At 43.6% G+C, this 213,701-nt stretch overlaps 1 protein-coding gene across 3 annotated transcripts; it reads left to right on the top strand.

The window, feature by feature from the left end:
• Window positions 1-89,626: 89,626 nt before the first annotated feature.
• On the top strand, window positions 89,627-199,726 carry TRIM2 (tripartite motif containing 2). Of its 3 annotated transcripts, none has more exons than XM_040331938.1 (12): window positions 89,627-89,758; window positions 156,226-156,404; window positions 160,230-160,467; window positions 163,683-163,834; window positions 165,529-165,709; window positions 165,945-166,668; window positions 170,542-170,645; window positions 176,277-176,444; window positions 180,565-180,733; window positions 184,183-184,253; window positions 192,250-192,390; window positions 197,537-199,726. In XM_040331938.1, exons 2-12 carry the CDS (start codon window positions 156,271-156,273, stop codon window positions 197,687-197,689), a joined length of 2,235 nt encoding a protein of 744 aa, XP_040187872.1. In that variant the 5' UTR covers window positions 89,627-89,758; window positions 156,226-156,270; the 3' UTR covers window positions 197,690-199,726. The 3 variants fall into 3 exon arrangements, with proteins under 3 accessions (XP_040187872.1, XP_040187881.1, XP_040187864.1); XM_040331947.1 differs by lacking the exon at window positions 89,627-89,758 and adding an exon at window positions 104,926-105,214; XM_040331930.1 differs by lacking the exon at window positions 89,627-89,758 and adding an exon at window positions 129,515-129,961.
• Window positions 199,727-213,701: the final 13,975 nt, after the last annotated feature.

A 213,701-nucleotide genomic window follows, 5' to 3' on the forward strand; every position in this document is an offset into this window, starting at 1 on the left:
AAACCCACAACAGTAAAATCAGTCTGTCTCTCTCTCTCTCTCTCTCTCTCTCTCTCTCTCTCTCTCTCTCTCTCTCTCTCTCTCTCGCTCTCTCGCTCTCTCTCTCTCTCTCTCTCTCTCTCTCCTCTGGCCAACTTGGTTATTTTATGTAATTAGTGAATGGCAAAGTGTCCAGTTGTTGTATTGTGGTGAGCAAGATTAATGTCTTCATGACATTTGGCATAGTTTTTATTCTACATGTATTTTATTTAACCGTTTGTGTGCTTCTGTATGTACTTGAGGTTGTTTATTATTGAGTCAATCACAAAGCTAAGTGTACTAAGTAGGATCATGGTAGGTGTTGGCAGTATGGTCAACTGCACCTAATCTATGTAAGTAACATCCTCCAGGTACCCAGATTTTTTACCTTTAGCAGTTTTATTTTTTTATTTTGACAAAAGCTCTTTGATGGAATTTTTGAGTCAGAATGGAAAATTTAGCTTAGATTAGAAGCAAAACAATACTGTAACAAAGTACCCAGTAATAGATAATAATAGGCCAAAAACAGCCAAAAGAACTATGATCAAAGTGACAGCTTTTTGTGGCTAAAAAATATTTCTTAAAGCGTTACTAAACCCACAACAGTAAAATCAGTCTGTATATGCTGTAAAACATGCTTGTCATGCTCAATGTGGAACCGAAGGGGTTTAATCTTCTGCATTGTGTAAATAGGCTGTTTGATCCTGTATGCACAGATCCTCCTCTTCTTACATTGTCTCCAAAACATGTGCGGATAAGACAGAGTTAGTAGAGTCAGGCTGCAAATGCTCAGTTTGGTGTGTATTGCTAGAGTTTTTTTTTTCTTTGGAGAGTGCATGTGATCAGCACAGGGCCAATCAGAACTGTCCAGACAAAGGGTCAGTGGTCATGCATCCTGATAGGACAGCCTGTATGAAAACTCCTCTTACAAGCTTTGACCAAGCACTGATAGAAGTCACAAGACTGCTATATAAAGCTGATGAGAAGTTTTTTTAGCAGTTTATATTTACTAAAATAATTGCATTTCCATGATCTGTGTATTGTGAGAGACCCCTATATCTTGTCTCCCAGAGTACACAGAACATGGAAATGCAGGGTCCTGGGTTTAGTAACACTTTAATTCAACTGCTTGCAGCAATCAGGAAGAGCCTTAAAGCGGAGTTCCACCCAAAAGTGGAACTTCCGCTTAATCCACTCCTCGCCCCCTTACATGCCACATTTGGCATGTAATTTTCTTGGGGGGGAGGGGAGTGCGGGCTTCAGGAGGAGTGGGACTTCCTGTCCCACTTCCTCCTTCTGCCCATGTACCACTAAGGTGATACCTCATAACGCCTTTTAGCGGCCCCTCCCTGTAGGCGATCACCTGGGACATGTGGTGACAGGTCCCAGTAGATCGCCTGTCCAATCAGGGAGCGCTGCGCCGTTCGTGCATGCGCAGTGAGTGCCCGGCCGTGAAGCCAAAAGCTGTCACGGCCGGGTGCCCACAGTTGCATTGGAGGCGCCGGCGGTGAAGGGGGGGACCGGAACGAAGCTCCCAGCGGCACGTCGCTGGACCGTGGAACAGGTAAGTGTATGTTTATTAAAAGCCAGCAGCTATACTTTTTGTAGCTGCTGACTTTTAATAAACATAAAAAAAAGGCTGGAACTCCCCTTTAAGCTGGCCATACACCAGTGAAATTTCCAACCTTCTAAAAATCCTGAAAAATTGTTTATCAGAGGATTTGATCATGCCATTACTTAGTTAACTAAAGCCTTTAAAATGTCAATCAAGCTTGCAACCTGTATGGTATCCCTGACAAATTAAAATGTATGTAAACCCTCACTTTGTAAAACAACCCATTCGGTTGAAAATAGAAAAGAAAGGCAAAACGTTTGAATATACAGTACATATAAAATAAAAACTACAAATACCCTTTTTCCACTTTTTTATTTAAGTGATCACATAATCTCTGTTCTCAGCTACATAAGGAACTCAGAGAGCTAGAGGAGGAGAAATAGAAGTTCACTGATGTTCCCAGTGAATGGCTGTGGGGGGCTGTCAGATCAAGCCTGATCATTGAAAGAAAGCAGGATGAGTTCTCAGCACAACCAAAACACTGACCACACTGTGCTCTTATGCCTTGTGTGGTCAGTGTGGCAGGCGCAACACTATAAAGTGCCTCATGCGCTGTGGCATTAGAAGAATTGTGATATCTCTGACTTTTCAGTCCAACAAGACTGTCTATTACTCTGAAATTCCTCTACTGAGTCATTCAACATAAAATGGTGGATATATTTCTTCTTCAGTATTTATACTCTCTCTCTCTCTGTAAGTTATCAAAGCATTCTCGGATTTCTCTGAAAGGTATAACTGTGGTTTGCAACTTGGTTTGCAGGGTTGCTTTAGTTTGGTTAGCTTGTTAAAGTGGATGGATGGATGTGACTTTGTTCGGTGGAACTACATACAGTTAGGGCGGTTAGATGACTTTGATTGGTGGAACTACAAGTTAACACACAACTAGATCAGTATTCAGTTCTGATCACACTATGTACAATAAGAACATATATATATATAACTTGTGTAACATACCTATTTAGGCCCTTGCTTCCATAAAACTGAACTTTGTATGTCTGCTCTGCTCTCTGTCTTCATGTGGAATGAATTTGCAGCACATGTACAGTATTAGGAACCTCCCAGACAGAATGGATGCAAAAGTGGCTGTGATAGGTCAAGACTCTGCTCAATGTGAGATTAGCTGTGATTGGCCAAGGCTACGGATGAGTCACAAAAGCTTAATTCTATGCTTTCTGGTATGAAATCTACTGTGTAATTTGAGCTTACCTTCACTGTCATATAAATAAATGACTCTTAAAAGCATATTTTTTCTTTTGCTTCTGTGAACACAACATACAACTGTTATGACATTCAAGCATAAAATCACAGTGAATAACTTTGCTTTTGTCTCTCACATATAAACATGTGCACTACATTTAGGTTATTAGCAGGTTTAGCTGTATATACATGTAGGTTATATTAGCTGCCTAGGACAGGTTCTAGCTGGCCAGCTACAGTCAGTGAGCGGTTTTCCTCTCTCCCTGGGGCTAAGCAACCAGACCGATTAACCAAGGCTGCTTTCCCTAGTGCCTTACCTGGTGCTAGCTGTACCTTCATTAACAGCCAGCCGTACCACCGGAACTTATACTCCGTCCCTAATTTGCCATCCGGCTATCCCAGCATACCTAGTCTCTCCTAGACTGCAATAGTGATACATATTCCCCCTCGTTCACTGCAGGGGGTTCGTTTCTGAACCGTTGCCTAGGCCATGGACCTAATTTGATATTCCTCCTGAAGAAGCGGTCCTTCCGCGAAACAGGTTGAGGTTTTTGACCTTCCTCCACTACAACAGACATTTGACGGGACTCCGTCATTAACAACTATTGTTCTGAATGTGGGGTTTGGCTCAAATGATTTTAGTTTTGTATAGTTTTATGTATAATAAACAATTTTATATAATTTCTGTGTTTTGTTATCAGTACCTTGAAAGTCCAATCAACATGTTTCCTCTAGGTGACCATTCATGGGTATAGGCAGTACTAGCAGCTGAAACCCTATGCTAACCTAGTCCAATTTTCCACAATCTTTGATGGATGATGGTACTAGTTTATTTTATTACTAATTAGACCTAACTGAGGCTATACTCACGTTTTGATATTGTGGGGTCAGTTGTTGATAGGAAAGCAGTGGAGCTAGCAGGAACACCAGGGAGTTGAAATACAAAGAGAACAGAATACTTTTTCATACAAGTACATGGTACAGCAGGGACATAGCAGGAATTTAAAATGTTGGGTTTACATATTCTTTAAAAACGGTTTCTTGTGTGCCTAGAAAATGTGCATTACAATAAGTATGATTTTTCCCAAACCAAAAAATCTCCTCCATTCAATTTTTTTTTAGCATTCTACTCCATTGAATTTTCACATTTTCTCACCACCAACAATTAGAAGATCGAGCAAATGTTCTGAAAATGAAAAATGTAAAACAAAATTCTACTGATATATGGCCATCTTCAGAGTTTCAGGACTTGTATTATAAGGTCTTCAGCTAGCAATAAAGAGCTGCAGTATAATTTCTGCCATATTTGTACTTCTTTACCCACAAAATTGTTTACAAGGAGCACAAATGATCTTCCCTGGCCAGCACCAGACTCCCGACTGCTTAAATCACCTTGTTGGTGGTAATCTGGATTCTCTAAAAGCACATCTGGTGCCTTCCTAAAGTTTAGTTGCATTGAATAAAAAATAAAATCTCAGATAAAAGGTAAATTGAACTAAATAGCATTTCAAGTTCATTTGACTTGTTACCTGTTTTTTTTTTTTATGTGAAGAAGGCATTTAGACTGACAGAAAAATCAACTAAATGCTGAATTTAACTTATTTCGTAGCTGTACCTACTGTTGTGTCAGAATCAGAATGGATCCCTGTTATGGAGTTTGAATATTTTCTCTGTATGCTCAAATCTAATTGTAGGTCAGCACAGCAGATGGTAACAGAACATTGGGATGTATCATATTTTATTATTTAACATTGAAGCATGACTAAAAATTTTTTTTAGCATTTGCATAGTAAAAATAAGTTAGCACTAATGATGTGTGCCCTGTCCCTGGCTGCAGCATTATTTGTTACATATTTTCTTTTTCTCAGGCAGCAGAGCTAAGACTTGTAGTTCTGGCTGCAGTACACTGATCACTGTGGGTTACCAGCGTAGGGTGCCCACGTGTCCCGCATTGCCCGGAACTGTCCCGCAATTCACATGTCTGTCCCGGGTCCTGGGCACCATCATTTTGAGGACCCCCTACCAACTAATAACTACAGTTCTGGAACTGGTTGCTAGGACCAGCACTGCCTGGCATCTTACAACCAGTGACAATTTACTCTCAGACAGTGAGGCCGGGAGCAAGGCCTGCGCCTAGTGCAGCACTGCTGTCCCCACCCACCTCGGCACCTCCTCCAGCAGCAAGCAGCAGGGACTTGTGTGATCTTCACTCTCCAGATAGTGACGCCACTGCTTTTCTTCTACGCATGTGGCTCATACAGAGGGAGTAACAGCAGCACTGCATCTGGTGGCACATCAACCCCAAGACTACACCCCCCCATCACCTTATTTTGGGGAAGGTGAGAGAGGAGGTGTGTCCCTGAATGGCAGTTTGGAAATGTGGTCACCCTATTTGCTGGGCACCTCCTCCATTCATAAAAAGCTTTGCATTCTTTTCAGTAAATGCAAGGTGCACTGTGATTGGAGGAGATGGGGGTGAACATCACTGTCTCCTCTTCTCCAAACACAGAACACCTTGCTTTGATTGAAAACAATGCAAGGCTTTTTATTGATAAAAGAATTTCTACTGTGATCAGTGTACTACAGCCAGAACTACAACGTCTCACCACTGGACATTCGACACATAAATGTGTTATATGTGACAAACCCTGGAGCAGCCAGGATCAGGACATACATCATTACAGCTAACCTATTTTTACTGGGTAACTGCGTTATTTATATTGTGCAAACATCATTTTTGGCCATGCTTCAGCTTTAAGTCTTCTTCTGAAGAAGTTGGCATTGCCATCTGTTGGCATCCATAAAGTTATAATTAATTAATGCATCATCACGGCCTATTTATATTATAGGAAGGTAAATAGCAGTTCCAGATTTTTGGAATGTTTAAAGCTTGTTTTTCTGTTAAAGGGAAAGTACAATGTCATTTGAGTAAGCACTTGTTTTCAGTTATTTTTTAAGTGTTTAAATAAAAATTGTTTCTTTTACCACATTTTCTCCCATATATTTCATATTGTATTAATTGTAGATCAGTAAATAGATGAAGGGAAGATTGACCACTACATTTATTCGCCAAACTGCTTAAAGCTAAACATGGAGAATCAGGCAAAATCTATCCTTGCAGTGGAGCCCCCCCCCCCCCTACACTGCAATGGTTAAATGCTCAATTAGTCTAAGGATGCAAGAATAAGGGGCAATACCTACCTCATCCCTGAGTCCAGCAGGCTTCCTCAATCCATGCTACCATTCCAGTGATGTCTCCTCCACAAGGCACAAATGCTCGCCTCCTCTTTGATGGGCCTTGGTGTCACCACATACAATGAAGGGCTATTAACCCTGCATTGTATGTGATGACCACCCATAGGCAGAATTGGCTCCTGCTGCTGTCAACCCAAAGTCAGCTAGCCAATTATGAGAGAGAGGAGCAGGGCCGGATCGTGGCTCCATGTCTAAATGGACACAGGGAGCTGTGACTCAGCTCTGGTGCCCCCCATAGGAAGCTGCTTGCTGTGAGGGCACTCTACAGGTGGAAAAGGCCAGGAGCATAGAAGAGGGACCCGAGAAGAGGAGGATCTGGGCTGCTTTGTGCAAAACCACTGCGCAGAGCACATAAGTATAGCATGCCTCTTCAGGGAAGCCTATCACGTCTCCAACTAATCTTTTACCACTTCCATCAGCTCCCCACAGTTACAACCTTTTGTACCACCTGCCCCATACCCTATTAGATTGTAAGCTCTACTGAGCAGGACCCTCTTAATCCTCTTGTATTTTATTGTATTGTAACTGTATTGTCTCCCTTTAATATTGTAAAGCGCGGCGTAAACTGTTGGCACTATATAAATCCTATATAATAATAATGTTTATTTTTTTAATAGAAAAAAAATCACAAGATTTACAATCACTTAAGGCCTGGCTAGTAGGACTCGGGACTTGACACTTTGAGCCCTGGGCTAAGTAATATCCCTGCACCTCAAAATGAGCATTAAACCCTGAAATATATCAGTCACACGTGGAGTGCATGGTTTAGAGTGGGTCAGCCTTGTGAGAAGAACCAGTAATGCATGACTATTGTGTAACACTAAAAAGCAGGAAGAAAAGCCTGCATATGTAATAAGCAAATATGGCTGCCTCCATGTATATAAACATAAGCTATACGACGATGACGTGCGCGACGCTGGAAGGTAACTACTTCCACGCATGCGTCGAATCATTACGACGCATGCGAGGGATGGGAGCGGACGGATTGATCCGGTGAGTCTGTACAGACGACCAGATCAATCCGCTGGACACGATTCAAGCGGATAGATTTCTTAGCATGCTAAGAAATTTATATCCGCTTGAAATCGATCGGCTGGAATTTATCCGCTAGGCCGTACAGACGACCGGATTTGTCCGCTGGAACTGATCCGCGGATCAATCCCAGCGGATAGATCCAGTCGTCTGTACGAGGCCTTAAGCATAGATATCTATTAGATCCGACAGGTGTAAGTCTCTTATGCCGTCGGATCGTAACTGCATATTTACGCTGGCCGCTAGGGGCGTGTACGCTGATTTACGCCAAGAATATGTAAATCAGCTAGATACGCAAATTCACGAACTTACGCCCGACCAACGCAGTACAGTTACGCCGTTTACGTTAGGCTTTTCCCGGCATATAGTTACCCCTGCTATATGGTGGCGTAAGTTAAGTATGGCCGTCGTTCCCACGTCGAAATTTAAAAAAAGTTACGTCGTTTGCGTAAGTCGTCCGTGAATGGAGCTGGACGTCATTTACGTTCACGTCGAAACCAATGACGTTCTTGCGGCGTACTTTGGAGCAATGCACACTGGGAAATTCCACGGACGGCGCATGCGCCGTTTGGGAAAAACGTCAATCACGTTGGGTCAAGCCTGTTTTACATAACACACGCCCACCTCTTCACAATTTGAATTAGGCGGGCTTACGCCGGCCTATTTATGCTACGCCGGCACTTGCCTGTAAAAGTTGCGGAGGTGGAACGTAAATAGGATACGTTACTCATCACTCAGTCTTATCAAATAAGTCTGATAGAATTTAACTTTGATTGAAGTTAAATTTGAATTAACTATGGATGTCTGGATGCATTTGTTTCTAAAACATAATGAATGGAAACATGAATAACAAAACCATAAATGTAAAATTGCTGGCACGTAATGGACCCACAATGGTTCAATATATTCTAGAAGTATACATGCAAAGTTGCCAAATGCTATTACAACACAAAAAATACCTAAGTGACTGCAGGTTTTTCAGATGTTGATAAGATATAAAGTACTTATTGCCTTATTTAAAACCATCTCTCAGATCTGTTACATTTTACGGCCCATTTTGTCCATCTCTGGTCTAATACCACACATAGAAGTGCTGCATATCAGAGCAAGCCACATGGAATTACCCCTCATTCGGAGCTGTGTGCTGTTGCTAATCGCATTCTTTGATGAAGCGGCTTTCTGTAGCCTGCAGCTGGGAAGCTTTGATAGATACCCATCATTATTATTTTCCCTGATGTCATTACTAGCTGGCAGGAGGTGGTGAAGCACATTGCTGCACATCACATAATATGTGTAGAGCCTTGAAGCAGAGCAGAGGTCACAGATAACAGAAGCAGTGGATGCAGGAAGGATGCATGGTACAGCATAGAGAAAGTGAGCAGGACGCACACACACTGCAGTCTTCCATTCATCGCCAAACAGCAACGACCAAATCAAAATCACCTCTTGTCTCAGCAGCAGCCACTGGACCCTAATCCCTCCCAAATGTAAGTAAATCTTTGATCACAGGATGCTGCACACAGCACAGATCCATCCATTAGTGAAGAAAGAAGACTTACATCTTTACATTTGCATGCTGAATAATGAATGTGCAACACAGAACTGCTGTAAACTCTCTCCTTTGTTGACTAATCACATAGCAAAAAAAACATAATTGATGTGTTTTATGCTAGGGAAGTGATGTCAAAATTGTAACCTATTTCATTGCAATTTTTTACACTAATTTCCCAAGTCTTGCTTGCAAGGTGAATTCACCCAACAGCATGACCTTGCTCCATTGTCAGACTTATCTACCAAAGGGCAGTTGTCTCCAAGCTGCAAATCTCACCAAAGCAATATGATATCTGAACATTCACCAACACATTGCCATGTTGTTGACACTGAGCACAATGTTCCCTCTAACTTAGCCATTGGGTATTAGCAGTGCACACCTGGTCACTCTTAGGTTCCCCTTTTTTGGCAGAAAGAACCACAATAGACACTCATTTCCAGAGATTTTCCAACACATTGGAAACCCTATGTAAAATAAACAGCTTCCACGGTGCATTGTTTCCTGCAGTCTAGACATGAATTCTTGTCTCGTAGGTATTAACAAAGTTTACATGGGATGTATTATGTTTGCTATATGTTTACGTTGTTTAGGCTGTAGATGGTATATTTACAAATATGTACAAATATGTACATAGGTTAAGTATTTCAGTGCAAATCTCATTTATAACAACATAAGTTTTCTTAAAGCGGGAGTTCACCCGAAAAAACATTTTTAACCTTTGATGCTCATTTTGTCTAGGGGAATCGGCTATTTTTTTTTAAATCAAAGCCGTACTTACCGTTTTAGAGAGCGATCTTCTCCGCCGCTTCCGGGTATGGTCTTCGGGACTGGGCGTTCCTATTTGATTGACAGGCTTCCGACAGGCTTCTGACGGCCGCATACATCGCGTCACGAGTAGCCGAAAGAAGCCAAATGTTGGTGCGGCTCTATACGGCGCCTGCGCGCCGACGTTGGCTACTTTCGGAAAATCGTGACGTGATAGATGTGACCGTCGGAAGCCTGTCAGAAGCCTGTCAATCAAATAGGAACGCCCAGTCCCGCAGCCCATACCCGGAAGCGGAGGAGAAGATCGCTCTCTAAAACGGTAAGTACTGCTTCGATTTTAAAAAAACTACCCGATTCCCCTTGACAAAATGAGCCTCAATCTAAGGTTAAAAATTTACTTTTCGGGTGAACCTCCACTTTAAAGTGGATGTAAACCCCAAAACATTTTTTTTTTATGTCACAATGTAGAGTATAAGATTTCCTATCATCTGTGCCCAGTCTTGCCACACAGAGTTAATCCAGCTCTGAGCAATCCTCTTTTATTGTTCAGTGAAAATTAACAGACTTCCAGATAAAACCCTGTCTAAATAAAAAGTCCATTCCTCTCTCCTTGCTTTGAGTGACAGGTTATTTACATATCTAGCTTGGACATGTTTATCTTATGTTATGTTTATCATAATATGAGGTGATTCACAGTTCATTGTATATTACCAGGATGTGTTATGTGGGGGAGGGGTGTATTTCTCACTTTTTATACTGTGGATCACCTCATATTATGATAAACATAACATAACATATGATAAACATATCCAAGCTAGATATGTAAATAACCTGTCACTCAAAGAAAGGAGAGAGGAATGGACTTTTTATTTAGACAGGGTTTTATCTGGAAGTCTGCTAATTTTCACTGAACAATAAAAGAGGATTGCTCAGAGCTGGATTAACTCTGTGTGGCAAGACTGGGCACAGATGATAAGAAAATCTTATACTCTACATTGTGACAAAAAAACAAATTGGGGGTTTACATCCACTTTAAATGTAGCTAGTTTCCGTTAGATGATAGCATAACAGGAAGATACAGCAAGCTACCCCTTACTACTTGAGTTACGGTATATCTTCTGGTTTCCGTGTGGACTTCTAAAATCACCTACAGACAGTGAAAAGAACAGTTTGGGTAATTCCAGCTAAATGCTAGATTTATTTTGGGTTTCTAGACCGATTTCAGATGTCATCTTCTGCCAGCAAAAAATAACACATTGGTTGATTTCCAGATAAACCGATAATTATTTTGAGTCTCTAGACTGATGTCAGATGTCATCTACTTTCGGCAAAAAAGACACATTTGTCAATTTATAGTTCAGGGCTTGATTTAATTTTGGACAGGTTCTAGATGTCATCTGCTGCCAATGAAAAGAACACACTGGTCGATTTCCAGTTAGGTACTTAAATTTAGTGATTTTGATCTCAATCTCCGAAATACAGAAATCATCCTGCAAGCAGGACGATGATTAGACCAATGCCACTGGTTTTCATAGTCCGACTATGCTTATTTGTGATTATTTATTATACCGTATATACATTGTAAAGCGCTGCGCAAACTGGCGCTTCATCAATCCTGTATAATATTATTAATAATTCAAAGACATTTGGATTTATTTCCTTTAGTTTGCTTTACACAGGCTGAGTGAGCATGCATTATCCACCCACTAGGAGGTGTGGGAATGCTACATATGTCAAATGTATTTCAGTAAACCAGATAGCGTGTCTTTTCCACATGGTCATATGACATTATCAGAAGAAGCGTTCTCTTTGAAAGATATCCCTTCTACAACTTTTCCAGAGACAATTTTAAATTCTTCACTTTCTGTGCAACAAACTGTCACAAGGACTAAGCCCAGGTTCACACTGATCCCACATGAAAGTCACGCAACTTCCATTTCCGACTTTGCCCTGCAACTTCAGTCCAACTTTTGCCTTGACTTTTTAACCTTTTACACTCGGCATTGAAGTTGGTCAAAAGTAGTACAGGAACCTTTTCTAACATTGGAACGACTTGTGTCAAGTCAGTTGAGACGGCTCATAGGGAAACTTGAATTTGACGTGTCATGCGACGTGTGCTCTCTCAAGTCCGATCCCATGATGCACCGTGTGAACAGGACCTAATAGTGGGAGTAGAATAGAGACATGGACATTGGACAACAATAAAAACTTCACATGGGTCCCAAACCTACTTTTCTACATCCAAATCTACCAAGCAAGTTACATAGTTACATAGTTACATAGTTAGTCAGGTTGAAAAAAGACACACGTCCATCCAGTTCAACCACAAAAAATAAACAAACAAAATAAAAAACACAGTACAATCCCACACACCCAACTCCATACCCACAGTTGATCCAGAGGAAGGCAAAAAACCCCAGCAGAGCATGATCCAATTTGCTACAGCAGGGGAAAAAATTCCTTCCTGATCTCCCGAGAGGCAATCGGATTTAACCTGGATCAACTTTACCTACAAAACTTAGTACTCAGTTATTTTATGTACATTTAGGAAAGTATCCAGGCCTTTCTTAAAGCAATCTACTGAGCTGGCCAGAACCACCTCTGGAGGGAGTCTGTTCCACATTTTCACAGCTCTTACTGTGAAAAAACCTTTCCGTATTTGGAGGTGAAATCTCTTTTCCTTTAGACGTAAAGTTTTGTCTGGAGCTCTATTTTAACCTATCAGTCACATGTATCGTATATTGTGAAATAGAGTAATCTACACCTGCTTGTGTTGGGTGTTAGTTTGTATTATTATTAGTAATCGCTTACATATTACAGTATCTTTCTGTTGGTGATTAGGGCTTATCCCTTTTCTTTGTCTTCTAATGTATAGCACTATAGTTGCACCCTCAGTAGCTTCCACCCTAAGTAATTGTAAATAGTTGTACAATACATTTAGGAGCTGCTGGCTGTTTACTATAGACAGCCTCGATGTCAAACAAGAATAAAAATGTAATAATAAATGAAATCTGTAAGATAAATGTAATAAGAACAAACTTTATTTTATTAAAAAGCCTGAAAGAAAACAGATGCAGCCACCACATGCAAGGACTGGTAAGCTGCAATAGATTAGATTTTTGTTTTAGGGTTTAGATACAATTTTCTAGATTTTTGAAGCTGCCATGCTTTTTCTTATACTGTGAGGTGCTTGTACAACTTCAATGCATTAGCATATTGAACATTGTTTATTTCTGTTATTCTTCTTCTAGATCAGGGGTGTCAAAATCAATTTCATTGTGGGCCGAATCAGCATTATGATTGTCCTCAAAAGGGCCGGTTGTATCTGTAAGATTAGATGTCCAGCGCATCGCCTCCCCTTACATTAGATGTCAAGAGCCACACCACCAGAGGATTTTCAGTGGGAAAGGTTTCCAAGTCTGATCTTGCCCCTAGGTATTCCCACACCATGTAAAACAGACGCTGGCGATGGTTGCTGGAACCGGTCATACCTTGGGGCTGCGGACTAAAAAATTGTCTGAACGCATCGGTCAGACGGCCACCTTCTCCACCGCTCCTTCTGTGACTGACCGAAGCCTCAGCAACACGTTGTCCACCTCCATGCTGACACAATCCTCCTCCCCTCATCCTCGTCCTCTTCCTGTGTGATAGGCGGGCAAGCAGGAACACTGTCTGGATAAAGGGGGGCTTGAGAGGTAAGGAAGTCCTCCTCTTCCTCCCTCTGTTATGTCTTAAGGGCCCTGTCCATTATTCCATGCAGCGTGTGGTCCAACAGGTGAATAAGAGGGATAGTCTCACTGACGCATGCACTGTCACTGCTCACTATCCTTGTGGCCTCCTCAAATGGTGACAGGACAGTGCATGCATCCCTGATCATGGCCCACTGGCGTGGGGAAAAAAAACAAGCTCCTCTAAACCTGTCCTGCTGCCATATTGGCACAGATACTCATTGATGGCCCTCTGTTGCATGTGCAGCTGCTGTAGCATGGCCAACATAGAGTTCCACCTGGTGGGCATGTCACAGATTAGGCGGTACTTGGGCAGGTTGCAATCCTTTTGGAGGTCTGCCAGCCGAGCACTGGCATTATATGACCGTCGGAAATGCACACAGACTTTCCTGGCCTGCTTCAGGACATCCTGTAAGCCCGGGTACCTGCCCAAGAACCGCTGCACCACCAAGTTAAGGACATGAGCAAAACAGGGCACATGGGTCAGTTGTCCCTGTTGCAGGGAGGAGAGGAGGTTGGTGCCATTGTTGCAAATCACCATTCCTGGCTTAAGCTGGCATGGCGTCAACCACCTCTGAGCCTGCCCCTGCAGAGCTGGCAGAACCTCTGGCCCAGTGTGGCTCCTGTCCCCCAAACACACCAGCTCAAGCACCGCATGGCATCTCTTCGCCTGCGTACCTGCGTAGCCCCTTGAACGCCTACAGAGCACCGCTGGTTCCGAGGACACATCGGCACAGGAAGAGGCCACAGAGGAAGAAGAGGAGGGGGTGGAGGAGAGAGATGTGTCACAACCAGTAGTAGCATTTTGGAGGCTTGGTGGCGGAACAACCTTCAACACTACTGTACCATGTCCTGCGTCCTTCCCAGCTGCCAGCAGAGTCACCCAATGTGTCGTGAAAGATAGGTAACATCCCTGTCCATGCCTGCTGGACCATGAGTCAGCGGTAATATGCACCTTACCACTGACCGCCCTGTCCAGCGAGGCATGGACATTGCCTTCCACATGCCAGTAGAGAGCCGGAATCGCCTTCCGTGAGAAAAAGTGGCGTTTGGGAACTTGCCACTGAGGTACCGCACATTCCACAAACTCACAGAAGGGGGCAGAATCTACCAACTGAAAAGGCAGCAGTTGAAGTGCTAGCAATTTAGCTAAGCTAGCATTCAACCGCTGGGCATGTGGATGGCTGGGAGAGAACTTCTTTCAGCGCTGCAGCAGCTGGGGCAGGGAAATTTGCCTGATACAATCTGCCATCAATGTACCGATAGTAGATTGCCCGCAAGTACTTGGCTGTGACACACCTAATTCTACACCTTCAGTCCTATCAGTGCAGGCTTCAGAGAGGACTGAGGGTATAGTGGGGTTGGAGATCCCAGCTGATGAGGAGCAAGGGGAGGTCCGCTTTGTTCTTTGGTGTGGGTCTTTGAGGTACGCTTGCCAACGAACTGCATGGCAGGTCGACATATGTCTGGTCAAGCATGTGGTGCCCAAGCGGGTGATGTTTTGGCCACGCGAGATACGCTTGAGACATATGTTGCAAATAGCAGCAGTGCGATCTGATGCACTCGTCTGAAAAAAGGCCCACACCAAAGAACTTTTGGAATAACGCTGAGAGACAGCAGCACCCTGCACATGCGTAGCTTGGCATTGTGATGCAGTCGGTGTGCTGCCCTTAAGCTGGCCCCTGGAGGGCATCCTGCCTCGTTGGAGATGTGCCTGTGCCTCCTCCTCCTCCTCTCTCCTATCAGGCACCCACATAGAGTCAGTGACCTCATTATCCCCTCCCTCCCTCATCAGTGTAGAAAACCTGGCAGTATGCTGCAGCTGGGGGAACATGCCTGCCAGATTGCTGTCCTTCTTGGGCACCCCCTCCCTCTGGGCTCACGTTACTGCCTTCCTCTACCTGTGTACCATCATCGGAGCCTTCAAAATGCTGCACATCCTCATGCAGCATGTACCCAAAACTTTGGTCAAACAGTTCAGGGGACTCCTCAGGAGGACATGGTGGGGCTAGGGAAGGAGTGACTGATGCCATTGAGCAGAGGGAAGAGGCCGCCTTGGCAGCTGCTTTGCCAGACAAAGTAGCCTGAGCCTGGGTGAGAGAGGATGAGGAGGATGAGGACGGCTTGGTCATCCACTCTACCAAGTCTTCGGCATGTTGCGGCTCAACACGGCCAGCTGCCGAAAAAAAGGACGAGCGTGTCCTACGGCCACGTGCTGATGAGGATGCACCGTGTCCACGACCAGCACTGTTGCCTCTAGACGCAGAGCCTGCTTGCCCTCTTTTATCGGCTCGTGACTCTCTGCCTCTCCTTGTTGTCCTTCCAGACATACTAATGGCCTGCAGAGGACACAGACAGTACACCACGTGAAAGTACTTGCAGTAATATACCCTGCCTGTGGTATTAATATGAGCAGATCCCTGCTTCTAGGAGTAAATATCAGAAACACCAGCTTTACGTTAGGTGCACAATGTGCAGAGGACACAGGCAGTACACACCACGTAGCTTTAGGTGCACACTGCAGAGGACACAGGCAGTACACACCACGTAGCTTTAGGTGCACACTGCAGAGGACACAGGCAGTACACACCACATAGCTTTAGGTGCACACTGCAGAGGACACAGGCAGTACACACCACGTAGCTTTAGGTGCACACTGCAGAGGACACAGGCAGTACACACACCACGTAGCTTTAGGTGCACACTGCAGAGGACACAGGCAGTACACACCACGTAGCTTTAGGTGCACACTGCAGAGGACACAGGCAGTACACACCACGTAGCTTTAGGTGCACACTGCACAGGACACAGGCAGTACACACCACGTAGCTTTAGGTGCACACTGCACTGGACACAGGCAGTACACACCACATAGCTTTAGGTGCACACTGCAGAGGACACAGGCAGTACACACCACGTAGCTTTAGGTGCACACTGCAGAGGACACAGGGCAGTACACACACCACGTAGCTTTAGGTGTACACTGCAGAGGACATAGGCAGTACACACCACGTAGCTTCAGGTGCACACTGCAGAGGACACAAGCAGTACACACCATGTAGCTTTAGGTGCACACTGCACAGGACACACTCTGTGTACAGAACACCTCCAGGTAGCCATATTGCATTGCATTTTCAGAAAATGACAGAGCTGCAGATTGAAAAGGAAAGGTAACTTTGAATAACATTCAATAACATGACTTGTATCGCAATTGTACACGCTATAATTTTTTCCTTTATTTGCTACCCCCTCCAAAAGTGGAGTTACACTTAAAATATAAGTTAAAAGGAATATGATTAGAGAAATAATTATACACGATTTTGTGACTGTGCTCCCATAAAATATTGCCATTCGGTGAATACCAGTGGGCTCAGTCACCTACTGGCTAGTTATACTTCTCTAGGGCTCCGTTTATGCAATCTCTGCATCTGAGTATAGTGAACCCTCTCACCTGCCCTGTCCATTACGAAGAGCCTTCTCTGTCACTGCTGTATTATAAACAATGGAAATTCTTGGCTTCTCCAGTAAATTTCTAAATTGTTTAAGAAGGAAATATGGGAACTCCGGTAGGGAGAACCAGTGAAATATGTTTAGCATTAGTTAAAACTGAATGATCTGCTTTGGGTTTAATCACCTTTATGTCTTTTGAATTCTAAATGAGGAAATTCTTTTTTCATACCTGTGAAATTAAATATAGCCTTTGAAGCTGTCAAGGTTGTGATAGCACAGAGGATTATAATCAATCAAGAATTGCAATAAAATACCATAGCATCTTGACAGTCAAGTCAAACAAACAAATCAATAAAAAATACTTACAGCTCCGCACATTGCAAGCTTTGTGGTTTGCCTTTGGTACAAATATATTTATCTACACTCTCTAAAAAGATATTTGCATCCTTAGAAGTTATATCCTAACAATACCTTGAAGGACCACCATCATATTTGTTTTCCACATAACTATATGTGGCAGGTACTATTGAGTAAATTATATATATTTCCAACATTTACATGCAAACTATGCTGCAAGTGTCAGACTTGGACAAGTGGTAACACTGCTAGGGGTAGTTATAAACCCCTTAGGTAACAGTTTTATACTTGGTTCCAATCTCTCTCATTATCAATTTTGATAGATAGTTTGGCCAACATGTAAATGTAAAGGAAAAATGGAAGTTAACCACTTCAGCCCCGGAGGATTTGGCTGCCCAATGATCGGGCCATTTTTTGCGATTCGGCACTGCGTCGCTTTAACTGACAATTGCGCAGTTGTGTGACGTGACTTCCAAACAAAATTGACGTCCTTTTTTTTACCACAAATAGAGCTTTCTTTTGACAGTATTTGATCACCTCTGCGGTTTTTATTTTTTGTGCTATAAACAAAAAAGGAGTGAAAATTTGGAAAAAATTGTTTTTACTTTTTGCTATAATAAATATACCCAAACAAGATATAAAAAAACGATTTCTTTCTCAGTTTAGGCCGATATGTATTCTTCTACATAAAAAAATCGCAATACGCGTATATTGATTGGTTTGCGGAAAAGTTATAGGGCCAGATTCACATACATTTGCGGCCGTGTAACGTAACCCGTTTACGTTACACCGCCGCAAGTTTCCAGTTTTAGTGCCCGATCCACAAAGCACTTACCTGGAAACTTGCGGTGGTGTATCGTAAATATGTCCGGCGCAAGGCGGGCCAATTCAAATGAGCTTGTGCCATTTAAATTAGGCGTGCTCCCGCGCCGGACCTACTGCGCATGCTCCGCTTCGCAATTCCCGTCGTGCTTTGCGCGCAGTGACGTCATTTTTTCGAACGGCGACGCGCGTATCGTAATTCCGTATTCCCGGACGGCTTACGCAAACAACGTTCATTTTTAAATTTCGACGCGGGAACGACGGCCATACTTTATACAGCAATACAATTGCTGTGTAAAGTTAAGGCACCAAAAACGACGACTAACTTTGCGACGGGAAACTAGACTAGCGGCGACGTAGCGAACGCGAAAATTTGTCGTGGATCGCCGTAACTCCTAATTTGCATACCCGACGCTGGTTTATGACGCAAACTCCCCCCAGCGGCGGCCGCGGTACTGCATCCTAAGATCCGACAGTGTAAAACAATTACGCCTGTCGGATCTTAGGGATATCTATGCGTAACTGATTCTATGAATCAGTCGCATAGATAGAAACAGAGATACGACGGCGTATCAGGAGATACGCCGTCGTATCTCTTTTGTGAATCTGGCCCATAGTGTCTACAAAATAGGGAATAGTTTTATGGCATTTTTATTAATAATATTTGTAGCACTACCCCCGGAGGAGCTGCTGGTTGTTTTGGGTGGCACATTTACCTCGTGGCTCTTCCGAATTCCTAGGGGGTGAATGGTGCATATAGCAATAGTAAAAGAATGTCTGCAACAGGTGTCTTTTCTGTGCTCTTTATTACCCAGCTGGGTAAAAACAATGAACCGGTGATGAAAGGGATAGAGTTTGCAAGAAGAAGGAGAACAGCAGATTCAGGCGTAGTATTTGGAACAGTCCTGCTCCCATATGTAACACTTTCCACACCACTCCTGCCTGAGTGGGTTTAGCGTACCCGGACAGACCTCTCTCACTGACCTGGCAGCCGGAGTAACACTCAAACCGTTGTAGGATAAAGTCTCTGCCACAGACCCTCCTTAAAGTGGTTGTATAGGTTTTTTTTATTACTATTACCTACAGGTAAGCCTGTAATAAGGCTTACCTGTAGGTAAAAAAAATATCTCCTAAACCTTTACGGTTTAGGATATATTCCCCTCGCAACTAGCCGCTGAATGCAGCGGCTCATGCGCACAGGGGATGTTCGGCTTAAGGCCTATACAACCGCTTTAAATGAACACCTCTGCCACAGGCCCTCTCTGATTGTGGTTACGGAGGCAATCCTCCTTAGGTGAATTACGCCTGGATTTCCTTCTTAATGTTGCCCAGGTACCGACTGACAGGTGATCAATCCTTCAGTGTCCGGCTACCTTGATCCCCGGTGGTTTGTCGAAATCCTTTTGGTTCGCCAGCCTCTCATTGGCGCTCCTCAAACGGACTCCCCACCGAACAGCTATCCCGCTTGGGATCCTCAAAAGTGGAAACCCAGTCGATCACTGGGTCCCTGTCGCTGCTCAAATGTTCTGGACCAACATGGTCCCAGAACCAGGAACACCGCGTGGCACGCACGCCCCGGCCAGGTACACCATAACGCCGGGGCACCATGATGTGGTCACCCTAAAGGTGGGTGCCACACTGGACAAAGAAGACCCAGAACCAATGGCGTCTGCCCCATAAATACCCTCCCCCAGCATGCACAGCGAGGCTATACCCTCCTGATTGGCTGCTGGGGAAGAGCATCCAAACCTTGACTCCACTGCTGCCATCTACCGCACTGGGGTGGGAAGAACACCCCAGCACAACAGAATGAGCCCACAGCACAGCCAAGCTGAGACAAAGACCCTGTTTTGAACATAACAATTTGGATCAGAGTTTAACTACACTCTGATCTACCTCTAAATGTAAATAGCACCGGTACTTCAAAGTAACCAGGCGCTACATATCTTTTTTATTAGAAATGGCGGCGATCTTCGATTTTTATCGTGACTGCGACATGATGGCGGACACATCGCACACTTTTGACGCTACTTTGGGACCATTGTCATTTATACAGCGATCAGTGCTATAAAAATGCACTGATTACTGTGTAAATGACACTGGCAGGGAAGGGGTTAACCACTAGGGGGCGAGGAAGCAGTAGATCAGTGTCCTGTCACACGGCAGAACAGGGAAATGCCTTGTTTACACAGGCATCCCCCTGTTCTGCAGCTCCGTGACACAATCGCGGGACACCAGCCGACATCGCGGTCACAGAGCTCGTGAGGTGCTTGACACACAGGAGCCATTCTGCCAATGTATATCTACTGGCGGTGGTCAGCAAGTGGTTAAAGCGGAACTACACTGCATCTAAGCACTGCAAACCAAAATCACTATTGAATTTATTTTTTATATTCAAAGCAAACTCATCCATCCATCCATGTCTCCATGCTTTATTTAGCTGAGAAATCACTTTGAAAACACCCCCTAGAATTTCTGGCCATGTCCATCTTGGGTAAGGGCAGATGATCAAATGATTCGTGTAGCATTTACTTCCTGGAATCCATCTGCCTTTAGCTCAGGCCTGCATGCAGGAGGGCGTGCTTAGCTGAGAAAACATCTCCTCCGCTCCTTAAAGTGTAGGTAAATCCTCCTATCGTTATCAGCCAAGGAAGCTGCCATCTATGCCTCTGTTTAATCTACAACTGCCATGATACTGCACATGTGATCAGTTAAGACACCTGCCATTGGATGGTTTGACAGTTTTGTTGAGAGCACAACCAATGGGAGAGATACTTTTCTAGCACGGAAATGAAACTGGTAAATGGATGGGTTTACCTCCGCTTTAAGACTACTGGGATGTATGACATAATTTGCTTAGGCCTGAAACCAGGAAATAACTGAATACATTTATAAAAATAGTTTAAAAAAGGAAATATGATATACTTTCCTATCTATTTACTAAGGCTAGCAGCATAAGGATTAAAACTAGTTAATGCTGATTGAGAGAGTGAAGTTCCACTTTAAAAGGATCTTGAAAAAAGAAACAACACAGTTGAGTATTATCCGTATTCAACGGTGTTATAAGTGTGCTAATACAGCTCCAGGCAACTTCAGAAAAAAAAGTCAGCAGCTACAAATACTGTAGTTGCTAATTTTTTATATTACGGCGCTTACCTATCCAGGAATCCAGCGGGGTTCTCACCCGAGCCGATTTTTTAATTGGCTATCAGGTGCTGCCACTGCTATTTTGACTAAGGATAACTGGCAGTGAAGCCTTGCGGTTTCAAAGTCGGTTTCCTACTGTGCATGCACGAAGCACGCTCAGCTTTGTGAATCGGCTGGCTGCGTGGGGGGCAAACTTCCGGCTCAGTTTGAGGCAAAGAACTGAGCCGGAAGTGGGAGCGGGTACCTGTCAAAACAAGGTTCCTGCTCCCCCCCCCCCAAAAGGTGCCAAATGTTGCAGCAGAGGGGGGGGAGGAGACAGACAAGCGGAGCTTCCCCTTTTGGGTGTAGCTCTGCTTTAAGCACAAACATATATACAACTACAATATTTGTAATCAGAGAGGTCCATATAAATGCAACACTGGGTAACAACATGCATTACAACGGAACTGCTGAGGCTATCCAAGATTCATTACAAACCAGCTAGTCATAAAATGAATTACATGTACTTTATTTGACTTGTATATCATTTTCTTGTTATCACCTCCAGATTGAACAAGGCTTTTAACTGCCAGTAGATTGGACTACCTCTTCTGTGCATTGCAACATCTCCATTCTATAGTACAACAGCGCGTGGTGTTCAGTGTTTCCAGGTAGTGGTGGTGGCATATCAAAGGTGCAGATAATCTCAACAAACCCCAAGGTAGGTTTTGCATGGGCTGATTTTTGCTACAGATGAGTCTATCTCAGCCTCTCAGGCATTGTTAGTGGGCCTCCTAGAGGTTAGGAAATGGGTACATACTAGGAAGCAAAGTGTATGCCTGGCATATATGGAACACCACCTGGTACTTCTGTATGAGAGTGTGATGGTGTCCCAAGTATGTCACCGGAATGTTTGTTAAAAGACATCTTTTATTAGAACAGATTTTTTTCTGTTATTTTCTTCAGCCCCTTTCCTATTATTGTATAAGGTAAAGAAGCTAAAAATGAACCTGCACTTTTGCCATACATGTAAAAAAAACAGGTTCACTTTAATTCTGGCCTCCAGCAAAACTCCTACTTACCTCCCTATCATTGTTGCTCTGTTTACCAATGGGAGCAATGAGAAATAGACCAGGGTAAGTTGTGTCTTGGTAATTACACAATGACCCCAATCATTAGGCACCAGAGATGTCATCAAGACATCACTTTAATTCTGGCCTCTAGCAAAACTCCTACTTACCTCACTCTCACTCCATTGTTGCTCTGTCCACCTGTAGTAAGGTGTCACTTTGTAATGTGGCCAATAGACTACAGTTTGTGAGTGAGAAGGAACTCAGCTCCCCCCGGTGTTCAATTGTTATACTGCTGCAACTTGTTCGGTTCAGGTTATATCAGAACAATGCATTGTGGACCTTGAAGTACAGGGAGATAAAGACTCCATTGCCTTGGGTGTTTAATAGACTACAATGCCCACAGTGCTACTGTGCTACCAGAGTGCATTGCATCACGCACAGTCTGCTGGGAGGAGCTACTTAAAGGAAAGGAAGGGAAGGCTTGGATCCGGCCTCTTGGGACGGCATCTCCAAGCAAGCAGGAAGCCTGTGTTTAGGCCTGCTGTGAGGGCGCTTGGGCCTAAGAAGCCTGGGCCTACAGTCGCCAGAGCGGATCGCCTATCCTGAGGGGGATCCTTGACGCAGTGTTTGGCCTACACTCCACAGCAACCAGAGTCGCTTATCCACCGCCTCTTTGTGACGGCAGCGTGGAGGACCAGAGACTGCCAGTGGTGGAGAGGCCGAGTACCGGGACACTACAGATGGAGCATACCGGAGAGGCGAGGCCTCATTTGGTCAGCGGGCACCTTCCCAAAGATATAATAACTGTATCGCAGGAAGGTGGATTTGATAGACTCACTATTATTGTTTGGAGGTCAACAGGCCACGTGCAGGGATACATTGCATCTGGCAGTGACTGTGCATTGAAAGAATTGGAAGAAGAATTTACTCTTAATGTTTGCTTCTTCTTTTTCTTCATACCTATTGGATTACAAATTGTTAATGTGTACCAACTAAAGCTAGCGAAGACTTCAGTTAACCGGAAGGAACGATTACAGGATTCATTCTGACTAACTGAGCGAACATAGTAGGACACGTGTCTGAGAGTTGCCCGCTAGGGGGAGCCAAAGAATATATAGACTCATTTACATAGTATAATTATTCTATACTCATTTGTACAGTATTGTTGTTCTTGAGAGCTGGGTGAGGCTTAGTGGAGAGGTACTCCAGTGCTGGTAATACTTCATTGGGGAGATCCCTCCACCGCGTTCTTACACAGGTCTGACTTTGGTTTATATTGGTTAAACTTGTTCTTTAATCTTTTACCATTGACCCTTGCAGGGCCCTGTAAGGGGTCAACTGCCGTTTGTTTAACTCTGTTTTATTCTTCATCTACCAAGTAAACACTTCTTGGTTAAACTGCATTTTGTGTGGAGCCTTATCTATTACCATTTGGACAGGTGGTTAGTACAAGGTAATAACATTTAACTGTATCTTTATTACGGTATGATATCATTGTGGTTCCCAACTCCCAGTGGGTTCCACAATCGCTGTGTTGTCCAGTTGTGCCAAGGGAGGGTTAGAGCCAAACATCTGGGGTTGATAGGCAGAGAGTAGACCCCAAATCTAAACCAGCAGCTCCTATGGGGGTAATGCTACATACCAATGGGAGCAATGAGAAATAGACCAGGGTAAGTTGTGTCTTGGTAATTACTCAATGACCCGATCATTAGGCTCAGAGATGTCATCAAGACATTAGGCACCAGAGGTGTCATCAAGAGGAGAGTGCATTATATGTCCCATCTCTCCCCAAACTCCCTCATACCAAGTAGTATCAGTGATGGGAAGGTGAGTATAATGCCGTGTACACATGATCGGAATTTTTGATGGAAAAAGTCAGACGGACTTTTTCCATAGGAAATTCCGACCGTGTGTAGCCCCATCAGCAAAATTCCATCGGAAATTCCGATAAATTCCATCAGAGTTTAAATATAGAACATTTTCTATTTTACTCCGATGGAATTCGTCGGAATTCTGATGGCCAGGCAAAAGCCTAATCGTGTGTACGCGGCATAACTTTCTGCAGGCGTTGGCATTAAAGTGATCTTGTTTTGTCCTGCATGGGCAAGGAACAGATTCACTTGAATGGTGGATTAAAGGATATTAATAACCCTAAATTGAGGTTGAGAGAAAAAACTGTATTACATATAACACAGGTGTAAAACCTTTTCGGGGGGATTAAAAACTATAAAATAGATTTAGATAGGTTTGTGGGTATATAATTGGGTATATGGGATTGTACGATATTTTTTTTTTTATGGTTAAACTAGATAGACTTGTGTCTTTTTTTCAACCTGACTAACTATGTAAGGTCACTGCAGAAAACATAACAATAAGGCTAGGTATACTAAAGCTGGTCATATACTCATAGATTTATTTTATTCAGACTGCGGGTGCTGAAACAGCATGGATGGACAATTCTCCCGCTGTGGCTATTGTATTCTAACAGCCAGCATCTCCTGCTGTCAGAATACCCAAACAGTGCCTGCATCTGATTGTATACAGGCGCTGTTTGACTGGCAATTTTCCTTCCAGCTCCTTCGATATCGAAGGATGTCAGGCAGATTAGTGCTGACAGAGACAATCACCGATGGGATTTTGTCAAGTTCATTAAGAACCAGCTGAAATGTGATAAGAACATGGCCAGCTTTAGCTAAATTTCAGCTTGCTCAAGGGAAGGTTAGAAAATAGAAGGTAAAAAAAAATACCTGATTGCTACAGGCAACACGGATGGTTTCTTTCCTTTGGTCTAAACCCTGAAAAGCCGAACTGCTGGATCTTATCTAGTTTGGCTGTGGATGACAAGCTTTTTGTTATAAGCAGGCTAATCCTTCAGGTTTTCTTATAATACTTAGGATCTTTCGAAATGGAAAGAGTGAACATATGGATGCTTGTGATGTATCCCCTGAAGCTGTTTGGGCGGCTGTCTGCCTGTACTCCAATGCCGACATCACCAGAGACTTGGGATAAGGAATACGCTTCAAGAAGCACGGAATAAGATGTTAGGGGAGAGAATGAGCTTCTTGCTTAAAATAGGTCATGGCGACTAAACAAATGCTATTGTTCCAATTCTAAAATATGCTAATAACCATCCTACTAATATATGACTTGATGTAATGGCTAGACCATAATTATGGATGATTTTTAAAACAGATTTAAATCATGAACAATAAGAATAAGTATAATTTATCATATATTATAACAGCAAAATAAATAACTTATATGAAAAGGATATACACTTGTTAGTATAAAAGGATGCATTTACTATCTTCAAATGTGTCCCCTGACCATCCACCTACAAATTGACATGGTGGCCATTTCGCTGATATACAGCGCTTGGACAAAATATAATATTTTTATTTTTCCATCGGGAGGGTTGTAGCTGATATGTGAAATAGTGTTAAGAGATCAGTTAACAACTTGAGTCATGCACTGATTCTTCCTGGGCAGATATCATCTTCATTAACTTGTGCCATTTGCAGTTGTTGGTGATCTTTCCCGGCATTCCCTGTGTCTGCCCACCTGTTCCCAAATGATTTTATTATAGGGGCCAGTTCACTCCACATGCAGTCCTAAGCGCTTTTTTTCTGCATCAAAAATGCATTGATAATAGGTTATATGGTTTTCAATGGCATAGTTCACATGTAGTGAAGTTCCAGTGTGAGTGTAGCCAGTTCCAGTGTGTTCCAGTAAAAAGTAGAACATGCTGCATTTTTTCTGCACTGGACTTTACTGGTACGTGGTAAAATTCATCAAATATTCACCTAAATGCACCAAAAATGTACTGGAACACACATGTCCATTATTATGGTTAAAAGAAAGGAGGCGGGGGGCGTGACCTGGAGCGGCATAAAATAGGACGCTAGGAAGCAGAGCTCCGCCGGACGAAAGCTCGTTGTATGTATTTTTTTATTTTGTTCAATAAAAGCATTTGTTTGAAAAAAAAAAAAAAGAAGGCGGAAAATGCACTGGGCTGCATCAAAAATGCACCAAATACGCACTGCAATGCATCAAAAACACATCAAAATTGCGCGTGCAGAAAAGCATCTGTTACGCATGCGGACTGCATTTCTATGGTGTGAACTGGCCCAGACAAAACCCCTATAAAATGCAGAGCTGAGTGGGAATGTCCATTTTGTACTGGTGCTGGTCTGTTCTGTGTCACGAAGAGTGGTAAAGCACATTGGAATACAGTTTTCTGCCAATTACCCATTCCTAAAATGAAGGTCAGTAATCCATCTCACTCGTAATGCTAGGGATACACAAAGAAGCAAGATTATATATATTGTAGCACTACCCCAGGAGGAGCTGCTGGTTTGTTTTGGGTGGCACATTCACCTCGTGGCTCGCCGAATTCCTAGGGGTGAATGGTGCATATAGCAGAAGTAAAGGAATGTCTGCAACTGGACCTTCGCTCACTATCCTGCTCCTCCAACTACACTCCTAGACCACATTAAGGTAACTTAAAGCTGTGGTTCACCCTCAATAACAACATTCTAGCATTAAATTAAGCATAGTAGCGCGAGCTACAGTATGCCTTTATTTATTTTTTTTGCCCCGTACTCACTGTTTAATCCTATAGTGAAGATTCAGACTCCCCGCAGGGAATGGGCGTTCCTATCCAGAGGGAAGATGATTGACGGCCGGCTATGGCACGTCACGCTCCCCGAAGATAGCCGGAGTAGGTCTCGGCTCTATACAGCGCCTGCGCACAGACTATGCGCAGGCGCCGTGAAGAGCCAAGTCCTATTTCGGCTATTTCCGGAGAAGCGTGACGCGCCAGAGCCGGCCGTCAATCATCTTCCCTCTGGATAGGAACGCCCATTCCCCGCGGGGAGTCTGAATCTTCACTATAGGATTAAACAGTGAGTACGGGGCAAAATAAATAAATAAAGGCATACTGTAGCTCGTGCTACTATGCTTAATTTAATGCTAGAAAAAAAAAAAATTATAGGGTGAACCCCCTCTTTAATATGCCGATCCCAACAACAAATCAGCGGCTCCTGCGGGGGTAGCGCTACACGTATATAAAATTCACTATTTATCTTTCAAAAAGTGTTTCCCAGTGCTTTCATCCAATTCCTAAATTGCTGCATTTGTACAGTTTAAAAGCCAATATAAAGGAAAAGTAGTGGTAAAAAAAAAAGCCCTTATGGATTTAATTAACCTTTTTTTTGGTTAATTCTCCTTTAAGCGGGTGTGGTAAGGGGGCGTGTCCTATGCCTACATATGCTTGTAAGTAGGTGTCCCTCATCCCCATCTCAAAATGTTGGGAGGTATGCGGACCCGCTAATTGGCTCCCGCGGTGTCCAATCACAGCAGAGTGGGTCGTGTGCCCCAGACACCAAGGCAGAAACAACGTACAGCCGCCCTAGCGCAGTATATTTGTGGTTGAGCAGTCCAGAAGCAGTTAACCCATAGCTTCCAACTGTGCCTGATTTCGAGGGACTGTCCCTGATTTGGAGCAAAGTCCCTCTATCTCTCATTCCTCCTCATTTGGCCCTCATTTTGGTCTGATCTATATAGATGTATATAAAATGCACTTTTTATCTATCAATAAGTGTTTTCCAGTGCTAAACCTTTAACCTGATTTCTAAATTGCTGCATTTGTAAATTCCAGAAGCCAATATAAAGGAATAGTAGTGGTAAAACACTTGTGGGTTTAACGTTGTCTTAACCTCTTTAACCTAATCTTGTTTTTTTTTTTTTTGTACAATTCTCCTATACCTGCATATTTTTGATGATAGGTGTCCCTCATTCCAATCTCAAAAAGTTGGGAGGTATGTGACAGGAAGACTCAATGAGCTACCACAGCACTCAACAGTGCCGACAGCCGCAAAAGATGTTGGGACTTGTAGTTCATGCATTCACAGAACACTGAATGAACGACACGGTAGAGCATGACTGCGCTGTTTTGAAAAAGTGACAGCTGGTACTGGGAACTTCTCCCCATACTGCTGTCAAGTGGGAGAGAGGGCAGCGGGGGAGCATATTACATGTTCACCCCTAAAAACCGGGTGGAACATGTAACATGTTCCCAAAGGGGAACTTATCCTTTAGCCCCCCGGTCAGGTATGACATGCAATTTACAAATCGTACCTGAAGCAGCATCTAATGTGTTTCTATGTCAGTGTCTTAATACAGTGCCTTGAAAAAGTATTCATACCCCTTGAAAGTTTTCACATTTTGTCATGTTACAACCAAAAACATAAATGTATTTTATTGGGATATTATGTGATAGACCAACACAAAGTAGCACATAATTGTGAAGCAGAAGAAAAATTATAAATGGTTTCATTTTTTTTTACAGATAAATATGCGAAAATTGTGGCATGCATTTGTTTTGTTTTTTTATTTAAATACTTTTTCTATTATTTCTCAAGTAGCAAATAAAGGAAATACACCATCGTGAAACATTATATGATGTCTTACTATACAGGAAACAATTGTTGCTTTACCATCCCCCTCCCTCCCACTTGAGGGTGAACCTCCAACCCAGTCTCAAATCTTTTGTAGACTCTAGCAGGTTTTCTTCTAAGATTGTCCTGTATTTGGCTCCATCTTCCCATCAACTCTGACCAGCTTCCCTGTCCCTGCTGAAGAAAAGCATCCCACAACATGATGCTGCCACCACCATGTTTCAAGGTGGGGATGGTGTGTTTTGCGGGTGATGTGCAGTGTTAGTTTTCTGCCACACATAGCGCTTTGCATTCTCCGCATGGCTTCTTGCAAACTGAAAACAGGACTTCTTATGGCTTTCTTTCAACAATGGCTTTCTTCTTGCCACACTTCCATAAAGGCCAGATTTGTGGAGTACACGACTAATAGTTGTCCTGTCAACAGATTCTCCCACCTGAGCTGTGGATCTCTGCAGCTCCTCCAGAGTTACCATGGGCCTCTTGGCTGCTTCTCTGATTAATGCTCTCCTTGCCCGGCCTGTCAGTTTAGGTGGACTAGACGGCTATGCCTTGGTAGGTGTGAAGTTGTGCCATACTCTTCCCATTTTCAGATGATGGATTGAACAGTGCCCTGTGAGATGTTCAAAGCTTGGGATATTTTTTTTTATAACCTAACCCTGCTTTAAAATTCTCCACAACTTTATCACTGCCTGTCTGGAGTATTCATTTGCCTTCATGATGTTGTTTGTTCACTAAGGTTCTCTAACAAACCTCTGAGGGCTTCACAAAACAGCTGTATTTTTGCTGAGATTAAATTACACACAGTTGGACTCTATTTACTAATTAGGTGACTTCTGAAGGCAATTGGTTCCACTGGATTTTAGTTGGAAGTATCAGAGTAAAGGAGGCTGAATAAAAATGCACGCCACACTTTTCAGATATTTATTTGTAAAAAAAATTGAAAACCATTTAGCATTTTTCTTCCACTTCACAATTATGTGCCACTTTGTGTTGGTTTATCACATAAAATACATTTACGTTTTTGTTTGTAACATGACAAAATTTGTAAAATTTCAAGGGGTATGAATACTTTTCCAAGGCACTGTAGGTACGATTTCAAGTAGTGTGATTTGAGAAGTATTTAATGTATTACTTTCAGGACTTCAGCACGATTTCACTGCTATAGTGGCGTCGCTATGGCGGTGGGGGTACGGCCCTCATCTGGGTGACACCTGCAGAGGGGTGACACCATTCCGAGGGTGGTGGAGCTGCAGAGGGTCCTGGGTCCTGGGGGCATGGCTCTTTTCAACCGGAACATGCCGGCGCTGCGCTAGCCCTCAGTGAGACTGCTCAGTCTGATGGAAGGGGGTGGTTTGTCCTGAGGATTGGTCCGCACTTATGGGGGGTTTGTTCTAAGGGGGGTCTGTGCTGATGGAGGGGTTTTTTTTTTCCTGAGATGGTCTGTACTGATGGAGGGGGGTGATTTGTAATGAGGGGGGTCTGTACTGATGGAGCAGGGGGGTGGTTTGTCCTGAGGGGGTCTGTACTGATGGAGGGGGGTGGTGTGTCCGGAGGGGGATCTGTACCGATGAAAGGGGGGTGGTTTGTCCTGAGGGGGGACTGCACTGATGGAGGAGGTGGTTTGTCTTGAGGTAGAGTCTGTACTGATGGAGGGAGATGGTTAGTCCTGAGGGGGGTCTGTACTGATGTAGGGGAGTGGTTTGTCCTGAGGGGGGTCTGTACTGATAAGGGAGGTGGTTTGTCTTCAGGGGGGTCTATACTGATGGGGTGGTGGTTTGTCCTGAGGGGGGTCTGTACTGATGGAGGGGGTGGTTTGTCCTAAGGAGGCCTCTGTACTGATAGAGGGGTGTGGTTTTTCCTGAGGGGCATCTGTACTGATGGAGGGGGTGGTTTGTCCTGAGGGGGTCTGTACTAATGGGGGTGGTGGTTTGCCTGAAGGGGGTGGTTTGTTCTGAGGTGGGGTCTGTACTGATGGAGGGGAGTGTTTTTTCCTGAGGAGGGATCTGTACTGATGGAGGGGGTGGTTTGTCCTGAGGTGGGGTCTGTACTGATGGAGGGAGGTGGTTTGTTCTGAGGTGGGGTCTGTACTGATGGAGGGGAGTGGTTTGTCCTGAGGAGGGATCTGTACTGATGGAGGGGGGTGGTTTGTCCTGAGGTGGGGTCTGTACTGACGGAGGGGGGTGATCTGTGCTAAGGGGGTCTTTACTGATGGAGGGGGTTGGTTTGTACTAAGGGGGGGTCTGTACTGATGGATGGGGAGGTCTGTACTGAGGAAGGGGGGTCTATACTGATGGAGGTAGGGTCTATACTGATGGAGGGGGGTCTATACTGATGGAGGGCGGTCTATACTTAGTGGAGGGGGATCTGTACTGAGGGAGGACTATAATTGGTGGAGGGGGGGTCAGTACTGATGGAAGGGGGTCTATACTTAATGGAGGGGGGTCTGTACTTAAGGAGGGGAGTCTGTACTGAGGGGCAACTATAGTTGGTTGAGGGGGGATGACAATATGTTTTACCACACTGGTTGAGACCAACCCTAGTGATGTCACTAGCTATAGACTATAATGTAAATTGTGTTGCAAATCCTACCTGTGTCCAAATCAACACTACTTTATAGTAAGGCCCCTTTCACACTACCACTACTTCAAAGTCCCGCAATTTTTGCCATGATTTTAAGGACTGCCTGTTTAACTCACATCAAAGACGGACTAAAGTAGTGCAGGGACTACTTTGAAGTCCTACTAATATGAATGGTTGTCATTGGAAATCATGGGGAACAACTTGTCATGCGACTTTGCAGTCCCAAGTCGCAGGACAAGTCGTACAAGTGTGAAAGTGGCCTTAAAGAAGTTAAATAATAATCCTTTGCTAGTTAAACTTGTGTGCATAACATCACTGTTCCTCCCTGTTACATAGACAGCCACTCTCACTGAAGTAGCACTGAAGTAGTATCAAATCGTTACAAATCTCATAGAAGTAGTGCTGAAGTAGCGGTTGAAGTCGGGCTTTAAATCGTGTGACCACAGGCTTAAAGCCGTTCCTCAGCCAGGTTTCAAAAAATTAAACATCAGCAGCTACAAATACTGTAGCTGCTGACTTATTAAAAGAACGCATACCTGTCCAGGGATCCATCGCCGCCCAGTTCTTCACCAGTCCCTGGCACCGACATGTTTGGTGTGCAAAGCCAGCTGTGACTCCTTGCGGGGGGTTGAGAGTTCATATAGCAGAATTTCCCCTTTTGGGTGAAGTTACGCTTTAACTAACAAAAAAACAAATCACATATTCATGTCTAGGAAAAATGCCATGGGTAGAGAGGGGAGTGCATGCCTCCCAACAGGGTTGCCAACTTTCAGTAAATTTATGAACAGTTTGTAAAATCCATACTTTTTGCATCTGTCCTTGAATTTCCATTACAGCAGTGGTGGCTTGTGCTCAAAACTTTTGGGGGGGCGAAAAAAAACTGAAAAAAAACCCATCAATTGCCGCCACTGTGCCCATCAAACACCATCAGTTTGCCCCCTCAAATGCAGCCAGTTTCCCCCCCAAATACAGCCAGTTTCCCCCCCACCCGGCACTGACCTTTTTAGGGTCAGCGCCGTCCTCTGCGTCCTTGATGTCTTCTCCCGTCCTCTATGTCATCTCTGCTATGATTGGACGCCTGATAGGCGTCCAATCACAGCACCTGTCGCTTTATCCAATCAGGTGACGGGAAACCAGAACCGGTCCACCTGATTGGCTGAGAGGCGGGTCAGTGTTAGGGAAGTGATTCCATAACACAGCATTGTTTAAACAGGGAACGCACAGCCGTGCACCCTCTGTTTAACCATTTGAAAGCCGATTAGAGCCCAGAGGCTCTAATCAGGAAGCCTAATAGAGCCTCTCGCTCTAATCAGGCACTTCAAAAACACACCCACAGCTGTAATTCAGATGGCCGGCGCTCAACAGAGGGCCAGGCACCTGAATAGTGGGTGGTAGCGACGACAATAGATATATTCATGCAATGCATGAATATATCTATTGTTAAGTGACGGGTGCAGGAGAGAGGGGGCGGCGCTCCTGTGCCCACTATGGACGCACTGCCACTGCATTACGGACATGCATGCTGCATGTCCATAACTGACATTCATGGACAGATGCAACAATTATGGATTTTACAAACTGTAAATTTACTGAAAGTTGACTCCCAACATTTTGAGATGGGAATGAGGGTCACCTACTAGAAAATGTATGTAGGCATAGGATACACCCCCGGCCCATACCCCTTTTCTACCACTACTATTCCTTTATATTGGCTTTTAAATGTACAAATGCAGCAATTTAGAAATTGTATGAAAGGTTTAGCACCGGGAAACACTTTTTGAATGAAAAAATTGAATTTCATATACAACTATATAGATCAGCCCAAAACGAGGGACAAATGAGGAGGAAAGAGGGACTAAGCCCAGGTTCACACTGGGCTGCGGGAGTGAAGCCGTGCGGGTTCAGCTGAACTCGCACAATTTCACTCCCGCTGGCAGTAGGGTTGCCAACTCATCCCTTTAAAACAGAACACATATTAATTACACAGGTTCTGTGGCTGATTAAGGAGGTAATTAAACTCACTTGGTGCCTTATTTGCATTAAATTAGCCTCAGAACCTGTGTAATTCATATGTGTTCTGTTTTAAAGGGATGAGTTGGCAACCCTAGCTGGCAGTCCCGATTTCGGCCGTGATTTCAGAGACATCTGTGCAGGTTTCTGCACAGATGTCAATGTAAATCGCGGCCCGAAATCGCAAAAAGTAGTACAGGAACTACTTTTTGAAATCGGTGCAGCGCCACACATGCGGCATCGCGCCGATTAGGACGGTGCCATTGCCGACAATTGCCGGCAAATGCTGCCGATTTGAGATGTGATTTGACATCTCAAATCGCATCTCAAATCGTACCAGTGTGAACCAGGCCAGAGGGACATTGGTCCAAATCAGGGACAGTTGGGAGCTATGGGAGGGGTAACAATAGCTCCCCTTCTGTTCTGGTGATACGGTTTTGCCAGAGAGGAAGTGAGGGAAAATCTGCAACAGGGAAACAGGCGACAATAAAAAGCTGCCACACCTGCCTTTAATTAATTAATTGCTGCTTATGTCCAGAATGGGAGGTTTGTTCAATCAGAGTTTGGAATCCTACTATACAGAGGGGCCTTGATGAGGCAAGGTGATGTGCAAGTATATGAAACTAACACATCTGTTTTTAATACGTAGAGTTTAAGGCGTGTTGGATTTCTTTAATTTGGAATTATATGGTGCCACCTTTAGTTATGCCCCCTTCTCTACTAATTGTGAGTGACAGTCTGGGGCAGGATAAAATGTTAGCCTCCGCTGACTAAAAATGTATTGCTTCTTCTGCCTGTGCTGCTGTAAGAGCGTTCCTCTCACTTTCTGTCTGGAGAAATTGTTGTCACTAAAACGAGAAGTAAGCTGAAATCTTCTTAACAGAGCCCCGAGTAGCAGTAAAAATTTAACAGGGTTTTATATCTTTCCTATCTCTATCCAAAACTAAAGAAACCTGCCTGGTTAAGCTTTAGGGCCCATTTACACAGTTGTTTTTAATGCAGGTTATCCAACACATTAAAATGCATGTGTCATGGCTCTGCATGTCTAATGGAGCCAGTTCACACATCCCCGGGGCGGATGCCGAGCAGCTTGCACAGGAGTCCTGTGCATCTTTGGCTCAGTTTCAGGGCTGAATTCAGGCAAAAATCGAGCCCTGAAACAGGGAACACACTGGACCCCTGCTGTGAGCCACGGAGGTGTGAACCCAGCCTTAAAGCGGGGGTTCACCCGCACATGACACTTTTTACCCTTAGCTTCATGCTCGTTTTGTCTAGGGGAATCGGCTAGTTGTTTTAAAATATGAGCTGTACTTACCGTTTACGAGATGCATCTTCTCCGCCGCTTCTGGGTATGGGCTGCGGGACTGGGCGTTCCTATTTTGATTGACAGTCTTCCGAGATGCTTCCGACGGTCGCATCCATCGCGTCACGATTTTCCGAAAGAAGCCGAACATCGGTGCGCAGGCGCAGTATAGAGCCGCACCGACGTTCGGCTTCTTTCGGCTACTAGTGACGCGATGGATGCGACCGTCGGAAGCCTCTCGGAAGACTGTCAATCAAGAAGGAACGCCCGCTCCCGAAGACCCATACCCGGAAGCGACGGAGAAGATGCATCTCGAAAACGGTAAGTACAGCTCATATTTTAAAACAACTAGCCGATTCCCCTAGACCAGTGGTTCTCAACCTGGGGGTCGGGACCCCCTCGGGGGTCGAATGACGATTTGCCAGGGGTCACCAAATCCTGGGCTGTTCCTGAACCTCGCACCACTCTCCCAGCCCTTTTGCAGCCACCCATTCAGTTCACGGCATGGCTGGGGGGCAGAGAATAGAGGTCAGCTGACTGGTGAGGAATGTGAAGTGGGAGGGGCTGGTGGAGACCCTATCTCCTGATTTTGGCATAGGTGTCACTGCTGCGATACACTACAAAGTTGGAGACACAGTGAGTAACACTACCTGTGATTATAGTTGCCATTAAAAGTCCCCACTACAGTTCTCGGATCAGCAGATGACCTTGATCAAGAGCACCTAAGTTGGCTGATCAGAACTCTCCTCCAGCATTGCCACTCATTCCAACTCCCCGCCAGCTCTGCCACTGATCCCACCCCCCGCCAGCTCTGCCACTCATCCCATTCCCCCCACCACCCCACCAAGGAGTACGAGAAGGAATAAAAATAGAGAATACATGGAAGGTAGAGGAAAAGAGGGGGGGGGGGGACAAAGAAAAAGGGAGAGAAAGAATAACAGAAAGAACAAGAAACACGGCTAGAGAGAGGGATGGAGGTAAAAAAACAGGAAATTACGATAGAGAGAAATAATAGGCAAAGAAAGGAGAATAATGGGCCAAATTCTCAAAAATCGTGCTTAACTTAACTTTAGGGAGTTAAGTTACACTGCCGCAATTTTCCGAAATTAAGTACCGATTCTCAAAGCACTTACCCGGAAAATTGCGGCAGCGCAACTTAACTCCGTCCGTGGCAAGACGTTCCTAGTTTAAATGGGCGATTCCCATTTAAATTAGGCGCGCTCCCGTGCCGGACGTACTGCGCATGCGTGTGACGTAATTTTTCCCGACGGGCAGCGCGCGAACGTAATTTACGCCAGGCTTTGTGGATCGCGACGGGACAATAAAGTTGCGTCGAAAAAAAAAAAAAATACGCGCCGGGAAAAAAAATTCAAATTTAAAAAAAAATCGCGGCGATCGAAAAAAAAGTCTGATTTTACATGGTGTACTAAATTTACACATTGTAAAACCAGACCTAGTTTTGCGCAAGCAAATCGTAACTTACGCAGAAACCACAATGCTTAAAAGCTTTGTGGATCTGCTTAAGTCCTCATTTGCATACGCAAAGCGGCATTTCAATGAGAAATGCCCCCAGCGGCGGATGCGGTACTGCATCCTAAGATCTGACAGTGTGAGGCCCCGTACACATGGCCGAGGAACTCGACGTGCCAAACACGTCGAGTTCCTCGGTGAGTTCAGGGATGAAGCCGCCGAGGAGCTCGGCGGGCCGCCTTCTCCCATAGAACAACGAGAAAATAGAGAACATGTTCTCTATTTTCTCGACGAGTTCCTCGGCGGCTCCATCGGGCCAAAAGTGTACAGACGACAGAGTTTCTCGGCAGAATCCGGCTCTGACCGAGTTTCTCGGTGAATTCTGCCGAGAAACTCTGTCGTGTGTACGAGGCCTAAGTGTCTTACAGATGTCAGATCTTCTGCCTAACTTTGGAAAAATCCTTTTGAGGATCGTTTCCAAAGTTAGGCACAGGGATACGCAGGCTGAACAGCAGTTCCGCCTGCGTATCTCCTTTGAAGATTTGGCCCAAAGAGTGGTACATCCTAAAATGTACCATAAGGGTTTTTTATACTGTATGAGTGGAAGGGACTCTGGGAGCGCTAAATGTCCATGGGTTAAAGGTGCTGACAACCCACGTTACAAAAAAAAATTCTGTTAGGGGTCCCCACAACTTGGGAAACGCTACCAAGGGGTCACGGTATTGGAAAGGTTGAGAACCACTGCCCTAGACAAAGCGAGCATGAAGCTAAGGGGATTGTTTGAAAAAACTGTTTTATGGGTGAACTCCCGCTTTAAGCACATTGGGAGGCCTATAGAATGCAAAAGCCGCACATAAAATGCATTTTAAATAAGTGGTGACATGTATTTACAAGTCTTGATTAACCACTTCCAGACCACCCAAATACTGCGAAAGGGCGGCCCGGCTGCGTGAAATGACGTACCAGTACATCGATTCGTGCATTAAATACTGTGGGCGTGCTTGGGTCCCGCAGACTCAATGTCCACCGGCAAAACCCACGATCACTCCACAGAGGCAGAACAGGGGTCTGCCTATGTAAACAAGGCGGATCCCTGTTCTGACAGGGGGCAACAGAGATCAGCTGTTCCAAGTAATCAGGAACAGCGATCTGTGTTGTCCCAGCAAGCCCATCCCCCACACAGTTAGAATACACCCAGGAAACACAGTTAACCCTTTGATCGCCCCAAGTGTTAACCCCTTCCCTGGCAGTGTCATTTATACATTGAGCAGTGCATTTTTTTTTTTTTTTTGTTCAGCACTGATCACTGTATTGGTGTCAGTGGTCTCCAAAAAGTGCTACTTAGGGTCATATTTGTTCACCTCAATGTCACTATTACCAGTAAAAAAGTCCTTAAATCTATCCCCTATTTTGTAGACGCTATAACTTTTGCGCAAACTCATCACTATACTATAAAAATATGTAGAAGAATACATATTGGCCTAAACTGATGAATACATTTGTTTTTTTTGTTTTTTTATTTTGGGATATGTATTATAGCAAAAAAGTAAAAACTTTATTTTTATTTTAAAATTATTGTTTATTTTTGTTTATAGCGCAAAAAATTGAAACCGCCAAAAGAAAGCTCTATTTGTGTGGAAAAAAAAAAGACAATAATTTTGTTTGGTTACAACGTCGCACGACGTGCAATTGTCAGTTAAAGCAATGCAATATCCCCAAAAGAAAGCTCTATTTGTGGGGAAAAAAAAGACAATCATTTTGTTTGGTTACAACGTCACACGACATGCAATTGTCAGTTAAAGCAACGCAGTGCCATATCGCAAAAAAATGGCCTGGTCATTAAGGGGGTAAATCCTTCCAGGGCTGAAGTGGTTAATGGCTGTTACTACTCTCTACCCTAAATTCCTAATTTAGAAACACATTGAAAAGTCAAAACGCACAAGTCATTGTCCGAAGGAACAAATGACAACGCACATGCCTAAGGCCGCGTACACACGGTCGAACATGTCCGCTAAAAACTGGTCCCCGGACCAGTTTCCACGGACATGTACGGCCTAGCGGACAGGTTTCCAGCGGACAAAAGTTTCTTAGCAAGCTAAGAAACTTGTCCGCTGGAAACATGTCCGTCGGACATGTCCGATGGTTAGTACACCTAATCGGACATGTCCGCTGGTTATGACGTGTAACCAGCGTCCCGAAATCCCGCGCATGCGTCGAATTGATTCGACGCATGCGTGGAAGCATTGCACTTCCGTGTTTGAGAACGTCCGCGGGGATTTTGGTCTGATGGTGTGTACACACATCAGACCAAAAGCTCCCAGGAGACATGTCCGATGAAAACGGTCCGCGGACCGTTTTCATCGGACATGTCTCCTCGTGTGTACGGGGCCTTAGTGCCAGTTCACATTACAGCGAACATTTTTTTACAGCGAACAAAGCAAACAGTAAAAGTTAAATATTTTTTTAAATCGTCCGCCTTTTTTGTTCATAGCACAAAAAAATAAAACTGCAGAGTTGATCAAATACCACCGCCGTACAACCGCGCAATTGTCAGTTAAAGAGACGCAGTGCCGTATTGCAAAAAATTGCCTGGTCATTGAGGGGTTAAATCCTTCCGGGGCTGAAGTGGTTACGTGTACATTGAAGCAGCTGGTATCCTTAAAAAAATACAAATATATCTACTCCAGTAATGATATCTGTTACCAGCAGACTAACACAGAGATCACAGGTTTATTTTAGAAAGCCATGGCGTTATTCTGGAATAAATAAATCCTCAATGTAAGTAGGTTAGACGCATAGATGGAATAGACAAATGACATGGATAATATGAGAAATAGGATGATTAATCCCTGTCAGAACCAATGTCTTATAATCAATTACAACCTGCTTGTATTACAACCCAGATTATTATCCGTAGTTGAAGTAGCATATTCTGCTGAATATTATACGAAACATGTAAATAACTTCTTCCGTTGCATAGTCTTGGCTCTTAACAAGTAATTCTGTCCATAAAGCTGGCCACAGATTGGTAGAATTTCCAACGAAAATTCTCATTACATCTGTGGGCCAAATCGATGTTTGTTTTCGACCACAGCAACGAAAAAATTCGAAGCAGCAGGATGGAAAATGTGTATGTGGTTTTCATTTGGTAAAGTCTATTCGTTCCAAAATTAAATGTTAAAAGCAAATAAAATCTTTAGAACAATTGAATGTTCTGAGAAGTTTCGTATGAATTTTCCTACATTATACAATTGTCTTGTACAGATTTACCAAAACAATATAATAGGAGGTCAAACCTAAACACTTTTAATTTGTATGCAATCAGGCAGCTCCTTGCACTACGTAGTTACAGGTAAATCTAAAGGAAATTGAGTAAGAAAATTGTATAGTGTATGACCAGCCAACTTTTTCTAGGAAGTTTTTGTTTGATATTCTATTCATCTATGGCTAGCTTAACTTCTTGTCGTTATACGGTGGCAGGTCGGCTCTCCTGCACAAATCCCCATAGCCGTACGGCGGCTTGCGCAGGCGCGATAGCGAGTGGACGCGTGCTCCCGGACGCTGCATGCTGCGGAAGCAAGCCCGCGGGTCGGGCGGACTCTATGTCAGCCGGCGACCTGCGATTGCCTATTACAGAGGCAGAACGCCTTTGTAAACAAGGCGATTCCACGTTCTGACAGGTGACATGACAGGGATCTACTGTTCAGTGATCTCTGTCATGTTCCAGTAAGCCCATTCCCCCTACAGTTAGAACACACATAGGGAACACATGTAACCCCTTGATCGCCCCCTAGTGTTAACACCTTCCCTGCCAGTGACATTTACAGGCATACCCCGCTTTAAGGAAACTCACTTTACATACACTCGCGAGTAAGGACATACTTGTGAGTGTATGTAAAGGGCCTCACAAGTACTGTACAGACATTTTGCAGTCACAGTAGAAGGAGCTGAAGCTCAGAGCATAGCCTGCCCTGTTCCAGTATGCCCCTGACACCCCCACTATAGCCCCTGAGACCTTAACTACAGCCCCCTGATCCCCCACTACACCCTAGAAGTGAAAAAGGGTATTGTTTCACTTTAAGTACATTTTCGTTTTACATATATGCTCTGGTCCCTTTGTGTACCTAAAAGTGGGGCATGCCTGTACACTGTAATCAGTGGCTGTTTATAGCACTTATAGCTGTATAAATGTAAATTGGTCCCAAAAAAGTGTCAAGTGTCCGATCTGTCCGCAGCAATGTCACAGTCTCGCTTTTTTTTTGGGTATAGCATTGCACGACCGCACAATTGCCAGTTAAAGCAACGGCAGTGCCATATCACTTGAAGTGGTTTAGCAATACAAGTTCTTCAGTCCTGCAATGCAGACTTACAGTAAGGCATCATTTTTTTTTGTTTTTGTTTATGTAGCGATCACCCCTGAAGGAGCCGCTGATAATAGATGGGATGGCAGATTTACCTCATGGCTCTCTCCAAACGTCTAGGGATGAATGATCCATACAGCAGCAGTACAGGAATGTCCACGAATAAATGTCTTTTTATGTGCTCTTTATTACCCAGCCGGGTAAAAACAGTAAACGGGTGATGGAAGGGATAGAGGTGAGAAGGAGAACAGCAGATTCAGGCATAGTATCTGAAACAATCCTGTTCCCATGCGTAACACTCTTACACCACTCCTGCCTGAGTGGGCTTAGCGTGCCCGGATAGGCCTCTCTGACCCAGCAGCCGGAACACCGCTCAAATCTCTTTAGAAGAAAGTCTCTGCCACAGATCCTTTTTGAATGAATGTCAGAGAGAATCCTCTGCCAAAGGCCCTCTTGAATGAAGATACCGAGTTAACCCTCCTAGGTAAAGTTACGCCTGGATCCTCTTAACGTCGCCACAGGTACCGACTGAAAGAGGAATCGATCCTTCAGTGTCCAGTCACCTCGTTCCCCGGTGGTTCGTCAGAATCCTATTGGACCGCCAGCCTCTCATTGGCGCTCCTCAGATGGACTCCCCACCGAACAGCTAAACTTGCTTGGGATCTTCAAAAGTGGGAACCTAGTCGACTACTGAGTTCCCTTCCTGCTTGAATGCTCCGGACCAACTTAGGCTCAAAACCAGGAACACTGCATAGCACGCACACTCCGGCCAGGTAGGCCATAACGCTGAGCGCCGTGATGTGGCCACCCTGAAGGTGGGTGCCACACCAGAAGAAGACCCCCTAAAATGGCGTCTGTTCCATAAGTACCCCCTCCCAGCATGCCCAGCGAGGCCCAAAAACCTCCTGATTGGCCGCTGGGAGAGAACACCCAAGCCCTGACTCCACTGGTGCCACCTGTCGCCCCGGGGTGGGATAACAGAATGAGCCCACAGTACAGCCAAGCTGAAACAGAGACCACTTTCTAGAATTGAAATTGGAATCAGAGTCACTTACACTCTGATTGTCCCTTAAATTTTGTCAGCACCGGTACTTAGAAGTAACCCAGCGCTACATTTATTATTCAACCAGCTGGCTGAATGAAAAAAAAAATTATCCTATTCCCCCATCCACACACTCAAAGTGGATGGAGAAATCCTTCCCACTGTGGTTTTGTACTCTGACACTGGGAAGCCTTCCCCGCCACCAGAATACAATGATCATTGTTGCTAGCCATAGCAGGTGGCACTGATCATTCGGTAAAAACCCAACAAGCTGGTTGTACAAAAGTCAATCGGGTCCCAACCATAATAATGGGAGCCGTACAGAGGACGGGTCCCAACCATAATAATGGGAGCCGTACCGAGGACTGGAGCTGAACGGGGAGAGCCGCATGTAAACACGGCTTCCCCGTTCTTCACTGTGGCGGCTGCATCGAACGTGTCATCCCTTTTATAGGGAGACACAATCGATGACATCACTCCTACAGCCACACCCCCCTACAGTTGTAAACACACACTAGATGAAACATAACTCCTTCAGCGCCCCCTGTGGTTAACTCCCAAACTGCAACTGTCATTTCCACAATAAACAATGCATTTTAAATGCATTTTTTGCTTTGAAAATGACAATGGTCCCAAAAATGTGTCAAAATTGTCCGAAGTGTCCATCATAATGTCGCAGCCACGAAAAAAATCGCTAATCGCCGCCATTAGTAGTAAAAAAAAATCATAAAAACGAAATAAAACTATCCCCTATTTTGCAAACGCTATAAATTTAGCGCAAACCAACCGATAAACGCTTATTGCGATATTTTTTTTTTACCAAAAATATGTAGAAGAATACGTATCGGCTTAAACTGAGGGAAAAAAATTTTTATATATGTTTTTGGTGGATATTTATTACAGCAAAAAGTAAAAAATATTGCATTTTTTTCAAAATTGTCGCTCTATTTTTGTTTATAGCGCAAAAAATTAAAACCGCAGAGGTGATCAAATACCACCAAAAGAAAGCTCTATTTGTGGGGAAAAAAGGACGCAATTTTGTTAGGAAGCCACGTCGCACGACCGCGCAATTGTCAGTTAAAGCGACGCAGTGCCGAATCGCAAAAAGGGGCAAGGTCCTTTAGCTGCATTTTGGTCCGGGTCTTAAGTGGTTAAAGAGGGAATCACGTGTGAAAAATGACAAGCAAAACATGGCTCCTACAAATTTGATACCAGAACCCCAGCCGAACATGCAGCCTGGCAGGCCAGGAAAGGAAAGGGGGGGTGAGAGTGCACCCCCTCCACTCCTGAGCCATACCAGGCCACGTGCCCTCGACATGGGGAGTGGACCTTGCAAGGGGGAACCCCCTCCCCCTGACAAGGCACCTCTTTATGTCGAGGTCATGTGGCCTGGTATGAGCACATGCTCACCCCCCCTCTCCCCCTTTCCTGGCCTGTCAGGATGTGTGCTTAGGAGGGGGTCTGGATTTTGGGTGGCCATGTTTTGTTTTGTTTTCCATGGGGTTCCGCAATTAATTGTGATCGGCAATTTTTTAATTTTTTTTAAAGATATGCTATGTGAATGGGAACAAGTAAAAAATTTAAAGTAGGTGTAAAAAATGTGGCTGAAAAATTGAAAATACCTTTTATTTTTTTTAACAGAAACGTTTTTATTAATGCAAAAAGAAAGGGAAAAAAGCAACAAGGAAATACCTTTTAGGTGATCTCAATAGATGAAGCGTTGATGCAGAGATCTGTCTTGGTACAGTCGAACCTGGTCCCAGGGAGGGCTGATTACCATTACCTCAAGATGGCAGATACCAAAAGGTCATGGATGTTTCTTCGAGCCGCACCTGGTGTCTGGGAGGGCTGATGGGAAGATCCTCTGTTTACTGAAGTGGCAGCTGCCACTGGTGTGGGGACCTGTGTCGGTAGAGCTGTACTGGGTTCTCGGGAGGGCTGAGGGGGAAGACCATCTGTTTACTGGATAGGCAGGCGTCACCAGTGTGGGGACCTGTCTTGATACAGAGGTACCAGGTTCCTGGGAGGGCTGATGGAAAGACTCTTTGGTTGCTGGAGTGGCAGCCGCCACCAGTGTAGGAACCTGTATTGGTACAGCCGTACCTGGTCCCTGTGAGGGTTTCTTAGACTTTTATTGAGTCTTCTTCTAGGAATAGCCAATTGTCTTGTTTGTCCAACTATATTGATAGTTGGTTATTCAGAAGCTGCTTATGAGAGTCTTTCAAGAGATTGATGACGTAGTGGATTCTGGTCATGATGGCTTGACTTGAAGATCCTCTTCCTCCATATTCACTAGTAAATCATCCTCAAATCCCTCCTCCTCATCACCTAGTTTAAATTTTTTTCCAACATTTTGGCCATCTTCAATCCCAAGAACTCCTAGATGTCTATCCGTTGCTGGGTTCACCTTCTATACATTCTGGGGAAACATTTTCTTCCTCAAACATTCCACACAGTCACTTCATTCCACTGCTAATATATACTCGGCATTGACCTTGTATAACGCTTTTCTTTCCGAGAACTCCAAGTATTGGAGATGACGTTGGCCGGGAATCAAACCTGGATCAACTGCTTGAAAGGCCATTATGCTCACCACTGCACCACCAACGCAAGGTAGCATGTCTTTGTAGTGTGGGAGGAAACCGGAGTACCCAGAGGAAACCCACGCAAGCACATGGAGAACATACAGATAGTGTCCTGGTCAGGATTTGAACCAAGGACCCCAGTGCTTCAAGGCTAACCCCTAAGCCTTTGTGCTGCCCATATGAGGCCTCTGTTCTCTAAGGCCCGCCCCACTGAGCGGAGTACATCAGTTATGTCCACTCAAAACTCCTCCAGAAGAAATCCAAACCTAACCTAAACTACAATCTATATATAAAACACTCCAAAACACACCCAAAGAATAACACATCATATACAAACTTATTCTAATCTACAATATATAACACTCCTATAATAAAACACGCCTTAAAAACACACGTCAAAAACATACTGGCCTCCAACCTCCCCCTCATAGCCGGGCCAACACACACCTTAAAAACATACCGGCCTCCAACCTCCCCTCATAGCCAGTCCAACACGCACCTCAAAAACATACCAGCCTCCAACCTACCCTCATAGCTGATCCAACGCACGCCTCCAAAAACATACCGGCCTCCAACCTCCCCTTATGCCGCATACACACGATCATTTTCTGTTTGTAAAAAACAACGTTTTTAAGGGTCTAGAAAAAACAACTTTTTTCAACCCGATCATTAAAACGGCCTTGCCTACACACGATCGTGAAAAAAAAATGCTCTAGCAAAGCGCGTGACGTACAACACGTACGACGGCACTATAAAGGGGAAGTTCCATTCGGATGACGCCACCCTTTGGGCTGCTTTTAGCTGATTTTGTGTTAGTAAAAGACGATTCACACTTTTCTGTCTGTTACAGCGTGATGAATGTGCTTACTCCATTATGAACGGTAGAGCGATTCCGTCTCATAACTTGCTTCTGAGCATGCGCGGATTTTTCACGTCATTAAAGCCCACACACGACCATTTTTTACAACCCGAAAAATGACAACGTTAAAGCCGTTTGGCCGTTTTTCAGAACCCGAAAAATGCTCTGAAACCCACACACAACCGTTTTTAATGACATTAAAAAACTTAATTTTTTACAACCCGTAAAATGATCGTGTGTACGCGGCATTATTGCCGGTCCGACACACACCTCAAAAGCCTACCGGCCTCCAAACTTAACAGACCTAATGAATTACTTGATGTCGATCGACCATACATCGATCAAACATAATCACCTGCAAAAAAGTGCCTGAGATGTTCGTGGTAAATAGCCTGCTAGGCCTGGGAGGGAACCAAACCCAATCCTCATATCCAAGAGTTGCCAAGAGTGTAAATGTAGGCATAAGCTTTAAGGTTAATCAAAAATATTACATTTCTAAAGGGAACAGTAGAACAACGGGGAGGGGGAGTATGGAAACGGGAGGAAAAGGGGAGGGGAGGTTGGGGGTAAGGAAGAGGTGTGGGGGTTCCCCCCCAACACTCATCCCCCTAACCCTCATCCCCCTTCTTCCTCCAACCTTCCTTTCACCCTCCCTTTTTCTCCCTCTGTCCCCCTTTCATACTCCCCCTTGTTCTACCTTTCCCTTTAGAAAGTGATATTTTTGATTAACCTTAGAGGTTAATGTCTACATTTACACTCTTGGCAACTTTTGGATATGAGGCAGCTTTTGGAGGACTTGGTTCGGTTCCCCCCAGGCCTAGCAGGCTGTTTACCACCAACATCTTAGCCACTTTTTTACAGGTGATTACGTTTGGGTGGTGTATTGTCTAACCTTAAAGCTTCTGCAGAAAGCTAAATAGAGGGCTGATAGGAAGACCCTCCAGTTGCTGGGACCTGTGTTGGTACAGCCGTACCTGGTCCCTTGGCGGGTTCCTCAGACTTTCCACTGAGTCTTGTAACACTCTATCCCATGGGTCTTCAAACTACGGCCCTCCAGTTGTTCAGGAACAACAATTCCCATCATGCCTAGTCCTGTCTGTGAATGTCAGTGTCTTACAATGCCTCATGGGATGTGTAGTTCTACAACAGCTGGAGGGCTGTAGTTTGAGGATTCCTGCTCTATCCCCACACACAAAACTTGAACTATGCTGAAAAGACAATGTGGCACCCTTGTTGATGAAAATATCTGGTGGTATTGCTCTTTTGAAGACAGGTGCTGATGAGAATCTTTCAAGAGATTGTTGACGTAGTGGACTCCGGTTTTAAATATGTATTTATTACAATTCTTTTTTTTGTTTTTATCAGCCCTGTTGGGGGGTCTTTGGTGAGATTTTGGGGGTCTTCAGTTATGAATGGACAGTCAGTGATCACTGACTGTTCATTCGGAAAAGGGCTCCTTCCTCCGCTCTCCACCCTGACAGGTTGGGGACAGAGGGTGGAGGAGCACAGAGGGGAACGGTACACAGAGGGGAGCGGGGGACAGGAGTGGTACACAGAGGGGAGCTGAAGATGGCGCGGGACCGGAGCTGAACATGGTGGGGGACACAAGCAGTACATGGAGGGGGACCGGAGCTGAGCACGGCAGGGTACAGGAGCAGAGCACGGAGGAGGACCGAAGAAGTACATGGGGGGACAGGAGTGGAGCATGGAGGGGGACCAGAGCAGTACATGGGGGACAGGATCGTTACAGGGCAGAGAATAGGAGTGGAGCACGGGGGACAGGAGCGTTACACAGCGGGGAACAGGAGCGGTACACGGCGGGGGATCGGAGCACCACTGACAAAATATCACAAAGTATCGTATTAGGCATCGGAGCTTTTGCCCGAGTACAAGTACTTGGGCAAATGCTCTGTATCGGCACCGATACTAGTATCAGTATCGGGACAACCCTAAACTTAACCCTTCGCTACCCAGGACAATTTTGACATTTCTCATACACTTGTTAAAATTAACATGTTTTTTAGCTTGAAAAATGGCTTATAATAGCCAAACATGATATATTTTCTGAAAGCAGCAACCCTGGATAATTAAATGGTGGTTGTTGCCATATTTTATGTCACACGATATTCACGCAGCTGTTTATTTAATGCAAATTTTCAGGGAAAGCACAGACACACCATTACCACTCATTTATAATAGAGTACTATGAGGGAGCAGTTTTTGATGGGGGGGAAATTTGATGGTGGCAATATGATGGTGCAGTTTTAATGAGGCAAATTTGATTGGCACAATAGGATGGTGGTAGTATGATGGGGGCAGTTTTGCTGGGGCAATTTTGATGGGGGCAATTTTGGTGGCGGCAATTTTGATGGTGGCAGTATGATTGGGCAGTTTTGATGGGGGCAATATGATAGGGGCAGCTTCTGGAAAAGGTAATTACTTTTTTAACAATGCTAATTGTAAATGATATCCCGCTTTCTGTGCAGATGAGATATATATATATATATATATATAAAACAAGATATGTCATTTACAATTGGCATCTTTTAAAAACAAATTACCGTTTGCAGAAGCTTTTTGTATTTCTAGATTTATAATCTTTGTAAATGTAAATAAACTTCCTAGTTCCTGGAGGGGGAGGAGAGGCTTCCATAGCTAAGGGGTGGAAACTTCCTCTGACACTGCTGTTTCTATGGAAACCCGACCTACAACCTATTGCACCGCTCGTGCTGCTCTGAGCATGTGTGAGATCTGGAGGTGCATGCTGAGTAACCAGTCTGCATGGAATACAGGAAGAGATACAGTCTGGCTTCTGATGCCCACAAATGAGATGGCCGCGGCCTGCTGGGACTTACAAAAGTAAAGAATCAATGGTGCAAAAAATACAAAACGGACCTTAGTTTACAGCATACCTTTACTAGAATACATTAAAGGGTTTGTAAAGGATTTTTTTTTTTTATATTAATAGTTTCCTTTACCTTAATGCAGTGCTGTTTTCATGTCGTCATTGTTCGTTTTTGCTCCCAAGTTGCTGTAATTCTTCTCTGATCTCCACACTTCCTGGTTGTCTGTTTCCTGATAACCACAGTACTGGGAGCTTTCTCTCTGTGGTCACTAATCAAGGAGGTGTGATTACTGTGTGTCTAAAACCCCACAGCACCAATCAGTTTCGTTTTCCAAACCATCACTGCCCTGTATTGGCTCTGTGGCTCTGTACAGCAGAGAAGCAGGAAACATGCAAAAATGAAACTAGAAACTACAGGTACATTATATGATTGAATTTTATCTATTTTTTATCGTTTTTAAAAGGAATCCGTTAACTATTATGTCTCTATACCCTGTAAACAGTCATTTCAGCAAAAAAAAATGTTTTTATTTACAACTCCTTTAAGCATGAGGATTAAAGGGATATTTTTATCTAAAAAGTAAAATTTCGGCTGGTGTTTTGCCGATGAAGGTTTCTTTGGCGGAAAATGAACCCCCCTGTACTGCACAGGCCCCCATAGACCTCTATGGAGGATTCTCAGTGTATGAACTACAAGTCCCAGCAGACCTCTATGGAGGTCTCTCTGTATGACCTACATACCCCAGCATGTCCCCATAGACCTCTATGGAGGATTCTGTGTATGAACTATTAGTCCCAGCATGTTCCCATAGACTAAGGTGACCAGATTTTTTAAATTAAATCCGGGGACATTTTTTTTTTTTTACTAGTAATGGTGGCAATCGACGACTCTCTGCCCGTCGCCACCGCCACCCACCTCACAGCCTGTCAAGTCTTGCTCTCCGGGCCCCGGCTACTACTGGGTGGGGAGCGGAAGAAGAACAATCTGCCAGGGAAGGCCAGGAGATAGGCAGGTGGCTGGCTGGGACAGAAGAACATGCGAAAGGAGCTGAATGGGCATGCACTCAAAACTGAAGAAATATTCCCTCCGCTCCGACAAGCAAATTATCATCAGAAAGTGGCAAAGATATTGGGGAAAAAAATACACCCCTAAGCTAGTAGAAGGGGGGGGGGGGGTGTAATTTTAGATTTTTTTTTATTCTGCACTGACTGTCTTTGAAATTGCCCCAGCGCCTGTTCAAATCCAATCCAGGGACAAAACCGGGGACAGACTTGGTCCGGGGACAGTGTCCTCAATCTGGGGATGGCTTGTCACCCTACCATAGACCTCCTATGGAGCATTCTTTGTGTATGAACTACAGCATGTCCCAATAGACCTCTATGGAGGGTTCTCTGTGTATGAACTACAAGTCCCAGCATGCCCCAACAGACCTCTATGTAGGATTCCCAGTGTATGAACTACAAGTCCCAGCATGCCCCCATAGACCTCTATGGAGGATTCCCAGTGTATGAACTACAATTCTCAGCATGTCCCCATAGACCTCTATGGAGAATTCTCTCTGTATGAACTACAAGTGCCAGCATGTCCTCATAGACCTCTATGGAGTAGTTCATACACAGAGAATCCTTCATAGAGGTTTATGGGGACCTGCTGGGACTTGTAGTTCATACAGAGAGAATCCAAGTCCCATCCCATGTCCCCATAGACCTCTTTATTTATGGATAAAATGTGAGAAATAATATACATATCATACAATCATTTCATAAACACGCACCACATACACTGCATATATCATTTGAGGAAAATATGCTTATAAAAGAGTTTACCTTTTGCAAATAAAAATAAATGTCCCCGGATTTCATTTTAAAAATCTGGTCACCTTGGTATAGGACGGAGCTCTTTGCAGTACTGCTGGCTTCAGTTTTCTCTGGCAGACTTCCTATCAGTACTGCAAAGACTCAGTTATCACAACAGATAACTTTTGAGATTTGAATTTTGCATGAACGTTCTTTAGGGACATGGACATTTTTAGGGAAATCTTTGCTTTTCTCTCTAGAAGACACAAAGAAAAGTGGGAATCGCTGTACACTGTCACGCTAAAGAATGCAGCTAAACTAAAAGGAAAGAAATGATTATTGTTTTGGGTAACATTTTACTAACAAGGCCTGCTTGGCAGGAATCAAGAACATGAGGTGCCTAAGCAATGCCCAGACTCATCCACACACAGATGTCATAAAATTCCAAGAATGCCAGAGCTTTGTAATGTACAAGGGATGGCCAGCTCCGAGGACAATGGAAGGACTTTGTTGTGTAGACCAGTGGTTCTCAACCTGGGGGTCGAATGATGATCTGCCAGGGGTCACCAAATCCTGGCCTGTTTCTAAAGCCCACACCGCTCTCCCAGCCTTTTCTCAGCTGCCCAGCAGCCCAGATGCCCCTCACGGCATGGCTGGGGGGCAGAGACTAGAAGTCAGCTGACTGGTGAGGAAAGTGAAGTGGGAGGGGCTGAAGGAGACCCTATCTCCTGATTTCAGCATAGGTGTCACTGCTGAGAGACACCACTGTAGTACAGGTTCCATGCTACGAAAATAATTTTACTGTTAGGGGTCCCCACAATTTGTGAAATGTTATCAAGGGGTCACGACACTAGAAAGGTTGAGAATCACTGGTGTAGATGGAAGGGACAGTGCAGCATCAATGGGTTTATTACGATTAATAAGCCAAATGCAAACTTGCAGAAATATAAAATAAAAGAGCTTATCTGCAGTCACATTGGATGGAAGCCATCCACCAGAAGAGCTGCTTGTGACAGCAAACAGCGTGTTGTCAGTGAGGCCCCGTACACACGACAGAGAAACTCGACGTGCTTGGCACGTCGAGTTCCTCGTCTCGTTTTGGGATGAAGCCGCCGAAGAGCTCGGCGGGCCGCCTTCTCCTATAGAACAACGCGGCCAACGAGAAAATAGAGAACATGTTCTCTATTTTCTCGTCGAGCTCCTCGGCGGCTCCATCGAGCCAAAACTGTACAGACGACAGAGATTCTCGGCAGAATCCGGGTTTTGACCGAGTTTCTCGGCGAATTCTGCCGAGAATCTCTGTCGTGTGTACGAGGCCTGAGGAAACCAAGTCCAATGTTCCAGGAGGGGAGGAGAGCCACTGTGGGACACAAGGCAGGATGTGAGTTCCGAAACGCATCACCATAGCAACCAGCCCGCCCCAGGTGTGACATCTCATCCTGCCTTGTGTCCCACAGTGGCTCTCCTCCCCTCCTGGAACATTGGACTTCATTTTCTCACTGACAACATGCTGTTTGCTGTCACAAGCAGCTGCTCTGGTGGATGGCTTCCATCCAATGATTTTATATTTCTGTGAGTTTGCATTTGACGTATTAATTGTAATAAACCCATTGATGCTGCACTTTGCATGGCGCCCCCTTGTGTTCCTTTTTATGTAATTTCAGAGATTTGTTCCTGTCTCAGGTGGCGCTGCCTACTTGAAGCCGGAGTTCCGGCCACAATTTCACTTTTTAAATATAAATACCCCTGTAATACACAAGCTTAATGTATTCTAGTAAAGTTAGTCTGTAAACTAAGGTCCGTTTTGTTAGGTTGTTACAGCATTTAGACACTTTATAAAATAGAAATTGACTGGGGCCATCTTAAGTGTGTGCATCATGAAGCCAGACTGTATGACTTCCTGGATTTCAGCCTTGCAAATCTCGCACATGCTCAGTGCTGCACAAGCAGTGTCAGATCAGGTTTCAGCACCTGTGCTGTCCAAGTCACATGATTTTTTGAGACTGGGGACAGACTCCTGGAAAGTTACACCCACTACATTCCCAGGAGTCTTTGCGGTGTAGGTTAGGAAGCATTAAGCACCTAGGTGCAGGAAGTGGGAAGATTAACTATTCTGCCTAGCAACAACACTTTGAAGGCATCTAAAAAATAAAAAAAAATTCGTAAAGGACTAATGACATTTTTTTAAAACTACTGATGTAATGTTATATTTATGGGTGGAACTCCACTTTAAGTACAACACCCTTCCTATGGGATTTTTATGAACTTTTATGAACATTGTATGAACTACCTATGCTACACAAACATATCTTTACATTTATCTAGGCGGGTAGAGGCCAACTCATGTGGATGGTGCATTCGTATATGTTTGCACCATAATTTCAATTGTTGACTGTGTAGACAGGGCTGCAAGAAGGAAAACTTTAGGTTAAATCTTCCAAAAGTATAACTAGTGAAATGCATAAACCAATGAGATGTGCTGGTTATAATATATGTCAGTCCTCTTCTGCCAATGGGATATACTTTCTTGATTTTGGTATGCTGCTCTGTTTCATGAATAATAGAAGTGAAGAAACAAACAAAAAAAAATAAGGACAGTAGGTGATTCACAGTTTTACAGTTTCCACGCAGATATCTCTTCTGGTGACAACTGTGTAAGAGTTTATTATAATTTTGTATAGATGTTCACTTCCTGTTGCGCCCCCAGGAATGGAAATGAAGGGAAATCTCCCAAAAAGCAAAAATAAAATAAAAACTTGCTGGGGTTTTAATGTGGATATGTATGCAAAACACTGTATATGACAGCTGAACTCCACTTTACTCTGATTTCACTGCACACGGTATGCATTAGAAGCTGTAGCATGTCAGTGCCAGCCTCATTTCCTGGCTGGAAGACTTCCAGCATCATCTAGTCTTTTCCTCCTCAGTTTTACTGGACTGCCCCTTTTATTCATCGGATTTAAAGTGATTGATTGTAAAGTTTAATTAAAAGAATAACAAACATGTCATACTCCTCTGTGTAGTTGGTTTTGCACAGAGCAGCCTAGATCCTTCTTTTCTTGGGTCCCTCTTTGCTGCTCCTGGCCCCACCTTCCTATCGAGTGCCCCCACAGCCAGCAGCTTGCTATGGGGGCACGCATGCCGAGGAAACCACTTTGTGTCCATTCAGACACTGAGCCCCAACCTGGCCCCACCCCCCTCTCTCCCTTGATTGGCTGGCTGACTGACTTTGACAGCCGTGGAAGCCAATGTCCCCACTGCTGTGTCTCAGCCAATCAGGAGGAGTGTCCTGGATGGCTTAGACATTTGTGGACATAGCTGGAGAGAGATGGGGCTCAGGTAAGTAATTAGGGGTGCTGGTCAGGCTGCTACACTAATGCATAGAATGCTTTAAGATAAAAAACCTTCTTTCTTTACAACTCCTTTTAAAGCGGAGTCCCACCCATTTAAAAGTCAGCAGCTACGAAAAGTGTAGCGGTTGACTTTTAATAATTGGACACTCACCTGTCCCATGGTCCAGTGATGCGGGCGAACGAAGCCCCGCTCCTCTCCCCCTTCTCTCTGCGGTGCCAGCATCACTACTGTGGGCGCCCAGCTGTGCCTTCCAAGCCGGGCACGCACTGCGCATGCACGAGCCGCACTGCCCGCTGTGATTGGCCGGGCAATCTTCTGGGACCTGTGACTTGTCCCAGAAGATTGCAGGGAGGGAGGGGGAGAGGTGAACTTCCTTCCGGCACTGCGGACCCTCGGGAGGAAGTGTCATGTTACATGATATTGTTTTATTATAATGTACTGTCTCTTTAATGTTCATCTTAAGTTTGTCTCTTGTGCCACTCAGTAGTTTGCATGCTGCTGAGTTTTCTCCTCCCCCCTCTTCTCTGTATCAGCCATTTTATGCTGTACATTCAATGTGACCTGTTGCATCTTCTATACCTGCATGGAAGAATCGTTCTTTTACCTGTTGTAACTGCACATTCTACGGATCATACGACGAATAAACCTCGCCAGATATTCTTTCATGTGAGTTGTGACTGAGTAAGCTATCTGGAAAGGTGATTTGGTATGGATAATCTCTTCAGGGCAATGAGCGCCATGTGCTACTGAAAACCACATTCATAGCCTTTGCAGCCGATCCAGAATAGTAAAAGAATCTATCCAGCAGCCTGCACAGAGATAACTGCGTCACAGGACAGATCATAGTGAAGTGTAACTGTGTGTATTGCATGAGAGTTCTGCATACAACCCCAGCACAGCTTGTTACAGCTCCTCACAGTATACAGACACTCTTCACTGCTACAGCCAAGCCTGTGTGCTGCAGGCCATCATGAGTGGAAAGTAGGGTTGCCAACTCATCCCTTTAAAACAGAACACATATTAATTACACAGGTTCTGTGGCTGATTAAGGAGGTAATTAAACTCACTTGGTGCCTTATTTGCATTCAATTAGCCTCAGAACCTGTATAATTAATATGTGTTCTGTTTTAAAGGGATGAGTTGGCAACCCTAGTGGAAAGGGCTCAGGCCCTGTACACACGATCAGTCCGGACTGATGGTCTGATGTGCGTACACACCATCAGTTCAAAAACCGATCGAGTCCAACGCGGTGACGTAAAGCACAACAACGTGCTGAAAAAAACGAAGTTCAATGCTTCCAAGCATGCGTCGACTTGATTCTGAGCATGCACGGGTTTTGAACCGATGCTTTTGCCTACTAACCATCGGTTTTGACCGATCGGTCATCAGTCCATCAGTCCGATTTTAAAGCGAGTTTTAAAACTTTGGTCTGAAGGACAAAAGTCTGATGGGCCATACACACGGTAAGTTTGGACTGATGAAACTGAACCTCAGTCCGTTTTCATCGGTTTGGACTGATCGTGTTTACAGGGCCTCAGTGTGTGATGAAACACCACAGCATGCACCACACAGAGAAAGCCAGGATGAGGACCCAGAGTCCACTGCATTGATCAAAAGCTCTGTGAAACCCACTTGGAAGGTTAAAGAGAACTATGAATCTATGAGAACTGAACTAGCAACCAGTTTGAAGCAGATTTGGGATAAAATCCTCACCCACATTGATGTGATTTCATGTCCCAGCCATAAGGTACTGAAACTAGAGGGTGCCATAAAGCATCTCTCTGCTTCATAAGAACTGTACCAGACTACAAGCAATAAATATAAAACTATTCTGCAAAGCATTAAAGGGGTTTTCCACCCATTTTTTAAGTTTATTAAAAGTCAGCAGCTACAAAAAGTGTAGCTGCTGGCTTTTAATAAACTGACACTTACCTGCTCCAGCGTTCCAGTGACGCGCCGGCCGGGGGTCCGCTCCTTTCCCCCCCTCCCCGGCCGGCGTCTTCATTGTCACTGTGGGCACCCGGCCGTGACAGCTTTCGGCTGTCACGGCCGGGCACCCACTGCGCATGCGCGAGCGGCATTGCGCATGCGCGCGCGGCTCGGTGCTTTTTGATTGGACAGGCGATCGCCTGGGACCTATCACGTGTCCCAGGCGATCGCCTACAGGGAGGGGCTGCCAAAAGGCGATATGACGTATCGCCTTAGCAGCCCCTCGGCGGAAGGAGGAAGTGGGACAGGAAGTCCCCTTCTCCTGAAGCCCCCACTCCCCCCCAAAAAAATGTCATGCCAAATGTGGCATGTAAGGGGGAGAGGAGTGGGTTAAGAGGAAGTTCCATTTTTGGGTGGAACTCCTCTTTAACACTGAGGAGTCCTTAGAGCAACTTAACAATGTCCAGCTTCTTAATGAGGAAAGAGAAAGCTTTATCCAGCGAACTAAAGCAAAGGCAGAGGCAAAATTAATGCTGCCACAGAACACTGTATCTCACAGATCTGTATCCACCAGACGTTCTAAAATTTCCTCTAGATCCCGAAGTTCAAGACACTCAACGCTTAGTGAACAGCTTGTAAATGCACGTGCCGAAGCAGAGGCTATCAAAGTACAGGCCGCATATGCAAAAAATAGAGCAGAAATGGAAGCCGAGGCAGCGCGTCAAAGGGCAGCAATTGAAGCTTTAAAGGAACAGAGCAACTACGAGGCAGCTGCAGAAAAACTAAGGATTTTGGAACAAGCTATCGGTGCAGATGAAAACGCTAGCGAAAGGGTCAGCGTCAAGGCAGATGTGGAAGATCCTTTTGAACGCACTAAGAACTATGTTCTAAACCACGGCAGTGAACACTCAATTACCTCCACGTTTCACTGCAACGCAAGGACTTCACCACACCACTAGGTAAAAGCTGTTCCAGCCACTTCCTACATGCAAAACCACCCCAGTGCATCTCCCGACTGTCATGCTGATCCTGCATATGTCACAGAACGGCACACTAATCTGCAAGCAAGTCACCAAACTCCTGCTAACAGTACCGTTCCAGACCTTAACTCAACAATTCAGCTGAATGCCCTTGCTGCACCATATCTTCCCACGTCTTTTTACAACAATATCATAAACAACGCAATCCACAATATTCAACCAGCAACCTCCTATGTAAAGTCTGAGGCAACCGATACAGCAGAGTTCGTAAAGTACATACTTCAACGTGAGCTCACCAAGTCAGGCCTAGTAAGCTTCGACGACCATCCTGAAAACTACAGAAGCTGGAAAGCCACTTTCAAAACTACAATAGGCGGTCTTGGTATTACCGCCGCTGAGGTGGCTTGCCCACAATCTACATGTAGCGCCCCCTTTACTTTCAGTAAGGGCACTACGCTAAAGTTAGTGGGAGAATGAGAGAGGTAATTCGCTCTCATTCTTAATTATGTTAAATTTGGCTGTAGCCAAATCTGGATTGTTCTGTGGGTCAGTCTGCGTTCCAGGGTGACAGTTACATCTCTGGGCGGCAGGTGGCGCCAGAGAGGTCCAGGCGGAGCCGTTTTTTCTCAGCAGCCAATTAGAGGAGTTTTCCCTCGCGGGGCATGCTGGGGAGGAGTATTTCTGTGGCGGAGGCCGTTGTTCTGGGTTCTTCGCGGGTTCCTGGTTCCAGGTGCGGCACCCACCTTTAGGGTGTGCGCACATCGCAGGCCCCACCACTATGGCCTACCTGGCCTGGGGTCGCGCGCCACACGGAGTTCCAGACTCTGGGCCCTCCTGGCCAGGAGCAGCTGATGCCACCAAGGGGCCCCAGTGACTTACTGGGTCCCTACTTCTACTGAGGAGATCCCAGGCTGTATGCCGTTCGGTGGGGGATCGGCTTGAGGAGAACCCGGGGGCTTGAACGAACCATCGGGGATCTGGTGACCGGAACATTGACAGGTACACTCGCACTGTCAACTGGTGACCCTAATGCTAATTACTGGGAGGATTTGCTCAACCATTTAGCTCATCCAAGTACTAGGCCTGTGGCAGAGGTTTTACTAGAGCCAGGTCTGTGGCAGAGGCCTGCTCCTCCCAGAAACCTTAAAGTGGCGGTCGTGTTGGGCCAATAAATAAAGCATTCAGAAAACCTTATCTACGAATTGGACATTCGCTTATTGCTCTACTCACTACCTTCACCCCTGGACAACACATAGAGGAAACTCAATACGCTGATCCCAAAGCAATCAGAGAGAGAGAGAGAAAGAGACTTGTAAAGCGCAACACATGCGAACTGAATCGCCTCTGGGCGCTGTATCCATTTCATGGGTAAGGAACCCCTTGACCTCAGAAGAGATGGGTTTTAATCTTTCTCCTGAAGGCCAAGTGGTCCGACTCCAGTCGGATGGTGGTTGGTAGTGCATTCCACAGGCGAGGTCCCTGGACTGCAAATCTTCCATCTCCTTTGGACTTGTATCTGGCCTTGGGTATCTGGAGGAGGTTTTGATTGGTGGATCGCAGAATGCGATTGGGGTTATGGGCTTTTATTTTTCGCATAGATATTGGGGGGCGTTGCCTTGAATACACTTATGTATTAGGCAGAGTGCCTTGAAAGTGATTCTGTCTTTTACTGGCAACCAATGAAGGGATCTCAGTGAAGGTAAGATTGATTCCCATGGTTTTTTCCCAGTCACTAGTCGAGCGGCCGTATTTTGAACGACTTGAAGATGAGTGATTTGGTATTTGGGGAGTCCTAGATAGAGGGCATTTGCGTAGTCGAGTCTGGAATTGATGATTGTTCCCACCACGACTGCAATGTCCTCTTTCGGGATAAAGGGGGTGAGTCTGCATAGTAGGTGCAGCAGATGGTGGGATCCGCTGACTACAGACCCTATTTGTGCATCCATTGTCATGTAGGTATCGAAAATTACTCCGAGACTTTTGACTTTGGTGCTAGGGGTGATAGTTTTACCCAGAATGGGTGGGGGAGTCCATGTTGACGCGGGCTGATTTTTCCGGTTAGCGTGAAACAGGAGAAGTTCTGTTTTCGAACCATTGAGTTTAAGATAACTGTTTGTCATCCAGTTATCTATTAGAGTGAGGCATTTCTCTAGTCCAAGAGAATGATCCTTTTTGTTGCAGATGCGGAAATACAGTTGTGTGTCGTCTGCATAGGAGTGGTAAAGTAACTTCTGGTTACTGATGATTTCAAAGAGAGGGTGAAGATAGATATTAAACAATACGGGCGATAAGGGAGATCCCTGAGGGACTCCGCATGACACCGTACGTTTTTCAGAAGTGAAAGACCCCAGTTTCACTATTTGTGATCGGTTTTCCAAGAAGGAGGAGAACCAGGGTAAAACACCTTCAGCGACTCCGGCTACTTCAGCTAGCCTAGCCAGTAGTAGTCCGTGGTCTACAGTGTCAAAAGCCGCGCTTAGGTCCAGCAGTATCAGGAGACAAGATTCTCCTTCGTCTGCGGCCTCTAGAGCGTCATCCCATATTTTGAGCAGCGCCGTTTCTGTTCCGTGACCCGGACGGAAGCCTGATTGAAACGGATCGAGTAATTTATGGGTGTCTAAATGCAGTTGCAGCTGTTGTACAACTACTTACTCCATTACCTTGGAAAAGACATTTAGAGCTGTTATGGGCCTCCGGTTGTTTGGGTCTTTGGGGTCGAGGGTAGTTTTTTTTAGAATTGGTTTTATTGTACCTTGTTTTAGCAAGGTGGGCACCATGCCTTGAATGATTGGTTAATGAGCTGCGTGATAGCTGGTGCCAGTATATCGGCACTTTCTTTCAGCAGTTTAGTGGGGATGATATCATTGGGTGCTGTGCTATTACGCAGAGTCCCGATGATGTTTTTAATGGCATTGATGGAAATGGGTTTTAGAGTGAATTTTGGTGATTGCGGCGGATTTGTGTGGGTATTAGGTTTGTGATTTGGGGGGGGAGTTGGTGACGGTTCCATTTTGCTGAATACTTTCACGGATTTTTTCAATTTTATTAATGAAATAATCTGATAATTCGTTGCAAAATTCTTGTGAATCAGAATTGGGGGCCTCTAAACAAGCTGGATTTATGGTCTGAGTGACCAGCTTGAAGATGATGTTGGAGAAATTATTTTTTTTGGCCGTGAAGATTTTTTTGTGATATTTCTTTGTTATTATCTTGTAAATGGTGTGGTTTTTATCTGAAGAGCACCTTTTCCACGCAGCTTCTGCTCTTCTACGCTCTTGCTTTAGCAACGTCAGCTGGTCATTAAACCAGCTGGAGTTGTTTTTCCGGATGCAAGTTTTGCGTTTTGGTGCTACTAAGTCAGCGGCTCCTGAGGGGGTAGCGCTACATACAAAACGTGTCAAGAGGCTCAGGTCAGTCTACATCTACAATCCAACTGCAGGTCTCACCACAGCATGGGAGTGTCTAGAACAGAGTTACGGCAGTCCTGAAGCCATAGAGAATACATTGCTCAAACGATTGGAAAATTTCCCAACGATATCCGGTAAGGACAATAAAGAGTTCCAGAGACTCAGTGACCTTCTTCTCGAAGTCCAGCTTGCCAAAACCGACCTTAAACTATCTGGCCTCAGTTACCTGGACACTGCTCCAGGAGTTAACCCTATCATTCACAAGCTTCCGCATGGCCTACGAGAAAAGTGGATCCAGATTGGGTCATCCTACAAACGGGAAAACAAGGTTTCCTTTCCCCCCTTCTACTTCTGCGATTTGGTCAGGAACATTTGCTGACACCAAGAACGATCCTAGTTTTGCATTCAGTGAGTTCAATACTCACCTAAAGGTGACAACCTGCATACTAGCTACAGGAACCGCAGAGGTCCCGTGTCTGTTAAGAAGACAGACATTATTCCCACTCCCACTTTAGCTCCTGCCTCAAACAAGAGCGGCAAGATCGAAAACCCAAACCGATTATGTCCCATCCACAAGAAGCCTCATTCCCTCAAAAAATGTATCGGTTTCAGGAAGAAGCCCCTACAAGAATGAAAGGAACTCCTAAAGTCTTTTGGGGTATGTAATAGATGCTGTGCATCCACCGATCACTTTGCCAAGGAATGTAAAATCCCTATCAAGTGCATAGAGTGCAGTTCCGAGGACCATGTGCAAGCACTCCATCACCTTGAGTCCAATCCTTCACAACCTGCAAACCTTTCTCCTGGGCAGAATCACAGCGGGAAGAGTACAGATCAGGTACCTAATTCCACCATGGTATTTTCCTTGTGCACTGAAGTCTGTGGGGAAGGCCACTGTGACAAGTCTTGCGCTAAAATACGCCTAGTGAATATTCATCACAAGGATCAGCCAGGAAAGACTTTAAGGGTGTATGCCATCCTAGATGATCAAAGCAATCGATCACTTGCCCGATCCGAACTGTTCGATCTATTTTGCATAAAAGGAGCGGTTCACCCTTACACCTTAGGCACTTGTAGTGGCACTACAGAGGTCTTTGGAAGAAGGGCCCATGGATTTATTGTGTCCTCTCCAGAAGATAACCTACAATTACCCTTACCTACACTTGTAGAGTGCAACCAGATACCAGCCAACAAAGAAGAAATACCTACACCAGAAGTTGACTTCTACCACCCTCACCTAAAGTCACTAGCAAGTAAAATCCCACCACTTAATAAAGATGCTAAAATCCTTCTTCTGCTGGGAAGAGATATTCTAAGGGTCCACAAGGTGCACAGGCAGGTCAGCGGACCTCCAGAGGCTCCATTTGCCCAGTACCTGGACTTAGGCTGGGTCATCATAGGCAATGTCTGTATAGGCAAGATGAAAAGGCCTACTAACATTTCTTCATTCAAGACAAATGTATTGCCAAATGGTCATAATACTCACTTTGAGCCATGCCCACATCACTACTGGGTAAAGGAGAAGGTAACTAGCTGCAAGTTGCAACATTGCAACACAATCCTTTCCCGCACCTACGATGACAGCTTTGGTTCTACAGTTTTCAATGTAAGCAGTGAAGACGACATGTTGGCTCCTTCAGCAGAAGACAAAGAATTCCTTAAAGTAATGGACAATGAGTTCTTTCAGGAAGATTCCAATAGCTGGGTAGCACCCCTACCCTTTCGCCTCCCGAGAGAGAAGCTACCGAACAATCTACATCAAGCAGTTAAAAGATTCTCCTCCTTAAAGCAGGAAGCCAGAGATGGAAAGACATTTTGTGGACTTTATACAGAATATCTTTGATAAGGGTCATGCCGAACCCCCAATGAAAGAAGGAGAAGAATGCTGGTACCTCCCTTCCTTCGGTGTGTATCACCCACGAAAGCCAGACCAAATTTAGAGTTGTCTTTGACTCCAGTGCCCAACATGAAGGCTTCTTACTTAACAACATGCTCCTCACAGGGCCCAACTTGAACAACAGCCTCATTGGAGTCCTAATTCGCTTTCGACAAGAACCTGTAGCAGTGATGGCTGACATTCAACAAATGTTCCACTGCTTCATCGTCAAGGAAGATAAAAGCGACTACCTCAGGTTTCTATGGCACAAGGACAACGACTTCAACAAAGAGGTAATTGATTACCGAATGAGGGTGCATGTCTTTGGGAACAGCCCTTCCCCAGCTGTAGCAATCTATGGACTAAAAGACAGCTCAGCTTGGAGAAGCCGAGTATGGATCCGACGCTCGTCAATTTGTTGACATGAACTTTTACGTAGACGACGGGCTCAAATCCTTTCCTACTGCTAAAGAAGCAATTGATCTTCTTACCAGAACAAAGGAGATGCTAACTGTAGCAAACTTGAGACTTCACAAAATTATATCTAACAGCCAAGAGCTAATGAATGCCTTTCACCCTGAGGACTATGTTGGCAGTGTGAAAGACCTTGACCTTGGGTCAGACACGTCCCCTATGCAGAGAAGTCTAGGTCTGCTGTGGAACATCACAGAAGACACATTCACCTTTCAAGTGTCAACCTGTGACAAACCTTTTACCAAGAAAGGAGTCTTGTCCATAGTGAACAGCATCTACGACCCACTGGGATTTATAGCCCCAGTCACCACCCAAGGTAAGATGCTTTTAAGACAGCTTACCACTGATAACATAGATTGGGACACTCCGTTACCTATTGAGAAACACCAAAGATGGGAGAAATGGAGAGGTTCTCTGAAGACACTAGAACAGCTCCAAATTCCACGTTGCTATGCCCCAGTCTCCATCTCAGCCGCTGTCCAGAGGGAAATCCATATTTTCTCAGATGCATCAGTTAAAGCTATAGCTGCAGTGGCCTATTTGAAGACTTCAGGGGTTAACGGAGACAAACACTGCAACTTTGTTCTAGGCAAGACAAAGCTAACACCAAAACCTGCACATACCATACCCAGACTTGAACTTTGTGCAGCTGTGCTAGCAGTGGAAATAGCTGAAGTCATAAAGAGTGAAATGGACATTAAAATTGATTCTTCACATATGGGAGGATCCTGGGAGCGAATGATTGGAATCGCTCGAAGAATTCTCGATTCCATGTTACAGGACCACAAGTCTTCACTATTGACTCATGAGACTTTGAATACCTTTCTCTCGGAAGTATCCGCCATCATTAATGCAAGGCCTCTAGTACCAGTATCTTCTGATCCTGATGCTCCAGTGATTCTTACCCCAGCCATACTCCTTACTCAGAAGGTTGGAATTACCTTGATATCTTCTGCTGAGATTGACCCGAAGGATATCTATAGGCGTCAATGGAAACGGGTGCAACACCTAGCCAACGTGTTTTGGCACCGCTGGAGAAAGGAGTACCTGCATATCCTTCAAAGCCATTTTAAATGGCAAACACCCAAGCCTAACCTCAAAGTAGGCAACCTTGTTCTTCTGAAAGATAGAGAAGTCTGTCGCAATGAGTGGCCTATGGGTCTTGTAACAAGCGTAATGCCCAGCGATGACCGAAAGGTTGAGATTAAGATAACCAAAGGAGGTTCTGCTCGGACTTTCTCATGACCAATCACGGAATTGGTACTTCTCCTCCCAAGTGAGTGACTTATGCAGGAGTATCGGCTGTACGTGCTATGGCGGGGAGAATACCACTATAACTATTAACTGTGCTACTCTTGAAGTTCTACGACTATAAACTGTAGACTACAGGACTCAAAACATCTGTTTTTTGGACTTCATGTTTGGCTGTTCATTTACTGCATACCTTCTTGTTTTTGCGGGTATCTCGTATCTATGGTTTACACACCAGTTTTACTTTCAATGTTTCTTCCCCTACAGCAGGAATAAGCAATTAGCGGACCTCCAGATGTTGCCAAACTACAAGTCCCATGAGGCATAGCGAGACTCTGACAGCATCAAGCATGACACCCAGAGGCAGAGGCATGATGGGACTTGTAGTTTGGCAACAGCTGGAGGTCCGTTAATTGCTTATCCCCGCCCTACAGGTTCAAGTTGGACTTCTTGACATTGGGACTTATCTTTATATATGTAATAGACTTTGAAATCAAAAGATTTCAGACGGGGAGTGTCATGTTACATGATATTGTTTTATTATAATGTACTGTCTCTTTAAAGTTCATCTTAAGTTTGTCTCTTGTGCCACTCCGTAGTTTGCATGCTGCTGAGTTTTCTCCTCCCCCTTTTCTCTGTATCAGACATTTTATGCTGTACATTCAATGTGACCTGTTGTATCTTCTATACCTGCATGGAAGAATCGTTCTTTTTACCTGTTGTAACTGCACATTCTACGGATCATACGAAGAATAAATATTGCCAGATCTTCTTTCATGAGAGTTGTGACTGAGTAAGCTATCTGGAAAGGTGATTTTGTATGGATAATCTCTTCAGGGCAATGAGCGCCATGTGCCTCTAAAAATAGGGTATCCCCCCCCCCCCCCCAAAAAAAATGACATGCCAAATGTGGCACGCCAGGGGGGTCACCGTCACTTATAGCGGAAGTTCCATATTTTTTTTTTTCTGGTGGAACTCGACTTTAAGTTATTTCAATCATGGAGGGTCAGCATTACATGAGGCATTACCTAGGGTGGTCTGCATGCAAATTAAGTCTTTCTAGGAACACCCACCCATCAAGTAATTTTATGTTTGTATAACGCCTCCTTGGCGCAAACCACTGCTTGTATCAGGGCTGAGGGCTAATGAGAAGAGTACTGAGGCAGGGTGCTGTGATGTTTTCTGAGACTTTGTATAACACTCTGTTGGCCCCTCCCACCAACCAAGTCCCATGATGCCTCTGCCTTTGGGAGCCATGTTTGTAACTGTCAGCATTGCAATGCCTCATGGGACTTGTAGTTTCAACAGCTGGAGGGCTACAGGCTGATCACCCTTGGCACAGAGAAATGTAGAGACTCAGTGATGATGTAATTGTAGCGGTACCCCATAGGAGTTGCTGGATATTGTGGTCCACCTGTCACCCTGCCCAGCCCGACATTCACTTTCCATCCACCTTCGAGACAATGAACAGTCCATATATTTGTTTGTTTTTTAGCCATTTTGAACTTGGATAGGGTAAGGGAAATTATGGGATGCCCATAATCAATAATGGAATCAATAAGATGATCAGTTGGAACCTCTATTTACACTTCAAGAGCTCCAGTCTCCTCCAGCACAATGCTTGTTTGTAGACTGATTCCCTCTCTCTCCTGTACAATACTTGGTTCCAGGCACAGCTAGCACATGGTAGGCTCAACTGTGACTCTGTCAGGCCTTAGCAATTGCCATTTGCAGGCAGTGACAAGACTCCTTAGCAAGAAATAGTGAAAGAAAAATTATTTTAATGCTAGCTATCCTTTGGACTACTGCTCCTAGTCAGTCCTCTTCAGGCCCTGCCCTTCTGGCTGCAGCTGCCCAACTCCACTGCCCATGACACCACAGTCTCCCCTGCTGGCTCTGCATCCATCTCAGACTGCACACTCCTAGTCCGCTCTGGCATGTGTCCCCAGCATTCCCAACTGTGCCTGTCACTCACCAGCTCTCCTGGCTGCACTCCGGTGGATCCCTCCTGGAGACTTGCCCGGCAACACTAGCTTCCGTTGTCTTTCTCAGTTCCTCTCTGTGCCTCCTGTCCAAATCCTTCTTTGTTTCAGCAAGGCTCTGACTTGCATCCGAACCCCTCAGGCACAAGGTCACCCCCCCAGACTGGGGAGTGCTTCAAAGGCCCCGACAACCTAGTGATCCAGCTTCTTCCACCTGACAACTGCTCCCTAGCTGGGCTGCCCCTGGGTATATCAAGGTGATCTGCCCCCTGCCAATCCTAGTTGTTGATTGGTCAGGGCTGAGCCACCCCAGACAGCTCCACCTCCCTTCTTTTCTTCCCTTTCTTCCTTTTAGAATGCCCTAGAAGCAAAATGGAGGTAAGCAAAATATGCTATCTGTGAGGCACTAGCCTACTCTAAGCCACTCCCAGCCCACAGAGATCAAAACAGGCCTAGCTGTGAGCTAGGCCTGATCCAATTTTACCTGCACTTACAAAAATCAGACTTCTAGCACCTAGCTAAAGTAGACGGTGCTACATAATGAAAACAAAGATTTTAGTTAAAACTTTTTAACATTTTGAGGAGGAAAGGAGGAATTGGAGGCACAATGTAAGAGATTAAACTGTGGCCTTAAAACTTTGAAATAAAGACTTTTTGCATAGCTCCCAACTGTCCCTGATTTCAAAGGACTGTCCCTGATTTCGAGCAATGTCCCTCTTTCCAACTCTCTTTTGTTCCTCATTTTGGTCTGATCATATAGTTGTATATAAAATGCACTTTTTACCTTTCAAAACTTTTTTCCCAGTGCTAAACATTTTTTGGGGTACTTCTTGTTTTAAGAGAGTGTGACCTATGCCTACATATGTTTTGTTAGTAGGTGTCCCTCATTCCCATCTGAAAATGTTGGGAGGTATGTTTGTGTTATGTGTTTATCAAACTGTAAGTTCTTCATGCTTCTCCTTGCTGTCACTGCCAATGCCTTGATCATTCTTCAGCTCCACATATGTCATTTTAGGAAGCAGGAAACAGACATTTGAAGGTTTTGATGTTGCTTTTCCTCTTTCTGTGACAATGACATTTAGAACTACTAAGTGGATTTCTTTCATGTCCCTGTAAATCTTCCTGAATTCCTGGAGAGACAGACTTATTAGTCAAAATAACAGTACTCTACAGATGTTTGGTTGATATCATGCTTGTAAACATTAAAATATAATGGTTTCAGATGGAGGAGCTGGCCCAGGCAATGCTATGGATTGTACATAGGTTGTTGTCATAGCTGTCATACCTGAGGGCTAACAAGACACAACTGAGTCCGATTTTCTTTACTGAAGATATGTGTGTACATGGGGGGGCCTAGTGAAACTAAACTGGACTTTTTTATATCTTGCTATGGGCAGCCATTTTTGTAGTTCAGGAGTTAAGATAAAGAAAAAACTGCGCTAAATCAGAAAAAAGGTGCCAAGCTGCTACATACAAACAAACAAATCCAGCAAAATAGTAAACAGAAAATGTAGCGCTAACAAACTCAAAAATATATGGTACCAAGTGAGGTAACAACCTTCATAATTTAAGTGCATATATATAAACTACTGACATGAAAAAAAGTAGCTCAAACGGTGCTCAATATAAAAGGAAAAAAAGTCTATATCTTGAAGTTAAATAAACATCAATTGAGTGATTGGTGCAAAGAAACAGGTGAGCTGCTATCCAATGATTGAGATGCAACAGGTATACAAGTTGTCTGTAGAACTCTATGAAGATCACAATCACATCAAGGTATGGAGTGGATATAAACATGCTTACCAGATGAGTTGGACTCTAATACTGTACAGCAAAGAGTCAGCCAGGCGTTGTGGTCTTTGGAAACCAGGACCACTGAAACCGGAATAGGACCATAAGCGGGACTGGAACTCCAATGGAATGGACAACAGGAACCAGCTGTGCTTGAATGATGTGTTGCGTCAATACCACAAACTCTGAATACGATCCTTGGACCATCAGTCAGGAGGTGCAGGCTTTGTTTTTCACTTAATTAGTTGGGCTCCAGTAGCAATTTAGTATCCTTGGTTATTTCCTTTTTGTGTGACCCTACCTCCAAAGAGTCTTTGTGAATGCAAAGCTCCCTTGCAATCTTCTGTTCCTATTAAGCTCACTTGATTTCAGCTGCAAGGCAAAGCTCTGTCAATATTGATGCACTTTAACCTAATTTTATATTAACACCTAAAACTGAACTCTGGAATAAGCAAATATCATCTTAAAGTGAATGTAAACCCTCACATATACCCTGTGAAGTGAACAGCCTCAGACGATACACAGAGGTGAAACCAATGGCGCCACACGAACACACTTTAACAGGCACTTGGATAGTCTTGGCCGGCTTTGGACCTGAACTGCGCATACATCTATTCTGAGCCGAGCGTCACAGCCATATTTTTTTCCTGGCAATCATTTCCTGTCACTGCCAGGAGAAAAGTGCCCATATTTTACTGGCTGCCAGTAAAAATACTGAGGGTTGTCAACACTGCACTTGATGCTATCCTTCCACCCTAGAGCTTTTTTTCTGCTTGAACATGGCGGAACTCAGTTCTGCAAATTCCGGCACAGGCCATGTGCTCACCAGTAGTCACTGTTACTTGTAAAGACAGAAGCCTAAGTTCTGACTTCACAAGTGACAGCGCAGAGCGCATCTCTCCCGCCAGCTTCCACTGAAACACTTGGAGCCAAAACAAGGGAGAGACAGTTGGAGGGGTATTAAATGCTGAGTTGCCAGTATCCTGATGGTGACCCCCACGCCTGATGATCCCACAATTTCAGCTGGCAAGTGGGAAGAAGTCCAGCCACAAGTGACGGCACACGTGTGGGTAAAGCGAGCTATATTTTTTGTAAAGAGGTAAGCAAGGCAGTGGAGGGGGACTGGGAGTGGGGGGGTTGTTGGGGCTTATGTAGCGGGGGTGCACAGATGAGTTGCGGACAGTGGTGCAAAAGTGAGTTGTGAATGGGGATGCAGAGGTGAGTTTTGAATGGGGTGCAGAAGTGAGCTACAAACCGTTTTGGACGGGGGTGCCAAAGCAAGTTGGGGGTGCAGCAGTGAGTTGTGGATGGTGGGCGCAGAGATGAGTTGTAGTCGGGAGGTATTGAAGTTATCTGAGAAATAAGCCCCCTAAGCTGGCTATACACGATTGTTTAAAAAATTGTTTGGCTAGCACAAATTTTGATTAAAAGCCGTTCTAATTCAATTTTTCAGATGGTCGAAAACAAACAACGATTTGACCCTCACCATTAAAAAATGAAAATAATGTCCCAAAAAGTATTTTTCATACTAAATTCTACTGTATTCTGTATGATCAGCTTTAAATCTATCCCTCTAACTTCTCACCGTGATAATACTGATAGAAAAAAAAAAAAACAGACACTCCAGAAAATGTAAAAACCAGTGATGCCCTTCCTCAAAGTTCAACCATCCAGTAATAAGTCGTAGAGGAATATTTTATTAACTCGGAGGTCACTGGATAGCAGGCAGCAAAGTTCCTGAAAGTGCTTGAATGATGTGTTGCGTCAATACCACAAACTCTGAATACGATCCTTGGACCATCAGTCAGGAGGTGCAGGCTTTGTTTTTCACTTAATTAGTTGGGCTCCAGTAGCAATTTAGTATCCTTGGTTATTTCCTTTTTGTGTGACCCTACCTCCAAAGAGTCTTTGTGAATGCAAAGCTCCCTTGCAATCTTCTGTTCCTATTAAGCTCACTTGATTTCAGCTGCAAGGCAAAGCTCTGTCAATATTGATGCACTTTAACCTAATTTTATATTAACACCTAAAACTGAACTCTGGAATAAGCAAATATCATCTTAAAGTGAATGTAAACCCTCACATATACCCTGTGAAGTGAACAGCCTCAGACGATACACAGAGGTGAAACCAATGGCGCCACACGAACACACTTTAACAGGCACTTGGATAGTCTTGGCCGGCTTTGGACCTGAACTGCGCATACATCTATTCTGAGCCGAGCGTCACAGCCATATTTTTTTCCTGGCAATCATTTCCTGTCACTGCCAGGAGAAAAGTGCCCATATTTTACTGGCTGCCAGTAAAAATACTGAGGGTTGTCAACACTGCACTTGATGCTATCCTTCCACCCTAGAGCTTTTTTTCTGCTTGAACATGGCGGAACTCAGTTCTGCAAATTCCGGCACAGGCCATGTGCTCACCAGTAGTCACTGTTACTTGTAAAGACAGAAGCCTAAGTTCTGACTTCACAAGTGACAGCGCAGAGCGCATCTCTCCCGCCAGCTTCCACTGAAACACTTGGAGCCAAAACAAGGGAGAGACAGTTGGAGGGGTATTAAATGCTGAGTTGCCAGTATCCTGATGGTGACCCCCACGCCTGATGATCCCACAATTTCAGCTGGCAAGTGGGAAGAAGTCCAGCCACAAGTGACGGCACACGTGTGGGTAAAGCGAGCTATATTTTTTGTAAAGAGGTAAGCAAGGCAGTGGAGGGGGACTGGGAGTGGGGGGGTTGTTGGGGCTTATGTAGCGGGGGTGCACAGATGAGTTGCGGACAGTGGTGCAAAAGTGAGTTGTGAATGGGGATGCAGAGGTGAGTTTTGAATGGGGTGCAGAAGTGAGCTACAAACCGTTTTGGACGGGGGTGCCAAAGCAAGTTGGGGGTGCAGCAGTGAGTTGTGGATGGTGGGCGCAGAGATGAGTTGTAGTCGGGAGGTATTGAAGTTATCTGAGAAATAAGCCCCCTAAGCTGGCTATACACGATTGTTTAAAAAATTGTTTGGCTAGCACAAATTTTGATTAAAAGCCGTTCTAATTCAATTTTTCAGATGGTCGAAAACAAACAACGATTTGACCCTCACCATTAAAAAATGAAAATAATGTCCCAAAAAGTATTTTTCATACTAAATTCTACTGTATTCTGTATGATCAGCTTTAAATCTATCCCTCTAACTTCTCACCGTGATAATACTGATAGAAAAAAAAAAAACAGACACTCCAGAAAATGTAAAAACCAGTGATGCCCTTCCTCAAAGTTCAACCATCCAGTAATAAGTCGTAGAGGAATATTTTATTAACTCGGAGGTCACTGGATAGCAGGCAGCAAAGTTCCTGAAAGATCTGTGTGTTTTCCTGGATTCAATGACCATTGTAGTATTGTGGTGTTATCTCCTCTCCCCTGAATGAAGCAGTTAGTTTGTGTAAAGCCTACAGCCACATGTGCGTGCTGATATGGCTGGAAGACCTGACTGTGCACAACTGATAAATACAGCTCTGCTACTTGAAAGAGAAATGACAGATTGCACAAACACTTTATTGTAGTGTCTGCACATTTTCCTGGAATGCTAACAACCTCTAGTCTGTTTCCGCTGTCCATTGCATCTTTTTGGGGGAATTTAAGAGACAAATACATAAGCTACCATTGCTGACCGCCTTATAAAATGCTAATTGTCTGACTATCATACAATGTTTTGGGGGCTTTAAAGCGTAATACCGGGACTGTAAAAAAAAAATGACCCTTGCAGTGCGGTGCCGTCTTTATGCTTGTTGTGTCGGGGGTACAGGAATAGGCAATATTACTGGAGCTGTGCTCTGCATGCAACTGTGGCCACGAGCATCTTAAAGCGGGGGTTCACCCTTAGAGGGCACTTTTTCCCCTTAGATTCCTGCTCGTTTTCTCTAGGGGAATCGGCTATTTGTTTTAAAATATGTGCAGTACTTACCCGTTTACGAGATGCATCCTCTCCGTCGCTTCCGGGTATGGGCTGCGGGAATGGGCGTTCCTTCTTGATTGACAGGCTTCCGAGAGGCTTCCGACGGTCGCATCCATCGCGTCACGATTTTCCGAAAGAAGCCGAACGTCGGTGCGCAGGCGCAGTATAGAGCCGCACCGACGTTCGGCTTCTTTCGGCTACGAGTGACGCGATGGATGCGACCGTCGGAAGCCTCTCGGAAGACTGTCAATCAAGAAGGAACGCCCGCTCCCGAAGACCCATACCCGGAAGCGACGGAAGAAGATGCAGCTCGAAAACGGGTAAGTACTGCTCATATTTTAATACAAATAGCCGATTCCCCTAGACCGAACGAGCAGGAATCTAAGGGGAGAAAATTTGTTTTTTTTTAACAAATGGGTGAACTCCCGCTTTAAAGAGGAGGCTGCAGGTACCTGGTCGCACAGATAGAGGGAGTCTGCAGGAGACAGGCATTAGGTGTGTATTATGCTCCATTCACACCTATGGAGTTGCAACAGTGCTCCTGTGTTTTTTGTGCTTTTAGGTGCGTCACACAATTAGGACAGCCCATTCATTTTGAGTGCAGCTTTTCTTTCAAATCATATTACACTACAACACATAACAATAAGTTACCATGTGTTGTGGTGTGATTAAATGCTGGTACTTGCACTGCTTGCATTTAATAAAATATATTTAATGACATATTATTGATTACAGAGTTACAATAATGTGTGTCTTTAAAATCTGCCTAGAGTTCATAGAAACATGAAAAAATATTTAATTGGGAGTGAGTGAGAGTAAACTCATGGGAGGTTTTCCGAGTTGGAATTCAGCTTCAGTTATTTATTAATGAATACAGAACTGCGTTAATTTTTGTCTTTTATAACAGCACAGGTGCTCATTTCTAGTTTTCTGCTGAAATGTTCTAAAGCCCATGGGACTTTTCTAAAGTGTATTTAACCACTTCATTACCGCACTATAGCCAAAAGAGGGCTACAGTGTGGCTCTCTCGTTCTGGGAGGGCATCCATGGATGTCTTCCAAGAATCGCACCCCCCGCGTGCTCCCTAGAGGCGCGTTCTGTGATTGCTGTTTCCTTTGGACACAGCTGATTGCAGATTGTGGTAAAGGGCCAATCACAGCGGCCCTTTACCATGTAATCAGCTGTGTCTTATCATTATGCTCATTACTAGCTCCTCTCTAAATGCACCTCGCGTTTTTTTGCTTTGTTTTTTTGTATGTCTTCAAATGCTGCTCTTAAAATACCAATCTAAGTGCCTGATGTGCAGAGTCACATAGTCTAAGGCATGAAAGCAACTGAAAAGCGCCTCAGTGTGAAAGTGAAACATAGAACGGTGTTGAGAGGCATAAGAAAAAGCCATATATAAAAATTAAACCACAATAGTGGTTTATAAGCAAAATGGTGAAAGTCCACAATGTAAATGGAAATAGAAAAAGATTGTGCCAAAAAATAGAGTCCATATATAAGATGAATCCTCAAAATCATACATAGAAAATCTTCCACCTTCACCAAGATTAAAGAAAGACCACCAAAAAGTGCTCATGGATGGCACCTTACCGCAGATAATGGACCACTTTAATTAAAAAGAGGTCAATCAAGCAGATATAGATAGTATTCCAGACCCAGATCTCTCAGTATCAGCTGTCTTGATAGAGTATTACTCCACGCCACATGCGATATTTAAAGTAAGAGAGAAAAAAACGCCATAGAATAATATTGTTTTTTATTTTTAAAAACAGAAAAAGAAAACGCCAAATGGCCTCTTACTTGATGGGGTGCCCAGCCCCGGCACTGAGGTTAAAAGCGTGGATGTCTATGGGAGAATGGATGGAGTCCCGTGGCCGGTATGAAAACCATGCAGAACCGCACTCGCGTTGTTGGCGTGCGTTCCACCCTCAGGGATGGGAGAGCCAGCGGGACCAGGAAGTGGGAGGGTCGAGCGTGACCTGTAAGCCTCGACGTACGTTTCGTGATGATGTCACGTCGTCAGGAAGCATACAGCGTCACGCTCTGGGTCTGTTTTAAAGGCCCATCAATCAAAAAGTGGGAGGGAATCAGAGGGCGGTAACACTCAGTCCCGGATCAAGCAACTGGACATAGTACAAATAAATATGTCTAGGCCAGCAAGATTAACAGACATTAAAATAAACAATATTAACAATGTTGGCAATATTAATAATAATAGTTACAATACGGGATAGCCTAAGGACATTAACTAAGAAAACCCCAAGAATGCAAATGAAGCATATAGAATGGTAAACAGTTTTGTCTCATAAGCAATAGGCATATCACACATGTAAACCCATGGCAAATATAGAAAAAATTATATTGCCATTCTAATCCAAAAAGGTCTAATATTAAAATGATAAATGAACAATGTAATAAAATAATCTAAAAACATTTAAAATGTTAAATATTCAAATACATTTAGATATTGTCCCTGGTCAAAGGGTATATCTGGATCCATAAAAAAACTTATAATAAATAAAAATCTATTTTAGTTTTCTGGTTATATTATGCATTAAGGATCCTAGTTGTCGATGGATATTAATTGTATAATTAGAAAAAATTTATTCATTAGTTAAAAAACAATTGAGGTCCAACTCTATATTTAAACCCAAAGGGCGCATAGTGCGCAATCGGTGCAACCACTGGGTCTCATTTTGGGAGACTTTCTTGGTCATATCTGTACCCCGCCAATGACCAGATATCCTATCAATACCATAAAAAATCATTTTGCTTGGGTCCCTATTATGGCACTCATCGAAGTGCCGAGAGACACTGTGATTAGGATACCCTTTAAGAATATTGGCCACATGTTCATTTATGCGTACTTTGAGTTCCCTTGTGGTGCGACCCACATATTGCATTTTACAAGGGCACTCCAGGACGTATGTAACATACCTGGAGTGACATGTAATTAGTGGCTCTATGGTAAATTCTTTATTAGTTACATTTGATTTAAAAGTGATTCTCTTTTTCCCTTGTCTATTGGTGGTTTTGCATGACCTGCAGCGGGTGCAATAGTGGAACCCTGAACCATCCAAAAATGTCATCGGTCTTTCTGGAGGATCTGGTACGTTTGCTGCTATTTTATTCCGTAACCCTGGTGCCCTCCTATAGATAAAGGAAGGTCTGGGCGGTAAAATTTTGGCCAAATCTCCATCTTTTAATAGAATCGGCCAAAATTTCTTAAATATTTTCTCTACACTCCTATATTGTTGGTGAAAACCTGAGAGGAAGGCCACTTCATTATGTCGTAACAATTTCTCTCTAGGTGCCAACAAAGATTCCCTATTCATATCAAGCACTTCTTTCTTAATATTGGATAAAGCAGATGGTGAGTAGCCCTTTTCCACGAATCTATCCGTCAACAGATCTGATTGGTCATTGAAATCCGCAATTTGATCGCAATTTCTCCGAAGACGCATAAATTGCCCCTTCGGTATAGCCCCCAACCACTTAGGGTGATGACAACTATTTAAAGGGACAAACCCGTTCCGATCCGTAGACTTGAAAAAGGTCTTCGTGGTCAATTTATCACCATTTTTTGTTATAGTTAGGTCCAAATAATTTATAAAGGTCTGACTACACTCTGCGGTGAATCTAAGGCCATAGCCGTTTATATTCATTTTTTCCAAAAAGTTGTCAAGAGTAAGTTTGGACCCTTCCCATACAATTACAATGTCGTCTATGTATCTTCTATAGAGTACCATAGATTGGTCATTGTATCTAAAAATGGTTTCTTCTTCCCATTTATTGAGAACCAAATTGGCTACACTGGGGGCATAACGAGCCCCCATAGCCACCCCTTTAGTTTGCTTGTAGTAGCTGCCTAGTGCCCAAAAATAATTATTCCCCATGGCCTGACGTAACCCTTCCATCAGAAAGTGGATTTGGGCTAGGGGCAATGTAGATTTATCTGTTAAGGCCTCTGTGACTGCCAAAATGCCGTCACTCTGTCTGATGTTGGTATATAACGACTCGTCGTCGATGGTGGCAAGCCATGTTTCCTCTGAAACTTTAATGGGGGATAAAAGTAGTAAAAGCTCCCTGCTATCTTTCAGATAGGATCTACCCTGAATCACCAATGGCTGCAGGAATAGATCTAAATATTCCCCAACACGTGAATAGAGGGAGCCAATCCCACTAATAATGGGTCGACCCGGGGGATTGGTCCTACTTTTATGAATTTTTGGCAGGATATACAATACTGGGGTGATTGGTGCTTTGGGAATAAGATAAAGGGCCTCTTTATCGGACAAAATAGAACGTGTGGTACCATCATTCACCCAAACGGACAATTCTGCTTTAAGTTTGGCAAGCGGGTCACCAGGTAAAAGGTGATAAGTGTCAGTATCACTAAGCAATCGCTGGATCTCACCATAATATTGCTCCCTAGTGAGAACGACCACTCCTCCACCTTTGTGCGCTGGGCGGACCACTATGTTTTTATTAGACTCCAATGATTTGATGCCTTCCTTAATCAAACCATTGTTGTTTTTTTGGCCTTTAACTTCCAATTTATATAGTTCGTCTTGTACCATATTTTTAAAAACCTCTACATGGTGGTGGGTGCCCTTCTTAGGGTTAAAAGTAGAGTTATTTTTTAAATGAGTGTGCTGATAATCATCAGTGGATATTTGGGGTGTAGAGATGGTTTGTTGGGAAAAATATTTTTTGATGTTGAGTTTCCTTACGTACTTCTCAACATCAATGAATAAATCAAACTTATTAATGTTTTTTACAGGTGCAAACTTCATGCCTTTGGATAAGACGGTAAGTTCTGCTTTGGAGAAAGTGGTTCCTGCCAAGTTGAAAATACCATCGGTTAATGATCCCGTGGTCTTTTTCTTCCCGGCTCCCCCCCTTCTACCTCTTTTCCTAATTTTTCTGTAGGGGGTTGGGTGGTGGGAGGGATCTTGTATGGCTCTTTCCATCCCCTCCATTCCCCCCCCGGTGGTTGGTTATACTGATATTGGTTGGGTCTACCTCTAAAATTACCCCGAAACTGGCCCCTCGGAGGTCTAGGGCCGTATTGTGGGGGACCATGGTTGTAAGGTTGATAATTAAAATCCATGGGTCTGTTGTCCAGTGGGGCAAACCTATTATATGTTGGAACTGGATATGAACCCCCGTAGTAATCATTAGGTGGTGGGTAATAACCCTCATGGGGGGGCGGTGGGCCTCTCCCCACCTGCTGTTGTGACCCTCTAGTTTGAGAAGGAGTTTTGATCTTTTTTGGAGTTTGGGTTTTTTGTTTAACTTTGGTTAGAGCTTGATTAACCACTTTAGGTACTTCCCCATCTTTCTCGTCCATAGATATATTTGATACGCCTGGGTCAATTTGAAGTTGCCACTTATAGACTTTTGAGTCTTCGTAGTCCTTAATGTCCCGTTGGTACTTTTTAAGTTTCTTCTGTTTAATATCACTATCATATTTGGATAAGTAAGACTGTAATTTCTGTGCCTTCTCCAAATATTCTTTAGTTTCCATATGAGGACCCATTTGTTCCTTAAGGCCTGCTATATTAGCCTCAACTTTAAGATTTTTGGCTTTCCGCCTCCGAGTAAGAGACCATTTGGCGTTTTCTTTTTCTGTTTTTAAAAATAAAAAACAATATTATTCTATGGCGTTTTTTTCTCTCTTACTTTAAATATCGCATGTGGCGTGGAGTAATACTCTATCAAGACAGCTGATACTGAGAGATCTGGGTCTGGAATACTATCTATATCTGCTTGATTGACCTCTTTTTAATTAAAGTGGTCCATTATCTGCGGTAAGGTGCCATCCATGAGCACTTTTTGGTGGTCTTTCTTTAATCTTGGTGAAGGTGGAAGATTTTCTATGTATGATTTTGAGGATTCATCTTATATATGGACTCTATTTTTTGGCACAATCTTTTTCTATTTCCATTTACATTGTGGACTTTCACCATTTTGCTTATAAACCACTATTGTGGTTTAATTTTTATATATGGTCACTATTTATTCACTTGATATTGTTATATTCACTCATTTATATATTGATGCATACAATTTTTTTATTATTTATTTAGTGTATACATATTATCAGCTAGCGCCTCTAAATCTTCACCGTTCACAAAATTACATCTATGTAATTTCACAGAGAGCAGCTCGGCTATTTATTTATATATTGTTTGATTTATTAATATTGATTTCATTTACACATTGGCGCGAGACCTCATTCCCATATCACAGCTATCAGCATAGTTCTCTCTACGCAGCCATGGATGTCTTCAACTTTATGCATAGTCGACAGACTAATATTGAAGACATTTTCCAACAATTACCTAGTCCCAATCTTGATATAGAGAGAGGGTTTCAACAACTCCAAAATAATATGGAAAAACAGATCCGTTTATTGTGGGATATTGCCTCTTTTGAAATTTATATTTCAAAGAACCTTACACCCAGGAGGTTGAGATGGGATGTACATCCTAATGATGGTATTGAAGATATGACTCTATTGGATGAGTGGTTCGAAAAAAAAATTTAATGCTTGCGAACAGAAACTTTTACAACTCATGATTCGGAGGCGGAAAGCCAAAAATCTTAAAGTTGAGGCTAATATAGCAGGCCTTAAGGAACAAATGGGTCCTCATATGGAAACTAAAGAATATTTGGAGAAGGCACAGAAATTACAGTCTTACTTATCCAAATATGATAGTGATATTAAACAGAAGAAACTTAAAAAGTACCAACGGGACATTAAGGACTACGAAGACTCAAAAGTCTATAAGTGGCAACTTCAAATTGACCCAGGCGTATCAAATATATCTATGGACGAGAAAGATGGGGAAGTACCTAAAGTGGTTAATCAAGCTCTAACCAAAGTTAAACAAAAAACCCAAACTCCAAAAAAGATCAAAACTCCTTCTCAAACTAGAGGGTCACAACAGCAGGTGGGGAGAGGCCCACCGCCCCCCCATGAGGGTTATTACCCACCACCTAATGATTACTACGGGGGTTCATATCCAGTTCCAACATATAATAGGTTTGCCCCACTGGACAACAGACCCATGGATTTTAATTATCAACCTTACAACCATGGTCCCCCCACAATACGGCCCTAGACCTCCGAGGGGCCAGTTTCGGGGTAATTTTAGAGGTAGACCCAACCAATATCAGTATAACCAACCACCGGGGGGGGAATGGAGGGGATGGAAAGAGCCATACAAGATCCCTCCCACCACCCAACCCCCTACAGAAAAATCAGGAAAAGAGGTAGAAGGGGGGGAGCCGGGAAGAAAAAGACCACGGGATCATTAACCGATGGTATTTTCAACTTGGCAGGAACCACTTTCTCCAAAGCAGAACTTACCATCTTATCCAAAGGCATGAAGTTTGCACCTGTAAAAAACATTAATAAGTTTGATTTATTCATTGATGTTGAGAAGTACGTAAGGAAACTCAACATCAAAAAATATTTTTCCCAACAAACCATCTCTACACCCCAAATATCCACTGATGATTATCAGCACACTCATTTAAAAAATAACTCTACTTTTAACCCTAAGAAGGGCACCCACCACCATGTAGAGGTTTTTAAAAATATGGTACAAGACGAACTATATAAATTGGAAGTTAAAGGCCAAAAAAACAACAATGGTTTGATTAAGGAAGGCATCAAATCATTGGAGTCTAATAAAAACATAGTGGTCCGCCCAGCGGACAAAGGTGGAGGAGTGGTCGTTCTCACTAGGGAGCAATATTATGGTGAGATCCAGCGATTGCTTAGTGATACTGACACTTATCACCTTTTACCTGGTGACCCGCTTGCCAAACTTAAAGCAGAATTGTCCGTTTGGGTGAATGATGGTACCACACGTTCTATTTTGTCCGATAAAGAGGCCCTTTATCTTATTCCCAAAGCACCAATCACCCCAGTATTGTATATCCTGCCAAAAATTCATAAAAGTAGGACCAATCCCCCGGGTCGACCCATTATTAGTGGGATTGGCTCCCTCTATTCACGTGTTGGGGAATATTTAGATCTATTCCTGCAGCCATTGGTGATTCAGGGTAGATCCTATCTGAAAGATAGCAGGGAGCTTTTACTACTTTTATCCCCCATTAAAGTTTCAGAGGAAACATGGCTTGCCACCATCGACGTCGAGTCGTTATATACCAACATCAGACAGAGTGACGGCATTTTGGCAGTCACAGAGGCCTTAACAGATAAATCTACATTGCCCCTAGCCCAAATCCACTTTCTGATGGAAGGGTTACGTCAGGCCATGGGGAATAATTATTTTTGGGCACTAGGCAGCTACTACAAGCAAACTAAAGGGGTGGCTATGGGGGCTCGTTATGCCCCCAGTGTAGCCAATTTGGTTCTCAATAAATGGGAAGAAGAAACCATTTTTAGATACAATGACCAATCTATGGTACTCTATAGAAGATACATAGACGACATTGTAATTGTATGGGAAGGGTCCAAACTTACTCTTGACAACTTTTTGGAAAAAATGAATATAAACGGCTATGGCCTTAGATTCACCGCAGAGTGTAGTCAGACCTTTATAAATTATTTGGACCTAACTATAACAAAAAATGGTGATAAATTGACCACGAAGACCTTTTTCAAGTCTACGGATCGGAACGGGTTTGTCCCTTTAAATAGTTGTCATCACCCTAAGTGGTTGGGGGCTATACCGAAGGGGCAATTTATGCGTCTTCGGAGAAATTGCGATCAAATTGCGGATTTCAATGACCAATCAGATCTGTTGACGGATAGATTCGTGGAAAAGGGCTACTCACCATCTGCTTTATCCAATATTAAGAAAGAAGTGCTTGATATGAATAGGGAATCTTTGTTGGCACCTAGAGAGAAATTGTTACGACATAATGAAGTGGCCTTCCTCTCAGGTTTTCACCAACAATATAGGAGTGTAGAGAAAATATTTAAGAAATTTTGGCCGATTCTATTAAAAGATGGAGATTTGGCCAAAATTTTACCGCCCAGACCTTCCTTTATCTATAGGAGGGCACCAGGGTTACGGAATAAAATAGCAGCAAACGTACCAGATCCTCCAGAAAGACCGATGACATTTTTGGATGGTTCAGGGTTCCACTATTGCACCCGCTGCAGGTCATGCAAAACCACCAATAGACAAGGGAAAAAGAGAATCACTTTTAAATCAAATGTAACTAATAAAGAATTTACCATAGAGCCACTAATTACATGTCACTCCAGGTATGTTACATACGTCCTGGAGTGCCCTTGTAAAATGCAATATGTGGGTCGCACCACAAGGGAACTCAAAGTACGCATAAATGAACATGTGGCCAATATTCTTAAAGGGTATCCTAATCACAGTGTCTCTCGGCACTTCGATGAGTGCCATAATAGGGACCCAAGCAAAATGATTTTTTATGGTATTGATAGGATATCTGGTCATTGGCGGGGTACAGATATGACCAAGAAAGTCTCCCAAAATGAGACCCAGTGGTTGCACCGATTGCGCACTATGCGCCCTTTGGGTTTAAATATAGAGTTGGACCTCAATTGTTTTTTAACTAATGAATAAATTTTTTCTAATTATACAATTAATATCCATCGACAACTATGATCCTTAATGCATAATATAACCAGAAAACTAAAATAGATTTTTATTTATTATAAGTTTTTTTATGGATCCAGATATACCCTTTGACCAGGGACAATATCTAAATGTATTTGAATATTTAACATTTTAAATGTTTTTAGATTATTTTATTACATTGTTCATTTATCATTTTAATATTAGACCTTTTTGGATTAGAATGGCAATATCATTTTTTCTATATTTGCCATGGGTTTACATGTGTGATATGCCTATTGCTTATGAGACAAAACTGTTTACCATTCTATATGCTTCATTTGCATTCTTGGGGTTTTCTTAGTTAATGTCCTTAGGCTATCCCGTATTGTAACTATTATTATTAATATTGCCAACATTGTTAATATTGTTTATTTTAATGTCTGTTAATCTTGCTGGCCTAGACATATTTATTTGTACTATGTCCAGTTGCTTGATCCGGGACTGAGTGTTACCGCCCTCTGATTCCCTCCCACTTTTTGATTGATGGGCCTTTAAAACAGACCCAGAGCGTGACGCTGTATGCTTCCTGACGACGTGACATCATCACGAAACGTACGTCGAGGCTTACAGGTCACGCTCGACCCTCCCACTTCCTGGTCCCGCTGGCTCTCCCATCCCTGAGGGTGGAACGCACGCCAACAACGCGAGTGCGGTTCTGCATGGTTTTCATACCGGCCACGGGACTCCATCCATTCTCCCATAGACATCCACGCTTTTAACCTCAGTGCCGGGGCTGGGCACCCCATCAAGTAAGAGGCCATTTGGCGTTTTCTTTTTCTGTTTTTAAAAATAAAAAACAATATTATTCTATGGCGTTTTTTTCTCTCTTACTTTAAATATCGCATGTGGCGTGGAGTAATACTCTATCAAGACAGCTGATACTGAGAGATCTGGGTCTGGAATACTATCTATATCTGCTTGATTGACCTCTTTTTAATTAAAGTGGTCCATTATCTGCGGTAAGGTGCCATCCATGAGCACTTTTTGGTGGTCTTTCTTTAATCTTGGTGAAGGTGGAAGATTTTCTATGTATGATTTTGAGGATTCATCTTATATATGGACTCTATTTTTTGGCACAATCTTTTTCTATTTCCATTTACATTGTGGACTTTCACCATTTTGCTTATAAACCACTATTGTGGTTTAATTTTTATATATGGTCACTATTTATTCACTTGATATTGTTATATTCACTCATTTATATATTGATGCATACAATTTTTTTATTATTTATTTAGTGTATACATATTATCAGCTAGCGCCTCTAAATCTTCACTTTACCGTTCACAAAATTACATCTATGTAATTTCACAGAGAGCAGCTCGGCTATTTATTTATATATTGTTTGATTTATTAATATTGATTTCATTTACACATTGGCGCGAGACCTCATTCCCATAAGAAAAAGCCAGATGCCTCTAACAGTGGCATTTTTTTTTATGCCACTGTTTTTATCACACATCCCAGAAGGCTACAGACTGTGTAAAGGAAGGTTGTGTTCTGATGACACATCTCATTGACCCGCAGAGATCCTGAGAGACCCGTAGCTAATGCATTTCACTTAATCAGAGAGATGACACAATCATAGAGATGATTTCTATAATTTAGACCAGATGGGTGAAATTCATTAACATGGGCGAGTCTCTCAAACAGGGACTTGAATGTGCACTGTTCAATAACATTTTGAAATATTGAAGAGGAATCTCTTCCTTTCCTGCCCCAACACCTTCCGGGGCTAAAAAGCCTTTCTCCTCTCTATCTGTCTTGTCATTGACCTGCCTTTTAAATCTATTTGTCAGGCATGTGTGCCTACATCATATTGAAACCATGCTAATTACATCTCCACATTTTACTGATGAGATGTGTAACTTCTGTAATAGATTAATTAATTTCCTGACACAATTTCTCAGGGTGAAACCCATCCTACCGTTTGTCCAAATTAAAAAAGTGAGAGCATGCAAACCAGAGAGAGATTTCACATCCTCACCTTTCAGCTTTCAACCAGCAAGATAAAGCTATGGCCCACACAGCTTCCTTTTATTAAAAGCATAGAATCACAAATATATGCATTTGATTGGTTCACATCATACATCCCAGCCCCCTTACCCACCCCCCCTGTGTGGCTTGTCCTTGGCATGAAGCCCTCATTGGTCAGTTCATATAGGGATGGTTTCCTCTCACAAGTCTATTCCTGGGAAGGCTGCACCCACATCCAGTGTAAAAAAGTTCATTCAGCTCCTTTCCAAGAGGTCCGAGTGAGAAGGAGGGGGAGGGGGAGGCTTTCCTGTTGCAATTGAGGAATTTAGAAGGGAGGAGTGGTTGAACACATTTGTAACATGAGGGGGAAAAAGGAGGATGACAGCATCTGCTCTTGATAAAAATTCATAACTTTAAAACAATATCTGATATAAAATCCTCAAGGAAAATAAGCAGTATTGATCATTCCCATACATACATATGCATAATGCGTATAAAAACAAATAAACAGTATAAGGAATATAGAAAGAGAAACATTTCAGTGATTCTAATAATAAAAAGAATTAGCCTAATTTGAAAATAGGGATTTTAGAATCATCCACCACACTTCCTTGATGAGCATAAGCATGGGCGGTACTGCATGGAGAAACAGTCCTTCCAGGAACGCCCGTTCTTCATCACTCATAGCCATATTCTAGAAGCTCATAGGCCCTGTCCTTAACTGACGTGCAAGGACAGTTCACACAGTTTTAGCGTGTAGGCTTATGTCTGTTTGGGCAGTGTGGACAGTGTCTTGCATTTTTACAATGCAAGGTTTACCTTCTTTCTTTTTACTTTATTGAAGTGATATCTCTATGGCATGCAGCAGAACTTTTAAGGTCTGTACCAGACCACAACCACTCCTTAGACCTCTGCCCCTTTTGAGAATCGAGATCTTATAAAGATGCAACTCCCGTGCCCCGCTTACTATCTATTTTCTACAGGATCCTCATTGCACCGCAAGAATGATAAAGGGAGCACATTCTTTGGGCCCACTCTCTTGGTGGCCACCCAGCCCTGTTGTGTTTTACTCGTTTAAGGTAATATTTGGTGAAAGGGTTTGGGGCACTGTCCCTTTAAAGGTAATTTGGAAGGGAATCGGAATGGTCGAATGGGAACTGCTGGAAGGTTCTGAAGTTCCTTTGGACTTTATAAGAGGGCTGCAGAAGTTTGTACTTCCTCTGTGGTGTCCAGGAATATGGAAAGAAAAGCTCCCTCTTTCCCCGTTGTGAGCATTTTGTGTGGTTGGGTCACCCCGAAATCTGGGGGGAATGTTTTCTTGGTATATTATAAAGTTTAAGCTGTTCGAGTTCTAATAGCTGAGCTTACTTGATGTTTTATTTTATGCAAGTATTGAGTAATATATTTTGGTTATGAAAATTGTAAACCAATAAAGTGCTGCGGCCATTTTTTTGCCAAAATCCTAGGTTTCGTGTGTATTTTTATATGGTTGTATCTGGGGAATATGATGATGGGCGGGTGTGGCCTGCAGTAACAGGACTTATTCCTTCTTTTTGTGCAAACATGTGAATCTGAATTTCTCATCTCTGTTAATTCACAAATAACTTACAAATAACTATAAGAGCTATCACATTAGCGCACAGGTTCTCAAGGAACAAGGTTACAAATAATTGGTATGCTGGTACGGTACCCAACCATTCTTTACAGGATCTACCCACAGGTCCCTGGTTCTGCTGGAGATGTCAGAGCCAAGAATGCTACTTCATGTTTTCTGGAATAGTTTCACATGTTAATGCAGCCCGCACATGCATCCCCACCCTATGGAGACAGATAGTACCTCTTCTATACACATGTGGTTTGCCAAAAAAACGATGGCAGATCTGACAGCCTCTCTCCATAATCAGGAAGAACAGAACCACAACTTCATCTGCTCTTCTAATTGCACCACTGTAATGCCCACCTCCAACTGTAAGTCCCCTTTCACACTTATACGACTTGTCTCACGATTTTGGATTGCAAAATCGTATGACAAGTCATTCTCCATTATTTTCAATGACTACCATTCATACTGGGACGACTTTAAGTTGTGCCTACTTCAGAGTAGTCCTTGCACTACTTTGGTCCGATTTTGATGCCACTTACACAGGCATTCATTGAAATCGTGGCCACGAATCGCGGTAAAATCGTGTGACTTTGAAGTCGTACAAGTGTGAAAGGGGGCTAAGGCTGCGTAGCAATGACTACCCTTTCTACTCACTTTAATAATTGGAGATTTTACTCTGGGGCAACGTACTGCTGCGGGCCCTCCAGCGGTCTGGGTTTGGCAGCGCCTCTGCTGCTCCCCTTCTTCCCCCTCTCTTGTTTATAGGTTGCTCACCTCTCACCCATTTAGTGCCTTCAGCCTCCTCATTGATTTCTACCCCCTGTTGTCCCTCCCCTTCTTACCACCCTTACCACCCTTATTTCTAATGCCGTGTACACCCGATCATTTTTCGACATGTAAAAATCTACGTTTTTAAAAAATTTCATTTAAAATGATTTTTCGGGTTCTGAAAAATTAAAAAAAAAAATTCGAACATGCTGCATTTTTTAACAACATTTTAAACAATGTCGTTTTTCAGGTTGTAAAAAATGATTGTGTGTGGGCTAAAACGTCGTTAAAAACCCATGCATGCTCAGAAGCAAGTTATGAGATGGGAGCGCTCGTTTTGGTAAAACTACCGTTCGTAATGGAGTAAGCACATTCATCACGCTGTAACAGACAGAAAAGCGTGAATCGTCTTTTACTAACACAGACTCAGCTAAAGGGTGACGTTATCTGAATGGAACTTCCCCTTTATAGTGCCGTCGTACATCAACGCGCTTTGCTAGAGCATTTTTTTTTAAACGATCGTGTGTGGGCAACGTCGTTTTAATGATGAAGTTGGAAAAAAGTTGTTTTTTTCTACATGCTGAAAAACATCGTTTTTTACATGCCGAAAAATGATCGTGTGTACGCGGCATCAGTGCCTGGTTTGCACTTGCATCTCGGGAGCAGGTAAAAACAGGCGGTTTAATTGCCCTGTTAACACCCCTCTCCTAATCTAACGAAGTGGCAGATAGGGTTGAACACATACCGTGGCAAAAATTCTACCCCCTCTTGAGTTTATTGGGCAGTACCACCAGGGCTCAAGTCCTGCGGGAACGCGGGGGAACGGCGTCCCTGCACCTTTTTCACAGCAGGAACGCAGTTCCCTTTGCAGGACTAGAGCAGCCAAGAGCAGCCAAGCCGCCCGAGCCAATCCTTTACTAAGCGGTGATGCCCAGCTCGAGTCACTATCAGGGGCAGGCGAACCCTAGTAATCCTTTATGTTACTGGCCGCTTCCTGTATATGGATTCATCGGGTAGTGTGCGGGTATTCCGTCACTTTCTCGATGCCGCAATGTCTCCTGGGAGCTTTTGTCATTGTTCCCAGGAGACATTGCGGAGGTCTGCCGCGAGTTGTCGCGGGATTTAGAAAGAACTTTAAGTTCTGCAGACCTCCGCAATGTCTCCTGGGAACAATGACAAAAGCTCCCAGGAGACATTGCGGCATTGAGGAAGTGACGGAATACCCGCACACTACCCCGATGAATCCATATACAGGAAGCGGCCAGTAACATAAAGGATTACTAAGGTACAGTGGATCGGAAAAAAAACAATGCGGTTTAGTAATTATGCATATGAGCGTATCATTTTTTTTTTGGTGGGGGAGTGGGTCTTGGGTGGGAGTTCCCACACTTTTTTCCCCAGGACTTGACCCCTGAGTACCACTTCCAAACATGAGTCATTCAAGAAAATAAGCTGTGTCAAAAGTGCCCTGCAACCAAGTGCAAGGCATGCGATTGCAGCACAGTGGTGTAGGTTTTACAGGGTTAAAACAGATAGCGAGGAGGTGACATACTACCTCCCAGTAGCCTGTTAGATGACCTCTGAAAAGTGATCAACTACAGATCACTTTTCAGTGGGCAATGCAAGTGTAAACAAACCCTAAAGCCTACAGTTTGCGGTTGCATGAAAAAAAAACTTGCAGCCCTAGTCGGGAGCCGCTGTACTTAGCATGCTAAGTTAGTCCAGCAATTCCCCCGCCCGCTATCAGCTGTTGTGTTCTGCTATTGGCTGAGGGTGCTGATCGGGAGTCGGTTGGCTGTTGGTTTTCCAGCATGCGCATCCGAAAGAAGCCAGGCGAACGGCTGGCTTCTGTCAGACAAACCGACATACACACGGGCAGAATGTCGGCCACTATTTTTTTGAACTGGCCATTGTCTCCGGACATTCTGCCCGTGTGTATGGGGCTTTACTGTCTGGCTCTTTTTCTCTTCCCTTAAACAGTCCTCTGTGTTAACGCAATGTGAACTGTGAATGGGCCCCAGGGGCTAATGTTGGAAGTAGGTTAAAGTGACTATTTAGGAATGGTGATACTACCTAAGGGGCTATGTGTGTGTTTTGGCAGTTTAAAACAGCAGGCAATACAAGATCTGTCAAGAAGCCCGCAATCCACTAATTATTGTAGTTCTTACCTTTGCATAGATTTGGGCGTTTTTTTTATATGAATGTTTTTACATGTGCTTTAAGCACATACAATGTATAAAGACTGAAGAAGGATCCAAAGTTATCCCAGAGGTTAAATTGAATTAATATAAATAAATAAATCAAAGCAGTATTAAACCAAAAAACTAAAATTTAAGATTAAACATTAGTTTTCTCGACCCCCCCCCCCCCCTTCATCTTCACCCGGTGATCCAGCCAGTAAGTCTGTTTTATTTTTCAAGTTTTTTTAACAGACCAAGCTGACCAGCAGTTTGAAGTGGCAGTTAGAGGGTTGAATCAAATCATTTAAAGTGGGTCAAAGCCCAGGTTCACACTGAGCTGCGGGAATGAAGCGGTGCAAATTCAGCTGAACTCGCACGATTTCACTCCTGCATGTCAGTCCCGATTTCGGCGGCGATTTCACAGACATCTGTGAGGGTTTCTGCACAGATATCAATGGAAATCGCACCCAGAATTGCAAAAAGTAGTACAGAATTTACTTTTTAAAATTGTGCGGCTCCGCAAATGCAGCATCACACCGATTAGGACAGTGCCATTGCCTGCATTAAGGGCCCTTTCACACAGAAAGACTGATCAGGTCCACCTGTCAGTTTTTCAGGTGGACCCAGACTATCAATTGCCTTTTATGAAGTAGCAGATGTAAACAGACATTTGTCCGTTTTACACCCGCCAACATCCGATCTGCTAAAAACAGACAGATGGGGGATCTGTTCAGTCTCTTTCACATTAGCGGACTCGGCCAGTGGAGCAGGTGAATGACAGGTCCGTGTCTGCTCCGCTTATGCAGAGCAGAAATTGACAAAGCCTGTTTTCCTCTATTGAAGGTCGGAAGTAAACAGACCGCCTGTCCATGTCCATCTGACTCATTTGATCCTCCAGACAGATAGGGAACGGATCCCCAATCCACATGTTTTCAGCAGATAGGTTTGGATGTGGGGTGTAAATGGACACATGCTGGTTCTACCGCTCCGTAGAAGGCAATGGATGGTCTGATTGGGTCTACCTGAAAGACTGGCAGGCAGACTCGATTTGATCCACCCGTGAAAAAGGGCCCTTCTCCATCCGTCTGGCAGATGACAGTTGGATGCAAACAGACAGGCGGTCCATTTACATCTGAACGCCCATAGAGGAATGTCATCCGCCTGCTCTGCTGGGTCAGCACAGAGAGATCCCCCGCTGAGCAGGCAGATCTGCTGGCGGAGTCTCACCAGTGTGAGAGAGCCCTAGGTTAAAAAAAAAACAAAAAAAACTTTCGGAATCTCCCTGGGCACCACGGCCACCCTACATAGGCTCTTTATTAAGACCAACGCCGCCAACATCATCCCCTCCATGCTCGCCTATCTGAGCTGCTACCTGCTGCAAGGACTGGCTCCAGGAAAGTGCTCAGGGAGCCCAGACAGTAGGGTGACCACATTTCCAAACTACCATTCAGAGACACCCCCCTTCCCAAAATCAGCTTGTGCTGTAACGAATCACAGCACAGTGATTGCACACAAGAGGCGGGATTTATGATTTCTCCAATCACAAGCAGGGGTCGGGGACTGTGCTCCTTCAGGCATTCCCGCCCAGGACAAGTACTGTCAGTGAGTAAAGCGGTGATGTGGCAGCCTTTTTTTGGGGGGGCATTAGTTTGGCTTGGGGGTGGCTGTGTCAGTTTCATTTTGGGACACTGTATTGTCCTGAAATTAAGGTGCCCGGGACAGACCTGCAAAATGCAGGACTGTCCCGGGCAATCCGGGACACGTGGTCACCCTACAACACAGCTGTATGGAGGCCGAGACCCAGACCAGCCACACCAGTGTCAAGAAAAGGGGCCCATCACCCCTATAGGGCCAATGTCTGGGGGGATTGACTACAGTCCGCTTTTATTGTACTGCAGGTCTTCCATGGTGTTAAGGGACAGTCCCAGGGTTCATGTCCCTGAATGCTGGCTCTTATCTGTATCCTAAAACTCCTTCATCTGATCGCCTATGGACTTTGTAAATGTTATATATGGGGTGTATGGACTACAGCCTGGGATTCTAATTTATGGTGCACATGTTGGGTTTTATTGTACTAGAGGTCTTCCAGAATTCTTGTCCCTAAATAGGTCATATCATCTATATCAGGGGTGCCCAACCAGTGGCCCGGGGGCCATTTGTGGCCCGCGGAGCCCTCTGATGTGGCCCGCAACTTCCTGCTCTGGGATGGAATAGAATACTGTTATTAAAGGTCAGTTTATTACTAAAATCACAATGTATATATGGGCATATCTGTTCTGCAGTGGTTACTGGGCTACTTTCAAACTGATCCGCAGGTGCAGAGCAGTTTTCCTGCAGGTTCCTGCACCGAGTCATAGACTTCTGTTATTACCTGCGGGTTTGGTGTGCTTTCAAAAAGTGCACCACACCTGCAGGATATAATAGAAGTCTATTGCAAAGTGCAGGAAAGCCAAGGGTACACTGCGTTGCACCCGCGGTGCGAGTAAACCACAGCACATCAGTGTGAAAGGGGGGTCCGACCAATTGGACCCTCCATTCACCTCTAAGTAGTGGCAGACATAAACCCACTTGTGTCCTACCTCCAATCCGATCCGCTAAAAAAAATGTATAGCAGAGCAGACACGGACATGCCATCCACCCGCTCCGCTCATTGTGGCCCACGACCGGTTACCAAGTCACTTAAGTGGCCTTCGCTCTTCAAAAGGTTGGGCACCCCTGATCTATATTCTAAAAGCCCTTTCTTATGATAACCTACGGACAATGTATGTTTCATATATGGACTACAGTCTGGGATTCTAATTTATGGTGCACTTTGGATTGTTTGCCACGCCCCACAAAAAAAGGACATATTTTAGGACTATCACATTTAATGATGGGGTGAAGTTTCTCTTTAAATTAACCATTAAAGGTTATCAATTCAACTCCAAACGTTGTGCATTAATCAATGACTTAAAAGTACAGTATTCTACTACAGCTCAAACCCTGATATCACACTGATTGGCTTTGCTGTGTACACTGCACACACACACACACACACACACGTTGCACATCAGTGCTGTTGTGACTTTCTAAGAATGATGGTGATCAGGATGACAGCGTGCATGGAGTGCAGTGAGCGATGATTGGCTGACACGCCCCTCCTCGCAGCCCCTCCCTCTCTGGCTGCATTGACAAGCTGTTTGTGTTTGTGCTGAGAGCAGATCTCACTCTGCTGCTGGAGCTGGATTAGGACATTGGGCTGATCTTCCCAGGCACACTACTCTGGGCCCTGGAAATGTACAGGATAGGATGAAGCTATGGAGTACCAGTGAGTAACTTTCATAGCTGCCCATCTATTGTTGTGCTGCATTCTGATCTGGCTTTCCATTCCTGGATGTCCAATGAACAGCTGCTACAGAATGGTGCACTATGTATACTAGTCCTCATTCATTTCACTGCAGGCTCTGCTCATGTGAGCTCATCAATATCATTGGCAGCTGTCAATAGTGACGTCACGTGCTTGTGTCATACTATGCTCTTGTGGTCTGATGCTGCATCTTATTTTTGCAGTTTTTTAGTAATCTGATAGAAAAATGAATGATGTGTGTTATTTCATGTCCTGCAGAGGAGATGGGTGGGAGACTTCCTGAAGAGGGACTACTGAAAGGTTTCAGGCAACTAATGCAGGATCTGGAACAGCTGTACCTGGCAACCAATCCACTTCTAGCTTTCATTTTTTAAAGCTTCAATGAACAAGCTAATCAAAGGTGATTGGTTACTAAGCACAGCTGCTCCAGGGTACTGTCTGCGGCAGTTTTAGTAAATTTCCCCTGCAGTATTCTATTCCAGAGTACGCACTACAAAATGACCTAATTACTAATCGGTATATGTGCAAGGGATTACACTAACACAGCCATCTCACATAGCTAACATAGCCAATGCTACTGTGTCCATTGATGTGATTTTATTATTGACTTGATATTTCATTTTTGTATGAATGTTACACTGTGTCCAATTAGTGTATACTGGGGATGAATGTTACACTGTGCCCAATCTGGGTGCACTGGGGATTATGTTAAACTGTGCCCAACTGGGGTGCACTGGGGATGAACGTTGCACTGTGCCCAATCGGGGTGCACTAGGGGGTGAACGTTGCACTGTTCCCAAACGGGGTGCACTGGGGGTGAACGTTGCACTGTTCCCAATCGGGGTGCACTGGGGGTGAACGTTGCACTGTTCCCAATCGGAGTGCACTGGGGGTGAACGTAGCACTGTTCCCAATCGGGGTGCACTGGGGGTGAACGTAGCACTGTTCCCAATCGGGGTGCACTGGGGGTGAACGTAGCACTGTTCCCAATCGGAGTGCACTGGGGGTGAACGTAGCACTGTTCCCAATCGGGGTGCACTGGGGGTGAACGTAGCACTGTTCCCAATCGGGGTGCACTGGAGGTGAACGTAGCACTGTTCCCAATCGGGGTGCACTGGGGGTGAACGTAGCACTGTTCCCAATCGGGGTGCACTGGGGGTGAACGTAGCACTGTTCCCAATCGGGGTGCACTGGGGGTGAACGTAGCACTGTTCCCAATCGGGGTGCACTGGGGGTGAACGTAGCACTGTGCCCAATCGGGGTGCACTAGGGGGTGAACGTAGCACTGTGCCCAATCGCGGTGCACTGGGGGTGAACGTAGCACTGTTCCCAATCGGGGTGCACTGGGGGTGAACGTTGCACTGTTCCCAATCGGGGTGCACTGGGGGTGAACGTTGCACTGTTCCCAATCGCGGTGCACTGGGGGTGAACGTTGCACTGTTCCCAATCGGGGTGCACTGGGGGGTGAACGTTGCACTGTTCCCAATCGCGGTTCACTGGGGGGTGAACGTTGCACTGTTCCCAATCGCGGTGCACTGGGGGGTGAACGTTGCACTGTTCCCAATCGCGGTGCACTGGGGGGTGAACGTTGCACTGTTCCCAATCGGGGTGCACTGGGGGGTGAACGTTGCACTGTTCCCAATCGGGGTGCACTGGGGGGTGAACGTTGCACTGTTCCCAATCGGGGTGCACTGGGGGGTGAACGTTGCACTGTTCCCAATCGGGGTGCACTGGGGGGTGAACGTTGCACTGTTCCCAATCGGGGTGCACTGGGGGGTGAACGTTGCACTGTTCCCAATCGGGGTGCACTGGGGGGTGAACGTTGCACTGTTCCCAATCGGGGTGCACTGGGGGGTGAACGTTGCACTGTTCCCAATCGCGGTGCACTGGGGGGTGAACGTTGCACTGTTCCCAATCGCGGTGCACTGGGGGGTGAACGTTGCACTGTTCCCAATCGGGGTGCACTGGGGGGTGAACGTTGCACTGTTCCCAATCGGGGTGCACTGGGGGGTGAACGTTGCACTGTTCCCAATCGGGGTGCACTGGGGGGTGAACGTTGCACTGTTCCCAATCGGGGTGCACTGGGGGGTGAACGTTGCACTGTTCCCAATCGGGGTGCACTGGGGGTGAACGTTGCACTGTGCCCAATCGGGGTGCACTGGGGGTGAACGTTGCACTGTGCCCAATCGGGGTGCACTGGGTGGGCACAGTGTAACGTTCACCATCGGGCTGCACTGGGAATAAATGGCGCTGTTCAGGCTATTGGCAACATTCATTCTCGCTCTCTCGCTCTCGCTCTGTGGTCTGTTCTCTCTAAGGGCATGGGATCCCATCTTGGAAGCATTGCTTGCTTTCTCTTTAATGATTTGCTTGTTACATAAATGTCAGCAGTTATTTTCCCTGAGACGGCTTAATTCAAAGGTCATCTGTTAATTATCCCCTTCCCCATCCTTCTATCCTTTATCTGGGAAATACACATCATTCTGGAAGGAGTCCCAGATAGAATTATTTCCTCATTGCCTAGTGAAAATGATGCTACGATTTTATAATCTGCAAACTGAGGGTCTGGAAGAGCTTGATCTGTTCTCATGTGGAATATTTGCATAATAAAAAGGAAAGGAAGTGCCATAACTTGTCAAACATACTAATTCAGTGAGGCCATTGGGGGTCAGGATGTGCTGGAAAAATATTTCTTAAGGACCAGGTAATTTTTGCGATACAGCACTGTGTCGCTTTAACTGACTGACTATTGCACGGTTGTGCAACGCTGTACCCAAACAAAATGTATGTCCTTTCTTTTCCCACCAATAGAGCTTTCTTTTGGTGGTATTTCATCACCCCTGCAGTTTTAATTTTTTACGCTATAAACGAAACAACAACAAAAAAACAACAATTTAGAAAAAAAAAAATATATATATATTTTTTTTTTTACTTTTTGCTATAGTATCGAAAAAAAATAATGTAAAATAACAAATTTCTTCATCAGTTTAGGCTCATATGTATTCTACTACATATTTTTGGTAAAATAAATCGCAATAAGCGTATATTGATTGCTTTGTGCAAAAGTTATCTAGATCCCCATTCTAGTTCCCTGTGAAACGATCGCGGGTGACCGACGGACAGCGTGGCCGCCGGCCATACGCATCGGCTCTGGCGTCATGTGCCTCCAATAGCTCATTGGCCTACGTACAATGATGGCAGTTCGTGCAGACGTGCCAACCTACTGCAGTACAACTGCGGCGGCTGGCAAGTAGTTAAACGTGTATATGTGACATATGTTAAAGGGAATGCATCAAAATATGTGTGTGAGAGAGTGAAGTTATTCACTGGCTTAGCGTTATGTTCATCTTCATCACTTCAAGCTGGCCCAACTGAACCATTTACTTCATTAACGGATGTACCCGCTGAGAGTGCTGTATAAAGTTTACGTAGCATCGGCTACATACAATATACGGAGAAGTGTTCTGGCATTGGTACAGGGACTTTTTGCCCTGTTTTTAGAACAAAATTGGGTTGGGCTGAGCAGGCATTCACAGGAAGCTTTGTATTTCATGAGCGAATGCAAGCCTTTCTCTGATTTGTTGAGCTGGAGATTGTAACATCACCTGCCCTCCTCTCTCTTAAACTCTGCCAATCAGGAAACCTTCATTGATTCATAAAATACAAAGCTTCCTGTGAATGGGTAAGCCAGAGTTGATTTTGTTCCAGGAATGGGACAAGAAGTCACTGTCTGACTGCCGGAACACAGCACTGTATGTGCTATGTAACTGACGCTACACACAGTTTATGCAATGCTCACTGTGGGTACATTTTTTAGTAAAGGAAATAGTCGCAGTAAACCTGAGGGTCTGTTTTAAAGCCTAATGGAACCCTCTATATTTGTTACTGTAATGCAGTCAGGCTGCATATATAATATGTCAGCAGGTAGCAGCACATTGAAGACTGCTGTTCTCCCATACTATGCACCCCCTGGGTCTCCAGAGGTCCAGCATGTTCTCCTGCACACTACTTCATTCAACGGCACTGCTCACGTGGCTTGATTTGAGTAGTGTGCATGTAAGGGGGCAGGCGGGTGACACCTCCATGTTTCCCTCCTCCTTGGGCCCCAAGTGTGGGTCACATAGGAGGCCTAACCCAGGGTGGGTTCTTTTGGGCTCTGCTAGGTACCTTGAACAGGGTTACTGCCTTACACATGAGGTACATTTACTTGAGCAGATGACTGAACTCTAGTTAACTCATGTTAATGTACACCACTATGGTCACTGCAATTTGAAGGAACACCCTGAACCAATGCTCTCTCTACCTGTCCATCGTATCTCCACTTCCTCACTCCCAGTAACAGAATAGAGCCCTGCTGTGTGCCTAGTGTGGGCTCCATGCGCGCACTCGCTTAACTCTTCCATAACTGAGCACAGGTAGGACCGCTGTGGTGCTGAACGGCTCCCGTTGTGGCTCCTGCTCACGGAGAGAGTGCCGACAACAACTCTTCCTGCAAGAGGCTATCCCACCTGCCACATGTGTACACTTATGACCGGCTGCTTGTGAAACCTTCATTACCCTTGGTAACCGTTTGCTGTACCGCATTAACTTTTGTACTGTGGTGTGCATACCCCAATGTGTTTACCTGACTCGAGCTGTAGACTATATGTTCTGGTTACATGCATTACACCCCAAGGGCCCCATGCCACTAGAGGGCCCCATCAGGGTTGCCAGCCTCAGAAAAACTGGGGACAGTATGTAAAAATCCATTTTTTTTTTTTTTTTTTTACATCTGTCCCTTTTGGTCTAAAAATCCCAAGATTATAGCTGCCCCGCCTCTCCAGTACCTTCTCAGTGTGTGTGTGTGTGTGTGTGTGTGTGTGTGTATATACTGTGTGGCCCCATAATCTATTGCCTGGGGGGCCCCATAATCTCCTATTGCCCGAGGGCCCCATGAGTTGTCAGTCCGCCCATGTGTGTGTATATATTATCTAAAAATTTCCCATTTATTACTGGTAATGCAACCTGCCTGTATTGACAGCGGCTCTTTACCACGTGATCACGCCGTCCAATGACTGGGGTGTTTTCTTTCCAAAATGGGGTCACTTTGTGGGTGTTTCCATTGTCCTGGCCTTTTTTTTTTTTTTTTTTTTTTTTATGTTTATTAAAAGTCAGCAGCTACAAAAAGTGTAGCTGCTGGCTTTTAATAAACATACACTTGCCTGTTCCACGGTCCAGCGACGTGCCGCCGGGAGCTTCATTCCGGTCCCCCCCTTCACTGTAGGCACCCGGCTGTGACAGCTTTTGGCTTCACGGCTGGGCACTCACTGCGCATGCACGAACGGCGCAGCACTCCCTGAGTGGACAGGCGATCGCCTGTCACGTGTCCCAAGTGATCGCCTACAGGGAGGGGCCGCTAAAAGGCGATCTGATGTATTGCCTTAGTGGTCCCTGGGCGGAAGGAGGAAGTGGAACAGGAAGTCCCACTCCTCCTGAATTCCCCACTCCCCCCCCCCCCCCCAAGAAAATTGCATGCCAAATGTGGCATGTAAGGGCTCTTTCACACGTCCGTTCCGTTCGTCCGTTTTTTGGACGTCCGTTAACGGACCGCAATGCTTCCCTATGGGCTAGCGTCCGTTAGCGGATGAGCATCCGCTAACGTCCGTTAGCATCCGTCTGCGTTCAGTTCCGTTTTTTTGGACGGAAGAAAACCCTATTTTTCTTCCGTCTAAAAAACGGAACGGACGAAAAACGGATGATCCGTTTATCATCCGTTCCGCTAACATCCGTTTTTCTATGTAAAAAGCCCCCCCCAAAAAAAAAAAAAAAACGGATGGAAAAACTGACGCAAAACTGACGAAAAACTGATGGAAAAACGGATCAACTGATGAAAAAAAAACTGATCTGAAAAACTGAACGGACGTGTGAAAGAGCCCTAAGGGGGCGAGGAGTGGATTAAGCGGAAGTCCACTTTTGGGTGGAACTCCGCTTTAACAAGCAGTAAATATTATTACTAAATAAAGCCCTCACTGACCTTTTTGTAGTTACAACCACTGTGAAGCAATTGAATAGAAGTAGTAAAGTGGTCTATGTGGGGGTCAGGGTCACACAGAATCACGTGACAATAGAAAACACATTGTTTTAATGGTGCCTATTTTGCACAATGCAAGTCAGCATAGCGCAATTTTGAAAAAGGTTCTTGTGCAAGTTTGGTCCCATAAAATCAAGCCCCACTACTGTCGGCCTATAAAGTTCTTTGAGGCTGGGTGATGCACCGAGTGGTACTTATGTTGAGGACAGTGTGCACCCAAAAATAAATGCCTGGATCAGCAAAACACAAATAAGTGTAGGCAGGACCACTTGCCCTGCATCAGGGGGATCTTTCCTCATGTACATCAATGCCCAGGCCGGGCAGGGACTACGGGCATGTGAGAATAAAATATTAGGAAAGTTCTCTGACTTAGAGTTTAGCCATGCCACTGTGTGCAGTAATAAAAGTATAGCGTTCCTCTGAAAAATGCTGTTACTTCTCACTACACACCTTGCGTAATGTATGATGCAATTCGTAAGGACACTGCTGAGCCTGTGCCCTCTCCACCAGTACAGCGTGAGCGTACCTCTGTTATCTCACTCCCAGTAACAGAATGGGGTCCTGCCGTGCATTTAGCGTGTACCTCATCGCGTACCTGTTAAATCCTTTCTTCCCATACCATGTGGCCAGGCTATAGGTTTCTGTAACGTGGGTTCAGTTTTGGCTGCTTTGGGAAACCTACCGCTGGAGAGGGAGCCAAATCACTTCCTCAGTACTGGGGGACCTGTCGTCTACCCCTGGTACCACCCTGGCTGTAAAGTACCTTGCACTAGTTGGTTACCCATAGCAACTGCATTACTCCTTATCTTGCTGAGTAGACCTTTTTGTAATGGCTTTGCGTCATGTTTTTTTTGTCTTCCTCTGGATCAACTGTGGGTGTGGAGTTGGGTATATGGGGTTGTATGTTATTATTATTTATTTATTTATTTATTTTTTATGGTTGAACTGGATGGACTTTTTTCAACCTGACTAACTATGTAACTATACCCCACATGTGCTTTACTGACTTTAGTTTTTTCATACGCCAGGAACCATCATGCACCCTTTTAAATGACTTCAGACCAGACTCAGAACAGTTGATGCAACTTTTACACAAAATATTTTCATGATACAGTTCAACATGAACATTAGCAATAGAACTTCCCTAACTATTTCTATTAGGCTGCCCAGGCATACCTACACAAGGCAGTTCACGCTTGGTGAATCCTTGGACTCCTAATGCCTACCGATGGACTGCAAGACGCAGCAGTCCTCCTCTCGTCTCTGCAGCGATCAGAGTGGGACTCTGGGAACCCGGCCTTCCCCCTTTTTTATAATGCAGGGCAGATAGCCCGGGCCCAAAAAAGCCTGGGAATAGAGGACATAACATTAACCCCTTCCCTAGCCTGGGTCAGCCACTGTCTAATCAATAAACCATAGGCAACCTGCTACAGGTGTATACATTGTATTATCTGTAGCTTTATGTCTGCCTTGAGACCTGTAGTTTACCATTCATAGCCACTGAAAGGCTACATAATGCACAAGTCCTCTATATATGCTTGTGTGAAAATGTAAAACATGGCATGCCTTTATTTCAAGAGCTTGCATATATTACTCTGTGTGAACTTTTGATACCCTTGTGCTCACTGGAGGATACAATGAGAAATCGGCCCCCGTACCATTCTTTTCACGCACAAAGACCCAGGTTACTAATCCATGCACTTCCATTCAGATGGAAGAAGTTCAGCATCACTCCAGGGAATTTCTCATGAGTAGCTCAATTCATCTGACTGGGCAGTCTATTTGGAGCTATTAGCTGAAAAAGTCAATGAGTCCACAGTGATGTTTCAACCTCCTCTTTCTTATTTACAATATGAATATGTTGTGTGAAACCCAGTAAAGGTTCAGCTGTTGGTCAGTTTGAACTCTGAACTGGAAAACTGTAAGCCCTATGAGGGTGTTTGTACAGTGGAACTTTGGTTTAAGAGTTACTTGGTTTGAGAGCGTTTTGATATTTTTTTTTTTTTTTATTCTGACTCGGTTTGCAAGTGTTGACTCGCAAGACGCGCAGAATTCTAGGCCTGCAGTACCTCATTTGGCCTGAGGTACGGGGGCACAGGAGCCGAACATTGGCCTGCAGTACCCGTTTTGAGGCTCTCTGGTGGCCCCCCACCTCTGGCCGCATTCGGTATTGCATCCCATTGAAGTCAATGCGGAACAAATTATTTTTGTTTCCATTGACTTTAATGGGAAAACTTGCTTTGATATGCGAGTACTTTGGATTACGAGCATATTCCTGGGACGGATTATGCTCGTAATCCGAGGTTCAACTGTATATTGTATTTCTGAAGTTTGTTACACTACAGTATACCATCAATTAGCAGTGTATGTGAACACAAAAAACTATTGTAGGAAGAATTATGTCCAGTGTACTGGGTTGATGGCCCCTAAACCAAAGCTGGGTTAGATGGTCTCACCACAGCATGGTTTTTACCTTCCGCATAGTGACTTTCTGATTACTTGTTAGAATTGGTAACAGTACAATATAAATTATAAAGGTAAAAGAGAGCAACATAAAACTTTGCAATATTTAGCACTGCTTTTGATAAAGTAATGCATCAGTATCTGGTTCAATGGATGTAGTAGCAATTCTCAAGGTGCTCCTAAGATATTTTGGTTCTATTGTTGCCCATGCTTCATCCTTGAAAATGGTTGCTTGCAAATATAGGTGCTGCTGAAAATTGATGACATGAATAAGGTGTGATTGTGACGAGTGGGATATTTTTCTTTGGGAAGATAAAACTTATAACAATCCAGAAAGGGACACTGTCAAATATTTCTGCATGCGTTCGCTAAGTTTAAATGCATTTTTCCAACAAAAAATCTGTGTTTTTTTTTTTTACTAGGTTTACATTTTTTTTTGGGGGGGGGGGGGGCCGAATTTACAGTTGTTTTGGGCTGCATGTGGAAGCAGGCTGGACACACCTGGGTTAGACAATGTTTAAATTTTTTTTTACTACTGTCTGTGTCCCCACGACTCACCCCTGTTTTATATTTTGTAACCATTTTCATTGAGGGAAAAAAATGAGAAACTACAGGCCATAGATGATGTACTTTGAATAAATGATTTGATTCCCACATCCACACACACTGTGCTGATTGGGGAATCCCTCCCTCCCTCAAAACTATTGTATTTTGACAGCAGGGAGAGTTCCCCACCATCAGAATAAAAGGTTTGGTGTTGCCGGCTATAGCTGGCGGCACTTATCAAGCAAAAAAACTAACAGGTTGCTTGTACAGAAATCCACTGGATGATCGACTTGTGTACAACCAGCCTACCCATAGATGGTTTGAAATTCATTGGCCGGATTTCATTTCATCTATGGTAATTACCAGGGGTCAAGTCCTGGGGGAGAAAGTGTGGGAACTCCCACCCAAGATCCACTCCCCCACCAAAAAAATTATAAAAAATTATACCCTCATATGCATAATTACTAAAACGCATGTTTTTTTTTTTTTTTTTAAAGCAAGTTCTTTCTAAATCCCCTGATAATTCGCGGCAAATCTCCACAAAGTCTCCCAGGAGACATTGAGGAAGTTACGGAATACCCGCACACTACCCGATGAATTCATATACAAGAAGCGGCCAGTAACAAAGGATTACTAAGGTTCGCCTGCCCCTGACAGTGACTCGAGCTGGGCATCGCCGCTTAGTGAAGGATTGGCTCAGCTGCTCTAGTCCTGCAAAGGGAACTGCGTTCCTGCTGTGAAAAAAGTGCAGGAACTCCGTTCCCGCAGGACTTGAGCCCTGGTAATTACCCTCACTTCGGGGATATTTTTTCTAACTTTCTATTGTGTGTCTGAAACAGGAAATTAAGGGAAATTTCACCAATGGTACACAGACGGGAAAAAATAACTTGATCTATTTTTGAACTACTGTATTCAAAAGTATACAAAAAACATTTTTTGTTTTACATTCTGTGAAAGGCAGGACCATCTCGCTTAGATGTGCCACTAATCGGGTGTGTTGCTAAACCTTTTAAGGCACTCCAGGGCCACCAGCATTCAGAAATGCTGGTCACCTTTCTCCAAGCAATAAATCATGACTTCAGAGGATGTGAGAACTGTGTTTTAAGCATTGAAAATCTGTTTAGCGTCTCAGAAATCCTTGTGACAGTTGCCAAAGGCAAGCATCTCAGACTGGTGCTATCCCAGAGCCTCTTGGTAGGTGCTCGGCAGGGGACTCTTGGGGCAAGCAACCCTTTCGGACAGCACTCAGGAATAAGTATAGAGGGCTTCCATTTTCCAGGTTTCATTTAATACATGCTTGCATGCAGGAATGTGAACATTACATTTTATAGGTAGGAAATTAATTGCTAGGGGAAACATTTACATTTTTTTTATTTACTTGTCATATATCAGAGTCAAAGAGAAACCGGAAAAATGGAGATCATTTGCTGTGGACTGACGCCAGACTTTCCTGGCAGCTTAGTAATTTTCCTATGATATGCGGTTGCATTGGAAGTAATCAAAAATGAGCCGTATGGTTGGAAAAAGCTGTGTAGTGTATGAGCGCATTTGTGTTTGGTGAAATACTGTATTGCCTTTCATTTAATTCACACTAATCATTTGGATACAAGTCCGCTTTACATAATCACATTGAGTTAAAAAAAAAAGCTGTTCTTCTCCTGCCTAGGCAGGTGAGATCATATGACCTCTGACTACCAATCGGTGCTGCAGAGAGAGTCTATTGTTTTCAATCAGCAGTAAGACCTCTTTCACATAGTCAGCCAAGGGATGGTGAAAACAGGTGGTTGAGCTGTGGTTTTACCACCCTCCAACTGCCTGCCTAAAAGCTACAATACAGCTGGAAGAAGGTGTACACAACCGGCTGCAGCAATTTTAATGCTGCATACCAAGTTGGCAGCCTGTGAAACTCACCCATTTTAATAGGACTGTATCACGGTTGCGCCATGTTGGTTCCATTCCATGTGCATTTTGAAATCTGACAGCATTTTCTTGGCCATCTTCAGAAAGGAGACCCACCGTGGATTGCTCCTCAGAAGCTGTCCATGTGTGAACCTAGCCTTATGCCACGTACACACGATCGGAATTTTCGATGGAAAAATGTCTGATCGTGTGTGGGCCCCATCTGACTTTTTTTCCATTGGTGTTTAGAAATAGAACATGTTTTTTATTTTTTTTCCGATCGGAGGGGGAAAAAAAACACTAAGAATTTTCATTCGTCTGTGTGCAACTACGACAGAGAAAAAAAACCACGCATGCTCAGAATCAAGTCAACGCATGCTCGGAAGCATTGAACTTTATTTTTCTCGGCTCGTCTTAGTGTTTTATGTCACAGCGTTTTGGACGGTCGGAATTTAGTCTGACAGTGTGTAAGACTGATGGAAGTCAGCTTCATCGGAATTCCGACAGAAAATTACATTGGATTTTATTTCATCGGAAATTCCGATCGTGTGTACGCGGCATTAGAGATGAGATTGTGTCTAAGAGTATAATGGCCCTCTGATGTTTTAATGTCCGTTTTTGGTTTATAAGTTCAAGAATTACTGTACTTTCAGTCTTTGTAGGCTTGTAATTCCAGTGGTTTGGATTCTAATAGATGTGGAAAGAAACAGTGAAAAATGAACTGTTACATCCATTATTGTGAATGTGACACATCAGTAGCTAGCATTGCTATGGCATACTTTACCCTAGAGATGCTGATCTCCCAATGTAACAATAACAAGGATTTATGTACCTCTCAGTCAAATACATTCTTCTAAATAGGAGTTACATTGGCATGTTTGTTAGTGTATTATATACATACATCTTTTTATATATATACAGCAGTAAGCATGCCACTCATGATTCATGTTTCATTGATAAATATATATGCTGATTTTGCAGTTTTGTTTTCATAGCAATCTACGTTACATACCTGATACAAAAGCATGCTGCAGAACTTGTTTAAAGTCCCAGGAAACTACTTTGGAATGTGTTCTTATATAGAACCTGTTAGCAATGTCAGAAAACAAGCTTGATTCGGAGTAAATGTACTGAAAGCTGCTTTCCTGAATTACGTGTCCTTCAGCCTTGTCATGTACAGGGACGGGGGCTCCACCATTTCTTGGCGCATGATGCCTGTTGATTAGAAAAAAACCTGTAACAAGAGGCTGCATATCTGTCCAAAAGTGGTGTGGGATGTCTGCTGGATCATCCTGCATTGGGTTTAATAAAACATAGTGTTGCCAGTCGGCTGAGTTCACAGTTGAAATGCCAAGGTGGGTACAATCCAATCTTCTCTTTAAAATGTGTAATTCTGTTCAGTCAGTATCCAGACGGTACAGCCAGGTCCCCAACCTTACCGTTCATTGCAGTTCAGATGTCAAGGACCACCTTAGGGCCCTTTCACATGGGGCGGATCAGTAATGATCCACCTCCGCGTGTCCGTAAAGCTCAGCGGGGATCTTCCGTAAAATCCCCACTGAGCCGTCGGCTGACAGGGCGGTCCCCGCACACTGTGCAGGGACCGCCCTGTCTTTCCGCGTCATCCGCTGACACCCGCAATCTCATAGGGACCAATGTATGTCCTGTTTTCATCCGCAACGGATGGATGAAAATGCGGACATACGGTCCACGCATGTGAAAGGGGCCTTAGCCTGTGACTGGAGTGAGGTAAGTGGACCTTCACTCCTAAATGAGACTGATCCTTCCAATAACCGGCTTGTGTTTACGTCTTGATCAGCTTTGATTGGACACAACTGATCATGTGGTAAAGGACTGCTGTGATCGGTTCTTTACCCCAATCTGTGATCAGCTGTGTCTTAAGGGATTATCAGTGTCCTGATTATCAGTGCAGTCCCAACAGCGCTGCCAATCATGCCTCCTAATTGGTGTCGCCTATCATAGCCACCCATCAGTGTGTCCTCATCAGCGCACATCGGTGAAGGATTCCCATCCTTCTCTTTTTTTTTTTTTTTTTTGTGGGCAAAAAAAAAAATGTGGTGATTAAATGCCACCAAAAGAAAGCTCTATTTATGTGTAAAAAAAAAACGAAAAATGTCATGGGTAGAGTGTAGCATGACCGCGCAATTGTCATTCAAAGTGTGACAGAACTGAAAGCTGAAAATTGGCCTGGGCAGGAAACCACCTATGCCATTCATAAACTCTCGATTTTCTTCCTAGAATCTTCAGCATAAGCCTGTTGTAACAGAGCTGAAATTTTACTCACTTTTGCCAATTTTCACGCAAAATTTTATATTGATTCACTGCTCCAGATTCCTGTCGCTCCTTTTCCATCAACAGTGCAACGCACACGTTTTATTTCTTCTACTACTCTGTAACGAGTCAACGGGTCTGTGACCCAGGCTAGTGCAAGTTAGAACATGTCAGAACACGCTCATATGCAAATGAATGTGTTACTCGCCACTCTAGTGCTGAATTGCGGGCCTTACGGGAAAGAAATTGTTATACCTCGCTTGTCATGGGGGGGGGGGGGGGGGGGGGTGCCTGCAACAAACCAGACAAGGCAGCTGTGCCCCTGATGTCAGAGGGGAAGATGGCACTGTGGGACCCGTGCTATGGCACCTAAACAATGGACGGCAGCTTGGAGGCCATTATACTGGATTACTCTATATGACAGACTACATGTTGCATCAGGTGATTGGCAAACTTTTTATTCCTTGTATGGAATGACATTTGGTGGGCATAAAAATTAAAGTACCCATGTAACACCTGGTTACCCCTTCCTCCTTGCTTTTCAGTTTTACACCTCTTGGTTGGTACTGTAGTCCACTCCTCCCACGGGCCAGCGATAGTTCACTTACACCAATCCTCATTAACCGCTTGCCGACTGCCTCATGCACATTTACGTTGGCAGAATGGCATGGGCAGGCAAAGCAACGTATTTTTGATACTACCCTTTGTTCCACTTGACCCTCCCTTCTAGATTGTAAGCTCTAACGTGCAGGGCCCTCTGATTCCTCCTGTATTGTATTGTAATTGTACTGTTTTCCCCGATGTTGTAAAGCGCTGCGCAAACTGTTGGCGCTATATAAATCCTGTATAATAATAATATACGTTGCTTTGAACCTGACACCTAGCGGGCGTGTGTGCCCGCTGTGGTCTCCGTGACCGGGACCCGTGGTCTCAATGTCCGCTGGTGTCACAGAATGGGTGGATGCCTTTGTAAACAAGGCATCTCCCTATTCTGCCTAGTGACACAACACTGATTGTCTGCTCCCTCTCATCGGGAGCAGCGATCAGTGACGTGTCACAGTAAACAACGCCCCCACACAGTTAGAATCACTCCCTAGGACACACTTAACCCCTTCCCCGTCTCCTACTGGTTAACCCCTTCCCTGCCAGTCACATTTATATAGTTATGCAGTGCGTTTTTTTTTTAGCACTGATCTCTGTATATATGTGGTCCCAAAATGGCATTAAAAGTGTCCAATGTGTCCGCCATAATGTCGCAGTCACGATAACGATCACAGATCGCCGCCATAACTAGTAAAAAAATATATATAACAATGGTATAAAACTACTCCTTATTTTGTAAACGCTATAACTTTTGCGCAAACCAATATACGCTTTATTATTATTATTATTATTATTATTATTATTATTATTATTATTATTATTATTATTATTTTTTATTTTTTTTTGTGGCTGGTTACAAAAAGTGACAAGCAAAAACGCGTTTCGGCAACAGCCTTAGTCGTAGCATGTTGAATATAAAAATGGCAATACGTTTATACTTTTATAAGCCCCGCCCCAAAATCAATATGCATGGTAAATTGAAGCAATTAACTTGTTTCTACTACAAAGCCTTGTATGAGTAGTAGCACAGGACTTTGTATTAAATTAGTTTTGTACCTTTTTTAAATCCTAATTCCCCAGGCTAACAATTAGGTTACACACACATTCTCTAGTCCTTGGTAAGACTTGCTCTCACACGAGTTGACATCTATACCTCCTGCACAGCGCTGTCACACATGTTTTTAGTTTAACCATTCCATTGCACCAGAAATGAAAGAATGAGATGCATTACACGAGACAACATATGACTTCATACTGCACGAACAAGCCAAGAAAAGCACGTCCCTTCAGCTTTCTGTTTGCCTCTCCGTTTTTAACTAATTCTGCTTCGGTTTCCCAGAGAAAATCTGGGAGGGAAAGTGTCGTCTATTTTTAATAATGTGAGTGGTATGTATTAGCTCAGCCTCCCGTGTCACTGGAGTGTGCTGGGTCACCGATGACAAATCTGGACAGGGATAAACAGGACGAGCCCCGGTGTATGTACACACATGTAAACAAGAGCCTGTCAGGGGACAGCCGCAGACACCCCATTGCTGTGCTCCGTGGTAAGGAACGCTTTTTGTTTCAGGGTTATGAAATCATGACTTGTGGGCGGACAGTGAGCATTCATGGCATATTTTAGGTGGTACACCCAGGCATGAATGTTTGTTTACAATATTCAGAGACAAGTTTCAGCACATGGTATAGCTATGTATGTTTTTGTTGTGCCTTGTAGTATTGTACTCATAATGATCTATATGGGGTGGTAAAGCAGCTTTGCGTTCGAAGCTGAGATCAAAGCATATTAATGTTTCCTTAGGCAGCTGTGGGGGACGGCAGGACATTCAGCTGAAGTAAGGATATGACGGACATGGAAATCGGGATCAGGAAGTGAAAGGAGCACTGTACTGCTGGACTTTTTAAAGGGTTAGTTCATTATTTAATTTTTTTTCAGGAAAAGGTGAACTAACCCATACACCCTCACCATCTTCCCCCCTGGATCCCGCTGTACTTGCCCCCATGGGTGATGAGCTCTCAGTACTATTGTAATGGTCCAGGGGTTTGAAATCCCTGCTCTTCTCCCTCCAGTGCTTCCAGGATGGATTAGAGTGATGCTCTGTGACCAATCGGAATTGTACTGATCTGTCCCACAAGCGCTGCAGATTGGAGGAGATATTTGAAATCCCTGGACCGCTGCAAGGGTACTGACATTACTCATGGACGTAAGTACAAAGGGGTGGGGAGGGTGTGTGTCTGTGTATATGTAGCGCCTATGTACTTTATAGTACTGGTGCTAGTTAAATTTAAGGGTAGATCAGAGTGACTCTGATCCAAAATTGTTGTTAAATAAGGTTTCTGTCTCAGCTCGGCTGTGCTGTGGGCCCATTCTGTTGTACTGGGGTGTTCTTCCAGCCCCAGTGCTGCAGGTGGCAGCAGTGTAGTCAAGGTTTGGGTGCTGTTTCCCAGCAGCCAATCAGGAGGGTTTGTCCTCGCTGTGCATGCTAGGCAGGGGTATTTATGAGGCAGACGCCATTGGTTCTGGGTCTTTCTTCGTCCAGTGTGGCACCCACCTTTAGGGTGGCGACACCACGGCGCCCCGGCGTTATGGCCTACCTGGCCGGGTCGTGCGTGCCACGCGGTTTTCCTGGTTCCGGAGCCATGCTGGCCCGGAGCATCTGAACAGAGACGGGGACCCAGTGAGTGACTGGGTTCCCACCTTCGAAGATCTCAAGCTGTACTGCTGTTCGGTGGGGAGTCAGTCTGAGGAGCGCCATTGAGAGGCTGGCGGTCCAAGAGGGCCTGGACAAACCACTGGTGATCGAGGTAACCGGACACTGAGGGATTGATCACCTGTCAGTCGGTACCTGGTCGACAAGTTGAAGACGATCCAGATGTAACTCATCCAAGGAGGGATATCTCCAAAAATTCAATCCAGAAGGGGGCTTGTGGCAGAGACTACCTTTCTGAGGCTCACCAAGGAGGGTCTGTGGCAGAGACTTTATCCTGAAATCGTCCGAGCGATACTCCGGCTGCCAGGTCAGTCAGAGAGGCCTGTCAGGGTACGCTAACCCCACTCCGGCGGGAGTGGCGCAGAGAAGTGTTATGTTTGGGGACAGGACTGTTTCCTTATCATAAAGCCTGAATCTACAGTTCTCTCTCTTCTTCAACTTTACTTTCCTCACCACAAGTTGTTTTTACCTGGCTGGGTAATAAAGAGCACAGCAAAGAGAACCTGTTGTGGACATTCCTTTACTTCCACTATATGCAATACGCGGAACTAAATCGGTTGATTTAGCCATTTCCCAAAACCGTTACATTAAACGCATACTAACTTTTAGGCTTCGTATAGGTTTGGTTAGGGCTCAGCCAAGCATTTTTGACACCCCGCCACCACTTTAAAGCGGAGGCCCACCCTAAAAAAATAAATAAAAAAATTACATAAAAGGTTCCTAAAAATTTGAACATTTTATACTTGCCAGAAATGACGGTTGCAAGGCAGATTGTCCTAATCTGCCAGTTCCTATTTCGCAGTGGTCTTGATTCTTCTCCTCCTCGCGTTGTCTTCTGAGGGATCGGGCTCACTGTCTTCTGGGACCTGTGTGTCTCCCAGAAGACAGACAGCCATTCACAAAGTGCCGTGCGACAGGAAACGGGCAGTGAAGCCGCAAGGTTCCACTGCCTGTTTCCCTTAGTACGAATGGCAGCTCCAGCACATGATCCGATGGATGGATTGGCCTCGGGGGCCAACATCGCGGGCACCCTGGATAGGTAAGTGTGCTTATTAACCACTTAAGGACCGGACCAATATGCTGCTAAATGACCCAAGGGGTTTTTACAATTTGGCACTGCGTCGCTTTAACAGACAATTGCGCGATGTGGCTCCCAAACAAAATTGGCGTCCTTTTTTTCCCACAAATAGAGCTTTCTTTTCGTGGTATTTTATCACCTCTGCGGTTTTTATTTTTTGCGCTATAAACAAAAATAGAGCGACAATTTTGAAAAAAATGCAATATTTTTTACTTTTTGCTATAATAAATATCCCCCAAAAATATATAAAAAAACATTTATTTTCCTCAGTTTAGGCCGATACGTGTTCTTCTTCTACATATTTTTGGTAAAAAAAAATCGCAATAAGTGTTTATCAGTTGGTTTGCGCCAAATTTATAGCGTTTACAAAATGGGGGATAGTTTTATTGCATTTTTATAATTTTTTTTTTTTTTTACTACTTATGGCGGCGATCAGGGATTTTTTTTTTTTTTCGTGACTGCGACATTATGGCGGACACTTCGGACAATTTTGACACATTTTTGGGACCATTGTCATTTTCACAGCAAAAAATGCATTTAAATTGCATTGTTTATTGTGAAAATGACAGTTGCAGTTTGGGAGTTAACCACAGGGGGCGCTGAAGGAGTTTTGTTTCACCTAGTGTGTGTTTACAACTGTAGGGGGGTGTGGCTGTAGGTGTGACATCATCGATCGTGTCTCCCTATAAAAGGGATCACACGATCGATGCAGCCGCCACAGTGAAGAACGGGGAAGCCGTGTTTACACATGGCTCTCCCGGTTCTTCAGCTCCGGGGACTGATCGTCTCACTCCAGCGGCGATCGGGTCCGCGGGACCCGCGGTCCCGGAGCTTCGGACCGGGTTGCGGGAGCGCGCCCGCGACCCATGGCTGGGTACTAGTACAGGACGTACATGTGCCCAGCCGTGCCATTCTGCCGACGTATATGTGCAGGAGGCGGTCCTTAAGTGGTTAAAAGTCAGCAGCTACAGTGTTTGTAGCTGCTGACTTAAAAAAAAAAAAAATAATACATTTCAGCTGGAACACCGCTTTAAAGTGGTTGTGAAGCTTTAGAAGTTTTTTTTTTTTTTTTTCACCTTTTTTTTAATGCATACTAGAATTAAGATAAAAACATTTTAAGGTGCACGTGTCCCCTCCCCCCTCATACTTTCTCAAACCCGATCAGGTGAGGTGCATGAGAGAAACGGTTTTCTCAGCTTTCAATGGAGCCGGTTCACACATGTCTTGGGCAGCCATAGTTCATTTTTGAAAAGGATCCTGTGTAATTTTTGGGTCCGGTTTAGATTCAAATTCAGGTAAAAATTTGCACCTGAACAGGTGAAAAAAAAACGCTCCAGACTGCAAACGGCAGCCGGACATGTGTGAACCTAGGCTAAAGTCGGGAAACACGATACGAATATCGGATGGGAAAAATTCATACGACGAGTTGTCTGCCGATTTTTTTCGGGTTTCGTTGTTAGGGTGCTTTTGACAGCCGATTTCACTTTTTCGTCAAACAAAAGCTGGATGCGCAGGCTATAAATGTTTTGTTGGATGTGAACTCAATGTCTGATTTTCATAAGAGCAAGACTACGCATGCTCAGAAACAAAAGAATACATACAAAACTTTTCAACAAATTTCTTCACTTCTGACGTTTGTATTCTGTCGTAATGAAAATGTTCGTATTATTATTATTATTATTAACATCTTCACTTTCGACATGAGACTAGCATGCCGTTAACCGACGAAGCTGACTGATGGTCAATCGCGCCTACACACCATCGGTTAAAAAAATGATCGTGTCAGAACGCGGTGACGTAAAACACAACGACGTGCTGAAAAAAAACAAAGTTCAATGCTTCCAAGCATGCGTCGAGTTGATTCTGAGCATGCATGGATTTTTAACCGATGGTTGTGCCTACTAACGATCGGTTTTGACCTATCGGTTAAATTTAAAGCAAGTTGGCTTTTTTTCAACCGATGGTTAAATAACCTATGGGGCCCACACACGATCGGTTTTGACCGATGAAAACGGTCCATCAGACTGTTGTCCTCTGGTTAACCTATCTTGTGTACGAGGCCTAAGTGTGTGTACGAGGCTTTAGTGTTTAAGGAGGGTGAGGGAAACAAAAAGTAGTAAAACATTTTTTACCTTAATGCAGGAAATGCTATAAGGTAAACATTTTAAAGTGATTGTAAAGTCTCGTTTGTTTTTCACCAAAAAATAAATTGTTCTACATACCTGTAGATTTTCCTCTTCTCTGGTCCCTCTTCGGCTTTCCTGGCCCCTCCCTCCTGCTGAGTGCCCCCACAGTAAGCAGCTTGCTATGGGGGCACCTAACCCGAGTCGCAGCAGAGCTGCAGCCCGGCCCACCCCCTTTCTTTCCTCATTGGCTGGCTGGCTGGCTGGCTGACTGACTTTTGACAGCAGCAGGAGCAAATGGCGTTGCGCTGCTGTTTGGCCAATGAGGGGAGTCCCGGGCAGCCGAGACACTCCTGCAACATTGCTGAATCTAGAGGGACTTCAGGTAAGTGTTACGGGGGCTACTGCACGCACAAGGCAATCTTGATGCATAGAATGCATTAAGATAAAAAAAATACCTTCTGCATTTACAACGCCTTTAACTTAAGTACCACTTTAAACCTGCTAAACGCAAGTCAATGTTTGGTCCATTCCTGCTAAAGCGTTCTGTGGGTGGCCCTGTCCTCACCACGTGGCTCAACAAACGGTTATCAAGAGTTGGATGTAAAGTTCTTGGCTGAACAACACCTGCCTCCAATCAGATGCAGGCAATGTGCGGGTATTGTGAGAATACAATAGCTGGCACTGCAGGTTCATTCATTCATTTATTCATTCACTCACAATTTTTACTGACTAATTGAAAGAAATCTTGTATTTCCGGCTTTATATGTCTGTGAAGATTCTCATTTATGCCGATCATGACTTAGTAGTTGGTCATTTTCAAGTGAAACAGAATAAGTAGAGTTGAAAAAGTCTAATTTCCACTAGCCAGGCCAGCTTTAGCTCCGATTCAAACCTGAACATTTTGTGTCCATTTACTCAACCGTTAAATAGCACAGCGTTCACATGCTTGTTCTGCACGCATCTGTATACAACACCATACAAATGAATGTGGCCTTTCAGTACTGAGATACTTCATGACTTCCTGCTTTTTCTGGCACAGACCAAATGAAACAGCGGGGACCGCATAGAAACACAAAATTGATCCTTTCCTATTAAAGGTGGTTTGGAGTTGGACTTTAAAGTAAATCTTTTCAATATTGTTGGCTTTACTTTGAGGATATTAATTGCCTATTATTCTAGCTTAAGTACTTTTCTACCTCATGCATGCGGATGTTTGGAGGCTTTAAAATATGCCTAGTGTAAAATCCTGGTGTTTTTTTTTCATGTCCAGAGAGGTACAGGCAGCCATACTCAGGGAAATTCTGCACTCAGAAGAATGTAATACACAAATGCCCGTGTTTATGCCGATGCTCATTTGAGTACTGCCACATAGTCATTCACTATGGTTGGCTGTATGTGCTTCCTTATGCTCCAAAGGTGCCGAAAAACAGTGTGATTTTACACTAGGTATATTTAAAGTCTCTGACCAGGAGCAAGTATGCAGATCAGGAAGGTCCATATTTGACCCTTCTGTGTCGGTGACTGAGGGCCTGTGAGAAAACGTGTCCCCAGTAGAGCGACTTTCCACAATGTCTGTCTTCAACAGGAGCGAGGGAAAATTATCCCCCATGGAGAAACTTGCTGCAATAAAAATATCATAGACCTCTATGCCTCTAACCCCCTTAATACAAATGTAGCACTACCCCCGGAGGAGCTGCTGGATTGTTTTGGGTGGCATGTTACCTCTATCTCCTCGCCATCTAGGGTATCAGATGAGAGTTGAGAAAAAGTTCAATGTCCACACTTTAGACTTCTTTTTCTTTGATTTATTTGCTGAACTTGGTAAAAAAAAAAAAATAAGTAGTTGAAGAGGTGGAAGGGTAACAGGTTCAGGTGCACAACTTCTGTCCGGAAACACTCCTGCTTCCAGCAACACAGCTTTTGTCGCCACTCTAGCCAGAGTGGGTATTGCGCACCCGGATAGGCCTCTCTCACTAGCCTAGCAGCCGAGATGGCGCACGGAAATTGGTAAAGTGTCTGCCACAGACCTTCCCACAGATGGAGGTATGTTCGGTCCAAAATCCTCTCAACACAGGATTAAGCACCCGGATCTCTCCCGATTACCTTCTTAGAAACTTGGAACTCACAGGCGAACATCATTCAGCCTTTCAGTAATGGTGCATCCTTCGATGAAGTTCAAGGCCTCTCCTGAGATACCAGCCTCATGCTCGGTGCTCTCCAAGATAGGTTCTTCATCGAGTGGCTTCCTCCCTCAGGAGGGACAGCACAGGACCACGCTGCAAACGTAGACCCAGTCTTACTACCGGGCCTACTTAGTAGATCAAAACCCCGGACCAACGTGGTCCAGGAACACTTGAACACGCACCCCCGGGCAGGAGGACCACTCACGGGGGTGGTGGGACGACAGACTCGGGATCGACGACCCCGGTCCAATGGCGTCTGTCCCTTAAGTACTACTCCCCAGCATGCACAGCAGGACGATCAACTCCCACTGATTGCCTGCTGAAGGGGAACACCCAAAGCACCTTGACCTGACTGCTGCCACTCTTGGCCCGGGGTGGTAACGGCACCCCAGACAACAATTGTGGTCACTCACAGTACAGCCATGGCTGGAACAGAGGCCCAAATTTAGAAAAATCATATGGTCTGAGTCGACTAACTCTCAGACTACCCTCTAAATTTAAAGCAGCGCTGGCTTAAAAGTAACAGGCCACTACACAAATAAACCTAGATAATGTTTTGGCTGGATATGGGCTTAAGGCCCGGTTCACACTGCTACGACACGGGATCCGACTTGAGACACCAAGTTGGATGACTTGACAAATTCAATGTTTTCCTATGAGGCCCGTCTTAACTGACACTACACAAGTCGCTCCTACTTTGGTCCGACTTGGGTTCGATTTCAGACCTTGTACAGGCTTTTAAATGGCTTCTCAGTCAGGAGAAAGTCTTTGCTGTCGCAGCAGTGTCAACCAAGCCTTAACCTGTTGACACTGGCAGTATGCATGTATGTGGCAGCATATGGTGGGCTTTAATAGTGCCTTGCTGCCTCATGTATGTTTATAGCCGACACTGCTGTGTGTGTGTTTTTTTTTTTTTTTTTTTTTTTTTTTTTTAGTGGGAGCGTGCTCACTCTGTACCCTCAGCACTGTGACTGAGCTGTCACCCAATCCTGATCATGTGATCTTCCACCTACCCACCATAAAGAACCCCTTAAAGGCCGGCAGGAGCCAGTGGTAAAGGATAAATCACATTTTTATTTTGGGACCACAGTAATGTCATTCCATTATTCTACAAGACACGCCAGTCCTTTCCGTAAACTGAAAACTCTGTATTCGAGAATTCAGCTTCATCTGACAATGAGCCAAAAACTTCTAGTTTTGGTTATTTATAATATATCAGGGCATGTCCTTGATGAATATTTCAAACGCTCACTCTGAACCCTTGTAAAATGCCTTTATTTGACTAAATGAAACCTGTTTATGGAGTTATTCAAATATCTAAACACTTGTTCAGTAGAACATCGACATAATGACACTGACGTGAGAATGCAATTAACCTCTGTCACAAACCATCATGTAAATGGCTACAATGTGCATTTGCTTGTCACTTTTATTAGCAATTAGTTTATTGTGCTAGCCGCACATTGCCATTTGCTTCATTTGAGCTTTTAGTCAGTACAGGACAAATGTATTAGTAATTTACCTTTTCCCTAGTATTAAATCGCATGCTGTTACTGTGCTGTACTGCATTACATGGTGATTCTCGTTGTGATTCGGCATAACCGTACACTGATGTGTCAGATATGAACAGTTCTCATTTTCATCCTTTTTCTCCTGGCAGATACATCGGTGGTTGTTGTCTTCATTGAAAGCAAACCTGTACGGTAATAAGCTCGCTTTACAGTAAACACTACAGACAGACTGTACTCCATGCTTCACTGACACCATAGCACTCAAAAATCCCTGTTTAAGTTTTTGATTTTGAAAGTTCTGTGCGACTTTGAGAACGCCTTTGATCTGACTTTATACTCTCTCGCACTAAGTCGCATCAAAGTAGTGCAGGCACCTTTTTCAAAGTCGCTCCAACTTAAAACGGTAATAAAGTCGTCTTTTTCACTTTTACCTACAGGGAAGCCTATAATAAGGCTTACCTGTAAGTAAAAAGAATATCTCCTAAACCTGTATGGTTAAGGAGATATTCCCGTTGCATGCAGCCGCTGACTTCAGAGGTGCATGCGATCTGATTGCCCGGCTGAATGATTGCCGGGAAGAAGTCTCCCGTGCGCATTCGCGGGATTGATGACATTGCGGCTCCGGCTACTCGCAGCACCGCGATACCCGGAAGACACGCTGAGGGAAAATGGTGGCTCCCGCAGCGTGGACCGAGATCACCTGCCGAAGCCTCGTTCTAAGGCAGTGGTTCTCAACCTGGGGTCGGGACCCCCTTGGGGGTCAAATGACTATTTGCTAGGGGTCACCGAACCCCCAGCTGTTCCTGAAGCCCGCACCGCTCAGCAGGCCTTATCGTGGCCACCCAGCGGCGCTGTTCCTGGAGCTCACTGCCGCCCAGTCAGCCTCTTTGCAGTTGCGGTCAGGCATGGCTGGGGGACAGAGACTAGAGGTCAGCTGACACTGGTGAGGAATCTGAAGTGGGAGGGGCTGAAGGAGACCATATCTCCTGATTTCAGCATAGGTGTCACTGCTGCGAGACGCCACAAAGTCAGCGACACAGTGAACACTACCTATGATTAGAGTTGTCATTAAAAGTTCCTACTACAGTTCTCTGATCAGCAGATGACCTTGATCAAGAGCACCTAAGTTGGCTGCAAACTAGCTCACTATGCCTTTTGCCTTGCAGTTTTACAGATTAAAAAATAAATCTGCGGGTTTACAATTGCTTTAAGATGCACTTATCTGAACGGGTGCCATTGAAAAATTGTCATGCTACTTTGTCTCCAAAGTCGCTTGGCAAGTCGCACAATTGTTGATGGAGCCTAAAAACTAGAAGCTGGTTGGTAACTATGCACAGCTGCACCAGATTCTGTGTGTGCAAGTTTTAGACCTCTTTCACACTGGGCCGGCTTTGGCGGTAAAGCGCCGCTATTTTTAGCGGCGCTTTACCACCAATTTCGGGGTGCTATTCAGCCGCTAGCGGGGGGGGTTCCCCCCCGCTAGCGGCCAAGAAAGGGTTAAAAACCACTGCAAAGTGCATATGCAGAGGTGCATTGCCGGCGGTATAGCCGCGGTGTCCCATTGATTTCAATGGGCAGGAGCTGTGGAGGAGCGTTATACACATCGCTCCTTCACTGCCCCAAAGGACTTTCTTTACCGCCCTGCTAGTGCACCGCTCCAGTGTGAAAGCCCTCAGGGCTTTCACTCTGGAGACACAGCAACGGCTGTTTAGGGTCGGTTTGCAGGCGCTATTTTTAGCGCCTGCAAAATGAACCAGTGTAAAAGGGGTCTTAGTAAATCTCCCCCAGAGTGTTGTATAATAATGAAGACTTTAGCTAGGGTTTTCTCTGTCTTAGAGACTCCTTTGACAGGAGAGCTAAGTATTCACTTGCAGGTATAATGGCTACTGTACAGGTATAGCTTTTATGGGCCATTTTTAGTTTTGAGACAGGGACACTTTGAGCATGAGTATAAACTCTCTACAGGCTTTAATGAAGATTGTGGGATGTAAGAATGGGTGGTTTTGCAGCAGGAGGCTGTGTGGGCACCAAGAAGGCAGCACAACTGGGATATCGCCATTTGTCCCTTATCTGAATAAAACATTTTTTTTGGGGGGAGGAGGCTGGAAAGATAACAAAATAAGCATAAATGCACTGAAAGTATAGATTTACTCCATCCATGGTGTACAGTATGAATGGATGAATCCCCTTTGTTGGCTATTGTATAATACACTCACTGGCCACTTTATTAGGTACTGGACTGGACCCCCTTTTGCATTCAGAACTGCTTTAATTCTTCGTGGCATAGATTCATCAAGGCGTTGGAAAGATTCCTCAGTGATTTTGGTCCATGTTGGCATGAAAGCATCACACAGTTGCTGCAGATTTGTCGGCTGCACATCCAGCATGCGAATCTCACATCCCACCACATCCCAAAGGTGATCTATTGGATTGAAATCTGGTGACTGTGGAGGCCATTGGAGTACAGTGAACTCATTGTCATGTTCAAGAAACCAGTTTGAGATGATTTGGGCTTTGTGACATGGTGCATTATCCTGCTGGAAGTAGCCATCAGAAGATAGGTACACTGTAGTCCTGAAGGGATTGACATGGTCAGCAGCAATACTCAGGTAGGCTGTGGCATTCAAATGATGTTCAATTGGTACGAAGGGGCCCAAAGTGTGCCAAGAAAATATCCCCCACCCATTACATCACCACCACCACCAGCCTGAACCGTTGATGCAAGGCAGGATGGATCCATGCTTTCATGTTTATGCCAAATTCTGACCCTACCATCTAAATGTTGCAGCTGAAATTGAGAACCAGACCAAATAAAGTTTTTTTCAATCTTCTATTGTCCAATTTTGGTGAGCCTGTGCGATTTGTAGCCTCAGTTTTCTGTTCTTCGCTGACAGGAGTGGCACCGATTGTGGTCTTCTGCTGCTGCTGCTATAGCCCATCTGCTTCAGGGTTCAATGTGTTGTGCGTTCAGAGATACTATTCTGAAAACCTTGGTTGTAACGATTGGGTATTTGAGTTACTGTTGCCTTTCTGTCATCTCAAACCAGTCTGCCCATTCTCCTCTGACATCAACAAGCCACATAACTGACACTCACTGGATATTTTCTCTTATTTGGACCATTCTCTGTATGCCTTCGAGATGGTGGTGCATGAAAATCCTAGTACATCAGCATTTTTTTTCTAAATACTCAGACTGGCACCAACAACCATGCCACGTTCAAAGTCACTTAAATTCCCTTTCGTCCCCATTCTAATGCTCGGTTTGAACTTCAGGAAGCAGTCGTCACCATGCCTAAATGCAATGAGTTGCTGCCATGTGATTGGCTGATTTAGCAATTTGTGTTACCAAGTAATTGAACAGGTGTACATTTTTAAAAGTGGCCAGTGAGTGTAACTGACTGGATTTGGCTTACAAATTTCCACTCCGCTCCTTTGATTTCTCAATTGAAAGCTGTCAAGTGGTAGGAGAGTTGGAGGACCACCCATGAGGCAGACTTTAGCTGGTTCATCAGGAACCAGACTACATTTTCTTTCAGCATATGGTTGGCTTAAGAGAAATGGTTTGAGTTATTTGCTACCAATATGTTTTGGGTTCAGAAAATCTAAGTAAAATGGTAATGTATAGCTCATCTCAGTTAGGCTTTGACCAGTGATAATGGGCAACTGTTACATTCTATAATATTCAGGTACAACTTTTAATGCAGCTTGTGAGGGTTAACATTGAAGTCTATGGCCCGCAAGTTGCTTGAAAGTTGGTCCAAAGTAGTGTATGAACTACTTTGAAATTGCAGCTTTATGTCGCACATATATAAATGGTTATCATTGGAAACAATATGGAGAATGACTTTTCATGCAACTTTGATGTCCAAAGTTGCATGACAAGTCGCACAAGTGTGAATGAAGCCTAACTGACAAAAGCTTCAGATAAGAAACTTTGCAATAGAGTTAGAAAAAAATATTTTGCTTGAGAAAATTGCATACAGTGAATTGTGATGCCAAACCTACTGAAAAATTGTGTGTTTTTTATACTTGAAACTGGGTGATCAGGTAAGTTATCGGGAGTTGGCCTTGAATTCTACTTTATAAACTTCCAGCTAGATTCTTCTTGGCAAGTTATGATTTGCTTAACATGTGAAAGAATTATTAATATTTTATATGTATAGATGTTGTTATATAGTTCCGTAATTTTTGTGTTTTCAAAGCAAAAACATTTAAAATTGCTATGGGCTATTTTACTGTAATTGCAATAAATAATTTAGCATTTGCTGAGCGTGACTTTTAGATATTTCTTCAAGGCTTGGAATCTTTCCTGGATGTTCAGTTTTTGTTGGCTGTAATTAAAATGTAGATGTGACCCATTTAAAATGAGAGCTTTTTACATTTCTAAGTTCATTTAGTTTCAGTAGATCTCAGCAATGTTCCACATTTACTGATTTTTCAAAAAAATGCGCCTAGTAAGCACTCTTATGAGGGGAATAAAAATGCAGGGAGATTCCAAAAAAAGTAAAATCTTATTATTAATTTTTTTTGTAGAGATTCTATAGTTATCTGTATATAACCGATTGCCGACTGCCTCACGCACTTATACGTCGGCAGAATGGCATGGGCAGGCAAAGCAATGTGTGTGTGTGTGTGTATATATACGTTGCTTTGAATCTGCTTTCTAAAGGGCGCAGGCCCGCGGCGGTCTCCGTGACCGTGCCTGCGGGACCCGCAGACTTGATGTTCGCCAGTATCCCACGATCGGGTCATGGAATGGCAGAACGGGGGGATGCCTTTTGTAAACAAGCATTTCCCTGTTCTGCCTAGTGACAGGACACTGATCGTCTACTCCCTCTCATCAGCGCAGTCATCAGTGCCATGTCACAGTAAGGCCCGCCCCCACACAGTTAGAATCACTCCCTAGGACAAACTTAACCCCTTCCCCGTGCCCTACTGGTTAACCCCTTCACTGCCAGTGTCATTTACACAGTAATCGGTGCATTTTTATAGCACTGATCACTGTATAAATAACAATGGTCCCAAAACGGTGTCAAAAGTGTCTGCTGCGTCCATCATAATTTTGCAGTCATGATAAAAATCACAGATCACCGCCATAACTAGTAAAAAAAATAATAATAAAAATGCCATAAAACTACCCCCTATTTTGTAGATGCTATAACTTTTGCGCAAACCAATAAATATACACTTTATTGAGTGTTGTTTACATATTTTTGGTAAAAAAAAAAAAAAAAGACGAATACGTATCAGCCTAAACTGAGGAAAACTTTTATTTTTATATATATATATATATATATATATATATATATATATATATATATATATATATATATATATATATATATATATATATATATATATATATATATATATATATATATATATATATATATATATATATATATATATATATATATATATATATACACTTTTTGGGGATATTTATTATAGCAAAAAGTAAAAAATATTGCTTTTTTTTGTTTTTTTTCCTTCAAAATTGTTCTCTATTTTTGTTTATAGAGCAAAAAATAAAAACCGCAGAGGTAATCAAAAACCACCAAAAGAAAGCTCTTTTTGGTGGGGGGGGTTGGGGGGAGAACATCAATTTTGTTCGGGAGCCACGTCGCACGACCGAGCAATTGTCGGTTAAATCAGCGCAGTGCCGAATCACAAAAAGTGGAGCGGTCATTTTGGCAGCCAAATCCTCCGGGGCTGAAGTGGTTAAAATCTATTGCATGCATATACACACAAACAAAGTAATAAAAAGTTGAAAAGCTAAGGAGTAGACACGGGCTATGGAATGGGAGGGGGAGTCCCAAAGGTGAAGACTTGTCATTAAACTATTTGATACAGATTTAGAAAGCTGGGGTCTACATTCAGTCTTTTAATGTATGCAGAATTATCATTTGTACTTAAAGTTTTTCCTGGGTATTTTTAAAATGCCTTTTTCAGAATGAAACATTTGTGTGTCTTAATTTTTTTTCTGTTCTTTTACTTGTTCCATAGAATGAAGTACTCCTTCACATTACAATAGCTGCAGCTGTATGACCCTGTAATATTGTTGGCTCCTTTTTTATCTGTGTGAGATTTTAATGGGTTAATGCGGGTACACAGTTTGCAGTGCTTGTTTTATAAGGCTCGGTTTCCACTAGTGCGACTTGTCATGCGACTTGGGACTGCAAAGTTGCATGACAAGTCGAACCCCATGATTTCCAATGAGTACCGTTCATATCTGTGCGACTTCAAAGTTGTCCCTGCACTACTTTGATCCGACTTTGATGTGACTTGACGTCCATAGACCAAAGTCGCTGCAAAATCGCGCAACTTTCAGGTCGTAATAGTGGAAACCTAGGCTTAAAAGGTTTTATTCCCTTGATTGTATCCCGGTAGTCAGAATGAAGAGTACATCCATCGATATTTGTTGCTAGCAGCCAAGCACACCAATATTTTATTAATAATAAAATAAGCTTTGCCGATTGGAGAACCCTATATCCAACTCTTTACTGTTGTGTCCGACCTATGCAGTAGAACCGCTGCTTTTCTACTCAGGCTTTGGCTGCTTTAGAAAAAAAGAGAAACGCAAGACATTACACACCTTTCTTGGTTTGATGCACATGAAATGTAGTTAGCTGGTTTAAACGGAATATTGAGACCCCTTTCACATTGAGGCAGTTTTCATGTGTGTTGGCGCTATAAATAGTGCCTGAAAACTGCCTCCCCATTCATTTGCATGAGTGCTTTCACACTCGGGTTGTGCGCTTGCGGGACGTTAGAAAAAGTCATGCAAGCAGAATTTTTGGGGCGGGTTTGAAATTGAAATTAATGGGCAGTGCTTCCAAAGCGACTAGAAAGCGCTACAAAACTGGTGTTTTTTGGATTGTTTTGGGAGATTTTTTTTTTAGTTGCGTTGCCTTAAAAAAAAAAAAAAAAAAAAACACCCCACTAGCGCCCAAAAAGCACAGCAAAAACATCAGGCACTTTAGCGCTGTTTTAGCGACTCTTCAGTGTGAAAGGGGGTCTGAGTTGTGCAATTCAACAAGAGTTGTGTTCAACCTGGTTTTGAATAAGGGTCCGTTTTTACTTTTTGGCGTGTTCGTTTTAGGTTCCTTGTGCTTTATGTACCTTTTTACATGTGTTTAGCCTGATCACTATTGAACTCCTATATTATGTATGTTTTTTCATAAAAGTGCATCAAGCAGGATTTTTTTTTTTTTAAATCTGGGCAGTCTGCCAAATTTGTAACAACATGAAACATTGTAACCAACTTCCTTCTTGGATCAAACTTCTGTGTGTAAATGCAGGAAGTTTAACCACTTAAAGTCCAAATCTTTTTCTGACACTTGTTTCTTAAGTTAAAATCAATATTTTTTGCTAGAAAATTACTTGGAACCCCCAAACATTATATATATATTTTGGCAGAGACCCTTGGGAATACAATGGCAATTGCTGCAATATTTTATGTCACACTGTATTTGCCCAGCGGTCTTTTAAATGCAATTTTTGGGGGAAAAAATACACCATCTTCTAAGCAAAAAAAGTGTGATTCACATTTTAGCCAGAATTGTGCAGCTCTAGGCCCCCCCCCCCCCAAATACGTACCAGACCCTTATCCGAGCATGCAAACTGGCAGGCTAGGAAAGGGGGGGGGCGGCGAGCAAGCGTCCCCTCCTGAACCATACAATGTCGGGTGACGCCACCACCCCTTGTGACCTCATTATCTGGGGCATGCTGGGTCGATAACGTCACAAGGTGGTGGGGCCATACAGTGATGTTGCGTGGTGGCATCGTCCCTTAGCTCCGCCGCCTCCTGCTGCTAAATAAACTATCAACAGCGGAAGAATTCATGCTTCTCTTTTTATTTAAAAAAAAAAAAAAAAAACTCTTTTTTGGGTGAATGATGAGTAGGGGAACAATGTACCCCATATTCATTCGCATGAGGAGAGGTGGGATCTAGGGGGCCCTCCTGTTAAAGGGGGCATCCAGATTCTGATAGGTCACCGCCCTGGGTTATGGGGAAGAGGCCCTTCTCATCAACATGGGACAAGGTGCTTTGGGCCCCCCTGCCCAAAAGCACCCTTCCCATGTTGAGGGCATGTGGCCTGGTATGGTTTGGGAGGGGGTGCGCGCACCCTCTTCTCCATCCTTTCCTACATGCTCGGATAGGGGTCTGGTACATATTTTAGGGCGGGGGGGCCACACCATTTTTACCAAATTTTTGAGGTGGGGGTTCCCATTAAAATCTATATCAGAACCAAAATGCCTGGTATGGATTTGGGGGAGGGGAACACCCACACTGGTGTGTGTTTGTTTGTGTGTGTGTTTTTTTTGTTTGTTTTTCTTTTACAGTTTCTTTTTACACACAGCTGTTGGCGGGAAACCCCGCTGACAGCTGATGACTCCTCCATCCATTGTTAAGGATGCTGTGGCCAGCTTGCTGACCCACTCCTTTAAAGTAGTTGTAAACCCTTACAATCCACTTTTTACTACAGGTAAGCCTATAATAAAGCTTACCTGTAGCTACCCCCTAAACCTGCATGGTTTAGGAGATCTCCCCTGTATTGGCATGTGCCAACGTCATCGGCACATGCGCACTGAAGCAAAGGCTCGTTCATGCTGTTGCTTCAGCTGATGTGCCGTTACAGGCAGCTCCCACGCGCATGTGCGGGAGTGACGTCATCATGGCTCCGGTCAATCACAGTGCTAGAGCCCGCTATACCCGTAAATACCTCCAGGAGCAATGTCGCTAGACTAGTGTACGTGGACCGCTGCGGGGGCTTCGATCTAAGATGAGTATTTAATAATGAGCTAGTATGCTATGCCTTTTTGTCTTGCAGGGTTTTTTTTTTTTTCGTGCAGTGGGTTTACAACCACTTTAACAATCAGCTATTTACTGGTTGTTAAGGATGCTGATGGCCTCCGCTTGGGGGGGGGGACACGCTGCCCAAAATGGCAACTGTATAACGCCCAGTGTGCATGAGACCTTAAAGCAGGGGTTCACCCTATAAAAAAAAAAAAAAAAAAAATTTCTTCTAGCATAAAATTCGGCATAGTAGCGCGAGCTACAGTATGCCTGTCTTAATTTTTTTATCCCCGTACTCGCTGTGTAATCGTACATAGACGATTCCGACTGCCCACAGGGAATGGGCGTTCCAATCCAGACGGAAGGTGATTGCCGGCTCTGGCACGCTTCTCCGGAAATAGCCGAAATAGGCTTGGCTCTTCACGGCACCTGCGCAGGCGCCGTGAAGAGCCGAGACCTACTCCGGCTGTCTTCGGGGAGCGTGACGTGCCAGAGCCGGCCATCAATCACCCTCCCTCTTGCTAGGAACGCCCATTCCCCGCGGCAGACGGAATCGTCTATGTACGATTACACTGTGAGTACGGGGATAAAAAAATTAAGACAGGCATACTGTAGCTCGCGCTACTATGCCGAATTTTATGCTGAAATGTTGTTCTGCAGGGTGAACCACCGCTTTAAGACCCTTTTCACACTAAAGGTGCTTTTTAGGCAGTTTAGCGCTAAAAATGGCACCTCCCAAGCCTCCCCAGTGTGAAAGCCAGAGTGCTTTCACACTGGGGCGGTGCGCTTGCAGGACTGGAAGAAAAGTCCTACAAGCAGCATCTTTGGGCGATTTGGGAGCGGTGTATACAAGGAAAATCGCTGTTCTGTCAGAGGAGAAAACTGCGATTTTTTGGGGTTATTTATGAAAGGCAAATCCACGTTGCACTACAAGTGCAAAGTGCACTTGGAAGTGCGGTCGCTGTAAATCTGAGGGGTAGATCTGAAATGAGGGGAAGCTCTTCTGATTTTGTCATCCAATCATGTGCAAGCTAAAATGCTGGATGTACAGTGACTGCACGTCCAAGTGCACTTTCAGTGCGATTTCAAGTGCACTTTGCACTTGTAGTGCAAAGCTGATTTGCCTTTCGTAAATAACCCCCTTTGTGTTTCTGCTAAGCAGGAACACGAATCTGTCTTCCCACAGTCAAAGCACCTCACCCACAGTTGGCAAGCACTCCCAAGGAACACGTTTAACCCTGATTGCACCTGATGTTAACCCCTTCCCTGCTAGTGTTGGTACAGTGACAGTGCATTTATTTTATTTTTTTTGCACTGATCACTGTATTGAAGTCTCTGGTCCCGCAAAAATGTCACTCAGTGTCAGATTTGTCTGCCGCAAAAAAATCCCAAAATATATACCATGGTTTGTAGACGCTGTAATGTTTGCACAAACCAATCAATATACGCTTATTGGGATTTGTTTTTTTTTCACCAAAAACCTAGCAAAATACATATTGGCTTAAATTGATGAAGAAATTCGATTTTTTTTTTTTTTTTTTTTTTTTTATTGGATATGTTTTATAGCAGAAAGTAAAAAAAATATATATATTACCATTACATTTTAAATATAAATTCCCCTTGTTTTGACCTTCTGTCCTATGATTTGCTTGTCCCATAACATTTCCTTTCTCTCATACTTGTTATGTTAGCCGTGACAGTTGGTGTCTGACATTGAAGGACAATCTACCATTGTGCTCTCCAGCATTAGGACCAATATTCTGTTATGTGAAAGCAAGATATAAATAACACTTCTGTTTTATACTAAGACCCCAAACCCACATATAAAGGTGAAGTAAAATAAAAGTATATGACTATATAGTTCTAATAAAAGTGAAAATAAATGATCATTCTGCCAATCTGTGTGTCTTTCTAATGTTCGTATTTGGGCACCTTAGTTGAGTATACAATAACTATTACAATTTTTTTTGTAAAAAAAAAATATAATATAAAACTATTATAAAATTACAAGTTATCCAATCTTGAATAAAATTAAAATGACATATTTAAACATATATCTTCAAATTACACTTTCCATCTATTAAAACCTTTGCCCTTGTTGTTTTAACTTTGGATAGTAAAACCTATTTTTTTTCTGCCAGTAAATACCTCATACAGCCCACTTCCTGTTTCTTGTCTGGTAAAAAGCCTAGGCTTATGACCTCCAGAGCACTCTATATGTTGGGTGTCTCATTTTATTTCATTAAAGAATTTCATCCATCAAAATGACATTTTGGTCTCCTTAAAATAACAGTCAATAAGTGGTTGGGTGATAAATTAGTAATGAGTCTATCAGTGTCAGTGTGCTTCAGATTTTACTATGTCCATATTATATGTGTATAAATGTTCCCCTGATAATAGGTTACTATGTGCTAGAAGCATTCAGTACATAATAATAAAATTAGATTTTTTTTACATTTGTGTTTTAGATTATGTGTGTTGGATAGTAATGAGGTGTCTACTCACAACAGAATCCATTTGTTAGACAGTTCTGCAATATCTGATTATGTCTAATGGAACATTATATATTGTTTTATTTAATGTGTTAATTTGTGTAAAGCCAGTGTACCCCTTAGGGTGTTACAGAGGATATGCAGTTGCATTATTTATCTGCAGACAGGGAAGTGCTGGAACACCTGAGGTCAGAAGCTCAGTGGGTAGAGAAGGAAAAGTCAATATTGGGCTTCATTCACACTTGGGATGCTTTGCATCTGCTGCAAAAATAATACCCCATGTCTCATTTGGTGGGTAGCATCGATGCCAAACATGACCCATTCATGGTTGCATGTGAAGTGGTGCCGGTTGTTTAGGATTAAAATGGGCAGTAAGGAGGCAGCATATCGCCTGTCTCACCTGTCAACTGCCCTCTGAAGCGATACATCCTGGAATTGCTTTTCAAAGAAGCAGCTAGGGCTACTGCAAATGTGAACAAGCTCTTAGGCTGCTTTCACACCTGAGCGTTTTGTCGCCTGAAGCTCGACGCTCAAATACGCTAGAGGGGAAAAATACATTATTCCCTATGGAGAGGGTTCACATCTGCACGCCAATACGCCTGACACTGAACGACTGAAGCTCAAACAAGTTTCCGGGCGGTTTGGTCGTTTTTGAGCGTTTCCATTACCCATAGAAAGTAATGGAAACGCTCGATTTAAGCGACTTGCGTGACAACGAGCGTTTGCTACAGGCGTTTCGTCGCTTTAATCAATAGAACATTTCACCCAGGCAGAAGATTAAAAAAATCTACCAACATAGCAACAATAGATGAAAAGATGATAATTTTTCCTATTGGCTAAAATAAAAAACGTCGAAGTACAAAAACGTCCGACGACGCTGTATGCAAACGCGCAAATAAGCATTAATACGCGCTACAAAACGCCGGAAAAAAACGCTGGGAAAAACGACCAAAAGACCGACGCTCAGGTGTGAATGCAGCCTCAAAGACCTTGAGTTTGCAGGCTCAACAATGATCGGTCCGACAATTCTCCTTTAACGGGTATTTTTAAGGCCTCGTTTACATGGGTGCTAAAGCTCATACACTGTCTTGGGCATTTTTTTTTTTTATGTGGCTGGAGCCACCAGGTGCTGTGTTTAGGCAGCTTATGTAAGTCTGTGGAGTCAAAGTGAACACTACCTTTCTTATTTCCATTGTGGGTGGGAGATGACAGCCTTAAACATACACTGTCTGCATTCGGGCCAACACAAATATGCAATGCTGCCAGATGAACAGTAAAACATCTTGTAATTTTGTGTGTTTGTTTTTTTGGTTTATATTTTTTTGGTGTAATCTTGCATTAAGCTTTTAGCTTTGGGTACAAATTTCCCCTTCATTTTCTGTCCTGGAGACGCCATACAGAATTGTGATTGCAGTGATTAGTGTAAACTTTATGGAGGAAGCTACTGACCAGGTCCTCATCAGAATCTCCCAGTTATAACAAGGAATATCTTTCAACTGCCAATATCTCCCAATTGGCAGTTGGGTCTGTATACAGTACACGTTGCCATTATGCTTGTACTCGGCACATATGGACTTCTACAAGTCTAAGTTGAAAACTTTAGGACCCGTTCACACTTATGCATTGCTACTAAGCGCCTGCTCTATGAATGGTGCCATTCATTGTGTGTGGCACCCTAACAAACTGTACAGTAGAGTGCAACTTCGTAGCAGTACATCACAGATTTGCTGCAAAAAATGGATTGTGTTCTTTGATCTTTCGTGGTGTGTTAGCAGGCCATAACGGATATCGATGCACAAAGTAGCACTCATTAATGCCCCTCAACACATCACTTAAATGTGAATCGGTTCTACAAGGCATTTTTACTTGTTAAAGTAGAATTCACCTTAACCCTAGCTACTCTTAAAGCTGTCTCCTCCCCGATCTTAGCACCTATGTTTACTAACCTGTGTAAGTATTTACCTATTTTCAGGTGTAGTGTACAGAAAAACATTATTTTGTATGTGCTCTTGCAGTGACCAGTGTTGATATGGTGCGGAAGAATGCAGGACACTGCATGTTGTGTGAATAAACTCTGCCAAGTCTGAATCCTAGTGTGAACCCACCTGAGCAAGCCCCTCTGGAAGTGGTCACCTTTAGTGAGTCAATCATCTATACACACCCTTTGTATACATGTGGCGGCGAATGCCCCAGCCGCAGGTGATTGGCACAGTACAGCGACAGTTTCCTGGCAGGCTTGCTCAGGTGGGCTCGAACTAGGATCTGGGCATATCCAAGCTCATCCATATTAAGGGACCCAGGTTTTTCATAATCGCCACAATGATGTGTAAATATGTTGCAGCATGCCCGCATTTTTTACATGGAAAAGTAGCAAGCACGTTATTGAAAAAAGGAATTGTATAAACAAGCCCCATTGTAAAATGAAGCAAAACCCATTGTATATTGTAATAGGTGTGACCTAGGCAGGCCATAAATGACTATTTTTCCTTTCCTTCCACCCACGGGTCGAAGGAATGAAATCGCTTGATTACTGCATCAATACATTCAGTGTTGATGGGGGAATGCCTACCGTAGCGCTATTGTGTTCTGCCGGTTTACTGCTAGTGGCTATAGCCCCCGGCAGTAATTGCAAGTCTATCCATATGTCGACTTGGGTACAATCATCCTGCCCATACATGGATCAAAATTCAGCCAGTCCCTGCTGATCCGGCTGAATTTTGATCCAGGTATGGCTGGCTTTACCCAATGCACATGACAGTTAAAAAGATCTAAAGGCCACATAAAGTGGCCTTTCCTTGCAGTAAATGGTTCTCCTATAAGAACTTTGGTCATGTATTTGTCAGGAATGGGGGAAGAGCCCAAATAAGCACTGTTTGGGGTGCAAGGTCAGTGGAGAGCCCATCTGGCCATGCAGGAACCACACCTCCTGAAGCCAGAAACCTTGAATTTTAGGGTAGGTCCAAAGGAGATGGTTGTCAACACATTGGACACAGGGGCTAAGTTTAGGTATGTATTTGGAGATAGGGTTGCCCCTTTTTCTTCAAGCCAAACCCAAACACTTTAGTGGCCTGTGACATCTTTGGGTGCCCCAAGGAAAATAGTAATGTGGTCTGCATAGCGTGCCGCAGCGAACAGTGGGTGTGGCCAAATTGCTCTTTCTGACATCATCACCCTGCCACCCAGTGATGCCGAATTTGCACAAGACAGTCGTCTGCACCTCCTGGATGGCAACAGATTTGTGTGACTATCTTGGTTACTTGAGGAGCCACTGCCCGGTTTGAGTAATGTGTCCGGGTTTCAGTCTGCCTGAAACCTAGACACATGATTCAAAACCCTGACTGTCAGGGAGAATGCTGGACAGGTGGCAACCCTATTTGGAGATGCGAATGGGGGGTCAAATGAGCTCTATGCAGGATATAAGCATGCATTTTAATGCAACGCAATGCACATGGATGCTTGTGAACCCAATGCAACTGAAAGAAGAAGAAAAAAATAAAGAATTGTTAGTAGGGTTGTCCCGATACCACTTTTTTAGGACTGAGTACAAGTACCGATACTTTTTTTCAAGTAGTCGCCGATACCGAATACCGATACTTTTTTTAAATGTGTCCCCAAATGCAGCCATGTCCCCCACATATGCAGCCATGTCCCCCCCAGCCATGTCCCTCACATATGCAGCCATGTCCCTCACATATGCAGCCATGTCCCTCACATATGCATCCATGTCCCTCTAGCCATGTCCCTCACATATGCAGCCATGTCCCTCACATATGCATCCATGTCCCTCTAGCCATGTCCCTCACATATGCAGCCATGTCCCTCTAGCCATGTCCCTCACATATGCAGCCATGTCCCGAGTCCAGCCATGTCCCGAGTCCAGCCATGTCCCCCATACCTTTGCCGCCGCCGCATGGAGAAGATCACAGCATTCATTTGAATAGCTGTGATGTTCCCGCACGGCGTTTAACCCATGCGGCGGTGCGGTGCGATGCGGCGGCTTTCGATGCGGCGGCGGCAGCGGCGGGGGGAAGTATTCTATTTAGGTATCGGGGGTATTTGCACGAGTACGAGTACTCCCGCAAATACTCGGTATCGGTCCCGATACCGATACTGGTATCGGTATCTGGACAACCCTAATTGTTAGTATTGTGATCCTTTTAGGGACCTGTTGCTTAACAGATGACATTAAAATGCATGCCAACACACCTAAAAATGCAACACTATACAGCAGAAAACGCTTGCTAAACGCACATCAACGCACATGCATTTTCAATGCATTATGGGATGTTTTTATGTGCAGTATGGTGTGAATGGACCCTAGAATGTAAATGTAATCCATAAATCTATACCATATTGATATGTAAACTGTAGCACACCTTTCACATTTGCTGTTCTAGGGCCCTGGATAGAAACGCTAACAAAAATCCGGCCTTTTAAAAGCTCAGCTGCGCTTGAGATTTATAATCTCTTAATAGTTTTGAGATTAATCCATTTTTGACAATTGCCTAATTTTGATTACATTAAAATTGACGAACTGCAAGTGGGACAGCTGTCGAGAACAGATTCATTCTCCGTGATTAAAATCTCATGTGGCGCTGGCAAGGATCTCGGGAGCAAATGACCCAGTGAAATGCACTTTTTTTTTTTTTTTTTTTTTTTCAAAATTTCTGCGATTTTACTTTTGCTTGAAATCGATCACATGTATAAAGGCTGTTTTTTTTAATTTTTTTATATTTGCATGAATTTTTAAACAACCATTTTGTATTTGACAAATGATGACTAAAAATCTGCGTCCCGGTCTCGATTTTGTGTGGTTATTGTCCCTTGACTCAGCTCGTTCTGTTAATCTTGTAATCGCTCCTGAACCCACCCACCCCCTCCTTTCCTTTTTTCACTAGCCCACTCTTCCCTTTAAACAGCTGATTGATGCTGTAAGGGTGGGAAAAACCCCAGCGAATCTCTTCCCTGCTCACTGCTGCATCCCAATCCCATAATGCATTGCATCGCTTGCTGCAGTCTTTCAGTACCATCGTACGGAGGAAAAAAAAGATACATTGAATAAAGATTGATGCTGAATTTTACCAGGGGATCTACAAAGTAATCGATGACCCAGAAGGCGTTTGCTCATCACCTAATGATGGACCATCGCTGCTTGCCTTGATTCTGCATCTTTTTCCCTTGTGTGCGACTCCTGGACCAGGGATACTGCCTTCCTCTGTGATGCATGTTCATGACAAATGGCTTTGATGCTGTGACTTATTTTCCATGCCTCTCCCTGCTCTTGTCTGGATGTAACAGGAATAGTTATGCTTTATCTACTGGGATTTCCTCTGGCTCATATCTACAATAGAATCCCTGCTTTGGCTGGTTGCTGATTTTCTCGTCGACGATGGGTACGTAATATTGTGGCGGTGACTTTGCAGTTTCATAGCACTCTGATTTCTTTTCTTTTTTTTTGTGTGTATAGGTTTGATCTGTCATTCTGGCACAGCAGCCTGTAGATGCAGGTGGTTGCATAGTCATCATAATTTATTGAATTATAATAACATAGATCATGTTTATAAATTACAACGTAATCCGATTATATTAATATAATCTATATGTTTTATTGTGTACTAAAATAATCATAAAAAACAGCCTTCCCTAGAGATTGTCGCCCCCACCCCTCCTCCCTCTTTTAATTGCCTGTCTTGAAGCTGGAAGCACAGGGGACTTTTGGAAGCCTGTGTATTCACAATAGGTTGCTGGATGAATGGCGATAACAACCCCCTGACCTTGGTAGCCTGACTCAGTAAAGTGCTTGGGTGGTAAGCAGCTGGCAAGGCAAGAATTACATGCTCTTGGCAGCTACCCTGCATTCTCCGAGATGCCAGTGGAATTTATTAGGGTTTATGCTTGCATTGCATAATGACTTTTATTTAAAATGATTGCAGAAGAAAGCAATAACTGTCCTATATACTCATGACTATGGTCCTTGGGCTTGCACATTGCGCTGCTTTTTGTAGTCAGGAAATTACATTGTTGATTAACTGGCCTACTGTATTACTGTTTTCTAGATTGGTAGTGAATGTAATGAAAAACCTGAACCATCATGTACAGCTACTGAGCAGAGGCCTGGTTTGCACATAGTCATGTTCTAGTTTGGATTGCAGGCCTATGCTGAACAATGAGATGGTGATGCTAAAACATCATCAGGATAACAAGTGTCTTCCCTCTTCTGTTCCGCCCATTCACAGTAGGCCAGAGATGCGCATTTGATGGTGAAAGACCAGGATGCTGCACAGCTAGCATACTTAATTCTACAGAACTAATTGCATTTTAGCTGTTTTTATGTAGTATTTTTTTTATTTAAATTTTTTTTAAATATAGCACACCATAAACCATGGTACTGTGTGTAGTTGTACACTGCAGTTTTAGCATTGCATAGAATGTGGACCTTTTTATGAAAAACAAAGCATTTTATTCTGAATCATTTAATGGCCGTAAATAAAAATGCTTTACATGTGTTTTAGCCACTGCCCTATTGGCATTTTACACCATCAGCAGCATCAAGTCGTTGATGCTTGTATGGTTATGATATGATGCTTGACAAATATTGGTCTCCAACGGGCCATATATTAATCCTGTGCTCCCATAGGTCATATTTATTATTCTGCCCTCTATTAGCTCTGGGCTGTATGGTTCTACACACCGCAGATACCAGGAATAAGTGCATTTTTTACATGATCATATCCCAGTGTTTTACCCTATAGATACTTACATCACAATATACAATAGCATTTAGTAAATGTTGTTGCCCCAATAATGGCCTCAGTTTCTAGAAATGCATGTCTGGGACACGTAAAAAAAAACAAAAAAAAAAAAAAACGTTGAAGCCAATCGCACATCTAGATAACACAAGAAAAGTGGCCCTGGAACCTGATTGCTAGGTTCTTCAGTTTCATTTCTATCAAAGGCCATGCGCTGATTTGCTCTGGTAATTAGAATGAATTGACTTAACCACTTACCCCCCGGACCATATTGCTGCCCAGAAACCAGAGTACTTTTTGCGATTCGGGACTGCGTCGCTTTAACAGACAATTGCGCGGTCGTGCGACGTGGCTCCCAAACAAAATTGGCGTCCTTTTTTTTCCACAAATAGAGCTTTCTTTTGGTGGTATTTGATCACCTCTGCGGTTTTTAGTTTTTGCGCTATAAACAAAAATAGAGCGCCAATTTTGAAAAAAATGAATATTTTTTACATTTTGCTATAATAAATATCCCCCAAAAATATATAAAAAAACTTTTTTTTTCCTCAGTTTAGGCCGATACGTTTTCTTCTACATATTTTTCGTAAAAAAAATCGCAATAAGCGTTTATTGATTGGTTTGCGCAAAAGTTATAGCGTTTACAAAATAGGGGTATTTTTATGTCATTTTTATTATATTTTTTTTACTAGTAATGGCGGCGATCAGCGATTTTTTTTTTTTTTTTTTCGGTATTGCGACATTATGGCGGACACTTCGGACACATTTTTGGGACCATTGGCATTTTTATAGCGATCAGTGCTATAAAAATGCATTGGATTACTATAAAAATGCCACTGGCAGTGAAGGGGTTAACACTAGGGGGCGGGGAAGGGGTTAAGTATGCCTGGGTGTGTTCTTACTGTGGGGGGGGGGGGTGGCCTCACTAGGGGAAACACTGATCCTCGGTTCATACATTGTATGAACCAAAGATCAGCATTTCCCCTGCTGACAGGACCGGGAGCTGTGTGTTTACACACACAGCTCCCGGTCCCCGCTCTGTACCGAGCGATCGCGTGTGCCCGGCGGCGATCGCACCCGCCGGGCACACGCACGGGAGTCGGGGGCGAGCGGGGGGCGCGCGCCCCCTAGTGGCGGCTGGGAGAGAGGACGTCATATTACGTGCTCTCGCCCAGCAGAGCCACCTTGTGGACGTATATCGACGGTGCGCGGTCGGCAAGTGGTTAAAGCGGATCTCCCACGCAAATACGTTTTATTTTTTTAGGGGTAGTTAAATAGTTAATTGCACTGCTTAAATAAACTCACGTATTTTGTCTCCAACGTCCGCTCCTCTGTCATTCTGCCTGCAATTTACACTTCTATTCCTTAGTTTGTGCCGTTGCCATTTTAACTGTGGGCATTGGAAGCCCATGAGCAGGCACTTCCTTGTTGCGATGAATGAATGACTTGTATAGCGCTACTCATGCGAACTAAATCGCCTCTGGGTGTTTTTTTCAGCCAGTGTATGCTTGGCTGGTACGGTCATTTTACCCCGTAGGATCGTGACACGCTTGGGACACACAGTCATACATATATATACTGGGCCAATTTGGACAAGATCCAATTTACCTACCAGCGATGATGCTGATGTCCCAGCATCCACCGCTCGATCTCACGCATGTGCACTCGCAATCAGGAGCAGCGGCGTCGGCGTCTGTGTTGGCATCATAACGGCAGGCGTCGTAATTTAAAGTTACCGCCCCGTTGTGACACAGCCTCATCTAACTATCACAGCTCTGCATTGAACACTGGGAGCTATGAGAGAAGCTCCCAGAGCTTACTGCGTGGTACAGGAAGTGACGCAATGCCCGAAGAATACCCACAGTTGTGCAGACCGGAAGGCTCCTGAATATAAAGGTACTGTACATTTATGAAAAACAAAAGCAAAAGCATCCGTTTTAAGCAGTTTTAATATCGGCAGTACATTTAAGGCAATGTTGGAATTAGGGTGGAGCTCCGCTTTAATTAAACCTTACACAGTTCAAGTCAGAAGACCATCCCAAAAATTCTCTGTGGGTTCCCAACATATTTTGTTTCACACTTCCTAAAATGTTTTAAATCTGTTCAAAGCTGACATACACAATATTTATCCTGCTGATTATCCTTGCCATTTGTTCCATTAGCCTCCGCTCTGTTCTGCTTCTTTATTAAAGCTGGATAATTGCAGTGAGAGCAGAGCTGGCTATAGATGAGGTAGGAAGTATGGAGGCTGCCATTGTTGACTTCCAGGGAATTCATATTCTCAGAAGTGATGGTGATCCATTAGCTTCAGTACTTTCTTTGTAATGGGCTTCTAAAAGCTACCGATATTCAGAGTCTGACTTCCCTAATCCAAGGGAACCAGTATTTTCCAAGAGACCTATAAAAACAGCTGTGCGTTCTCACCCCAGAGCTATCCTTTTAGAAGATTTAACCAATAGAGATAATTTGGCTGTGGGTGTACTCTGGTGGATGGAGTCACTATTCCTATCTTGTAGGGATCACAAGGGTGAGGTCTCCTGTGTATTTCCAGCTCTGCCCCCTAATTGGAAATTTTGCATCTCCTTTTCTTTTGACCATAATAGAAACAAAATGATAGGTGACCCATAATGTGATTAAAAATGGGCGCTGCCATCCAGAAACCATCGTGGGACCTCCTCCTGAAAATGCCTGGCTGTCTCTGGTGCATGCTGCAAGTGGATGGGTGACTTGGAAAGTAATAAAGCTATTGGATAAGCATGTCAGCCAGGCTTTTTCTAGCTGACAATTCAGGAGGGGAGGTGGGCAGTGTCCGTCTCCATATTTCTCGCTGTATGGACTTTCTTAGAAAAATGTTATGATAAATGTGAGAACAACTTAGTGGATGATGCAAATGGGCGAATCTGGGCACTTTGTCACAAAGATGCCAATGAGCGACCATGCAGCTATTTCAAAGTGAAACGTCTGTGTTGGGCAGGTTGACTATTTACTGAGCATGTGTGAAGTGCTTCATAGTAAAACCATAAACGTATCTTACTAATCTCCACATCGAGAACATTTCATAAAGCTGGTGATGTTAAATATGAATTTTTTTTCATAGCAATTGTATAGAAGTTTATTTCATACAGATGTATTTGTGAATGAATGAGGGACTTGTATAGCGCTACACATGCGAACTGAATCGCCTCTAGGCGCTTTTTCCAGCCAGTGTCTGCTTGGCTGGTGCGGTCATTTACCCCGTAGGATCTCGACATGCTTGGGACACTATTTTTATATATATATATATATATATATATATATATATATATATATATATATATATATATATATATATATATATATTAGGGCCAATTTGGACAGGATTCAATTTACCTACCAGCATGTCTTTGGAGTGTGGGAGGAAACCGGAGTACCCGGAGGAAACTCACGCAGGCAGAGGGAGAACATGCAAACTCCAGGCAGATGGTGTCGTGGTCGGGATTCAAACCAGCGACCCTTTTGCTGCTAGGTGAACGTGCTAACCACTACACCACTGTTCTGCCCTTTGTCAAATACTATTACTGTTATACCTGAAGGGTACATTGACAAAGAGGCTCTTGCGCTGATATGGGCAATTAAGAAGTTTCATCTTTACCTATATGGTAGGGAATTCACCATACTGACGGACCATAAACCACTCCTTCAGATCTTTAGCCCTGACAAAGGCATCTCCCAGACTACTGCGGCCCGCCTCCAACGCTATGGCCTATTCTTGGGGGCATACAGCTACAAAATTCAGTATCGTGGTCATGATGCCAATGCTAATGCGGACGCTATGTCCCGACTGACAGGGAGGTCCATGGACTCTTCTCCACCGGTCAAGAGTTGTCGTTACACCAGCCTGTCCTTCTTGTCTTCTGGGGAGATAGCAGCCCATACAAACAAGGATACCTTTCTGAAAACCATACTCTCCTGGGTACGTTCCGGTTGGCCTGCAACTGTCACACAGGAGTATGAACCTTATTTCCGTAGGCGTATGGAATTAACTGTGGCTGGCAACTGTGTTTTATGGGGAGACCGAGTGATCATTCCACAGACCCTCCGGAGACACAGTCTGGACTTGCTACATACTGGTCATCCCGGGAGCACACGTATGAAACAAAAGGCCAGAGGCTATGTGTGGTGGCCAAACTTAGACTCAGATATCACAACATATGTGAATGCTTGTGCTGGATGTGCACAAACGGCAAGAGACCCTCCTCGAGGGTGCGTCCAGCCCTGGACTTGGCCCACGGTTCCTTGGTTTCGCCTACACTTGGACTTTGCAGGCCCGATCAGAGGACACACCTTCTTGATCATAGTGGACGCCCATTCAAAGTGGCCTGAGGTCATTCCTGTTACTCAGCCAACGACTAAGGCAACGGTTTCCATACTGTTACATCTCGCTGCTACGTTTGGATACCCCAGAGAAATTGTCACAGACAACGGTGCACAATTCGCCAGTCAGGAGTTTCAGCGTTTCCTAGCTGCCCACAACATCAAGCACAAGTTGACCGCACCTTACCACCCGGCTACAAATGGTCAAGCAGAGCGCTTTGTGCAGACTTTTAAACGCTATTTCAAAGCTACAGTGGCTGCAAGTAAACAGTCCCTGCCACCCCAGCAGCTGGACTCCTTCCTTTCTGCTTACAGAAACACACCACATGCAACCACTGGGAAAACTCCAGCAGAACTCCTTCTGGGGCGGCAGCCATGGACTGTTTTGGATATGCTCCGCCCTCAAACAGTCCAGGAACATGTACTACAGTCCCAAGACAAGATGGTCCAACACAATGAGCTCCCCCGATTCACAGCCCAACAAAAGGTATGGGCCCGATCTTATGGGGCTTCCAACACCCGTTCGCTTCCTGCTGTCATTGCAGAGACTTTGGGACCCAAGATGTACAAGGTCCGCCTGGAAGATGGTTCCATTTGCAGACGTCATGCGGACCAACTGCGTCCTCGTTCTCAACTGCCCGAATCCCTGATACCGGCTGAACCACCAGTGTCTCAAGGATCTGCTCCCAGCGAATCAGGATGCACAGAGACTGATGATTGTGGGGACTCTGAACTTTTAAACTCATCTCCAACAGAGCCCTCCAGCTCTGGTCCGGAGGTCTGTTTACCCTCTGAGCTGGGGGATCCCTTCTTGGCCCCGCCGGTACCCATTCTGGCCAGCCCTGTTTCCTCCGGTCCAGAATCGCTGGATGCCCGGCCTCAACGACACTGTCGCCCTCCTGACCGGTTTCAGTTGCAAGAGCGGTTACGAGACTTTCGACGGGGCCGACGGAAGTGATCCGATGACATATTAACCCCGCAACTGTTCCTGGAAGCTTGAAGTCCCGTAATTCTCCTGTGTTTGGAGGACTGTTATTGGACAGCTATCAGTTAATGTTTTGTGCCTGTTATTGTTTTGTTGTGTTTTTTTTTTTTTTTTTTTTTTTTTTTTTAGGGATGGATGGAAGGTGTTATACCTGAAGGGTTTCACATGTACTGGCACTTTAAGGCTGGCTCCACCCAGCAGTGATGACAAGGGTCAAGGGGCATAGTAGCCATCTTAGAGAGACCACATGTAGGAAAGCAGAGATATGTAATGTCCTGAGATGCATGTTCCAGTGTACAGGCTGTACTGAATAAACATCCATTGTTCCAGCCCAGAGTCTTGTGTCCCTCACAACACAGAGGATATAACAATTACCACCTGCATAAATTACTGTATAGTTTGGCCACTCTGGGCCCCATAGTATTCAAGTAGTCTGCTATAGCTATAGTCATGTCCTTGTAACCCTTTCAATCACTTTCGAAAATGTATATTGAAGACTAGTTTTAGTTCTGCTGCATAAAAGTAGTAGTGGGACAGATTCTTTAACGAGGCTAGGCTCATCCTGCTGCGCTGTAGTAATGCATGTACGTTGATTCCTGTGATCTTCTGCACACTAATATGTGTTGGTTAAAGCAGTCCATTAATTTCAGTGTGCTGCCTACCACAAAATCGCACTAAAAGCGTGCATGTAGTATTTATTTTTTATTTAAATATAGCATAAAATGGTACTGTTTGTAGTGGTACACTGCAGTGCATATACATTTACAGGGTGCATTGGGGTGCCAATAAGAATCTTTCTGCAGTGAAACGCGTGTGAACCAATCCTTAGGGTTCACCTTCCTTTTTAACTTCTTCCCTCTGCTACTCTAAAGTGGCACTACGACAAAATAAAACCTGACCCTGACCACTAATGGCCCTAATGTTGAAGTTGCCTCTGCCATTTGTAAATCCAAGAGCGCTGCCGAGAATTTCAGGTCAAGGGGTCATAATTACAAAACCATAAATATTGCACATATTTTGTTATGAGAGGCAGCTTGAGTTGCATACATTTTGGGAATATTTTTCTCGAATAAATGGCCCCCTTCGTGTATAGCAGTGGAGTCTTCCAGTAATGGTCATTGTAGCAGCAAGAGTTTAGGACTGAAAACATTGTCTACCTCTTCTACCAATGAACCTGATGAATGTGATGTTAGTTTTGAAGGGCCAGTAACCCCGAAATGGAAGAAGGCCCCCAGCTACAAGAGCTCACTGCCATAGTTATCACCTTTATTTCCATGCACCATGGAATTTGAATGAGTGATTTGAATGATGCTGCTGCTCAAGTTGTGTTTACCGTAACGTTGGGTTCATGCATCAGGTGCAGTGGATTAAAGTACGGACATCCTATGAGTGTCAGCACACCTTCATGGTGCTACCTGCATTGGTGCAATTCAGTATGTGGTGTCATGCATTTTGGGAATGGCCATGTTTCAGAAATACAGAATGTGATCAGGGCTGAATATAAAACAAATGAACATTTATAGCAGGTAGATTTGCATCTTCTCATAATTGCCACAGTAAGTGTGCAGGCTTGGAATTCAAACTTACTGCCTCTGTCCCTGAAACATAGGAGAAACCATTAGATGGTAAATGCCAAGCCAAAGCATATTTTCTTTGTTTTGCATGAAGTGTGATTAAACTCCTGTTAGATTTTAAATACTTTACAGGAGAAAAGACTGCTATTGGAAAGACTGGTCTTCACTTCCTGTCCTGCTGCCAATGATTTCCCCAGACAGGAAGTGAAGGAAAATAACCTGACAGGGCTAATTGTAGCTAAAAGAAGAAAAATCGGCACTAACTTAGTCAGTAGAATGTGTTCCTTGTGCTGACTCCTCTTATGATGTTAAAAATCTACCCTGTCCATGCCACCCCCACTGCCATAATCTTCCAATGCCACAGGGGTTAATACAGCCTTCACAGGCTGTCGTCAAGATTGACTATGCCCACCCTTTCTGCCTAGGTGATCCATTCATAGCATAGGAGCCGTACTACAGTTTCTATGAATGAAACCGGATCTAAGAATTGTGAGTGGACCTATTTTATTATCCAACCCTCATTCAATTATAGGATAAGCATTTTAGCGCCATAGCATGCACCCTCAAAAAACAGGTCTGCCATAGCAGCTTCCATGTTTCTGGCCTGGCAGGTTCTCTTTAACACGGTCTTATGCGCTCACACATGATCAGAATTTCCGACAAGAAAAGTTTGATGTGAGCTTTTGGTCGGAAATTCCGACCGTGTGTAGGCCCCATCGGACTTTTTCTGTCGGAATTTCCAAAAGCAAAAATTTGAGAGCTGGTTCTCAAATTTTCCGATGGGAAAAGTTTTTGTCGGATGCAATTCCGACACACAAAAAAACACGCATGCTCTGAATCATTGAACTTCATTTTTCTCGGCTCATCGTAGTGTTGTACGTCACTGCGTTCTTGACAGTTGGAATTTTGTGTGACCGTGTGTATGCAACACAAAATTTTGTCAGAAAAAAATCCACGGTTTTCTTGTCGGAATTTCCGATCGTGTGTAGGCGGCATTATTATTGAACAGATGTCATTCTAATGAGTGCAATTCACTTTTGGAAATGCCCCTCTTCCTTTTGCAGCACTGAAGTACTTTTCTCAAATACAAAGTGGCTTGCCTTGGTGTAGCAGAGGTAGATTTTCTTAAAAGCATTGACATTTTAATGATGTTATGCCCCATAGTAAGCCAGATGGGGATGCACCTTTCAGTGACCCCAACATGTATAACAGATGGCTCTTAGCAATTCATAAAATGAGATGGCTTATCCTTCATCTAGTGAATCCTTGGCAGAGGTTTATTTTATACGTGGGCGGACACCAGCAAAAGCAATTTCTGCAACATTTGCATCTATCGCTGTGTTCTGTGGACCAATCTGTTTTATCTTTCACTGGAGCTAATGTGTTTTAACCCTTGCTTGCTGTTAGTAATTGTTAAAGAGCCACATTTTGATATTGTAAGACATAATAACCTAACCTGTGATTATTTATTGCCCGTTTTGGACCTTGCACACATATAGAGCATAGAAATAGTCTTTCAACACACCCAAAAACATATTTTAGTGGTAACCAGACTAGGATTCATCCTCTTGATATATCCATAGCTGGGGCATCTTGCTTTGCTGTGTTTTTTTATATATATATATATATATATATATATATATATATATATATATATATATATATATATATATATATATATATATATAGTGTGTGTATGTGTGTATATATATAATAGTGAAAATGCAGCAGCAGAAATGAGAAAACAGAACAGAGCACAGATATTGGTGCTTTTGCTACCAAAGAGACGCTAGTTGATGGGTAGGCCTACCAGTAACTGCAATATCATCAATTTTGGCTGTCGTTTTTACCTTTTTAATAATGATGCTTGAGCAGAACTCTCATTTAAAGGGTAGAGAAAAGGGAAACTGCCGCTCCAGGTGAGTGCACTCGGCAATCGGTGTCCTCTCAGAAGCGTGGGTGCAGGCAATGCACGGAGCGAAGACTGGAGAAAAAGACTGGACAGCCGCACTTCCACGAAATTCTTAAAATGTTGCTGTTAATGGTAAAAAATGGAAACCGCACTACAAGTCATAGCGGACGCGTTTCGCACTGGGGTATCAGCACTTAGTCGTAGCTAAGAAAAGGTACTGGAAGAAAAATAGACAAAATACCAGTCTGTACAGCAGGCATCTAAAGGGGTTTCACTGAACTCCAGGTATGATCTTTATTGCATACTTAGATTTGGTCCAGTACAGTAATCGCCTCGATCTTGCGAGTCCTGCTCTACCCTTTGCGCGTGGCCTCCCCCTATGCACGCTGACCACAGGGGTCGCCTGCTCGCCACTGCCGCCCATTTGTAAAACGTCTTGTATTATTTGCAGTGAGGGCGAGGCATACTTTGATTGGACAAAGTGGATATCGTGATGTTGGATCATTTCCCCTTGACAAAAGTTGATTGAAAAATCTGTTGCAGATTTTCCCTGACTTCCTGTCTGGTGACCCCAGAACAGAAAGTGAAGGGATATCTCGGAGCCCCAGATAGCAGTAGGGAGCCAAGTTTCTTAATGGGGTTTACCTAGACTTTAAAGTGGAACTTCATCCTAAAGGGCAAGTTCCACTGCATGCCCTCCTCAATAAATATATATTACACACATGCCCAACCTTCTGGGACACGTCGCAGGTCCCAGAAGGCTGCAGACCATTCAGACAGTGCATTGGGCAGCCAGCAGTAAAGCCCCAAGGAATCCCAGCTGGCTGCCCACAGTAAATATGCTGGCATCAGGGACCCAGAGACCAGCAAGGAACCAGGTTGGGGTAAACCGTGCTGGATCAGTAGCTATACTATTTGTGTGTGTGTGTGTGTGTGTGTGTGTGTGTGTGTGTGTATATGTATATGTATATATGTGTGTGTGTGTGTGTGTGTGTGTGTATATGTATATATGTGTGTGTGTGTGTATATGTATATATGTGTGTGTGTGTGTATATGTATATATGTGTGTGTGTGTGTGTGTGTGTGTGTGTGTGTGTGTGTGTGTGTATATGTATGTATGTGTGTGTGTATATATATATATATATATATATATATATATATATATATATATATATATATTATAAAAAAATATTTATTTATTTTTTTTCTCAACAGGACAAAGAACCGCTTTAATAACTCAAACTAAAAAAGAAAGTGGAGCAGGAGTTCATAGAGCTAGGATGACAGTCAAAGAGACATTTGTATTCAGAGCACTTCAGGTCTGCGCTTTATAGGCAAATGGGAAAAGCAAGAATGGAGGGTATTAGTCATGGTAAGAGTGGAATCTGGCCTGATGTAACTTCACAAACCACACCACTCAATGAATGCAGTGATTTCAGCTCTGCATTCTAAAAGGCTAATTGATGGATGGAATACTTGTAGCCAGTACAGACAAATGCCACTGAATTCAACAGAGCTTGAAGAGACTTTGTACTGGGGAAAAAATCAAAGCAACATGGAAACTGCACTACCATAAGTTCCCTGCTCGTATGTTTCTGATCCACCTAGCAGGGCCGTCTTAATAGCATCATGGGCCCCTGGGGAAAGTAATGCTCTGGGGCCCCTACAATGATGACAGTGCAGGTAAACAGACATCAAGTAGGTAGGCGGCAGACTGCCTCCCCTGTGTATCTATCACTCTCAGTGCCATTATGGGGCCCCCAATTTTGGGGCAGCGTGGGCTCAAGGGCCAGCTGCTTTGGGGAAAGTGCAGGGGCCCCCCATGCAGCTGGGGCCCCTGGGCAGTGCCCAGGTGTGCCCTCTCATTAAGACAGCCCTGCCACCAAGTCCTGAACAGGACTGATTCATACTCCTTGACACCCTAGGCCACACCTGTTTTTTGCTGCCCCTCTGTTCCCTAGACCAGTGGTTCTCAACCCTGTCCTCAAGTACCCCCAACAGGCCATGTTTGCAGGTTTTCCTTCATCTTGCACTGGTGCTTTAAAGGGTTTGTTTTTTATTTTTTAAACGGGTTCCTTTAAGCTAGTGCATTGTTGGTTCTCTTACCTTTTTCCTTTTTGATTTCCCTTCTAAATGTTTTTTTTTTCTTTGTCTGAATTTATCACTTCCTGTTCCTCCTCAGTAAGCTGTTCTGGCTGACTAACTACCGCTCGGATGAGGAGGAACAGGAAGTGAGAAATTCAGACAGAAAAAAAACATTTAGAAGGGAAATTGAAGGAAAAGGTAAGTGAACCAACAACGCACTAGCTAGCTTAAAGGAACCTATTTTTAGAAAATAAAAAACAAACCTTTACAACCCCTTTAACTAAAAGATGTGTACTTGTGCCCTGCACTGAAGTGACTGCTACAGAATGTTCCTTGCACATGGCGTTCTGCGCCAAAGATTCTGATAGTATGTCAGATGTGATATTTCACAGGAAGTATGTGAAGTTGTAGTAAAGTGCTTAAAAAGCATTTGTGTGGGCATTCCTCTTTATAATGAATAGATCACCCCACAGATTTTCAATGGGATTCGGGTCTGGGCTTTGGCTGGGCCATTCCAAAACTTTAATCTTCATCTGGTGAAGCCATCCCTTTTGATTTAGATGTATGCTTTGGGTCGTTGTCATGCTGAAAGATGAAGTTCATCTTCATGTTCAGCTTTCTAGCAGAACCTGAAGGTTTTGTGCCAATATTGATTGGTATTTGGAACGGTTCATAATTCCCTCTACCTTGACTAAGGCCCCTGTTCAAGCTGAAGAAAAACAGCCCTAAAGCATAATGCGCCCGCTACCATGCTTCACTGTGGGTACAGTGTTCTTTTGGTGATGTGCAGTGTTTTTGTGCCAAACATTTCTATTGGAATTCTGGCCAAAAAGTTCAACCTTGGTTTTATCAGACCGTAATACATTTCCCACATGCTTTTGGGAGACTTCAGATGTGTTTTTGCAAAATTTTGCCGAGTTTGAATATTTTTCTTCGTAAGAAAAAGCTTCCATCTTGCCACTCTACCCCATAGCCCAGACATTTGAAGAGTATGGGAGATTGTTGTCACATGTACCACACTGCCAGTACGTGCCACATATTCCTGCAGCTCCTTTAAAGCGGTCCTCCACCCTAAAGTGGAGTCCCGCTGATCGGAACCCTCCCCCCCTCCGGTGTCACATTTGACACCTTTCAGGGGGGAGGGGGGTGCAGACACCTGTCTAAAGACAGGTATTTGCACCCACTTCCGGCCACACGATACGGGCGAAAGACGGGCATTCCGTCACATCCCGTCTGTCGCCCGTTGTGTGCTGGGAACACTCGGCTCCCAGCACACAGCGTGTGAGCCAATCGGCGGGCGCAGCGCGACTCGCGCATGCGCCGTAGGGAACCGGGCAGTGAAGCCGCAGCGCTTCACTTCCTGGTTCCCTGAGCGTGGATGGCGGGGGGAGCAGCAGAGTGACGAGCGATCGCTCGTGCTCTGCTGCGATCGGCGCTGGACTCCAGGACAGGTAAGTGTCCTAATATTAAAAGTCAGCAGCTGCAGTATTTGTAGCTGCTGACTTTTAATATTTTGTTCCCATGGCACATCCGCTTTAACCACTTCAGCCCTAAAAGGCAGTTGGCAAGTGATTAATGTTGCTGTAGGCCTCTTGGCAGCCTCCCTGACCAGTTTTCTTCTCGTCTTATCAAATTTAAAGGGACGTCCCGTTCTTGGTAGTGTCACGGTTGTGCCATATTTTCTCCACTTGATGATATCTGTCTTTATTGTGTTCCATGGTATATCTAATGCCTTGGAAATTCTTTTGTACCCTTCTCCTGTCCTGACTGATACCTTTTTAACAATGAGATCCCTCTGATACTTTGGAAGCTCTCTGCGGACCATGGCTTTTGCTGTAGGATGTGACTAAGAAAATGTCAGGAAAGACCTACTAGAATAGCTGAACTTTATTTGTGGTTAATCAGAGACACTTTTTGATGGCAGATGTGTACTGACTTTTATTTACCATGAGTTTGAATGTGATTGCTTAATTCTGAACACAGATGATAAGAGTGTGTGTACACTTATGTAATCACATTTATTATATTTTTTTTTTTTTTACTCCCTCCCCCTAAAATTTCAGTTTGTTCAATTGAGTTGTTCAGATTATAGGTCACATTAAAAGGTGGAAAAGGTTCTAAAATTATATGTTTGTGTTGTTTTTTTTTACATCACAGAAACTTGATATTTTAACAGGGATGTGTAGACTTTTTATATCCTCTGTGTGAGTGAGTGTGTGTGTAAAAAAATAAAATAATATATATAATTTTTTTTATTATTCAGTAAAGTGTATTTTCTCACACAATTGAGTTTAAAAAACCCTTGTTATCTTTGGTCCAGAAAGAGCGGTTTTTACCTCAACATTAGAGATGCAATATTATGTAACCGTATTTGTCATAATAACTGTCCAGATGTAATCGTGGATTATTGTGCAGATTTCTTTTTACTTTGATAAAATAATACGGCATGCCCAGCTCAAGTAAAGACAACGTGTACTCTGTGGGTTTTGTATGGCTCTGACTACCTTTGTTATGAAATGCCAGGACATAATTTCTCCGGAGAAAGTGGCATTTAAACTACAATGCACAATTGTGTGCTATTTTCCACATCACTATTATCTTCCAAGGGTGTTTCCATAGCAATGCTTTTTGGGACTTTCAAAAACCAGCTTGACCTCCTCTGTAGTGTTCTAGCTGCTTGCTGTGTGAATATGTAGCTTGACATTTTCAGGAAGAATCCTCAGATATGACTGTGCTGGTAGATTGTAGGAGTATTGTATGTGAGTAATATGGGATTGTATAGATCCGTGTCACACTGACCATTGAGTCTATCTGACCATCCTCCCCATGCAGCACTGCTACATCCAGGGGTGATAAAGCTATATAGGTAAATAAAAGCACCCAAAACCTATTTTTATGACAATCTAATGTCCTAAAACCACAATGTCTATACTTAAATATGTAGATTGTGTATTTAACCTGTAACTCCAGTTACAAGAATAGATAAACTAATTAATTTAGCTTCCTTCATCAAGCGGCTTCTTCCCTCCAGGACAGACCGCACAGAATCACCTTAACCACTTGACGACCGCCGCATGTATATGTACGTCCACAGAATGGCACGTACAGGCATATGGGCGTACAGGTACGTCCCCGCCTTTCCGCGGGTCGGGGGTCCGATAGGGACCCCTCCCCCCCCGCTACATGCGGCGGTCGGAACCCCCGCGGGGAGCGATCCGGGACGACGGCACGGCTATTCGTTAATAGCCGCCCCGTCGCGATCGCTCCCTGGAGCTGAAGAACGGGGAGAGCCGTATGTAAACACGGCTTCCCCGTGCTTCACTGTGGCGGCTGCATCGATCGAGTGATCCCTTTTATAGGGAGACTCGATCGATGACGTCAGTCCTACAGCCACACCCCCCTACAGTTGTAAACACACACTAGGTGAACCCCAACTCCTACAGCGCCCCCTGTGGTTAACTCCCAAACTGCAACTGTCATTTTCACAATAAACAATGCAATTTAAATGCATTTTTTGCTGTAAAAAATGACAATGGTCCCAAAAATGTCAAAATTGTCCGAAGTGTCCGCCATAATGTCGCAGTAACGAAAAAAAATCGCTGATCGCCGCCATTAGTAGTAAAAAAAATTAAAATAAAATAAAACTATCCCCTATTTTGTAAACGCTATAAATTTTGCGCAAACCAATCGATAAACGCTTATTGCGAATTTTTTTTTTACCAAAAATAGGTAGAAGAATACGTATCGGCCTAAACTGAGGAATTTTTTTTTATATATATATATATATATATATATATATATATATATATATATATATATATATGTTTTGGGGGATATTTATTACAGCAAAAAGTAAAAAATATTGCATTTTTTTTCAAAATTGTCACTCTATTTTTATTTATAGCGCAAAAAATAAAAACCGCAGAGGTGATCAAATGCCACCAAAAGAAAGCTCTATTTGTGGGGAAAAAAGGACGCCAATTTTGTTTGGGAGCCACGTCGCACGACCGCGCAATTGTCTGTTAAAGCGACGCAGTGCTGAATTATAAAAACGCCTTTGGGCATTTAGCAGCATATTGGTCCGGGGCTTAACCGGTTAAAAAGCGCAGACCCAGTCTGACTACTGGGTCTACTAAGCTAAACCACAACCCCAGACCAACATGGTCCCAGAGCCAGGATTCAGGAGCACGCACCCCTGGCCAGGCGGGCTACGAGGCCCGTGGGACGACCAAAGACTTCTGTCCCTTAAGTACCCCTCTCCAGCATGCACAGCGGGACAACCACTCCCCTGATTCGCTGCCGAGGGGGACACCCAATACACACTGACTCTGCTGCCACCCTTGGCCTGGGATGGTAATAACACCCCCGGGCGAACAATGGTGGTTACTCTTAGCACAGCCATGGCTGGAACAGAGGCTAAATTGCCCATAATTACATTTGCCTGAGTCAAATAACTCGGACCCCCTCTAAATTTATAGCAGCACATGTTCAACAGGAGAAGGCCGCTACATAGTTTTAAGAACAAAAATGTCATAAATTGCAGCTTACCAGACTTTTTAAGTGTGCTGCTGCTTTGGATTTTTTTTTCTATGCTTTTTTTCTCTGTGTACCTGGTGATCCTGCCAGTAACACATTTTCTTGTTTTTAGGGTGACAACCCATTTGCTGTTCTATATTTATAGAGAACAAGTGTTGTCACCCTAGTATAGGACTTCACCTCCTCAGTTTCTCCATTACATAGGGGGAGGTGTTTTGTAGTCCACATAAAGAACTGGGAATAGTGCTAACTGATTTGAATACAGCACAGGAAGTTATCTACTCTCAAGATTTCTGGCAGGATATTGTTTTCACTTCTGGAACAGACAAACCTTCAATGGTATATTAAACACCAATAGAAGGCAAATAAATGTTAATTGTTAGGGTTTACATATGCTTTACGATCTCTAAACCATATTTTACCATAAAGGCATAGGCGTGCGCACAGGGTGTGCCTGGGCACACCCTAATCATCCCATGTGCCTCACATACCCCCTATTTAAAAAAAAAAAATGAAAAAATAATATTGTAAAAAATACAAAATAAAATAATACAAATAAAAACTACTGACACCGTCCACTACCCTACTGACACCGTCCACTACCCTACTGACACCGTCCACTACCCTACTGACACCGTCCACTACCCTACTGACACCGTCCACTACCCTACTGACACCGTCCACTACCCTACTGACACCGTCCACTACCCTACTGACACCGTCCACTACCCTACTGACACCATCCACTACCCTACTGACACCGTCCACTGCTCTAATGACACCGTCAGTATATATACACATACACACAAACATGTGTTTGAGCTTTGGGGTGCACACCCTAATGCAATGGGCTGCGCACACCTATGCATGAAGGTAAAATGCACCTGACACACTTGAAAAGACTCCCTTGTGTCATGATCATGTTGTCATGTATGGCTGTGCTGCTAGTGTTCTCATACTACAGACAAGTGTAAAACAAATATCTAGGAGAAGGGGGTAATATTTATTACAACATGGTGGTACTGCGTGATTATTATTAAACTTAACATAACTTAACATAATCTGTCTAATTTACTGGTTCATTTCATACATGATATTTATGTGTTGACAATTTCCACAATAGCCTAATGCAATTGGCCTATTTTCTCTAGCTTGGCAATAAAATCCAGTGGCAAATAAATCTTTATATCCCTCTTGTGTAGTATCTGGTTCTCCAGTATGGGTAATTGCACTGGCTGATTAGTCTAATTGTTTAACGGCAGCCTACGCCCTGCGTATGGCCATTCTGCTTTGAATTATCTTTGCATGAGTGCTTATAAGTGCAGTAATTTTTCAGTTGTTTAGCAGAGTATGTTGGCTGGTAGTGTTGCTCACGAATATTCGCATTGCGAATATTCGACTCGAATATAGCATATTCGAGAAATCGCGCTATATTTCGAATTTCGCGGTGAATATTCGCAATTCCGAATATTCGCATTTTTTCAATTTGATTTTTAAAACAGATCACATCCTATCGACGTCTAAAAGCATTGCTGGTATGATTAGAGACCCTGGGCCGAGTAGCTAAGCTGAGGCGATCCTTTTATGTTGCCAAATTGAAAAAAAAAAATTGCGATTTTTCGCTATTGCGAATGCGAAAATGATTGCGAATTTTCGATAACTGTGGTAGGAGAACTCTGATTGTCTCTGATGCAAAAGGGGGGGGCTTTGTGTATGTGTATGTTATGAATATTTGTATGTTTGATATTATTATTTTTTGTAAGAAGGAAAAAATTGCGCATACCTTAAAAAAGGGGAGAATACAGCAGCAACTCAAAAATGTTATACAACATAAATTAATACAAGACAGAAAATGGAGTCGCTCTACAAGAATAAAAAATATGTCTAGTGACAAGACATGTGGGCAAATTATAAAATAAGCAAGCGCAAATAACTTGTGAAATACACAGTGAAACAAATATATAAAGAAATATAGTCCCAATAATAGAAAAATAATCTTTCATAAAAATGTCTTTGATATGTGAAGTGAAAAAAAGTCCAAAGCATGCAGCATGAACGTGTTCAATCTTCAAGGTGTTTGATTGACAAACGGCTGTGACAGATGGATAGAGTAAAGAATCACCACCAATGCAAAACACTTTTTATTTTCTATTGTAAAATATCAAGAATATTCTGAGCCAATCAGAGTGCTCCTTCCGCATTTCCCGAATATTCGCAATTATTTTGTATTGTAAAATATCAAGAATATTCTGAGCCAATCAGAGTGCTCCTTCCGCATTTGCCGAATATTCGCAATTATTTTGTATTGTAAAATATCACGAATATTCTGAGCCAATCAGAGTGCTCCTACAGCATTTGTCGAAATTGCGCAATAAATATCGCATTCGCATGTTGCGATATTTCGATAAAATATCACGAATATTCTGAGCCAATCAGAGCGCTCCTCCAGCATTTCTCGAAATTGCGCAATAAATATCGCATTCGCATGTTGCGATATTTCGATAAAATATCACGAATATTCTGAGCCAATCAGAGTGCTCCTACCGCAGTTATCAAAAAATCGCAATTATTTTCGCATTCGCAATAGCGAAAAATCGCAATCATTTAATTTCGATAAAATATCACGAATATTCGAATTTAGCGAATATATCTCGAATATTCGAATATATATTCGAGATATATCGCGAAATCGAATATGGCATATTCTGCTCAACACTATTGGCTGGAAACTACAACCTAACGCAGTATCAAGAGCCCCTTTGACACCTTTGTATACGTACTGTAGTAAACCACGTGTATGGATACATATTTTTGTCCATTTTATGTGCATGCTTTTCTTGTGCAAATAAGGGAGAAATATTCTGAACTGGGATTTTCCATGGCAAAAATGTGTCAGGAGCAAAACTGCATGATGTGCTTTAAACCCCTTTCACACTGAGGAGCTGAGGAGTTTTTCAGGCGGTACAGCGTTAAAAATAGCGCTGTTATACCGCCTGAAAAACTCCTGCACTGCATACTCAATGTGAAATCCCGAGGGCTTTCACACTGAGGCGATGCGCTGGCAGGAGTGAATTTTTTTTTCTGCCAGCAGCATCTTTGGAGCGGTGAGAGGAGCGGCGTGTATATACCGCTCCTTCCCATTTAAAGCAATGGGAAACCGCGGCAATACGCCTCTGCAGAGGCGCATTGCGGGTGGTATTCACCCTTTATCGGCCACTAGCGGGGGTTAATACCGCACCGCTATCGGCCGAATCCTGCAGCAAATCCGACGGTATAGCGGAGCTATTTTTGGCGGCGCTATACCGCCACCGCGCCTCCCGCCCCAGTGTGAAAGGGGCCTTAGTCTGTTTCTCATTTATTTAAAGTGATTGTAAACAATCGCTTTGTAAAACAACCCCCTTTTCTTTTAAATAGAAAACAAAAATAGAAATGAAAGTTAACACGTTTCATGAAAAAAAAAAACAACATTCTAAATACTTTTTTATATATATATATATATATATATATATATATATATATATATATATATATATATATATATATATATCTATCTCCTCATTCACACGGACGGACTGTTTGGACCTGAATGGCCGCTCCATGCATCCCTATGGAGCGTCCATTACATAGGGGGAGGTGTTTTGTAGTCCACATAAAGAACTGGGAATAGTGCTAACTGATTTGAATACAGCACAGGATGTCAGCGGAGACATGTCCGCTGACATCCGACCCTATCCGATCCGCTAAAAACAGACGTATGGGGGGCACGTCCCCATCCGTCCATATCGGATCGGGTAAGATCTGATGAAAACGGACATGCTGTCCGTTTTCATCAGATCGCTCCATAGGAGACAGCGGTGCCCGACAAGCCCCTCCCCGCTCAGCGAGCAGAGAGGAGCTTGTCATCCGTCGGCTCAGCGGAGATCTGCGGATTGATCCCCCGCTGAGCTGGCGGGAGCAGGCGGACTCCGTAGTAACGGAGTCCGCCTCGTGTGAATGAGGCCTAAGTGATCACTTTACCTCTGTTCTCAGCTGCACAAGATCTAGAGGGAGGAGGAACGGCACACTGAGCTTCCCAATGAAAGGCTGTGCAGGGGGGCGTATCAGGACAAGTCTGATTATTGGAGGAGAGTACACTGAGTTTACAACATGGCTAGAGACCTGATCAAGGTGTGGGGGTTAAGATATTTGCCAGCACACCATGAAACGACGAATATGGCGTCCAAGCAGAGGATTTATTGCATGATCACAACACAGAGTACAACGTTTCGGAGCCATGCAGTGCCCCTTCGTCAGGCATGTGAAGGGGCCCTGCGTGGCTTCGAAACGTTGTACTCTTTGTGTTGTGATCATGCAATAAATCATCTGCTTGGACGCTATTTTCGTCGTCCCATGGTGTGCTGGCAAATATCTGAACTGTAACTTGCATCAGTATCCAGCTGGTTGTTACTACAGCACCCGAATCCAAGAGCTTATCCAGGAAAGTGTGCGATGGGAATATGAAGTATGACTGATCATGGTGTGCTCTCCTGCTTAGTGTGGTCAGTTTTTAATAGGAAAGCAGAGGGACTTGAAGGAGACGACTGGAATGTGACGGGAGGGGGAGCCCTCTCCCACCACCGATTTGTAAAAGTGATCTTGCGGTGAATCTGCAAAATTAAAAAAAAAAGCACTAAAAATGCATAGGTGTGAATCAGGCCTAATGCCCGGTACACACGATCCGATTATCGGACAAATGATCGTCCTTTTTTTTTTTTTTCTGGTATGCTAATCTCACGTCGAATCTGATGAGTTTACTAAAGTCACGAAAATTCTCGTACGGCAGAATAAAAAAGCGGAAGTGATGTCATGTGTTGTAATGCATTTGTATTGCATTTTCGAACGACAGCTGTACTGATTAAACGAAAATCGTACGATCTGGCATCGTCCGAAAAATATTTCCGTGCATGTTCGATAGAATAAAATCGGATGAACTGTCCTGATCGGCTCTCGAAAGCTCTGTACTAACGATCCGATTATCGTACGATCGTTTTGAAAGCGGAATTTTTTGTACGATTTTCGGATCGTGTGTACGGGGCTTAAGGCTGCTTTACACCAGGAATCGCACAAGAACATGCTGCACATTCCTGTGCGATTCTCCATGTGGTGCAGTGCAGTGGGATTTGAGCCTGTTTATTTTGAAGGAGCTGAAATGTACTGGACCGCAAAACTAATAAAAATACTCCTGTACTATGTGATCTGGGGCAGGCAAGCACACTGCGTTTACAACCTGGGTTTGGGGTGTTCACTTTGCTACTGTAGTGCATTTTCCCGCACCATGTTCAGATGTGAACTCGTCGTTAAAGTTTAAAGTAGAACTATAGGCAAAACTTTATTTTCATGTTAGATAGAGTTGGGGAGGGTTATAACCCCTGTTAGAATTCCATTGCCATCTGTGTTCCATTGGGGAGATTTGCTTTTACTTCCTGTCTCGTAGCCAAATAGGAAGTGAGAGGAAATCCATGCAAATTAGGGGAATTCCTTGGGGGTCACCAGAACTAGTATCCCCATTGGCAGATTTTCCCTCTTCTACTGTTCTGGGGACAATTCAAAAATGTGGGATTTTCTTTTTACTTTCACTTTTCAATTATAATGGTAAACACTAAAAATAGAAAGAGTAAGGCCCCTTTCACACGGGGCGGATCAGTAATGATCCGCCCTGTGAACCTCCGCTTGCTCAGCGGGAATCGCTCCGTTGATCTCCGCTGAGCTGGCGGATGACAGGGCGGTCCCCACACACTGTGCAGGGACCGCCCAGTCTTTTCTCCGCTCTCCCCCATGGGGGGATCGGATGAACACGGACCGTCTGTCCATGTTCACCCGATCCGCCAGACGGATGGAAAAGTAGGTTTTTCCTCCGTCACCGCTGACATCCGCGGCTCCATAGAGGAGCACGGAGCGCCCGTTCAGGTCCGCAAAAAAACCTGGCAGGCGGACCTGAACGGGCCGCCCGTGTGAAAGAGCCCTATATCTCCATAATGGGGGCACAGACAGTATATACAGGCATACCCCGCTTTAAGTACACTCACTTTACATACACTCGCGAGTAAGGACATACCCACGAGTGCATGTAAAGTGCCTTACAAGTACTGTACAGACATTTTGCAGCCACAGTAGAAGGAGCTGAAGCTCCGAGAGCATAGCCCGCCCTGTTCCAGTGTGCCCCTGACACCCCCACTACAGCCCCTGGGACCTCAACTACAGCTCCTGACACCCCCTCTACAGCCCCTGACCCCCCACTACACCCTAGAAGTGAAAAAAGGTATTGTTTCACTTTAAGTACATTTTCGTTTTACATACATGCTCTGGTCCCATTGTGTACCTAAAAGTGGGGTATGCCTGTAATAAAAACTGACCAGTGTTCTAATCCCTCTCCACTCTATCCAAATCGAAAACAAAAAAAGTTTTGCCTTTTTAGTGATGCTTTAAGTGTAGTAAAAAAAAAAGGAACTGCCGCTCCAGCTCCTCTTCTACAGCTCTGCATGTGTTATCTCTCGTGCACAATGCCCCCCGTCCATCGGAAAACTCCCCCGTCCATTGGGAAACTTCCGTAGGATGGCTGCCCAGTACCGACTGGCAAAAGCGGGGATGAACATGGTCTGGGGATCGTAGCCTTAATCCGGGGACTTTTCCCGAAAAACAGGGACGACTGGTCACCGTACCCTTGAGCTGCTGGCTGCTGTTTTTATTAAAACCTTCCTCTATTGAAAAAAGTACATAATTTCCCAGTACAGCCGGGTTAATAGAGTTGAAAGATCCACCCCCTCCATTCACCAATCATGTTTTGATTCAATGAAGGAGCTGGGCAGAAAGGGCCGGCATAGTCTTTCACTCTTGATGAGTATAAAAAATAGAGAGAATGTGGGCTGGAATATGTTTTTAATAAAAGGCTGCAAACACAATTTGCTGGCTGCAAACCTATATGTAAAATTAATATAGAAGCAGGGCTTTTTTTCCTTAAACAATAGGTGCTGGAACTCAACCAAAACCCCTCCACTCACACACACCCTCCAAATCACATCAAATAATGGGTGTGGTCAGTCTAATTTTTACAAACTGTAGGCGGGTCTTAAAGGGGCATTAAATACCAGGATTTCATTACATGCAGAGTGCGGGGGGGGGGGGGGGGTTACACACAGAGGGCAGAGCTGTCTCTTGTAAACACAGAAACCGGACTTATATGTTTACAAGTGATTGTGATGAGCAGGCACCCCACCCCCAAGGGTCTGAGCCAAGTTCCCCCTGACAAAAAAAAACCTGCATAGAAATGTAGCGCTCCCTAATGATTTTACACCAAAGTGCATATAATGTCAATTCTTTGTCCACATGCAATAGAAATGTGACCCAGATAGAAATCTGCAACCTCCAACAGAGGCACACATAGCCTCTTACCAAATGGAGTTGACCACCTATTACAAGTGGTCAAAGCATGCAGTTTTGCCCCAAGAATGGTTCTCAAAAAGATCCAATTCACCAGCTATTAGATCTTTCATCATCTTTTCATAGAATAAAACTTGATTTCTTTGCTGGAGGGAAGATACATCCATTGTGCATTTACTGTTTGTGCCATCTGACCATACCAGAGGTGGGGTTCTAAGCTGAGTCTAATAGCTGGTGGATCGGATCTTTTTGAGTACCATTCTTGGAGCACAACTGTGTGCTTTCACCACTTCTAATAGGTGATCAACTCCATTTGGTAAGAGGCTGTGTGTGCTTCTGTTGGAGGTGGTGGATCTGTATCTGTGGACAAAGGATGGACATTATTATCACTTTGGTGTAAATAACTGAGGAGCACTACACTTCACTCTTGATAAGTGCCTATAAGGCCCCGTACACACGACCGGATCTGTCCGTTGGGATTTATCCGCGGATCAGTTCCAGCAGACAAATCCGGTCGTGTGTACGGCCTAGCGGACATTTTTTGGCGGACATTTGTCCAGCCGACCGGTTTTCAAGCGGATAAACATTTCTTAGCATGCTAAGAAATCTATCTGCTGGAAACCTGTCCGTCGGACTGATCCGGTCGTCTGTACAGACTCACCGGATAAGTCCAAGCGATCCCCATCCCTCGCATGCGTCGAAGTGATTTGACGCATGCGTGGAAGTATTTACCTTCCAGGGTCGCGCACGTCGCCGCGGCCACGTCACTGCGTATGTTTTCCGCAGGGATTTTGATCTGATGGTGTGTACAGCCCATCAGATCAAAATCCGGAGCAGAAATGTCCGCTGGAAACGGTCCGGCGGACCGTTTTCATCGGATATCCGCTCGTGTGTACAGGGCCTTACAGGCCTGTAGGCTCTATTAACCCCTGCTGCACTGGAAGATTATTTATTTTATTTTTATCACCAATCTTTAATATTTCTTCCACAAACTTTTTTTAGAGGCTGCTCATAATGTGATAATCTAAAATGAAATGCGACATGAATGATGTTTTCTCCTGTCCTCTTGGTAACTATAGCCCATTAGATACTTGGTGTGCTGCCTTAGTGTGGACTGCAGTCTATGTCATCCGCTGGTTCATGAATCCTGTATAGTAATGTAAGCTGCGCTCAACTGCAGGAGGCAAATTTGTACTGGAAATGGAGTCATAAATAAACATAGCGTGATTTGTTATGGGAAGCACTGTGCTTGCTTTGCATGTAAAGTGATTTGCATATGCGTTGTGCAGTTTGCCGTGCTACACGCTACATCTCCAAGGGATTACAGTGCAGATGAATCTTGGTTTCATGATTACAGTGATTTGTGATTTTTCTGTTTTAAAGATCACACACATAGAATTATTCTAATAGGGATTTGGGTTCACATGTATTGCCTGCTGTAGATGCACATCCGGTAAGAACTGTCTTCTGAGAGTATTAACACTCTTGATAGAATAATCAGAAATCAATGTGAATAAATAGTGGACACTTACTACATATTCTTTACAGCTGAAATTCAGCTATGATCTTTATCGTATACATCCAGCTTGTAGCAATGTAAGTCAGTATATCTCCTATATGATGGGGAAGCTGTCAAGCGCTGTAGTAGTGCCATGATTATCCGGGTCCTGGGCCAAGCAGCTTCCCTACAGGGGGTCGCTCATGCAGCACTGCCACCATTTGTATTAGTCATATTAAGAACTAACAGAGTTCTGTTTTAATTGTTATTGTTTTGTCATTAATTTCTGCTGGGTCCACACAAAAACATTAGTTAGGGTAGTTTCCTTATGTATACAGTATGTCTATATTCCGCTTTAGCATTTTACGTGGCATAGTACTGTCAATTCAGTCGCAATAAATGAAGATGTGCCCTGAATTATTTAATAAAGGAGAAATTATAGAAAGCAGATTTATTATAAATGATGATTGTCTTTATAAATGTCACTTATTTCTCACCTGTAATACTGCATATGATTATATATTGAAGGGTTTTTGATTTTTCTCTTTCCAGTGTGCAAGGTGGAAGGGAACTTAACCCACATGTCAGTGGTCTAGGATGGCCAGTGAAGGCTCCAATATCCCTAGTCCTGTGGTGCGACAGATCGACAAGCAGTTCCTAATCTGCAGTATATGCCTCGACCGCTACAAAAACCCCAAAGTTCTTCCCTGTCTGCACACGTTTTGTGAGAGGTGAGTTGTCCTAGTGCTAAGGGATGTTCAGGACCAGGGCTTTTTTTCAGGGGGAACTTGGGGGAACTCAGTTCCACCACCTCTGGCTCAGACCCTTTGGTGCCTGCTCACCACAATCACTTGTAAACGCAGAAGTCTGGTTTCTGTGATTACAAGTGACAGCTCTGCACTCTGTGTGTAACCCCCTGAACTCTGCTCTCTGTATGTAATGCAATCCTGGTATTTAATGCCCCTTTAAGACCCTTCTACTGTTTGTGAAATCTGAACGGGGTCGTGGTGGAGTTCCTGCACCTATTTTCTGAGAAAAAAAAGCTCTGTTCTGGACAATGTGTGAAATTGCAATATCGAGGGCTAGGACTGCACACACTATTTTAGAAAAAAGGATATTTGTTTTATTACATTTTGCTTTCTACAGGCACTGTATAATGTCTATCTTGTGCAGCTGCTAAACGCCCACAAATAACAGCCAGCTCATTACCAAACGTACCACCTCTTTTTTTTATATTTTCAATGTCTTTACTATGTATTATTGGCACTCTACATGATAATTCGAGTTAATAATATAATCATAATAATTGAAGAACCTAAAGCAGACCTTCATCCATTATAGGGGGCTCTTTAGAACCTAATAATTTCATCTATTACAAAAATGTTTTCTCTTCTGCCTCCCCCTTTCTTACAGAACTGGTGTGTTTCACCACAGCTTTTGCTGATTTCTCACTTAGGTGAGAATTATGTAGCAGTACCTTGATGGCTCCTGGAATTGCCACTTTGCCACAATTTTACTCAGGGGCACATGCACGCTACCAGATTCTGTACTTGCACAGATGTGATTCAAGTATCTGCCAGGTATTTAGGACCTGGCAGGACTTGCAGCATGTTTGCACATGTGCAGAAGATCCCCCATGCATGCGCACAGATGCCATGGGTCTGTACAAGGTTCCAGAACCCAGTAGTATCACCAGTAGTACCAGCATGTGCAGGGGTCCCCCTTATAAGTACAGGCCTATTGAAAGTATATTCGTAGCGCATATCTTCAGGGTAAAAGATGAGCTTTGTTTGTCACCATTAGAGAGAGTTCCATTATTCGTCCCAACACTTTTGTGTTCCTGCCCAGTTTGGGCCTTATTTCTAGCCATTGTGATGAATTATGGAACTTTTCTAATCGTGACAAACAAAGCTCATCTTTTACCCTGAAGATGTGTGCTGCGAATATACTTCCATATCTGGTGGATGTCAAACCCTTGCATATTCCCAGTGAAGTGAACAGCCTCTCAGATAATACACAGGGATGAAACTGATCTCCCTACATAAGTTTTACATGTATAGCTGCTGTCTTCAGCTTTATATATTCTTTAGAAAGTTCAGATCGTGTTAAATTTTCTCTTCCTGGTTAGCACTGCAGTGAAGCCTAAGCATACAGCCAAGACAGCTGATTGGAGGAAAGGCGAACACACACCACCCCCCCCCCCTCTCCTCATAGGTAGAGACTTTCAGAGCTGTTTGTTGAATCGTGTTAATCGATTTATAGCATCCTCCAAGCACAAAACTCTGGTTGCTTTTATCTTCTGTCTGAGAACTTGTCAGATGTTCTCATGCAGATAACAAAAGAACAGGGGAAGGAGACCGCTATGAGACATAGGGCTTTGGAGAGAGAGAGAAGAAAACACTACAGATCTGTGCCCAGCTCAAATTTCATGAATCGGGTTTACATCCACTTTAACATTTTTATGTCCTTGTAATATAATATCACTGCATTTTAAAGAAACCGTCCTCTCTATGTAAAACGCTATTTCTAGGGTCAACGTTGATCTAACAGTCGCACAGATACAATGAATTCAAACATCCAGAAATCCTGTATCCAGAATTAATGGTCTGTTTCTCTTTAACCACTAGAAGGTCTTGTGCATGTAGTACCAGTTGTATGATCAGAATTGCCAATAGGAGAAGACCTTGTAGCACAGATGCTGAGGACCCTATAGTTTACAAACTTCCCTTTCTTGCATTTCCAAGGGCAGCATGGATTTATATGCGGACTATTTTTTGGTGTGGGGGTACCGGGTAATTTTTATGAATATTCAGGATTTGGGAAGATCTCCGGAGGCATACAAATATTTAGTAATATATAGGACCTATTTGCAGCATGGACATTCATGCATGTAGCACCCTGATATTTAGGCAGGGTTGCTATTAAATTGAGTTGCCTTGGTCAATTGCTGCACTTCTCTCTTCTGTCACTAGATGGCCTGGTATCTGGTGACATTAGATATGACAAGGGCTTTGCAAGGACAGATTGGGAATGAATGAGGTGTCTTAGCCAATGGGCAGAGATTTCCTTTAGTCCCTTGGCCTGCTGGGAGAACCTATTTATTTAGGCGGAGTCGGGTGATCAGGGTTCTGTGCCACCTGGATGGCTGTCTGGGTGGACGTGTGTTATATTGCCCTGGGCTGCTAGGCCAGAAACCTAAGGCCTATCCCGGGGACATCTGGCTGCTAGGCTGTCTAAGGGCCTATCCAGAAGAAGGAAAAGTAGGGTTTGGGTTTCGGGCTTGTAGTCCAACCAGAAGTATTGGTTTCGCTGGCCGTGGAAACCGTTGAGGTAAAAGGAAAGCTGTCGCCACTAAGGGACCTTCCTACCGGAAACCATTGTGAGTAAGCTGAGGCCAGTACCAGAGCAGACTTCTTGCCAGCCGGGGACAGTGAAGAAGTAGGAAAACTTCAGCAAGTTCTAAGTTAAGTACCTAGCGGGACAGCAGAGCTTATGCTTGTGGAGTGCCACCAGGGGTGAAGCTTGAAGAGTATCTGAGTGCCAAGCCAGGGTCCCAGCAGGGAAGCGGGGGTGATGCTTTAGGAAGATACTGTGTTCTATGGTGAAGGAGCTCTGGGGATCTAGTGGATCTGGAGTCTAGTGAGAGACTGGGAGCTCTATGAGTAAAGACCCCCAGTAAGTGAGTGTGGGGAAAAGAGACCTGTTTGTGGTGCAAATACTTTAATACCATTACCGTTAGTAACAGCTACAAGATTGTTGCCATAGGAGACAGTGATTCTACCTATACAGAAGTGGATGTCTGGCTGGAGGCCTTCACCTGTGTAACTGCTTACTTATAGAAGTCTCAGAGTCTGCCAATTATTTTTGCATCTACCTAAGGGTGTCCTGGCCCCAACCCTCTCTCCCACAGTTCTGATTTAGACCCCTTTCACACTGAGGTGTTTTGCAGGCGCTATAGCTCTAAAAATAGTGCCTGCAAAGTGCTCTGAAAAAGCGGCTCCATTCACTCTAGTATGAAAGCCTGAGTGGCAGGGCGTCAGAAAAAGTTCTGTCGTCGGCTTCTTTGGAGTGCATTAGGAGCGGTGAATTCACCGCTCCTAAAGCACCCCTGCCCATTGAAATCAATGGGCAGTGCCGACAAGTCGCTGCTTTTAACCCTTTTTGGCCGCTAGCTGGGGTTAAAAGTGCCCCGCAGAAAAGCGCTGCAAAAATTACTGTAAAGTGCCGCTAAAAATAGCGCCGTTTTACCGCCGACGCCCGGGCACTTTCAGTGTGAAAGCACCCCAAGACAATAAATCGCTTTGCATTCAAAAAGTGCCTGGCACCCACCTGTTCATCTTGCATTACACCCACCATGCCTTGTAACCCACTCTACACTGAAGGATGTCGGTTCTCCCTAACCCTGCAGGTAACTATTAGGCCTAAAGAGGTCCGTGGCTTTGCTACAGGTCTATTGCTTTTTTTTGTCTGAATTTTTTAAAGCATATTGGGCTACTGTTTTTGGCCCAGCTCCATACAGTGAGTAACCATCCTTGTCTCTTCTTGTGATGTGACAGGTGTTTGCAGAACTACATTCCAGCTCACAGTTTGACCCTCTCTTGCCCAGTCTGTCGCCAGACTTCAATTCTACCCGAGAAGGGTGTGTCTGCGCTACAGAACAACTTCTTCATTACTAACCTGATGGATGTGCTGCAGAGGAGTCCAGATAATGGTATTGAAGAGTCCTCCATACTGGAGACAGTGAATGCTGTTGCTGCTGGAAAACCTTTGTCTTGTCCCAACCATGATGGAAACGTAAGAAATCCAACAAGATGGAAATGACCAAACCACATATGGTGTAGTAAAATAAAAACAAAGCTGCACAGTAATTTAAATAGGGGGTTATAGGGACAGTTTGAGAGTAAATGGAGATGACCAATACATAATTAAACCCAGATTTGCACCATTTCATATATTCACATGATGCTGTTAGCTAGTGCCAAGTAGTTTGCATTATATTTGATGCTGGGTGGCCCTTGGCTCTCCAGTGCTTCCCTGCATGCCTTTCTATCCTTTCCCATCTCTACCCTTCATAGGGAATCAGATGGGCTGACCATTGTAAGCACCCCTGTCAGTGTTAAATGATTTGATACAACCATGTAACTGCTGAATTTGCTGGACAGCTTGATCTGTTAAAGGAAGTTAAAAAACATACTTAAATTGGCCATACATGGATTAATATTTGTCTGGTTCAGTAGTGATCAGCTAAATTTTGACTTGTGTATGGGCAGGGAGGGAAGTTTCCCAACTCTCAGAGTACAACTCATTGGGGAGCATTCTACCATCTTCAAATGTGTGAATGGGAGAATAGGGACATTTTTTTTTTTCCGTTCAACCCACTGGTTAAAAAAAAAAAAAAAAGACTCCCCTATGAGCTGCTTTACTGATCAGATGAACAGGTGCATATAAAAGGGGCGAAAAAAACGTAAAAATAAATAAAACCACAATTGGTAATCTTCAATATAATGTATTTTTAAATTTCCTAAATAGCTTCCTTTACCTTAGTACAGTCCTCCTTCACTTACCTCATCCTTCCATTTTGCTTTTAAATGTCCTTATTTCTTCTGAGAAATCCTCACTTCCTGTTCTTCTGTCTGTAACTCCACACAGTAATGCGAGGCTTTCTCCCTGGTGTGGAGTGTCGTGCTCGCCCCCTTCCTTGGACTACAGGAGAGTTAGAACTCTCTCTACGTTGCAGATAGAGAAAGGAGCTGTGTGTTAGTGGGTGTCCTGACTCTCCTGTTGTCCAAGGGGGGGTGAGCACGACACTCCACATCAGGGAGAAAGCCTTGATTTACGGAGGACTGCACTAGGTAAAGGAAGCTATTTAGGAAAAAGAAATTTACCTTTACAACCCCTTTAAGTTTAATAAATGCCTGTTGTACGTGAATGGGATTGCCATGTGAATGGATTGCGCTGCTGTCAGAAATGAGCACAAAGAAGTGAAAGGAGCTGATTAAATAGGCTGGAGATTAATTCTAACTGCTGTATATACAATCTTGTTTAACCTAACAAATCCAATTGACTTTGTTAATTTGTGAACTAATCACCAATTCCTTTAAAGCTTAGCAGCAATCATCCAAATTTTGAGCTAGTGCCAGACTTGACATTTTTTTGTTTTTTTGTTATGAGGCTTAATTGTACATACAATTGGAACATATAGTGATGGAGTTTGGGGTTATTTTGTAATAGCTGAAAAATATATACTTCCCACAAGGCTGTTGTATTTATTGATCTATACAGCTCTTTTTCATCAGCCATCTCCTGGTCATTTCTACGTATACACATATATTGGACGCATGCTGTACATGTTTACAAGTATGTGTGAAGAATATTCTGACATCACAATTATACAGAAATTATAAAAAAAAATGACCTTTTTATTAAAGGAGAGGTTGGGGATTACTAAATAATTGAACATACATACTCGCTGCCATGCTACAACATCTGTGTGACACGGCAGTTGTCTCGCGCCATCTCTGAAACCAAGAGCTTAGCACTCGCATGACTCCTAGTAGTCAGATCTCTGTATGCTCAGAGAAAAGGGGACTTCTCCGCTCTGCTTCTTTCTGCAATCACTGGAGCATTAGGTTGGAGAGAAGGCAGGCATGGCTGGCTCCACTTTTCAGCTGTGTGCTGACTGGTGGAGCCAGAATCCTCCTAAGCCTGATTGAATAGTCTGATAGCGGCAAACTCTGGGTCTCAAAAGTACAATAGTGCATTTACTCCAGTGACACAGCCAGACGCACAGCCAAAAAAGCTTTGACCATACTTCTTTTAAAAAGCAGTTTGTGAGCATTGGGTTGGCCAAAACAATGCCATGAGCCTTCTGCAGACAGAATAAAGCCTTTCCTCATTCTCCTCTCCCAGAGTGATCAGACTGCAAGGTGAGAGGCTGAAGGCATTATGAGCGGGAGTACTGTCCTTCTTGTGTGAGGTAAAAAATACCTGTAGGGCACCCTTCACATCTTTGCAGTGCATTAACACACGTTAAGTTGCATGGTCACATTCCATGTCTTAAGGCATTTATTTTGAATGAGCTGCGAAGTCACCAGCAGGGTAAAAATAAACACTATTTTCCTCAACACAATGCACCACAGTGCATTGTAGTGTGTTACCATGGGTTGCTTTAGTGCGTTGATGTGCTATTCAAAATTCATGGCACTGCAACACATGCAAAATGTGGTATCGTGCACAAGTTTTAGTTGCCCCCCATCATTGCCCCTACATTAGGGTGACCACATTTTTAAACTACCATTCAGGGACACCCCCCCCCCCCCCCTTCCCAAAAATCAGCTTGTGCTGTAACTAATCAAAGCACAGTGATTGGACACAAGAGGTGGGATTTATGATTTCTACAATCGCAAGCAGGGGGCGGGATTGTGCTCCTCCAGGCATTCTCAGCCAGGACAAGTAGTGTCAATGAGTAAAGCGGTGATGTGATGGCCTTTTTTTGGGGCATCAAATTGGCCTGGGGGGTGGCTGCGTCGGTTTCATTCCGGGACACTGTATTGTCCTGGAATGAAGGTGCCCGGGACAGACCTGCAAAATGCGGGACTGTCCCGGGCAATCCGGGACACGTGGTCACCCTACCCTACATTGACCTGTGTTAGGTTGGGGCCCTCCCAAAAATTGACAGCAGATTTTGAGTCCATTCTTGGGCTCTGAATGCTGTCTCTACAGCCCTGGCTCATGTAGATCCAGGGCCTGGGTTAAAGTCCTTAGCTACTGATCCACCCAATAACATTGCAGCTTTCTCCCCTCTCTCTTCTCCCAGGCTGCACTGTCCAATCAAGCTCAGGGAAGAGAGAGATCCAGTATGGCAGCCTCTATAAGCAGGCTCCAAGCATGGAGGAAACCTCACTGGACATACCACTGTTTTGGCTAAAAATGAGGTGCGAAAGTAGTGCCTACTTTGTGATCTCCTTTCCAAAAATGATCTAAATCTGTTCTTTTATGTTCTGCTGCAGGTAATGGAATTTTACTGCCAGTCATGTGAAACTGCTATGTGCCAAGACTGTACTGGAGGGGAGCATGCCGAGCACCCCACGGTTCCACTCAAAGACGTGGTGGAACAACATAAGGCAGCGCTGCAGGCTCAGCTGGATGCCGTTAAGAAAAGGTACTGCAAAGAATCTTTCTCCTCTCTTCTAATGTACCAGCAAAGCTTGGTGAATGAGCTTTGGGCATCGGTGCTTAAATAACTGCAAATGGCTCAAATCACTAAGCTTTATAACAATCGTTTGCCATGACAGCCAAGGAGAAGAATACAACACTAGAATACCTCATGGCAGACTCGCAGTTCACAGTTTGTTGCAGTGTCTTAAATCTTAAAAATATAATGTATCTTCAACTTCTGAAGCACCCCTGACAGTGTTGGGCCTTGTTTACAAGGGCGGCAGGGGATTGCTTTTCAGATGGGCAATAGGCACTGCCGCCCATGGAAATGAGGCCTAATAGATTGACCTGCCTTTTTTATGGACAGATTAGTGTGTGAGAGGAAATATTTTTAAGCTACCTGAACCCTTATGCAACTAAAATCTGAACTACACTGCATCTGATCACTACAAACCAAAAACGCTATTTCATTAATTTTAAATATTAAAGCATATTCACACATCCATATATTTTTCCACAGTTTATTTTGCTGAGAAATCACTTTGAAAAACACCTCCTAGCATTTCTGTCCGTGGCCATCTTGAGTAAGGGCAGATGATTAATGGAGCATTTACTTATTGGAATTCATCTTCCCTTAACTTGGGCAAGCAGGCAGGAGGGTATATTTAGCTGAGAAAGCCCCCCCTACCATCCTGAAGACTCCTGGGATGTATAACATAATTTGCCTTGGCTTGGAAACAAGAAAGTAATTGTAAAACATGTACAAACAAGTAAATATAATATACTTTGCTTTCTATTTACTAATGCTCGCAGCTTAAAGCGGTAGTAAAGTCTTTTGCTATGACTAAGCATTGATATCCAATGCGAAACGCGTCAGCTGTTTTTCCCACTGTGTGCTGATACCTGTAGTGCATTTTTCCTTTACCCAATAAAGGGCACGTTTTTTTAGGAAATTGGAGTGCGGCTGTCCATATCTTTCCTCTTTTGCATATCCCGTGCATTGCCTGCACCCATTGGTTTCTGAGTGGACATTGATTGTTCTAGTGTGCTCAACTGGAGCGGCAGCCTTCCTACCTGTAAGCCTATAATAAGGCTTACCTGGAGGTAAAAAGAATATCTCCTAAACCTGTAATTCCCTTTGCATGCAGCAGCTGACTTCAGCGGTGCATGCGCACTCAGTTCCCGGCTGAAGGTCCGGCAGATGCTGCCGGACCTTGACGGAAAGGAGCCTCCTGCACGCATGCGCGGGAGTGACAAAAATGGCGGCTCCGGCCACTCACAGTGCCGGAACTGCGATACCTAGAAGACATGCAGAGGGAAAATGTCAGCTCCCTCTACGTGGACCAAGATCACCTACCGACACCTCGCTCTAAGGTAAGTATTTCATAATGAGCTAGTATGCGGTGCATACTGGCTCATTTATGCCTTTTTGCCTTACAGGTTTAAATAAAAAATCCTGCGGGTTTACTACTGCTTTTAAAGATTAGGAATATTCGATGTTGATGCTTGAGAGAGTGAAGTTTTGCTTTTTAAGTATATATGTTATAAGGTACTCTGTTTGAATTGTCCAGATATGTGAGGTTTACTTTTAAAAGTGTTTTTTTAGTTTTACAATTTTTTTTTTTTTCATTTTCGCATCATTTTTATGTTCTGCTTATTTTTCACGTGATATGTTAAAGATTTATGTAACATGTTTAGGTTACCAGAAATAGACTCAGCCCTTCAGGTCGTGTCCGAAATCATTAATCAGCTAGCTACACAAAAGTCAAGCATTGTAGATGAAATCCATTCCACCTTTGAGGACTTACAGAAAACACTAAATGTACGGAAGAGTGTCTTACTCATGGAACTGGAAGTGAACTATGGACTGAAACATAAAGTGAGTGTTTACTTATTCCTGATTGGGAAAGGCATGTTGCTTAGTATACTTTTACCTAGCGAAACATAAAGGAGGGGCAAGCTTTGGTTACTGGTTTACAAAAACATTGCCTGATCGATTTCATTGGAGTACTTCTCTTGTATCGTCCAATCACTCTGTCTTTAACTGTTGCTTAGGTTTTATTGGTTTATGTTGATTCGCTGAGTAATCGGTGCAATCTGTACTTTCCCCGCAGGTCCTGCAGGCACAGCTGGACACGTTAATTGAAGGACAGGAAAGTATAAAAAGTTGTAGCACTTTTACAGCACAAGCACTTAACCATGGCACAGAAACAGAAGTCTTGCTAGTGAAAAAGCAAATGAGCGACAAGCTGAATGAGTTGGCCGAGGAGGACTTTCCATTACAGCCTCATGAAAATGACCAGTTGGACTTTATAGTTGAAACTGAAGGACTAAAAAAATCAATACACAACCTTGGAACGATACTTACTACAAACGCTGTGGCTTCTGAGACGGTGGCCACGGGTGAAGGGTTAAGGCAGAGTGTGGTTGGTCAGCCTATGTCTGTTACAATTACCACAAAGGACAAAGACGGGGAACTCTGTAAAACTGGCAGTGCCTACATTTCAGCTGAGCTGTGCACCCCCGATGGAAGTGTTACAGATGGGGAAATATTAGACAATAAGAACGGCACCTATGAGTATTTGTATACAATTCCGAAAGAGGGCGACTTTACTCTTTCTTTGAGACTGTATGAGCAACATATTAAAGGAAGTCCCTTTAGGCTGAAAGTAGTAAAGTCTGCAGATGTGTCGCCTACAACAGAAGGTGTAAAAAGGAGGGTGAAATCTCCAGGCAGTGGGCACGTCAAACAGAAAGCTGTGAAGAGGCCAGCAAGTATGTATAGCACGGGCAAGAGGAAAGAAAATCCCATAGAAGATGACTTGATATTCCGAGTTGGTAAGTTGAGTTTGTCCTATCATTTCCAGCCCCCCCCCCCCTGCTTAATAGTCCCCCATCTTTACATCACAGTCCCCCTTTAGATTACAGCCATCTTTCACATAAAAGTCCCCCCCCCCCTTTTTACAATATAGTTACCCATTTACATTATAGCTTCTCCTTCACATCACAGCCCCCCTTTTATATAGCCTCTTCTACTTTTTTTAGATCACTTCCCCCGCTTTCCATCACAGTCTCAGCCACATCAAAGTCCCCCCTTGTACAGTACAGCCCCCCTTTTATATTATAGTGCACCCCTACATCACAGCACCCCTGTTACATCGCAGTGCCCCCCTTTACGTAGCAGTTCACTGCCCATCTTAACAGCACAGGTGCTATTGGTCTGGATGGATGGCTGAAGCTTCCTAATTTATCTTGTTAGCAAGTGGATGATTGGTTGCTAGGACCGCCCCACATCATAGCAACCAACTTGGCTGCTTGTTAACTTGAGTTGAGCAGCTCTCACTTTCCATGCAGACCAATTGCACCTCACGCTCTCTGCCTGCTGTGAAGATGGCAGCAGCAGCTGGGCGAACAGAGGACACACAGGCAGCTACATGGTGGAGCCTTGGTGGTCGGGATAAGATTGTCAGTCAGTCCGAATCTGGACCGCGATCTGCCATTTGGTGATAACTGTCCTATATAAATGTATCTTTTACAATTTCTTCTAGGTTTATCAGGTAATTTAAGTGGTTGTAAACCCTTACACACCACTTTTACCTACAGGTAGTCCTCGAATAAGGTTTACCTGTAGGTGCTGGAAATATCTCCTAAACCTGCATGGTTTAGGAGATATTTGCCATATACGCTTGTGTCAACGTCATCGACGCATGCGCATTAAAGAAAGGGCACAATCTTGCTGTTTATATAGGGCCCATGTCATGACTGTCGGCTCCCGCATGCAAGTGACTCCGACCAGTCACAGAGCCGGAATCCACTGGCCCGGAAGGAAGAAGGATGGAGATGAACGTGGCCACCAGTGGTGACATCTCGGGCTTGGTGTGCTATGCATACTAGCCCATTATGCTTTTACTTTGCAGGGGAATAAAGGGAGAGTAAAACCTATCAGGGTTTACTTCGTCTTTAACTCCAGACTGATATAAAACACAAAGATTAATTCAGCCCTGTATTTATTACTCATATGTATAGTTTAAAGAAGTAACTTTTTTTTTTTTATAGTTGTCGGTTCCTGATAGGAGAAAGAACATCTAGTCCTTTGTCCCATCTTCTAAGTGCCCTGTAAGTCTAGCTGCAGTGTTGGACAGGGTGCTCCACTTGACACATGGCTGTCCAATACTGCAGCCAGCAAGGAAATGGCTGCTTTACTTGTTAGTGCTTTTCTCGGGCTCCAAGCACTCGCCCAAAGTGAATGCCAGCAAAGGGAATGCAGAAGAAGATGAGGCATGTTGGGCACGTCAGGCACTTGCTAGTAAGGCAGCCATCTTCCTGCCCTAGCTACGGCGTTGGGTTGGTGTGCACCAAGGGGGGGTACCCTGTCTGACATTGCAGCTAGCATGAGGCCCCATACACACGAGAGGATCCATCCGCTGAAAAATCTCAGCGGATCGGTTTCAGCGGATAGATCCCCTGGTGTGTACGTTCCAGCGGATATTTATCCGCGGATATTTATGATATTTCCGATTTCCTGCAGATAAAAATTTGTAGACATGCTAAACAAATCTATCTGCTGGAATCGGCTCCAGCGGATCGATCCGGTGGTCTGTACAGACTCACCGGATCGATCCGTCCGAACCCATCCCTCGCATGCGTCGTAATGATTCGAGGCATGCGTGGATATCCTTATATGACAGCGTCGCGCACGTCGCCGCGTCATCATCGCGGCGACAGCGCGACACGTCACCGCGATGGGAATTCGGCACGGATTTTGATCCGATGGTGTGTACACTCCATCGGATAAAAATCCTCAGAGGATTTATCCGCGGATACGGTCCGGCGGACCGTATCCACGGATCAATCCTATCGTGTGTACCAGGCCTTACAGGGCTCCTAGGAAGATGGGACAAAGTTCTACATGTACTTTGTAGTTAGGTTGAATTCAACTGGACTTTCAGTTCAAGAAGGCTAAAAACCTTTCACCCCTCATCCAAGTGGCTTCCTCAGCTCTGATGGAAGGTCAAGAATATGCTCCAACATTGATAACTACATGAAACCAATTGGCTTACAGTTTTTTTGTTTTTTGTCAAAGATTATTTGAACAAGCATAAATTAGAAGCGGATTGGCTACCATGCAGAGCTGCACTATATTTTGCACTCACAGTTTTAGTAAATTATCCCCATGGTTTCTGCTTTTCCCACTGGTAATATTTATAGGATGAATTATGATGTTTTGCCAGGTCTGGTCCAATAAAAATGGAATTCCAGGAATTCAGCCACTTTTTTAAATCTGCTGGATTAGTATGGATTAAGTCCAGTGAGATGCATGCCACTTGTGTATTCATCTCTTTAATTTACTATACATCTGACAGTTTACTGAGCATTGGGAGAATAGCTATCGCTACATTCCTGGTACTCTGACAGGAGAGATGATACCTTCTCATTCAACAGCAGCAGCTCTGCCTGACACTCCCCTCTGTTGCCCATTCACAGTAGCCACCTGTGCTTTGTGAATAGGTTGACATAATACAAAGCACTCTGTGATTGGGCAGGAGGAGGGAAGGGTGGGCATATGACTCTACAGCTGCAGGAGACCAAAAGGTCCAGCATCTGATCACCAGAAGTGTAGCAAAAGCTCAGTTGCGTGACATTAGTTTGAGATGCTTCTGAGATTTCAAATGATTTGACAGGCGCATTAAACCTGCGTTGGACCTGGTTCAGGCTGCTTTTTCATTTCTATAGATTTGAGGAAAGAAGCAGTTCTGAAGGGAGCAAAACCCAGCAGACATTGAAAAAAGCAAAAAAGCCTGAAATCTAAGGCCGCGTACACACGACTGGTCCATCCGATGAGAATGGTCCGACGGACCGTTCTCATCAGTCCACCGCAGAAGCAGACCGCTGGTCTGATGTGCGTACACACCATCAGTTCAAAAACCGATCGGGTCAGAACGCAGTGACGTAAAACACACGACGTGCTGAAAAAAACGAAGTTCAATGCTTCCAAGCATGCATCAACTTGATTCTGAGCATGCGCGGGTTTTGAACCGATGCTTTTGTGTACTAACCATTGGTTTGGACCGATGGTCAGCCTTCCATCGGTTCGATTTTAAAGCAAGTTCTCTAATTTTTGCCCGAAGGACAACAGACCGATGGGCCGTACATATGGTCGGTTTGGACCGATGAAACTGGACTTCAGGCCATTTTCATCAGTTTGGACCGACCGTGTGTACGCGGACTCAGTTTCATTGACCATACCAACTGTTTATTGTGTTAATACATTCACACATCCCTGTAATTTGGATGGACCACAGTGTTTCAGTGAAAATGCTTGTAGTAGTTTATTATTAATCTAAATTTTGATTTCTTTATGTTAAACATATATCATAGTATTTATGAAAACAATCTGAGATCACAGCATCCTATGTCCTGAAGATCGGTTTGAAACTCATGTTGATGTGCAGGGCTGGGCCATAGGGTAGGCAGAAGAGGCAGTTGCTTTGGGCGCATCAGCAGCAGAGGAATGCAAAAATGGTAGAACTTGTAACATGTTCTGCTGAAGTTGTTCACAGCTCATGGAGGGGCGCCCTTTTGAGTAAATAGATGCCAAAACTGTAAAATTGGGTTTGGACGTAAAGGTTTTCTTTTCTATCAACTTGTCATAGGTACTTCATCTATTGCCTCCTCTTGATTTTTGATTAGCCACATTTTTCTTTCTTTTAGGTACAAAGGGAAGAAACAAGGGAGAATTTACAAATCTCCAGGGTGTAGCTGCATCAACTAATGGAAAAATCTTGATTGCTGATAGCAACAACCAATGTGTCCAGGTACTGTAAAGAAAAATATCAGGGCTGAGTTGACATGTTATGTTGTAAAAAGAGTACTGGTGCTGAAGTGTTGCCTGCATAAAGCTATGACATTTTTATTTTATTATAAATAAAGGAGAAGTACAGCCAAACGAGCTTTGGCTGTACTTCTCCTTTGGATCACAGGAGTGCAGTCCTGTGACCCGTTTTCAGCAGACAGCCCGCTGTCGGCTGTTGTCACAGAGCTGGTTCAGGCTCGGGGAAGATCATGACCATAAAGTTGGGATCCGCCCATATGCGGATCAGGGAGCTGTGAGAACTGAGTGATCAGCAGTGTTTGATCGATTGGTTCTCAGTCTTGGAGCCGGAAGGGGACAGATGCAGCATCGGACCAATGATGCATTCACCTAGGTAATTTATTGTTCTACAATAAAGAAAAAGTCAATACTTCTCTTTTTAGTCTTCTTTTTTTTTTTTCCTTTTTTTTTTTTTGGTTTAGCCATCATAGGACAAAGACGTAAAAATTTGGATATGTAAATAATTGACATATCAGTGGCGGCTGGTGCTCAATTTTTTTTTGGGGGGGGCGCAAACGAAAAGAAAAAAAGAAAAAAATTGCAGCTTCACTGTGCCCATCAAATGCAGCCACTGTGCCATCAATCGTCACCACTGTGCCATGCCATCAAATGCAGTCACTATGCCATCAAACGCAGCCACTGTGCCATGCCATCAAACGCAGCCACTGTGCCCCTCAATTGTCGCCACTGTGCCCATTGTTGCCACTGTGCATGTCACTGTGCCCTTTAATTGTTGCCACTGTGCCCATTGTCACCACTGTGCCCATTGATCCCACTGTGCCCATTGATGCTGCTGTGCCCATTGATGCTGCTGTGCCCTTTGTCACCGCTGTGCCCATTGATGCCACTGTGCCCTTTGTCCCACTGTGCCCATTGATGCCACTGTGCCCATTGTCGCCTCTGTGCCCATTGTCGCCGCTGTGCCCTGTAAAATGCACTTACCTTTCTCCTTCCACGTCCCTCGATGTCTTCTCCCGCCTTGGTGACACTTCAGCCAATCAGGTTACCGATAACCAGAATCGGTGAACCTGATTGGCTGGGACGGCCGTCAGTCTTATCCAAGGAACGCACTCCCCGTAAGGATAAGCTTCTGGGAGATGAGGGCTGTACTCGGAAATCCTATCAGAGCCGCTGCATGAATGTGTGTTATTTCAGTGGCGGTGCGGAGCCACCAGAGGGGGCGGCGCTCCAGCGCCCTCTTTAGACGGACCGCCACTGCATATTATTAATAATAAAAGGTCTAACATATACAAGCTATCTATTAATTGTAGGGGACATAGCCATGGTCAAAGAGACCAATGCAAATATAAAAATAAACAATTGAGCTAATATCTTGTTTGGGTAAAATTGTAAGACTCCAACCAGAGCTAAATGCTGCCACCTTTCTTTCAACAATCCAGTGCACATTAGTGGCCAGTAGAGGTTCTGGCATTGGGCTATTGGGCGTAAAAGCAAGGCTTAATCTCAGAAGAGGGTGGATCTCCGTGCTGATTTGGGAGACATTTAATCCCAGCATACAACCATGACCTGCATCTTTGTTTATGCCTTTGTGTTGGCAAGTGTACTGTATGTTCCCTATGAGATGTTATGAGTTTGCTTCAAGATCTCTTGGTAGGACTCCTGTTTCGGACCACTCGTTTTCTGCAATGATTTTCTCAGTCTATCCTTTCAGAGCTGCATCTGTTTTATGTTCTGAAACACAAGCAGGTGCAGTCTTCCCATGTTTCTGTTTGTATTGCAAGATATAATATGCGTATAATGCGGAGATCCATTAGGGATAACGGGCGTACTAGTTTGTTTATATATTGCTGTGTCATAGAGCTGCACATGATGTGGACTCATTTCAAAGTCTGATCTCCCAGAACAATGAGTGGAAATTTCCACTGTTTTCTCAGGCTTGCTGACACAGCAGAAGGTAATCAAATTGAAATCTGAGAAATCATTTTATAAAAACACATTCTGTGACCTTTTGGGTTTACGCAAATCTCGTCGCTTGTGAAGCATTTGTCATATTCATTCATATGCCATTGCAGATTTGATGATTTCTGTTTTACTCTCTGAACCTTCAGCAAAGGGCAGCCTGTTGGCTTGAAAGCAGGAGGATATGTTTTTGGTGTAAAGCTTTTAACACTGCAAACAAGGTAAATCACTGCTTGTGACCAACCTAAAAGTGTCCCTAACACTAAAACACTGCCCTAAGACTAAGCAGCACTTCTGTCTTGGAGGTGACTGCTCTGGATAAGCAGATGTATATAAGGGCTATTAGTAAATTTACTCATTGGGTAGCAGTATAAATAGGTGTCAGGGGGGCAGAATTAAAGTCATTAATTCCGGCTTAACCTAAAGTCATTAGGACCGGCTTAACCTATCCACAAATGCTTAATCCTTTTTAGTACTTAACCCCTGAAGTGAGCGAAGGACTTTTTATCCCCAGCAAAACCACATTTACCCCCTAAACACTAGCTATAACTTTAATTGTAAGTGTTATGCTAAACCCTGCAATAGTAAATCCCCAATACTGTAACTACTTGTTGCTGCACCCGGTTCTCCCACTGCCTGAACAGAATCTTCTAGTGGTGAGAGCTGTTATTGTAGCTAATGTTTAGGGATCATCCACATAGCACAGGATCTTGCTGACCGTAGCTGCCAGCAAGATCCTGCATAATTGTGCTCATGTAATGTTTGAGCAATGTTTACCAGGACTACAGCATTAATGGTTTTAATTGGCCACCACTACTGGTCAACTAGTTGCTAAGACTAAAGTGTCTTAATCCAGGGTTTGACAAATTTTCTTGGAATCTAGGAGCCAGCTAAAAAAGTTAGGAGCAGGAAAACGCGCCCCGTCCCGCCAAGCCTGCGCGCAGAAGCGAACGCATATGTGAATAGCACCCGCATATGTAAACGGTATTCAAACCACACATGTGAGGTATTGCTGCGATTTTTAAAGCAAGAGCAATAATTCTAGCCCTAGACCTCCTCTGTAACTCAAAACATGCAACCTGTAGAATGTTTTAAACGTCGCCTATGGAGATTTTAAAGGGTAAAAGTTTGTCGCCATTCCACGAGCGGACGCAATTTTGAAGCGTGACATGTTGGGTATCTATTTACTCGGCGTAACATTATCTTTCACAGTATAAAAAAAATTGGGCTAACTTTACTGTTATTTTAAAAATTTTCCCAAAAAAAGTGCGCTTGTAAGACCGCTGCGCAAATACGGTGTGACAGAAAGAATGAAAAGTACAACATTTTATTCTCTAGGGTGTTAGAATAAAAAAATATATATAATGTTTGGGGGTTCTAATTAGAGGGAAGAAGATGGCACATTAGAGCTGCTGTTTTGCTTGTAATCCCAACGGCCACCAGAAGATGGTGCCAGATCACAGAAGGAAGCTTAGGCCTGCAGAAGGCCGCAAAGCCGCGGGCGCGGCGGGGGAGGTGCGGGCGCACGGAGACACAGGATCCTGGCGGGCCCGCGGCGGCTGGTAATTGAGGCTGCCGCTTTGCGGCCTTCTGCAGGCCTAAGCTTCCTTCTGTGAAGGCCGCAAACTCAATTACCGGCGGGCGTGGGTGCCAGGTCAAAATTTCTTGTTGCAATTGCGACTGGGCGCCCGGATTTTGTCGAGCCCTGTCTTAATCCTAGCAACCAAGGCCATTTCTACTTGTGCATAATTTGATTGGCTTGGCTGTTCTAATTTTACTTAAGCAGAAATTGCTCCAATCATCGGCTATCAGAGCGAACCTGATGTGAACAGCAGCACTCAAAGGCCCCTTTCACACATGTTCTTTTCATCAGTTCAGTTTGTCATCAGTTTGTCAGTCCTTAACCATTTTTCATGCCAAAACAATAGGGTTTTGATTTGTTCAAAAAAACAAAAAGCGGATGTAAACAGATAATTATCCGTTTTATATCTGTTTTTCAATAGAGATTTTTTTTTTGTCCGTCAACAGATGGATGAAAAACAGACAAATGGTCCGCATGTGTGAAAGGGGCCTTAAACTATACAGTCTCTGCCTCCCCCACATGTCTCATCAGGTTTGCTATGGCTGGTGGTGGTGGGAGGAGACACTGCTGTATGTGTAGCATTTGATTGCCAGAACCATCAGGGCAGACTTGCTGCCCATATGCCATACATATGAGAAGCTCCTCTCCCACCATGCCCAATGAGTTGGACTTGTTCATTTTTCTAAAGGTAAAAGCAATTGTATGGAATGGGAGTCTGAGCCACTGTAGTTTGGTTTACATGTAAATGTTGCACAAATGTTTACACTCATACATCGTTCTTGTTTTATTGTATGTTACCAAGCAAATTTAGGCTGCACTATGCAGTTCTGTGTATGGGACCATAGACTTCCTCAATGCTTTGTTCAGATGCACACAAATCTAAACACTGTGGGCCAGATTCTCAGAAGAGTTACGACGGTGTATCTCAGGAAACACCGTTGTATCTCTGTTTCTGAGCCCGGGTATCTATGCGAGTGATTCCTAGAATCATTTTCGCATAGATACGGCCAAGATCCGACAGGTGTAAGTCACTTACACCGTCGGATCTTAGATGTAATACGACGCCGGCCGCTAGGTGGCGTTTACGTTCAGTTCTCATTTGACTATGCAAATGAGCCTGTTACGCCGATTCCCGAACGAATTTGCGTCGCTGAGTCGTCGTTTACGTCCTTTCCATAAGCGTTAGGTTACCCCTGCTATATGAGGGGTAACCTTACGCCAGTCCGCCGTATGCCATGTTAAGTATGGCGTCGGGTCAGCGTCGTCTTTTTCCGTTGGTTACGTCGTTTTACGAAGTCGTCCGCGAATACGACTTTACGTCAATGACGCTTACGTCGGCGTCATTGATGTTTTCCGTCGTGAGCTGGAGCATGCACACTGGGCTATTTTTCCGCCAAGCGCATGCGCAGTTCGATCGGCGCGGGGGCGCGCTTAATTTGAATACAAGCTGCCCCCTTTGAATTACGCGGCCATACGCCGGGCCATTTACACCGCCGCAAATTACGGAGCAAGTGCTTGGAGAATACGGCACTTGCTCCAGTAAGTTGCGGTGGCGTGGTGTAAATGGCTTACACTACGCCAACGCAGAATCTTAGAGAATCTGGCCCTGTATTCTCCGTATACTGTACACTCAGCGCAGCATTTTTTTTAGGCCATGTTAATGAGCCTTTACGGCTAGAAGTTTTTACTATTCTTTGTTTAAATGGAGTACATTTATTTTTACAGTGTAAAAGCCATGTTGGACAGTAAAGACCACTGTTACTTTATACATTTTAGTGAATTCTTGTTTGCTTTAGCCTTTTTCTGTAGATGACAGGGTCGCTTTAATCGTTTAAAATCAAACTGAAATCATTTAATGTCATAAACATTTCAATTCCATTGTAATCTTTTTTTTTTTTTTTTTTTAACGAAAAGCTAGATCATTGTAATATAGAAGTCCATAGCTAATGTATTTATAGATGAATTAATCTATTTTACCACCACAGCTGTATTAATAATAACAAAATCTTTAGACCAATATGTAAAAGAAAATGCTATACTAGCCTAAATTAGATTTTCTTTCATGTTGGCTAGATCTTTTCAAATGATGGACAGTTTAAAAGTCGCTTTGGCATCCGAGGAAGATCACCAGGCCAACTCCAGAGGCCAACAGGAGTGGCGGTTCACCCAAGTGGTGATATCATCATAGCGGATTATGACAACAAGTGGGTCAGCATATTCTCATCTGATGGAAAGTTTAAGGTAAGAGCTGATATATAAATGTTGTTATAAATCTTTGCACTGTAAATCATGCATTTAGAATGCCTTAAAATGGTCTAAAGATGAATACGCAAGAGAAAAACTTGAGTGAATGCCATAAATATTCACCTAATGCAGCAGCAGAGATTTTCATAACTAGAATATTTTTACTTTTAAATTGAACGCTATAGTCTACATGCAGTAGTTATACATGTTTATAGCGGTTTATAAAAAAAGAACCCAATACTGACCCAGGTCAATGTATTGGAACATTTCCTTGGTATTATGTAACAATGATATTCACTATCCCTATTGAGTCTAATGCCTGGTACACATGATGAGATTATCAGACAAATAATCGTCCATTTTTTTTTTTTTCCTTGCCGATCTCAGATCGAACCTAAAGAGTTTACTAAAGTCACAAAAATGATCGTACAACAGAATAAAAATTGGGAAGGGATGTGTTGTAGCGTAATTTGTATTGCATTTTCGAACGACAACTGTACTGATTAAACAAAAATTGTACAATCTGGCATTGTACGAAAAAAATTTCCGATTTGGAAAATATATGATGAATTGTCATGATCGGCTCTCAAAAGCTCTGTACTAATGATCAGATTATCGTATGAACGCGTCAAAAGTGGTATTTTACGTACGATTTTCTGATCGTGTGTACAGGGCTTTATTCACCAAACAAATTGACTATGCCTTAGCAATAGTGGAAGATCAAAATAAATGACTTTTTTAAGGTCCCCTCGCACATATACATCCTGTAGTTAAAACTTCGCGTTTTTATTCTTATACATTTTAAAATTTGATAATTGGATCCTTTAAAGTCCATTCTGGCCACCAGAGGCCCATACATAAAATTAGTTGTGAACATAAAATGTTATAGGAAATGTAATACTGGTTTAAAACGGCAAAACATTTCCCAGCACACTTTCCAGCCAGCCTGCAAAACAACCAAATTGGTCCTGTCTAACAACACAGTAATCCACAGTGCCCACAACAATGACCTCCTGTATATACTGCAGTCCGAACTATAAATTTCCAGAGCCTCCATGGTAGGAGCACCTATAAGAATGGGATAGATTAAAGGGTTTGTAAAGGAATTTTTTTTTTTTATCTTAATAGCTTCCTTTACCTTAATGCAGTGCTGTTTTCATGTCCTCATTGTTCGTTTTTGCTCTCAAGTTGCTGTAATTCTTCTCTGATCTCCACACTTCCTGGTTGTCTGTTTCCTGATAACCACAGTACTGGGAGCTTTCTCTCTGTGGTCACTAATCAAGGAGGTGTGATTACTGTGTGTCTAAAACCCCACAGCACCAATCAGTTTCGTTTTCCAAACCATGACTGCCCTGTATTGGCTCTGTGGCTCTGTACATCACAGAAGCAGGAAACAACATGCAAAAACTAAACTAGAAACTGCAGGTACATTATATGATTGATTTTTATCTATTTTTAATCATTTTTAAAAGGAATTGGTTAACTATTATGTCTCTGTACCCTGTAAACAGTAATTTCAGCAAAAAAATGTTTTTCCTTTACAACTCCTTTAAGGGCATGTATGCCTGGAGGGAAGCCCACCCCTCAAAGGCACAGGGGTACCCAGCAAGAGCACAATGACAGCAAAGGCATCCAGTGTGTCCCTGCACCCATCATTACTATTTTTGCTTGGTTTAAGACGTGATTTTTCGTACCTTTTTTACAAGGCTAAAAAGTTCTTTCATGCATCTCTTCTTCCTGATAGTGGGGGACAGGATTACAGGACAATGTGCAGACACACAATGCAGTCTGTGCTTGAGCAGTGGGTAAGTTCAAGAAGGCAGGCTGTGGTTTGGAGGGGGTGTGTGCCAGACTGTGCTTGGTTGTGATGGTGGCTGAACAAACTACCCAATACAGGCATGCTGTGTGCCTGCACAATGTTCTGTACCTCTTAGTCGCCAGCCAAAGGATGAACACTGACCACGCAAGAACAGATCAGTTTCTGTCTTTTGTGTGGTCAGTTTAGAACAAGAAACAAAGGTAACTGGCAAATTCAACCAGGTACTTCATATTGAAGGAGTACTTAAAAACGACAGATTATTATTTTATAAATTACACATGTCAACACACATAGGAAAAAAATACTTGGGCTAACATAACACAAAATCATAAATACAACTAAAGTAAAAATAATTGTGTCAAAGTTCACCATCATCTTCGTACTTTTATTTCCATCTTGGACTTAAAAGTATTTTTCAGAATCTTGCATGCTGACGAGTTGGGGGATTCAGGGACACCACTTCTTTTGGTTCTGTGAAACTGTATCAGTAAAAGAACCCTATATCGACATTTAAAGCATGGTATATTCCAGCTTATTGAAGGGTTTATAAATCTGTATACAATAATCTAAAGATTTTTTTGTAAGATGGAAGGACCAGGAACTTGGAGGAGGCTAGGTACAGTGGTTGTTCCCAAGTTTTTGGTCCTTCCATCTGAAGAAATATTATTTGTATTATTGTATGTATAACAATAAAAACATGTGAAGATTTAATCACATTGCATGTCCTATGTGTGTGAGGGTAAAAGTCCCAGTTATTTTGCTCTTCTACTGTTGACACTGTGAAGGGATGTCTGTGCCAAACTGTGCAACCTCATTAAAGTATACCTTAGCAGCGTTATTGCATTGAATGTATGCGACCATAATAGAAATCTTTAGCCTAAAGTATATTGAATATGATCATCTTTATGTAACTATTCTTATTATTGAGTATTCATGTTTTACAATCGTTACTTCTGGGTATAGCTTTTAAATATGTATGTACAAGTGATAGCCATAATTTAATATTGCATGTGAAAGCTCTGCTTTCTGCTTAGCACTGCATTATGATGCCTTTATTGCTTATTCTCTGAGCAAGTCTATTGGTCTGGGATGACCTGACTACAAGCAGACTCTTGATAAGGATTCAGTTAATCTGAAGTCATTACAGCTGAACTCTAGGTTAACAGTTAAAGTTGAATACACAATTGAAATGCTTGTAACTTTGTTCAGCCGGTCTTAAAGCGGTAGTAAACCCGCATTTACTGTATTTATCGGCGTATAACATGCACAGGCGTATAACACGCACCCTAACTTTCAGAGGTACGTTTCAGGAAAATACTTTCCACAGCCCCCTGCGTATAACACGCAGGCACTGTTTAGCCTCTATTTTCAGGGTAAAAAAGTGAGTGTTATACGCCAATAAATACAGTATTTATTTTAATCCTGCAAGACAATGCCATAATGTGCTAATATGCACATGCATGTAAAAGAAAGCCCTCCAGCGACGCGCTGAAGGCGCTTCCATCTTCATCTGGTCTTCCTTGCAGGTTCACGAACTCCGGCTGTGTGAGAAGCCGAAGCCGCAATGACTGCACTCCCGCGCGTGAGAACTGCCGTTCAACGCAAAGGTCTCTGAAGTACACGTTTAGAAATATTTACTGTACCTATAGGTACGCCTTACTATAGGCTTACCTATAGGTAAAAATCATGCATGGGAGTTTTACACCCACTTTAGGATCCACTCATCTCTGCAGCAATAGCATAGATTGAGCAGTGACCACTTTTTTATCCACTGTAGTTAAGTAATGCAGCATTATCAGCAGCCTTCCTCAGCCTGCTAATTGGACATTGAAGACCTGTCACTTATTAGGCATGCTCGCTGTGTTCAATTGACAGCACTGTGCAGTTCAGTAGTCCCTGATTTGTCTGGATGTTTCCTCACCTAGTGAAAGTCTTGTAGTGCAGGTTAATCTATAGCTCAGTTGGGCAGTTTAACCAGTTACCGTACTTAAAAATGCATAAAAGGATTGTTAATGAATACTTATGTCCGCAAACATAACTGTCAGATCAATGTTACGTTTATTGAATGTGCATTGTAGATCACCTTTATTAGTAGCCATTTTTAGTTTTGTTATAACTGATAATATTTGAGTATTAGGTTTGCAACATTGTGGTTGTTTTGTGCCATGGAAGCTTAAACTATTATATTTGAGAGGACATGAGCCTATTTACACCTTGCTCTAGACTATATTAAGTAGGAGGAATAAAATGATGATTATTATGTGCTTCAAAGGTGGTATTTATCATCTTTTATTACAGACAAAAATTGGATCAGGAAAATTGATGGGTCCTAAGGGTGTTTCTGTAGATCGCAATGGACATATCATAGTGGTAGACAACAAAGCATGCTGTGTGTTCATCTTCCAGCCCAATGGGAAAATTGTGACCAGGTTTGGAAGTCGAGGGAATGGAGACAAGCAGTTTGCAGGTAAACTTCATAATTTGTGGACCACCTTCTCCTGTGGAATATTTCCTGACATTGCTTGGATAATACACACTAGAGACTATTTGCAGAAAGAATGTCACTTGGGTGAAGCCCTGGGCCCAGTTTTTTTGGTTCTGTCTGCATTTGCCATAGTAATGAATGTGAGCCAATTTCCTCCCCTTCCCTGAAACGTATCCATATATCCCTGTAGAGTTATAAAAAACTGTCAGACAAATTAAGTTGAAATCCCAGGTTATTTTGTTGGTTAAGTGCAGCCTGGTGCTGTAGCTATAACACACACTGTCCCAGTGCGAAAAAAAGAATTTGTATTAAATGAATGCAAAGACAGTTCGCAAACAACCCGGTGGGAAGGCAGCCCAGCTGGGAACACTCACAGGTCGAACAGTGTGAAGAGAGCAGGGTTCAGCTGAACTGACAGTGCCTATTGAAAGGTGCAGATTATGGCCTAGTAATCTTGTGCCATGAGAAGTTAGGAGCCCTACGCTTTCCATCCTCGTCAGTAACCTGTCCCTGTCAGGTGGGGTATCTGTTCCTACTCTTATCAACTCGCAAAATGTGGGAGCCAGTGCCTTAAGGCTCTGCCTAACCCAAGATGGCTGCTAGAGTTACATGGGGAGGCAGCATCCAATGAAATAGCTTCCCCAGAAACCCAGGAAACCGCAGAGGAACCATGTTGTTCTTTACTTCGTCTGCAACTGAAGGGCTGGTGCAGGAGAGTGCCACCTGTAGTGGAGAATGTAGACCGCACCTGCCTACAATCTTTCTTGGGTTACTTTAGTGCAGGGTTAGGCAACATCTGCCCTTCCGCTATGGTTAAACTACAAATCTTGTCATACCTCTGCCTCTAGGAGTCATCCCTTTGATTGTTAGGGTCTTGCAATGTCTCATGAGACTTGTAGTTTCAAAACAGCTGGAGGTCTGAGGTTGCCTACCCCTGCTTTAGTGCAACCCTGGTAATGTATGGTTCCTATTTTTACTTCACAATTGGTCCTCTTGGTATGATTTTTTTGGTAGATGACCGAAGATTAATGCCTGTAAAAAGAAAATACTATATTGATGATTTACAAAATCGTTTTGAAAGCACAGGCACCGTATTTGACATTGGCATCATGTGAGCTGCTTAACCCAAAGTGCAGGGTCTGTACTGTGAAATATCCTATACCAATCACCAAACTGTGACTTCCCCAGCAGGATTAACTGAGTATGTTACAGGACTGTCTACCTATTGTCTCCATTACCATGATAGGTGCATCATAGGTAATAATGCAGGCTTTTGTAACTGTAATAAAAAAAATGGTGGAAGAAAATACTTAAAACCTGTACAAGCTATCTATTTCCTTCTGAAAATACTAGTTGCTGGGCAGCAGTTCAGCTTCAATACTTTGAGTCCTAAGCTGGTAGTGAAGTCACTCCTGCTCTACATATTTGTTCTGGGTCAGTGACATAGAACTGTCTGACCATTGTGACATTTTGTTTTGGGAATTCAAACACTTCTGTGCAAAACTAGTAAAAGGTGTTTGGCAGACCTGATTGACTGGAATCAGGCCCGGACTGGGACAAAAAATAGGCCCGGGCAATTTAGACTGAGCAGCCAATTTTTCAGCAACGCCCATTCGCAAGGGCGATTGGTGACGGGATAATCACGGAGTCAGTCCTCCGCACTGTAATGTAATGGGGGCACTGTGATATAAAGGAGACTGCACGGTAAATTAAGCTGTAAGGATTACAGTCCCCCTTTACAGTGCAGTTCCCTTTTCATCACAGTGCCCCTACCAATCACAGCTCCCCATTACAGTGCCCCTTGCAGTCATGCCCCCTCTTTTTTCTCCGTAATCACAGTGGCCCCTTTTACTCTCTGCCTCCCCTGCACAGTCCTACCTTTGGCAGGGCTGAGGCAGGATTCAGCCTGTGTGTCCTCTACTGTCTCTCCCACCCTTCCAACGATGTCATCCTGTCAGCAGAGTAGGGGGCGGGAGGAGCTGTAGATCAGGATCATATTAACAAACGGGTGATTACCTGCTTGTTGGTATGAAAGGACTGTCGCTTTATTACCATTGATTAGGTCCTTCTGCTCCCCCGCTTTGTTCTCTTCCTTTTTCACCTGTAATATTTTAGGTTTTCCCATTTTATTTTTTTCCTCTTTACGGTTTCTTACTCCTCATGTTCTTTCATTTTTTATCTTTTATTATTATTTTTTATTTCTCCTTTTTTTTCCCCTTTTCTATTTATTATTATTTATTTTTATATTTTATTATTTTTATATTTATTATTTTTTCACACTTTATTTTTATTTTATATTATGTTGGTAATTTTCTTTACTTGTTTTTTGTTTAAGTTTATTTTCATACATTTTTCTCAGTTGTACCTTATGCTCTTAATTTGTCTCCTTTTCCCACTAATTTCTTCCTTTTTTCCTATTCTCATTTCTCTATCATCTTTTTATTTTTCACTCGTATTTTTCTCTTATTTTCCTCTCCTTTTCTGTTTTCCTTATTTTTCTCTTTATATAGCCCCCTTTTTTTCTATCTGTTCTTCCCTCTTCTTCCCCCTTTCTCATATCCTTTTTGCCGCCATTCATCTTTATTGATTTACACTTTCCTGTGTCCTCCTCCATTACCCCCTTTCTCGTTTACCTGTTTTGCTTCTGTCTCCTTTACTTGTCTCCCGATCTGATGGCTTCACTTCACACGTGTCTTCCTCTCTCCTGTTGGTATTTGAATGGACGTAATCTGCCTGGGTGGGCGGGGTCTCCAGACGTCATACGTTTCCGTGCAATCAGCGGCTCCAGCCTTGGCAGCGTCGGCGTTGCCTAGCTACTGCAGGCAGCAGAGCGTGTGCGGGGACAGCAATAGCTGTTTTGATTGGATCCGACCTGCTTCCTAGCAACCACGGATCCCTGCACTCATGCTGTTCAGTGTCTCCGGCCTCTTCCCAGCCCTGCTGATGGATAACATTGTCGGCAGGGCAGGAGAGCCTGGAGAGGAGACACGGGCACAGCCGCATAGAGGGAGGTAAGCGGTGACCGCGGCCTGTGTTAACCCTCTCCAGGCCGCGGTCACCGCTTACCTCCCGCTGTGCGGCCGGTCATAAACAAGTATTGGACTGCGGCCCAGAGATTGATCCCGGCGGCCCCAGCCCACCGGGCAAATGCCCGGTGTGCCCTATGGCCAGTTCGGGCCTGACTGGAATGGTGAAGGCTGTCCTATAATGTAGGGTAATCCTGACACATTGTTTTCAGTTATAGGATGATGTATGTTGTGTGTGTCGATGTACTGTATGTCTTGCTAACAAAGCGTGTTGTGTTAGGATTCGTTTTCTGTGTTCAGCAATTTCTGCGTATTGCCACTGCTCCTCCACAGAATGACAGCTCTATCTGCATGTAGCAAACTGTGGTCCTGTTGTAATTATTTGCTTTACATTTGTTTCTTTAGGACCTCACTTTGCCGCGGTAAACAGCAACAATGAAATAATTGTAACGGATTTCCATAACCATTCTGTTAAGGTAATTTTCTTTCAGCTGTTACTCTAAGGAGTTTTTAGGTTGAAGTATTATCTTATGCTATTATCACTTTAATAGAAGCAAATGATGTCTTGCTTTTTTGCGTTCTGCTTTGTGGCACATGGCTGTTTTTTTCTGTAGGTTTAATTACTTAAAAGAAACCTGTTATGAAAAAAATATGGATGCTGCCATTGCAAATCTAGAAAACACAAGATGCATTTTTAGGGCTGGCTAGTTACTCTAGATGTAAACTAAAATTCCACTTTAAAACCCCCAGACTACTATTAAATGTTTTGAAAGCAGAAGCCTTGTAGAATAAAGATGGTTGCTGCAATGTTTTTTTAAGTTGCTCGATATTTGCACAACTGTTTATCAAATCTATATTTTCAGGAAGAAATACGCATAAATAATTTTTATTGCACAAAAATCACAATTTAATTACCATTTTTTTTTTTTTACAAATTAAAAGAGAAGATAGTGTAGAGTAAATAGATGCTAAATGTGTTTGAGTCTCAAAACTGTGTGCATCCAAAAAATGTATAAAAAGTATGGTACCCAAAATAATCAATAGGTGACACAAATGCTTTTTATAGCTCATCAATTTAGAGTAAACTATAAATGAGGAACCTAGAATTATTGTGATCACTAAAATGTTTGCAGTGATACCTCACGTGTGGTGCAGTCGCAGGTCATATATGCATGCGCTGGCGAGCCCCCGGGAACCACAGAGCAGGGGGCAGAGCCATGCCACCTGCACTGTATACAGATGCCCAAATAACTTTTACATGACAGCTAGGAGCTGGCTGAAGAAAATAAATACAAGCTCATGGCTGCTACTGCTCCCGCTGCATTCCGAGTCTCTTGTGAGACCTGGAGTAGTGCTGCAGACAGGTACAGTGCTGGATAGATAGGGGACTTGGGTAAGCATCGATAGAGGACTTGGTGATGGCGGGTTTGCTAGTAGGGTGTTATTTTACTTTAATGCTTTAGAACCACTTTAATTTCACCTGAGAATTCATTTTATTTCCATTACTGGAAATTGACAGGACTAGTTTAAAAAAGAGAGATAACATTGTTTGTTTTCTTTTCAACTCACTGGAAGTGACCAGGACATAACATTCCTGGCAAGTGGAAAGTAGTACAGGTATTGTCTGTACTTGCTAAAATAGTCTTCGCCTGAAAAAAGGAAATGAATGCAGCCGCCACATCCAAAGGACTGATAAGCTGCAATATATAATATTTTGGTTTGAGGTTTAGATAAATTAGGGCAACATAACTGTGTAGCTGCTTTCCATAAAATAAACTCACAGCTGGATTATGAAGAGGTATTGGAATTGAATGAAGGCTATATATTTTATATGTATGTGTCTGTGTGTATAATTTATATTTGTATGTGTGGAAACCCACTGGGGTGTAGAAGGTTCCTGCCTAGGAACCAAATCATTTGCATCAACGTCAATACTTGGGGTTAGTCAGAAAACCTTAACTGGATATGCATTTGGCTGTTTTCGGGTATGATGTATGGTTACTCCCCTGTCCTGAAATAAGGAAAAATAATTGCTTTTTTATTTATATTTATATTAGACCTCCCAAGAACCAGCCCATTGCTTGGATCGGGGCTGAAGGCTCTTGAGAAGAGTACATAGGCACAGTGCTGCAATGATTTTAGGAAGCTATTCACAGCATCGGTCCCCAACCTTTTTGGCACCAGGGACCGGTTTCATGGCAGCTAATTTTCCCAGGGACTTGGATTGTGGGGGGGTCTAGTTGTGGTGGATGGGATATTCAATTCAAAGTCTGTCCTCAGGCCCCCTTTACATCAGTTTCCCCTTAAAGCAGTCCCACAGTGTCCTCAGTGCCCCTTCACATCACAGTCCTCCTTTTACAGAGCAGTCCCCTTTTACAGCACAGTGCAGGGGCCCCTGTAATGTAAAGGGTGCACTCATAGTATGCATAGTAGACGAGGTTGAAAAAAAGACACAAGTCCATCTAGTCCAGTGGTTCTCAACCGCTCTAGTTGCGTGACCCCTTGATAAATGTCCCAAGTTGTGGGGACCCCCAACGGTAAAATTATTTTCCTATCGTGGGTTGTCGGCACCCAAGACAAGACCTAACCCACGGACATTTAGCGCTCCCTGAGTCCCTTCCACTCAGTATTAAAACCCCTATAGTACATTTTAGGATCTCCCTCTCCCTCTCCCTCTCCCTTTTCCCTTTCCCTTTTATCTCTCTCTATCCTAATTTCTTGTTTGTTATCCCCATCCCTCTCTAGACGTCTTTTTTTGTTCTTTCTCTTATTCTTTCTCTCCCTTTTTTTTTTGTTCCTACCCCTCTTTTTCTCTCCCTTCCATGTAGTCTCTATTTTTATTCCTTCTCTTACTTGGGATCAGTGGCAGTGCTGGCGGGGAGTTGGGATCAGCCAACATAGGTGCTCTTGATCCAGGTCATCTGCTGATCTGAGAACTGTAGTGGGGACTTTTAAGGGCAACTCTAATCACAGGTAGTGTTACTCACTGTGTCTCCGACTTTGTGGTTTCTCGTAGTAGTGACACCTATGCTGAAACCAGCAGATGGGGTCTCCTCCAGCCCCTCCCACTTCACATTCCTCACCAGTCAGTTGACCTCTAGTCCCTGCCCCCCCAGCTATGCCATGAACTAAATGGGCAGGTGTGAAGAGGCTGAGTGGGCGGCCGCAGGCTTCAGGTTTTGGGGACCCCTGGCAAATCCTCATTTGACCCCCAGGTTGAGAACCACTGATCTAGTCCAACCTATGAGTGTGTTAGTACTACATTGTATATGCCTGTATGTTGTGGTAGTTCAGGTGCTTATCCACATACTTGCTGCTCTTACAGTAAAAAAAAACATTATGCAGTTTAAGGTTAACACTGTGGCACAGGCAGGGCCGGCGCAACCACCAGGCGGACCAAGCGGCCGCTTGGGGCGGGTAGGTCCGCAGCCTGGGATGGGGCGAAAAAATTAACTTTTTTTTTAATTTTTTTTTTTTATACTTTGTCCGGAGTTGCCGCCGCCCTCCGGCGCCCGGTGTCCCGCTCCGGTGTGCTAATGCGCCGCAGCGCCTGTCAGCTGCTGACTGAATGTGGCCCGGCCGGGCGCAGCCAATCCAGTTACTACCTGGTGATGGATGACGCCGGGTCCGGGCCTGTAACTGCACGGCACTTCAGTGACGACGTCCTCCTCCGCGCATGATCCATCATCCATCCTCCCTGGGCCCTGCTCTGCTTCCGCCATTCCTCCCCCCCACAGTGGGGGGGAGGAATGGCGGAAGCAGAGCAGGGCCCAGGCGGGATGGATGATGGAAGAAGGAGCAAGGGGGGTTAATGGAGACTGGGTCGGGTGGATAATTAATAAAGCAGGAGGGCATAATGGAACTGGAAGAAGGAGTGGGGGGGGGAGGAATGGCGGAAGCAGAGCAGGGCCCAGGGGGGATGGAAGAAGGAGCAAGAGGGGTTAATGGAGACTGGGTCGGGTGGATAATTAATAAAGCAGGAGGGCATAATGGAACTGGAAGAAGGAGTGGGGGGGGGGGAGGAATGGCGGAAGCAGAGCAGGGCCCAGGGGGGATGGATGATGGATCATGGAAGAAGGAGCAAGGGGGGTTAATGGAGACGGGGTCGGGTGGATAATTAATAAAGCAGGAGGGCATAATGGAAGAAGGAGTGGGGGGGTGGGGAATGGTGGAAGCAGAGCAGGGCCCAGGGGTGATGGACGATGGAAGAAGGAGCAAGGGGGGTTAATAAGGACTGGGTTGATAATGAAAGCAGGAGGGCATAATGGAATAAGGAGTGGGGGGGGGGTTAATGGAAGCAGTGGGGGATAATGGAAGAAGGAGCGGGAATGGATAATGGAAGCAGGGGGGTAATGGAAACGGGGGTGGATAATGGATGCAGGGGGGGTGGATAATGGATGCAGGGGGGGTGGATAATGGATGCAGGGGGGATGGATAATGGATGCAGGGGGGATGGATAATGGAAGCAGGGGGGATGGATAATGGAAGCAGGGGGGATGGATAATGGAAGCAGGGGGGATGGATAATGGAAGCAGGGGGGATGGATAATGGAAGCAGGGGGGTGGATAATGGAAGCAGGGGGGTGGATAATGGAAGCAGGGAGGATAAATAATGGAAGCAGGGGGGTGGATAATGGAAGCAGGGGGGATGGATAATAGAAGCGGGGGGGGGGATGGATAAGTCGACTTCCACACTCCACCACCGGCCACCAGAACTCCCACACGCAAATAAATATAATGTAGTAGATGTGACCTGCAGTCCTATGTAACATCAGAGATAACACAGTGATAATCCTCTGAGTACAGATAATGTAGTAGATGTGGCCTGCAGTCCTATGTAACACCACAGATAACAGTGATAACCCTCAGAGTACAGATAATGTAGTAGATGCTACCTGTGTTATCTGTGGTGTTACATAGGACTGCAGGTCACATCTACTACATTATCTGTACTTGGAGAGTTATTACGGTGTTATCTGTGGTGTTGCATAGGACTGCAGGTCACATCTACTTCATTATCTGTACTCAGAGAGTTATCACTGTGTTATCTGTGGTCAGCCCTGTCGTATTTCAAGGTAACAGTTTAGGGCCACATATGGGGTATCTCCGTACACAGGAGAAAGTGTTACAAACTTTGGGGGCATTTTCTCCTTTTACCCCTTATGAAAAGGTAAAGTTGGGGTCTACACCAGCATGTTAGTGTAAGAAAAATTTAAATTTTTACACATACATTCTGGTGTTGCCCCATAATTTTTATTTTCACAAGAGGTAAAAGAAGAAAAAAAAAATATATATTTTGTTAAGCAATTTCTTATGAGTATAGAAATACCCCATATGTAAAGTGGATGTAAAGTGCTCTTCGGGCGTACAAAAAGGCTTAGGCTGGGTTCACACTACAATTTCGGCAATATGGGATCGCATACGTTGGGGGGAGCCCTAACCGTGCACTCCCGCATTCCCTACCGTATGCGGTCCCATTTATAATATAAACCTATGAGCCGAACGCTGACTCTAGTTGGCTCATTTTTTTCCCCGCATGCGGTTATCAGACCGCACTTAAAACCGACTACTATTTACCTGTGCCAGAGATAGCTGCTCCAGGTGAGGGCAGCTCTATTTTACACTTTTTAGTACACTGTGTGTACTGTACAATGATACAGTACCCTGAAAAATCTCATGTTCTCAAAAAACTCATGTTCTGATATTATAGTTTGAAAATATGTTTATATGCACTTATTGCTCTTCTTTTAACCAATAATGGTAATTTTTTGCCTTGAATAGGCCGTTTTAGTGTTGTACTGTTTGTGTGCAGTACTATTTCCTGCACTTCTACAAGTCTGTTTGCACTATTTCCTGCATTTTTGCTCATTGGTAAATGGTAATGTTAATTTAATGGTAATATTTTGCCTTGAATAGGCCGTTTTAGTGTTGTACTGTTTGTGTGCACTACTATTTCCTGCACTTTTACAAGTCTGTTTGCACTATTTCCTGCACTTATTGGTAAAAAATTTGTTTTATAGCTGTATAACTTATTTTGTTAAAGCGGGGGTTCACCCTATTAAAAAAAAAAAAAAAAAAAATTTTTTTTTTTATTCTAGCATAAAATTTGGCATCGTAGCGCGAGCTACAGTATGCCGGTCTTACATTTTTTATCCCCGTACTCACTGTTTAATCCTACCTAGACGATTCCGACTGCCCACGGGGAATGGGCGTTCCAATCCAGACGGAAAGTGATTGACGGCCGGCTCTGGCGCGCCACGCTTCTCCGGAAATAGCCGTAATAGGCTTGGCTCTTAACGGCGCCTGCGCATAGCCTGTGCGCAGGCACCGTGAAGAGCCGAGACCTACTCCGGCTGTCTTCGGGGAGCGTGACGTGCCAGAGCCGGCCGTCAATCACCCTCCCTCTTGCTAGGAACGCCCATTCCCCGCGGCAGACGGAATCGTCTAGGTACGATTAAACAGTGAGTACGGGGATAAAAAATGTAAGACCGGCATACTGTAGCTCGCGCTACGATGCCGAATTGTATGCTGAAATGTTGTTCAGCAGGGTGAACAACCGCTTTAAATCGTTAATAAAAATGCACTTAACAAAAGCACAAATTAGTGTGTTTTTTTATATATTAATATAAATTATTGAAAGAAACATTTTTGCAAGGGAGGTGGGTGGCGCCAAAATGGAGCTTCGCTTGTGTAGGCAGAAATCCTTGCACCGGCCCTGGGCACAGGCACTGTGCTATGAAGGGAACTGCACTGTAACGGGGGCTGCACTGTAATGATTTCAGTGAGTGCCCCTAGTAATCACAGCCTCCATCACAATGACCCTGCAGTCTGCATCCCCCCCCCCTTTTTTCCTCTCTAACATGACACTTCCCCATTCCAATGTCTGCTTCCCCTCCTCAGAACTGCTACCTTTGGCAGGGCAGAGGCTGTTGTCAGTCTGTGTGTTCTCTCCCGGCTCCCCCGCTTGCCCGGCCGACTATGTCATCCTATCAGCATGGCAGGAGTCGGCATGAAGTGAAAGGTGACCGTGGTCTTTGATGGCCCTGTGCGGTTCGCAGTTGCAGCTCACCTTCTACTGTGAAGTATAAGTGATGAACTACAAGGAGAAATGTGATATTCTCGCTAGAGCGCTGCCAACATCCCAAACATTTAGAAAAGAACCTTAAAAAAGGGCATAAGTACCCCCGGTACAATGGGACTTTGTAGGCGAACAAGCAGAAAAATCATGCACCATAAAATATCATTTATTTAGAAAACAATTTTTTAAAATGTATACATGTGATGTCAAACATATCAACAGTTTGTACAATACATTACAGACAGAATTGTGCTTGAATGAGAAATTACAAATTCTGGTGAAAGTAGTTTTTCTCCTTTTAGCCTTTTTTAGGAAAATTATCCCTTCCTCAGAGGCATTGTAGGAGAGGATGCAAATACATTCTGAAAAAGAGCAAAAATGATGATGATCTCAACACAGCATTCCAAGGCAACATCAACATTGTAGCAAATACTGTAAGCATGTCCACCATACATACAATACAGTGTCGGTATGTATGGTGGACATGCTTATGTGCTACAATGCTCTTTAGCTATTAACATTATAGTAGCAGTTGCAACATAAACATATACAGCACATACAACTGTGATAGCCTGGAGTTTTCAGCTACAATGTTATGTAAGGGAGGGTAGCCTTCATCAACTGAAGAACAGCTGAGATTTCAATCAAAATCTTAAACCCACTAAGGGCCACATAGGAGTAAGGGACGCATGCAGTCCAAAAAACACCAGTTTGATGTGCCTGCCTTAGATAAATGGCATATATCAGTCCTTACTATATGTAAACCAGGGGTCAAGTCCTGGGGAAAAAGTGTGAGAACTCCCACCCAAGATCCACTCCCCAACCAAAAAAAATAAAAAATTATACGCTCATATGCATAATTACTAAACCGCATGGTGGTTTTTTTTTCGATCCACTGTACCTTAGTAATCCTTTGTTACTGGCCGCTTCCTGTATATGGATTCATCAGGTAGTGTGTGGGTATTCCGTCACTTCCTCGATGCCGCAATGTCTCCTGGGAGCAAGTTCTTTCTAAATCCCGCGATAACTCGTGGCAGACCTCCGCAATGTCTCCTGTGAACAATGACAAAAGCTCCCAGGAGACATTGCGGCATCGAGGAAGTGACGGAATACCCGCACACTACCCAATGAATCCATATACAGGAAGCGGCCAGTAACATAAAGGATTGCTAAGGTTCGCCTGCCCCTGACAGTGACTCGAGCTGGGCATCGCCGCTTAGTGAATGATTGGCTCGGGCAGCTCGGCTGCTCTAGTCCTGCAAAGGGAACTGAGTTCCTGCTGTGAAAAAAGTGCAGGAACTCCGTTCCCACGCGTTCCCGCAGGACTTGAGCCCTGATGTAAACCATTTGAGGCCCTATCTTTAAACATTGTGTGATTTAAATTTTTCTGTCCAGGTATTTAACCAAGATGGCGAGTTCATCTTAAAGTTCGGTTCAAATGGAGAAGGCAATGGACAGTTTAATGCACCAACAGGAGTAGCTGTAGATTCCAATGGAAATATCATTGTAGCTGACTGGGGAAACAGCAGAATACAAGTAAGTTCTGTATAATATATATATAATATATATAATAATTATTGTGCTTTTTGAAAATACAATATTCTTTACATATCTGATCTGTAATAATCAAATTTGATTAAACTACAAACCAGCAAGAACAGAAAAATCTTCTGATAACAAGTGGATTGTCATCTTCTGAACGTGTTTAGATTCAGAATGTTCCAGATGGCTGGTTTTGACATTGTCTAAATATATTCATGCATTGATATGGATGTAAATGAGATTGAAGCATGTAATACATGTGTAGTTAATTATACAAAACCAGCGTGCAAACTCTCCTTATATTGTCCTCCAACACTCATGCTTTCATGCTTAGAATCAGATCTCCAAGGGACATTTTCACTCTCCTGATCCTAAAGAACAGCACTGCGATGTATGGATCTTTATGGAACTGCCTGTTTAAAAAATAGATTTTTGTTCACATATCTTGTGATCATTGCTTATGAATGATCTTGATGCCCCAGCAGTGGAGGCCTACAATATAGAGTTATGTTAATTAAACTGGCAGAGCTTTCTTTCATGTAAGCACACACATTTGCTGCCAATGTCAGCATGAATATTAAATTACCAATATGTCTCACATCTTTGTGACATTTTGCGTAATTAACTCTAATATCTCATGCAGAAAAAGGTAAACAGAGCTTGACTGTCAAAGCTCCAAGGTGCATAAAGGTGAGGTAATGATGTAAGCAGGGTGGAGGCTCTTAATATAGGAGAAACGCCCTACCTTATATTAGGTGCATGAGTTATTACATTCACAGAGAGCCCACCACCACCCTTCATAACATTCAACAAATAAGGCATAATGTCAGCAACAAGGCCTCAATTGATTTCATATTGCCCAATTGTAGGCTGATTAAAGGAGGTATACAAGCTTTCCAACAGGGGAAGGGGAGGGAAAAAAAGAATATAGTGGTCTCTCGCTCAGGGGAGTCCTACCTGTCCCAGTCACCCCTAATGGGATCATTCTGTGCCCGGCCAGGCCCCCCCCCCCCCAATCTGCCTCCTCCAATAAAAGCATTCATAAGTAAATTAGTAGGTTTAAAAATTTACTTCAGTGCACTTCTAGCGCGTACTTACAAATTCAATTAGGCCTATAGTGTTGCCAAATTGTTTTTATAAAAACCCGAATATAAAACATTGCTTCTGCACAAATTAAAGACCTGCAAAATATGTTGGTAAAAATCATTAAAGCTGCAAATAACTTGGTGTCCCAGGTCCATATTGGCAAGTATATTTCAAGGAGGATGCCCTGACTGGAAGTTCGTATTTACAGCATACTTTAATAGTACAGTAAAACTTTGGTTTGAGAGTAACGGTTTGAGAGCGTTTTGCTCTTGTAATAAATTGCGACTTGATATACAAGTAATGTCTTGATATAAGAGTAGTATCATGTCACAACTGAGTATAAAAGAGAAGAGGGGCGCCTCTACGTGTAGCAGGTATAGTTGCATTTAATGGAGGTACAACATTTAGCAACTCACATGGTTGATGATTAAAAGAGGCACATCTAAGTATGCAGGGCATTCGGGGTAAAGCTGTCATCACCACCATCGAGGTATCTTCCCTTCCACTCTGTGCTCCATGAGCTCTTCAAGCCTTGCTTTGATATCGCTCTACTGCAGGGGTAGTCTTCCCAGTCATGATTGCAGACTGACAGTGGTGAGAGCCGGCAGTGAGGAGGATGGTCTTTGTGGACATTTTTACCCCAGATGCCTGCATACTTGGATGTGCCTCTTTTAATCCTCAACCATGTGAGTTGCTAAATGTTATACCTTCATTAACCACTTAAGACCCGGACTATTATGCAGGTAAAGGACCTGGCCAGTTTTTGCGATTCGGCACTGCGTCACTTTAGCTGACAATTGCGCGGTCGTGCGATGTGGCTGCCAAACAAAATTGGCATCCTTTTTTTCGCACAAATAGAGCTTTCTTTTGGTGGTATTTGATCACCTCTGTGGGTTTTATTTTTTGCGCTATAAACAAAAATAGAGCGACAATTTTGAAATAAAATTCAATATTTTTTACTTTTTGCTTTTTGCTATACAAAAAATTTCCCCCAAAAATATATAAAAAAACATATTTTTTTCCTCAGTTTAGGCCGATACGTATTCTTCTACTTATTTTTGGTAAAAAAAATTGCAATAAGCGTTTATTGATTGGTTTGCGCAAAAGTTATAGCGTTTACAAAATAGGGGATAGTTTTATGGCATTTTTATTAATAATTTTTTTTTTTTACTAGTAATGGCGGCAATTTATTTTTATTTTTTTCGTGACTGCAACATTATGGCTGACACATCGGACACTTTTGACACATTTTTGGGACCATTGTCATTTTCACAGCGAAAAGTGCTATAAAAATGTACTGATTATTGTGAAAATGACAATGGCAGTGAAGGGGTTAACCACTAGGGGGCGCTAAGGCGTTAAGTGTGCCCTAAGAGAGTGATTCTTACTGTAGGGGGGCGTGGATGGACCTGTGACGTCAGTGATTGTCGTTCCCTATAACAGGGAACAGACGATCAGTGACACTGCCACAGAGAAGAACTGGGAAGGTGTGTTTACACACACCTCTCCTCGTTCTTCAGCTCCAGTGACTGATCGCAGCACACCGGTGGCGATCGGGTCCCGCGGGCGCGGTCACAGAGCTTTGCCGTTCGGGTCCGCGTGCGCGACCCACGGCTGGGCACTTAAAGGGCAACGTGCCTGTGCCTAGCTGTGCCATTCTGCCGACGTATATCGGCGTTAGGTGGTCCTTAAGTGGTTAAATGTAACCATATTGCTACACTTGGAGGCGCTTCTCTTTTATACTCTGTAGCTCCTGCTGGATTTTGCCTCTAATCCCCTTGTGGATGGACATTTTATGGTTACAGATCTGGTAACATTGCTATAATCTTTTTATATGGAATATAAACTGAAGGATTTATGAATAAATGGTTGTGGAAATTTGCTTTGATATACAAGTGCTTTGGATTACAAGCATGTTTCCAGAACGAATTCTGCTTGCAAACCAAGGTTTTACTTGTACGTGTCTTTCTTTTGTCTGCATTGAAACTTTGAAATACATTTGCATAAAATATTCTGGAAATGTTCTCACTATAATGCCCCATGACAAACGCAAAGCAAGTCACAACTGGCCATACATTGTGTGTTTTTTTTTGTTTTTTTTTGTTTTGTTTTGTTTTTTTTAACCAGTGGGCTGAATGAAAGAAACAGATTCCTCCTTTTGCACAAATGAGGTAGTAGAGGAAATTCACCACCAACACATTGTACTCTGACTGCAGCACCCACAGCGGTCAGAATGCACTGTTCAATAGCTGCAGCCGCTGATTGTGAATAGATTTTCCCAACATGTCTCTTCGACAGAAGGCGATTTAAATGGCTAGTACCTATTATTATAGTAGCCTGCAGCATTTTTTATGAACATAATACAAAATTGTTGATCTGTAAAAATTAGTATCAGAAAATCACAGTTATAAGTTTCAGGTCATACAAAGATGAGATGAAACAAATCCTCCTACAAAAAGTTGTCCCTGTTTATCTGAGACCATCTCTCCTGTACAGCCTTCTAAAACACACAAATCAAATTATTTTCAAATTTTTCTCACTAGAGAGGCGAGGATCAGTGTGTTTGTTTTACTAAATATGGAGAGTGCAAAATCTGGTGCAGCTTTGCATGGAATCCTGTCCGCTTCCAGGTTTTATTTTCAAAGCTTAAGAAGTTAGACGCTGATTGGCTACCATGCATAACTGCACCAGATTTTGCACTCTTCAGGTTTAGTAAATCTCACCCACTGAAACCTGAGACCTGAATGGAGGAAAAGGACTCATGCCCCTCTACACCGAATACTAGCCTATGCTGTGCATGGTTCTGTATCAGTCACCTGCTGTTTGCTGGGGGTGATGAGGCCATCACCTGGTAATCTGTGGTGGTGGTAGATCACACATCCATCCTATGATGGTATGAGAGAGACAAACCTCAGCCTGGGCTGCCGCCAGGAGATGCCTCCAATGTGTTTTGCTCCACCCCCGGAGCTTAGTCATTGGGATCCCCATGACTAAGCTCTGGGGGCAGAATGAAACACATTGGGGCGTGGCCTGGTGGAAGCCAAGGCTGTGGTTGTCTCTCTCATACCACCATAGGACTCTGTGGATGTGCGGCACCAGGGATCTTTCCTCTTATTCTTCCCGTGACTACAGGAGCTGGGACAAGCTCTATCACTTGCGGCAACCACTGCAGGCGTGCCAGCATCACCCACATTTAGTGGCACACTAAACAAACCATGGATCTTCTGGGACAAATCACAGGTCCCAGAAGGCTGTGGGACCATTCACAATGTGCAGTGGGAAGCCAGCTGTGAAGCCACAAGGAGTCACAGCCAGCTTCCAATAGTAAACATGCTGGTGCCAGGGACCAGATGACCAGTGAAGAACCTGCTCGGGTGAGGACGGCACTAAATCCCTGGACAGGCAAGTGTCTTTTAATAAAAAGTCAGTATTTGTAGCTGCTGACTTTTTTTTCACTAAGGTAATGTAGTTAAACATCTTTTGCCAGAAGATGTTTTAGAACATTATTCGTATACTGTGTGTATTTTGATTGCATATTAAACTGTTTTCCTGGATTTCAGCTTTAAACTATAAGGCCTCTTGCACACGGGAGTAAAAACCGCCATTTTTTTTTTTTACTGATTTGACCTTGTTCTCTATGGAACAATGCGCACAGCTGAGCAAATGTCAGTAACATATAGATGAGTAGAGAACTGCAAAACAAAAATAGAACATTTTACATTTGCAGTAATTTACTCGCATACGTGTGTTTACTCGTCAATAAGCATGTTTATGCGAGTAAATATAATTACATTACAACACTAGAAATTAAAATAATTGTACTCGTCTATACATTTTGCACACCTTTATATGCCTATACGCAAGATTACTCAGGCCTCTACACATTTACACATTTTGTTTACTTGAAGAATTTGTCAATAAGTTCCTGAGTAAACATCAGTAAATTAGGATGCCCGTGTACAAGATGCCTAAATATACTACAACCTCCCACCAGGAAATCCCTTGCGAGAAATAAACAATCTGTTTATGTCAAATTCTTTTTTTTAATCTTCAGGTTTTTGATGGAAGTGGATCATTTTTATCCTACATCAACACTTCTGCTGACCCACTCTATGGTCCCCAAGGACTTGCCTTGACATCAGATGGTCATGTTGTCGTAGCAGACTCTGGAAACCACTGCTTTAAGGTTTACCGGTACTTACAGTAAATGGACAGCCACAATTTTGTGGGATTTTCTGCACTGGATATGAACCAACTTCAGGATGGATAAAAGCATCTCCTCTTTTTCATCTGAAGTGATCGTCAAATGACTTTCCTTTATTTAAACTCCACTCAGCCATGTTTACGTTTCAGCGATGGGTCCTTTCTGTGTCAAATGTTTCATCGCTACACATTAAAAAAATAACCTTTCCATTGTAATATAGGACAATATTAATGTGTTAGAAGAGGTCTCTAAACACAATTGTTTTGAAAGGAAACTCATCTCGTGCACTTAGCTCTTAGGCCTCTTGGAGATCTATAATTTACAAATAGGATGTTCCTCATCTGATCTTCCATGTTCTACAATATCGATTGTTGTCACTCATTGTTTGCCCAGCACTGAAATCTGGAAGCCTTTGAGACATATAAATCCTGGTAGGTATTGTATTTAAGCATAGGGTAAATACAACCTTTTGTCTTTAATAACAGTAATGTAATATAGTTAATGTACACGTGTATTCGGGAGTAAAACTTTCCACTGTTGTCACATTTGTAACATTGACTTGCGTCTTCTCTACACAGCCATTTACAATGTATGTGCACTTCTATTTATCCTGTGAACATTATAAAGCATTATTAACTATGTGATGTTTCATTTCATGCCTTTTCCATTTTTTATACAAAGCGAGGAAAAAAAAGTACAATGATAACTTTTGATTATGAAGCTAAAGGGGGAGAGGGGGATTTTGATTTCAGGTTATAGTTATTTCCATTGGTGTAATGACTTTTTTTGTTTTGTTTTGTTTTTTACAGCCTAGGACGTATAACTGTCAGCAATAGAAATGTTGCATGCTTTTTTCTTGTGAAATGCTACTTTAGATACTTGCATAATAACTGAAAGAAAAGTGGGAGTGTTGCAGCTAGTAATAGATATTGCCACCTACAAAAAAAAAATAAGCTTCTGATTGGCTGCTGAGGAGGCAACACCCACACATTACTTTTTGTTCAGTTGTATACATGTACATTTGGTTAGTTGTATACATTGGTCCATTGTACATTATGTCACCCAAGAAAACGAGGGCAGTGTGGGGCCTTGCTGGATAAATAGCCATACGAATTATGGGCCAATGTTGCATTTCTTCAAAATTTGAGGTACTTTATGACTATTTAATTGCGCATATATTTTTATTTTATTTATGTGATTTGAGTCATCTTTAATACCATTTGATAGATAAAGTCAAAAAGATTAAATGTGTTAAGGCCAAATCTGCCTTTGTACAGGCTCTGGTTTGGACTATGTTCTGAATGTATTTATATCCATTCCAGTTTTTGTATACTTTCTAATTTTTAGCGAAAGAAACATTCGATTTGTTGGGTTAAATTGCTTGTTAAGCTAACCCAAAGTGATGTGTGCCTTCACCATGCAATCTTTCAGCAGAACCCTTAAGATGACACTTCATAGGAAGGGTGCCTGCATAAGATGGAACAAATATATTGACCAAAAATTAAATTACTTTTAAGTGGAGATGACAAAAAAATCCATAGTCTTGTATACATTCAGGTTTCAATGACCCAATTCTTTGTATTTCATCACAGCCAAAGATGAAGTCCAAATTACACATTTACGATTCATGAACAGAAATGTCATATTGATTTTAGCAGTCCAATAAATATGGTATAATATTAGCAGCTGTACAGTTAGGTATTCCTCCTAAAACCCAACTCTGGGCAAACAAAAAATGATCTCTTGCAGTGGGGCTGTGCCCACACTGCAGTGGTTATTTGCTTGAATTTTTCCAGGATCCTCCATTCCTCCCTGCAACTAGACCAATAGGGGTAGTGTCTGCAACCTGACATCAAGACCATAACCAGGTCCTTAGCCCTGCTCTGGAGAGACAGTCTATCGCTGGATAATGGGGGCAGCACCATCTGCTGGGGGAACAGAGGATCAGGAGAGTAAAACGGTTTCTCCTTCCCCCTAGACAAAAAGAGCAATTTCTAATTCTCATGTAGCTGGTCTTTAAAGCTTCAGTCTGCTTAAAAACAAAAAAACTATGCATGCACTGTGGGGTTGATTTACCCAGCAGGCAGAGTGAGATCAACTTTTTATGGCGCAGGCAAATATGTTAATATGGCAACTCCGCTGGGATGCTGGGAAATGATCCATGCCTGCTCCATAACCCGTGAGCTTTCATGATTGCTGTTGGATGCACTGCATTTATCTCTGTAGTTACAATGGGAGGCAAAGGGCTATTGCTTAGAAATTTGCATTCAGGTTCAGACACTTATTTTTTTCCCTTATAACGATATTGTAAATGACATGCAATCCAGTAGTTGAAAAAGCTTTAAGAGCAATTGAAGGATAACAGTCCTTTAATAATAGCATGTTCATTGGTATCCCATCGATGTTCTGTATGGAGCATATCACAAGGAATGACTTTCTTGTTAGGATATGTGCAACATATTAGATCTGCTTTATTTAAACTCGCATCCCGACATTTATATTTTTGTCTCTTGACTTGTAGAGGGGGCAAATTAAATTATTATTTTTTCTTGCTCATAATGCTGTATCCTTTAAAAGATTGAAACCAATTTTACTGATGTTAATATTGACATTACATTCATTTTTTTATTTTCTGAATGCCACTAATGTAACCCAATGCGTGTGCCTAAACAATCGTTACTATGCTATTTCTAAAATTGCTGAAGTGAACATTATAGATAACATGTGAAGCTGGTACCTGATTTTCTACAATAGTTTAGTGAAAAAGAAATTAAATATTGAAAATCACTAACTTGTGCTTGCTGTATTCCTATCTATGCTTTTGTGAGTGAAATCTTTAAGGATAGATACACGGTTTCCTAAATATATCCAGACAGATTAAAGCAAGTTTGCAAATCTAACATTTTCCTTGCTCTCCAAGTTCTTAGAACTGCTATCAAGAGTACTGTCAATTTAGATTTCTGTTTGTTTTCCTTATTGACATTGTAGTCTTACAAGAGCTTTGAGCTGTGAGGCTCCATGCACACTGGGCTTAAAAAAAAGTCTGTTCCCTCGTATAGAGCATTTTTATACATAGTTTAGGAGAGTTTTGCATTTTTTCTGCCAGAAAGCTCCAATCTGAAATGCAAACCAGAAGGTTTTTTGTTCCTGCCTCTAAACGCTGAGCTATATGCCTGTAATCGTCCTAATGTGCATGGGCACATAGGATAACATTGAGCTGCTTCTATAGGCAGAACACAAAATTCAGCAGCGATTTTAAGCCAGTGTGTATGGAGCCTTCGTGTTTAGATCTCAGCACCCTTTTAGATGTGCATGCTTCTAAAAGCTTGCCTAGATATGAAATGGCCTCAGCCAAAAAGTCTTTGGAATTGCCTTCTTCTATAGGTCTTCTGGGTGTACAATCTCTACACATATAGGTAGATTCATAGACGTTGGCTTAACTTTGCGGTGGCGTAGCTTAGCCTGTTTAGGCTACGCCGCCGTAAGTTAGCAAGGCAAGTACTTGATTCTCAAAGTACTTGTCTGCTAAGTTACGGCGGCGTAGCCTAAATCGGGCGGGCGTAAGGGCGCCTAATTCAAATGTGTGTAAGGGGGCGTGTTTTATGTCAATGGGGCTTGACCTTACGTTTTTGACTTTTTTTTTTTTTAACTGCGCATGCGCCGGGCACCTACATTTCCCAGTGTGCATTGCGGCTAAGTACGCCGCACGGGCCTATTGATTTCGACGTGGACGTAAACGACATAAATCCCTATTCATGGACGACTTACGAAACGACGTAAAAATTTCGAATTTCGAAGCGGGAACGGTGGCCATACTTTAACATTACTATTCCATCTATTAGATGGAATAACTTTAGGCCTGATAATGCCTTACGGAAATGGCGTAAATGTACTGCGGCGGTCGGGCGTACGTTCGTGAATCGGCGTATCTACTAATTTACATATTCTACGCCGACCACAATGGAAGCGCCACCTAGCGGCCAGCCTCAATATTGCAACCTAAGATAGGACGGCGCAAGCCGTCCTATCTTAGATATGTTTAAGCGTATCTCTGTTTGAGAATACACTTAAACATAAGTCGGCGTCGATTCTGAGTTAGGCCGGCTTATCTACTGATAAGCCGGCCTAACTCTTTCTGAATCTACCTATTACTCTTTGCACTGAAGGCATGTGGCCTCTAACGGTGATCATTTAATGGATAATTGCAATAAATCTGTCGGCTAAAATGAGCAATATAACATTTAATTTGTATCAAAAGGTTTGCTGATCATTTATTATAAATTAAACCTACTATCTGTTTAAAGCAATCCTGTGTAATGCTAGACTATAATCTTTGCATCTCACGAAAGAGGCATAATAGTGAAGTAGCAAAGTCTCAAACTGTAACTGGTTTACTTGGCAGGAAAATGCAATGATGTGCTGTGGCCCTTGGCAAATGGACTGTAACTTTAATTAGGTTATTGGAGTTTAAATAATGAGAGGATATCTTGTTGCTGTGGAGAACAGTGCATCATTGATCACCCCAAGTTATTAAACAAGGGCCACTTTGTCCACTTTCATTATTCGCAAACCTTTTTCTTACAGATTTCTATTAAAACACAGAAGTGAGGAAAGGGAGAGAAAAGAAAGAGAGTAGAGTGAACCGAGAAGGAAGCAAGTTGGATTATAATTTAAGGCCATGCTCTGGCTACATCTTAAACTGGTCATACATCAGTTAAATGTAATTAGAAAAATTGTTTGATATTGCAATTATTAGGTTCAAATCTATGATCCATAGATGGGTTTTTGACTATAGGGACAAGGAAAATCTAAGGCAAAGAGTGGGAAAAATAATTGTGTGATGCAGAAAAAAAATTGTGCTTGCTGTAACATGCATCCCAAAATCCAACATTGAGTTTGAAACACTGGCATGCAAATAAAACTACATTTTTATACTAAATTTGTTGAATCCATAATAGTATTGTGGAATGCCTGACACAACATTTTACTGCTGGTTCACACCAGAACGCGGTATGGGAAAGGTGCAGTCCACGCGTGTTTTGGGCAACGTGTTCAAAACGCACTAGGTGTGCAGTCTGTTGCCAAATTCTTAACACCCCAAATGCAGATTGCAAATGCAGTGTGTTTTGCCATGTACCACAGTTCCATGTGATTTAGTGTGGTATGTTTTTGAAAAGTAGTGCATGTCCTACTTTTTCTTATATTTAGCCTATTTGAATGAATGGGATGAAAATTGCACCATGGTGAGCCAACCAGGAATCTCACAGGACCGTGTACCGCACTCCTATACGATTTTAGGTGTAAACAGCCCTTCCTAAATTTCAATACGATAATTCAAACTAAATTCTACTGTTGTATGGCCAGCTGTACTAAACAGGCCTAAAGGGGAGACCCTACTGGTGACGTTAAAGAAGGATTTTGCAATTTTAGAAGAAGGTAGCATAAGACCTTCTATGCTGAAGTTAATCTTTAGAATGAATAGGTTTAAGTGAGCTGGGTAACACAAGGATTCACAGGATTTGAATAGTGTGAATACACAATGCTGCCTAAGCAGAATTGCAGAAATTTGGGTAAAACTGCATTAATATATTTAATTTAGCCGTAAATTTAGCCGTTTTTGAGTTTTGGTTTAATATCAAGGCTCCACTTCTATTTGTATTTCAGGCACCCTCCATGAACACAAGAGTTTTTATATTTAATCTGCTGTAATGAATCCCAAATTTCTGATTGTTGGGATTCGTATGTTTTATTATAAACTGAATATATTTTGCTTGCACTAAGGCTACCTAGACCGTTGCACATACCTCTGCCACTCTATGAACCCATAACACTCTAGTCCAGTGATGGCGAACATATGGCACACGTGCCACAGCTGGCACACGGAGCCATTTCTGTAGGCACGCGAGAGGGTTTAGGTTTGCGGCGGGGAGAACACGGCAGCAAGCAGCGGCTAGGTGCAGGAAATTATCTGCACGATAATTTCTGTGCGGAAGGCTACAGACCTGAGAGCATGGGAGGTAGAGAAGCAAGCAGCGGCAAGGTGCAGCAAAATGGCTACACGAGTGAGTGGCCGGCCCGCAGCCTCTGCGTGGAAGGCTACAGGCCTGACAGCACGGGAGGGAGAGAAGCAAGCAGCGGCGAGGTGCAGGAAACTGTCTGCATGAGTGAGTGGGCAGCCCTGCATCCTCCGTGTGGTAGGCTACAGGCCTGACAGCACGGGAGGGAGAGGAGAGCTTTACAGCTTAATTTTATGGCCGAAGAAGGGCACAGCATCCCTGGTGCCTTCCGGAGCCTGGAACCCTCAAACTTCCTTCAACAGTGAGGCCCGGCAGACAGACCATGGCCCGGAAGATGAGGACAGGTGAGAGGCGCAGGCTGTGAGGGAGCTGCTGGATGGAACAGAGCAGAGAGCTCTCCCGGATCAAGGATGGAGACCGGTACCGGGCACAATTATACACTGAATACCTGCAGACAAAGACTGGGGCAGGGAGGCAGAGCAGGGATTGCAGATAGGGACAGAGCTATAGGTCTCCCTTTATCTCAGCCCCCCTCTTTTTCAGTCCGCCCTTTCTGTGTCCCCCTCTTTCTGTCCCCCCTCTCTCTCAGCATCTCTTTCACACCCCTCTCTCTGACCCCCCTCCCTCTCAACATCTCTCTCAGCCCCCCTCCCTCCCATCATCTCACACCTCTCTCTGTCTCTCTCTTTCTCTCTCACCCCCCCCCCCATCTCTCTCACACATCCTCTCTGGCACTTTGCAACACAAAATCAACTTATTTATTTTAGTTTGGGCACTCGGGCTCAAAAAGGTTTGCCATCACTGCTCTAGTCATATTAGTCTATGAAAGCATTTTGAAGTGACTATATAATGAAGTGTTTCGTGTCGCATTTAAACTGGACCGAAGTTTAACATTTGGGAGATGCAGCACTTTAAATATAATGTAATCTTTTTAATGTATATGTAGGAGGTATTTGTTATTGCCCATGTCACTATTATTTATGTATCTTGCACATATGATACACACGGGTGCAAAGTCTGTATTTATAGGTTGTGTAGAATATGCCACATAGGCATTCCCAGGCAAAGCTGCTGCCATTTCTACTGGCTCTGTGAAACCGCAGAAACTTGTATAAAAAATGGTAAATCCACTTCATGACACAAATGTTCCATCTATTTACTGAAATTCCTGTATAAATGGTTCACAACTCTAACAATCTAATAAACAGCTTGATTGTACACACTGGCCTCCGAAGGTGGATTATTCTGGTTACTGGGAATCATTTTATGTGTGAGCGACTTGGAGAGTGATTGCAAGTAAATGGATGTGATCTTACCAGCATTATTTCAGGCAAAACACCACTGATCTTACTCAGAAAGACTGGGCAAACATGACATGACCTTCAGTATTTCATGGCAATCTGGCTATTCAACAATCATTTCATTCAACAGCTCAGTTGATTCATTCATTGAAATGCACATACTGAGGATAATGTGGTGGTGGTGGGGGGGGGGGGGCCTCAAAGCCCTCAGGTACAATGCAGAATTGATGGTCCTGCATTCTTTGTGATGCCATCAGACAGCCCGAATCGGACAGGTGGGACTGGTGGTACAGTGTGGAGAAAGCCTGTTGGAGCATTCAATTCTCAGACTAATACAATTTTATTGTTGCCATCCGCTATTTTATGGTTCAGCTTTAAGTATTTCTAAAGCCATCTTGCTGTCTAGACTTCCAAATGTATGAGGCCTCATCTACCAAAGTGTGTGCAATATAGCTATGGCAAGCAAGCCTTTTAATGATGCACTGTAGACTAACAGCTAAGAAATACAAACTGGAGCCTGATTATGGTGCTCATGGACATAACAGAAAGTTATGTATTTGTCCTTTTTGCAGACATGATTCATAAACCATTGTTTTTACTCATTACATACTGACAATGAGAATTTATAAACCCTTTGGACCTAAAACAGGTTCATAGTGATAGCTGGTGTGATCTGTGTATGGAATCACTTGTGTATGTGCTGGCCTACGATGTAAATAACTTCATGTAGTGTCTCTTCTGCAATAAAAGAAACCTACCTATCTGCTAGCAGTCTTCTTTGGCGTGTACACTGAGCTGTGCAAGAGCAGCTCAGTTTACATTCTGGCACAGCAGCATCTTTGTGCTGGAATGACTGCACTCCTGTGCATGAGCCCCAAACCAACCAACACAAAAAGTACACAACCTCCTGCATTTGAGTGGACCCCAGAGGTAGCAGTTGCCTATATTTCATCCTTACTTTTGTGGACATGCCTCACCTTGCTACCTTCTCAAGACTGGGGAAGTCTAGATACACTAAAACCATAAACAAAACAGAGGGTGCACCAGCCTAGTGCATTATCCTCAAAACATATGTTTTATTTAAAAAAAAAGTGATAAATATACTCACAAACCAACAGGTGCATCAAAGTTGTATCAAAGTTTGTCTAAATATTACAACATCCCCAAGACATTGATGCATCACATCTCATAACAGGATGATAAACATTCAAAAGGCCAACACGTTTTGAGGGGCTTCACTCTTCTTCAGGGCCAGTGGCTGGGGCGCTCTCTGTTTTTTGTTTATGGCATGAGCGGGAGTGGCCTCATCCAGCACTGGCCAATGAGAATGTCTGCAGCCTGGCATCAGAACAAGGTAGGTAGAAATGTTGCTGCCAGAAAGACGTGTGGGTCCCCAAACAAAGTTCCAAGTGTGTATTCCTACAGAGTTTTTTCATTTTGGGGAGAGCGTATGTAATTGGCACAGGGCCAATCAGAACTGTCTAGACAGAGGGTCTGGGGTCCTGCAGCCTCTTGGACAGTCAGAGAAGAATGAAAACTCCTCCTACAAGATTTAAACAATGCTTGGCAGGACACTGATAGAAGTTAAAAGACTGCTATATACTGCTGATGGAGAGAAGGTAGTCAGCATATTGTTTGCTAAAATAATTGTATTTCCATGTTCTGTGGGAGACCAGCTATAGTGAATGCAGGGTCCTGGGTTTTGTAACACTAACTGTCCTGCACCATTACCGTGGGGAAGGAAGCTTAGTTGCTTATGAGTTGTTTTAAGTGAAAGTTAAAATTAACAGGTAAATAGCAGTTTAGATAAGTTGTTGTAAATAATACCAAAAAGAATGAATAAAAGTTATATTTTAATCTATGGAAACATAATGTTGACTGAAGATATTTTTTTTAGATCTTTCGAAACTCCTTCTAAAACAAAGTAATCAGGTGTCAACAGGCAGAATGCCCCTTACATTGGTGGTGAGTGGAAAGAATGTCACTCTTACAAACCGCTAAACGTATCTCATTGGTATCATGTCATTGGCTCTGCCTTGGGGAACATGGCAAGCACCTACTAGGAGGTCAAGGAGCCCCTAGCAAAGTCTGGAGGAATCCTAGTTCAAAATGACTGGTCTAGTGGGTAAAGATCAAGCTGCTGATAGTCAAATCTATGAAAAGAAGCTCTTCTATGGCCTGTTTTTTTCTATTGGGTGTGGCCATCTTGCCTTTACAGAGCAAGTGAAGTTAGGCATTTACATGCCACATGTTAAAGACCCCCCCATCCTTCCTGCAATAGTTACAGATGTGTTAAGCCAGGGAGAACCTTTATAGGGTGATAGGTAGGTGGCAAGCTTTGTTAGCTAGGGCCAAAAATGTGTGTAGTTGTCAGGAAATGCCCTGCAGAAGGAATGTTGCTGCTGGTGCACGTCTGCAAACACTGGTGTGCATGCGCATGAGTTTTGGCGCCAGATGTCCTCTTTAAACTAGGCTTGTAAACAGTCAGTGCTGTCTGATCTGCAGCTTCCTGTCACCCTGGCTACCTGTAACCTGCTTTGAGAGCCTGTTTCTGATCTGGCCTACCTATGATGATTCCTGCCTGCTGTCTGGACACCACCCCAGTATGTCCCTGACTTTGATCGTGCCTGCTCCTCTTGTTACTACGCTGTCCGCCTGTTGCCATCCAAGCTTGTACTCCACCTGTCTCTGCCGCTACACCAGTCCTGACTTGTCAACCCTGTGTGTGCTCCAAACCCCTCAGGACTGATCTGTTGTTGAATTGTGTTGAGAGGTATCTTAATATAGCGCAGTCTTACCCCAAAGCGTCCCGACTCGCTTAAACTGCTGTGCTGACCCAGCTCCTCTACTACCTACCGTGCTGACCCAGCTCCTCTACTGCCTGCTGTGCTGACATCTCATCCCACCAGTTCTCATTTCTGTGGCATCAGGAACTCCAGAGCAACTCTCCTGACTACCTACCTGCCAGGCACTCATACCATTCTGTACTCTCCGATCCCCTGTCTGCTCTATCAGGGGCCACGAGTCAGATATGTAAGGAAGGCCTTCCTCTGCATTACTAAGCTCATTCATAAGGTATGTGAAAATGTGACAGTGGTTCATTTGATTTAGGGATATGGCTCATTCAAATTTGCATGATTTGTTACAAATACACCTGTTCAAAAAGGTACAAATGTACTTGGTGCTGCATATGAAAAGTGCTGTGCTAGAAAATCAATGTATCTAATTGTGTATCACAATTAATAAAATATGAGTCAAATGTCTCAAAATTCACATGACTCCATAATTATAAATAAACTATAAGGAAAATGCAAAATTTGTGTCAACCAAATTTCAATCAATATAGAGGAACTATGACGTACCTGGTGATGACTTGAATGTTGTGGAGGCCTCTCCCACCTCCTGTCCAAGACTTGTCTAAAGGTGTAGACAAAAAGTGTGAGGGTATGGAGTGGCACAAGTGCTGGAGTAGCTGGCTGCCAAAGTCCGCTCTTCAGGTGGATAAACTTGGGGGTCGCAGTTCTCAGGGCAGAATACTGAAGCAGCTTGGCACCAGAGCAGGAGATGGTAGCAGAGTCGGACAACAAGAGACAGAGTCAGCAGGCAGAGCAAGTCCAGGAAGCAGACCAAGGTCAGTAACAGCTGGGCAGCGCAGTACAGAACCAGCAGGCAAAGACGGGTCCAGTAAACAGGTTGAGGTCAGAGAGATTAAATAAACCAGATTGAATGCAGGAGCAAAGGCGAAGTCAAGGAGAAAGCCGGGTTATACACAGGTAAGCAGGTTTAATGGATCGGTCTCAGGAATACAGGTACAAGCTGAAGACCATCCAGCAATTGCTCATGGTGACAGACCAAGTTAAATAGGCCACTGGTCACCAAGTGCTCCCGCTAATTGATGTGTACATGCGGCCACAAATGTGAGCACGATGAACTAGCACTAGTTTTCTGGTGCTGGGAATCTGCCTTACCTTACAAGAACAATCCATATAAAAAGCAATCCATATAAAAAATAAGGTTCATAGAAGTCTGTGATCACATGTAATCCATTGAAACTGTTCCGTGACGTATCCAAACTAAATGTCTATGGAGATGTGCTAAGTATCATCCAGCCCTGACGTGCACACACCATACCACCACCACCAGGAACCCCCCAACAGGTGTATGCTCACCTTAGAAATTGACCTTTTTTATGAAGGCCAAGAAAGCATTGAAACAATCTGGGATTCAAGATGGTTCCACAGTGGTATGGTTAGTGAGGGTTAGAGTCCCCTATACGTTTTTTTTTTTTTTTTTTTTAAGATTGCGGCTTGATTGCAACCAGAAGTAACAGTTCTGCCGGCCAGAAAACCTGTCGTGGTCGGAGGTAGAGGGGAAGCTGTCGCCACTAAGGGACCATCCACCTTATTACCAGGGACCACCGTGAGTAGCTGAAGCAAGTACCAGAGCAGTATTCTCACCAACCGGGGATGGTGAAGAATTGGGAAACTTCAGCAGATGTCAATCCAGGGACCCAGCCAGCGGAGGTGATGCTAATAGAATAGTCTTGTGTGCCAAGCCAGGGACCGAGCAGGTAAGTGGGGTGATGTTTGAGGAGTATCTGTGAGTGCCAAGCTAGGGAGCCAGCACGGACGTGAAGGTGACGCTTGAGGAAGATACTGTGAGAAGATTGGAAGAGCTTAGGAGATCCAGTGGCAGTGGATCAGTGGGTCTAAGCGATAGACTGGGAGCTCAGTTGAGTGAAAATCTATCTGCGGTTTTTATTTTTTGTGCTATAAACAAAAAGAGAAACAATTTTGAAAAAAAAAACACTATGTTTTACTTTTTGCTATAATAAATATCCCAATTTTTTTTTAAAAAAACTTTTTTCTCAGTTTAGGCCGATACGTATTCTTCTACATTTTTTTGGTAAAAAAAAATCGCAATAGTGACTGGTTTGCTCAAAAGTTATAGCGCATACAAAATAGGGGATTTTTTTTTATTATTTTTTTTTTTTTACTAGTAATGGCGGCGATCTGCAATTTTTATTGGGACTAAGACATTATGGCGGACACATCGGAAACTTTTGATGCATTTTTGGGACCATTCACATTTATACAGCGATCAGTGCTTTAAATATGCACTGATTACTGTGTAAATGTGACTGGCAGGGAAGGGGTTAAATGTGTACCCTGGGAGTGATTCTTACTGTGGGGGGAGGGGATTGACTGGGGGAGGTGACCGATCTGTGTCCCTATGTACAAGGGACACAGCATCGGTCTCCTCTCCCTGACAGGATGTGGATCTCTGTGTTTACACACAGTGATCCACGGTCCTGCTCAGTTACTGGGCAAGCGCATCATGTTCCCAATAACGTGGCGCGCGCGCCCCCTAGTGTCTCTAAAAGACAAGGACGTTATATGACGTCCTGTCAGAACAATAGAGCTATCCTTTAACCAGTAGTGTAGTGGTTAAAGGGTGTCCTGGCCCTAAACCCTTTCTCCCACAGTTCTGTTTTAGAGAAAATATCTCTTTGCATTCAAGAAGCGTCTGGTGCCCATTAATCTACCTTACATTGCACCCACCATACCTCGTAACCCACTCTACACAGAAGGATGTCAGCTGTCGCTACCTCTGGGGGTCACCATTCGGCCTGGAGAGGCCCGGGACTTGGCTGCACGTGAAAGGGTCTGGAGAAGCCATAGAGAACGTTATGCTGCCTGCAACATCATTCAGCATGACTGGTTTGGTGGTGGGTCAGTGATGGTCTGTAGAGACATATCCATGGAGGGACGCACAGACCTCAACAGACTAGACAATGGTACCCTGACTGCCATTGGATATGGGGATGAAATCCTTGGACAAATTGTCAGGCCTTACACTGGCGCAATAGGTCCTGGGTTCCTCCTGGTGCACGAAAATTCCCGGCCTCATTTGGCGAGCGTATGCAGCCAGTTCCTGGAGGATATTGGAATTGATATCATTGAATGGCTCGCCTGACCTAAATCCAATAGAAAACCTCGGGGACATTGTTTCTGTCCATCCGACGGCGTCAGGTTACACCTCAGTCTGTTAAGGAGCTCCGTGATGCCCTGGTCCAGATCAGGGAGGAAATCGCCCATGACACCATCCGTCTGGGCCCGGATTTCCCACAAGGCCACTGAGGCCAGGCCTCGGGGTGGCAGCGGCGTAGAATCCGCTCGCTCTTTAACAAGCGATTGCGGCGATGTCGCAGAAATCACTTGTAAAATGTGTGCTCCCCCCCCCCCCCACATACCTCTCTCTGCTGGCTGTCTTCGGGACTCCATCCTACTCCCCCCCCCCAGCCGCCAAGTCTGTCTCCTGTTGCTGCCACCGATGTAAACAGTGAGAGGAGTGAGCTGTGCTCTTCCCATCTCGGCTGTGACAGGAGTTCTAACACAGTGCTAGGACTCCTGTTTTGAAGGTGACAGGGTCAATAAAGAGAACCTGTCACCTCCAATTGCTATCACACAGGGAATTGTTTTCTCCTGTGTGGGGGCAATAAATTATAAAAATTATAAAAAAAATTATAAAAAAATAAATAAATAATAAGAAATAATTAAATTAATAAAATAAAAAAGTAATTAAAAAGTAATAAGAAAATTATACAAAAATAAAAAACAGTAAACGACAAGCTGCAAATAAAAAAAAGTGATAAAAATGTAAAAAATAAATAAAAAAATTAAACAAAAAATATTTGAACTAACCATGCCCCTGCCATCCGGTTGCCATTCTCCGTTGATTTAGGTGGGGGGTTTGGTTGGCGGGGAGTGGGTGCATTGCGGAACCTGGCCTTCAGGAAGCAGGGAGAGCAAATCCGGCCCTGCATCCGTCATCTTATTAGGAGCATGCTCCGACCTTGTCAGGCATGCATACAAGCACCTGGGGGCCATACAAACTTGAGTTGAGTTGCTGCAATTACATTTTAGCAAAATGGGCTAGCCTAATGCATAATTTCACTTTTTAGGGTGTCAGCCCTCTCTGTAGGTTGATAATTTTAATTTCCATCAAATGATGTGGCATGCTTTCGTTCCTAACACATTACCCAGTCCATATCAGTATAGATATCTAGCATCATCTTTTTCTCCATTGAGATCTGATGTTTTCAAAAGCGTTCTTTTAATTTTTTGGAGCAGTGTATAATGCTTGGGGGTTCTAAGGATTTGTCTAGCAAAAAAATATATAATTTTAAGCAGTTTTACTGCTACAGGGTGGTAGCTGTGTGTGGCAGATCACATATGTATATGTGATCCAGCTCTTCCGGGTAGTGGGTGAGAATGCGTGCCCCCGCTATGATTATATATATAGTGGAAGCTGATCAATGGGCATCATGGACTCGATGTCTGCCGACACCTACCTATCATCCTGCAGAGACCCAGAACGGCGGTCTGCAAATGTAAACAAGGCAGATCGCCGTTCTGACAGGAGGGAAGGCATGGATCCTGTGTCTCTGCAAAGCAGGGATTCATCTCTTCCCCTAGTAAAAGCACTTCCCACACTGTAGTAAAACACAGGCTAGGCAGACAGGCAACCCTTTGATCGCCCCCTGTAAACCCCTTCCCAGTGTCATTAGTAGAGTGGCAATGCATATTTTTTAGCACTGATCACTGTATTGGTGTCACTGGTTCCCAAAAAAGTGTCAGAATGCAATATCGCCGTCTCGCTATAAGTCGCTAATCGCCACCATTACTAGTAAAATAAATAAAAATATACCATAGTTTGTAGACTCTATTATATTTTTGTGCAAACCAATCAAAATCCGCTTATTATATATGGTCAGTTAAAGTAACGCAGTGCCGTATCGCAAAAAATGGCCTGGTCATGAAGTGGCATAAATCTTCCGGAACTGAAGTGGTTTAACCACTTGCCGACCACCTGCCGCAGTTATACTGCGGCAAGGTGGCTCGGCTGCGCAAATTGACGTAGGTATACGCCGGCTCGTCAACTCGCTTTTGTGGGTGCACTCCCTCATTGGCCAGTGGGGGAGCCATTTAACGATCATTCCCCGCAGAGATAGAATGGAGATCTGCCTGTGTAAACGCGGCAGATCTCCGTCCTGACAGGGGACGGATCTGTGTGTTTCCCCAGTCACACAGTCCCCCATACAGTTAGAAAACCCAAACGGAGAACACACTTAACCCCTTGATTGTCCCTGATGTTAACCCCTTCCCTGCCGATGTCATTGGTACAATAAGTGCATATGTATAGCACTGATTACTGTAATAATGTCACCGGTTCCCAAAAAAGTGTAAAAATGTCAGATGTCAGATCTGTCCGCCGCAATGTCACAGTCCCATTAAAAATCACTGATCGCCGCCATTACTAATAAAAAAAATGCCATAAATCTATCCCCTATATTGTAGCCGATATAACTTTTGCGCAAAATAATCAATATACGCTTATTACGATTTTTGTTTTACCAAAAGTATGTAGAAGAATACATTTTGGCCTAAACTGATGAAGAAACTTGTTTTTTTTATTTTTATTTATTTGGACATTTATTATAGAAAAAAGTAAAAAAAATATATATATTTTTTAAATTTACGCTCATTTTTTTGTTTATAGTGCAAAAAATAAAAACCACAGAGATTATCAAATGCCACCAAAAGAAAAGGGACATAAAAGGGCAAAAGGGACATAAATTTCGTTTGGTTACAACGTCGCAAAAATAGCATGGTCAGGATGAAATGTGTAAATCCT

Source organism: Rana temporaria, chromosome 1 (assembly GCF_905171775.1).
Source record: "Rana temporaria chromosome 1, aRanTem1.1, whole genome shotgun sequence".
Classification (NCBI taxonomy): Eukaryota; Metazoa; Chordata; class Amphibia; order Anura; family Ranidae; genus Rana; species Rana temporaria.

Coding starts and splice junctions, on each gene's coding strand:
- TRIM2 (XM_040331938.1), top strand. CDS start 156,271: ATGGCCAGTGAAGGCTCCAATATCCCTAGTCCTGTGGTGCGACAGATC. Junction 156,405..160,229: donor CTGCACACGTTTTGTGAGAG/GTGAGTTGTCCT, acceptor GTGATGTGACAG/GTGTTTGCAGAACTACATTC. Junction 160,468..163,682: donor GTCCCAACCATGATGGAAAC/GTAAGAAATCCA, acceptor GTTCTGCTGCAG/GTAATGGAATTTTACTGCCA.